General features: G+C 33.6%; 15 protein-coding genes across 24 annotated transcripts; 8 read left to right on the forward strand and 7 right to left on the reverse strand.

Moving 5' to 3' along the window:
• Positions 1-1,626: 1,626 nt before the first annotated feature.
• On the reverse strand, positions 1,627-7,688 carry LOC140060691 (uncharacterized). 2 transcript variants are annotated; one of them, XM_072107007.1, is made up of 4 exons: positions 6,273-7,688; positions 5,508-5,604; positions 2,709-5,176; positions 1,627-2,559 (listed from the first exon to the last, which is right to left on the reverse strand). In XM_072107007.1, exons 2-4 carry the CDS (start codon positions 5,593-5,595, stop codon positions 2,152-2,154), a joined length of 2,964 nt encoding a protein of 987 aa, XP_071963108.1. In that variant the 5' UTR covers positions 5,596-5,604; positions 6,273-7,688; the 3' UTR covers positions 1,627-2,151. The 2 variants fall into 2 exon arrangements, with proteins under 2 accessions (XP_071963108.1, XP_071963107.1); XM_072107006.1 differs by lacking the exon at positions 6,273-7,688 and having other exon boundaries at positions 5,508-6,099.
• Positions 7,689-8,657: 969 nt separating this feature from the next.
• LOC140060896 (solute carrier organic anion transporter family member 4A1-like) lies at positions 8,658-15,850 on the forward strand. Its single transcript, XM_072107263.1, has 10 exons — positions 8,658-8,905; positions 11,271-11,447; positions 11,750-12,040; positions 12,344-12,440; positions 12,588-12,706; positions 12,950-13,210; positions 13,298-13,502; positions 13,596-13,728; positions 13,955-14,136; positions 14,301-15,850. Exons 1-10 carry the CDS (start codon positions 8,686-8,688, stop codon positions 14,626-14,628), a joined length of 2,013 nt encoding a protein of 670 aa, XP_071963364.1. The 5' UTR covers positions 8,658-8,685; the 3' UTR covers positions 14,629-15,850.
• Positions 15,851-15,984: 134 nt separating this feature from the next.
• LOC140060897 (solute carrier organic anion transporter family member 4A1-like) lies at positions 15,985-24,709 on the forward strand. The gene is made up of 11 exons (XM_072107264.1): positions 15,985-16,262; positions 17,026-17,200; positions 18,091-18,267; positions 18,961-19,257; positions 19,946-20,045; positions 20,260-20,384; positions 20,776-21,045; positions 21,863-22,067; positions 22,456-22,588; positions 23,340-23,521; positions 23,852-24,709. The coding sequence occupies exons 2-11, from the start codon at positions 17,035-17,037 to the stop codon at positions 24,195-24,197; spliced, it is 2,001 nt and encodes a 666-aa protein (XP_071963365.1). The 5' UTR covers positions 15,985-16,262; positions 17,026-17,034; the 3' UTR covers positions 24,198-24,709.
• Positions 24,710-24,807: 98 nt separating this feature from the next.
• Positions 24,808-43,034, reverse strand: LOC140060894 (uncharacterized). Its single transcript, XM_072107259.1, has 16 exons — positions 42,941-43,034; positions 42,627-42,818; positions 35,407-35,567; positions 33,865-34,009; positions 33,039-33,290; positions 32,594-32,809; positions 32,222-32,431; positions 31,874-32,110; positions 31,375-31,550; positions 31,054-31,237; positions 30,519-30,728; positions 29,380-29,589; positions 28,469-28,834; positions 27,512-27,838; positions 26,926-27,116; positions 24,808-26,679 (listed from the first exon to the last, which is right to left on the reverse strand). The coding sequence occupies exons 1-16, from the start codon at positions 43,017-43,019 to the stop codon at positions 26,503-26,505; spliced, it is 3,333 nt and encodes a 1,110-aa protein (XP_071963360.1). The 5' UTR covers positions 43,020-43,034; the 3' UTR covers positions 24,808-26,502.
• A 1,607-nt stretch (positions 43,035-44,641) lies between these two features.
• On the forward strand, positions 44,642-46,923 carry LOC140060898 (uncharacterized). The gene is made up of 2 exons (XM_072107265.1): positions 44,642-45,087; positions 45,318-46,923. The coding sequence occupies exons 1-2, from the start codon at positions 44,764-44,766 to the stop codon at positions 45,693-45,695; spliced, it is 702 nt and encodes a 233-aa protein (XP_071963366.1). The 5' UTR covers positions 44,642-44,763; the 3' UTR covers positions 45,696-46,923.
• A 42-nt stretch (positions 46,924-46,965) lies between these two features.
• On the reverse strand, positions 46,966-50,402 carry LOC140060899 (uncharacterized). Of its 4 annotated transcripts, none has more exons than XM_072107269.1 (4): positions 50,349-50,402; positions 48,735-49,074; positions 48,361-48,468; positions 46,966-47,903 (listed from the first exon to the last, which is right to left on the reverse strand). In XM_072107269.1, the coding sequence occupies exons 2-4, from the start codon at positions 49,062-49,064 to the stop codon at positions 47,667-47,669; spliced, it is 675 nt and encodes a 224-aa protein (XP_071963370.1). In that variant the 5' UTR covers positions 49,065-49,074; positions 50,349-50,402; the 3' UTR covers positions 46,966-47,666. The 4 variants fall into 4 exon arrangements, with proteins under 4 accessions (XP_071963370.1, XP_071963367.1, XP_071963369.1 ...); XM_072107266.1 differs by having other exon boundaries at positions 50,205-50,398; XM_072107268.1 differs by lacking the exon at positions 50,349-50,402 and adding an exon at positions 49,522-49,655.
• Positions 50,403-52,441: 2,039 nt separating this feature from the next.
• LOC140060759 (uncharacterized) lies at positions 52,442-55,517 on the reverse strand. Of its 2 annotated transcripts, none has more exons than XM_072107100.1 (4): positions 55,322-55,517; positions 54,441-54,909; positions 54,063-54,170; positions 52,442-53,915 (listed from the first exon to the last, which is right to left on the reverse strand). In XM_072107100.1, exons 1-4 carry the CDS (start codon positions 55,348-55,350, stop codon positions 53,754-53,756), a joined length of 768 nt encoding a protein of 255 aa, XP_071963201.1. In that variant the 5' UTR covers positions 55,351-55,517; the 3' UTR covers positions 52,442-53,753. The 2 variants fall into 2 exon arrangements, with proteins under 2 accessions (XP_071963201.1, XP_071963202.1); XM_072107101.1 differs by having other exon boundaries at positions 55,298-55,514.
• Positions 55,518-57,080: 1,563 nt separating this feature from the next.
• Positions 57,081-65,974, reverse strand: LOC140060885 (uncharacterized). The gene is made up of 4 exons (XM_072107247.1): positions 65,947-65,974; positions 64,618-64,634; positions 59,135-59,242; positions 57,081-58,979 (listed from the first exon to the last, which is right to left on the reverse strand). The coding sequence occupies exons 1-4, from the start codon at positions 65,972-65,974 to the stop codon at positions 58,599-58,601; spliced, it is 534 nt and encodes a 177-aa protein (XP_071963348.1). The 3' UTR covers positions 57,081-58,598.
• A 3,905-nt stretch (positions 65,975-69,879) lies between these two features.
• LOC140060383 (galanin receptor 2a-like) lies at positions 69,880-72,177 on the forward strand. Its single transcript, XM_072106566.1, has one exon. The coding sequence runs from the start codon at positions 70,467-70,469 to the stop codon at positions 71,628-71,630; it is 1,164 nt and encodes a 387-aa protein (XP_071962667.1). The 5' UTR covers positions 69,880-70,466; the 3' UTR covers positions 71,631-72,177.
• Positions 72,178-72,266: 89 nt separating this feature from the next.
• Positions 72,267-77,792, forward strand: LOC140060902 (lysocardiolipin acyltransferase 1-like). The gene is made up of 7 exons (XM_072107271.1): positions 72,267-72,441; positions 72,820-73,037; positions 73,245-73,254; positions 73,412-73,600; positions 74,070-74,201; positions 74,652-74,783; positions 75,234-77,792. The coding sequence occupies exons 2-7, from the start codon at positions 72,864-72,866 to the stop codon at positions 75,770-75,772; spliced, it is 1,176 nt and encodes a 391-aa protein (XP_071963372.1). The 5' UTR covers positions 72,267-72,441; positions 72,820-72,863; the 3' UTR covers positions 75,773-77,792.
• Positions 77,793-80,487: 2,695 nt separating this feature from the next.
• On the forward strand, positions 80,488-122,284 carry LOC140061140 (forkhead box protein N2-like). 4 transcript variants are annotated; one of them, XM_072107596.1, is made up of 8 exons: positions 80,488-80,602; positions 97,671-98,259; positions 106,594-106,742; positions 108,713-108,765; positions 113,122-113,196; positions 117,191-117,259; positions 118,390-118,561; positions 118,831-122,284. In XM_072107596.1, the coding sequence occupies exons 2-8, from the start codon at positions 97,681-97,683 to the stop codon at positions 119,243-119,245; spliced, it is 1,512 nt and encodes a 503-aa protein (XP_071963697.1). In that variant the 5' UTR covers positions 80,488-80,602; positions 97,671-97,680; the 3' UTR covers positions 119,246-122,284. The 4 variants fall into 4 exon arrangements, with proteins under 4 accessions (XP_071963697.1, XP_071963698.1, XP_071963700.1 ...); XM_072107597.1 differs by lacking the exon at positions 80,488-80,602 and adding an exon at positions 84,767-85,004; XM_072107599.1 differs by lacking the exon at positions 80,488-80,602 and adding an exon at positions 90,459-90,612.
• Positions 122,285-122,297: 13 nt separating this feature from the next.
• On the reverse strand, positions 122,298-124,480 carry LOC140061141 (transmembrane protein 223-like). Its single transcript, XM_072107601.1, has 3 exons — positions 124,400-124,480; positions 123,380-123,992; positions 122,298-123,018 (listed from the first exon to the last, which is right to left on the reverse strand). The coding sequence occupies exons 2-3, from the start codon at positions 123,870-123,872 to the stop codon at positions 122,723-122,725; spliced, it is 789 nt and encodes a 262-aa protein (XP_071963702.1). The 5' UTR covers positions 123,873-123,992; positions 124,400-124,480; the 3' UTR covers positions 122,298-122,722.
• A 74-nt stretch (positions 124,481-124,554) lies between these two features.
• On the forward strand, positions 124,555-178,953 carry LOC140060895 (protein phosphatase 1 regulatory subunit 21-like). 2 transcript variants are annotated; one of them, XM_072107260.1, is made up of 19 exons: positions 124,555-124,689; positions 125,038-125,106; positions 125,720-125,866; positions 126,461-126,565; positions 126,935-127,126; positions 127,633-127,759; positions 128,519-128,571; positions 128,872-129,021; positions 129,586-129,687; positions 129,870-129,958; positions 130,167-130,396; positions 130,914-131,041; positions 132,167-132,334; positions 132,735-132,929; positions 133,389-133,517; positions 135,359-135,511; positions 161,178-161,276; positions 174,346-174,474; positions 176,898-178,953. In XM_072107260.1, exons 1-19 carry the CDS (start codon positions 124,639-124,641, stop codon positions 176,925-176,927), a joined length of 2,346 nt encoding a protein of 781 aa, XP_071963361.1. In that variant the 5' UTR covers positions 124,555-124,638; the 3' UTR covers positions 176,928-178,953. The 2 variants fall into 2 exon arrangements, with proteins under 2 accessions (XP_071963361.1, XP_071963362.1); XM_072107261.1 differs by lacking the exons at positions 161,178-161,276; positions 174,346-174,474; positions 176,898-178,953 and adding an exon at positions 137,587-137,749.
• A 1,160-nt stretch (positions 178,954-180,113) lies between these two features.
• Positions 180,114-185,793, reverse strand: LOC140060887 (dihydroxyacetone phosphate acyltransferase-like). The gene is made up of 11 exons (XM_072107249.1): positions 185,676-185,793; positions 185,259-185,462; positions 184,801-184,952; positions 184,358-184,488; positions 183,986-184,206; positions 183,442-183,717; positions 183,103-183,182; positions 182,780-182,920; positions 182,220-182,325; positions 181,737-181,827; positions 180,114-180,267 (listed from the first exon to the last, which is right to left on the reverse strand). Exons 1-11 carry the CDS (start codon positions 185,791-185,793, stop codon positions 180,114-180,116), a joined length of 1,674 nt encoding a protein of 557 aa, XP_071963350.1.
• A 400-nt stretch (positions 185,794-186,193) lies between these two features.
• LOC140060900 (uncharacterized) lies at positions 186,194-200,528 on the forward strand. The gene is made up of 26 exons (XM_072107270.1): positions 186,194-186,342; positions 187,891-187,995; positions 188,249-188,313; positions 188,590-188,711; positions 188,884-189,041; positions 189,136-189,225; positions 189,520-189,583; positions 189,956-190,022; positions 190,443-190,537; positions 190,658-190,784; positions 190,899-191,051; positions 191,402-191,516; positions 191,621-191,702; positions 191,914-192,010; positions 192,201-192,270; positions 192,389-192,576; positions 192,783-192,834; positions 192,934-192,981; positions 193,087-193,148; positions 193,545-193,631; positions 193,733-193,994; positions 195,298-195,463; positions 196,343-196,456; positions 196,776-197,000; positions 197,548-197,717; positions 198,237-200,528. The coding sequence occupies exons 1-26, from the start codon at positions 186,238-186,240 to the stop codon at positions 198,369-198,371; spliced, it is 3,024 nt and encodes a 1,007-aa protein (XP_071963371.1). The 5' UTR covers positions 186,194-186,237; the 3' UTR covers positions 198,372-200,528.
• Positions 200,529-218,659: the final 18,131 nt, after the last annotated feature.

A 218,659-nucleotide genomic window follows, 5' to 3' on the forward strand; every position in this document is an offset into this window, starting at 1 on the left:
GATACGGGAAAATTTTACCTTTATCTTAATAGTGACTACCACAGGTGAGGTATAAAAAGACAAACAAGGCCAACAGCCATATGTCGCGTGCTAAAATGCATAGTGATACCGGACCGACCGACCGACCGACCGACAGACCACCATAGTGAACTAAAAAACAGGATGAACCCTGTTTGTCCCCCGGAAGCACTATGCCGATCGTGAGATGTCGATAGATATCGGGTGTTTATCTCTTATCTTACGCCAGCTGGAAAAACAGCTAGCTAATGTATTTTGGTAATTTGACTTACCGTCTGGTGGAAACTGGCAAACGACTTCATAAGTCATACAAAGTACGGCTAGATATGTGTACAACTTCGATGCCTGTACATTCATCATGTTTCCAATCTGTAAAGAAAAATGTGTTCTTTGGTATGAGCATGTTCTGTCAAACGTTCAATAGGTCACTTACCCTTTCCATTTTAATACAAGATTTGCTGGGATTTGGAGTGTTTACTTTTTATCCCTATGAATACCTCTGAATTTTATTGTTTTCTAGAATGAACCAGTTCAAAAGGAATTATCTTTATATTGACTGATATTTATCGTTATATTGACTGATATTTATTCATTAAAAAGGGACATTGGCATAGCAATACAATTATGATTTAATTTTCTCTTTTAGTAATACTATATCGTTGTGCTATCGTCAGTCTACCATTATTCTGATTCATCAAATGCAAATTTCGGAATCTGTAGTATTTGTGTCATCATCAATACGAAGTACTCAATGTAATGTCTTGTATCCGGGTCATAGAGTTAGTTAATTGTCTGACGTGACGTACGGTACTTAGTGGTATTTGTATTAATAAGGCAAGGCCTGCAAGCTTAAACACATTTTTTCATTTGGTTTTTATACAAGAGTGAATCTCACATTAGACTTAGAGTAAACTCCATGATTTCACTCACTATTTCCTGTGATACTACTACTGACTATACTGTATTACGATTGTGGAAATATTCCTGATACCGGAAATAACAATAGGCCTACACAGTAACTGTACAATACAAAAATACAAGCATTTACAACCCCATGGTCATTGAAAGTTTCACGGTAATACTGTACTGTATAACAAAAGGCAATTAAACAAGTTTATAGAATTACAGACGAAAAAGACCCTTCTACAGAATATCACACCACATCCAAAATAATTATTATATACGGCCAAGATAGATTCACCTTTTTTGGGACCAGCGCTGTCTCTGTTATATCTCTTAACAGAGATGGTACGAGTTGAGTAGGCTACATCTGTTGATGCTAAATGTAAAATAAAGTGTATAATGTTGTGTGTACTTACCTTTATATTAATATATGTACTGTATGACTGATAGTTATTTCTTTACTGGTGATCTGTTGGTGACGAACCGTATTGTGTTGTATGAGTAGATACAGGATGTATTCACGGGCCCATATCTTGTCTGCACTAAACTGACCTTGCTCGTTATTTCTTAATCCGGCTTTTGTATACCGCCTTCGCAGGATATTATTACACCTTCTGGGTTACGATACTCTCGGCCAAAATTGATGGGGCTAGGATGAATTAACAAACAAATTACGATAGTAGACTTTAAAACTTTATTACACTACGGTACTCCGTTAAATGATCTTATATAAAAATTAAAAATATGATAATACTGTAATAATAATAATAATAATAATAATAATATAGGCTGATATGAAGAAGAACACAAATAGTTATTATTAAAACTTATCTTAATGTTGTGCTTGTAGTGGTAATATATTTGTTGCACAAGGAAGCTAATTGTTCTTTTTTCTTCCATTGTGCGTATATAGTTTAACTTGCCTACACATACACACAACAAATTAACAAAATGCAATAAATAAATCATACAATATATACAATGTTTCAATTTTAAGAAAAAAAAGGACAATGAATTTTTTTTTCTTACGTAGTTTATTCATGGAGGTATAGTGTTATACCTCCATGCTTTATTAAGGTTTAATCTAATTTTAAAATTATAGAGAGTTGCAATCATATAGACTTTAGTAAGTAGGCCTACAGGTTTCTTGAGTACTTCGGTGAATATGTGCGCTTAACAAATATTATTATTACAGTACTCGGTATATAAATATATATTACTTAGAGCCTACTAATCGTCTAATCTAATGTGTTCTAGGTTGGAACAGAGATCCATTGCCTCTGCGATGGAGAGTTTGGACAGTCGCGTAAAACGAAGTTGGTCCATAATACCAGTTGAAAAATCATTATAAACGCGTTGAATCCAGTGGTTCAGATTCATTCTGACGCGTTGTATTTGTATCAGCAGGTTTTTTGTTCGTTTGTAATAAAGTTTCTGTCGTTTTTGGTTGCGAAGAAGACGTTTGCTTTTCTCTACGTGCTTTATTAAATTATTCATTGAATAGTTAATATTGAAAGCTATGAAGATAAACAAGCCTTGAAGAGAGTTTAGAATGGTAAAGATATACCAGAATATCACGTGATCAACGAATGACGCAACATAACCAAATATCCATGTTAATCCCATGACGGTTGAAATCTGCAAAAAAACAAATACGAGGTTAATATAACCTGTTTTTGTTGTCATATTTTAGTATTCATAATTAGTGGGTCAATTTATAATGTTAGGTTTAATTCAAACATATTTTGCTTGAAACTTTAAGGTCATTAAATAAGATATTAACATACCCGTATGTATATAATCATTTCCCCAGTTTGTTGATCCTGATCTGATTTTCCACTTCGAACTGCTGCAGTCGATTTCATTGACTTTCTGAGTCCTTTGATTGTGGCCACAAATAGTATAAGATTAGGTACCAGAATAACAGCCAGTGGAATTCCAAATACATACAATGATGCAAGTTCATCTCGAATCCAACAAACATTATCATCACCATACATGACGTCCAAACTGGTACATTCACACAGACTTATACCTACGATGATAGCGACGTAGATGGCTGGCAAACCCCAGCTATAAATGAAGTATTTTATGAAAGATTTTCTCTGTGATTTGCTACTTCTAGAAGATCTTGATGAACTTCGGACTGTTCGAAACGTTTGGAAAAGTTCAATAGCCATCGAATTCATCCAACAAAAACAGACTAACCACATATAATGCAAGAACACCGACATTACTTCACAGAATGTTGGCCATTGAGTAAAATTACCTTGAATTAGTGTCAGAAGCAGTGCAATAAATAAGGATATTGAAACGTTTAAGATTATCTTCCCTGAAAGTGTTCTTAATTCAGCAATGAAAACACGAAGAAGGATCGTAATAAGAAGACTAATAAGTGAGATAATTGTACCGACCACACTGATTATCAATAAAGCACCAGAATAATGGAAGAACTCGGTGTTTTCTTCTGTCTCTCCATTTTGATTTAAGAAAGAACAAACTAGTAAACTCGAGTTGGATGTGTTTGTGAACATGTACTGATGCTTTTGAAATACGTCGCCAGTTGTTTTGTAAACAAGAGTTCCATTAACTTGTTCTTCAAAAGCTTCTATCGATAACTGAATCTGTGGACATACATTGCAAGTGGATACCGACAGAATACTACAAACGGACGACTCATTTCCAAGTTCATGAACGATTTCTAAAACATACTGCTCGTCAGGAATTTGTAAAGATGAATTATCAACATGGATCTTCTTTGTAACATTGTCATATTCCAATGTTTCATTTGCTGTCAATAAAAATCTGTCTTGTTCACAAAGCAGCTCATTTGGAATTGCTTTTGTTGAGCAGTTTTGTCGAAAGGTGACGACATTTAATTGTGCATCAGTGTTATTATTTATCCCTCTAACGACTAATTCCGATATGTCATAGACTAACTGACAATTCATCTGTTCAATTGATATAATTATAATGGTTTTGTTAAAGGCATTTGAAGATTGGTTAGTGTATTCGATGTCAAATGTTGTCAAAGAGTTTGTAAATTCGACAACTGTTGTAAAATTATCAACTTCAAAATCGTATTCATACTCAATTTGTAGAGACTGCTGCTGTAGCTTGCATTCACAAAAGATTTCACTCGTTATATGGATGGCGTTTTTTATACAACCGGTTTCAATGGAAATGACGACACATGTGCTGCCTTCGAGTGTGAATCCATCTTTACATGTTAGTTGAAGACATTGATTAGTGAATGGATCAAAAACTTCGCCAGTAGAACAACTGACTCCCCCATTGGTGTACGATCCGTATTCCGAACTAACAGAGATACTACTCTGATCAGAAAAATCAACTATTACTGTCAGTGACGTGAAACCAACACGACTTGGAGAAGTAACAAAAACGTCACAATTGTAAGATGGCTCATCGTTACAAATTGCACAATGTGGATTCCTGTAAACAGTGCCGCCGTACACTATGGCTTTGTAGTTGGTCAAACATGCTTCAATAACACTTTCATTCATGTAACTAGCGCTACATTGCGACACTGCTGTCGCCAAACATGGACGCCGTGTATCTTGTTTTCCCGATGGTGGTCTAAAACTCATAAAAGGACAATATGTACCATCGTTAATTTGTTCGTGTATATTTGGTGGAGGAGCTTCGGTTGTAATAGGAGGAAGTGTTGTAAGGGGTGGTAGGGTGGGTAGTGAAGGATCAGGAGCAGGGACAGGTCCTGGTACAGGCCCCGGGGCGACGGGCCCAGTAGGATCCTCGCCAAACTCAACCCTCACTTCGTCGTCACTACAGAGATAGCTAACCTCCCATGCTATTACGTCCGTTATCGACACACCATTACATAGAGCGCAATACACGTTCTTATAAATGTTATTCTCTTTGTCTGATACAATAATTGCTAAAAAAACATCGCCAGAACCAGGATTTTCACATTTCTGTATCGTGTCTGTATCAACTGTACTATCGTCTTTACAAAATGCTATAATATAATATCCATCCGAGAAGCTATCATCTCCTTCAAAACATTCCAATTGGTTGGACATCGATACAATTGAAGGATTAGGTTCAGAAGTACAAGCAGACCAGTAATCATAGCAACAGTCACCGTAATATTCACACTCAGTGTCGCATCTACATTCTCTGGCCTCTGAAGGACTACTTCCGCATTTGTCCTCTTCTTGGCAAAGATGAGTGTTTGAACAAACATCAACATCAGTTCCATAAATAGTGAGTGTTTCTAAACAAGAAAAATTGAACTTAACTATATTAGTGGTCATTGATACTAAAGAAATGACACATAGTTGACGCGCACGCACTATTAGCCATCAAATTATTGTTATTTTGAACGCGCGGTGATGTTGGCAACAAGGAAACCAAAATTGTTTTGTTTTCTGTGTGGACCATGCTCCATAGTCCTGATATTGAACTACATTTTAAGCACTTACAACTTTGACTGAAGAGGTTTACAAGAAGGCGTAAGTGCGTTGATTTGTACCTGTATTATTGTGTCCGTGGTTTTTTAAAAACTTTTTTTAAAGATCACCGGAAATACTTAAGACCTAACTTACTGTCTGGTTGAGTGAACTGACAAAACACTTTATAAGTCATACAAAGTACGACTAAGCATAGGTACAACTTCGACGCCTGTACATTCATGTTTCCAATCTGAAAAATAATATATAAATATGAGGACAAGCATGCATTGCCTTTGCTAAAACTAAATGGTGACATATCAAAAGCATAGCAGCAGTTTCGTGTATTTTAATCTAATAAGGCAAGACTTAATAGTCAAGTCAAATCCAACTATTGATGATATAATAGCGTGAACCGGACCCGGATTTACTTTTTTCTATATAAAACGTTAAGTGAACGTCATATATGATGATGTAGTCTAATACCAGAAATAATAAAGTAAGTGTTAGTGTTAACCCGACAATACTAAAAGCAAACGTAACTGTACTAATATCAAGATGGGAGCTAGGCCTAATTATCAAAGAAGATTATATCATGGAGCTATGTAATTGTATAGCTCCCTGATTGTAGAATTACATAAAGCACGACCTTATGCCACCGCAAAATACAATTATCAACCAGTCCCAAATTGGCCTACTACTGTATTAAGGACTAACCTAATTCGCTGGGCCTAGCTTACTAACTTGAGACAGAGCCTACCGAGTAGAACTTGTAGCCGTCCTCGGTTGGGGGGGGGGGGGGGGGGGGGGTCAGGCCATCATTGACTGGCTTTAGCGGGGCTTTAGCATTTCCTTTGCGTGAGAGAGACCACCAATGTGCATCATTTATATAAATTAAGTGTATATGTTGTGTGTACTTACCCCTTAAATATTAATATGTATGCAATGCAAGTTGTTTTCACACGGATCTTCTCATGGTCGACAGACCGTTTTAAAAACAACAGTTTGTACTTCAGTAGATACAGGCATGGCATGATACAGGATATTGTTTTCTCCCATTTCTTGTATTGTAAACTAACCTTGCCCATTGTATTTCTTAATCCGGTCTTTTGTATCATCGTCACAGTCTATTACACCTTTTTGTGTGACGAAACATTCCATATCACCAAATTGTGGTTTGAAACAAATTTATTTAGGATGGTGAACAAACGTGCATTGAGTGCGCCCCGTGTTTAGCTATTCTTCTGTAACTTAACTTAAGTCTCTGGTAGAATCTGGAAAATCAGCGGTGTAGGGTAATGAGAGTCACAGAGTCGGCAAATATACGAGATTACGAGAAAAATACGAGATTAATAATATATTTAACGAAACTTTATTACACTCCAGTTCAAATTGTGTATTAATAATAAAAGGCTACAAAAGTAAAACAATTATTATTATTTTAATGTTAATGGTATAATTCGATACTCAAAAGCTTCCTCAAATTTCACACGATTTGGTGAAGTAACAAAAACGTCACAAGTGTAAGATGGCTCATCGTTACAAATTGCACAATGTGGATTCCTGTAAACAGTGCCGCCGTACACTATATAGCTTTGTAGTTGGTGAAACATGCTTCAATAACACTTTCATTCATGTAACTAGCGCTACATTGTGACGCTGCTGTCGCCAAACATGGACGCAGTGTGTCCTCTTTTCCTGGTGGTGGTCTAAAACTCATAAAGGGACACAATGTACCTTCATTGATTTGTTCGTGTATGTTTGGCGGCGGAGCTTCGGTTGTGGTAGGAGGAAGTGTAGTAATGGGTGGTAGGGTAGGTAGAAAATAGTCAGGGACAGTGACAGGTAGGCCTATAGGTACTGGAAAAGGCCAAGGGATAGGAATGGGAGCAGGTTCAGGTGGCGGCGGGACAGGTCTAGGGATCGGTGGTGGAAGAGGTCCAGTGGGATCTTCACCAAACTCAACTATAACATTATCATCATGACAGAGAAAGATCACCTCCCAAGCTACCACGTCCGTTATTAACACATTATTACACAAGGCGCAATACACATTCTTGTAAATGTTATTCTCTGTGTCCGATACAATAATTGCTAAAAGAACATCTACAGAACCAGTGTTTTCGCATTTCTGTATCGTGTCTGTATCAACTGTACTGTCGTCTCTACAAAATGCTATAATATAATATCCACCCGAGAAACTGGCTGGATATCAATACAATTGAAGGATTAGGTACAAGCAGACCAGTAATCATAGCAACAGTCACCGTAATATTCACACTCAGTGTCACATCCACATTCCACGGCTTCAGAAGGACTACTTCCGCATCTATCTTGGCAAAGATGAGTGTTTGAACAAACAAAACATCAACATCAGTCCCATAAATTGTGATGGTTTCTAAAGCATGAAAAATACAACATCAATATTATTAATTAATGGAGTGTCATGTAAAGTGAAATTAAAGGAAATTCGCAAAGTTAACGCACCACATACGTATAAACATTTTAACGCGCTGCCTGTAACAAGGTGTCCGCAAATTATGAGACAGTGTCATTACATGGTTATCTTGAGTGATAGATACATTTTCCTAGCCTAGTACGACTTGAAAAGGTGAAATTACTGCACTATGGTGTGTCGTTGTGAGAGTTTATAATTATCTTTACTTACTGTCTGGTGGAAGGTCACAATAAACTTCACAAATCAAACGAAGGATAATTAAACGCTGATACAACCAACACGCTTGTACATTCATATTAGCAATCTGAAAAATAATCCTGATGATGGATGCACTTGTTGCAAATTGAACGAATTCCTATCCATCATTTGTTACATACTGGTTGCGATCTATCTATTAATATTCCTTTGTCACTATATTATATTATATGTATTAATTATCATCATCATTATTATTATTATAATTAATGTTATTATAATTGGTTTTATTATTGTCAGTATTATTATATATTCCAAATATATTTGGTTAAAATATATTTATTTAAAATATATATGTGTGTCCTATATCAACATTAATTACATTCGTTATCAAAAATAGAGCGCGATCAGTAAAACTTCGGTTTGTTATTAAGCCGCCGCGCCACTATCTTGATACTAGCTGGTTTATTGACATTATCTTCGAACTTTTAGTCCGAAGATAATTACAATATTGGATAGGAAGCGAATGGTGGCGCTTTCTCAAATTTATGACAAACAACAAATACTGTAAATAATAAAAGGAGTGTTCCTGTCTTTATACTTTTATGCGAGGATCACAGGACATCAGACGCGACATTTAGGCGTAAAATGTGTTAATATTGCCTGCCTTGGAAAGCCATCATGAGTGCTGGTATAAAGAACGTTGGCTTTGAAAATGAAATAGAAATTGTTAAGAACGGAAAAGAAGTTTCCTCTGGACAGGAAAAGCAGGATGAAGAAGTTAACGAAAGTCCGCCTACTGGATCTTGTGGATGGAGAGGATGTAAGCCAATTACTCTTCAGAGAATGGCTTCACCAAGGTGGCTCCTTTTTGTAATTTGTACATTTGTGTTTATTCAAAGTAAGTGTTTTGCCGCCAGTACAGCTGCGCGTACTGTACAGTACGGTAGTGTTTTAATTCATTTATACTTGCGCTCTAAACGTACTATTATATTCTTGTCTAATGGAGCGGGTCGGTGTAGGGGGAGTGGTTGGGTAGGGGAGTGTCTTGGTGGGAATTAGTCGGGTACATCTAAACGTATAACCCAAAGTGTAGATCTGAATTCTAGATTATCCGGGTCCTTGTAGTATCCGAGTGCTACTTCCAAAGGACTTGGCGTGAATCTACCACTCCAGAATGTTTGAGGAAGTTTATGACAATTCTGTTTAGGAATGTATTGACTTAGTATTATTATTTAAGAAACGGATTAATATTTATAAGGGATAGCTAGGCCTACCTGACCTCAGAACCAGGCAATGTTATTTCAAACACAATTTGTCCATTTCTTAGCTAAATTGGAAAATTAAAAACAGCGTATAGTGAATGTTTTACTAGGCCTTCTAAAAAAGCTCAATATTGATATAAACGTCGTGTAAACACTGAGTGCCTGTTATTAGGTCACTTATCTTATCTTGTAACTATATAATGGGGGGATCTCCGAAGAGATAGGCCTATACATACATTTTACCCTGAAGAGAAAAAGTCAGCCAGTGATAAGGCTGAACTGATTAATAGTGAAATGATAAAGTTGAGACATTTTGTAAATGAAAACAAAAATAACAAACCGAGACCCGAACTGAGGTAAACCGATACCATGAACTAAGGTACTGTAGGTTAGAATAGAAATTATTTTCACTTTCTTTCGATCTTTTTTTTGTGGCTACTATAATTACTATAACTAGATGGCACGCTCGCTTCGCTCGCGTACCATCTAGGTCGTGCCCACAGATGGTTCTCGAATACACAGTATTTCCAGCGAGAAAAAAATGGAGATTTCAAATGTACGTACCGCAGGACTATAATACATATTGTCGTTTACAGAAACGAATAAATATACACAATGATTTATGTAGTCAACCAAAATTAGCACCCTGGGAATTACTTCCGAGAGAGAAACAAAATGAGTCAAATTTTTTTATTTGGACTCATTTAAACAAACCCAATTTGTGTTTTGTATGTAACATTAAGGGTTGAGGGATGGGGGAAGAAGATAGGTACAAAGAGGAAACATTTTAAAATATATTCTTATCCACTCAGTAACGAAATATTGTTTTTAATGTTTTATAGGCCTATAAATAATATACCACTAAATACAGTAAAACATTTACGATTTAATACGGTACTTTGTTAAAACTCTCACTGTCATAGTCGATTGAAATAGTAAAGTACATGTAACGATACACCACTACGACGTTTATATATTTTTAAATTATTAATTAATACAAACGTTGAGAAGCAACTGTCAGTAATAACGTTTATTTATTTGTATATTATATGTTTATAATCTAACAGTAGGGCCTACCCACACAGCATTGCAATACTATTTATGTTTATTCTCCAAGGGGGCCCATAAATCTAAATCTATACCTCTATGGTTAAACCAAATAATTAGGAATGTTCCATTCATCACAAATCAATGCATTTGTAAAAACGTATATTAAATGTATCAAAATAGTATTTTTTAAAGAAAATCGGCCTGTCTTCAACATTATGATGCTGTACTCGAACTGTTCAACCGGTTTTCAGCTATTAAAAACAATTATCGTAGGAGGAGATAGGAAAATGCGAAGCCTCTTCGCATTTTTGTGGCGGGTATTTTTCAAGATGGACATCCATTAGACAGTGTATACCACGATCGGAAAACACCCCTATTTGGGGCAAATCGTTGAACCTAAATTCGTTTTAATCGTCAATAACTAATTATCTAACTTAATTTAATTAGTAAACAGGGTTACATCAGGTGGTTAAAATCAGTACCGAAAGTGCGAACCAACTTTATATACCATCGAGTAAAAATTCTAGAAGTAAGGCGCGATTTACCGAATTTTGCCCTTACGTAAATTTATATATAGATAAGTGGCTGAAGGACATGACGAGACCGTTAGGGAGAAGCATGTTATGGAAAGTGTAACATAGTCCACAGCGCCTTGATAACTTTAGTGGATATGTGCGTTTTACAAATTCTTATATATTATTATTACTATTATTTGTTTTTTTGCTAATTTTTGGTTTTTAGTTCATTTAGTTTATCAGCAGGAGTTACAAATGATTCAACTTTCATGTTTCTCTTTGTATTTGGTTTTTTTTTTACTGTCCAATAAAGGTAAATAATTATATGGTTTTATGATGTAATGGGCCTATTGTAATGGGCCTATTGTATAAATTATTATGTGTGTACTTTATTCTTTTAAATTATGTATTTACTACATTCATTACATTCATTTAGATATAGTGACCAATGGGTTTGTGAATGTCTCGATCACCACCCTGGAACGGCGCTTTGATCTTTCAAGTTCACAAGCTGCGTTGATTTCAGGAGGCTATGACGTTGCTGCTGGCTTAGGAGTTGTTCCTGTTAGCTACTATTGCTCCAGTCGTCACAAAGGAACAGCCTTGACAGCAGGTATAGTTGACAGGCAAAGATGATCCGACTTGGATTTTATTAAACGTTGTTCTCACTACGCGCAACGTAACTAATTTGATAGTGCTTTGCTTTTGGTCAAATTTCGTTGCGTGTACCTACCTTGCGGTGCGTCACAGCGCAAGCGCCACGCAAGTGTGTTGACCAATGGCAAGCAACAGTTTGAATAATCCATCGCTCGTGGTTATTTGTTCGCGTTTGCGTCAGTGAGAACCGAGCTTTAAGAAGCTAGAAACTAGAAGTAGTAAAACAATATTGATAAATAAATCCTTATATTTAATCAGGTTTAATTTTATATGGATTTGGAGCACTTGTATTCTCTTCTCCGCACTTCATCGCTCCGAAATACAACTTAAATGGCGATGGTGCCGGTAATGGTAGTGAAATGTACTGTACGGTTGGAATTGATGAGCCGTGCAGCAGCGAAGACGTCACGGATCAGGACCTTTCCAAATATCTCTACGTCTTTATCTTTGCACAACTTATGATGGGATTAGCCGCTACACCTATTTACACAATTGGTATCACATACTTGGATGAAAATGTTAAACACAAAGTTATTGGTGCTTACATAGGTACATATCCCATATCACTGTTAAGTATAATGAACATAACTGCTCTTGGAAATAAGTAAATGAGTACCAACTTTAAATTAATTAATTACAAAAGTATGTGCCATATCAAACGAACAATATTTATACTTATGCTCTATGGAACGCCTCCTCTGCCTTCAGTTTACTGCATGATCATTGGTGTGTACTGCATGATATATGTGAACTGAAGGCAGAGGAGGCATTCCATAATGCTTATACATAATATATTATAGTTTTGTATTATGAAGCTGTGTAAAATATCACACCGGAAATCCTTTTTAATAGGTGTGTTTTTAATGGTGGCAATCTTGTCTGGAGCCCTGGGATATATTATTGGTGGAATAATCTTAAACAGTGTCTATGTCAACGTACTTGAAGACTGGTAGGCATCACATTTTATTTGATCTGCAGCCTGGCGTGGTAGCAAACAAAAGCGACCCGAACGAACCACTCTATTATTGTAAATGTTCGTGTATGTTTACACATTGTGACTTGTACAATGAAATGTTAAAAATTAATATCTTTCTAGGCCAACAGATGTTTTACCGGGTCAGTGGATGGGTGCCTGGTGGATTGGCTTTGTCTTTTTTGGATTCTCGAGTTTTCTTGCAGCCATACCAATGAGCTGTTTCCCATCATATTTGCCTGGTAAGTTCGCCTGCTGGCAGCACTATGTTGAGACACTGAATAACAATTTAATCATGTTGCATTGAAATCCAAATTCGGATGTCAATGTGGCGTAAAGTGTGTTATTTTAGTCTCCGCCAACCCACTTTTATTTCACTTATGTACAACTTAACTTTAGTCATTTGTTGTGTATTGAAAATATCAAAATCAACAAACAAAGGCAAAATAATAAAAACTGAATCATTGCATATCACCTCATAATAGGTTACGATAAAGTGCATCAAGAGAAAGTAGAAGCATCTCAGATGAAAGGGGACGATGAGATGATTATTTCTAGAACAGACTTTGGAAAATGGAAAGAGCTGCCTTCTGCAATATGGCGCTTGTTAAGAAATACCACGTATATGCTTGTATCTCTTGGATCTTGTTTCCAGGCTATCATCAAAATGGGAGTTGTAGTGTTCTTGCCGAAATTGTTGGAAACAATGTTCTTATTGAGTGCCGGGACGGCGGCATCCATAACAGGTATTTACAGTCTAATTTACCTCAGTTACAGTACGCCAATGCTTATTTGAATGATCTCTATAGTATTCTAATTGTTGTATATTATAGGTGGCCTCGGAACGACTGTTGGTGTAATATCTACAATCTTAGTTGGTTGGGCAATCAAAAGATGGAAATTGAGCTTATTTGGAATGTTGAAATTGGTAATAGTGTCAGCAGTTGTCATAACGGTGACCATATTTTCGTTTTTTCTGAAGTGCCCGGAACCGCCATTGGCCGGTGTCTCGGAGGCTTACACCCCGTCCCATATGAGGTAAGTTATTCAAATTAATTAATTTTTTACGAACTCCTTGGGAAAATGGGTGCACCGATGTACATTAAATTATATTTCTATATTCATTTTTAGTAAAGTTGATTTAAACGCAGAGTGTAATGAGGATTGTCCATGTACCGATACAACTTATGATGCTGTCTGTGGGTCCGACGGCCGGGTGTATTTCGACGCCTGTTATGCCGGGTGCAAAATGTACAATGAACAGGTATTGTGTGAAAAGAAAATTTAAAAGAAAGTTAAAGTTAAGTTTAATTAATAATGTGAATAAAAGAGGTGTTTACGCCAAAAAAGAAAGAAAAAACGTTTAATTCCCCTGTACTTATATATTTTAGGGAATTACTATTTTGCTGTTGAGTTTGCAGAGTAAATACCATGTTTACGAAATCCAATGTTTTAATCAATCAACGCTTAAGTTTAAATCTTTTTGGCAGGCCAAAACGTTTTATAACTGCTCGTGCGTACCAAATGACGATGTTGTTGGTGTAGGCTCTGCATCTGTGGGCGCATGCGCAACCATGACTTGTGCAACTCTGTACATCTTCCTTGCCGTGTTATGTATAAATGTCGCATGTACGTTTATACCAGGGCCACCACTCGATAACATTACATTAAGGTAAGAGGTTTTCTAAAACCAGGCTTCCACTACTATAGGCCTACGCGCTTCACAAGTTACCTATCTCAGATTGTTCTTTGTAGAATGTATTGGCTAGACCTTTATGAATGGAAACATGTTAGTAGGGAGAAATCTATTTATCTAACAAAATTGTCCTTTTTCAGGTGTGTTTCACATGATCAGCGATCGCTTGCCCTTGCTGTTCAATGGGTCCTGGCTCGTTGTCTTGGTACGATACCAGGCCCTTTCCTATTTGGCAGTATGCTTGATATCAGCTGTATTTTATGGAATAGAAACTGCGATGGTTCCCGTGGAAGATGTCATAGATACGATCGCTCGCTTCTTAGTATATTAATTGTCGGTTCGTCAGTCGTCTGCAGTTTCATAAGTCTATTTTTTTACGGTTTTGCTTATTTCTCGCATAAAAGACGAACAACGAAAGCATCAAGTGAAGTAAAGGTGTCATTAGAAACCAAAAATACCCAGTTTTAACATTTTAAATATGCAACCTAAAGGGTCTTTCACACCTGTTCCAACACGGTTCAAATCGAACGTCAATGTTTCGTAGTATAGTTTGGCGCATAGCTGCGTGGAGCGTCGGTCGTGAAAACGCGTTCGATTTGATTTGCCGGCTCCGAACCGTGCCGGAACATGTGTGAAAGACCCTTAACTGCGGTATGGTTTGGTCAGCTATCAAGTGATGTAAAATTGTCTGTGTATCAGCAAAAAGTGAACTTTAGATGCTGAAGAAGAAACGTTTACCGCAGGTAGTTGATGCCAGAGCCATATATATAAAGAGTTACGACATTGAAGATTAGAAGCCATGTTTGTGTCAAAGAATTCGCACGCTGAGGGCGCGCGCATCTTATTTGTATAGCGTTTTCCTGTAGTTCTTGCTTTATTTTTAGATTTAGACAGGTAGTTGATGCCGTCAACGTCATGCGATGCTTTGTGTTTTCTCTTTATCTGTAGGCCTACTTTTTAATAGCGCATACATACAATACTATTGCTTATCTGTAGATTTATCGTTTATGAATTAATGGTTCATTGATTGAACTGACACGAATGGTATACAAACGAAATTATATATTATAAATAATTAACATTATATCAATAATAATGTGTATATACTATAAATAAAGGTAAGGTAAAGGTGAGTCCCGTATTCTCTGAACGTAGGGGAATGAGCTGTTAGGAGCTCATTGTACTAAGCCTCGGCATTATGTGGTAGCGGGGTGGCCAGTTTCTTTCCACGCCGCCTTTTTTCTCTAGTATTTTCAACCAGGTACTCATTTACAGCTGAGTGGACTGGGAGTTGTCGGGAATTGAACCCGGGTCTATCTGTATATGACAGTCAAGTGTCCTAACCACTCGGATATCCAACTATAAATAAGAAGCGTAAAATTCGGAATTCAATCATTATGTGTAAAGTTTGGTATGATACTGAATATAGGGGGCGTGCATGCTAAAATCGTTTTTTGCGCGTCTTCGAAGCCACCACACGCATTCGCAATAGACATTCGAACTTGATATTAGACGGTTGGTCTTGTTGAACTAGAATTATGAACTCTACAATACGTTAGTCTTTAAATTAACTCATTAGAATAATAAACATCACACTACAAAGTTTCAAACTTATAACACAGGCTGTAACGAGAGGCTAAAAACAGACGATCGAGGCAAAGATGCTTTAAATATAATTATCAATATAAAGTATGACAATCATTATCTATGCTGGGGAATTTGGATAGGTGGTAAACATTTAAAATTTCCGACGAGGTACTTCTCGTCTCATCCTGGTAACGGCTCTCAGTAGGCTACTAGGGCCTACATGTTGCCAACTGAATATGTAAGAAAGGAACCTGTTACTGAGCTTGTCTCAGAGGGACGACAGGAATGCGCGAAACTACGTATTGTTTGTTGTTAAGTTTTACCATAGAATCCGAGAAAAACTGAAACCACATGTAGGCAGTCAAAACCTACTTCTGTATTGGTTGGTTTTTATTCGACGCTCCAGGTTATCGAGACTATGGGAAGCAGTGAAAATGAAAGTTATTTCTTTGTCTTAAGTTATAATTAAGGAAATTCAACATAGGGAAGTGTGTACTAACTGCTAAGAAGAATATGTAAGTGTTTGTAGCATCCGTAACGTGTTTTGATCAAAATCATATTAATGGTAGGCCTACGTCATTGATATGTTTAAAGAAGCTCTGTATACACCCTATACACTATCGAACTATATGTGATGTGCCCATATATAGACATGATGATGTCATAACACTATCATATTTGGGCATATCACTACCATATTTGGGCACATCACAATTTTTTTTTGTCAAAGTCAACTTGTGTAGAGACAGAGCTTTAGGAAAGAAAATTGTAATACGACTCACAAACGACGGTCTTCAGCTATCGGAAACCATTTCAATATTAACTATCATGATAATTTTAATATCCTCATCAACAAATATTTTTGTTACTACTTCCTCTTTATGTATATAAATATATAAACTAAAATGTATCAACTCATGTCAGACAAATATTGCTACAGTATATAGTACTAATTTTAATTCAAATTAGCTTAACTATCCGTATCCGTCTTTTTATGTTATGTTAATTGTGTTCAATATGGATGCACCACTTCTTGTGTGTGCCACCGATGTAAAGGTGCAATTTCCAAATAAATTGATTGATTGATATCGGGAATTAAAACGGTGGTGGCGCTAAATGCCTTTTGTGTCGGAGCTGTACATGTTATCAAAACACTAGTACTGTAGTGTGTTACGGTGCTTCAGTTGGAAATGTTATGACAACACGACGCTCGTCCGGAATCAAATAATATTCATATATCATAATTTATATTATCTGTTATTAATCTATACCCGCCAGTTGGTAGTTATGGACGACACCAGCAAAGTTGAAAGTGAGGCAAGTGGCGTTAGTTCGAACGAAGCGTCTAAGACGGACCAATGTGGATGGAGAAGTTGCACACCTGATAATATTCAGAGGTTCGCATCGCCCAGGTGGCTACTATTCGTAATTTGTATATTTGTCTTTATACAAAGTAAGTTTCTTAAATTTTTCTTTAACAAATACGAAACATTAAAATATTTTACTAGGAAGTTGTCCCTATATAATTGGAGTGTTCATTCTATTGTTTAAGAAAGTTTAATTAGTGTTTGTAGAAAGTTTGTTTACACATCCATCCGTGATTATTTCACTTTCAAACGGCCCATGTAGTATAACAGAATTCAAAGCGTAATACAATCTTCTGATTCAGAATAACAGATGAAGGAAATAATAACCAGATGTAGTGGGTCACTGGTTTTAGTAAATGAATGGGATAACGGAACAATGGTCTTAGTTTGCGTGACACAACAATCATGCTTGTCCTTGTCGAATAATCGGTACCTATCAACACTTGCTCTTTTACAATAACATGGAGTAAATACTCCATAGTATTATAAGATGCGAGTAAATGTCCGTGCTAAACTGTAAGGGCTAAACTCAGTGCGGTAAACAATAACCTACCATCTGGAGACAACTTTGGGCTCATGTCTTCTTTCGAGGAAATTGGAATACGTATACCGGTATGAAATAATGGGAACGTTGTATCCGGAAAGTTCCGGCATTCAGGGAATACGAAGGCTAATGAACTCCAGACTTATTACAAGCCGACGCCGGCGTATACGCGACCATTTTATGATGATAATAATAATATAGGCTACCACATGAACAAGAAAATCAAAGCATTAACAGTTAGATAAATAACATTAAATAAAAATATAAAAAATATAAATGCAGTTTAAAAATAAAAACCATTTCAAAATAATGTAATCTCGCAGTTGATTTTATTTCCAAACTTTACCATTAAATCTGCAAGAATCTAGATTACTGTGATCATTCATATACGTTTTAACTTTTATGAATGATTTCAATAATATTTAACAACAGATATGGTGACCAATGGATTCGTGAATGTCTCGATAACCACCCTGGAACGGCGCTTTGATCTTTCAAGTTCACAAGCTGCGTTGATTTCAGGAGGCTATGACGTTGCTGCTGGCTTAGGAGTTGTTCCTGTTAGTTACTACTGTTCCAATCGCCACAAGGGAAAAGCCTTGACGGCAGGTGAGAAGATAGTCTAGGTTTTAGACGGAGTTTTGACTTAATATTAGTAAAAAAATAAATATTTTGAAACATATGGCGTTTCATACTTATACCACCTGAGCTTGTAGTTTTCTGACAAAGCGAAAAGTCGAATGGTTTGACTAACATTAAAAAGACAATCTAAAAAAAATCTAGTGATAAGACTTAGGCGTATGTTATTTCTCTTAAGTGCATTGGAGTATTGAAAACGGCTTAGAATAATGGCAGATAAGTGCCATCGAGTGTAGGGTGTATCAATATATATATATATTTGGGTGTGGTAACTCAACTCACAAAGTTTAGCTCTATTAAGCCTAATTCAATACTCTTGTTTACCACCAAGTCATAGTGTTTTGTTGTTCATGTTTGTCCGTCTTTTACTTTCTATTTTTCTTCCCGTTTTCATCTCTCGAGAGGACTTTTTATTATTTAAATAATATTTTAATAATCATATTATATTAGTAATCAGAATATTAGTTTAGATTTCATTGTTTAGAAATAACTCTATAGATGACAGTAAAAATTAACTATCCGTGCTCAATTCAACGTACGTGCATTTTTCGTTTTGTGTGTGTTTACGCGGATAACCAAACTCGTCACGGTGACGAGTTCAAATCCAGTTATATTTCACTGATTAGAAATACATTGTTGAATTTAATTCGTTACTAATTTCAGGTCTAATTTTATACGGATTCGGATCTCTTCTGTTCGCCTCTCCGCATTTCTTCGCCCCTTCCTACAATTACCAAGATACAGTTAATTCAAGTAGCTCATTTTGCTCCGTATCGTCTGATGAAACCGATGACCTCTGTGACCCGGACGATGCTGGGGATAGTAGTAGCTTATCAAACTACATATATATTTTTATTCTTGCTCAATTGGCAATGGGTCTAGCAGCTACTCCTATTTACACAATCGGCGTCGCATACCTGGATGAAAATGTTAAACATAAGGTGGTTGGCGAATACTTAGGTATGTTATTACATTATTATTTATTTTATAATTGTTTTGATAGAGTCCATATTGGTGAATTTCCTATTTTAAGCTATGTCTACACTATCAAACTAGTTTGACAACAAATATGTGACTCTTGCCCAAATATGGTAATGATGCTTAAATATGGTAGTGATATGACATCATTATGTCCATATATGGGCACAGCACATTTTTTTGTCACATAAAGTTTAATAGTAATAGACAGAGCTTAACAATAAAGAGTTCTTCACTTACGCTTGTTCTCATTCACCGATGCAGGAAAATAAGTGGGGTTATTATAAATGTTGTTGCAAAGGGTTGTTTTGTATAATAAATTGAAAGTTGAAACCTGGAGCTACCCTTTAAGACAAAAAACATCTGCCAACCGTAGTCCTCTCGATCTAAAGCTTGGTTCCCACTAGAACGTAACGGAAGGACGTAAACGCAACGCAAGCGTTTTAAACCAATGACAAGCGAAGTTATAGACAGTTAGCAATCACAAGCGAATAAGCCATCGCTTGTGATTGATCAATTCACTTTCGTTGCGTTACGTCCTTGCGTTGCGTCGCTAGTGGGAACCACGCTTTAACCAGCACTTATGCTCCACTTGTGTTTGCAAATATACAACATTTCCCGAATTATAAAATACGGAAAAATGTGTTTTAAATTGGTTTTTTTTTCAAAGGAATATTTTTAATGATGGCTATTTTGGCTGCTGCGATTGGATTTATTATTGGTGGCGCCATTTTAGATGCTTTATATGTCAATTTTATCACCGAAGGAAGGTAATTACATTAGTTATAATTTTTAGAAACAGAGATATTATTAATCTATAAAATCAGGGAAGAGTAAAATGACATGGGAAACTCAGGAACCTTACATCATTCTCCCTGATACAGTAAACAACCCATATTTTGAGAATGTAAATATTTGTTATGATGATTATCAGTTGCTTTACAATATTCGTTCTCTCATCCATACTTAATTTGCTTTCCCTAGCCCTGTTAACGTTGATAAAGACGACGATGCATGGATTGGCGCCTGGTGGCTAGCATTTGTTGTTAGCGCTTTTGTCAGTTTTCTGGCTGCTATTCCAATGAGCTGCTTTCGTGCCTATTTGCCAGGTACGTACGTTTTATCATGAAAAAATATAGTTCTCGAGTCTATAGTTATTATATAATGGCATGTTTCTGCAAACAAAACCAAATCATCAGTTATTGTTTTAAACAATAAAGTGCGCATGATCAGTTATTACCAAAACAACCAGATGCCCAATCACGACGCAATAACTTGTCCTTCAGGCCAAATGTTAAAAATTATCGCATTTATCCGATAATTATGCGATTTGAATGAGATAATTATCGGTTAATTTGTCTCGGTGGAATCAGTTAAATCCCGTTTCCACAGGCTTTTTATCGGTTAATTTTTTCCTTGTTATTCATGGCTCAATTTTAATAACTAAGGTATGAAATCATAAGGGAAATGTTGTTTAACTATTTCATTTCTGATTAACAGGTTATGAAGATAAAATTAAGGAAAAACTGCAAGCGTCACAAATGACAAATGGAAATACTGATGAGCCGATTGTGGTATCAAGAACCGACTTTGGTAAATGGAAAGATTTGCCATTAGCCACCTGGCAATTGTTGAAAAACTCGACGTATTTGTTTGTATCACTGGGTAACTGTTCTCAAGCTATCATCTTGAATGGAATCATTGTGTTTATGCCCAAGTTTCTTGAGGTTATCTATCTACTAAATGCAGGGACAGCTGCCACATTAACGGGTGTGTGTTTTGTTTATTATATTTCTAGTAGAATCATATTATTAAATGTATTGAATAAAGTATATTTAACACTATATACCAGTTAATCCTGTTCCCACTTGGACGTAACTCGGACGCAACGTGAATACGGGGCGCCGTTACTAATTTTGTAGGTAACTCACGTCTCGTCGTGTTGGGTCCAAGTGAGAACTTGATGTTAAACTACATAATATATATACAGTAGTTTCGTCGTGGCCATTTGCTGATAAGTCATCAGAAGAACAGCCTGATGTTAACAGTGTACGGTATTTTTTTTCCTTCAAAGAAAAATTAAAACAAATAGATATGGCAATTCATTCGTCCCTGCTGCAATACGATTTTATAATAAATGACATGCGCTAGTTTTATTTATTGTAGTATTTTAATCGACATTTTAGGATTTTATATTTATATTTTGTATGGCTTTTATATCGTAATTTATATATTTTATGTACAGTATCCATTTTATATTTGTATGTACTGTATTTTGAGGCCAAAGGTCAACAGAGTTTCCCCATGGGGATAATAAAGTTTTCATTGAATTGAATTTACCGCAACTGATACCGGAACAATTCACTTCGGTAGTACTGTTAGCTGAATATTTCACTTTGACGAATTATAGGTAATCGTTGTGGTAGAAGATAATTTTCCAGACATTTACTTGAAACAAAAATCTGTTAATACATTTATTAATATGGTTTATATATGAGCCCAAAAATGATTTCTAGTCACTGATACTAACATCTAACATAAACTTTCGTTGAATCGTTGATGAATATTAACTTCTTTCTTGTTATAGGTTTATTTGGAACAACTTTTGGTGCGCTGTCTACGTTTGCAGCTGGTTGGGCCGTTCGAAAATGGAAAATGGACATTTACAAAATGTTAAAGATGATCATAATATCTACTGCAGTAGCGTCTGTGGTCATGTTCTCATTTTTCCTCAAGTGTCCAGAACCTCCGTTGGTTGGTGTTTCTGAACCCTACAACGTATCATTTACCAAGTTAGTTCTTTTCCATACTCTTCGTCACAGGACTATAATACGATTTTACGGTGACATCCCTAGAGACAAGAAACAGCCTGTAGGTTTTCTTGACTCTACACATGACACCGTATAAAAATCGCCTCTAAAATAGTGTAGGCATGCACTATGTAACTTAATCGTTTTTTCTAACATTTTTTTTCAAGAAGACAATTATTTCTTTATGACGTGGGCAGTCTAAAAGTCAGTTACCATACTATATTGTGTTGGCGTGGCCTGGAAATGGTAGGCTTATGAATAAATTTCTTCGACATGTGTTAATTGATAAAATGGGTATCATAAGCGAATAATTTCCTGTGTTTTTCCTTTTGTAATTTCCTTTTTGACCCACATTTTGTTTGTATTGCAGTGATGTTAAATTAAACGCACAGTGTAACGAACAATGCCACTGCTCTGTTACATCATACAATGCAGTCTGTGGATCAGACGGGCGTGTGTACTTTGATGCTTGCCACGCCGGATGCACAGTTTATATAGAAGAGGTATATATAAACTTTATTTAGACACGAGACAACTCGTTCAATCAACATTGATTGTTTTATACAAGTTCGTGATATTACAAAAATAATCAAACACCATATAAATTCGAAAAAATTTAAAAGAAAATTACAGCAGAATCCCTTCCGTCTGACACCCCTAGGGGACACCATACCGTTACTTCCCGCGTAAACGGGAACCTCTACCCAAGTGACTCTTTTATAGGGTTGTTGCTAACAGGATTGGTGTTTTCCAACCGTTAATTGTAATGGTCAATTGACCACTGACCCAGGCTCACGTCGTATTGCACCACACCCTTCGTATATATTCATAAAAGTATCCATCCAATAAGTCCATACAATACTACCATATGGCTGATCCCCTCGTTAAATTTTAATTAGCTTTAATTTCATCTTGGTTAATAAACGTTGTGAATAATTGAATGTAGTCATCTAAATGTAGTGTTCTGATTTTATTAAAATGGGATCAGCCTTTCCCCACCCCCCACTTAAGATTGATTCCCACTATGACGCAACACAATGACGTAAGCGCAACGCAAGCGAGTTATAAAGCTTGGTTCCCACTAGAGACGCAACGCAAGTACGTATCGCAACATAAATGATTTGACCAATCACAAGCGATGAACCTGGAAACTCTGGGAACCAAGCCGTACTCATTGCGCTTACGTCATTGCGTTGTGTGCAACTGGAAATATAAACTCGGAATATCATGTTATTTTTCTTTTCTGGTTTGCAGTCCAAAACGTATGGAAATTGTACGTGTGTGTTCAGTGAAGATAATGATGAACTAGGCTCCGCATCAGATGCCGCATGTGATACCATGACGTGTACAAACCTATACATTTTTCTCGTTCTGTTTTCTGTGGCGGTCACGTGTTTTTTCCTGCCTGGTCCATCCATTGATAATATTACTCTCAGGTACAAAATCTTTATTTTTAAAAGTATAATACTTAATGTGTTTCATTTTAATAGAGTAGGCCTAATAAATACAGTAATTCCTCTTTGTTTTCAGGTGCGTCCCACATCAAAAGCGATCTCTCGTCCTAGTTTAAGTACTGTATGTGCTTCGAAATGTGTTTCATTTTAATAGAGTAGGCCTAATAAATACAGTAATTCCTCTTTGTTTTCAGGTGCGTGCCACATCAAAAGCGATCTCTCGTCCTAGTTTAAGTACTGTATGTGCTTCGAAATGTGTTTCATTTTAATAGAGTAGGCCTAATAAATACAGTAATTCCTCTTTGTTTTCAGGTGCGTGCCACATCAAAAGCGATCTCTCGCCCTAGCAGTGCAATGGGTATTGATACGATGTCTCGGTACAATACCCGGCCCGTTCTTGATTGGAAGTTTGTTCGATGTTAGTTGTATACTATGGAATAGGACGTGCGATGGTTCGCGTGGTCGGTGTCATAGGTACGATCATCCACAACTCGGTGTCTTGTTTGTTGTTTGTACCGTTGGCTTCTCTGTTTTTGCTATTTTACTTTACGGTTTAGCTTATTTTTCACATACTAAAAAAGAATCTAGACAAATGGAACAGACATCTGAAATGCTTACTAAGATAGACACTCATATATACAGTAATTATGAAATGTAGTTTAATAATAAGGTTTATCGCAAATAGCTTCTACAATGCATGATGGGAAGGGTTTGGGAGCAAACGTCACGACGCGTACGTACAAACAACAAATCACGTACGTACGCGTTGTGACGTTTGCTCCCAAACCCTTCCCATCATGCATTGTAGAAGCTATTTGCGATAAACCTTATGTGCATTCATGTATTTGTTTGTATCTAAATCCTTTAAAAATAATAAGCCTCCCCATGCAGACACAGATCCAAAAGAAGTAGAGTTTGAGGGCGGGTATCAAAGTTTTAAAATGAAAACAAGAACCGAGTGAGGTGTAATATTTGTCAGTTAAATGTCTGTTGCCGAAGTGGCATTCGTGCTAATTGTCGGTGACCGAAGTGGCATTCGGCTAATTATCTGTGGCCAAAGTGGCATTCGGCGAATTGTCTATAACCCGGTTATAGCAGGCATATTTCTTAAATTGTCTGCGTAATATAGGCCTACTGTAAACTACCGAAGTTACTAAAATCTTCGGTCAACAGTTTTTTTTTTGTAAGAAAGTTTTAATAAAACAAACGTGCAAATCATTTTATCAAAATTAATATACATTTGAAGAAAATAAAATATAACAGTTAGATAAACTCGAGTAATAGTTTATTTCCATTAAGAATGTCTACCAAAATATCTACCGATTAAGTTGATTTAAGTCTTTTTTTAAAAATTAATATTTTTTGGAAACTGAGTCTTTGGTGTTGTCGGTCTCCTAGAATAAGTGTAGGCCTGGGTTTATTATGGCAAGTTGTGTTTATCTTGGATGGGTACCTAGTACTTTAGGGACTCTAATAGAAGAGGTCTTTGATTGGAGGACTATATAGAAGAAGGTCTTTGATTGGAGGACTCTAATAGAGGTCTTTGATTAGAGGACTCTATATTAGAAGGTCTTTGATTGGAGGACTCTAATAGAAGAGGTCTTTGATTGGAGGACTATATAGAAGAATGTCTTTGATTGGAGGACTCTCTAGAATAAGGTCTTTGATTGGAGGACTCTAAAAGAAGAGGTCTTTGATTGGAGGACTCTATAAAAGAAGGTCTTTGATTGGAGGACTCTAATAGAAGAGGTCTTTGATTGGAGGACTATAAAGAAGAAGGTCTTTGATTGGAGGACTCTAATAGAAGAGGTCTTTGATTGGAGGACTATATAGAAGAATGCCTTTGATTGGAGGACTCTCTAGAATAAGGTCTTTGATTGGAGGACTCTATAGAAGAAGGTCTTTGATTGGAGGACTCTATAGAAGAAGGTCTTTGATTTGAGGACTCTATAGAAGAATGTCTTTGATTGGAGGAGATCTGTATTATTCTGCTACAGTTACCCTGTAAAAATTGTATACAACAATCACACAAACAGATATTGTATATCTTGCTCTACACAGTATACCAACATCGCACAACATATAATGTAGGCTTTACGTTAAGCCTATGGTTATAATGTTTGATACACATCTCAACACGAATATTAGTTCCGAACCAGCCACATGGTTGACAATAATAAATAAATTACCTGTTTTAATATCAACACCATGAATGTGCTGCGCTAATGCCAATGATTTATGATCATCTCGATAATACAAGGCAAATATTTAAAACAAATCGGACAATCACATTAATAAAATGTAAAGACGATTCGTACCTAGTCCATCTCACCGACCAGTGGCGTAACGTAGAGACCTGAGGCCCCTGGTATTGGAACCCTAAGTGGTTTTCCAAAGTTGGAGGCCTCGGACGTTTTTAGCCTTTTTTAGCCCCATAGGCGCCCCTGGGATAAGCCAGTGAACTCTCAGCCGTTACGCCACTGTTACCGGCCTGTTTAGTTCGGCATATATTCGATACGATTTAACTATTTTACCTATAATTATTGATAATGAAGTAAAGTATTCCAATCTATATTCCAAGCAAAAATAATATTTACTGCATATTTAAGACTAAGCTTGGATATGTACTTATGTCTACATTCACTATACTTAGTCTAGCCGCAACAATCTTAAAAATGAACACATCATATGAATGTGTTCCATAGGATCTTTGTACCATGGACCATGGTTGCACAGGAATGATAACGAAAATCGCCTATAATTTGGCACGATTACTATTATTTTAAGATATTTTACATCATAGCATGAAAAATATAAAAGATCCAAAAATATATTACACACCGAATCTACAATATTATAACAAATATCTAATATAAAAAAATCTTTATATCATATTAAAACATTAAAAATATAATGCTCGTTTTTTTACAATCAATTATATACAGTATTTTGAATGTTTCTCCCTAAAGATCAAGTAACCCGTCTTGACTACCGCGCCTTGAAGCTAAGAACGTCGCCTCACTGTCTCTTCTCAGACTGTAGTAACCAACTTCCCCTTCCTTCGGTAAGTCCAGAAAAGCTCCGTCACTACCCCGTCTAAGTACATCCAGTAACCCAGCTTCGCTACCTCGTCGAATATCCTATAAAATAACAGTGAAAGGTAAAACGTAATTCGCGATTAAAAAGTCGTGAATTATTCATTAGATGTCATGAATTATTCATTAGATACCATGACTTATTCATTAGATATCACAAAATTAAACTTCAAGACAGGACCACAGATTTTCTTTTACCTGATTGTGTTCTCCTGTATAAAGACGTTGTTAAAAAAATAAATTATTATTTATGAAGATTAATAATAACAACACAGCAGCTACAACACTTGCCTTAGTAATTTGATCATATGTCGATGTATTGTCGTAATTTATTTGTGTCGTTCGTACATATACATCGTACTGACGTTTTGTTTTTGGTCGAATTACTTTTACGTATAGCACTACAATAGCTGCAATGAGGATAACCGCTAAGACAGCCATACCAACAGCGACCCCTATCTTTGATGACCCTTTTTGAATTTCTATGAAAAAAACAAACAATTTGCATATTACGTTGACTATGTTGTTGTAAATATTTGTTGTTCGTGAGACAGCAGGGAAATTAAGCATTTACAGTAAGTAAAAATGTATTTTAAGGTTCTTGTTTAGCGTTACGGCGCCCAAATCCATGATATTTTAAGCTGCTTTTTGTTTAGTGAAATACATGTTTTTTAAAGTCTTATAAATACAATTGAGAGTCTTGCAATTAAGTACGGCTTTTACTAAAGATGTAGGCTGGCTGGTACATTCGTATCAATGTAAAGGCCTTGCTTACTTGAGTATTTTGGGGCCGAATAAGTATACGCAGACAGGGAGCTTTTCTTCAGACAACAAGACAATGTGAAAATTAGTTGTTGGGGTAAAGCACATTATATACCTGGCATAGTTGCATTTAAATCCTTGGTCTTTTCGGCAATAATTTTCGATCGAACTTCACGAGTTAAAGTACCGTTATCCCACAGGCCTACGAGTTGTATTCTGTAAGTCTGTGAGGGTGTTAGACTGCGTAGAACGTACGATAACGAAGACTTCTCCACCCTTTTGCTTTTTATCTTGTTTGGTTCTTCTTCTTTACCGTATGTTAGTCGCCATCCAATAAGGTCAACGTTGATAGCTTGTGGTAAGGATTCCCATTTTAATGTAATGCTGTTTGTATCTATTGATAGCGCGTTTATGTCGATGGGTTCCCCTGGATACGGATCGGCTGGTAAAGCAAACAAAAACTTCAAATTAATTCACAAAAAAAGTTATTTTTATATTTGTGCACATCATTTTAACCACGTGACTTCAATTCCGTCCCGAAACTCCACCCATCCATGAGGATGGATGTCATCGCAACGACGTACGCGAAGCGCGCTATTAAACGAATCACAGTCAGTTTGGATGATCTGACAGATTACGTCACGTGTACGTCATTGCTTTAGCTACAAAGCATGTTCTTTGAAGTAGGCGTATTTTGTTACTGGTTGCATTCCAGGTGTACTAGCATTTAGACTAAACAAATTGCATTCCTAAAATCGTAGGCGGACATGATGCTGCTAATTACTATCAAATTTGTTAGACTGTTTATTTTTTTGATTATTTTATCATTTATTCGAGACGGCATGCTTTTTCATTGATGTGTCAAAAGAGATATTTTAAGATCACGTACGTTATAAACATCAATATTTATGAGTTCAAAATAAAGTTTTAATGACCCGTGGTGAAACTCTATACCGTACTTTCGTTTTTGGCCTACGTACGTTGTAAATTATCCTACTACTTTATAAGCCTCAAAAAGTACACTATAAATAGTTGTAATAAATTAAACAGTTCGTAAACTCCCGTGCTTTACCTGGAACCCAAAGTGTATCGATTTCGACTTTGTTCGTCTGTAGTTCAAGTGCGATTCCCGGTTCATGTACCTCACCTAAAATGACCACCAACTGTACAATATAGCTCCTAGACGGCTTCAAATTCACCAAAATGTACTTGGTCAACTCGGGTCTGAACTCTATTGAACTATTCCACATTCTGACGTCATAACCTAATTCGCGGTACTTTAGGCGGAATAACGAGATGAATTGGCGTTGCAAATCCGTCAGCATCGGCCACGTAATCACTGCTTTCGTAGCGCTTATATCGTGCGCGTCTATCTCAATAATGAAGCTGGATAGTGGTAAAGGTAGAGACGGAAGTGGCATGTGTGTTGGCGGTTTTTCTACAAAGAAACAAAAACACAAATTTAATTTTAATAAATTTTACAATTTTTCCAAACGATGATTATAATAAGGGAAATTCATGTTTTTTCGTCTTGATTTCTGTTACAAATATTTTATTTAGGTACAATTAACCAGATATTAAATTTAAAATTCATGCCTGTACCTGAGCTTTAAGCTGTCTACACTATGAAACTTAAATGTGACAAAATTGTGATGTTCCCATATATGGACATGATAATGTCATATCACTACCATATTTAAACTTCAATACCATATTTGGGCACATCACACTTTTTTGTCAAACTAGTTTGATTGTGTAGACAGAGATTTAGTTAATAACCTACAATCATTTGTGATATTCATAAATAAAACAGCAAAATAGCAAATTAGCATGTCACCTATGAGGTACGTGAAACAGAAGCGAAACGTAAGGATGTATACACAACGCAAGTAACAAATCACAAACACGATTCCGATCTGTCGTTTCTGATTGGTCGAATTACTTGCGTTGTGATTGCGTTGTACACAAACCAAAATATATTACCTTCATAACAAACCCATTCTTTACAACACGTATCAGGAACACTTATTCGTACAGGATATTTGCAATCGTAACCCGGTGCTTTTTGCGTTGCATTCATGCACATATTGCGACATTTGACCTGACCACTATTGCACACGCAGCGTACGTCACATCCGTAACGCCATTCCATTCCGTCTTCATAAATTGTGCCGTTTTGCCTACAATCACCACCTGTATAGTATAGAATAATACACGGTAGTTTACTATATTATGTTTACATATTCAGTTATATAATCAATCTATAGTATATGGCCAAGTAAAGAGAAAGTATCACCTACGTTTAGGAGGAAGGCACACCCACGTTGGGCAATGGTTGGGGCAGGTAAAGAGAGAGTATCACCTACGTTTAGGAAGGCACACCTACGTTGGGCAATGGTTGGGGCAGGTAAAGAGAAAGTATCACCTACGTTTAGGAAGGCACACCTACGTTGGGCAACGGTTGGGGCAGGTAAAGAGAAAGTATCACCTACGTTTAGCAAGGCACACCCACGTTGGGCAATGGTTGGGGCAGGTAAAGAGAAAGTATCAACTACGTTTAGGAAGGCGCACACACGTTGGGCAATGGTTGGGACAAGTAAAGAGAAAGTATCACCTACGTTTAGGAAGGCACACCCACGTTGGGCAATGATTGGGGCAAGTAAAGAGAAAGTATCACCTACGTTTAGGAAGGCACACCCACGTTGAGCAATGGTTGGGGCAAGTAAAAAGAAAGTATCACCTACGTTTAGGAAGGCACACCCACGTTGAGCAATGGTTGGGGCAAGTAAAGAGAAAGTCTCACCTACGTTTAGAAAGGCACACCCACGTTGGGCAATGGTTGGGGCAAGTAAATAGAAAGTATCAACTACGTTTAGGAAGGCACACCTACGTTGGGCAATGGTTGGGGCAAGTAAAGAGAAAGTATCACCTACGTTTAGGAAGGCACACCCACGTTGGGCAATGGTTGGGGCAAGTAAATAGAAAGTATCAACTACGTTTAGGAAGGCACACCTACGTTGGGCAATGGTTGGGGCAAGTAAAGAGAAAGTATCACCTACGTTTAGGAAGGCACACCAACGTTGGGCAATGGTTGGGGCAAGTAAAGAGAAAGTATAACCTACGTTTTGGAAGGCACACCCATGTTGGGCAACATTGGCCCGCCTCTGTTTGCTGGACAGGGTGGGGACAATCTTCGGACGGCTGTAAGTCAACCTTCTGACAGCGGGATCTACACACCGTCTGGCCAAACTTGCATTCACACGTCGACTCGCATCCAATGTCAAATGTCTTGTTATGTTCGTAGATTTTTCCTTTGTAGTGACATGGTTGAGCTGTAATAATAACATAGTAGAAATAAGAATATCACCTTGTATCATTTGTTATCTATTTTATCATTTTCCAGTACAGCATTACGTATTTATAATATTTAATTTCTGTAGCTGAATATCCGTAAACTAATACGGTTGACGTAAACACGTACTAAAGTTTGGTTCACACTGGGACGCAACGCAGTGACGCAATTAGTGAGCCGAATGAATTTGACCAATCACGACGCGATGGATCACCCGAATTGTCGTTTGTGATTGGTCAACGTGCTTGCGTTTCACTACCGTTGTTGTGTCCCACTGGGATTGAACCAATGTCACATTTACTTACGTTGTTTTTCATTGGTTCGGATGACAATCGTGTCGGTTGCTGGCAGCGTGTTATGCCATTGAGTCTCGACACTTTCTGGTGGTATAGTAACACGGATCCGTATGTAATACGTTGTCTGACGTCGCAGTTCGCTGATTTGTACGATTGTGTGACCGACGAGTCGGAGACCTGGAGGAGCAGCATCCTTTGAAATAAACCAATAGTTTGGTTGATGGTTATGACATTTTTTCTGAATCAAACATGTTCCCAATATAGACAAAATCTTATTATGATAAATCTTGTTATTAACATAACTTTGTACATGCTTATAAGTAGACCTACCTGTCGGTATATTAACCAATTCTTAAAATCATCCGTTTCAGATTGGTTAGTATAATAGATGTGGTACCCATCTAAAATATCGCGAAGTTCCGAATTTGTCGGCGGAGCGAATCCTATTGTTATGGCTGACGAATTAATTGCGTAAACTGTTACGTCTTGTACGGCGTTTGGACTAGCTGAAATTTAAATAAACATATATTCATGTGATGGCTTTTGATCGTAATGTCTCGGTACTATGGGTTGAAACAAACAGTAAAACGTACAGTAAAAACATTGTAAATAAATATTAATACCTCTTTTAGCAAGACTATTACAAAAGTTTACTAGTAAACTCGGAGTTTGAAAACTAAAGTGTGTAGAGTGTAAAGTGCAAATATGTTTTTGCAGTCAAATGGTCTGAACTTCTGCTCGAGTTTGAAAGTTATTGTAGAGCTTACATGATGCATGCTGGGAAATAAAATTACAAGGATTTCCCATCAATATTTAATAACAAACTTACGTATATCTGGATCATTACAAGCAACGACTTGACAACAATCAGTGTCTTTCACCTTAGCGATGACTGGTGCTGGACAAAGTGGTGTAGGAATCGGCTTTTCGAGTTTATCACACAAGGGCATACACGTTACTTCACCAGTGGTACAATGACAACGGCTATCGCAGCCTTCATCGATCCATTCACCGTCAGTTAGTGTTATGGTACCAGTTAAGCCTGGATAGGTACATGTTTTAGGTTCTGAAACGAGAGGTATAGATTCATTTTGTATACCTACTTTAAACAGAAACATTTCTGGTACGTATTTAATGCTGTTTATGTGCACCATACACAATGCATGGAATGTCTTACCCACATCCACGCATTCCCATTGCATACAACATTCGCCGGGAATTCTGACTTTCTTCGGGTTAGGACAATCGGCAGTCGGGTGCCTAACAGTATGTGAGCAGCGTGGGTAACATGTGATGTAGCCGCTCATACACTGACACCGCATTGAGCAATCCACATCAAAGAACTCTTCTTCTGCGTAAGCATTTCCATTCATCTCACAATAACCAGCTAAAAAGAGAACACGAAGAATCTAGAAAATGACCCCTAAAGACGAATGTTATCGGTGTCATGTCTATCTGTCAGTCGGTCAGTGTGTCAATCCGTCATCTAACGTAAATTGGCCGGGAAGCAAGCTTCATTGCAGATCATTGCAATGATTGGTTTACTTACGTGGTGGAGGGCATGACCAGTAAGGACAGCATTCACCTTCCGGTGGGTCATTTAGTTTCGGACTGGGGCATGTCTCTGGGTCTGGTAACATGGTCCCTGGATCTAGGCATCTTGGAGTGCATGTTTCTTGTCCATCATCACAATAGCAGACTTCGTCACAATCGTAGTAGTACGTTTGACCGTGTTTATGGTGAAAACCATCTCGGTTGCAATTAACTGGGATATGAAATTGAAGGGTGTTAACATTTGTATTTATAATGATCGTTGTACTTTAAATGGTTAAGAAGTGTCTCCCATGATTTCTCATTGTAGAAACACGTGGCAATGGTATTTTGTAGTTATGTTTAATACCAGGACACAAATATGTAAATTTATAGGTCTGTTTCGACACGGCCTACTGTATTTATAGGTGCAATATATGAAATGATAATGTGTGGTATCTTACGTGGTTCCGCCTCTATGACTTCATCTCCACCACCTTCACACACAATAATAACACAGCACTCCGGGTCGTCTGGGTGAGGTGCTTCATAGCAACTCTTAGAGCTATCCAGTACCAAATCAGGGGTTGGAGGGCAGGCTCTAGGCCTACACAGCCAAGAGCCTAGCAGACAATCACAGACGGCGTCACAACTCTGCTTTATTGTTCTACCTTCATCGTAATGTTTATCGTTGTGCTCACAACCTCCCAGTGGTGCTGTAAAATTAAAGTCAAGCTATCAACACCCACTGCATCTAAAAATGGCTTACTCATAAATAAATGCTAATTAAACATTCTACCCCGAGAAATAATAGAATGCTAGTATATTTATGCTTAATTTTCTCGTTAAATAAGATCATAGTTATCTTGACTATCGGAAAGCTTTAAATTGTTGCAAAATTTTAATTTCGTCATATTTATCTCAATAACTTGGTTCATTCGAATGTCAATTGAATAAAAGCATATAGGATAAAATAGGAACACCTATACATTGTTGTGGCATTTTTTATTTAACTTTACCACTATTCCTTTCAAATAAAATGGCATTATAATCATTATTGTTACATGTTTCTAAGATCGTTCAAAATCTTAATTTCATATTAATGTCAGTCGCTCAAACTAAATTGAATTTTCCAATAAATTATTTGGAATTAGGCCTACAATAACATTAGTTGTTTGGTATCCGTGGATACGTATAATATTAACACTTTTTACGCAAATATTCGACAATGTAATTTTGTATCAAACATTCTCCGTTTAACAATACATTCAGATGCGAGTGGTAACTTACCCGGAGCGCCCGCTCTATGTGCAGCTATTTCCGTTGACGGTCCTTCCAACACTACGTCACCTTTTTCTCTACGATACGTAACTTTGAAGAAATATACCTCATCAGTCTTCAGCCCTTTTACGGACACATAAGTACCTTTCTTAACCTAAAAAAAAAAAAATTTTAAGCAATATGAACATTTCGAAAATATTTTTCTAATTTAAAAACAAATTAGTAAGTTACTGCAAAAGATTGATTCATTCTTAGTTATCTAAATTTATACTTTCTTCGTTTTGTACCAAAAAAGTGTCGATATATATAATATTTTCTCAGATAGGTTAAAATTATAGAGAACGTTGGTTCGGACAGGTGGTGGCCAGGTGACGAGCATACCTCAACTACTTGAACATATGCTAAGCTTATGACCTCTCGGTAAAAATAGTTTATTTACTTTACGTAGTTACATCTCTGCTGGGTTACTGGTATAATTACGAATATGAATAACTGAGATGAGAGAAAGTATTCGTTATGTCTATAAATAGAGCATATTTGGCAATGACAACACGCTCCTCAGCGTGGTACCCACGATCGATTGTTATGCCATCTAAGCACATATTTTATGGAAACTAACCTAAATATAGAAGTTTTTTTATTCTCATCAATAATAATTCATTGCTTATAAAGAATTATTTAATGAGAAATATGGGTTTTTTTTTATTTTTTGTCTCTGGAAGATGTATGAAGAATGAACATGTTTGGCCTTGTCAATACTTCAAGAATTGTGTATATACTTCTATTAAAGCTCTGTCAAAACTATCAAACTAGTTTGACAAAAATGTGTGATGTGCCCAAATATGGTAGTGACATGCCCAAATATGCTAGTGATATGCCCAAATATGGTAGTGATATGACAGCATCATGTCTATATATGGGCACATGATATTTGTTGTCACGTAAAGTTTGACTGTAGACGGAGCTTCAGAATGTTTTGTATTTCAGAGACTGGAACAAAATGATTTTGAACGTTTCGTTTCGTTTGTATCCATATGACCAATCCGCCCCTCCCCACCTAACTAAGCCCCATACCGACAAAATGCAGAAATTTATTTGTATTTTTGCGTTTGAATCTATATCTTAAAACTAATCTGAATAGAAATGTAACTGAGTTCATGGCACCATAAAGTTACATTTTAAAATGAATTTTAAACCGCAGCAGTGTCTAGGCTAACGTACATAATATAATATATTGAATTCAATTTCTGCTTGTCTAGGAGGACCAGTGGGTGTCAAGGAGAATATAAAATCAAATTATGAACGGCAGCTCAAGAATTCCGTTCGGATGCAGTCACATCAACAGGTAAGGAAGGATACATCGTCGTCTATACACTTTTTATATTTAAAAATAATTTCGAAATACTATGTATAGGCCTTACGTTGTAAGTGTCCCGAATGTCTCGCATTTAATAATGTTTAGAAAAATCTATATCATTTCCACATCTTAATGAATTAAGATCCATAAAACCAAACTTATGTATTTTAATTGGATAAAACTGTTATACGTACTTTTACTTGACCAATCCAATTTGACATTTCTTTTTTATATGCTTCTTTACCTTCAGTGTAGTAAACTAAATAATATGCATTAGAATTCTTTGGCTTAAAGTTATCCCATCGTAAATTAATAGAGGTCGCTGTTCCGCTAATTACCTGAAGGTTGTATTTACCTGCAAAACAAAACAATGAATACATCTGAAATAACGACAGTAAAATGGGATAATGAACAAAAATTGAGGTTCGTTATTGTTAGGAGTGGTCGAATGAGATTGAGGACAGTGTGCTGACCGTTACGTATTCTGCTGACCGTTACGTATTCTGCTGACCATTCGGATTATAATATTGATGTAACCGGGTTCTCATTTATACACCTGGGTGGGAGAGGCAAATGTAGGTAAAATGCTTAAGGATACAAGCAATGCGGATAGGGTTCGATTCGAACCACGACATCAAGATCGGTAATCCAGCGTCAAACGCACTGCGCCACGCGGATTGAGAGATTATAATTTAAAATAAGATAATAAGCAATGTATAAATGTAAATTTACATTTCTTTTTGTGGAAAATGAAGGATGTTTTAAATTGAACATTGTTCTAAAAAACATTCTTTGCCAAAACTGTACATTTAGACTTTCGGCAATCTTAAAAGTATGTAAACAATGCTGGCATAGTTGATATATTACCTTCTTGCATACTGTTTTGGAACCTCCGCTTAACATGACTATGTGATATGTTAACAGTGAAGGAATGTGCAGATATATATAGCAAATTGTTATGGAATCCCAGATAATTTGCTCATTTTATACTACAGAGGTCTTTGTATGTTGGTCTAGTGAGCTTAGAGAGATCGAATATACTTATTTTGCGATATATTGTATTCTTGGCCTAATCGTACAAGTCCCAAGAAAAACCAGTTCAAAACAACATAAGATGTTCTACATAAGCCCACTAGCCCAATAAGAAAAAGCGTACGCCTACATGTGAACCAACGGGGCCTATTGTACACATTAAAAGAAGAAAGTATGTTTCAATATTCTAACTAAAAGTTTCGTAGAATATTTGGCACCATTTTAGATGCAAAGCAATTGAAACAAGTCACTAGGCCTATATTGTTATAATATACTTTGCATTATAAGATGTATAATATTAATTTGTTTTTGGGCGAACATTTCTAACATAACTATATTGGGTGGGTCGTAAAAAATGTTTCAGAGGAGCAGGGCATCCATGACAAGCTAGCCCAGCAATGTCACACCGAGACCTGTACAAAATAACTGACTCAGCGGGTTGCTAGCCATTCTATATGGGAAACGGGTAGGCTGCTATTCTTTCAATATTCCAGGACTGGCTAGGAATTTGGCTGAAGCGAGATTCCACCAGCAAATCATATCTATATCGTCTTTTGGGGGTCGTTTGTGTTTAAATATAGAAATAATTCAAAATTGACGAATTCTATTGATATTTTTCCAAGGTAACTTCAATTCCTTCGCATACTATACTACAATGCCCTCCACGTAGGTAGCATATATACACCTTATTTTTTGTATAAAAATAACTTTATAATCACGGATATTTAACCAGACCCAACATGCGGGGACCGCGGTTCCCATTTGTATGAAGTAAAATTAATATGGGTTGTGTTTATATACCAACACATGGGTTTTGCTGAATATTTTACTGAAAAAAACAGTTTATTACAATGATAACTTAATATACTATCGATCAAAAGAATGTAATAAATAAATAAATAAATAAACAGTAATTTTGATAAATAGTATAGATAATCACCCACTGTTTTAAAGGACAAACTTAATTTGTAGATTATATGTGTCCTGCTTCAGAACTCATGTATTCGTTATAATTTAAGCAGATCCTCTGTAGTTGAACGTTGCTTCTGCTTCAACTGGCATACGTAGGCCTACAACATTATATTTGCGTTGAAATCGGGGTTGAAATTATTGACTCATCCCCTGATCACCTACCTCCACTTTGACGTTGTCTATAAATAGTAACACGCTGTATTGTACGCACATTCATATGGCGTGTGTATTATAGTTCATATATACAATTTGTAGGCCCTATCAGGAAATCAAATTGAAACATATAGTTCCTTAATGTTAATAATAAGCACAATGATGAATGTTATTAATCCAGTTCTTGGCAAGTAATCGGATGTTGATATAAAGTTACAAGAAATTCTTCAAATGAGGTCAAAAAAGTCAACACCAACTATGTAAGACATGTTTAGGCCAGGTGGTGGTTGTCGGGCAGAAGTGCACCTTACTCGAATATAACATGTTACGTCTCACGCGCGCGTTTTTTATTGTCTAAAAATTAACCCAAAAGTACGCCTTTCCTCTTTTTCTATTTTTCAGTAATATATTATTTTTAATTAAACAAACAAGGTCACGTTTTCTAGTTACGTGTCGGTAGTGTTTACAGTAGGCCTACGCATAATGAGATTTAGAAAGTACGTTTATAAATGTGTGACTCTCCCGGAGGAGGAATGGCAGTGAAGAGAGATTCGTCGGCGGCAGGGAGCGATTTTTTCCCGTACGGCAGTTTTCGACGGCAGCGAATTGACATGTAAAGGCTCAGTGGTCGGCAGAGTCGATCAAAACATAGCATTGTAAAACAGAAAACGAATGCTATACTGTATAATATATCCAAAACTAGGAACTATAGTTATAGGTAGCAATTAAAATGCAAAGGTAGAATCTGTAAGAGTACAAGTAACAAGTAGGCTTAATAGTTTGCCAAACTAAACGTGTGAAAATGCCGACAATGTAGGTCTACAGCCATTGCCTGAGAAAATAATAACATTGAACTTTGGCAATAATAATGGGCCGATTCTTATGAAATGAAATGTTTATTTCTCAAAGATGTAAAAGAATTTCAAAGTTGCCTATGTTTACAGTATATTTATTTCGTGGAGGTATTTTATGAATGACAGTGTACTGCAAAGCCATTTTATATTTACCCTACATTCCACAGTACAAGGTGTACCTGTATTTTGAACAATTTTGATTTGGGTTTCGAATCAATGTGTGTGTATCCCATGACCTGCTGACCATAATATGTTTTAACAAAACCAGATCTTTAATTTCGGACACATTTTTGGATACGTGACAACCATGTCACGAATTGCACATATTGTGTCATGTTCTCCTCAATACTAAATATATCACTTTAACAAGGGCCTACATAATTATATTTCTTATTATGTAAGTATTTGTCTTGTGTTTTATTCACATAGGAGAATTGTGTAAGGGTGAAGCCTAGGTGGGAATCGTGATTACGGCCACACATGGATTTAATGGGAGGGGATTGTAGCGGGTTAAATGACGTAATTCTAGAGGCGGAGGAGGATCGAATTATCGCATTGAATCAGGCCTAGATTACTTTATATTTTAATGGCTATTTTTAAATTAATTAAAATTGCAAACGTTGAATGTTGTTTATAGGTCTGATTTCAATACGTATAACTTTAAATTAAATGTTCTGCTTAGCGCAGACAGATTAGAGTTGGTTGTCGCACGATAAACCGGTCATCATTTCTTGACACCTGCATTTATTTTGATAAAAAATGTCGGTATGAAGACCATCAATTACGCATCATGAACATTTGCCTACTGTTCGTTCAATCGCAATTACCTGTAACGAGCGAGTAACGCGAAATATGTGACTTGTCTCGGAAACGACAGATCAACAACAGAAAGGCCACGGTGTTCGTTTCATTCACTCGTCGCAGATTTGCCTCAAGAAATACCAGCGCACAACGCAGTGTTGGAACGGAATATCGCTTACATAAACTCGATGCCCTCTCGTTCGAGAAACTTGTCTGTTAAAGAGACGTTATCCAATTGTTACGTAATGTTATTGTCATCTCGTTAATATTATTAGAAATGTAAACATCCTGATATGATCGATGCGTATTGGTTATAATTCAATGCGTATGCGTATTAAAATTGATATGCGCGTAATAAAACGTCATCGCGATGAAGCATGTTATTCCGGTAGCAGATCACCTTTAAAACATTGCGTGTAACCAGCTCGATAGCGATATCAGGAACAACATTCCCCCTAAATACTTCATTTGAAACTAGGCCTAAAGCATTCGGCAACGTCATTTGTATTCCCTTGCTAATATGAGACATTTTGTAAAACAATAAAAAGTAATATGTGGTATTTGAAACGTTTATCGACAGGATAACATCGAATGAAATGTACAAATGAAATATCATGAACGATATCAAGTATTTGGCACATTATGCAACATATTTTTTGTACAATAACTATGAGGTAGATTATACCGACATAACTATTCGATTGCAATAGGCTATTCAATATTATTTCGGAACAATATGCATACAAAATTCGACATCTATGGCATGACTGTTATTTATCCTATAGACGCATGGGCTTTCTCGTATATATCCATGGGCTTTCTCGTATACGCCCTTGGGATATCTCTCCATTCTAAAGAAATTGATCATTTACTATACACCGGATCTCGTCATACTGTCCGTCCATAGGTACTGTATAACGTCACAAATTTCAAACTGAGTTACAGGAGTCAGTTTCCCGAAAAGTTGACATTTGATCCATGGACAATCACCGTAAGGATACGACTGTATTGAAACATCAACGGCTATTATTTCGGAACTTTAATAGGGAAGATCCTATTGTTTACATGCATTGGAACTTAAAGGGCGTCGATATATCGTTTGTCGTGATATAAGAGATTACTAGCTTTTTGTCTTTATTAAGATCAAAGTTAATGTAGGCAGGTGTTCACCATGGCCACATAAATGAGACGGGATAACAAGTTACGAAATTAAGAAATAAAGAATAGATATTAAGAGAAATGGGAAAGAGTTGACAAAACCTGCCTGTGATAGGGTCAGGGAGGGCTAAAAGTTCGACAATTTGATGACGTAAAAACAAATTGATATGAATTTTAAGGAGTAATTTAGTATGATGATAAAACCGGAAACTGAAGTGAGTGAGCATGCGCTTTGTGCAACTCGTTGGTTGCCATTTAATACAAATATTTCTTTGCAAACTTGGATTTCATTCTTCTTGTAAATATCCTCTCTTGCTGTGCACTTATAACAGTCGTCTGTGCTCAGAACAAAAAGAAACCCTCAACATATTTTGTCAATTATAGGAATGTGTTGAATTTTGAACTTCAGAAGTTACCAACACATATTTGAAAAAAAACGATGTGGTTGTGCCGTAAAGATCTGTGTTATATAAATGAAGAGAAATTGTCGTGCATAGCAAAGAAAATGAAATTAGAGAGATAACCCCATCACACCGGGATGTCTACCCAAAAATTCCACTCTATATTTATGATATTCCGACATATTTGTATTCCCATTTGTATTTTAGGCCCGCAACATTGTAACAATATAGACAAGAAATATTTCTTACAAAAAACGCCGCTCGACTTTTTGACGAAACAGTATTAATTGTTCTTTCTTCATTAGGCTAAATAGGCATACTAATATTTTTTTTTAAATAGTTTTGTCGAGTTAAATTAATTTTAATAAATAATACAAATTCCACGATATTTACAAACTTAAAAACCACAAATATGACCAAAGAGAGAGAAGACTAGAGAAGATAAATACGGTACAATATAATATATTATTATGTATCTGTTTGCCGTATTTTGTTGGTTTCTTTAGTCCTAAATGTTGGTATTTCTATTGACATTCAAGAGGTGTCTATTTCTTATGAAGTGAAATTTCATTCTTCACCTGTTCTCAAGCAGTGCGTTTTTCATAAATTTTTCAGCAATGTCAAAATAAGAAGAAAACGTCTGCCTGGTTGAAATCTATCACTGTAGTAAGTTGATTATTTTACATTGTGTTATTTGTTTATCCGACATGTCCTAACTTTTAAACAGTGAATTGTAGTATTATTATTGCTGCTGCCACACTCGATGGCTAAGAATTTGAGTGATTTTAATAGGACTTGTAAAAACAATAATGATACGTTGTCAAATCTGCTATAGATTCCTAGCATTTTAGTACTGTATTGTTATTCACAAACGTATACAGTTTCAGTTGATCGGTTTTTAGCAACTTTAATAAGGTTTAACTGCAGGTCGATTACAAGCCAAACAAACAATGAACACATTTTGATAACTTCATAGATAAAAGTTACATAACTCGCTCTGTACTCATTAAAACAAATGCGTAAGCGAATGATGTGTGTATAAATAAGTGACCTTTGACATATCGTGCACATTTGAATTTGAATTTTTATTATGGCACGTTTTTGTAACGTCGTAAATATACAGTGTACTGAAACCTGTTTAGGTCGATACTGTGTTGCGTTTGATTTTACTAAAACCCAAGATATCCATCACAAACCAGTACAGTACAGGGTAGGCTACATGCGCCATTATAATCACAGCTCCAAGATGGCGATGACGGCATGGGAGAGCTTTCCAATAATGTTACTATGGTAACGATCAATGGGAGGTAACCAGAAGAAACTGATTGACTTAGTACATTCGAACTATTTCAATCAATCACTGATGTTTGTATAACCTTACTGAACCGTGAGAAATATATGACGTCAGCGAAATAAACAAAAAAAAGTAAAGAAATTTATGAATCGCTTTAAATAGTAATACTGTAGTATACAATTATTATTATTATTTGTGAGTTTGTTTGTCATTGATTTTGTGATGGATATACTTGCTTTTCTCATTTTGTCTATTATGCGGTATGTCTGCTGTCTAGAGGAATCAGAAAATGATTTATTTTAACACCTGTAATATATATACAACTGAGTTTAATATCTTCTAAAGGTTCACCCTTTCTTTTCATTTTTTGTGTATTTCGCATTATCCTTGAATGAACTTTATTACATTGCTTTGTTGATTTGTTTGTGAATCATGATCTACTAGGCTTGCTATAGAAGTTTTTACAGGAAGTAAGCTATACCACCACCGATGTTGATGTTATTACATTAATTGTAGCGTACAGCCTATTAGTATTAAGTATTATTCATTTATTTCCTTTAATTCCGTATATAGTACATCCATAAATACAAAACATACAAAACAAAAAGAGAAGTTAACAATAATCAATAATATTATCTTCCACAAAAACAACCTGAAATATCTATTTGCACCGAGCGTCGCCAGATGCAAGTTGGATTGTGGAAGTAGGCCTACATTACCTATGGTTTATTTTCTTTAGTTTTACTTACCACTACAAGTTGAATTTATACAAGCTAGCCCAAATTCAGCATCACAGGCCTGATGGGGAACGATGCATGACTCTCCCGCTTGCCTAGCACAAATGTTACAACATCCACACGGATCTTCCATCGCATGGGCACAATTGTCGGGCATGCTAGGACACATCCAATTGCAAGTATAATATTCTGCTGGGCAGACATCTGAAGTATAACATAATTCCCCGCATATTAAAATAATAAAACCCGCCAAAATGAAGCTGAGCAAACGATACATGTTTTTTTTTATTTGTTCTGAAATTCGCAGACGACGGAAAGTTACTTACTTCGATTGTTCCACGTCTTAATGACGGAGCTTTGGAGAAATCGGCCACTCAGGAGCAACTTCTGTTGATCCAATATCATGTGACCATTTTCTAACCAATCACAAACCTGTGCGTATCGGTTAGGCTTTCATTAGGTACTCGTTCAGTCTCATTCATTCGTGCCATGTGTCGAAATATCTCCAACTGAGTCAACATGATTGGTATATGCGCCAGGTGAGAAATAGTCGGTAACCATCAAAGTCACTTGATAAAACAAAAGATGAATTAAATGATGAATTGTTTTGTGTGAAAAGGTTTGAATGAAGTTTTAAAATTCTGAATAGATGGTTGCCGTTTTCCTCTCACTCAGTTGCCTACCATTGTACGCATTGTAATAGATAGGATAAATGTTCCTTCTAAATTTATATCATTTAGAAGTAGAAGTTTAGAAGTACTGTACAAACGTTAAACTTTGTCTACACTATCAAACTTTATGTGACAAAAAAAATGTGATGTTCCCATATATGGACACGATGAAGTCATATCACTACCATATATGGGCACATCACACTTTTTTGTCAAACTAGTTTGATAGTGTAGACAGACCTTGTCTGCCTCCGTACCCGTATACGCAGTAGTGTATTTAAATGAATTTTACATGTATAGGCCTATTGTATGTTTATTAGGATATTCTTTGTTGTTAAGTTCTTCCGAGGCCCAGACATATTATGGTGACTCTGTTGCTTTTGGGGTTCCAGACATTTTTTATGTCGAATAAATAAATGAAATTAAATATACAGTATCTGAATACAAAATCACCAATCGTGTAGCCTATATAGTTCTGTAATAGGTCTAAAATAATACAAAGACTTAAGTGTATACGCTAAGTTGGCATAATATTTTGCAAAACAACATTGACCTTTTTATAATACCGACGACGAATAAGACATATGAGCGTCAGTCGCCCGTGGGTATGTTCTTACCATTTTTCTTGTTAGTTGGGTCAACTGACGTATACATTACATATCCTATTGTTTAGAAAGTAATGTAGTCGTATGCCGAAGGCAAAGTCATGTGTTGAAATATATAAATGTTAAAGTGTATTTTACACATGATGTTACACATGATGTAGACCTAATAGAGTAGTATAACATGGAAAACACAATTTTTTTTAACTATTTTGATACCAGATTGCCAATACATTCATTCGTTCACGACAATACATATACGCACAAATTCCCAAAATTGGCCTACCCAATCTCTTAAACCAAAATGTAAGCCTCCCCTCCCCCACCCCTGTGTAGTTTCTTCTCTTCCATTTTTCTAGCCACATTGTTGATGAGGTCGCACTAGCATGCTTTCCAAGTTCTATTGATAAAGTTCTGAGTTAGCACTCAGTTATAGAGGGCGCTCACAAACAAAATGCAATACGGAAACTGTTATTTTAAACATTTTGAAGAGGGTTTACTATAAACAATTATAAATTCTTATAAACAATTGTAAATTCTTATAAACCAATAAAATAGTATAAATAATAGTAACATGTAAAACAATAATGAGGATAAAAACCGAAACAAATGTATTGATGACCTTTGAACTTGTTGAGTCAATTAAATTATTAAATATCAAAGAAACTTGACGGAAACGCGTCCGGTGCAAACGGCTTCTGTACAGTCTTTTTCATGTTAATTTCCTTAACATTTAGACGCTAAATGATGCTCTTTTGAAATGCATGATTGAAGAAATTTGATAATACAAATTATACTGTATCAAAATATAGCACGAATTATCTAGGCCTACTTTCAACTGCATACAGGAGAACTTAGCTGTTTTTGTTTCTTAATATGACTTGTCGAGACTCTTGGCCCGTCTTCGGCATCTTCGCAGCCATCATCGGTGTTGTCGCCTCCGCGGCAGTTATCACAATTTTCGGCATTACGGTTGTTACGCCATACATGCTGACCAGAGAATTCCAACCGGCGGACTGCATCGTAGAATCCGTTGAACGACTTAACACCACTCGTGAATGTAAGTGTAATTATGAAGGGAGACGATGTGACGTCATTTCATCCCTTTGTGTGGTGGTCAGTGTACGGTCATTTTATAACTTCGAGACAGGGTTCGGAATACTTTTTGCAAGTGACCAAAGCTTGAGTTTCGATCATAAGGTAAGACAGAATCAATTACATAGAATCGGGAGGGGGTGATGACGATTAGACATAAGTGGTAGAGTTTAGGGGCGGGTTTTATGATGTCGTATCATATTGTTTGACCATCACAATAAATAATCAATGACAATGATGGTCAATTAGGCTGATAAAAGGCAGAGATGATTTGGTTCAGGTTATGATGGAGTTAAATATTGTTAAATGAAGTTTTTAATTCAATTATCTTGTAGTGCTCGTATCCGACATGTTGGTCGTACAGTGACTACAACTCAACTACCAAGTCGTATGAAATAAGTGAAGAATTAGAAGACTTCCTTGAAACTTACCAGCCAGGAGCAAATGTAAGCTGCTTCATTGATACCACCGAACAGGAGCCACGTCGAGCCCTCGGAGTCAAACATATCTCAAAACAAGATGTCTTCCATTCATTAGTTTGGCCATTAAGTGTCCTTTTTCTTGGCATTTTCTGCGCCACGTGCAGTTTAACACAATTGCAATGTTGGGAGGCAAAACACCACTACAGACTGCTATCTGTAAGGAGAAAGTCGGCTAAGATGAATATATACCAAAATGTCCAGATGAATTTAGAAATGTCAAAGACTGAATAGAAAACAGCACAATCGTGTTATGATAATGAGTTATATATAAATAAGATGGGCGAATAAGGAAACATTTAAATGTCACTATTGAATATATGCAAAAATATATGATGATATAGTATATATAGTGTATATAGTATATATAGTATTATAGTATATATAGTATATATAGTATATATGCCTATAAAGCTATATTAAGATACAACTTCTATTAATGGGGACACATTCGGGAACCACCAAAGTTCCCCCTTAATAGGGGTATTCCTTGAATGTTGGTCGATAGTGTTAAAGCGTTCGTTTAATAGGAGTGTCCCTTTAATAGGAGTGTCCCTTTAATAGAAGTGTTCCTTTAATAGAAGTGTCCCTTTAATAGAAGTGTCCCTTTAATAGGAGTGTCCCAAATAATGGGTTCTGTATTATGAATGAATTAAATTGTGTGGCGGGTCCAGAATTGTAAATATGGATGACGCGTGTTAAACTTGTAAAAAATGAACTCAATGACACGAATTCCTTCATAATTAATGTAAGCAAGGCAAACTAACAACACGACACTGAGCTCGCCTTACTAAGATAGGAACTGGTAACAGTCCTTTGATCTTATGTCTGGCTGCGACAAACAGTACTGCACTATGTACGGCAGGCGTGGAACTGAGGTGTCGCAGCCACAAATAAACCATTTGATCTACGGAGCTTAGCATCCTGTTGTTAGAGTGTCTTGATGTAAGCCTGTATGCAAAGTTGTATCGCAACAATATACATTCTTGAAAATACACAGCAGCACACTGCTGTTGCTGCTGCGGACAAGGCAAGTAGAATGAGTATACCGGTAATGCCTATTATTTAGGCCTACTCTGTTCAAATCATTCATTTATCCAGTCTGTGAGTATTTAATTTAATGTAATTTGTTAAATACGTAGTAATTAAGATTGTATATTGTAAGATAAGTAACATCTTTGTGTCGTAATTTGCCAAACTCAAATTAGTAGTACAATGCAGAAATAAACTTATGATGGTTTGATCGCCTCAGTACTGACATGATTACGTAACATGTTGAGTTCTGAGCACTAGAGGGCAGCTTTCTTTCCGTTAGAGATCAGGCGACCGCATTTGTGATTGTTACATAATATGCGTAAGGGTTAAGTTATCATAATTCTCGGTTCTCAATTCGCATATAATATAATATAATATGGGTAGCTTTAGAATTTGAATCAAATTACGATTAACAATAAGGCCCAACATTTCACACCTCATGATAAATAACTTTAAAAAACGCAAGATGTAAATATTAATATTTATTAAATACAATTGTATAAAAATATGCAAACAACAAATCGTCTAAATAAGTTTGTCAATGACAATTATATTGAACAAAGTGAGTCCCGCAAACATTGAATCAATCTATCGCTCTGACCTATAAGTGATTAGTATACAGCGAATCCAATATTACAAAGTAATGCAAAAATTATCAATCATTTATAAACTGTTCAGTCATATAATGCATTCATTAATAGAAAGATCTTTAGCTTACTACGGGAAGTGGTTAAAGACAATATTATTATATCTCTTTTAAATAATAAATAATTTTGAATGCCATAACATTAAAAGGTATATTAATAAAAAGGTTTTAATTTAAATACTCCTTGTGGAAACTGTCCTGTTGTGTAGGCCTATCCGTTTTACAAATCGCAACCTACACTAATAAGTATATAAGCAGAGGCCTGAGATTCCTGGTTTAGGAACTCTAATTGGCCCTCCACTGGAGGCCTTGGGCATTTTTAGCCTTTTTATATATTGTTTTAAGGCATTTTTTTTCTTCTGGGCACTGCTCAGGGGCCCCCATTAGCTTCAGGGCCCCTCTGTTTAGTCAGTGAGCCCTCATAGCCTTTACGCCACTGTACATAAGTTTATCTGTTAATGATGTTCGCCATTGCGATTCACAACAAAATGTTTGCGCACGGCACGTAAAACTCGCAGTAGTTATCATCCAACTGTTGACCCATCAGGCCTATTTGAATTCTCAACAACGTCCATGTATAGTTCGTTTAACTCTCTGCGGATATCTGCATCTTCGACTTTCAAACATGCTACAGATTTGTTTTCAATAAGTTTTTTTGATTGGCTTTCGTTTAAAGATTCTAGTATTGTGGCTTTTTCTCGTTCAATTTTCTCCAAGTCATATTTCAGCTTTTTGTTCAGCTCCCTCTGCTTTACAAATTCCTGGGGGGAAAAAAATCATTAACTGAGTTTACTTTGTGATAATTTTTTCGATTCATTATTTTTCTTTTTATACCTATGAGACGCCATCCCCGTCTTAATAAACTCATGAATAACGATCTGTTGTGCAATAAATTTGGGGAATTTTTAAAAAGGTGAATATAGTACCAACAGCTTGTGTTGGCTGTTTCTGAGTTATGACGACATTCAAAAACTCTTATTTCATCCAAGTATAGCAACATTAAAAAATACAGCCAGTTAATAAAATTACTTAAGTAAAGTACCAAACCTTAGTTAGGGTTGATCCAACACCTTGAAATTACGGAAATTTATAAAGGTTGCTACTTCTAAAATATGCATTTTTTGCATTACACTTCTAAGTTGTGTTTTCTTTCATTTTGTTGTTGTAAACCTGCATTAATTTGTCAAACTGTATTCTAAGTAAACAAATGAAACTTACCTCGTGCATTGAGACTTCGGCTAACTTGTTTTTCTTTCTGAGTTTAGCAGCCGCTAACTTGTTTCTTTCCCTTCGTTTCAACTTCTTTTGTAATTCCTCCTCAGAAAGCTAGAACGAAAGAACGCATACATGAGTCAGGTTGGTGATGAATAGATCTAGATGTTAATGATTAACCTTGGTTTTTATTAGGACGCACCGCAAGAACGTAAGGACAACGCAAGCGAATTGTTTAATAACAGTTTTAATATTTCATTTATGTGATTGGTAAAATTACTTGCGTTGTAGTGTGGGAACGTTTGGTTTCATCATGTTCCAAAATTTAAGATCTCTCCCCCTTTCTCCATCTCTCCATGATGATTGAAACGCCTACTTACATTGTAACTGATGACGTCATGCTCATCCTCCACTTTAATCTCTTCCAATCCCTTCTCTGCACGTTTCCTCTGTATTGTTATCTTCAGTTCTTCTCTGACGTACGGTGAAAGATCAAATAGATCAAACACATTCCTGCTATTCGACTCTTCAATTTCTTGTTTTAGTTGCGTTTTCTGGTGTTTTTCTGCAGTAGGCTCGTCCTCGATCATTTTTTCTGCATCATCAACTACTGAGCCCTGTTCCCCAGGTCGTGTAGATTCATAGAACCTCGTAACTACTGTCGTATTTGCTTGCCCAGGCATGCTGTGCATTTTAAGATTTACAACCATTGGAAATATTCTGTGGAAAAACCCAATGGTTATTACAACGATATGATATCAGTAGATAGATCAAAATATATGGTATTAAATTAAGGGGAAATCCTGGGGTATGCTTGTGATGTCTATTCTAATAATATTGCATATTGATTCACTATTATCAAAAAGGTGGCGTGCTATCCTACCTATAAATCAATACATACCCGGGCCCCAGCACCAATTGCATTAAGTTATTAATTTAAAAAAAGTTAATAATTAACAGTCAAACGAAAAAACATCATTTACTAGTTACTACATTTAATATTATTTTCATTTTATTATTGCAACTCAGGTGCATTACTATAAACATGTAGGCCCTATATATAAAAAGAGAAATATCAACAAAGAATACAAACAAACTCTACGCATATTATTTTGATATAATTTATTAATCAATATTTTGTAAATTGTATAAATAAATCTGCCATACCTTGACTTGGCGACTTGGTTTGATTAAACAGTATGTGTCTTATGTGTTCAATATTTTATGAATAAATAACTTGTGTGACGAAGTTATCGTTTTATAAAGGTTATTGTAGCGTTGCATCATCAAATGGAATATTCTAGTAATTTCTATTACATAAAGCCATTTAAATAAAAAGAATTGAAACAAAACATGGACTAGTTTATTTCTCTTCTACAAAAATATACAATAACACAATTATTTTTTATATTGTGTAATTTATTATTATTAATAATACTGTTATTAATCATCGACAATACGTTTTATGAAAATACTTTAGAAATTACACCTTTTTTTAAATGGGAGATTCCAAAATTACGTCATCTCCTAAATATAATCATTACTCGATTTTGCAACGTAATGTAATTATTGTACTGCAAGTTTTTACACGTCTAAACTGCGCAATTCTGCGCTAAAGCGGGTTTTCCAAATTCTTAAAACTAAAAGAGTAAATTTAATAATTGTCTTAATTTTTGCCAAAAATGCAATACCTTTTAATTGGAATAGAAGAAATAAACAGCGCCCTCAATGTCAAATGGAAAATCACTGTGTATTGTTATTAGAGTTAAGCGTTTGACTCATAATTAGTAATCTTAGTTATTATATTTACTTTGAATACATGACTTAGTATAGCCTATATCCAAACCTACCTTAATTTTTCCTCTGATTGACGTAAATCAAATCTAGAAACTCCAGAACATGAATAAGTAAGGTTTTTTTCCACGAAAACACATAATTTCCCTGTTATCGTTATTACAGGTAGGTAATTGTCATGTAATTAAAAAATAATTTACCTGAGTTTTCTCTAGATGTTTGATGTTGTACATGAGTTCAGTGGCTTTTGGTGTTAAGCTATGATGACAAATATACCTTTGGCCAATCACGAGTGGGGCATCACGTCTAATTTTGAAATCTGATGTAATAATTATAAAGTATATTTTGATTGGCTGCTGATGTTGTGTTTAACCCTAATACGTTGACATTATTTTTAAAAATACTAATATTGGTATTATAATATAATAATGATAATTAATTTGTTTTAATACATACAATTATCTTTCAACAGATGGCATTTTGTAATTTGTTTTATTCTCTTTAAACTTAACAACAAGATATCTTGACAACGCGCATCCATCATCGCGCGTCCATCATCGCGCTTTCTCGATCTCCAAGCTTAAAACTTGTGGTGGTGTGTGGTGCGCGCATGGTTGTTGTTTCCAATGCGCTTGCAATAACGCGTTTCCGATTGGTTTCCATGACAAGTGTCGTATCCTCTTGATCAGGGTACGGATGTCGCACTTCCGATTTGGTTTCAGAATAATGCCGCACATGTTGTAACTCACGTTCCTCTGCGATTGGGCGCGGCGCGTGTTAATTAATCATGTCACTTCCAAGAAACTGACCAGTAGTACCGGATTTTTACCATTTTTGATATAATTGTAAAATAAAATAAAGTAATCGATTTTTTTGTAGTCATACGGAGTTGTTATACAGAGTTTATAATTAACGTTTTTGAAAAGTTTTCAAAGTACCTATACGCGGCGCGTAATCGGCGATACTATCGATCATTATACGCAATTATATGATCATTTAATTATTAATAGATCTGATACTGGTAGAAAACAAACACATTCTCATGTGACCTCCCGTGACCTCATGACACATCGAACAAATCACATGACGTCGTTCGATTATCTAACAGTCGATACTATATTATATTATTTCAGTGATTAATTAAACAAAAATGTATTTGTTAAAAAGTTTCTTTGAGATTGCAAACAAGTAAAAATTACTGAAATGCATCGATATTTCGAGTAAGTACCAAGCCGAACTGGTTGGAGCTAGATTGCATTATTATGATATATTATATTTACATTATTTGTATTTATTTATTTCCGTGTGTCGTGGAAATGATTTCATTTTGGTTTGGTGTTTTACATTTTACCCAGAAAAACATTGAGCTGTTGTTTCATTTGTGCATTAAACAAATTGGTAAATTTATAAATATATGCCTAATTTTACAGTAATTTTCCTCGATATAAATGTCCATTTTGTGTACGAAATGAATACGTATATATAAGCATAGACTACAATAGTTACTATCATTAATAATGATGGATGATGACAAAAATTAATTGGCGAAATATCTAATCACGTACATCTCGATAGCATCTATTGAGATTGGGGTAAGGCATACGTGAACCTTTCGGGGCTTTTTTTAAGTGTTTCCTTAAATGCTCTAGGCCTAGTTTAATTTTTTTTTCTTTCCCCTTCTGAAACGACAATAATAAGATGATACGCTTATTATAAACCGGATTGTAAAATCCGTGATTATAGGACAAAGTGGAATTTTGTAAACCAACTCATTTCGAAGAATTTAGCAATGTTGATAGTAATCGAAATTTGACCTATAAATATATTGAATTTAAATGATCAAATATTCAAAGCGGGGTTTCAGGTCTATAAATATTTTTAATTTATTCTTTAATTCAGAAGTTGTTGTGAACTGGTAAACATTAAATTTAAAAAAAATCCTATTGATAAAAAGTATTGATAAAGGTTGTATACGGTACTATGGCAAGCCAAGTCCGCCAAAAGTACGGTATTCAATCTATATGAATTCAGTAATAATTCACCGTATCGTCAATCCAACCCAACTGTAGTGAGCCCCGATAAGAAGGAGAGAACGGAGAAAGTTGAAGTATAATTATTGTATTCGGTACTATGGCAAGCTAAGTCCGCCAAAAGGTGAAGGAGTAATAATGGGTGTATCTTCATGTTTATTGAACCATGAAGAAATAAGTTAGGAATTTCCATAAACCATATAAAATTAAAGTAATGCAATAATAATGTATGTACAAAGATTATAATACAAACAGCATATATGTTGTTTTTCATGTTTTTTATTAAAACAAAAGTCTTGTTGTACAAGCATATACTAGTAATCGTTTTGAACGTAATACAAAAAAAAATACAAAAGAAATACTGTAAAAATGAATACATAACATATGACAGGATCATTGAATTGAAATTACACACTTTGAGTGACTTAAGCATTTTGGTAATACTGAGGTAGTTTGTTTTTTGTTTTTTTGTAACCGAGTTCCACCCACTTCCTATACCCTTCTTTAATAAATTGTCCTTCATTTTCACAAAAATTACAATACTAAATTGGAGTGGTGTTATTTCATTTCACCATAACAATACGTGTAATATATTTGGGACAAATTTACTCGTCTTGGTCGTAAAGCTAGCTTGGTTCACACTAGGACGCGACTCTCACTTGCGTTGCGCGTACGTCGCTGCGTTGCGTCAAAGCGGGAACCAAGCTTTAGAAAGTACATGATATTATGAAAGACTATGGAACAAAAAGAATACTACACAATGAATACATTACAAATCATACATAGCACATTAATAGGTTATATACATTATGGACGTCACGCATTGGTCACCGTAATTTGCTCATCAAAGCTTGGATCCCATTGGACGCAACGCAACAACGTACGCACAACGCAAGTACGTTGACCAATCACAAGCGACAGTTGGATGATCCCCGTGTTGTGATTGGTCACATTATTACGGTTGGCTTACGTCCTAAGTGGGAACCAAGCTGTATTATATCATGGAGGCATGATTAGCCAGTGACTCATCTCAACGTGCAATCCAGCATGTTAACTTAGTACATTGAAAAGCATGGCTGACTGCTAATAGCGGAACTTACAAATACATTTAAATACCTGTTAGTTTGTTTGGGAATACCCCATGATCTGAACATGGAGCTATACAATTATATGACATCTAATTGTATACCTTCACGGTCTGAGCATGTCTACAACATTTCAAAGCTGAATTCTCCGCCGGAGAAGAAAGGTTTAAAAGGCTATCATATACTTTACTTAGAACTAAACTTAAGAAACATTGATTGATTGTGGTGTAGGAATTATAGGTATGGCATATTATATATTTATACAACTTAATTAAGTAGGTTTGTCTTCGATTGTCTGCATTTTCCTTAGCAGTAGATCAACAGGAAGTGACGTCTGGTAATAAAGTCATTATATTAATAGAGTTTTGTAACATTTATCTAGCTAGCAGTAGTCCAGTTCTTATACGTTACAAAATACTCTATTGGTATGCTTCGTTCTTTGACATCAATCAACGCGTTGAAAACACTGCGAGAAGAGAAAGTTAGCAGTTCATTTAGAAGTATTGCACAAAACAAGGGTGCCATCTTGGTTCAGAATGGTGCATGTCGGGATATGGTCTTGCAACAAGGATAGCAAATGTTCTTTCTCAGAACGTAAACTGGTTAAATCTGTCTTCAGTCGTTTTTGTTGTTCGTCTAACTCATCAATTTTCTGAGGAAAGATAAAATTGTGTATTTGTTATTTTGCTGTGAACAACTATACTTATTTTACGCCTTATAAGGCATTCTCCTACTTTTTAAATACCCTGGATCCTTCTAATAAATTCTCCTAAATTCGTAGGATTTTTATTTTTCTTACCTCAGATAAAAGTGCTGATCTGTCCCTCTTCTTCTGTCGACATTTTGCTGCGGCGAGTTTGTTGCGCATGCGTCGGTCATTGCGTTTAGCCATCTCTTCTTCCGTCAACTATTCGAGAAAATAATAAATTATTATATTATTTCAATGTACTGTACTTTACCAAGCGACAAAGCAAACATTTGTTTTGCTCGATCGCTTTATATGATAAAAGATAAATACATTACTTCATAAAGTAGTATTTATTTTTGATTAATAACATCATCATTAATGACGGAAATTAATACTGAGTGTATATATAGTCAATTGTCATTGATAATAATCAATCAATATTTATTGATATCAAAATATAGTGTAATAATCAATAATGTGTGTACATACCTTATCTTCCCTCATTTTCCATTCTTCAACTGTTAGTGTTTCCTTGCCCTTAGCAAGTCGTTGTGACTGAATTTTCCATTTTAGTTCTTCTTTTATCAAAGGTAACAAATCAAAGTTAAAGATTTCACCATTTTTGTCCAATTCTAAATTGTTTGGGTCAAAATCTGTATCTTGGCTGGATGTCAAAGAACAAGGGGTAATCTCTCCATCCACTATTGAACCCGTGATGTCCGAACTTGGACTGGTCATCTGTGCTTCTATATTTGATTCCCCAAGCTGTCTTGAGATTATCTCTAATTGTTTTGTTGTTGATACGCCCTCTGGGAGTATTAGTACATTTGTGGAGGAATCAAATGAGACAAGACTGGCGTTTGGATCAAGGTCCATGACAACGGAAAATTGAATTTCGTCATTTTTATTATTGGAAACTGGTGATGAAACCAACGATCGTTTAGTTTGAAGTCCCATCCTAAAAAGTAAATGAATATAATATAGTTATAGTTTAATATAGTATAAGTGTACAGTATTCACAAATAAATCGTTAATGTTTATTTTTTAGTTTAATATTTGACACAAAAAAATGTTATACTGCAGTAATAATAGAAAGATTGAGGTATTCAAAATTTCCCGCCAATTTAGTAGTATGACTACGTGCATAGATAAACAGATAGGTTGCCTGTATAATGTTACGTAATCTATATTATTTTATTATTAAATCTATATTTAATAGCATCATTGCTGCAACCCATCATGGAGGGATCCATACTGCAGCCAACTCCAGGGGTCAAAATGTAGGCCTAAATCATGTAATATATAATAAAATCATAATTTTGGACAAAAGTAATACAATAGTTTACCTTGTAAAACGTGTTGCTCCTTACCTATCAGACGATGTATGAATATGTGTCATCGCATAATATTTTTCGCAATGAAAATATAACCCTCGAATCAAGTCTGAGCTTGACGGTTAAAATCCTTCAGTCATCAAATTGTGAAAGGCTATAGTAAGGCCTAACAATAGGATAAAGAACGTTATGGACTGTAAATATTGATATCCAATCAGATAATGTTGTTATTTTGCACGCGAGGCTCCTAATATATACTGATAATCTATATTTAGATTATACGTAATCCGCAATTCATTGTACGCATGCGTATTGTTTGATGACAAGATATTTGCCACGTGTGATTAGCCAATCAGATTGCTTTGTACTGTAGTTAATTCGTTGTTTGGGAAGTGACGTATATTGCACAACATTAGGAAATACTACTGAGTCTGCGCTCTTTGATTCTTGTTCAATAGAAGTGCTTAAAGCCAATATTTCTTTATTGTTCATCGTGTCTGTTGATGTGTGATATTAATAAAACTATTTTTACTATATTGTTTTGGAAAAATATTGGGTAAGAAAAGACGAAAATAAAAACACAACTTTAATAGGTCTTATTTTAAATGAATCAAGCAGCAAATCGCCTGCATTGCAATGACTCAACCCGGTTTGTACGCTTATTTTATTTTGGAAATATAGTGTAGGTTTTATGTAGGAAGATATTTGGGGGAGTTTAGTCTCATTTTGAAGGTCTATTTTTTTTTGTTAATCGACGGACAAAAACAAAAACACAAAGTTGCCTACTGACGTCACTATAGAACATCGCGTAAGAGACTAGCAATTAATTTGTTTAGGTGTTGGCTAATATCCATCCTGCCGTACTTTAAAAAAAAAACGATAGTTTTAATGTAGGAAGAGTACAGAATGATGTATCTGATAAATAAATTATGTCAACAATTGTGAATTACTACTATTGTGAAAGGCTTGCTAAATATTAAACTACGAACGATAATGGTGACACTTTTTGCGTAAACAAATTATTGTTGTTCAGGCTGAATATTTTTATAGGTGTTTTAATTTTAAGGTTATAATTATCAATTTGTTTTGTATTCAAAGTATTTTATTTTTAGAACGCACCAATTTATTTTGCGCCACTTTAGAAAATAAATACATGTACTTGAATCGTGCTTGAATTATCGTGTTTGCCGCCCTCTACATTCAAACAGAAAGGTCAACATTTTAGTAGGCGTATCGCGACATCAGATCAGCACATACAAACAATTTCAATTCAAGATTTCATATTGTAAATATTCGTATAGGAAAAATTGAATTATTTTAATTCTATTAATAGGTTTTAAACTTAATAATCCCTTAATAATTATGTGAGTTTCAGGCCCACTCAGGAATGAGTCATGCACCCCCAAAATTCCCACTGCGGTGCGGTGGAATTCATCGTAACACCCACCTGACAATTAAAAACAAACCGTATTAAATTACTCAATAATGTTTTTTTCAATTATTTACAGGTAACGGAATAGTACAGTACCTTCTGTAAATATTTAGTTGATCCAAACCATTACATCTATTGCGTGATTTAAATATCTCAAAATTCTGATTACAACCAATTATAGAGTCCCTTCTTTTGGACACACCCCCTTTTCAGGGACAGCTAACTCTATTAAAAGACACTTCTATATGAAACGAGCATGTGAAAACTTAAGGAAACGGCCTTAACGGGTATTCTACTGTATCTTTCTGTATTTATTTTGTAACTTTCCATCCATTAGTAAATAACCAAAAAAGACTAAACACGTTTATTACTTTTCCTCAAAAAGGACTGAGACATTTATTTTTCCTTTTGCATGTACAGATCTGGTATTAACCTTTGACCTTTGACCAAGCAATAACCTTGCTAAATAATTCCGGTAGTTACAATTGTATACTGTACAACAAAATTCTTTGATATAGTCAATGCTATCAATGCAGAAGTCAAAGTCAGTTAAATTAGTAAAATTGTAATATTTCACTAATTATCTTTGTAAAATATTCTACCAAAAAGTACTTAATGATTTATAAAAAGAATTACAATATTTGACTACAAATTTGCATAAGAATAACAGATTGAAATCAATAGATTAGGTGTAGGAGATAAATTAATAAATATGATTAGAATAGACAATGATTTTGATGATAGAATCAACAGTTTCTTACATAAAAAAGTTTTTTGGATAAATGTTTAAATAATCTTTGGCTACCTACCAATTTAAGGTAAAATAGGTTCCTCAAATGGCATAGTAATCTCACAAACATACACTTCAGAACACTAAACATTATAAAAAGGCAGTGGTTTTTATAAGGCTACAACCTGATTTAAAAACAAATCAAGTAAAAAATTCATTTTATTCATCAATTTATAATAAATATGACTGATTAAACGAAAATAAATAAAGAGTTTATACTACATATATTAAATATCATGATCTCATCATTTTATATTGTGTATAATATTAAGAAATGACCAATCAACCACTATCATATTCCGATTGGCTAATAGTCTTATGACAATGATGTAATATCTATTTTTAGTAACAAGTCTCAATCTCAGCAATTTGAGATGAGTTTTTCTGGCAATACCGATGAATTTAAAAGAAACGTCAAGATGAATAATTGTGAATCACATTTCCTACTTAAAAACTATTCAAGGTTGACAAGAGAATAAATTATTATTTGAAAGCACATCGAATAAAACACCAAATATCAAGCCTTTTTACAAACATACATTTTAAACTACACCTAACAATTCAACTTTTCATTAAATACTTTTTAACCATGCTTTAAATCATATTTTTATCATAGCATACACTCCAAATATTGCACATGCAAAAAAAACAAAACCAAAAACATCCTTTCAAATGTTTTTAAATAAAATATTATTAACACACACATTTATATTCACAAATTTCTTGGCAGATATCTTTCTAGCAGTATACCCGTAAGATCCCTATAGCCTAAATTACACTACATTTCATGTGCAATATTTTTAAAATAATTATCGCTAAGAAAGTACAATGTAATAAGTGTTTGCCCCAGAAATCAATCTATCTATCATAGATGACAAAAATCTACCAGTAAGAATACTGAGCAACCAATAGTTCAGAAAAACCTAAGTGTTCGTAATCAGTTGAATTGTTCTGTGATTATAAAAAAGTTCACAAATTTATCCGACATCTGTTTGCACTTGAAAGGTTTTAAACAAGCTAGGCTGTAAAGCTGGGTCTGCCATACTAGGCTGTATAGCCAGGGTCCTGATACGCTAGGCCTACAGTCAGACCTATAACTGAAGCAGAGTTCTGCTTGACTCTGGACTTGACATTGACACCTCACTGCTGCTGCCCCCAGACTCGATTTTTATCATTTCAGATCCGCACGACGGGCTAATGACACCGTTACTGATGGTCTTGGTGGCGCAGGTCTCGCTGAAGCTGAATACGGACGCTGTAGGCGTCACAATCTCTGTTGTGGGGGTTTCCAGACTACTCGTGGTGATGGTACGGGTTGTTGGCGTGGGATTCGGTTCATCTTCCATGGGCTTATGTATCTTGCACATGGCGCGATGAGCTTCCAAGATAAATTCTAACTGCTCTTTTTGTTGTTGTAGTTTTGAAATCTCCTGTTCCAATGTAGCATTACTTTCTTCCCATTCTTCAGTTTCCTGTCAAATTTAAATAAATAATAATTAGCATTTTAAACTAACATAGATATTATCAACATGTTAAGCATGTTTTTTTTCCATTTCTTAGATTTAGATTTATAATATTTATTTATTTACAGTTTTTATATACATCAACCATTGGTCATATCATTTACCTGTACTAAGTAATTAGTGTGGTCCACTCTTCTCTGCCTACACTTTGCGGCAGCTACCTTGTTTCTCTCTCTGCGAACCTTTCTTTTGTCTCGCTCGTCTTTCGATAACTAAAAAAAAGATAAACAAGAAAAATAATCAATTTGATCTTTTAACCAGACCTTATGAACACAACAACAACACAAAGTGTACAACAACAGTACACACTTTGGGAAAAGGCAATTATTTCTTTAACAAAGAACTTCCTATATGGTCGTTCTTTTATGCACACAACAATATCAAGTGGCTTATATTGTTTGAATATTAATTTTCTTTCTTTACAAAGCACACACTATCTGGTCAAGGCTAGTGAACAACTTGAATACTATTATCTTACGACGGAACATGTTATATATCTTGCGGGTAGGAAAATAAACTGTAAAAACAATGGCTATACAGTGTGTGTACAATAACAGCTCGGTGTATTGTTTAAAAAACAGTATTATTTCAAAAGGAAAGAATCTCTCTGAATATTTGAACCTACGTCACACTATTCTCCGTATGTTGATATTACATATATGGGCATGAATGAACTTCTTAAAAGAGGGTAGCAACAGGGAGTTGTGCTTAGCAACAATAATATTTATAAAATAATACACCTGAAAATTCTAGAAATTAAGGATATTTTATATAACAATTGAGAAAGGCCTAATAAATTTTACTTAATTAAAGTGATAAAATTAAATATATTGGCTTATTTTTCCGTTTATGCCAATTACTTTATCATGGATTGTGTTTAATAATAATATAATTATTTGTGTGTTTTTCGTAAAATGGAGCAACTTTATTATATAAACAATATTTGTGTTAGTCTGTGTTAGAACATTGGGGTAAATAATGTTTTACCTCTATGGTTAGAAGAGCATCACAATTCTTACAGTAATATCACAATATGCCATGTTTCATATCTTTCAAGGCCATATAAAATGTCAATACAGTACAGTATAGCATGGCATGCCTGCAGATTTGACGTGGGAGGGACAACGTACAAGGTCAGCGTATGAGAAAACAAAACAGGAACACGTTAGGTAATACCGTAAACGTGCTTCTGTTTGTGAATCAAAATTACGTTCAAATGCAATTTAAGATTACAGATAACCATATTATAGGTACAGTAGTTAAACGAACTTGAATCTTGAGCAATTTGATTGATAAATTGAGCATTGATGCCGATGAAGGTATGGAGGTTACCTCCATTATGAAGGTATTTCGCTTAGGATTGAAAAGTGTGGCACAATATTTATTATTAAAGCGGTGTGTCTTTCTGCGTTTCTCACAAGAATACCGGTACTATATACGTTTATATTTACTTTTGCTTAAAAATGACTAGGCCTTATATTTATATGTGTTGTGTTGGCAGGTAAATCAAATCTAAGCACGGGCGCAGGTTACGTTAATATGTGAAATTCTCGACGCTATTTTAAAAAACGTTTTAATGTGATTCATGTGCTTTAAAAAGAACTCACTTTTAACCTAATTCACGTGGAAATACTTATTTGTCTATTAGACATGCATGTTCTGCATGCAAAAATAAACTTTGACAGCGATTCTATTTCCGGACCTGGGTCGCGTGACACCAAACCCGCTGAGACCGCTCTTAGCAGGTATAATGTTTACTTTCCGACGGAACAATAGTCGATATTAAGTGACGTCACTGTCACTGAACAAAGTTTACACGCTGTAAACCAATGAATACATTCTACGTCAAAATGAAAATCACAATATAATGTATTTGTATAGATCTCTTATTGAGGATAAACCCACGTGATCAAATGACGCGCTCGGGTGAATATAAAGCGGAATATCGTAAATACTATAATAATAATAATAATAATAATAATAATATGACGTTGTTAGGCATAATAATGCATTGTTTAAACCAGGGAGTGGTCAATTAATTTATCTAATTACAACTATTTGACATATGATATAAAATGTTATATTAATAATTGGGAAATAATTTAGATGTCATGGTTATTTTTATTATCAATAATGTGACAATAATTTGCCGTTTTATTGTCATGGCGATGGTGGCGTTTAACAAATAACTATAAAATAAGTTTTATTTATTTATTAATACCATCATTAGGTATATAAAATACCATTTAGGTAGGCCTAACAATTGGAGGAATGTTGGGGTGTTTTTTTTTCAATTAAAAAAAAATCTTTCATAATGATTATGTGCTCAGCAGAGAAGACTTAGATTTTAAATAACCAAAAACATTGCAAACAAAATTGTCAACTTTAGACCTTTATCAACATATTTATGTTAAGATGTAGGACTACTACCGGTAAAATTAAATAAAATATGGTAATTTTCCTTTTTGATCTTTAGTACACCAATCATCAATGCCATATTTTGAACAACAATTTTTAATTATACATCCATATATGAAAAATGAACGATATCATTATTAAAATATACATTGCACAAATCGGGAAAGGCTATCACGTGATCATAATAAGACAAGGAAATAAACACATACTATGATTTATATTTGTTTATACTGTACATAACTTGCTGCAACCCGTATTAGGTTGATGAGACCAGCATTGGGTGGTACGTATTCTTCTCTTTGATTTTATTAGAATACAAATTCGCTTTTCATTACAGTTCCGCTTTGAGTTTGGTAAGGTACAAAGCGGACACATTAAAATGTTACGAACAAAAGTGCAGTTAAATTGTATCCAGAGAGTACATAACTCCCTGGTATATCTAGGTCTGTAGCTCATATAGCTATATATGAAAAATAGCCGCCCGGCTGAAAATATACTGATACCTAGGAGTCACAGATAGCCATTGTTTTAATTTATTAGTCGACGTAATATTGTAATATTCACCAAAATTGTAGTCCGGTAGTTTTTACGAAATAAACCGTGTTTGCGATAGCAGTATTCCTGAGCGAGGTCGTACAGTATTATTTCACCGTTTTACTTCCGTGTATCCTACCCTGGATGCGGTTAGATAGAAATACTGTATTGGTGACCAACAACAATAAGTAGGCCTAACTATTTTTCTTACTTTCTTCCAAATAACAAACAATCATGTGTATTGCCTCCTGCCGGCACTCTTTATGAGACAGCAAATTAGCACCGCCCCCCCCCCCCACCCCCCACCCCCCACCCCCCACCCCCCATCCCCCATGTGTTCCGGTTTGTCCAAATAAACGATTAGCAGAACATTTATTTGCTTCTTACTCTAAACTATAAATCATTTGCACTGTACTGTATAACGTCGAGACAAAGAAATGCACATTTCAAATGATTACCACGCTCCATTAAACCCACCACCTCTTCACACGCTATATATATACCGTGTCAATGGTAACTTCCTTCCGTCCCCCTCTCGGAATAAAAATACAGTATGTACATGACCAAATCAATTTCTAGACTATAGAGATACTCAACTGTACGTAAAGAAACGATTGAAGTGTAACTAAATTCTATGTCCTAACGTTAATTATAGTCCACCGCGCATGTTCAACATTTATAATAAATGTTGTGTGTATGAGAGTAGGCTTTGTACACTACTGTGTATCTTTGGTATAATAGAAATCAAGCGCTAACTATACACGCTAGTTTTTAGCAATTAAGTATCTACTAAACATACTAAACTTACCTGTTGGTTCTGTCCCCTTCTCGTCAGTAACAGAATTATTGAAATGTGTAAATTTACTATAATATATGAAATGTGTTTTATATTTGCGAAACGCCCACAAATAAAGAGCACTCGGCAGCCCCTCCCGGAGAACAAAACAAAAGATACGCATCAATGATTTCAATCTGTATGAGTCATTCTGAGTAGGCAGTTAGGGAATCCCTATAATCAATAGAGCGAATCAATATTTTGTTCGCGCCGCGGCAACTGTGTTGTTTTGATGATGTAATAGCAACAATAATACACTATCACATATTTAAGGAAACGTTTTCGAACAGTTAATGAATTCATTGTCATAAAATATATATTTGTCAACATTGTATGACTCAAACTTAGCTAAAATAAATTACCGAAAATGGTAAAAAATTAAATCCTACCGTTTTTTCGTCATTTACAAAATAACGCTCTGCTACCGACCGCGCCTTCTCTACTGGACTGCATGATTTGCGATTTTTACTTTACGGTAGGCTACCTAAAAATAAAATATCTTTTCGATCCTGGACATATACTCACTGCACATTCCGAAAACAACATTAGGCCTATTCAAAAATCATGTTTTCAGAACCAAAGTAAAATTTGGATATGAATAAAACTAAATTTCCGATAGGTTCTCTCTTTCTTTGATGCGATGTGACCTCCATGCTGGGTACGTATGCTCGAATGGAATGTTAAGCGTAGGCAAGCCCGAGGTATGAGGGAACCCTTATGTGAAAAGGTGACTCATTACGTTTACCATCAAGTGTATGTAGGTGTATTCCGTTCCATAGGATTAATAAACATAGACACAACACACGTATAAATAGCGACCATTTTCCTGGGCAACCCACACACGTGACAAAAATGTTTATTTTAAATTTACTGTAGATACAAAAAAAACAAAACAAAACAATTGCGTTTATTACCATATCAACTAGTCGGTAACTTGGAAGATGCCTGCTGCATATTTGAATATATAAATATGACCATATTTTACTTTGATCATACCGATTACTAAATTAGCACGTGTGATAATACGAAAATGATGAGTAAAAGCAGACCTTTACCTTTAATAAAGCTTTGTACCCCACTTAACGTAAGCCCAACGCTAGTAATTTGACCAATCACTAACGATGGGTTATTTAAACTTTCGCCTGCCATTGGTCAACTGGCCATATACCGTGGTCTTGTGGAATTTCTCGCTAGAGGACATTGCACTTTGTGTGACTAACGATGACGAGTACAATTTCATTAAGAAATTTAAAAAAAAAACACGAATAACTAAATCCGGTTCAACGATCTACGTCGTCAATGTTTACATTATAATTGGTTCTTGGAGCTGTGTTCATTAATATGTAATTTACTGTGTACAATGCGCACGGCAATGTAGACATGAGTTTGCGCGTGGATACGTACGACGTCATATCGAAGCGCGCGAACTTGCAAAATCCGGTTCAACGATCTACCTTGTCAATGTTTACAATGTTTATAATTTGTCATTGACGCTTAAATGTTCATTAACATGTACGGTAGTTTACTATGCACACAATGCTCATGGCAATCTACCAATTTGAGTACCGGTATGCGCGCGACTGATATGACGTCATCTCGACGCGCGCGAACTTAAATTAAAAAATATAAAATGTGTAATATAATTGTAATGTAATATAATTTTTGTATTTAAGACAGGACCACGATGCAAAACCGGTTTCTTTTATCTGATTGTGTAATCCTGTATAAAGATAAATAAATATAATAATTTTAATAAATACCTACATTATTAACAAACAAAAAATATGCTCGTAACCCTACCTGGTAATCCACTTGCACTTAAAGTGTTTACGATGTGATTTGTTTATATTGACTCCACTTATATTGAATAGCCTATCACAAATTCGGCTGTCAGCATTGAGCGGATGGTGCATTTTCAAAAATAGAATATGAGGGTTGATATTTGTCTCGTGACTTGTTTTAATTGGTTGTTTTGAATTTAGTATTTTTAGTGTAGTTATCATCATCAACATGTGGTTTCTACGTAACTTCTTGTTTATTGTGATCCGTGGAGTTTACAAGAAACTTATGGGAATTGGCTAATGATTCGGAAAATTGTATGCGCACTATTGCCTGGTATCGTACCCTCGATCCATGTTCATGAATAATTCTAAAGCTCTGTCTACTATTAAAATAGTTTGACAAAATAGTGTGATGTCACTCCCCAAGTATAGGAGTGACATGCCCAAATATAGTAGTGCTATGACATCATCATGTCCATATAGGGGCAAATCACATTTTTTTTGTCACAAAAGTTTGACAGGGCTTAAAAGAATTTCTGTTTAGAAACAATACATAATCAACTTAATCAATCAATTTACATGAAAGTCCTAATACTTTCTAAATTTATTTACTATCGTCTTTTTTGGAAATGGTTATAAGTTTATCCACCACGCGCACCAAAAAATAAATAAATAATAAATAAATAACCTTTCCTTATTTTTCACACATTTGGCGCTAAATAACAAAAATATAACCATTCACACATGACTATGATGATCGTTTGAATTGAATTGTTAAGGTATAGTGTGAACACGGACAAAAACAACCTTTCCCTTTTTTCACACATGGGGGTTGAAAATAAAAATATAACCTTTTACACACAAAAACAAAAACTAATTCTTATATGACTGTGAATTGAATTGTTAAGGAATGTGAACACGGACAAAAAAACAACCTTTGCCTATTTTCACACACAAACAAAAACTAAGCAACAAACAAACACTAAAACAACAAACAAAAATTAATTCACATGTGACTGTGATGATCGTTTTAATTGTTAAGGAATGTGGACACGGACTTGGTCATAAACATTATAATAAATGACATTACGTTTTTAGTGACCGAACCCGGATGTAGATGACCGTTCGTTCACTCACCAACAGGACGTATTATTGCCAAGGTTGTTTTTTTTTTTTCGATATTACCAGCACATTTTTAATCAATTAAACCGACTATTTAAAAGTATGAAACGGTCTATTCCTCGATCGACAATATCTGAGGATCAGTTAATATAGGGGAACACGTATACTATACGAAAATAAACAAACATCATTATTGAGCACCTTTAAGTCACTACTCAAAACTCACATTTCCTGATGTTTCTTTGCAGCGCCATGACTGACGCTATATAAATCGAACGATTGATTGATTGATTGATTGATTGATTGATCGGGCCGAAGATGATCGATTTTTAAGAAATAAACATATAGAAGTTTTACGGGCGATTTAAAAGCGATTTTAATTGGTTCAGTTTGTTATTTCTGGGCCCAATGACCCTGGGCCTGATCGTCCGTGGTTCAGATCGGCTAAGTAGTATAAACATAGGGTTCAGTTTAATATTTACTATATAATAGATGATTTGAATTTAGTAGGAAAATCATCATAAAAATACATACAAAGTGATAACATAAATTACTGACATTACAATTATTATTATTAAATATATCTATAAAAGATTTTCCAGGATAGCCCCAAAAGCTTATTAGCTTATTTCCATGGGATCCTTTTATAATTTAAAATAAAAAATATAAACGAGAAAGTATAACCACACAATAATATAAATACAAAAACAATAATATAATAAAATAAATATAGATGTTGATGAAATAAAACGTATCAAAGGGGATAGAATTGTATGAATGAATTTGGTGGGATGAATCGGCAACTCCTAAGAGTCCAAGGACGCGTGGGGATTGAACACAAATTACGTCACTGATAATAATCAAACAAATTAAGTACTTTTAATTGATGGTATGAGAATAGGTTGGATTATCGATTGCACGTTCAAATACCGGAAGAGGATATTGAAGAATAAAACATTTATTTAGTAGCGTACTTAAATCATAATTGGTAGAATTACTTGCCGTAGGCTGGACATTTCTATACCCATTGATGTAGTAATGTAGCGTATTCATTTTCAGCATAATAAAACGGAAGGAGTAAATTACAAGACGGGCAAAATCGCACGTTCTTATTTTATCGAAAGTGAGATTGCATAAAGTGCAAGTGAATATATGGTATTCCGATAATTTCTATTTATGTGTTATATTTAATAATGCTTTAAGCATAACTTGCCGTAGGGAGAGGCACGTTGTGCTGTCGTATTAAAAGTAAGATAAAAATAGTAACTATTTTGAAAGATGTAATATATTTTAAAAATGTATTAATATTTCGTTTCAAGGTATTTCTTCTTTCAAATATAACGTTAACATTTGACAACAAAAAAGTATTGGAAAAAATGAATAAAAACTTCCGATATAAAAAAAGATATTTTTTAAATATTTTCAAGTGCTCTCACAATAAAGCGTTTACTTTGTAATGTTTTGTATTTTTTTTTAAATTTCTTTGAATAAATAAAATCAATAGATAATGCCGGAAGCACACAACCTATGTTCCTATCCTTTTTTTTACAGATACGTACAATTGTAAAACAGATTCTCATGGTTTATCAACATTTTTAGGGCCCATTTTAGAGTTTATAAAACATGAAACACATGGGATACCGTATCACGGAATGTGCCTATAATAATAATAATGATGATCCAAATTTAAATACGATACATACCGAGAATCGGCTGATTTGATCTATGCGAAAATAAGTACATAGGCCTACAAACTTACCCTAAATCAAGGTGATGCGTGTGTAGTAAAGCAGATATGATGTATCGCCTTTAAAACTGTAAACCTACTTTCAACCAGTTAATGATTTAAATGATCGACTTATTACTATTACTTCCAATAGTTCCTTTTGTAAGACAAAGGAATTGTTTTTTAAAGACATAAGGAAATCAATTATATCCTGCGTGTGTAATTGGCTTTGGATTCATATCCCATATAGCAAACCAACAAACAGTAGTGTACGGTAGAATATGATGTAGAAATTGGAATATTGTTTTTGGTTTTTGCAATATCATGTAATTAATACAGTATTGTATAACACATTCAATGCGCTTCCTCTTCTCGTTCTTCGCAATATCATACCTTCCGTGGATCGGAAGGAATTACTAAGCAGCTTCAGGTGTATTACCAATATCTTTTTGTTGTTACTTTGGTAGTTTTTTTCTTTAGGTATAAAGGGCCGCTTTTATGCCATTTCTGCGTTTAAAAGTCTCTCTTTACAATCCGTTGTGGAAATGCTAACACTATTTTGTTTTATGCATAAAACAGCTCAATGAGCCTCATTAGTTTCTTTACCCTTTCATTGTGTTTGATAATCAGAAATCGGACGGTTATTAACGATATCCTTATATAGAAGTATCCGAGAAACGATGTCATTAAGACAGTTACGTGATATTAAAGCTAATTAATTGTTATAAAAATAAAATGTTTCCATGGTTCATCTTTTTTACCCAAATCTTGGCATTGAACCCTTAGGCCTACTCTGAAGAATGTAGTATTTTTACTAAAGCTCTGTCTACACTATCAAACTAGTTTGACCAAAAAGTGTGATGTGCCTAAATATGGTAGTTATATGTCCGAATATGGTAGTGATATGTCCGAATATGGTAGTGATAAGATGTCATCATGTCATTTGTCATATAAAGTTACTAGACATCTAAAGTGGCAACGCCGGGCTGAACCTAATCACGAACGAAGAAAAACATCGACCCCCATAATCAGCAAAGAGAGGCTATGCCTATAGCAAATTATTAATTCTCAGCTGTTTACTATAAACGGATACTTATCCATAATTGATCACAGAACAAAACATCAATTTTGTGGTCAAATATTTACTCTCAGAAATGATGTACATACCGGTAAGGCTTAACCGATTCATTTAGATATACACTTTCTTGTTGATATGAAGTTTGCGGTACACCATAGGCCTATATTAGTTCTGAAAAAAAAAACCTGTTTCAAACAATATGCTTTGATCTTCCCCAGGAGTGAGAATGTACACGTGACTTTCTATTATCTAATTTATTTTTTCCTTTTTTCTTCCTGTTGGAAACGTTGATAAAAAAGCATGGGGGATGTACGTTACGCGTAACTTGCCCTTATATGGTCAACGCCCGTTTTCGTTCTAAGCCTTAAATGGTCACACAAAGAACATAGGCCTAAATATGGTAAATTTACCGTACCCTTCCTCCGTTTATGAATATACTGTATATGGTATTAGAGAGTCCTTATATGGTCATAAAAAGAACATAGCCCTATATATAGGGTAAAATTACCGTACCCTTCCGTTTATGAATATACTGTATATTTTATTAGAGAGTCCTTATATGGTCATAAAAAGAACATAGGCCTATATATAGGGTAAAATTACCGTACCCTTCCGTTTATGAATATACTGTATATGTTATTAGAGAGTCCTTATATGGTCATAAAAAGAACATAGGCCTATATATAGGGTAAAATTACCGTACCCTTTCCGTTTATGAATATACTGTATATGGTATTAGAGAGTCCTTAAATGGTCACACAATGAACATAGGCCTTATAGGGTACAATTACCGTACCCTTCCGTTTATGAATATACTGTATATGGTATTGGATAAGAGTTTAGATATTCCAGATAATATTCAAGTATTGCTTAATGATCAGTTAATAATAGGGGATCTACAAGTCAGTCAGATTAACTCATTTCATCTGATTAAGAGATCGGGGACAATTATTTGTACAGGACTGGAGTGGTAATGGCTTTTTCGGCAACTGACGGACTCAATTTGATCGGTTATGCGAAGTTGTCAACAATAAATTGAAAGGATTAAATATTGTTTGTTTTTCTTGATATTTTTATATTGTTTTGATGTATAATAAAATTGAAATTATTGTTCTTAATAATAAGAACAGTGCAGTAACGAAAGAAACAATAATGATTCGAACATTAACGTTCACTCACACAGGATGGGTGCCAGTAGCCATAAATAAAAAATGTTTTTCATAACGATACTATGAGTATGACTTTCCTTAGTTCTTATAGGGCAGAATCACTATCTGCTTGGTGTAACGGAGGCCAGGGGATTGTGATTTCGGAATGTCGTTTTTATATAGGCCTATATTAATTAACTTCCATCGCCATGTTCAAAATCATGTTATACAACATTTTACGACATTGAGTTGCTACCGTCAGCTGCACAATCCTGTAGTTAAACAATGTCATGAAAGGCATTATCGATTATCAGCACAATCACTGTACAAACGAGTGTGTTTATATGTACCCGGGCAACCTCTATACGTCACAATAGCTTTAGTATCACGATTGTTTATTTTGTTCATTCTTCGACCGCCATGTTGTACGATATCGACTGAATGCTTGATCTATGTCGTCGACTAATTGGTGTTTGACAGTGGCTTGTCAATTTCTTGGCTTAATTAAGCCCTGATTAACGTAATGTAGTGTGGACAGTCGTGCCGTTGCTTGATATTAGAACTGTTATTTATATCGTGACAAAATAGTACAGAAGCGTTCAAGGAATTAAGATTTATTTGCAGTTTGTATTGTAACAAAATGGTAATGTTATTCTCGACGTCATCAAGATGCAACGCGTGTGACGCGCAGCGTTAAACGCATTGGTGTTTAGTTGTGACGTGTCTGCACTTTTTTTATAGCGAATTTGTTTACAGTACTTTATTTGTGTCAGTTTTGAAAGTTAAAAAGCTCCATGGCGATCGCTTTCGGAGTAGCCGCTTTGTTCATCTTTCTTGTGGATTTTGTTGGCAACATTCTTGTATTCAACACATTTTTACGGACACCTAAACTCTCAACGTTGACGCTGAAATATTTAATTTTTAATATCATCTTTGCAAATATTTTAGCTGGTGTTGTTTGCATATTCCCGGATGCACTTTTTGCTCTGATAGGTTCGGCAGACACCTGGGCTTTGAATGAATCGATTTGTACGACCACCGCGTTTATTTACGCGTTTTCCTCATATCTCTGCTCGCACACTATAGTAACCATTGCCATCGAGCGTTACGTGCGCATACGTCACCCTGTTCACTATGATAAGATATTTGGAAGGTGTGTGACTTTCGTGTGCATCTCTGGCCTGTGGTTCTACTCTTTCGTTTTAGCCTTGCTACCCATAATCACATGGGGAGAGTATGGGTTCTCTGCCGCAGAGCATCGATGCAGTCCCACCGTAGAAGGGTGGCAGAAACACCCTAGCCATTTATCGTTCACAATTACTATGGGCATATGCTTTCCATTTGTGTTATCGTGTGCGTTATTTATTCTGAGCATCCTTCACGTGCGCAAGATTCGACAAATGACGGAAGGTGAACGAGATGAGTCGTACGGCGACAAGTTACGACGCGCACAGAACAAAGTGAGGCGCGAAATACGCGATACGTCAAGTCTCATTGAGAAGAAAAAGAAACGAACTAAAAAGAAAACCAAAAAGAAGAAGAAGAGTAAAAGCAAAGAAGAAGGTCATCATGATTTAGCCTCGAATGCTTCGGCATCCTCATCATCATCGTCATCCTCGTCATCGTCATCCTCGTCGTCCTCCGACAACGAAGAGGTGCCAACAGGTCATGAGAAATACAGACTAGCTCGTCGTGTTAGACGCCAGCAACGATACAGGCCACTCGAGACCATCTGGATGAGAACATTTCTGATCATAACTCTACTATTTATGCTTCTCTGTCTCCCCTATATTATTGTGAAGTATAACATTATATACCAGAATGGGGATATTTCAGACAACATTCTCGCGGTTGCTGTCATCATAGCATTCACAATGCATACAATAAATCCTATTGTTTATTTGACTAATAAGTACTACAGGAACGCTTTTACTAACACTTTAAAACGTAAAAAGTAATGTAAAACAGTTCATTTTTAAAATATTGATTATGAACATTCTCAACGCATGGTGGCGCTTGTCACAGATAATAAAAGATGCAGTGAACATTTTCTATTTTATACACATTTTATTGTCTTTATTTATAGTTGTGAATTTACGTTTTTTAGTTATTTATAAAATAAATTTGACAATCAATATATTTAACTTCTAGTTCAGTGGACTGCAATAATTTATTATATTTTTGTTTGTCATAATTTCCTTGTCCAAATATCATAGGCCTAATCAGGCACTATACAAAATAGCAAACTATTTTAACTCTATAAAAATGTGTTTAAAAATACTTTTGCTATCATTTGTACATGTGCCTGTGTGTCGCAAGCTTCATTCCTAGTATTAGTTGTGCAATTAAATTTAACCCCAAATATCTGGTACTAAGCTCTTCCTGGAATTTGAACATTGAATACTTCTGATCAAATATTCGTGGTTTTCAATGATTTTTGGAATTAGTAATTTCAAAGTGAAAATGAAGTAGTAGAGCGTTACATCAGAGCCATATATATATGGCTCTGAGTTACATCAGAGCCATATATAGAGATAGAGATATATATGGCTCTGAGTTACATCAGAGCCATATATATATATGGCCGGCTCTGAGTTACATTTGTAAAGACCGCCCTCTGTTGGTAGACCCATCTTGTAAAAAAAAACACTAAAAAAGTAAAACACGTATTATTTTTGTGGTAGGGCCTAGGCGCGCCTAGCTTGATTGTATGTTTTGGATCAAATCATGCAAGCAAGCGGTTGTAAGTGTGGCGTAGTGCATTATTAGGTTTGTTCAAGCAGTTTGTAGATAGAAGAAGCCTCCACTAGAACTCCCTCCACTAGCCTAGGCCTAGGCCTTTTTTACTTTCATTTATATGCCGGCTAGACGTCCCCCTCAGTCGGCCTTTCTCTTTCTTAGCAGTCTCCATCTAGGCCTCCTACTAGAGTATAGGCCTATAACTTACTGTCTATTAAAAATACCTTGTTGCATTAACTATTGTGCACGAGTTTAAATGTTGCATTGTATAATACTAAACTCATGACCAGAAGTAGATTTTGATGTGTAATTTGTGGATTTATTGTTATTCATTGTTAATCAGTGTCAGTTAATGTATTTATGACATATAGGGATGGTACACCTTCTTAAATTGTTTTTTTTTTATAGATTTATACTCATAACAATAAAAGCTGTGAAGACAATAAACAAGAATGAAAGAACAAGGAACAGTAGCAGGGGTGTTCTATCTAACATTCCTCTTTTTATCAGCCTTCTTTGGTAGTGTCTTTATGATGGGACCATTTCTGCCATTGATGGTGTTACACCCGTCTTTGTACAGACAATTGAATGACATCTTAATGGCAATGTGGTTGAGTTTACCAGTGGTAAGTCCTCAGTTATTTATACATCAGTAGCCCTTCTTGTTATGAAATAATGAATGTGGTTTGTAATGCTTTTTCTGAGGTTTGCATCATTTCATAAAGTGATATAATACATTATTCATCATTATATGGCCCAACCCTATGACTCTCTATCTATTATTGTTTATATTTGCATACACAATAATTATCCAATTGTTTTCTTTTTTACAGGCTTTACTAGGTAAGTATGTTACTACACACTTTTGTATTACACTACTTTCACAACAATGCTAGTGTGAGCTTAATTGAAACTGGTTGGGAGAAAAAACTAAGCATTATCAACATTCAGATAAGGAAGTTATGCAGCAATAAAATGATTCAAATAACTTTCATTTTAGAATTGGTTCATAAGGTGAAGTTCTTTTCAACTGGTGATAGAATAAGACCAAAAGAGAAGTGTGTGATCATAATGAATCATCGCACCAGATTAGACTGGATGTTCTTCTGGCAGTGCCTCTTTCATCAGTCATCTCTTCGTCATGAAAAGATCATTTTAAAGGCTGGATTGAAAAATGTTCCAGGACCTGGTAAAACATTTGTATTTTATCCATCCATTATCAAAGCATCAACTTCAATTGTTAATTTTGTTAGCACCTTTAAAGATGTATTGTCCCACAAAAACATGAAAAATAAAGATTAATAAAATCAGACTTTGAATAGATTATTTTGTAGTTTTAATAAAGGTAATCACTTCCGTAGAAAAAAAAAACAGAAAAAATTAATGTTTTCACTTAAAATGACAAAATTAATGATTTAATTCAACCAAAAATCCATTTTAGCTGACAGCCAATTTGACTGTTTTTTTAGTTTAATATATATATTTTTTTCAATCCAATTTTTTGCCAAGTGGGTAACTATTAGGCTAGGTGACATCAACAAAATATTTTTTTTTTTTCAGGGGATACATCTTTAATTGTTTATGGCAGCTGTAGAAAGGTAGAACACATCACGGCATTGGTACTTGAATTCAATTTGTTAACACTTTTATTTTTTTAGGATGGGCAATGCAAGTGGCAGGATACATCTTCTTATCTCGTGTCTGGGAGAAAGATGAAGCCATATTAGAAGAATCGTTAGACTATTTCCATCAACTTCAGTATGAACATCAGATATTGCTGTTCCCTGAAGGTAAAAATGAAAGTGGAGCTGTAGCTTGGCAGTTAGCTTGCTTGCCTTCCAATCCCAAAGTCCGGGGTTCATTCCTGATCTAGTGCCGGGGTTGTAACTCACAACTCTTTCAACTCCAATCCCTAAGTGTCAAATGAGACTTGGTTTATAAAGCAAAATCAATTTAAAATAGATTATCCATCCTGTAATTGGCGAGTTTGTGCACGCTGTTGGATGTGTATGAAAAAAAGCAAAATAAAAAAATTTAAAGGATTAGATTGGTGAAAACGTGGTAGCTTTCGGTATTCCACCAGATCTGAGAGTACTTACACAAGGAGGGTACTTAGCCCATGCTTTCTAGAGGCTTAGGTGCTGCTGCTTGGACTCAACCCCTTGAGCCCAACATTTGGATTTGAACCCAACACCCTGGGATTTGTAAGCAAGTAATTAAATTAATTTTTTATTCAAAAGGTACTGATTTTTGTAAAGATTCAAAGCCTGCCAGTGATCGATATGCCAAGAAAAATGATCTTGAAATCTATAAGTACGTCCTTCATCCACGTACGACAGGCTTTAAGTACATTCTGCAGAATCTTATAAAAAGTAAGTAACCACTAGAGTAGAGCCCCTCCTTTGAGACAGCACTATTCATAGGACACTTTTCTGGGAAATAAACAAAGGGAAATATTTTTAAGACTACAGTTGACCTATATCAAGGGAACACCGCTATTCAGGAGGCACAATAATGTGTCATCTTACTTAGTTGTCAATTATATAGCAATTCAATATGGAGCTTCGAATACATAAAACAAAATGTTGAATTTTCATATTAAGAAACATACTTAACAATAAAAACTAAACCATATAAAGCTCTGTCTACACTATCAAACTAGTTTGAAAAAAAAGTATGATGTGCCCAAATACAGTACTGATATGCCCAAATATGGTGGTGATATGACATCATCATGACCATATATGGGCACATCATATTTTGTTGTCGCATAAAGTTTGAAAGTATAGACAGAGCTTAAGCAATGTTTTAACATATTTTAGACAATATGGTTGATGCAGTATATGACATAAGTCTTGGCTATCCCGACGGAATTCCAACTAAAGGAGAGATGGATATTGTACATGGGAGATTCCCAGGAGAAGTACATTTCAACATCCGACGTCATCCCATCGCTTCTTTACCAAAAACAGACGAAGACATTCAAAATTGGTGCATCCAACGTTGGAAAGAAAAAGAGGAAACACTTAGAAAGTTTTACGAGGAAGATAAACAATTTGTTGATAATGAAAAAAGTGCATTAGGAGGTGAATCACCAGCTGGTGACTCCTCTCTGGTGGATTCACCTGCAGTACATTCAGATGACAAACAATTAAATACCTTGTATCTTTACTTAGCAGTATTATACTGGTTCGTGTTTCTACTAACATCAACCTACTTACTTTATACGTACGTTTTAGCACGATTATTTTTTGCGGCCGTGTGTGTGTTTTACATCATTCAGGGCTTGTTCAGAGGTGGTATTGATCACCTCATTGTATCCCGTCTCAAGAGCTACTTGCACAAAACAAAATCAAATTGATTTTCATAATTCAGTCCTTCAGTAGTAGCTACATAATCTGTAGACATTCCATCCCTAACTTACCAAATTAGCTATGACCGTTTATTACGGTATATAGGTTTTGTAAATGCTTTATTATGAGGTTTAGGCAATTCCAAAAAAAATGATTGTGGCTAGTCGGATGCAAGATTTGAACTCAGCTTCCTGCAATTTGAACATTAGCGCACAACCGGCTGTGCTACTAGACATTTCTGCTTAACCAAATACTGTTGTGATATTGTAGTTGTTTCTTTTATACGGCCTCAAGCCTCCGTTTTAAAATAAAGATTTTATTATTTGGCAATTTTTAGCAATGTCTGAAATGTTATACTGTACTTACATCTAAAGGCAATTTGTATTAATAGTCCAGTGATAAATCGTACAGTTACTAATATTGTTGCTAAATTAGTGTACAGTTTTGTGTTGTACCTCTATAGTTTTTACTCGGGGTACCCGAGTCTAGGACTTACTCATTTTCTCCTCTTCTTCCTCCATCTGGACACTATTGAGTAAAAAGTGCGATTTTTAAAGTACTACTCCTCCCTTATTCGTTGTAGTATTGAGCTGGGATTTGGCATGAACATACTACAGGGACATGTCCTCAAATCTATAGAGCCGGATTTTTAATTTTTTGTTAATTAATTTGTTTAATTAAGAAGCCACAATGTGTGACACACACCACAGCGTTATGTATTTATATGGTTATATGCGGATTCTTGGCGTAGTGGTTATCACGTTTGCTTAACACGCAGAAGGTACCTGGTTCGAGCCCGGACGAAACCTTTTTTTTAAACGTTATGGTGAAAAGTACTCTATACGCAATATGATAATTATACACAGTATATATTATTTTTATTATTTTTTTAAATACTTATTTTGTGTAATCGGTAATTATCACTTTTACATATGTTTATTTTTCTTTGTGCTTATTACCATATTTATTTGTAATTTAAATGGATTAAAAAACTTTCTGTAACCCACATTTTTAGTGTAAGTGGTTTTCGTAGTGTAGTGGTTGTCAAGTCTGCTTAACACGCAGAAGGTCCCGGTTCGAGCCCTGGCGAAACCTCGGGTTTCTTTTACTTTATGGTGAAATAACTGTATACGTCTGTATACAGCTTCTTTCTCTGTACCCCGAGTATTGCACATTCGTGCTTTTTTGTTAATTAATTTGTTTAATTAAGAAGCCACAATGTGTGACACACACCACAGCGTTATGTAGTTATATGCGGCGTAGTGGTTATCACGTTTGCTCAATACGCAGAAGGTACCTGGTTCGAGCCCGGGCTAAACCTTTTTTTTTAAACTTTATGGTGAAAAGTACTGTATACCTCAATATGATAATTATACACAGTATATCTTATTATTATTTTTTTAAATACTTATTTTGTGTAATCGGTAATTATCACTTTTACACATGTTTATTTTGCTTTGTGCTTATTACCATTTATTTGTAATTTAAATGGATTAAAAAACTTTCTGTAACCCACAATTTTAATGTAAGAGGTTTCGTAGTGTAGTGGTTGTCAAGTCTGCGTAACACGCAGAAGGTCCCGGTTCGAGCCCTGGCGAAACCTATTTTTCTTTAACTTTCTAACTGTATACGTCTGTATACAGCTTCTTTCGCTGTACCCCGAGTATTGCACATTCGTGCTTGTTTTAATTGTCAAAAGTCAGTATTATTTGTAATGAATTTGATGGATACATTTAGGATAGTTTTAAGCTTATTTAATTAAAAGAATCTGTCATTTAGTGTTGGCACTCTAGGCCATTATAGACTTGGTTCAGCCTGAAATTGTTGTTTTTTTAAATATTTAACTATATTTGCTTTAATACATACACTTTTTGTATACTGTATTAGCAGGGAAGAGTGTCATTTCAGTCTTCCCTGATATTAGCAATAATTATGAATTTTAACCGCATTCAATTGTGTTGATATGTTTATATTGAAAGGTTTGTGCTTTAAAAAAATTGGTATTCGCAATAAAAAATTGATTATTAAATATTGCAGGCTTTATGTAGAGTATTTTAAAATTGTCTTTTACTTCATGTATTTGAAATATCCCAGTTATAATATGACTCTGATTGGTATGCATGAATAGCGCCCTCTTGTTGAAGTTATGGTATTGTGATATATGTCGCAGACAATTAACTTTTTTATTTAATCAATTCAAGCCCGTAGCCAGGATAAGTCCATAGATGTACTTTTTCCATAACATGGAACTTTTTTCAACAAAGATGGCAACAATCGTTTTAATCTAAGTTATGCCTTTTTATTATCACATTTGCTATCTCTAGTAGAAAAAGGCATTTCAGAAAGAGGGGAGGGGGTTCATTCGTACATCTTCCTGTACGTATTAAAACCCACTCCATCCCCTACATGATTGCAATTCATGTTTCCTTGGCGTGATTGCAACCCTTCCAATACCATTGCTAATACCACCTCCACATTTTCAAGCTCTGTCTACTTTATGTGACAAAAAAAGTGATGTGCTCATATATGATGTCATATCACTACCATATTTGAGAACATCACTACCATATTTGGGCACTTTACACTTTTTTTTATACTATAGTTGATAGTGTAGGCAGAGCTTAAGAATCAATAGGCCTCATTGTAAAGGAATCAGGCATGCCGCCACAGCTTGTTTTATCAACCTTGTCGAAAATAAACTATACGGGTATCCTCGGGCCGTGTATGTTTTGATAACAAACAGTAGCACCTTTAAACACCAAACGTTTTTGTTGTTTTCATTACACGGGCCTGCTGCAGTGTTTTTATTTAAGTTTATACAATATATAGATTCGATTCATGGAAACAATGAGGATGTGTTGGTGTTGCGACAAACTTTTAAATATGCTCAATAAATGTGTTGTTGATCTGAATCAGCTGATATAATATACTATTCACAACCGGCACCCCACACACTGTTAAAGCATGGCCTACTAAAAACACGGAGGAAATAATTATAGGCCTAGTCCTCCATCCATGACATACAGTTATCTATCTTGGCCTACCACCACGCTGCTCTAGAAAATGGAACCGAGTCTAATCAACTTGTCTTTGTTGTGATAAATGAAAAAAAAAATACTAAAGTCTTTTTTTTTATTTAAACTATAACAAAGACGGATCGTAACTTCTTTAATTAAACCATAGTATTCACTATCGATTATTACTAAAAAGAATATATAAGCTATATCGCATTAATGTGTAACAAAGAGAAATAAATTATATGGAAAAAATTGTTTTGTTCAATTTACTTTTACGTCGGCATGGCAACGATCAAAACAATTGGGCAGATGGTTCTTTGTCTTCAAACGGCATGCTCTTTTTTTGTTCTGCCGAGTATGGTAGTTGAGAACATTCGGAACATACTTAACTACAAGAGAATGATTTTTTTTTGTGTGTTAAATTTTAATCTTTTTCTTTGTCAACTTTACAAGTAAGGCAAAATTGAAATAAATAAATATACAAAAGTTCAAAATTCATTTTCCCCACTAATTTTAACCGTGATCGTCAACAACCTCAGTTACGTCATTTCCTAACATTGTTATTATAATTTAATCAATCATAATAATATTGTAGGCCTACTAATTAATATTCATTCTAAAAGCCTACACATTTCTATAAATAAACAATGTAGTTTTAAGTTGGAAAGGTTATTTTACATTTATGACATTTTTGCATAAATAGATTAGTGTTTTTGGTTTTTAAAAAATGTTAGAAAACAACGCGTGTAAAAACATTAAATGTGCATTTATAATCATCACAGCTTGAGTTGAGGGAAAAGAGTGGCTAATTACAGAACCGTACAATCGATAAATCTTAACCTCAGGGTGGAAATCGAGCCTCATGAACATTATGTAGTTAAATCAAGGAGTTGCATTAAACCAATCAAATATCTCTATTTGCCTTCGTACATCTTATAATTCATATACGGTCATTTAGATCTATACTGTTGGGAAATCAGAGGAAACAGAATCAAACACGGACTTTATGTAGATTGTGTGTGGATAAGAAAACTATTTAAACAAATTATGAAGTACATTCGTTGTACAGTAATGTAATTATTTTTGGTTTGCAATAGCATCTACACAAATTTATGAATATAATAGAGCTGGCCAACTTCATCCATTTTGACTAAAATCTAAATTTAAAATGAATATAGTTATATTACAAAATAACCTACTAAAAATAACGAAAGTAATTTTCCAATGGTTTGATTACTATAATAACTATTACTACGTTATTATTTGCACTGATATTGTTTTATCAAAATATAAATTATTTAGATTGAGGGCAGTCGAATAAGTATGTACTTATATGGAAAGTTCGCGCGTAATCATCCAAAAGGTCAATTTAAATGACAAGTTTATAAACGACTTCTGATTGGTTGCCAGTACGCTATCTTTCAGCCTTCCGAGAACCCGTCCTAATGATCAAACCCTCTGTTATATTAGATTAATTCGCTTGTTTTCATAACAAATACTTTAATATCACATTTAAACAATTTCAGTACAAATATAAGGTAGATTTTTATAAGATTTATTAATTTAGATTACTTTTGATAAGATTTTGTTGACGAAATTAGAATTTAAAATGATCTGGCAGAGGGAGGAAATGGCTCGTCATGGCGACGGACGCCAGCTGTGGGGCGTCGTGGCTCTCTTTCATCATCGACGATAAAAGTTATGTTACGTACTTAGCAAGTGAAGATCTACTAACGTTGGGTAAGAAGAAGACACAGTAATACAATTAAATCCAGAAATATTTGCTCACAGTTTTCTAATATTTGAAGTCAAAACGTAAACGTAAGTAATACTATTACAATAACTAGACGACACATTGTATTTTAGTTGAAGTTTATGTTTTGTTTTTGTTCAGAAATTACCAGCACGTGGACACATGTGTAACGTGATTGTTCTTTGCTGTGATTTGTAAAGGGTCAGCGATAAAGCTAAAAATAGGCCTAAAACATGCCTCGGAATCCCCTGCTTTTGTAAACAACATGTGCTCAATGGAAGGCCTAGGTTTCAGCCTCATATATAAATGAATTAATACTAAATAGCGTGTTTTGTTTGTTCGCGTTTATGGTGTGGTTACTGCAGACATAGTCTTGTAATTGAACACTTTAATTTGTCAATTAGCTGTTGTTGTTTAAGTAAATATTTAATATTAGTTTGTAACCACTTTGTATTGCTTTTTGGTAACAAACATGCCTTTTTGTTTGATGTGCTGATTGAGATTGTAATCTTATAGTTAAAGAAGACACCCTCCACAACTTACAGTACCACCAATCCTTGCCACCCACCCTTATTCATGTACAAGTATTGCATACATAATATGACATGAATCTGTGTGATCATTTTCTATACTATCATCTGTAAATATTATGTAATTAATTATATAATTTCAACATTCTTCCATTCCAGAGGAGGAAAATCAATGCATAGATCAATTACATACATTTTATTATTTAAGTTATATAAATTAAAGGAAATTCCTCTTGGGTTTATTTGTGTACAGTATCACCATCACGATTGACAATACACAAATTGGTTAAAACTTTTATTTTTAGGTTGCAAAAAAAAAGAGATATCACTAATTATGATACTTTAATCCCTGTAATCATTTATTCAATCTTTGATTTCAGAATCTCTGGTCCATAGAAAATAATGTAATTATGTATAAATTAACAAAAATGAACTGTATAACAAAAGACATTCTCTCATCTGAGGATGCTATACTACCTGGAATGCAACATTATCATTGAGACTAATACATTTTCACTATTCTACACATCATCAGGCCATATAATTATAATGATTTTCTTAAAAATGTTTAAAAAGAACGAATTCTATGTAGTCCCTACATTATTAAATGTTGCTTCTACAGTTTTATTAGCTATCCAATATGAGCTGGGTACCAGTACATTAGCAATTGTTGGGTATTGTACCCCAGTAGTTATTGTTTACTTAAGACCATGTGCTTACACACAGTCTTGCTAACTGGATATTACCCCTTTGTTCTTCCAACGTTAACTGTGCAACAAAGAAATTGATGCTCTACTGCGTAAGCTCACCCACCTACCCATACATACATATCTAGTATGTATTTCTTGTATTTAAAAATTAAGTTTCTTAACATTTATTGTACACTTCTTTTTCATCCATGTTTTTATACAAATTTTAAATGATAGTTTAAATTTAACCTAATTATCTGTAAAATAGATGTACAATAATATAACTGTAGATTATGGTTAACTTACAGTATCCGTCCATTAATTAAAATTTGCATAGTAATTAACTTTTGAACTAATTGTATTATAATTGTTTTATTTGAACTAATTATTAACCAATTATAAAATGAATGGGACGGAAGATTAATTATAATCAATAATTTGAATCGTGGCTTATGAAAGAATTGGAATTTAATACTATTGTGGTTATTCTGATAAAGTAGTAATTACCAAAAGACATTTCCATGTTTGTTCCTTAAAAAAAAAATGTGTAAAGCTCTGTCTACACTATCAAACTAGTTTGAAAAAAAAAGTGTGATGTGCCCAAATATGGTAGTGATATTATGACATCATGTCCATATATGGACACATCACATTTTTTGTCACATAAATTTGATAGTGTTAGACAAAACTTAACAACTTAAACATATTATCATATATTTTATGTGAATTAAATTAAATTATACAGTTATTCAATCTTTATATTGCAATCAGTAAGATTAAATGAAATCCAATAGGTTAAAGAAATCAATAATTCTAGTTCCAGCCACGGACTAACTCATTAGTATAATTAGATAATTCTGTGGTTATTCTATACCATGTTTAAAATTAATGACAATCCATGTTGCATAATGAATTATTAAATAGAGGAATATTAGTCATGTGACCATTTAGATATCTGTACCCATTATGAAATCTATTGGCAAAACACTTTTTTAACCTCCCCTTTTTAATCTCTATTTAAACGTCTTTTTTCAAGATCTCTTTAAACACTTGTGAACAGTGTAAAAAACACATAATCAGTATTTATAATTATATTGAAAAAAAATGATTTATATAAAGAAATGTATTATTAATTGTGGAAAATCATTAAAAAACAGCAACAACATTTTTACACATTTAATTGATTTAATATCATAATATTTATTAATATGCTAATATCTATAAAACGTCAATAAATATTAAACATACATTTCATACAGTATATGTTTAGAATATATTTGTCTGAGAACATTTCCCTTTGTCAGTTGTGCTTGAATTTATTAAATCAATTTATTTGATATGGATCATTAAGATTGCGATGGAATACTTGCATTGCGGAATGAATAAATATTAATAATTACTGTAGTTATTTTGAGATGAAAAAAAGAAGTATTTGCATTTCTATGAATTGAAATCGAATAAACAGACAATAATTTTATTTTATTTGCAACACTACACATGATATATAATCGCCTGTTTGTTTTAAATTTATTATATTTGAAGACAAATATCTTTTTTATTTATTAAAAAAGCAATAAAATCTGAGCTTGTATTGTGTTACAGTATGATTTTTTTTTATCTCAACCAGACTTTGGTAATTTGTCTATATGCTGTATGATTTATTACATACCAAGTGCTTTTAATAGTTTGTGGTTATGGTGGATGGTAAAACCATAAACCCCATATTATATGTAGTATTGTACCATCACCAGTATCAACAAATAAAAAAAAAAAGACAATTTTAAGCTTTATTTTTAGTGTTAATTTGTCAGTGTTAAATACTACCTAAATATTTAAGGTTTCATGTAATTTGTTTTTTGGTTGTGTTTGACTCTTGGTAAAATGATTAAGCACGTGCTGAGCAATTGGCCTATTGGAGTAAGCACACCTTGACTGGTTTAGTACTGGTATTTGTACAGTGGCCTTTTCTACTATCCTCAGACAAAGAGGTTTCAACTAGTTCATGTCCCAGTCTGTATTGTTGATACGTTACCATAGAAATCAAGGACTTTTTATGAAGGAGATAATATTGCGTTTAGTTCAAGTATTTAAGTGAGTGGATAGTGGTATAAGATGAGGAGCAAGTTGTTACTAATATTGGTCCATTACAACGGCGGCGGTGTAAAATAATATGTTACACACTAGATCTTATGTTCTTATGATTTAATTACTTGTTGTTGATCGCCCAAACATCAAATATTCAATAACGCCAAGGACTACAAATTAGTAGATCTCAACATTTACAACCTAATTTATGGTTAACATTTTACGCTTGGTTAAATTGGAATATATGTTGGTGCCAGATATTCATAATTTGAAAAGATGATTAATTAAAGATTAACTTTAATTAGCTTATATGTTAATAACAAGTAATACATTAAAAAAAGGTTTGTTTTAATTTGTGTTACAAAAATATTGATTGAATACTGTAGTTAAAATATTTACTTTAGTGATTTCAGTTTTGTAGAATATGAGGAATAAGGGATATTGATGGTATGCCTATACGTAATTGTACATATAGAGGGGAAGGGGACAATAAAATTAACTCAGTACAAGGGGAGGTCTGTGTACGGTGTGGGAGAAGTGTACTTGGTATACAGAGTATACTATTATTACTACGGAAGGGCCATGTGCAGTGTGCCCTACAATGACTCTTATTTACTGCTGCTGTAAATGTACTGTGATATTTCACAATAAGATACTCCTTCCTTGAACCAGACCACACAAGTACTGTACCTCCTTGATGTCTCAGATCTTCATGCAATTCAGCAGCATTCAAAAATTGAATATTTCCTTAATAAATTTCAGTATTTTTACAAAATATAAACTCTTCGAATGTACTGTATGTTCAGCTTTGCAAATATTTGATAGACATTTGAAATAACAATGTAAAAAGCTAAATAACTTCCTTTTAAATAGATAATACTGATTCTTTTCATCAGAGAAGGAAGTAGAGTTAGTCTGCTATTCACATCGACTGAAACCTAACGATGATCACATGATCTTCCTGTTCTCATATCTTGCGTATATTCTAGATCATGACTCGTTTCCTGGGCCGGTAGGGAAGAGTCAGCCATTAGATCACACTTGTGCAAACTGTTGCGATCTCCTTGTCTAATACTTTTATACAGTTGCTAGGGTAGTTCATGGTTATGGCAGCCATGTTTTTTTAATTGTGCAACTTTCGCTTCGTTTATGAGAACATTATGAAGGTTTGTACATTTAATTATTTTTTTTTAATAATTTTTTTTTATAGACAGTATTGGAATTTAGGTTATAAAAGTAGTTTAAAGTTACATAATTAGAAATTATGAATGCAAATTTCTGGAGCCACGTTTGAGGAGTATATTTAATTAATTAAAAATCAATTCTACCCAACTTAAATTTGACTATTATTTGACTACAGATGTTATTGTTGATTTTTAAACATTTTTATTGCTGTTACTAGTGTTAGATTACAATATACAGCAATTCCATAAAGTACTGTACTGTAAGTACAGTATTAATCGATTTAAACTTATTGTAGAGACATACATTTTCTAAATATTTGTGACAGTAAAAATTAGTATCACTGGTTATTTTTAATATAGTTTCTATTCATTTTAAATTGCATTTTCTGAAAAAAATAAAACCTAGGGTTTTCTACAGCAGTTTGTGGAACACTCCTTTACATTGTGTGCCATGAAAAGCAAACAGAACTGTAACTATTAAATGAAACAAATATATTCACACGGATACTTGGCAAAAAGATTTTAATGTCTTTTTAAAAAGTTTATTAGCATACAATACCAATGGGACCTTGTTTTGTTACTCCAAACAGTTTGTTAGAGTTTTCTTTTTAAGTGTATTTGATGAATAAAAGTAAAGGCATTTACTTTTGTGAAGTATGTTTGGAACTATCTGACTTGTACACAATACATAAAACATTCTTTTGTTGCTTTGGAAAGTTGTGTTGAATTGGAAATAACTAAAGCTAAATCCTGAAATCAAACAATGTTGGCATTGATTTTTCTGTTGTATAAAAAAAATCCCCAAAACAAAGGTTCTGTTGACCAGATTTACAGCCAAGATCAGCAGGAAATGATTATCTATCACCATAGCAACACGAATAAGCCAAGGATGTTTTCAAGATAGGAAGTGAAATTGAAAAGTTCAAGCTTTTAATGACCTCTGTGCTGCTGTTAGCATAGTATATTTTCCACATGGTAATTTTGACGTTGTAATTACTGTTGAATAATGAGCAGTGCAGTTTCGATTGTCTTTCGGCTTCATTGATTCGATGAGCTATGCATAGAATATATAATTATTCGGACTCGGATACGGCATTTGAATATTTATTACATTATTAAAATGCGAAGCTTGTACAATATTAATTTAAAAAAGTTATAGTCAATTGTCCCAATGAACTCCGAAAAAGGTAACTTAGGTCTGATTTTAGAGCTGTAACAAATGTTTACTTACAAACTTTGAAAACATAAAGCTATCTAATTAATTTGAAATTATTAAACAATTTTTATTATTAATATTGATAATAATATCCACAATTGATATTTTAACACGATAGCTTTTGTGAAGTTAGTATTACATGTGAATTATGAAATATTCCAATAAACTTGTACATTTCCTGGAAATGTTTTGCAATCAGAGTAAAGCTTTGTCTAAAGGAGTTTGACCAAAAAAGTGTGATGTACCCAAATAATGGTAGTGATATGACCAAATATAGTAGTGATATGATATCATAATGTCCATATTTGGGCACATCACATTTTATTTTTGTCATATAAAGTTTGATAGTGTAGACAGACCTTAGACAGAGCTTGACAATTTTTTTCAGTTTACAAAACAATTCCTGTCAATATGAAAATTCTGTTATTAAGATTTCAATTTCTTACTTTTTTCCCATTTGTATATACTGTGTTGATTAATTAATAAAATTTCGTATTAAAAGAATATATAGATAAATCACTTTACTGATAAAATCTAGAAAACCAATATTATTGAAAGTTTTCATTACATATATTTGCTACCGAAAATCCATAGCCCTTTATTAAATTAGCCCTAGGGATGAAATCCTATCAAATGAGGACTCTGTACTGTGATTATTATCTATTGTTTACTGTTACTATGGTAAAGGGAAGCCGTCGCTAGGTATTAACCAAATTGATACACAGTTCTTCGACTCCATTTTGTAAATAATCATCACTGATAGGCTTTTTGTGAATAACAATTACATGCGTTACAATTATTTGATAAATAATGAATTTAAACATAATACTGTACATGGTAGCTGAATACAAGTTGAAATTGCATATAATTAATTAAATATATCCTCACAGATATTGATTGGCAAACATTATTAAAATTAATGAGGAATTGTATTTATTTTGATCTTGTTGTATGACAACATTATTTCTCAAATTAAAAACTCCAAATCCACTTATGTTCTGTCGTATACCGATGAAAGCATTGTGACACGCACTACAGCTAAATAAATATCTAAAAATAGATTATGATGTAATGTTCCCAGGTACTTTGCAATAAAGTAGCCATTTTTGTTTATAAATAACCAACCAGGAAATATACAACATAAAAGTAATATAATTCTATGTAGTAATGCCAATGGCTCTGTATGTGGTGGACAATGCATTGCAAAAGAACTGTTATTGCACCGACAAGGCTAGGAGCTTTTGCTTTGCGATGACCTATGACCTATGCATTGATGTGTTGTCGGTCATGGTCTGGACATGTAAACTACCAAAAATGTATCGGTAGGAAGCACGTACAAACTTTCCCGCGTCCGCATATCATTACTGTACACCTAACATATTCCTAGGTTGTCGGTTGCTGCAAATCGAAAGCTCCAAAATGTTTTTATTCAAATAGAATAAAAAATGCTTCGGCAAAATCGGATAGTAACATCAACAACTAACCATTTGGGTGAATCAGAAGAAAAACTAAACTGAGCCTTGTATTATTATTGTAGTGAGAAATGTATCATGGCATTTGCTTTATTACCCACAACTCAAAGAATTTTTAACATAAACTATTTAGAGTACTATGTTTACTTTTAATAGTGAATGTTTATTTTATGCGTTTGGTACACCTAACCATTTTGTTATTAGCTGTGCATAAACCTGTACATTATAGTATACTCAGTAAAATTGAAAATGTAAAGCTAAATTGATTCATTTTTTAGGATGTAACAATAACACTTAATAAAAATATGTCACAAAATACCTTTATAATGAAGGTCATTTATTGAATTGTTTGCAAAATATTTTTGATATAATAAAGCAACAAAGAACGCGATTATCTTTTAAGATAACTATGACATCACACAGAACACAACACATTGAGCACAATACATTTGAACACAATATTCCTTTCATGCGTCAAGAATTTTGTACTTATTATAATTACGTTAATTGACGCAATTTTTATATTTCGTCAAAGTAGAACCGACAATAAAGCTATTGTAAAAAACACCCCCATAAATTTTTTCAAACCTGTTTTTGTATCTCTTTTGCAACTTTTTTTTACCTTTATATTTCTATGATCAACAGAAATTTATGATAATGATATAATGTATTGTTTGAAGGTTTTTATGGCGAAATCAAATTTTCGTCTGAGAAACTCAACAGTTCTTTTCAGAACTATATGTGATGTACCGCAAACTTTATTTATATCAACATTTATTATAATGCTAATGAGAGACTGTCTAATCTAAAGATTTCTCTTACTAACTAGTCTACCATTGTAAGCCTAATATTATGAAACTAAAGAAGATTGGCCCTCCTGTTTTGGATGATTTTGGAAAAATCAAGGACCATGTGAAAGTTTTCTCAATGATAAACTGAACAAACTGATAACAAAGGAGTAAATATCTGTAAATCAGATTAACGCTTTATCTTTTCAGTAAAGGTTACAGATTAGATCAAGGGATTAGTAAAAAAGATTAAATCTTGAATTAAATTAAGAAATCTCAATACTTTTCCCAAAGTGAATGTTGTAATGTTTGGTTTCCTTGGTGATCACTTAGCAACGATACATTGAGGTCAAATGTCAATCTGGTTTCATGGCTACACAGTATCTCAGATTTATAACAACTTAATATCAAAAGTATAGATTCAAGGTCTTAAATTATTAATAGGATAATAAATATTTAAATTGAGATTAATTTCTATGGATACTTAACATCAAAAAGCTTTGTTTTGCAGTTTTTCCAGTGGTAGGATAATGTATAATTGGTATTGAAGATTTATTATAAATTTAAACTCTTCCATTTGGAAAGAAAAGATTGTTTGTGTAAAGATGTTGCCACTTGAGGGCATAGTTAGCATACTGCATCATTTCATTTAATTCAATGAATTTTCTACTTTAGCATCACACCTCAATCTTCAATGTGAATAGACTATTGTCTATGTAAGTGGCACTCATACTGCCAACAACACTATCAAACTTTATGTGACAACAAATGTGATAATATGCCCATATGGACACGATGATGTCATATCACTACCATATTTGAGCATATCACTACCATATTTAGGCACAACACTTTTTTTGTCAAACTAGATTGATAGTGTAGTCTTAGAGCTTTATAAAAGTGATAATCACCTCAGATCTTAATGATTGCTTAGTATGGTAAAACAAAAAAAAGATCAACATATCTACACATACATTACTTTCTATAGCCTACAGTATTATCAGGTGCGTCGTCTGATTGATGCACTAGTTTCTGTTTAGAATTTCTCGCTGATGCGACTTTCGACATCGATAATTACGCTGGCGAAATGAAAATGCATCACATTTTTACCTGATCACTTGTGAGTAGTTTCTATGTGAGCTTTCTTTTTCTCTTTGATTTCTCGTTTAAATTTAGTTTATCTTGGCAGAGATAAATTGATTGTGAAATGTAAAATTTTTCTTATATTAAAGTTAGATTTGTTAGAAATATAACCTACTTCTAGTACTAACATAAAAACTGTATTTTATGTAATTTATCAAAATGGCTTTAATATTAAAATCAAAGGCAAATTTAAAATTTAGAAAACGAGGTCGAAAAATCATTGAATCAATTTTTTTTTATAACCCTTTATCCGCCCCTGAAACTAAATTTACAACAAGCTTTAATTTATGCGGTCTAATTTAAATATTTATTGCATATTTATATTATGCTTTCTGTTCTACCCATTAATATCCCAAGTTGTGTCTTGAGGGAAACAAAATTCTCATTAAACCAGTAGGATATGTTGCTGTAAACCGATCCAGCATTAGTTGTCCTATTAACGTAGAATCTCACTTGCTGGCAGCCATGTTTCCTCGTTGTCTTGGCAACGGATCAGCAGTTACAAAAGTTGCAGGTATAGCAGATAGTAATAATTTGCTCTGTGAATCACTTTATACAGTGTTCGTCGTCAGCCAGGCAGATTCTGCAGCGTGTCGTTTAAATTTCTTTTAAAGATGTACTACTACTTGCAAAATAAATTGTCGTTGGGTAAGCATGACTTTGATTAGATTTGTCTTATAAGTTAGTCCCTAAAGATCATATTGATAGATAGAAACAATTTTGAATAATTGCCAATGCATCTGTGACATGTGACAGCTGTGTTGATAGGATTCCGCCAATCAAATTAATTGTTACTCGGGAGCTGGTTGAGCGGTGATGAAACATTTTTAGAGGAGTTTATAACACCGTAATGAGGTTTGGAATCGTCTACAGTTCAGGTCGACAGTTTTATAGTTACCCATGGTCTTTAAGAACCAGATTATTTTTAATGGTTAATATGTAATATAATGGACAATCATCATATTGTAATTGTGAGTATATGGATACTGTGAATGCTAATTTTAAAATTGAATATTATATGCAATATGCTACCATATTTAGATGAATGTAGTTTTATTCTAGACATGCCTGAATAATATACCACCATATAATATTAAATATTTTGTGTGCAGTTATAAAAATGAGAGGGCTATTAATATTGATTGAATAAGATAGCCAATCTGGTAATGTATTTAAGTGTTTTGCATATGGCTATACTGTAAACACAAGTACTATTACTGATTAAGCAATATGATAACCAATCTGGTATTCTATTTAAGCGTTTAAAATGTTTGTAGCTCTTAATGTTCAGTCTAAAGCTCTGTTTACAATGTGCCCAAATATGGTCGTGATATTCCCAAATATGGTAGTGATATGACATCATCATGTCCATATATGGGTACGTCACATTTTTTTGTCGCATAAAGTTTGATAGTGTAGACAGAGCTTAAGTTAGTATCATACTTGTTCCGCTTTCTAGTCAATTTGAAATTTAAGCAATTAAAGAAAAATCTATGCAATGTAAAAGCCACATTAAGTCAATATTTTAATGTGAAAAATTCAAGTAACTATCATCAGTATCTTTACACTCATTGTACAGACTGTGTTTGCACAGGGTACGGTTTCCTTTAACGAACAACGCATCATCTCCACTAAGCGTGCTTTGTCGCTTCTGCTCAGATAAAGAACTTACAGTTAATATTCTACAGGGACTTGATCATCGATTAAAATACGAGTTATTCAAGTTGATCATATGTAATTTCCCCTTCACTCCCTAGATGTTACTCATCCAATAATACGCTGGCGATTTAGTAGATTTAAATTAAGTAGTACAATAGGTAGTGGCTAATGAGACCATTTAATCCTATATACTCTGCATATTTTATTTATCAATGTCTAATGAGTTGAATTGTTACAATGATTGGAGAAAATTGTTGTGTAGACTTAAATAAACAGAAAGTCTTTGTGTATAGTTTAACTTGTAGTAGCCTTTATAGAAACGATCAATACTAAATTGTATGTGCTATTATTAATCACATGTATTACATTTTCTTAAATGAATGGATCAATTTTACAATAAAACCATAATTTATATCATTAATATTTGTAGTTTAAACTGAAAATTATATATTTGATATTTAGTCATCAATAGAAAATTTGTATATAATTTATTATTTAAATAAGGTAAATTTATAAGATAAGTAAAGAAATGTATTAAGTAATTTCTTTATATAACTTGTGCTTTTATAATTATTAAAAATAAACCAAAAGTAGGTCAGCAAATTGACCTCAAACTTTTTAATGTTACTAATAACAACATACAGAACATTACAACATTACGTAATATTTCCGCAAATATATGTTTTTGAAAAAAAAAGTTTCTCCATTTAATAAGTTCAATAATCTTAATATCTCGTAGCTGGACAGAGATGGCAGTGTCATATTTCATTAACAGTGACCAGTGATTAATTTTGACGTGGAGAGGCAGCAGCTCTGTAAACACGTATTCCGCAAAGATCGTTCTGATCACGTTTTCAACTGTAAAGCGTCTATACAGCAAATAACATTGTATGTACTTTAAGTATTACAAGAACTAAGTACAGCATTGTAAACATAATCTTATTGGCCAATAATTGATTTATTGGGTCTCATAACTTTGCTGCCTTCTCTAGATCCTTGAAGATTGTGTTTACGAATTTTAGCATTCAGAACATGCTGCTGGCACCAGATAGCCAGAATAAATTTCTGCAGTTAGTCAGACATTCAAGAAAAGAGAATGCCACCAGATAACGATTTAAAATTGTGTGCGAAGTTAGCATTATTTCCGTGTAGCTCTCACAGTCTATTATTATTACCGAAGGATTGGGGTGTACCTTGCAAATTTGCCTGGTGTACTCTGACCTCCGACACCCTACTAAACAGTCATTACACTTACACTAAAAAATAAACATTTCATAATTTCAATCCAAATGGGATCTTCATATGTTTCATCAAAGACACTATTACATAAGTAGAGAATATTGAATAAATTGAATGAATTTTCCAAAGAATAAATTATGGTGAGGTACAGTTTTACAACGATTTACCACATTATTTCCTTAAAATTAAGTAGGTTATGTTGAGAATATTTCTTAATCAAACACCTGGACTTTAATTAAAGGTGCAAATGTTTGTTCTTCAGATTATAGTTAATGAGTTTGCACATGCTGCCGCATGTTTCTTGCTTCACAATTTTCACAAACAATGCCTTAAAAGTTATTTTATAACATGTTTCTCTTTCATCATACTACAATTTCTAATGTTTAAGTCTATTTTGTGTCCAGCTTACCTGGATAAACCGACATAGGCCATTTCCCTTTCAAGGAGAGAAAATAACTGGTGTGAAATGAAATGGTAAAGTATATATGGGCATTGTCGTCCACTGACAATACCATCGGTTTGGAGGGGAATCCTTAATATGTTACTTTTGGAGTTGTGTTCTCCTCTTGAAGGAGAAAGGCCTATGTCGGTTTATCCAGGTAAGCTAGCACTTATAGACTACGAACACCATGATTGGTTTGTGTATTTATCCTATCCTTTCTTAATCATTTGCTTGATGATCTATCATTCAATATTTCTTTATAAATCAAAACTTCCCCAATCTTTATTGCTATGACTTTCGTGTTAATTTATTGAAATATTGCATTTAACAGGTGCTTTAAATTTGTAGTATGTTCATTTCCGTTATATACATTGTTATGATTTTAATATTATATCATAATTTGGTAGACCAGGTGTTTGATAAGAAAATAATCTCGAGATAACAGTAATATATTAATTGATAAAATGTAGCAAAACTATAAGATATTAAACTATAATGAATATTGTTTTTTTAACCCATGTATTAATTAATCCCTTTTGTGTTAATTAAATTGATTAATCTTTTTCGTACACTGGATCCATGAGTTTAAAAAGATGTAATAAACTTAACCTAATGTCTATCTACATTTACAACACTTGAATCGTATTATGAAATTTATTGGAACGATTTTGGATTGTTTAAAACAAATACCAGATATTAGAAATGTGTTTTTTCAGATACCTTTTTATTTCATATTTTTGTCTATTTACATTGATACACTTCCTAGCAATATTTAAATAATTTATGATAAACATGTTGTAATTGCACAGATATCAATATGTAAAAAAAATGTTTTAATACATGATTAGGCTTCGTTTAAAATGTATATTAGTATTACTCGCTTTTATAGCTGACAAATCAGAAATCGTTAAAATGTCATTGAAATTTTAGATTTACTTTTAACTGTGCTTGTCAATTTACATTTCTTGTTGGTTAAATTACAGGTTTTGTTTATATTGGTGTGAAATATTTTTATGGAATGCTTTACCTACATTGACCTTCATTTCAACTGTACCTTTACTTATTATTTAGGCTATACCTTGTTTTTTCGATCCTGGTTTCTTTTTAAATCCCTAACCATAATGATTTATGTAATTGACAAACCAAGCTAGATTTCAACAATGAATTTTAAATCCCAAAATAATAGGCCGACCGGAACCAATGACTAATATTTACCTGTGCAGTTACCACTGATGAGTGGGAGTGGTAATTGTAAATGGGTGTGTGCATTCTATAGAAATGAGAGACAAGTTCAAAAGCAGCATAAATACAGCATTAAAAATTGTTTACTAAACTGTTAAAAAACAACCCTTATTTTTGTGCCGCTATTGTTCGTATTTAGCGGGTGTGTTTCCTAAGAATGTTTTGCTTACTAATTGAAGACAATTGGCTTTAATTCATAATACAATTAGCAACAATACATTTATTAGTTACTGAATATGCAAATGAGATTAGGATGTGTTAAAAGCTTCGCTATCAAACTCTGTTTGCAGTTAAATATCTGCAAGCTTCGGCATAAGGTGATTCTGTAGTCAAATGCTGTATTTTATTTTGTATATTACATGTTAAAACCGGTAAGTTATGACGCAATATTACAAACTAATTTAATGTTTTTTTAGTTTATTATCTCATTTGGTGACGTTTCTTCAGTCTTAGATTCTCTAACTTGTACCATTTCAACATAGCACACAAGTTTAAAAAAATAGTATTTAAATGTCTAAAGATGAAATCATACATAATATTTTGCTGTATTTTTATATTTTTCGCTAAGTACTTAAAAACATAATTATCTGGGCGTCTTCTTAATAGACAACTGTTTACGCCATTGGTCAAGCATGAGCGGAGCACAAGGCGTTCATGCGTTGTAGCACGTCTACAAATGGGCTTGGCAAAATATGTTATTTGCTCCCGATATTGTGAATCATATAATAATTATAAACATATATGGTCCTCGGGGAATATTGCAGCCATCAGATCCCTATCTACGTGCTATTTATAACTTGCGTTTCTACAACTAAAATCATTCTGCTTTTTTCAAATCGCCATATGGTAGATACTATGTTACCATGGTGATTTTTACTGTAATTATTCAGTGTCAAATTTCCATGGAAATGTTGAATTTATTGCAAGAAATAATTAATAATAGCATAAACAATGACTTAATAATTCAGAAGAGATGAAAATATTACTGAATATCATAAGATATAAATTTAGGTACAAATATTGTAAAGCTCTGAAAATAAAAAAGGGGAAATGTATAAAGCACTGTCTACACTATAAAAAATTTGTTTGACAAAAAAAGTTTGATGTTTGGTAGTGATAATTACAGTATAACATCATCATGTCCATATATGGGCACATCACATTTTTTGTCAAAGAAATTTTGATAGTGTAGACAAAGCTATAGAGATAGAAATCAAGATGAGTGGCCAACCCTTAGAATTTTATCAGAATGTTATAAAGTTTCATCCCTTTCAAAACCTATTTGAATAATTTTAAAATAAAAATGTGATAGAAATTGAATTTCACTACAAAATTGAAAATTCTAATAATAAGTATATTATTAATGTAACGTTGGGGGTTAAACATTTGTTTTTCTTAGTTTAGCATCAATTCAATTTATTTTCTTTTCAACTTGTAAATCCATATCTATTCTTGCTTTCAAGAGAGTAAAGCATTATTGAACGGCTCTATGATATGAATATTCATAGCACTAGATATTAAATACTGTCCGGGATTGAGATTTATTGTAATTGTCTGCATATATGTAATATTGATCGTCGATAAAGCGGAATCGCTCTCAAATCTGCTGAATTAATTTGAATTTTTTTTCTAATAATATGATATTCTTGTATTGATAATAATATTATTATTTATATTATATAATAACTTGTATGGATTTCCGTTTTCAAATGTGTTTAATAAGATCAAGCTTTTTCTGAATTAAACTTGCTAATTAAAAATTAAGATATATATTAGGTTAAATATGAAATGACATCATGAAATGTTATTATTTTATAATTTTACCAAATTTATATCTAGACGTTGCTTTATTCCATAATTGGATTAATTTCAAGTAATTAAATGTTTGTCAAAATTAATTTATACATTTATGATTAAAAGATTAAGATTATTAATGCAAAATCTTAATACTCTAATTTTCAGAAGACCCATTAGTGGTCAGTAACTTTTCTGAAATATATAGAGTCTGTTGCTATAGTAACCAAGCTGGTTTAGTCATTGTTGCTATGGTAACCCTTGAGTCACAGAGCGTAGCATATTGGTTGATTTTTGCATGGCTGTACAGAACTTTAATTGGATTGGCTATAAGCCTGACAAGCGAGAGAAACTTGAAATCTGGTCAATACTTGATTGAACCAATAAGGCTAGTAAATGACATTAGGCAAAGTACGGACTTACGTTTTGGTGCAGGTTTACAGGAATTGAACAATTTACTCGTATATGACCTCAATACGCATTGTTGTAAAATGTTCCAATTTCATTATCTTATTAATTTAAACTGGCTGAAACGCCTGCCTTATTCTCGGCCTGAATAATTCAAATGGTAAATGTTATCAATTATACTGTAGGCATTTAAATTTATACCTACAGTATTTACGTGTAAAACTTAAATTTTGTTTGCCCTTCTAATAAATTAAAAATTATTTCAATCATTAAGTCATGAACTAAGATAATTAATAATATAAAAATTATTTAACTAAAAAAAAAATTTTTATTTAACAAAAAAAAAAGATTAATTTGGAAAAATAGCAATGATGGGGAACAAACTGTTTAAATTTTCAATGGGTTTAGGAGCCATGAACTAAAATTAACTGGGGTTGGAAGACCCTTAAAAATTGAAGTAAAACCCTTGTCGCCCAATCCATCCTTATCGAGGAAAATTGAGTTTATCTCTGAAATCTGATATCTGATCAAACTGTAATTTCTCTCAACTAATAGCCGGATATTCATACATTTATTATTGTTTAATTAAGAAATGTTTAATTTGTACTGGATGAGATTTAGGGATGTTTGTTTGACTATTGAACACAAAATTTCACAGGTGAACAGCCAAAGAGAAACTGTGAAGAATTCACATTGAAATATTAGTGCCGCTTCAATCGACAACAAAAGCGCCATCGTGGCAAATCCTATCGTTATTTTCCAAACACAAATCTACCACTTTTGGTTCAATGAAGACTTTCAATGCCGTCATGCATTAATTTTAAATTTCTGTACTTGACACACTCTCTCTGTATATTTAAATGAGCTTTAGAGGTGCCTGTGTACAGTCATTTCAAGTGTTTTTGTAGCATGGTATGTATGTTGTCTATTCGTTGAAGATTTCATGAACCATATTTTTTGTTGTTGAAGTAGTCTTCTTCTAGCATTTTGTTCTTAATCTTTCTTTTATTTCTCTTGGATAAAGCAATTGTTATTTTGATTGAATTTTTCAACGCAAGGATCAGGAATTTCAATGGAATGCATTAACTTGCAAATTACAAGTTTTGTTGTAAAGCAATTAATGTTACTACTGTATTTTCACTGTAATATATTTCCTACAGTAGTACTAACTGGTGAGTTGAACCAGTGCCTTACGATTGATAAAGCAATTATTTTAACCACCATTTTGTTGATTTTTACTTGCAGACAGTCACCAATGAAGATGCCACCGAGTCGTAAGCAAGACTTCAACTGGAAACGAAGATTATCGTACGATTTAAGCAACAGCTTTCCGAGCGCAACACTTACGCAAGCATTTGAGGACGTTAAAATGGAAGATATTGATTTGTCGAGTAGTTGTTTCGGTGCAATTCGAATAGAAAAAGGACCGTTGGATGACGACGAACTAAAACCTCTGACATGGTTGCACAGTACCGACCTCCTCAAAGATATTAACTTAGATGATGATGCTGATTACGAAGATGAAGATATCATATCCAAAGAGAATTGTGATAATGGGCTGATCAATTTTAATAATCAAACAAACAATAATTCAATTGACTCAAACGATCCGATCAAACAAGTGAACAGTAAACCGCCTTTTTCTTTTAGTTGTTTAATTTTTATGGCAATAGAAGATTCACCGACTAAACGTCTTCCCGTTAAAGATATTTACCAGTGGATTCTAGATCATTTTCCATATTTCCATTCTGCGCCAACGGGGTGGAAGAATTCTGTGAGGCATAATCTCTCCCTGAATAAATGCTTTAAGAAAGTTAAAAAAGTAAAAGGCCAGGTAAGTTATATTAAATTTGTTTGTAGAAGTGACATCAGTTTTTACTGTAAAATCTTTGAGAAGTTATCTCTCTGTTTTAGCACTTTTTGATCATTAGCATAAAGACCATATAGTAATAATTAATTAAATATCAAAAAAATTTAAAAGTAAAAAATTAATAATATTGTTTCCAACTGGTTCTCCAAAAGCAGTTTCAGTAGTGATAGTTGTGGACTTTTTGTGACCTTGATAGAATAATGATTTTAGCAGTTTTCAGGCTTTGTTGGTTTTTGTAACATTTTTCAGTTGTTTTCAATGTATTTGGATTTTTGAAGATTAGACTATAACAATGTAAAACAATAAATAAAATACTTTTGCAAAGTTGGAATTTCTTAAGCTCTGTCTACACTATCAAACTTCATATGACAAAAACATGATGATGTCATATCACTACCATATTTGGGCACATCACTCTTTTGTCAAAAGCTATCATATTATCAATTGACATGCTCGTTTTTGCATTTGCCTCTACATGTTATGTTTACCGAGATGTTTAAATGCAGAGTAGCCGTGTTAAACACTCTCAAAACTGTTAACTTCATCTTTCACTGACGCAGATAGCAAATGAGTCTGTTTCCATGGTTATGCAACAGTTGCCATGGTAATTGATCTTGATATACTTGGTTAGTGATTGGTTGTTAGGTTCAGTGTCATTTTTTGCATCTGTAAATACATTCTACAGTGTTTTTACATTTAGTTGGGTAGATTAATTGTCTACTTTGGAGTTTACATTTAAATACACAATCTTAATTAACTTTTACTTGTAAATTTTAAACAAATTTTTTTATTAGGTACAATTACATAAATGAACTGTACAGCTAAATTATTTTGAACTTTACGCTACATCTTTACAATGTTAAATAAAGATAAAAGCCAAAGCAATTGTCAGGTGACTCAGGAGTTTGGGCGTGCTTCAACACAGGATGAATAGATACCATAGAATTATCACATGGGTGGGGTTATTCTGTTAGGAGAAATTATGCATTAATTTTACTGTACTATTGGGAGTAAGTTACAAAATATAACTCTTTTTTATTGGTTTTTTTGGCATTCTTTTCCGTATTTATTTAGCCCTGAACTTATAAGCTTATTGCCGCATGCCCTTCAGCTCTTTACTTGGTAACAAACTTTCAACAATAGTTGCCATGGTAATTTTATCTTTATTACGACTTTGATTTGGTGTGATTTCAAAATCAAATATCAAACTTTGTAAAACTTGTTTGCATTTCTTTGTATTTCTAACATAAAAGGGAACTGATTTTACTGAAGTAAATAGAATTGAAAATTTAAAAAAAAACATAAAAACAAACTAAGGAATGATTACTCACCATTAGATCACTAGATATTATATATATATACAGTCAACTCTCCCAATACCGGACACCCTTGGGCGGGCATATATTTTCCGGTTTTTCGAAAGTCCGGTTTCCTGAAAACATATTTTTAAAGTCATCACGTTGTCACTGAAAATGCTTTGAATCACCGGTCGGAATGCTGCTCGGTGCGGTCTAGCGTAGGGAAGGCCTAGGCTATGATTGTGTCAAGCTAGTTTTAATTAAATAAATACTGATAGGCCTAGGCCTACTTTATTAATATTAAGCTGATTCAATTTACCTTTTTTAAAAGTTACATTATTTACTGTACCAATAAAACATGTTACAATAGTAAATTATTGTTTCTCAATGTGTTTTTAACGGCAAAAAGGCCTACGTACGTACGGTGAACATAATTTCGGTCTGTTTATTGTTTTTTTTTCGTGAGCTAGCTAGCAGCAGCAGCATGGGTGATAAAAATAGCAAAGCGGGGCTTTGATTGATGCGCATGTGCAGAGGTGTCATAATCAAATAAAAACGCCCACACCTGGACCACATGTTTTTTAAGCTCCTTTATTTTGACGTAATTTGATAGCAATGATGAAAATTGATTAGGTAAACGAGCCAAGCAATAATGACACAATAATTAATTGGTAACATTTCAAAGTTTATTAACACTAGTTAAGTCAAGTTCATTCCGTTTACGTTTTGCCATAATGATTTCCAAATTTATAATGATGCACATTTTTAGTGAAACATTCCTTTTTAAAGTCCTATTGCAATTGTGAATTTAACAATAATTTAAACAAAACAAAGACACAAAGTGGAATGTAAATTGAACTTGAACAATTCATACGCTAAAAAACAGGGAGTTGTTAACAACTCCCTGCTAAAAACAATAGACATTAAGACATAGCGCTTCGATGTGAAAAAGCCCTAGCCCACCGCAGTTCGATACGCAACAAAGCAATTGCCGCCTCGTGGGTTAACAATGAACTGACCTGTCAATCACAGTGTAGCGCTCCATGGCAACATTATTTGATCGTACCGCGAAACGTCGCGCACTTCATGGTCAGGGTATGGTTAAAAGCTTTTGTATATTGTGAATGTATTGAATCCGAGTCAGCGACGACGATGTTACGTTGTTTTCGTAAATATTTGGAGTTTTTTAACTGTCCGTCCGGTTTTCAGACGCTAATTTTCGTGTTTTGTACTTCATAATTTGTCCGGATTCCGGAATTGGGTATTCCGGTTTTCAAAATAAATTACAGTACATTTAGAATAGGAACAAATTGGGCCCTCCAAAAAAGTCCGGTTTTTCGTGAATTCCGGTTTTGGGAGAGTCCGGTATTGGGAGAGTTGACTGTATATCGTTTCAAAAATTAATTAAATAATTTTCAGTGTATCACCGGGCGGTTTGGAATTTATTTCTATGCCTGTTGTGTTTATATATATATAAAAGTATCTCTCGAGATCCCGCTTAGTGAATAAATATACTGAATTATAGATGAGGGCGTATCAATTTGATCTCTGGTGCGCGTGCGTACAACTGAGGACTAGTTGTGTTCCAACCGTACCACGCCGAGAATGTTAAAGGGTCGTTATCCGATCGAGTTAAAGAACAATACCATGAAAGCCCCAGTGGTCTAATGGTTAGGGCAACTGCATATCAAGCAGGCGGTCCGAGTTCGAGTCTCGGTTGGGGCGACTTTTTCTCATTCTCACAGATTTCCTCATCTTTATCGTTTCAAATTAATTAATTAAATTTCAGTATATCACCGGGCGGTTTAGAATTATTGTTCATTGCCTGATGTGTTTATATAAACAAAAGTATCTCTTCGGAGATCCCGCCTCGTGAATAAAAATACTGAAAGATGAGGGCGTATCAATTTGATCTCTGGTGCGCGTGCGTACAACTGAGGACTAGTTGTGTTCCAACCGTACCACGCCGAGAATGTTAAAGGGTCGCTATCCAATCGAGTTAAAGAACAATACCATGAAAACCCCAGTGGTCTAATGGTTAGGACATCTGCATATCAAGCAGGCGGTCCGAGTTCGAGTCTCGGTTGGGGCGACTTTTTCTCATTCTCACAGATTTCCTCATCTTTATCGTTTCAAATTAATTAATTAAATTTCAGTATATCACCGGGCGGTTTAGAATTAATGTTCATTGCCTGATGTGTTTATATATATATATATATATTTTTTTTTTTTTCTTCAGTCTTTCAAATAAATTCATTCTTGTAGCATTTTGGTTCAGAACTTTAACTAACATATTGACCTTAGACATGCTTTTCATAATCCACAGTCTTAATCACCTTTTGATCTAATTAATCCCACTGTTGTTAGGATCAATTTATCATTAATACCTTTTGTTAAAGTTTTTGTCAAATCCTGTTCTGATTTTGACACTGAAGGTCTTTATCTACTTCATGATTGTTTCTGTCTCCTCTTATGCTTTATTGCCATGGAAACCATATGCTGAATACCATGGCAACGTAGTTAACCAGCTTAATACTATATCTGTCTTGAATTGAAGAAACAATTGCAGCAAAAAATGTACAAATTTGTATTCAGGATGGGATCTTACAGACATTGAATTATTGGTAAACAAGTCTGTAATCATCTAGTCATTCATTGTTAATTATTGGACACTATTGTTAGTTCTAGTAAATGTTTATATAATGAGACAAGGGTGTTAATATATACTGTTTGTAAGGAGTTTCTTTCCTTTGGATTTGGCATAAACATCTTTAGTAACATTTTCAGACGTGTAATTCATGACAAATCTCTGCAAATCTACAAAAAAATAAACAACCCGTAGCAAACCTTATGGAAACAACATAAAAGTGATATGTAATGCGAGATAAATTCGGGGGAAGGGGTTTATGAATTTTTTTTTTTAAACTTTACAATTCTTTAGCAGATAAAATTGTTTTTGTTTTACATACTCTTACTGTAGGAGTGTTTTTTTAGTATACTGTAGGTTTAACTTATTTATAAACTTGGATGAAACAAACATACAACCTGAATGGGTACTGTACCCACATATATTGACATAGGTGCCTTTTTAAATAAAATCAAAGAACTTATAACACAAGAATCTCCTGTTCGTCCAAAGCGCGTAACAATTTCGAAAGGCATTGTGGGATAGAATAGAGCTATGGGTGGCGCCATTGTGAGCCATGGAGTAGGGCGCCCGCATCAAATTAGAACGTCAAAATCATAGAGGGGATCTGCTAATACTCTAGGGGGTAGAGTAATTGACTTCCTAGTTTGGAGGGGGCGCTGCTCCATGCTGTGAAATGGCGTCGCCCAGTTTGACCTTTTAACCCTGTACTTCCGATACTGTGTTTTGAATGCAAATTGAAGAACAGGAGATTCTTGTGTTATAAGTTCTTTGATAAAATATAACAGACTGTACATGTGTAACTAAGGGCCTGTTCGCAGGGGTTGAAAATACCAGCTTATTCCCGATTTCCGTTCGCGTGATCCAATTAACTTTTGCCTCAGGCTACAAAAAATTCGAGGTAAAATGTTCACCAAATTTGCAGGTTATTTCAGCGATAATCCAATTATACTCGGCCTTCGAGGATAATAAATCTCCGATAGAGGCAATGTGTCAAATTTTGACAAACGTTCGCTGCCTAGGCCCGTCATTTCTCCTACGAAGCTCTTCCATACACGCTTCGAGAGCGATCGTCAGCTGGTGCTGTCCTTGTTGGTGTAGACCGCTTTAGTAGGCCTAGCTGGTCGGGGAGCCGCTGGTCGGTGGTGTTTCCGTCGTGTAACATTGGGCTCAAATTCTTCGTCAATGAGTAAAATAATGGTCGTCAGGAGAAGGCATATTTCGGCAGGATTATCGGCGTTAAGAGGCATAAGGTTTGTCGCAAGGATAAGCAGTGTAAAAGGTAGCAAGTAATTGTTATTGTAAAGAAAGATCGCGAGTAAAAAATATACAACAAGAAACTAGCGTGCGAAAATGGGGTCGTAGGTTGTAAAGACAACTGACGTAATTTCCGGTTTGTGATTCGTCGATTAAGCATTTAAGCGGTTAAATATTTCAAGTACGAACAACGCTCAATTTATAACCCGAGGCATGGGTGAAATTAAGCGCTTATTTTAACCACCGTACGAACACGACCTTACATTCCCTCATTCTATTGCTTTGTGCTGCATGGTATGTGGTCTTAAGAACTCCCATCATGAGGATGTTAATTATATTAGTGTACATATGATCATCACTGTAAAACAAATTTGACCAATTTAACCACACTTCTCAAAATGTACAGTGATTATTTACATTATAGGTACAGTACAAGAGATTAATAATTAAATAGAATTCTACTTTTACTAGTGACAATGTGTTCAATGGTTTTGAACCGTTTTTTTTTCAATACCAGTAAATAAATCAAATTTCTTCTGTTCATTAATTCACTTTCATATACAACCACGCAAAATCTAACATTCAGCTTACAGTACCTGAAATACCTAAACAAATTTTAATTTAAAAATACAGTAATTGTACAAAATCAGAATACCAAACCACAAGCAGTGTCACATAAATTTAGTTTTAGCAAACATCAATATTTTATGATTATTTTACTTGGTATTTTTATGTTTTTAGAATAATTTGAAGTGAGTAAGTTCTATATCATGTTATATATCACATTTTATTAGATGAAACCTAATATGCACATAACGTCTATTTCATCAATTTTTCTGCATAAACAGATTTCATATTTTCAAAATGAATTATAAATTGAAATTGTACAAGCATATGAATTATTGATGCCAGTTAGCACCAGAGCAGTTTCAGTATTGAATGTGGTATAGTCATATTATACACTTACTACAGACTGTGTTCTCGTACATGATTTATAGTGGAACATGTTTAGCCATTTCAATTTGCATATTATACTGATACAGAACTGAAGCTATCGGTAAAATACAAAGAATATTTCAATTAATTTGCATTTTCATAATGATATAGTATTTCATTTTCCAAAATTAGTAAAAAATAATGAATTATTTATTATTTATTTACTACTGTAGAACCGTTATTTAAGAGGTCACCTTAGAACTCAAACAAAGGGTGTGTCCCCTTTAATAATACTTCAAGTTGAGGGTTTCTCTTTCACGAAAAAATTACAATTTTTTTTTTACGAGAAAGTGACAATCGTATTGTCACCTCTTTAAATATGTATTTGTTTATTTACTTACAAAATGACAAGTATCCTGATTTGAATGTACAATATTCTCAAATTGAAATTTGGCAAACATTTTTAATGTAATCTGTATAAGCAGAGTAAGCAGTAATGAGTATGGAAGGATTCTTAAATATTCTTTAATATTATTTTAGCAAGATTAACAAACTATAGCTTTACACCAAGTACTGTACATTAACTGTATTAACACAATAACCATTAAAAAGTGGACCTACCTACTTGTTTTGTGTATATAGTAGTAATAGTATGCTATATCATTTTTTTTAAACAACGAATCAATATATCCGTGTATGTGGTTTTATTTGTTATATTTTAAAGAGCGCTTAAAATATCAGAAAATCTAATAAAAAATGAGGTTATTTGCTTTGTATAATATAGGCCAAAAACCCAATAAAATATTCTACATAGGCAATAATTAAAGATAATATTGTTATTGAATTTATATCATATGATATCTGATATGATATTATTTATTGTCGTTTTAACAAACAAGGAACAAATGAAATTTGATTGGTTGGTTTACTATTTCATTTACATTGGCAACTGTTAAACATAGATTGTATTTTACTGTAAACTAAAGATGATAAATATTTATATTTACTGTTATACTATATCCACAAACACAAAAGTACTATTTCAAATGACATTTACAGTAAGACAATATCCTGCACACTCTGATATTCTAAAATATTCAGTATCACATTTATTCATTGAATGAATCAAAATCAGATGGCATATAATAAATCTGGAACTAATTATCAAGTTCCTATAACAGCAAATTTGATAGGAAACGTGTTTTTGACATTAAACTAGGCATATGCTATGTGTGAATTAATACGCTATTTGAAAAACCATTTAAAAATTATCCATCATTTGAACATATGCAAATTTTGTCACTCAACAGAGTTGATGAAAGATAATGAGGTCCGATTCAAATGACAACATGCTTCGCATTTTAAAACTTGGTATTTTTTCATCCCTTCATCATGTGACGATGGTATTCATCTTGCGAGGAATTCTAGGTCATGTGATTGCCTGCATGCCAACACTGTTGATTGTTGCCATAGCGATGTATATTAAAGATTGTTGTCACGGTGATTGCATAGCATCTTCTGATGTCTTTATATGTGCATTATCTTTTGGTTTCTTTGGTTGACTCTTCTAAGATTACCACAAATACAAATAAACCAACTCATCTTATATTGTAAAGCATCTCGGATTACGTTAGTTGGAATTAAAACGAAGAAGGCATTTCTCTTTTCATATCATCCCTGTAATTTGCCTTTCTATCTTTACATACCTTAATCTAGTTTTGTTTCTATTTTAGAAATAATTTGTTTTATGTTATTTTGGAATCAAATGTTATAACCATAAATAACATTTGAACTTAAGATATCATCAAGAAGAATATTTATTTATGGTTATCAATATTAGTACATAATATACTTAATATTATGTAATTTAAGATATCAAATGCCAATTTTACTGAATGTTTTTGTGCGTCTCTATTTTATCATCTAGATCTTGATTTAATACACAATTAACAATTTATTTTAATCGTCACATTTTATTGTAAGCAAAATTTTAATCTTGATATTTTTCATTTTAAAATTTTTTATTGTTAACTAGTAATTGATGTGTGCGTCATTTGAACATGTTATGTTATTGACCTTCGCAATATAAATCAATAAAATATAATTATTTTAGAAATTGGTAAACAAATTGTCAATCATAATTTTTTTTAATAATTTCAGACATTAGGAAAAGGGTCGTTGTGGTGCGTTGACCCAGAGTATCGTCCCAACTTGATGCAAGCATTGCGAAAGACACCGTACCATCCGTATCACTACGCTGTCCCGTATAGCCCGTACACACATCATGCTCCACTTACAGCTATTTCTAGGTAAGTCTACTTGGTACTTTTGTCCAGTATCATGGGAAAATTTTACAATATAGCATCCCATGTTATCACATGTGATACCTATCATTGAAGGTAAGGTAATAGGTTAGGTTAAGGTTGATTATACTATATGAAACACATGAGATACTGTATCACTGAATTTGCCTATGCACAGTTATCTATGTCAATTCTCCACACCAACTGAAGTCATATTTCTTCTTCCATATTACACTAATTATTACACAAATGAGCTATTTTCAAGTTTATTTTAATATTTAGGAAAATGGACAAAAAAACCATTTAAAAAGTTGAAATGTTTTGAAGTGACAAATTATGTCGTTAGTTTGTGCTAATAGCTTTCATAACAAAGGCCTAATTTATTGTCTTTGGCAACAGATGATTAAACTGTCCATCAGTTTCATTCACTGAGAAATTATATATTTATTCAGTAAATATTGTTTGATCCATTTTTGATTGATAAACCATCTGTTTCCATGGCGAATGTTAAACAAAATTCCAATTGAATCTTCAACTCTTCAAACAAATACATGCTGGTTGCCATGGTAAATAGGTAGAAGATGCTATCACTTCAGAGACTATCATATTGCTGGTTGCCATGGTTATATCATATTGCTATCTAAAGTATTATTTACATGGCAACAAATGGAGGGATTTAAAAGAAAATGGCTGACAACGGTGCAAATGTCTCGTATAATAGTGTAGTTTTAAATATAGAACTAATGCAATTATATATTATTACCAATTGTAGGCATTTTGATGTTTTAACTTTTAAACATCTTTCATCCAAAACTGATAGTGGAAAGAATTGTATCCCAACCAGATTTATTCGTTTGTGGAATACACTACTGGTCAATATTAAAGATGCCTTTGTTTGCGGAAGTTGGGTACAATTTAAAAACATGTTAATGTTCCACTTTAAAAATACTATGCCTCTTTAATGTATATAATTATGGTATTAATATTACATATTTACATTGTTTTATGTTTTAATGTATGCTTTGAGTGCTGGTGTATGGCGACAATGGTCCTTCTTGCCACTCCTTGGCACACTTAAACTTTATGTGTTGTTTTAATGTTGCTAAAATTAATAAAATAAATAATTATTATTTGGCACATATTGAAATTGTTTTAGTAAAACAAATTATTATTATCGGTATCATCGGTCTATTCTACAGTAGCCAACCATCTTAAAATCAAATAATTAAAGTTGATTATTACATTTTCACAATATAATTTAACTATAATCTAGTATACAGTTATATAATGAGCGTTAATGGTAACCTTAATTACCGTTAATTGGACTTTATTCATTTTTTAGAAATATTTTTTAAACAAATGTTATCTGACTGTAAATATGATGTATTACTGTAACTTAATTAGTAACTTATTTTAAGCCTGTATATACTGTTTTCTTATATTTTATAAAACCCATAATTAAATATTTGTTTACATGTACATCAATAAACACAACAAATATGGCTTTCTCTGAATTTAGGAATTTACATGATAACATAATATAAAGCAGAATAATAGTTGAAGTTATTAACTTTAGTTGAATTAGACGATACCCCTGAGTGATGGTTTATATTATTCATTAATTCTAATGCCTGCTATGCTTTCTAACATAAATATTTGTTAGCTTCATTATCATGTACAAGAGTTGTCCAACACTAATTCGTTCAGAAACAGATCATGTTTATCCTTTTTTAATGATATGATGTAATCAAGTTTCTAGATGTTAAATGCTAATGTTAAAACAACGATCTATTATTCTTGTTACATAAATTTTACATAAATTTTACAATTTTTATATCCAAAATAAAATCCATCAGTAGTACAATGGTTTTCGAGATTGTATAATTGTGTCTTGTTTTATCCCTGTAAACTGTACTAAAAGAGGTGGATTTGTATCTGCTTGTTTTATTTAATTAATTGTTTTGTTCTTCTTGTAGCATGCCAAACCGATTCCACATTATCCCTGCATTTCATGGCCAAGCTTTTCCAAGTAAGTATAATTATATTAAATAATTTTCAACTATCATGATTTTGGTAGAAATTTTCTTGTTAATGCATTTTATTCGCGCGGATCACCTATTCCATCGAGGTGACGAGATAACCTACAGTACTTGGGGTTTTGGTTTGTGTTGATAATACAGTAAAGGCTGAACAAAATTTTCCAGTTTTTTTCAGATTAATAGGTTTTTATAAAGTTGATATGGCCTTGGTTTAGAATGAATATAGTGATTGACTTATAACACTGAGCCAGGATTTGATGGGTATTTGTCTCTTGTATAAGATTTTCCTGAGGGTATAAGTTGTTCATGTAGAATAATTGCCTAAGTAATTGGATTGTCAGATTAGGTCAAACTGCAAGTCAGCAGTGGTTAAGCTTTGACTTACAGTTATATAATGTAGCTACATAAAACCAGCTATGAGAGGCCGCGGGTAACTGAAAGTCAGCAGTGGTTAAGCTTTGACTTACAGTTATATACTGTAGCTACATAAAACCAGCTATGAGAGGCCACGGGTAACTGAAAGTCAGCAGTGGTTAAGCTTTGACTTACAGTTATATAATGTAGCTGCAGAAAACCAGCTATGAGGGGCCACGGGTAACTGGAAGTTAGCAGTGGTTAAGCTTTGACTTACAGTTATATAATGTAGCTGCAGAAAACCAGCTGTGAGGGGCCACGGGTCCAGGATTTTTTAAGCAGAAAATAGTTAACATATATTGTTAATAGCCTGTCAAAAATTAATATCCAAAAGTATTTAATGATTTCATGTTACTATTTAAAGGGAGAGCGTGTACATCCTAACAATAAAAACATAGTTCTGTCAAGGATAGGGACGAGGCCAGTCATAATGGTAGTGTAGGCACATGTAAAATGAAATTGAAACAGTTCCAAATATAATCAAATTTGATAAACAAAATGTCTGCGAAATACCTGTACATCGCTTTTACTTTAGAATGTTGAAACTGTACATGTTTTCTTGGAAATACGAGGAATTCATTCCACTTAGATACCCTCCATTGGCCTCAAGTTTGCGTGCTTACAAGCATACAAAATCAAATAGAATCAATCCCTTTTTATCTACGTCCTTTGTTTTCAATACTATTGTATGGTTTTTATGGATAATGACCTTTTGTAGGTAGTAGAGTGAATTGCAGTATGTTTCATATTAATGATACTATATATAGCTGTCTTGGGAACCAACAGATTCGGTGTGGCATCATTCAAATCATTACATTCATTAATGACATACTATGCTTCTTTATAATGTCAACCAATGAATCTTGAATTATTTCCATCTTCACTTTAAAAAAAAAGCAATACCAAATTTAATACATAAAGGATTAAAAAAGGGAAAGTAAATGCCTAGTATTACATTGCAGCATGTTTTACAACTATACTGAATTCAAGTAACATTTAACAAAAATGAATATGTAACCCGTGATTTTAATTACATCTGTTTATGCTTGCACACACAGCTAAATGACATATCAAAAGAATAAAATTAACTCTCAGAATGCATGCAATTATAACAAAATTGCTGTATGTTAATAGAATGCTGCTCTTCCGCAATTAATTTCAACATTCGTAGTGTAAACGATAAAATTGTCCACCCAAGACGATTGCGAGTTTGAAAAACAATTGTGCGTGGATATTAACCGTGTTTACGTTAATCAACTGATGTTGCTTAAGCAGCTCTTTTAGTTAGATTAGGTAACACAATCTAAAACAACCATTAATGGCGTTCTTCGACATTTTAAATTATACAGCATGCCTGTAACCAGGATGTTTGGAAGGGGGATCCCTTTTTCCCAAAGCAGGGGAAAATGTAAGTGAAAGCAAGCACTATAGATTAAAGATGTATTGTCCCTTTAAACACAAAAAAATGAAGGTCAAAATATTCTAAATTTAAAGTGGCCATATCAAAGTAATATTAAAGTTATCCACTTTAAGTCGAAAATTTGAGCCAAAAACAACAAGTTTACGTAATTAAAAGGTAAATTAGTTTGATTACATTTCATCTGGAAAATCGTCACGAGCGAAAGTAAACAAAGATTTCAAACCATGAGTACGCATTATGCATATGCTAAATTAGGATTGTTTACAACTCGTCACGGCTAAAAAGGTATTTTCACACAGATTATGAGGAAGTTTTATGATTATGCATACAGAGTAGCCAAACAAGCGCGTTTCATTATGGGATATGTTTTGATTGAAAACTTTGACTGGAAGTCAAAGTTATTTTTTTAACAAAAAAACGTCTGTATTTCAGTTAAATTTTTTTTTTTTCGAAAAATTTTTGGTGATAGTTAATAACTATTATGATACTTCAAAACGACCCACCTTTTTTCGAAATCTTTTATTTTTTATTTTTTTGGAATTAGTCAAAGGGACAATACATCTTTAAAGCACGTTTTCAGGCTTTCAGTAGCATAGTTGACTTTTCTTGCTGGTTATACTGGTTTGAAAAGGTGTGAGTTTGTTCGAAGTTGCGCAGTACTGTCATTCTGATACTAGTCGTACTTGTACAAGTCACATGACCCACTAATCACATTTATTTATATCTCATTTTCATCAAAGTGACGAATTAAATTCTAGTTATATATTATATTTGTGTTTCCGTTATTGTGTTAACTTTGTACGCGACAAGCACCATTATTTCCACTTGTGTTGTGGACGAATAAAGTTATCTTATCTTATAAACAAGAACAACAAACAGTACATACAACAAGTTTTCTTTCATTTCATCAACATCATACATCGTTCTAAAGCTCTGTCTACACTATCAAACATTATGTGACAAAAAAAATGTGGTGTTTGGATATATGGACATGATGGACATATCGGTACCATATTTACGCATATCACTACCAAATTTGGACACATAACACTTTTTTGTCAAACTAGTTTAATAGTTCAGACAGAGCTTAATAAGTACCAGCATGTTTGTAGACCACCAGTCTCTCAAATAAATAATATGTAAACATGTGATATTTTATCTGCCTTTTTTTGAACATCTTGTAGTAAGTGTCCTTCAGTACCCTTCTGAATTCCGATTGTTTTGTCTTTTCTTGCTTGTCATAGTTCTAAATACAAAAGAAGATTATAGTCAATGGTTTTACGAAAACTGTCACACATAGTATTATATTGTCATTTATTAATGAATATTTGGCAAAAAAAAACTATGTTACTAAATTTGAAGAATATTGCTAATTGGTGAATGTAGGTTAAATCCTTTGTTAATTACAAAATGTACTGTACATTATGAATACTAAATACACCAACAATAGCAATCAATCACATGTTTCTAGAATTTAATATTCACGGTTTTATTAATATAAAAAGTAAACACAAATTTATTTCTATTGCATCGTGATAGACAATAAAGAATGCTGTTTACTGAGATACTTAGTCTACTGTAAGACTGTGTTAATATAACCATTAATATATGATCATACGTACAGAACAAATATAATGTGAATCGTAAAGACGTCTCCGTGAAGATTGGTTTCCACGGTAGCAACCACAAACATTGTACATGATGAAATAAAAGCAATCAAATAGTCGGCTATGCCAAAGATAAGACATTATGATTGGCAACAGTTACGCTCTTTGTTGAAGTTTAATGCGTGCAACATTTCATCGTGTTGTATAAACAATTGATGATAATCTATTCTACACAAATTACTCTTTATTCAATGCGCGAACAAAGAAAATATTCATTTTATTGTTCGTATATGTTCCAAATAAAATAATTATTACTCAATATTAATTTGTAACCATGAACTGGTGAGTGTTACTGTCCTTGTTGTTGAGAGGGTGCCACTAATCTAGTTAACCTTTATAAAAGATTGGCTGAGTATTGTTAAAGAGACTATTATCCTGATGTTGACAATGAATGGCCATTCTCTTTCAAGTAGCCAAGTATGTCAACATTCATTTTATTATACTGTTACAATTATCTCCCTAAGCTAATGTTTACTTGGGTTGTATATCGGTCTTTACTTTTCGCTTTTGATAGTAGCACGTGGTGTTGAATAGAGGGTAATTTATATATACAGTACTATTAAGGATAAAGATATATTATGTCTAGTATACAGTGGTATCACTAATTTACCAGAAAAATAGTATTGAACAATTTGTAGCTTCCGGCTAGGTTTTTTTTAAAAAGCCGGTATTTGATCAAATGTTTTTGTTATGGCTATGGTAATTATGTGTTCATGATCAACGGCTTAATGTCCCATCTGATGGATGTAGCTGAGTGTTTGTACAACATTTTGTCTAAATGACCATCTAACCATAAACACTAAATAAATGCTAACTAAATAAAATGAATCTTTTTCTTTCTATAGGTCACTTGGCATTGGTTGAACGCATACTGAGTGGACGAATGGACAGAAACCTGCATGACCATGGTATTGACCCAGGTACAGTATTTATTCTTCTGTACATGCTCACACGTTCCGCAGAATGACTTTTGACTTGACAGCTGAGTACACGAGTGGCGCTTCACGTAAACGAAATGTGTCATTATATCTAGAAAGTCCAAACGTCTTTGTTCTTAGTCAAATCTAGATAAATTACTGACGAAAAGTTTGATTTTATTTTTGTGTTTCCTTTTCCAGTTATCAACATTCTACAAATGATTTCACAACTTTAGAAAATCCCAAAATATTCAGAATCTTAAAATCTAAAAATAGAAATTATAAAATTAATAATATTTATTGATCTCGTTTTCTGTAGATGTTTCAATATTTGTTAGTTTACTCGTATTGTTAATAAATATTAAATAATATATAATATAAATAAAAGAATATTTTATTTGATGTCTAAAATATAAATCTATATTGGAACATCATAACAACAAAGATAAATCATTTTTAAATTAATGCGAATATTATTATAAATAGTAAAAAAAAATATTTGTATTGATTTCCTATTCCCAATTATTCAGAAGTTGCTAAAAGACGGTTATTGAATTATTCTGGCATTCCTATGAAATGCTCGAAGGCGAGAAACCGTTCTCGTGCACTTAAAAACGTTGCGATAGGTGCATGATTGTAGACAGGAATATAATCTGTTAAAAGCTTTGGATTTGAACGCCTGTCTACCTTAGAAATGATAGTTTATTTGCTTTAAAATATAATTGTCATATGAAGGTTGTATTTAACAAAAATGAAGCTTAAATACTTTTCAACACACAAATTTTATTTTGTAAATACAGTTAGTAACCCATATTAAGCAGACACCACTGGGGAAAAACAAAGAGTATACTGTACCTAGGTTTGTCTCTGAATAAGTAGGAGTTAGTGTAGTGCTGTTAAAACATATATTGCTTCTTGTGTTGGTTTCATAGGAAGTGTCTCCTTAATAAGGGTGTCCCCAGGTTGAGGTTTTAGTATATATTCAAGAGAATCCAATCTTGAGTTGCCATATGTTTAGAGATGTTGACCAATCATAGAGTTTTTACTCTTCAATTTATAGAAAAACATTCCGAATTATAGAGTTCACAAATTTGCTGCATAAATTTTACTTTCAATATAAATAGTTATTATTCATGATAAATTAAGATCCATCGATGACGTACAAACCATGAAACATCTCAGAAAATTCATAAAATGTTTCATAATGTGAAAGGATGTCAGAGAGCAGGTGGCAGTAATTTTTTATTATAACTTGTTCAAACATTTGTACGATAATGATATCGCTATCGCTCGAATATTTCTCTCAAACTTGTCTGTTTCTACTGATAATATACATCACATTAATGATTAGTCCAATTAAAGTAACCAGCCATTTGTCTTATCATTTTTGCTATACAAACAAAAGACTATTCGCAGTTGTCGATTTATAAACCAAAGTGTGTATTCATTTCAAATTAGATGAGTAAAAATAATACGGAATATTAATTCGTGCATATTTGATAATACTAATGAAAACACTGGCAATCGTAACAACCGGCCAGCCGCTCGAAAAGCATTGATTTTTGTATTGCATTACCATGGCAACATATCCCAAGGTAATCCAGGTGTGAACCGACCCGTTGCCATGTCGATCGATGCGTTATTTAATTACCATACGTGTACGAGGATTACCGATACGGTAAAAGCAGTAACTGAAAGATTGAGTGACTGGGCCATCTGGTGTTATGTCAGAGCTGAACCAGAGCTTCTGAATCGCTCAACCGTTAAGAATGGGTATTGATTGACTGACGAGGAAGAGAATAGAAACACTAAATGGTTTATACGTAGTCTTTTCTAAGGCGATTGATTTTAAGTGTGTTTCTGTCACATATCTAAGTACACTGAAGTGTGAAATGACTGTGATTGGCTGAAAGCATCTACATAAAACATAAAAATCAAATAGTAAATGTGAAAATTATAATGAATTTTAGGCGGCTAGACAGGGTCCAGATTAAAGATCCAAAACATCATTTTCAAGCTGCTATGCCCAGATATTTGAATGCCCAGATATTTTTTTCCCTTTCATGTTTGCGAGCTGCATCAATAATGAAAAAAATACAGTAATGGATTTTAGGTGGCCAGAAGTGGTCCAGATTAAAAGTCCAAAACATCATTTTCAAGCTGCTATGCCCAGATATTTGAATGCCCAGATATTTTTTTCCCTTTCATGTTTGCGAGCTGCATCAATAATGAAAAAAATACAGTAATGGATTTTAGGTGGCCAGAAGTGGTCCAGATTAAAAGTCCAAAACATAATATTATTTAAGCTGCTATGCCAAGATATTTCCCCTCCCCCCTGCCTTTTTCATTTTTGCGAGCTGCATCATTAATGAAGGGAATGAACATGCTGTCCTATTGGCAGAATAGATTAGGTATTTGATACTCTGTTAAATAGATAGCATATTTGATACACTTTGTCTATATCAATCCATTAAGTACATGAAACATGTAATATGTATAGCTACTCCTATTAAGACCATTATCTCAATGATAATATTATGAGCTACTTTCAAGTGTCTATACACTGTATGTAAAAAAAAAGCATTTGAATATATTATTATATTTAGGTTTTCTTTTAAATTTTTTATCTATAAAAAATATATTATTTCAATGAACTTTAACACTACTGTACACTAACCTCTTCTGTTTTTATTAAACTTAATTTAAATATCATTTTTTAAATAATACAAAAAATATATATTGAATAAATTGAAATATATCAATTATATAATAATGTATGAATAAATATTATTACAAGAGCTAATGTTTATCACATTATGCGATGTAGATTACTATGTATTGTCAAAGTGCGCGCATAAGCGTTGAAATAATCTTTAAGAAAAATCCTTAAATAAATGTTTAAATTTGAGTAAAGTCTGATAAAACGTTTATAAACGGCTTGCGTAGAGTATACCTAGCATTCAGACAGTTTCGGTTGGATTTACCATAAGCGCATTTATTACTTTTATCCATACTCTGTTGTCATGGTTACTATAAAACACGATATAAACATCACTTAAAGATGTTTGTTACAGATTGTGGCGATGGGATCGCCGTTAAGAGCCTTCGCATGAATGATATCTATCCGTAGAATATTTTATCTGATTGAATTGCGGTCTGTGACTTTTTATTTTCGGTTTATAATGAAAATAATGTTGACATCAATATTCTGTTGACATTTAAAATAAAAAGTTAATTTTGTGATAAAAATATTTGTAAATAAAATGTAAAGTTAACAATATTTTTTTATGTGCTTATTGTAAATGCCATCTTTATGAAAATTTCAAAAAATCTTTAGTTGAATTTGTATTTTGTTTGAAAGGTTTAAACAATAATTCATTGATTATTAATTTACAAAAAAAACAACTTACAAAATTGAATATATGTCTTACAAAGCAACAACGGCACTCATTAAAGTCTAAAAATATTTTCAATTGTTTCTGCGAATGGTTTTTCTGGCCATTTTGATTACAAAACTGCCTTTTTATAGGCCATTACGCATCCAAGTTTATACACAGAGATAAATGATTAATTGGCAGTATACAAGGGTACTACTGTTTGGCTGCAAAGACAGCTATGGCCTGGATTTTAAACTGTGACCCTTAAAAGCTTGGTAGTTCTGAGAATATTGGCCATTATAGACTTAATGTTATTATATCGTATATTTGTCAGCATTTTAGTTCAAGGGTGAAAAATTTGTACTATATTTTAATTTTAAAGGGATGAGTGTTTATTTACGAAATTCTTAAAGCTGTCCCTGTTTAACTCAATCATTCTGTAACAAGTTTTTTAGGGTAGAAGTTGCGCTTTTGGGTCTGTGTAGGGGAATTTTTTGAAAAACATGATACTTTCACGAACATTGTTATCAGACGGTGTCCAGTTTCGTTGGCTATCTAAATTCGTAAACATGGCCTATGTGAATAATTTGACTTAATCATGTTTTGCGTTATTTTTTCAGAGGTTGAAGTTGATGCTGCCGCTACCATGATGATGTTTAAGACACGGCCAGAAGACAGATTAGAACAACGTTAGTATACCCTAACAAATTAATAGTTATTTCAAATTATGTCAACTCTTTAATTATTTAAGCGTGTGTAGGTAGCTTAATGTGGGTTGTACTTTGTTTAGATCATCTTCAGTAAATCTCCTTAAATATTTATTGTAACTTAATTATGTATGTAGGTTAAATAGTGATTTTATTTTAAGCATCCATGATTCGTAAGATCTGTCTACACTTTATGTGACAACAAAAATGTGATGTGCCCAAATATAGATATGATGATGTCGTATCACTACCATATTTAAACATATCACTACCATTATTTGGTCACATCAAACTTCTGTTGTAAAAATAGTTTGATAGTGTAGACAGAGAATATATTCTTATAATTTATAAGCGTTTGCTTAGTTTATGTCAGTCTTTTATTAAAATAATCTGTTGTAATTTACAATAAGCTTAAAGCTATTTAATCAGAACAATAGACGTCCATGTAAATGACTTATAGACAGGAAGAAAGTGATTTTCATTAGATGAATAAAGTACAGCCCACTAACAATAACATCATTCATATCTTCGTTTATATAATCTAATTGAATGATTTATGTTTCTGTAGCCAGTTTTTTACAGAAATAAGATCACTAAAAAAAAACCACAAAACTATAAATATAAAAAAAAAAGTGTGATGTGCCCAAATATTGTAGTGATGTGCACAAATATGGTAGTGATATGACATCATCATGTCAATATTTGGGCACATCACATTTTTTTTTTCACATAAAGTTTGATAGTGTGGACAGAGATTTAGATATAATACTGGATGTATTGTTGTATAGTTTTTTTTAATATTATAAATACATCTATTTGGTTACATAAGGGAAAAGAGTGATGCTTACATCATAAATTTATAATCTTTTTCCAAATGTTTTTTTTCTGCTGTGAAAATTTGATAAACCTCACAAATTTTGCAATTGCAAATGGTTGTCTACAGTTGTACTGTGATACACATCATTAGTATGGATTGAGTGGCCTTTTTACATTTATTTGTTAAAGTGTCGTAATAACTGCGCAAACTTTATATCCTTTTCACAGCATGTACTATAGCGAATACTAATGTAAAATAAATGTGCTAAATTGTCATTACTTTGTGCACTTAACAGATGATAGGCTGACGTCACCGCATCGGGCACTGTCCATGAAAACACCTCTATCCAACTCAATAGTCCTACCAAATGGTCTTGTGTTAATGAATGCTAAGCTCGGGGCTATCGAACGCAAGCCTACGCTATCGGATTTAGCAGATATGGCACTTACGGAGTCGTATCGAAGGAGGTAGGTATTATTAAATGAGTGAACTCTAGAGGGCACTATAGGTCAAAGTCTTTAAGAATGACCTATTTGATGATGTCAAATATATGTCAATTAGTTTGTTTGATAATTTAAATTGATTTATCTTGATTTTAGCCATCTGTTTTGCAACAATAAACATCATCGTCCTCTTCTGTTGTCATTTGGTTTTCTTGTATATATACAGATGTCAATGGACTGACCTAGATACTAAGTTATATTATTTTTACTTAATTGTCTCGTTTCTTTTTTAGGAGTGGCAATCCTGACAACTGCATCCCATCACCTGCACCAGCAGAGGATCATACCTATAGTATTGGCTCAGCTGTACGCAGGGCAATCCCATCTGCAGCTCTACCTACCGAGAAGGGTTACACTGCTTCCGAGGAAGACCCAATGGAGAGTGACATAAGTGATTTCGAGAGTGTCGGTACCGAATCCGAAATGGAGGATGAGGACGAATCCTGCGGACTGGGTGATAGCGGATATGGTTGTGGGTTCCGTGGCGAACTGAAGGTTCGTCTACCGATCAAGAAAAGAACAGTGTCTGGTTCTCCGGTGGCCATGCAGACAGCGGATTCAGCAGCTGTAGAAGGTGCCGATCTGCTGCTCAACTTAGCAGGAGTGACCCGTACGATCACTCCACCAAATCAAATCACAGCGAGATGATTTGAGAAAATCTAACAAACATGTAGATAAAAAGTCAGGGTGATCCTTTTCCAAAACTGGTGCCACTAAGAAGAAAGATGTTTGATTCAGCTGATCAGAAAGGGATGAGTTTATCCTCGCATCAGAAATGTGCTATACTACATTAAGAAAACTGTTTGAAGAAGTTTATTGCCTAATAAGTGAAAGGTTACTGGTATTATGTAACCGATTAACATTTTCCATTTTTAGTGTCTGATGGATGGAAACTATTGATGTACATGAGATTGTGTATATTGGAATGAAAAATGCATCAACTATTTAATTATCTTCCAACGGCCTACTTGGCTGTGATGATTGTTTTTTGCTAAAACACTCATCAACGCATTGTTTTGGACATGTTTGTCGTGTTAGAACAAAGCTAATTTCGTCAAGTTTACAAAGCACTCGTTGCGTTATTTGAATTAAACTAGAAAATACTAATGTGTTCGGAGTTCAGTGCCAAACCCTTTAGTATCGAATTAAGAATGTCCGTAAGATTCACACGGATTTAATAAGTCCGCTAGTATTGTATCGAGTGTTTCGTACAATTAACACAGCTGTGATAACTTAACTAGTATTGTAGAATGTCTGTAAGATTCACATGGCTATGATGGGTCCGCTAGAGTGTCGTAAAATGACATGGCTGCGACTCCTAGTATCGTAGAATGTCGTAAGACTCGCAAAGCTGTGATGTTCCCTGGAATATTTCCAACGCAACTCCCATAAACTGTGCTTCCAAATAATGTATGATTTTTTTATACATTTATATATTTAATGGCGCACGAGGCAAACTTGCATGAGTTTGCGATTATTGTGTTGTCATGTATATAAATATATATTTTTATGTTAATATATAGTTTAGTTTTTATGTTCGTTGGGTAAAAGATTAGTAGGAAAATAGTACCTCTCCATAATATATATTTTAATATTTGTACGGAACTTCCGTTTTTCCAGTTTACACATCATGTCTAACCTAATAAACCATGAACAAACAATTTTACTAAGTCTCTTTTTTAATGAATGTGTATGATGTATACAATGTGTATACAACTCCAGGGTGTTTCACAATTTTAATTCGATTCAATTCGTAAGTAGTTTAATTTTTGCTGGGTTTTTCTCAATTATTTGGTGCTTAATGGGGAATGCTGCTTGGGGAATGCTGCTAAAGATATATGGGATGTTATGCAACTACGTCACAGAGTAGAACAAAACAAAAAGAATATTTTGTTTGGAATTTCTAATTATATGATTCCTTCTTCACTCGGTATGTTTAATATTTTGAATTCTAATTTTAGATTGATAGTAAAATTGTGCAAAATGTACTGCATCAAACAACTCAAGATTCATTTACATATTTTAATTTATTACTGAAATGTATTATTCATTATTTTTACTGAATTCTAAAAAATTAAAGTGCTGGTTTTTTCCTCTATTTTTTAAATATTTTTAATATCCGGCATAAATATTCTGCCAGTAAATATTCTGCCAGTAAATATTATTCTCGAAACAATTTAATATTACGAATTATTTTAATGCTTATGTATTTTTTAAAAAATTATAAATTATTTCGTATTTTAAATATATTTTACAACTTCTTCCATTGTATATAAATTTAGCAACAAGAAACGATGATTTCTTTCATTGTGTATAGGATTAAGAAAAAATGGGTTTTTTTTGGAATTTTAATATGTATCATCCAATTATGGGAAAATTATATTTACTGTATTATTAAGAAAGCAAAAAAGTCTTTACAATAAGTGAAGATTTATAATTTAAAAACTAATAATTGCGTAATAAAGTCTCCGAGGTGCTTGAAAGGAAGAACGTTAGCCAGCATCGTCCAAAGAAAAAAGGTGAAAATTCTTGGTATTTAGTTACCATAATAATATGTAATGGGTATAACATATTTAAAGGTATGCCTCTAAAATAGACGTATATTATTCAATTTGTGAATTAATATTTTTTTCTGCCATATAATCCTTTATTATAAGGTAGTTTTTATTGCAATAAAAGTTAATGATGATATGGTCACCAAAAAATGAACAGAGATATAAATGATTACAGAGCTCTTGGGTAGAATACCATTCTAACTCTTTGTAATTAATTCTGTAACTTTCGTTAAGTATATAGTTTTTCCCATTTAATTCTACATTTAGTTTAGAATAATCATAACATTAATTATAGTTAATATACAGAAGTCTAATGTTTAGTTATAAGACATATGGCAGTACTTTACTATCTGCCCAAGTATTAAGTATTTAATTACTATATTATTAATAATTATTTTAAATATGATATGGCGTTAATATATACTAGCCATATCATGAACAAAAACAGTAATACGTTTAATTAATTTTAACAAAAATCCAATGTTATTTAACTCAATATTTTAAGGTTTTACAATTTTAGTAAAATGCAATGTGTGGAAGGACGTTTAACCTATTGGGGTAATTACAAACAAAAGTAATTATTATAGTTTAATTCTTGCAATAAAATTTATATTTTCTCATTTTTTAAATTGTTATTAATCAAGAGAATGTTTTGAACAAATGTTTTGTGCTGGTGTTTTACTAATTTTTAACTCTGATCAAATTTCATTGAAATGTGTTTTCAAACAAAAACACTTTTTATTCAGTCACCGTATTAAAATATTAAGTTTTTGAAAATTAAATCAATAACAAATTAATAATCATTTAATTATGTCGACGATACAGTTTTATTAATTACTAATGCACAGAATGTTTTGGTTTTTAGAAATTGGCGTTCTGAAAATACTCTGATTTCTTGTTTAAACTTCTTGATTTACAAATGTTCTAGTGAATGTTTCAAGAGGAATGATTACTTTTTATATACAAAGGGAAAATAATTGTATGTTATGTAACATAGCTCATTAATAAGACAAACGTAGTCAAGATTGTAAACAAAAGGGGAATAGATACAGTAAGTAGAATAGGGCAAAAAGAACAACACCAAACGCTGTAATATGCATACAAAAATGGAACAAATAAACTCAAAATTTCATTTTTGTGTTTAGTGAATGGTTTTGTGTTTATTGCAAATATTTGTCAATCGATTACATTAAACAATTTTAGATACGGTATTTGCTCTTTCAGGGATCAAAAGCGTTAAATTATCATCGAGCTATTTATGTGGAAAATAATTTAAATACTGATTAAGGTGTGTAGGCCATAATACCATATATGCCAACAATCTATCGAGTATCGTCAACTAAATTTGGACACAAAACTTTGGTTTAAAATCTCACCCCACAATGTTTGTATCCTCTGAGATTACATTTGAATAATATCCAGTATATCTTCATAAGTTCACCCCAAATATAACATAATGTTTGAGGGTTCATACCCAATATGACAATGAAAGCATGATTTTAATAATTGTTTTATAGATTTTTATTTTAAAAATTGTCTGTATACACATCACACTGTTACACACAGCTTTCTAGAAATACCTTGTTACTGTTACAACATTATCAAATAATCTACCATAATAGAAATTTCCATCGGTCGCATCCAGTGAATAAAACAGCTTGTGATTTTTTACTTTAATTGGCAGCGTTGATTTTCCAGCATGCCGCGTATAATTGCAGGACACTTCCGTAATTGGCACGGTGAAGGTGTAACCCTGTGCGAAAATACCGTACGTTTCAAAGGTAAGATGCTGTCCACCTTGGCGTAAGACAAGAGCACTGATGTTCTTCCGGGAATACAGAAAAGAAAGTACGAAAATTGTTCCACCTGAAAATAAGCAAAGACAGTAGTATGTGAAAGCATTGTTGTTACAGTACTACCAAATATGGTAGTGATATGACATCATGTCCATATATGGGCACATAACATTTTTGTGTTTGTTTGATCATTGTAGAATAGGCTTTATAATACTGTATATAGTTGACTATATTATAGTCAACTCTGCCAATTGGGCTGACCAAATATAATATAATGGTAAAAATAAATTTGAAAAAAGAAAAAGTCTGGTATTTAGAGAGTTTCTGGTTTTTAGAGTCTAGTATTGGTTGAGTTGACTGTAACACCATTGTTCTGGAATCAAAACTTGATATAAATGAATGACTTCTTTATAACAATTTTATGTACGAACCTGCTGCCATTGACAAGGCAGTGATCCCATATCTCCATCTCGAAGCAGACATGTTCAGCTTGATCCCTTCCCACGTCGTCCATTTTCGTAACTCTTTTGGAGTGCCATCTGGACCGTACTTTATTTGCTGTTTTATGTACGAGTCTTTCATAGAAGTGAAAGCCACATGTGTCAAGTAACCCCAGAACACCAATTGACTAACAGCAAATAAACTAACAAACTGGAACAGTCTTTTTTGATTACCACGGTAAAGTAAAACAGGCTTTGTAATTTCAGCTCCTAAGACTGTACTACTACTAGTACTACAGTTTCTAAATAAAAGTACTCTATTCATTATTGGCACAGCAGATCTAGTCTTACAGGCTTGATAGTATGCAAATGTCCATCTCGAATATTGTGGTGTCACTTTTGTAATCAGTTTGCAACTGTGCAGTTGAAACGTGGGGAGGGTCTGCAATAATTTCTGGGTGCATATTTTTTGGAAAAGCTGCATGATGATGGGTAACAATTTTCGTTTTGTTCATTTATTATTATTTGCAGATGAGTGAGAGATCTGCTACAATTGGTCTTCACATAGGTAACATACAAATACAATAGAGTACATCTTTGTAACCTGAAAAATAGAATTAATAAATAATATGAATATTAATGATTGTAATTGTAGGTATGTATGGAAAAATAAAGTAAAAAATTTGTTTACAACTATGCACACCTATCCTACTACTGTTTCAGAAAACCATATAATAGATTGTCTATGTAGCCTGGTTTAAAATATGCATTACTTAGAGCAACCGTGTAGAATATAGGTAGGCCTAGGTTGTGAGGCCTAGACCATGTATAGTGTATATTGTGTGGGGGCGATGATGGGAAGAAAAGGGACTGACTGACTGACTGTTTAATACTCTAGCCTAGTCTAGGCCTAGCCACTTTTAAATATTGATAACATTAAAAAAAACAGACTGTGTCTTGTGAAAATTATATAAAAATTGATATTTCATTATTTAATACAAGTTAACAAACCACAAATTATTAATTTAGGCCTAAATATATCTGCTTTTTAAAAACAAAAATACTCGCGATCGTCGTTTGGCGGGCGCGGCCATGTGTGTCTGACCTATTTTGTAACGGGTCAGTGAACATAACCTTTGTTCCTCTCTCCCCTTTTTTTGAGCTGGCGAGACATGTTATGATTTCATATTAGCGGCGGAAGAAACGCCCTAATTTCACGTGAAAAGGACACTTTTTTAAATTGTAACATCATGTCTGATATACAAACAAAATATCAAAAATTAGCTCAAGAGTTTGCAAAGGTAAATTTTGATAAATAATGTCTATTAAATGACATATTCCTCTAACTAGTGACAGCAGAGAGGCCTCTCTAGGCCTACATCCGATCGTGTGGCCTCGCATGGCTTAGCCGGCCGGATGGGTTGTTGCTGGCCTAGCCTAGGCCTAGCAGATTGAACCAGATGTGCACATGAATGGGTTATACAATACACAAAGTGGATGCCTAACTTTTCTATATATTAACTAGGCCTACCCTAGTAGTAGTACTAGTAATTGAAGGCCTATTACTATTTTAGGCTATTTAGCTCGGCCCGGGATATAGATTAAAATTGTCCAATTTAATTTTTTAAGATGTTATTTTCTTTTTTTAGCTGCGTGCTCAAAATCAGGTTTTAAAGAAAGCAGTGATTGAGGAGCAAGGCAAACAGACACAGTTTAAGGTGAAACATTGGACATATGATTAGGCACTTGTCAATTGTATGACCCACTATACGACCCCCGGGAGAGGTGCGTCATGGATGCGTCATTTACAAATAATTACTGACGCAGGGGTGCGTCAAAAAACCTAGATGGTACGTCACATCAATGAACAAGGTGTGTCAATGTCCGTCACTTTACCACCCACCATATCATAAACAACATGGTCACAGTGCGTCAAAATGGGTGCGTCATGGTCACCTAAAGGTAAGTCACCTTTTGCGTCATGGTATTCAAAAGTATGACGCACATCGGACAAATGACGCACCTCTCCTGGGGGTTGTATAGTGGGTCATACAATTGACAAGTGCATTATTATTATATAGAACAAACTTCGACCGTTTTGTCTTTTTTGTCATTTTTGTCATCGCCTGGAAAATGTATACCGTCCGTATTAATTCCAGTTTCCAGGCTTGGCCTACAGTACCATTTAATAACCTGACAAAAAAAATATTTTAAATTAAATGCATTGTGCAAGGATAGAATCTTTGCACATCCTTACAATGCAAATGCATTGATTTCTATATTGAAGTTTCTCTGTTTTGTTTCATTTCATTTATTTGTTTTTCTTTACAGGATGCCATTAAAGAACGTGATCAAAAGGTTCGTAAATTTGAGCAAGAGATTGACAGCCTCACTTTCCGAAACCAACAACTGACAAAGCGTGTCAACATTTTGCAAGATGATCTGGAAGTAGCAGAGTCTAGAGCAAAGAAGGGCAAGGTATGCAAATTAAAACAATCTAACATCAGGATGATGAGCTTCAGAGATTAAAGGGTTTATCTGTGGCTGCAAGACTGTCAGTTCCATGACTGTATGCTGCAGAAAATATGTACATTGTACATTACTATTGGTATATCTGTCGCAGCCAGATAAAGGACTGTTACGATTTTCTATCTTGGCAATGCGAGCTTAGTGTCCAGTTGTTAGATTGTCTACCAGCAGGTAGGCTTCCAAAGCTGAAAAATTATCCTGAAGTTGCTGAGATTACCTCTGGTAGTATCGGCTCCCTCTGTAAACAGTTTTACCTACGCTTGAGTTTCTGATATTGCTGCGAGTCTGTTAAGAATCTGTGAGTTTGTCCTGGAATTCTTCTGCTTTTTTACTAGCGAGGCCAATGAAAAGCGATTGAATTCGCTGTTGGAGTTCTTCGAGCCTAGCATAGCATGTGTTATGTATGTTTGTTGTTTGTATTTGTAAAATCTGGAATAAATTGATTTGAATTATGATTTAATAATTCTCTTCTATTTTCAGCATGATTTTGTAAGTACTAAATCTCTAAAAGATAAATAAAAATAATTTTTATTTGTTCTCTAGAACAAAGTAACTACTGAGCCTGTTGCCCGTCCAAAATTAGAACAAAATGTAATTGGAGAAGAGCTACGCAATAAAATACAGGAAAACGAAAGGCTGCATATACAGGTACGCTGACATGTTTTTTTATTCTATTCAATTTAAAATTTGATGTCAGATTTTTTTAAGAAATAGCTGTTTTGAAGAGAGACAAGGATAGGATAATTTAAAAATAACACTAGCAATTCTTGATGACCTCTGTGTAACATGTGATGTACCCATATATGGACATGGTGATGTCATATCACTACCATATTTAGGCATATCACTACCATATTTAAGCACATCACACTTTTTTTTGTCAAACTTGTTTGATAGTGTAGACAGAGCTTCAGGAGGAGTAAAGAAATATGGGTTTGTGCATAATTTTCATTTCAAAACATTTATATTATATATTATATTTATAGCTTAATGTGATTATAAAATTTGTTTTAATAGTTTAATCAGTCATCGGCTGAACACCAGCAGACTATGTTATCACTCCAAGATCGGTTGTACGCCTTAGAAAATGAAAATAGTCAACATCAGAGGATCCTAGAAACAACTCAAAAACAAAATAAAGACATGATCGAGAGACTTCAACAAGATAAAGCTAGGCTGGAAGTGAAGATACGTAACATGGAAAAAGAGGTAAAATATTTACAATAATTATTTTATATTTAATGATGTAATAGCTCTGTAATTTGGTAGGTTGCCTTGTGATCCTATTCTTCATTAAATTCAGTTTTTGCATAGTAATTTCCATATGCCAAATACATTGCTGTCATACAGAGAGACCCGGGTTCAGTTTCCGGCACCTCCCAGTCTACTCAGCTGTAAATGAGTACCTGTTAAAAATGCTATGGAGAATAAGGCGGCGTGGAAAAGAACTGGCCACCCTATTAATACTGCCGAGGCTAGTAAAATGAGCTCCTAACAGCTCGTTACCCTACGTTCAGAAATAAATCAAAATCATACTTTAAAACTCTGAAATTCCTTCTCTTTAACTGAACAGTTTGGGAAGGCTTGAGTTTTTGCAGAGTTGACTGTTTGACTTAACAGCCACCGTTTGTACTCGTAGATGATTTTAGAAAATGCAATTTCTCATTTTGTAATACAGTAATACAAATACTACTCTGGTTTTTTTTTTGTATTAGTCGGGAGATGCAGTAATGAAAGCTGAAAAAAGTGAACAAGAATTAAGAATACTAGAAGAAGATCTAGGCAGTAAACTAGAGGTTGCTAGGAAACTAATCACAGATAAACTACCATTTAATGATACAGGTAACTACACAATTATTGATTATTAAGGATAAAATGTGGGATTATGGATAGGATAAAGAGTTTGTTTACAGGAGGGCTTAAAAGATAGCCGATAAGATAACGATGTAATTTATAATTTTATATTGATTTAATGATTGATTGATTGGTCACTTTATTTCTAAATAAAAATTCCATATATACAACAAACAATACAAAACAGAAAATCTCACTAAAATAGGATTTTCTGCTACTTAGTGAAAGGATTTGAAGATCATAACAGATAGTTCGTAGTGCACCTAACAAGATCATTTTCACTATTCAAAACTCCTATTCTAAAACCATAGACTATACTAAGACTATAATAGACTATTTTTTGTAAATGGTTATTATTCATAATGAGACATTTACAAGTGTTGACCCGCAGGTCACACACCAGGGTACTAATTCTGTAGGCTTGTGTAAATGATATATTCAGATATGGTTAAAGGTCAAACACAAATACAAAAAGATATCTAGCATTAAACCCTAAATATTATGTATTTATGATTTCCGGTTGTAAAGATAATAATAAAAGCGTGATTTTCGAAGATCTCATGTAAATCGCACAACTATTTTTTGCATAATTTAATGGAAGTCTTTAGTAGTGAATATTTGGTAAAAATCTGTTAAACAGTGTTTTTTACCCGAAACTCAAAATTGTTATAAAAGAAATATAGAATTGACATGACCCGATTTTCTCATTTTACTGTAAAGGTTAAATTTGTAAATATTTTTTTGTAGAACTTCGCAAATTCAATGCCTTGAATGTCCCTACTCACGATCGAAAACAACAGGTATGTTTGGATTTTTTACATTATTAAATTACATATGGTAGTGATAACATCATCATGTCCATATATGGTCACATCACATTTTTTTTGTCACATAAAGTTTGATATTGTAGACAGAGCTTTAGATACCAAATGATACTCACACAATTTGATACAATTTTGAAATGAAAGAAGAGGGCATATTCCCATACTTTGATTTCATAAACTTTTAATTTTAGAAATTGAAAAACATTAACCATTATATCAGTAGTAATGTTTCAACTTCAAACTATGATAAAACAACATTGATTTTTTCATTTTCAGCAAAGAACTAAAGAGTTGGTTGGAAAGGCTAAAGTGCTAATGAGTGAGATGTGCTCAGCGTTGTCTAACTTTCACACTTACACAGAGCAGAGAACCAAGATATTTCCAGTTGATGCATCTGCTGGTAGCCTAAGTGTCGTGAACGCCAAAGTAAGTTTGTTGTAAACCGTGTGTCTATATTAAGTGCTGAAGCCAAAGCCAAATTCACAATAATGTTAACAATATACATAATTGTTATCATTGCAAAGGTGTTTTTTCCAACTCTGATGTAAATTTGATCGAAATTTTTTCCCTAGTATTCACAATGTGCTTTATTCATTAAAAATATAAATAATATTAAAGCTCTGTCTACACTATCAAAATGTATGTGATAAAAAAAAAATGTAATGTGCCCATATATGGGCATGATGATGTCATACCACTATCATATGTGGGCATATCACTACCATATTTGGGCATATCACTACCATATGTGGGCATATCACTACCATATTTGTGCATATCACTACCATATTTGGGCATATCACTACCATATTTGGGCACATCACACTTTTGTGGAACTAGACAGAGCATAAGATTTTAGTTTGCATTCATTCACATAATTTTCTTGTTCAATTTCATTTGCATAGTTTTGTACTTATCTTAGTTTTGTACTTATCTTAGTTTTGTAATTATCTTAGTTTTGTACTTATCTTAGTTTTGTACTTATCTTAGTTTTGTACTTATCTGCATGAGAACGCTGCATATCTGAGGTCAATTGAAAAAAGCTTCAACAACTTTTATGATGATATTACTGAAGATGCTCTTACAACTCTAGTAAGTCTTGTTTTTATTTGATTTATACCTTTCTGTATTGTATATTGATATTTTTGTTAATGCACCTTGAGCACTCTTGAGTGCTATGTGGGCTATATAAATCTATATTATTATTATTAAATTATTATGTTTTTCACATTTTGCAACACATTTTTGATTAAAAATGTTTATTTATTTTGTAGGAAACAGCTACAGGTCTACAAGACTTTTCTAGTAAATTTAGCAAATATGTGTCGTACTTAAATAAGCTACTTCCATATCAGTTGTTAAGGTTAGTGTATTATAAATACTTCATGTGTGATGTGGCTGAATATGGTAGTGATATGCCCAAATGTGGTAGTGATATGCCCAAATATGGTAGCGATACAACATTATCATGTCCATATATGGGCACATCACATTTTTTTGTCACGTAAAGTTTGATAATGTAGACGTAGCTTTAAATTAGAAATATTCAAAACTTTATTGATTGTTTTCAGTTTGGAAGAAGAGTGTGCATTATCATCGTGTTCACAAACGCTAGAATCAAGAAACATGGAATTGCACAGTGCCCTCAAGAAGCTCACATCAGCATTTACAAAGTTAGACTCTTATGTACAGTTGTTAGCAATGACCAGTAAGAAATCAGGTGATCTACCACAGGCCAATCACAGGGAGTTCTTCAATAAAATGATATCGAGTGTCACCTATCTGTCCAGTATAGTTAAAGGTAAGTTATTATTATTTTTTATTAATCTTCATTTTTCATGTTTTTGGGAGACAATATATCTTTAAAGCTTTCATATGTACATTAAAGAGTCGCATCTCTACATTTTAAACCTACCATGTCAAGCGTACTTTGGTACAGTATTTCAAAATTGGATGGAGTCTGAGAAAGTAGATAGTAGATGTCAGAAAATTACGGATGTGTTGAAAGAAATTATAACAGTATTTTATGGTATCATGGGTGGGTGATGTTTTAAAATTAGGTTGGGTAGCCCACCTTAAAATACATTTTAGGTTGAGTGAAATATACTGAATGTGGGCGTCTCCCTTCCTACTCACACAGTTACATCCCAAGATACATCCTATCTAAAGCTCTGTCTACACTATCAAACTTTATGTGAAAAAAAATGTGATGTGCCTATATATGGACATGATGTCATATCACTACCACATCACACTTTTTTTGTCAAACTAGTTTGATAGAGTAGACAGAGCTTAAGTATATATAATTTTCGTCACAGATGTATCAAAGAGCTACAATTTCAAAGTTTCTCTTGAGCACCAGCTACCAACTGTTACTCAGAAGCTAAAGACTACTGATGAATGTGTTGTCTCATCTCTTATCTCATTGGTTACTTGTACAGGAAAGGTAAGATCATGTGATGTCTCATCTCTTATCTCATTGGTTACTTGTACAGGAAAGGTAAGATCATGTGATGTCTCATCTCTTATCTCATTGGTTACTTGTACAGGAAAGGTAAGATCATGTGATGTCTCATCTCTTATCTCATTGGTTACTTGTACAGGAAAGGTAAGATCATGTGATGTCTCATCTCTTATCTCATTGGTTACTTGTACAGGAAAGGTAAGATCATATGATGTCTCATCTCTTATCTCATTGGTTACTTGTACAGGAAAGGTAAGATCATGTGATGTCTCATCTTTTATCTCATTGGTTACTTGTACAGGAAAGGTAAGATCATGTGTTGTCTCATCTCTTATCTCATTGGTTACTTGTACAGGAAAGGTAAGATCATGTGATGTCTCATCTCTTATCTCATTGGTTACTTGTACAGGAAAGGTAAGATCATGTGATGTCTCATCTCTTATCTCATTGGTTACTTGTACAGGAAAGGTAAGATCATGTGTTGTCTCATCTCTTATCTCATTGGTTACTTGTACAGGAAAGGTAAGATCATGTGATGTCTCATCTCTTATCTCATTGGTTACTTGTACAGGAAAGGTAAGATCATGTGATGTCTCATCTCTTATCTCATTGGTTACTTGTACAGGAAAGGTAAGATCATGTGATGTCTCATCTCTTATCTCATTGGTTACTTGTACAGGAAAGGTAAGATCATGTGATGTTTTTTTGCTACATTTATATGCTACCGTTGTGTCTGCACCTTGTTGGTGGCGCTGCTCTCTGGCAACAAGTCAGCTTTTTTTAGATTGTTTTCGCATCCTTTCAAGAATTTAATAACACATATCCAACAAACATTATTGAGCCTTTAACTCCTCTATGCTGTTAGTTTCTGTGTCTACCGCATTTTTTTGCTTTATTTGTTCATTTCAATATTTTACAAGTGTCCATCCAGCCGAAGCTGATCTTTATAATACAATTTGACAAGACAATAACATACAATAATTTAAATAAATAGAATTTATAAAAATTAACAAATTAAAATAATGAAAAAAGTTACGGCATTAAGCAGTATGGTTTGTGATTACTGTACACTTTTATTCAAGTTCATTTCAATTTTTTTGTTGCTAGTTATCAAATTTTATGAAGTCAAATGTGGACATGTTTAGCGCACCAACTAGTTACCGAACCAGAGGACACAGTTTTATACAAGATGATGATCAACAGGGGAGAATGACATCACCGACGGTATCGACGTTAAGAGAGAAATCAGTCAATTATATGGCTATGCTTAATAAGGTAACACTTTGCAACATTTTCGTAGTGTTACAAATTGCATAGATTATAATATTTGAATTGCTCACATACCTGGTTAAAACAATGTATTAAGGAAATTATGACAACAAAAATATTAAGTAAAAAAATATCTTAATATTAAATTCTGAAAGGTTTCATATTATATTTATTGTATATACCTTAATAAAACCTTGAAAAGAAGCCCATGAGCTGCTTCTTTTTTTAGGACTCTTGGGTGGCCTTCTTTTTGGATTACCTTTTCAAACCACAGGGAGGGACTTTTTTTTAGATGGGCTTCTTTTTAGATTACTTTTCCAAACCACAGAGGGTGGGTGTTCTTTACAAGATGGATTTCTTTTTCTTCTTTTCAAGATTTTACAGTATATTTTATAATAATTTTCAGCCCTCTCCGGACTCTGTTCCGTACACACAAGCATTGAACAACCGTAGGGTGCTGGTCAGCTCAACAGAGAGCAAGGAAGGCCTAGCTCAACAACTAGCTTCCAACTCTGATAAAATCAGCAGATTGGAACAAGATAGAGAACATTGGTTACTAGAAGCACAGTTACTACAAATCAAGTATGATAAAGAAGCAATGGTAAGGTCAAAGTTGAAACATTATAATAGAGACATGTACCCATTTCACATTGCCTAATGATTGGTTTCCAGTAGCGATGCAATGCAGGGCTTTAATGCAATGTAAATGATTTAACCAATCACAAGCAATGAATTATTCGAACAGTGGCTTGTCATTGGTCAACTTGCTTGCATTGTGTGTACGTCCTTGTTTTTAAACCATGATAACGCAAGAAGCTTATTATTTTATATTAATGTAATATTTTATTTAATTATTATTATTATTGATATTCTCATATATATTAAACCATTTTCCTGTAACTGCAATGGGAAATTGCAATACATATATTGTCGTATTGGTGGTCATCTGGATGTTGAATAGAGTGAGAAAGTACACTCCAATGGCCCACATGTACAATGAAATTAACCTAGGTTGTTGAAAATCAAAAGCTCCCTATCATGATATCATCATCTTTTTTAGAAAGTGAATCGGCTACAATCACAGTTACAAAGTCACATATCTGGTGTACATGGACCTGACTTGATGAGACAGGTGTCCAATGACTCCCAAGAAGGTAGCAAAGCTGACCACAAGCCAACTGATCCTTCTGTAAGTAATACAGGATATTTCTTTTTTCCACACCGAAACAGAAAATACATGATTCCCCAATTACGGGAGGCGCAGTAAGTGGTGCTGTATTGGCTGTCAAACTGAGACAGGATTTGAACCTTTAAGGGTCTTTTACACCTGTTGGCATGGTTCCGAACATAGATGTTTCGTTTTCACATGGTAACATGCATATCGATTGATGCATAGCCGCATGGAGCATCGTAAAAACGAAACATTGGCATTCGATTTGATTTACCAGCGCCGGACCGGAACTGTGCTAGAACAGGTGTGATAGACCCTTAATGCTTTCATTTGTGCATCGGTATTATCTTGTGTTGAGTAAGCTAAAGTAACCTCATGTTTTCTTTAAGGTCTTCTCATTAAATGTTGGCTCGGCTACATTGGTTTCCCTGTCTAATTATGAATTAATTTAAAAGATTTTAACTTTAAAAGTCCTCTACTTAAAAAAATGTCTAAACTTATAACATTTCGAGGAAGACCGAGAACCACCCTACCAATAACTCTCAGCAACGACCTACTCACCCTTTATAAGCATAACACAAACATCAAGTATCCCGGACAATTGAAAACCAAGAAAGACATCAAACAACTTAACACTTTGACTGCCAAACACGAAGATCTTCGTTTTTGGAAACACAACGCTTGACTGCCAAACACGAAGATCTTCGTTTTTCGCGTTTTTTTACGAAATCCGGTAGATAGGTTAATTATTGGTATATACTATAAATATGGACACTAAATTCGGTCTGGACCGTGAATTTTTTACCTTTTGAAAGTAACTAATCTGGTTACGAACGATTGTCAAAATGGTACCTGTCGAAATAACATACACCGCGCATCACAGTAGCGCGTACAGCGATGGTTTGGCGCATTGTGTTTCGGTCGCGCGCTAGCTATGCCGCCGAAGCATTACAAAGGTTTATGTGGATTGGCATGTTTGTTTGTTATCTGAATAAAAAATAAAGGATGAATTTTCAATAAGAAGTCTTTAATTTTATTATTGTATGTATACCCTAATTGTTTTGGTGTTTCACTGTAAGTGACCGAGTTTCACGCAACAAACTTGTTTAGAAATGGTATGAATATTATCATCAGTTTACTAGCTAGGCTAGTAGTACTAGGCTATAGCCTAGGCCTAGTTGTAAAACGGTTCCGGACCAACTTTAGGCCTAGTTAACTAGGCCTGGTGTCTTTACTATATGGATTTTGGCGAAACATTGATGTAAGATTTATGATTTATAAAATGTAATACATTTTTCGATAGTGATAACTTGTTTTTTAGGCCTACCGGTGCCGTGTAAGTAACTTTTCCGTTGTTTGTTGATCTCACCGGGCGATATTTTCATATTGTGATGTCTTGCACAAAATCGCGAATATCTCGACTTTCTTGCGCGAAACTACGAAAAACTCAAAAAGTGGGTTACTTTCATTTTACTATTACGATTTACATATTGCGATTTGAAAATCGTTCTTGGTACCATTGTAAAGCTAAAATCTATATGATTATTTCAGTCTAAATTACATGTAAATCAGATCACATACATAGTTTCAATCAGCTTTAATAAAAACATCAAATTGGGCTATAAACGCTGGCGGTGGCAGTTTCAAACTGGAAAAACCTCTGGCAGTCAAAGTGTTAAAGAACTAGCCAATGAAAGATCAGACTGGAAAAAACTGGTAAAAGAGATTTACGTAGCAGCTCAAGCGGAAATGTCGGCAGACTTTTCAGCGGAAAGGCAGTAATCATCATCATCAAGTCCTCTACTTCAGTTTGTTTTCGTTAGAAGGCAATGATAAATTATGTTTTCTTCTTAACTCAGCTTGGCTCGTTGTCGAAACAACCAATGGACTTTGGGGAGAGCGAAGAGACATCTCGCGAAAACCTCATCAAAAAACACTACACAAGTAAAGTGTCCATTATGACTAACCACAGGCAGATGGTAGATAGCAAGTCAGTTAGCTTCCACTCTGAGGTAAGTGAAACATTGTTTTGTAAAGCTCTGTCTACACTATCAAACTAGTGTGATGTGCCCAAATATAGTAATGATATGCCAAAATATTGTAGTGACCATGTCCATATATGGGCGCATCAAATTTTCTAGTCACATAAAGTTTGATAAAGTGGATAAAGAAGATGAGAGAAAGTATTGTCTGATAATAAACTTTCAGTAAAGACTGCCCTCTATTTTTTATACTTACTCAAAATGTGCTTGAATGGCATTTTATTTGACCTTTCTATTTTACCTTAGGGAAGTTTTACATGTGTAGGTTATAAAACAACTTGTAATGAATAGTTAATGTAACATTGAAACCCCTAGGCTATAATAGATTGTTCCAAATTAACTTTTAATTGCTATCCATTGTAGGAACAACTGTTGATACAGTTTACACAGATTTCTAACAAAAACATTTTGACTGTATACCTTTATGATTCAAAACTGACTAAAATTAGAGACCACATTTTAGGTGTCCCTATTTGCAAATCCATGGAGAAGAGTTTGGGAGGTGTACATTCGGTTCTAGTCCTCTTCCTTCCCATCAATATTATTTTATGTTAAAGTACCACTTTTTAGAGGTAATTCAATCTATTATTGAATAACCAGTGAAACTTTCGCAACCATAGTTACACTACTACTAACTGGTTATCTGGTAAAGTAGACTTTTAATACCTCTTAATAACGACTTAAAATTCCTTTAAAAACCCCTCTAACTTGAAACTCCAAATGCAAAATGGATCTAGCAAAAATAAAAGAAATTTCACTGAATAGAAACAAGGCAGCCAGACGCGGAGAAGTACATGGGCCTCTTGGCGATTGGCCCGAAAATATAAATATATATTATATATGATTCAATATTGACAAACAAACCTAGTTCTAAACAGTATTGTTATATCATAGACATAGTCAAAAGCATTGAGGCATATTGTAAGAGTATGTTTCATAGCTTGAATTGCTATTGTATTGTAAGACTAATTTATTATAACTCTGGGTATATATTTTCTAAATATATCTTGGAATGAATTGCGAGTGATAGGTTGCATGAAGTTCAAAACCCTTTGGCCATAATAGATTATTCCAAATTAGCAGTTAATACTAACTGACTTATGGTGTGTTATGGGATTACTTGGAATCTTTCATTTCATAAACAACTTTTTACTTTATTTATTTAATTAAATATTATTTCTCTCTTTTCCCCTCTAGTTTTAATTTATCATTCACAGAATTTCTTACAATGTTATTTAGTTGAGTCATTTTAATATGCAGTATATTATTTTTGCAGTTAGATTACCCATTGATTAATGGAATATTCTTGCGCTATGTAATTGTATTTAATCAAAACTGTTGATCATGAGAAAGTTAAAAGTCTGAATTTCAAAAAGTAAACTTGCTAAACATTTTTGTACAACCACCTATATCCAATTATTACTTATATTTTTTATGTAAAATTTATTTATTTTTTAAATAAAGATTTACAAAATGAGTAAAGGAAGTCAAAAAATGTTTGCATATTTTGATAAATTTGTAAAGCCTCTATGCATTCTACATTATTTAAATGACTATTTTCTAAGAATAAGATATTTATATATTTTTCTTGGATATGCATTATTATAAATAATATGTTGAGATATAGTTCGGGTAGATACACTTTCATATTTTTTTTTTCATTAGAAAATTTAATGCATGCAGACACAAATACATGAATCGATAAATATAGTGCCTCTTATGTTAATATCTACCCATTTAAAAAAACAGATTAAGAACTCTGCACTTTTAATTAATTAATTTCGAAAAATAGTATAGATGAGACGAGACGCTGTGGGTATTAAATTAGGTCGATCGATAATGTATTGTTTCCTTGTGGTTATAAAACTTTACAAAGAGTTTTATGTTATCATTGATTCTACCATTCCATCTGTGAGGTATCTTTAATAGAATTACCTCTATAAATATCAGTGACCTAATTATTATTCTACCTAGTGAGATAATGGAATTATCCTTCTTTTTAGGCTTTTCTATTGGCTGTCTAATCTTAGTCTTTGCTTATTTAGAACTTTATCAAGATCATTACTAGACAGAAAGTGACAGATCCAGAAATATAACTGATGCATGCAGACTGTAGACAAGACTGGCACTGCCACAACCCTAAAGCTCTGTCGACATTACCAAATTAGTTTGACAAAAAAGTGTGATGTGCCTAAATATGGTAGTGATATGCCCAAATATGGTAGTGATACGATATCATCTTGTCAATATATGGGCACATCACTTTATATATGAATTGTTGCTATCTATGTTTATACAACACTTTTATAATTAAAGTGAAATTAGAATTGATTTAGTGAATAAAATATAAATAAAATTTTTCAAAATTATTAATTGTTTTAAAGCTGTAAAAGTAAATATTCAACTAAATCCTAAACTAAATTTTTAAATGATAGAACAAAGGCTAACTTTATAACTGTATTATTACTGTATGATTGTAGAGTTTTCTCAATTATACACATCTGTGAATTTTCAACCGAATTATAATCGTAATTCTGCATCAGCGACAAACAGAAGCGCAAATCCAACAAACACTTTCCCCTTAAGAAAGCAATTAGCGACGGATTACTCGTGGACGAAACAAAAAGAACACAGTCCTGTTTTCCTTTTACACTTTTGATTGGATTTCCTTATTGCTTCTAAATCGGTGAAAACATTTTGCGGTGTTATCGTTTTAGATACTCATCCACAAAGTAGGTCAAAGGATGACCCTTTGATTGTCTTTGCATTTCATAAGCTACTTATCTTGAGTGGTACATTTAATTTTGCAGAGTCCTTTCTAGTTAAAAAAAAATTAAAGTAGCTTGAAAACACTCGATAAATCAGTCACAAAAACAAGAACATTACTTGCGCCATGAAATGTAATAAAGAAGACACTTTTGAAAATTAATAATCAACTTCTTAAACAAATTGATAGATTAATTCTGTTTAATTACGAGACAGTTTGTAATAGCAATTAATTAATTGATTGATAGAATATGCTTCAGTTTCAATTGTAAATTTATGGTAATTTATCAGTATGTAGATAACTTGAAATTAAAATTATATAAGAGCTTGATCAATGATATGAAAGTCCTTGCAGATTTTTTCAGTTCTTTCACCCGAGTAGTCTTGTCCTTGCTTGACCATGGCCACTCTAAATCATGGCCACTCCCTGCTTTATACACAGATTTGGAATAAAACTATATTAAAAGTGTAATGACTTTGTGTAGGTGTGTAAGTCCTTGAGTTAAGGCGTATCTATTGAGGCGTGTCATCAGCTGCCAATTAAATTGAGGCTATCTAGCTGACTTGATGTGTGAAGGAAAAGCATCATACTCAAATACCACACCTGACTACCATACCTAACCACACCCGAGTACCATTACCCGAGTACCATTACCAGAGTATCATTACCTGAGTACAATACCTAACCATACCTGAGTAGAGTACCATTATCCGAGTACAATTACCAGACTACCATTACCAAAATAACATTACCCAACTACCACATTACCTGAGCACCACATTACCTGAGTACCACACCACCTGAGTACTACACCTGAGTACTGCACCTGACTACCACATTACCGGAGTACTACACCCAAGTACTGCACCCAAGTACCACATTACCTGAGTACCACATTACAGGAGTACTACACCCGAGTACTGCACCTGAGTACCACATTACCTGAGTAATAGCTTCATTGATTTGTGGCTTAGATAGTTTTTATTTATTCATTTATTTAATAATCTAAAATTCAAAATCAAAATCTTAACATTGTCGAACAAACTATCGTGTTTCTAGAACTAATAATTCTTTTCTACAAAGTACAAATAAATATTAAATAAATTAGGTCTTTAAATTGGTAATTGTCAACTGTCTGACATTAAGTCTAATAATGAGAAACATGAATTAAATCAGCACAACAAATCATTTCGCTTGTCGATTTATGGAAGTAGAACAAATTTGATTACTACACCAGCATACTATTAGGAGTTCTCCTAATTGGAGCATTCTTGAAATCTATTTCATATTATAACATGTTAACTTGTTTGTTTTTTGTAAATCTGGAATAATATGTTTGATTGCATGAATACATTTAATGGTTATTGTGTTTTTTTAATTTGATCGGTATGTCCAGGGAAATACCACTTAATCATTAACATTGATTATATTTGTCTCCCATATTTTGCACTCTGTTGGAAACACATGATTATTATTTTCTTTAAACTTTTACAGTTTATCCTGGTGAAGATATCTGGATTTTGTTTGTTCATGCCTTATTAGTACTTTTTAACCAAATAGAAGGATTTTGGGAGAGTTTTTAGTTTTCAGATTTGAGTCCGATATTAGGAGAGTCATACCGCAGGATTAACTTAGAATGTTTGTATCATAGGATTGTTTATGCAACAAGAAATGATAAAAATATTTATCATAAACATTGAAGATGAACTAGTAAACTAGAATAATTAGAGCTAAACATCATCGAAACTAGTCATTAAAACATATAGAACAACCTATCATCACTCCCATATTGACAATCTTTAACGATGCCTCTCACTCGTTAATCTAACTGTTAATTTAAAGCAGATATGATGGATGTGCTGTGTAGATATCTCATTTGATATATGAACTAAACAGTACACATAATTAGTTTTGATGGAAATAGAACAATATAAATCATCTTCAATTGCTTTGGGACCTCGTCTGCGAGGTGAAACTGTTGCGGAAACGTGAAAGCTACCACAGGGAATGTTCCTTAATTGCCCTATAGTCTCACTGAATGCTGCGCTATCAAATTATGGAAATGCTGCTTCATCAACTAATCTAATTTGTTTTGGAGGAAATTAAATGTTACTTTATAATATAAATATTTATGATACGCTGTATAAATTTGAATACATTGTTTCAGCAGGCTACTCTGTATGATGTTATCACAATATCATCATCTTTTTATCATTATTACTGTACCTCGATATGATTATTATTATCACTATAGTATTATTATCACTATAGTATTATTATCATTTTCCTCATCACTATCACCATTTTTATCATCGTCATTTTGTGTTTGTGAAATAGAACTTACTTACTATAAACAAGTTTCTTATTACTTTCTTGGACTCTTCCATTTTTTCCAAGGGGCATCAATGTGATTTAACGTTAGTAGATAGAGCTCTACTCTGATCTAAAAAAATGTACATTTACATAATGTCAAAATGACTAGTTGATTTGTGTATGTGTTTGAGGTCATGACCTTTAATCGTAAACAAGTGTTCATTGATAATTAACCCATTGACTTTTATAAGATGTTTTATCATTTCTACTAAATAGTCATCTAATCCCGTGTTCCAAATTTCCACATCTGCCCCACTCATTCAATTTATTATGTCGTGACTTTCATAAGCGCTGCAGATGCTTTTAATCAAATCTACATTATAAAATAAAAATATAATTTATTCGTTACTAATCTTGGGTACAAAAATCAATAATTTGTCTTATTTAATCATTTTTTTCTGTCTGCATTAAAATCCCTATGATCTCTAGTCTGCAATGCTAATCTCTCTTATACAACCTGCAGATGTATAGGCGTCCTTTAATTAAAACAGTTCACTCCATTTGTCTAATCTCTTTTAAGTTCTTGAACCCCAATCAATAGTCAATAAAGGCACAAGACCGTTGGTGCTAGTCAATGATCTCTGTCAATAAAGGTCAGTGAGGGTCAGATAAGTACATTGGAAGTCATTGATAGGTCATTAGCCAGTGACCAATGGTAATTAATCTAGGACAGGCTTTAGAAAGGTTGACCAGTGGTCTACTTCCAGTCAACTGTACTTTCTAGTGTGTCAGTTATCAGGTTATACGATCTTTATAATGGACTAGACCGAAACTGGATACCTTGAATATCATAGAAATGGAATAGTCCAAATCTGGACACTCGGGACAAGGAACTTTGGACAATCCAAGCAATAGGTGATTGAATTTAATCATGGTTGATTCAAAAGACAATGCTGTGGGTATCAGTGGCTGGATCTCAATGGAGATACAAAATAAAATAAGCACTGAAAAAATGGCAATGCTGTGGGTATCAGTGGCTGGATCTCAATGGAGATACAAATATAAAAATAAACACTGAAAAAAGTACAATGCTGTGGGTATCAGTGGCAGGATCTAAATGGAGATAACTTATATAAGCAAAAAGCTATATCAAAACGGTAAAGCAAAAACAGTGCCAAGTTTGTGAGAAAACATTCTACCTTCATCATAATTCTTGGCAAACACAAATTATTCAAATTTAAATAAATATAATAGGATATGATCCTTTGTTGCTCGTATAATGTTTAGATGGTCATAAAATGTACATAAACATGGCGTTGGAAATGTCGTAAAAACCATAACAATTGTAAGAGCATATTGAAGAATTATATTAGTGATGGACATATTGATCTCGGTGAAAAGTTTAACATAATAAAATCATCAGTTCAAATTAAACTACATTTTTAATAAAAGCATTTACATTAAAAAATGTGTGTATAAAAATAATGTATAAAAATAATTTATAAACATATTACATTATAAATAGAGCCTCTATTAAAGGACCACCTTAGGGACACAACAAAGTGTTGCCTTAATAGGGGTTATTTAAAAAAAAATTCTAGAAATGCCAACTGTCTTCTTGAAAGATTGCAACCTTTATTATGTAATAAAAATAAAAATGCTATTCCTTCTAAGAAAGCATGTAATAACATGAATGTAAAAGATAACATGAATTATAACATGAATATAAAAGATAACATAAATGTAAAAGATAACATGAATTATAACGTGAATATTATAAAAGATAACATGAATTATAACCTGAATATACAAGATAACATGAATTATGACATTAATATTATAAAAGATAACATGAATTATAACCTGAATATACAAGATAACATGAATATACTGTAAATGATATGTACTTTTCTTGTGCAAGTTAATGAAGTGATTTATCGTCAAAGCCAATTTCATGTTTTATTTATAAATTAATAGAATTGTTTACAATCATACTATTGTTCATTGTACTTTAAACATACAATAACACATGTTCTTATAGAATTAATATTATAACGGTTTAAACACTGAACTATTGTCATGATAGGAGGAGACACAAGTATGTCTAAAACCATTACAAATAAAAGCCCATGATGGTATCAGCAAAGTGCCTCTACACCAATTATGTGCGTACATCTCGTTACATTTCCAATTGTTCGTTCTCGTAAAGCTGCATGTGTCGATTTCAATCGGCTTAATATCTCCACGGCATTACTTAATTCCGCTTGGAAATGAGGTTTATTACAATCGTTTGACCTTATTACATAAATGTGATAGCACCGTGTACTTAATGTAACCTACTGTTCTCTATAAATGCTACGTACTGTTTTTCTGTATAAATGCTCTCTACTGTTTATTCATCAAAACCATCTGTGCTAATTCACTTTGACACACCAAACATTATAAGTAAATTAAAAACATGCTTTACACGTAATGCCTATTAGCGTGATGTAACGTTTTTGTGTGAAAACTTCCCCTCCAAATTAAATGTGGTCCATTAGTTGTCCTAATTTTTTTTTATCAATATTAATGAAATTAAATTTCTATTTATTTACCGTGTCCACGTTTACTGTATGAATCTTGTTTTTTTATAGTTTAAATCACTTTAATTGTTTCCTGTAACATATGAAAAGAAAAAAAGTAATTTGAATCACAAAATTACCAAATTCAAGAATTATTTAATAACTGTATTGTTAAACTGTACTAAATATTTTGCATTATAATTAATAATTATTCATGGCAGAAACCAAATTGAGGGGACACGTTCTGGTTGAATGAACGGGATAACAATGGGCAACACCAGTATTTTGGGAATACCATTAATAAGTCACTTTTTCTTAGAAGTAATTAATGTATAAAGATAGTTCAACGTTTAAAAAAAATCATGGTTAAACTTTGATTGATCTTATTCAGTTAATAATCACATAAGTACAATTTACGTATCGACAATAAATTTCAGCATCTTGATGTACCTCCTTTTAGACTGAAAATTTCCGAATATTTTATTTCTGTTTCAGGACCGCGAATCTGAGGTTTTTTTAAACTTGATAAATGTTACAAATGTTAAAACCTAACCTTAACTATATAAAAGTATCAAACAAATTAACAATAATTATATCCAAAGTCAGCTGTGATAGTCGCAACAAGCTGTTACAAAAACAGATGTATTATGAATCCTCTTGTCTTTCATTTTCACAAACCTACATTCATGTTCCTGTCTCAAGCTCTCATTTATTTATAGACGCATGACCCGGTAACCTGATTGTTAAGATCGAAGGATGTACGGTGATTAAAAGAATTCCCTTGAATCTATGCTATGTGCGTTATTCCCCCAAACAGAGCCGAATAAAGAGCTGGGCCAAGTATTAGCTCGCACACCCGAGGGGATTCGTATTTACACACTCTGCGTATGCCCCCAGTATCGACGACCTAGAATCGTAAAGAATGTGGTATATTTAATACCGGTCATGTTGATTGGTGTTCTGAATGTTCTTTAAACCGGTGTCTTGTGAATGTTAAACATAGTGAAACATGATGTCAATAACCTATTAAAATCAAGGTGAGATTGTAACATGTCATTGCGCTTAAGTTTCATGCTTACAACGTAGAAACAATTCCGCTCAAAAAACCTGTTAATAATTAACAATTACATTATTTCGGCCTCATAACCTACTTTTTGCCCCAACTTTCCAGTTTTGTTTTCTTTTATTGTTCCTTGATATGCACCATTTACCAAAAAAGTTGTTTCATTATGGTTTTTGACCTTGTAAGAAAATATTATTTGGAACAGCAGGAAAAATTAAATAATTTTTCTTTCATTATTTTGTTTTGATTGACCTTATTTAAAATGTTAGCGGTGTGAACGGGATGACGAGACTGAGCAGAATGCTTCGTGCTGATTGGATAACTTTACACGATCCTACTCACCCCACTTGTACTGATTGGATAACTTTAGACGATCCTATTCACTCCACTTCTGTTTTTAGGAGGGTAAAAAAATGTTTAAAAATACAATATTCTGACGCGAAAATTAATTTTGCTTGAAAGTATGAGTGCATGAAAGAAAACGCTTAAACTATAAAACCAATTCTAAATTAGATCAGTTGTAAGACTATCTATTACATCACACCCATTTACCTAAAAAAACAATCTCTCCATAATTTGAATGTTATCTGTATGAGAATTTTGTACCCCAGCGGCAATCGACAAACTAGATTGCCAAGACATTTGATTTATAGTCATGTAATTTTTATGTTTTTTTTTAATAGTTTGTTTTATGGTTGATTATTTCCTCTCATACAGGCACATGACAACATTGATTTATTTTGGTTAGAACCATTAGAAATAAATTAAACAATAAATGATTTCAAATTATATTTTAAATTATTATGTGTTATACGTTATTTATACCGTATAATAATCAAAATTATATTTTTTTAATTTAGTAATTTAATTTGTTTAGTATCATCAACTTGATTATTCAGACCAAGCAAACGGGGAACTGAAAAAAGTGGCCCTTTAATAGAGGTGTCCCCTGAATAGAGGTCGGCTGTAGTGTTGTTATTTCCTCTTGTTTGTTTCATAGCAAAATGTTTTAAGGAGTTGTTGTTAGTTTATTTCAAAATGGTAGCATAAAAAAAATGCCCTCCTTTCCCTCAAATGTATTCATGGGTTGATGCCTAAAAAGTGTATTTTTTTTATTTGGCCTAATAATATTTTTGTTTATATATTCGGTTTTAGTATTCATTTAGTTAAAATGATTTGAGTTACGAAGCTGTTGCATGCAAAGCAACTAGAGTAAATATTTAATATTTGCTCTCATTCTTGTCTATTAATAATTTATTTTCAAATTGCCAGATGGATAATTATGTTATTAATATTATAAGCTTAAATCTTAATAATTGGAATTATAGGCCAATTGACATTTAGACAATTTTTTTTAAATTGCATTTAGTCGACTATTAAGATTAATTATGAGATTTTATATGATCAAATCTTAAATTCATCCCATATGGCAACGTAGATTTTTGTGCAATTAATTGACTTTTTCTAGAACAAGCTCTAGGTGTTGAGAAGAGAGTGTAAAACGGCCTAATCATGCTGTGTAAAACTAATGACTATGCCCTAGCTACCTACGTCCTTGCAGATTGAGCAGGGGGAGGGAAAGTGTTGAAAACGAACAAAGCCCAGGGCCAAACACAGAATGTGCCTGGTGTGGCTATTGTCTTTACTAGGCTGCCTAGAGGTACGTCGTTACGCAGTTTGTAAACCTCCTGCTATTAAGCAAATCAGAGACTACGTTAATTAGAGTAACGACCCAAATTAACGCAGAATGGTGTAAAATTGTGGATCAGGAAGTTGGAAACTAGATCAACAGAGCACTATTTAGGTCGTGTATACATTAGTTCGTTGAGGCGCGTCAAAAATAGAACAGCCCACCACATTTCAAACATCAAACACAATTACCTGGAATTATATCATACCAAGGGGCTATGTACTATGAATGTATTAATTGTTCTTTGTTACTCGTTATTTGATTACCCATTGTGAAGTGGATCAGTCCATAATGGGGAAGTTCCTGAATGAAGTTTACAATGTTTTTACTAGAATTATGGCTCATTTCTACCTAAGATTCCTACAACTTACATATAATAGGGGTGTTCACAATCTTACTTTATTTAATTATAAATTAATTAAAAGATAATTTTGTTTAAGTTCAGGAAGGTGAGGTTTATGATATATTAACTTGGGATGTTTTGTTTAAAAAAAATTTAAATATTACACTATAAATTCATTACATGACTAAACTTAACCTATTGAATAATGGAATGGTCTAATAGGTAATGAAGTACTATACAGTTTTTTGTTATTATTATTTTTTTAGATTTATTATTTCTTCCATTGAGATATTTAATTTCATGTTTGCTGATTTTGGATAAGCCCCAAAAAACCCAAAACTCTACTACTTTTAAATTCGTAAAACTATTTTGATTGAAACAAAACAACCTGTAATTTTGAAATAAACGATATCTGTATATGAATGGTTTAATTTAAGATTTATTGCAAGAAAATAAATGCGTTTATTTTGAGTAAATTGTGAATGACGGCAAGTCGTACATTCCTACTTCAGCTTGTATCTCATTATCATCCTTCCACTATCAACATTCACTTTGTTTACAGCACTAATTCAAGCGCTTGTCATTAAATCAATTTACTTTCAGGTTTGATTATTTACATTGAAGTAAACAGTGTTCAGGAATATCGTATCTAAATAATCGTCTTGTGTATATGACCTTTTCAAGCAATTCACTTGATCATATTTTGTAATCAACATTGTTTAGTGTTCGATATATTCCCATCTCTTTTTTAAAGATGTATTGTCCCTCAAAAACATTAAAAAATGGAGATTAATTAAATCAGGCCATTTTACAGTTTTAGTAATTAACTTCTGTATAAAAAAACAATAAAAATAATTATTTCATTTATAAAAAGACAAAAAAAAAACGTTTAATTTTAACCAAAAACTATTGTCTGACACTGACAGTACAATTTAATTATTTTTTGCTTTAAATTAATTTTTTTCAGGTAAGTAATTTTTGTTTTGGTCCAGTTTTTGGTCAAAGTGAATAACTGTTATGTAAAATTAAAATGGCATATTTATTATTTAAAAAATTAGAAAAAAAAATTGTTTAGGGGGACAATATTTCTTTGAGCAATATTTCTTGTTTTTGTCCATTTTGGAATGCTTTCATTTACCCCAGATACAGGCCCAGAGTCATTGCTGTCAATCATACCAGTTGATTGACAGTTAAACCAATAATATTCATTTAATGTTGGTAGATTTTATCACCTTTGCCTCTCAATTACCGAGAAGTTGGTTGCGTAAACATTGTTTATATGTATCTCGTTTCTGCCTGCTTTAATTAAGTCAGCGTGAGCTAGGGCTTAACCTAGATGCCTTGTATCGTGGTTCCAAAGCGATCCTAATTATCATTGTGCCTTTATGTGGAGCTAATTTGGTTGATTCCAACATTTCCACAGGGCCCGTCGTGCGATTTAAATATATTGATGTAGTAATGCAACTAGGGCTACGTTTTATTTGCGACATGTAACAATAACAAGGATTAAATTTCAATTGACGTAGCAGCTTGTTAGCCCCATTCTTTTTATTGATAATGTAAGTTGATAATGTGCCTTTTTTTTAAGTAACAAACTTGTATCATTACCATATATGTAAAATATAACAAAAAATATGTCAATGCTCCAATTATGCCAGCACGTAAAGCAATTACATAATACCACAATAGTATGTTATTAAAAGTAATTTGTTAGAATTTACCTAATACATATCTTTTATTTTTATTTATTTCAACAAGAAAAATATTTTTTTCCCCCAATATATCCACTATTTTATACTACCACACAAAACCACCATAATATTACATCATTACTTGTAGCTGTGGGGTTTGTTTACTTGTTCCATTTCCTTTTAAATTTGGCCGATATTTTCCAGGTGCAGTTCCGGTTCAATCTAAACTGCTGCCCTAGATTTGTTTTCAAGGAAAATCTCTAGAGAAATTAAGAGGAATGAGGACTGATTAATGTCCCATGAGAACACGCTAAGTTTTGTGAGCTTCTGCTTCTATGCATCTTGCTTTATTGAATTCAATATCCCTGGCCTTGTAAGCTTGATCATTACATCAATATAAACACATATGATTTAGACAACAGTCAGATAATACTAGTGCTCCCTTCATGTTATTGTTGTATTAATAAATGACTTTGTAGGTCTAACATTTAATTCATAGGCAAATCACTGAGACAAAAAAACCAATGCTGTGAGTAAATGGCTGAATTTTAAATTGAGAAATTTACACAAAAAAAAAACAATTAAAAAACGAGCAATTTCCCAGCAGAAATTAATGTTATTAGGGCAACATTAAAGTTACTTTCTCAAAAAGTTCCATTGAATGTGTCAACAACTTATTATCTTCAATTGTGAATATTATAAATTTAAAGATGTTTTTTCTGCAATCATCATAGATAAATGAAGCTCTATCTACACTAGTATCAAACTTTATGTGACAAAAAAATGTGATATGCCCATATATGGACATGATGATGTCATATCACTACCATATTTAAGCATGTCACTACTATATATGGGCACATCACACTTTTATTGTCAAACTAGTTTGATAGTGTAGACAGAGCTTAAAGTATGATCAAGGGTTTGCTCTGTGGAATAATTTAACCAAATATTAACCTATTAACTTAGTTTGTTCTATAATCACCACAAAAATAGGTTGTTTATAGCTATTTTCATTAACGAGCTGTGAATACAATTAAACTATATTATCCAGGGCTGTTAACACAATTACATTTGTTTTCATTTTACTTTTAAATATGAATTTGGAGTTAACTATGAACATGTGTTGACGTAATATTCAATTCAAATACGGTTAAGCTTATGTCTACACTATCAAACTATTTTGACAAAAAATGTGTGATGTGCCGAAATATGGTAGTGATGTGCCCAAATATGGTAGTGATATGCCCAAATATGGTAGTGATGTGCCCAAATATGGTAGTGATGTGCCCAAATATGGTAGTTATATGTCATCATTTCAATATATGGGCACATCACATTTTTTGTCACGTAAGGTTTGATAGTGTAGATAGAGCTTAAGCATTTATGTGGGGTTGGGTTACGTTTTTTAGCAAACGTGGTTCTTTCTTTCCATATACAGTACAGTAGTAAGTTTTCTTTTTCATGGAGGTAAATAAATGATGAACAATGATGACAAATACAGTCCTACTTTTTTAAAGGAATATTTTGTTTGAAGCGTGTTATACAGACATCTGTTTTTCTCAGAATCTTTGCATATCTACCATGATTTATCCTTTATTTATTGTTAAGCCAGCCTTACTTTATTGTACACCCATAATGTTACCGGTACAAGTATTGGGCTTTCCACTATTATAAACCATGGAGGTATATATAAACATAAGAGGTATTTTATACCGCAATGGATAAACAATAATCTTGCATAGGTAAACGTGAACTGTCACTTAGGTGTTTTTTTGATTGGATATCATGTTTTATCCATCGAGTTATTAATATTATGTATTTAGGTTTCTAGGTGTTTAATTAGTTCATGGCTTGAACAGCTTTAATTACTGCAGGCAATACTGTTAATGATTCACACAGCTCGCTATACAAAATATTGACTTTAATGCAGTTCTCCAATTTTTTCTTTTCGTGTATATTGTACGTACGTTTAATGTAATTAATCAAGTAGTAATATGGAAATTTATAGATTTTGTAAAGTAGAAAAGTAAAGGAGGATGACCTTTGACCGGTAATTAAATTGCACCGAGCTCTGGAATTATACAATGGTGAATTCAGAGTTATGTGGAGTTTCCATATTTCATAAAAGATGAACAAAATTAATACAATACTGTAATATGAGCTTGGTTTCCACTTGTACACAAGGCAATGACATAGGAACAAGTAATTCGACCAATCATGATGTCGCTTGTATTTGGTCAATTCATTGCGTTGTGCCTATGAGGAGGTGTGGCGCAGTGTGTTGGACGTTGTATTACTGATCGTGAAATCTTGGTTCGAATCCAACTCTTGTCGCATTGCTTGTACTGTATCCTTAGGCAAGACACTTTACTTACATTTGCCTCTCTCCACCCAGGTTTATATAAAATGGGTACCGGATCACAAATTTGCGCTGATTACTAGCTGCATTATGGAAGTATGTTTCGATACGTGTTTGATCCAAACATGACCAGGGTAATAATGTGCAGCTTGCTTATATGCGCTATATAAGAATGAATGAACTATTATGTCATTTCATTGTGCCCAAGTGGTAACCATAAAAGCTATAACTACATGAAATTTAGAAATTGATTAGATTTTGTCATTGCCCCGCAAATAAAATGTTGTATCGTACGAGTGAACTTAAATGATGCATCCACATTGAGGTTGCTATTGTATTGCTAATATTTTTAGATCATTGCTTTAGTGAACAATACATCATCTCGGCTTATCTAGATTAATTGCAGAGATCACCGGAAGTTTTTGTCATACACCTAATAATGCGCATCTAATAAACCCGTAGATTTCTTTACTGTCGTACTTTGAAAGGTTGAATGCATTGTTGTAGAATTTGCTTGCACACGCTCTCTGCCCTCTGGATAATTATGAAATAGTACTATGATTACTTTTTTAATGGGAATAAATTAAGATTAATGTTATTGTGAAGAACCTTTATTATTCTAAAATTACAATTTCTAAAGAATAAGCATACACTGTAGCGTAATGAAGGAGATAATTAAAATGCTGTACTGTATTATTTTAAATAAATTGAATTATGTTACTACAGATGCTTTAGCAAAATTCTCTGGTAAGACAAATTTTAAAATAAAAAATAATTCATTAGTGCCACAAAGTGATACTAACTCTGTAGTGGTTTGTATACAAAATTTTCATTTAGATTTAGATTTTTTTTTGCACACATTAAAAGATAGACAATTCAGCTATTAAAATGTGTAATTAATTGAAATCTTTTTTTACAATTAAGTTGTATGTTAAGGGTGAACATTCGTGAGAATACACAACCCATTTGACATTTATAATGTCCAGCTATGTTTGTGTCACTGACCAATTGCAACTGTCGGTCAGATATGGTCTTGCTTAGTCTTCTCCATAGCCGCCTACAGTAGGTTGCGTTATATTGTTGCAGACTTAATGATAATTATACAAATAGGTTTATTGATCAATGCTTAAATAAGTTGAACCATTAACTATGTTTCAAATTTATATTTGCTGGTATTATATGATGATATCAGGCTGTAATATCTAGAATTAGGTCAGTAATAAATGTTATTTTTGATTGATTGATTTGTGATGACTATGTCATGATGTTATAAAAGTTTATGTCTGCTTGCAACATCATTTGTCTCTTAACAGCAAAAATTCTGTCACTAAAACTGGGAAAATAATCCAACCTAAAATTTTAACCCGTTCTTTCATTGATTTGTTAATGTATAATGTACAAGCTAGTCTCCTGAATTTAACTTGTGCGTATTGAATATGGATATTTACTGCTATATTGTGAAATAAACCAGTTATGATATTGTAACTGAATATGAACCAATTATTTAGGTAATTATGTCACATCACTCATTATCATTTTGATCTAATCCGTAACCCAAATGTAAACTAAATCAACTTGATCCTTTTAAATACTATCTAATGTGTTGCGACCTTTTAACTGAAAAGAGGTCAAGTGTGACAACTCTTCACCGTGGCACTTTGCACCTTTGTGTGATGTACAAATTCAAAGTAAATATCGGGATCCATCAAGTGGCTATGCTCCATTTGCGCCACCAATACATCTAGAAGGCTTCCTGCCTGAATGCGTTAAAATTCAATAGCTCTAACGGGGTAACAAGTCAATCTTTATAATATCAGATTTTTTTTAAAAACTTGATTGTATCTAGTTGATCACAACCTTGACTTTATATGTTATAGGTAGTTTTAAATTGGGTTAAACTGCTGTCATGTTTTAAAGAAACTGGTATATAATAATGATTGACAGATTATAATGTAACATTCCTCAAATCCCACAGTCCTGGGTTTAAATTGAGAGAATGAGGTTTCATTGTGGATCAAACAAAGCTATCTTATTTTTATTAATGGTTCAACAGAATTTAAGCATCACTTATTACTTGTACCAAGATAAATCAATTTGCTCCATTTTTGACATTAAAAGTAAATCATTTTTAATTAAAGCTATGTCACATAAGACCGAAATATTGAAAAACATTTCTACACCTTAATATGTTTTTTTTTCTTCTCTCTTTCTTTTTTACTGTTTATAAGTCAGTAGAATTTGTGCTGCTTGATATTATGAAATTGTGAACCGTTGTTAACTTTTTGTACCTGTGTATATATATATATATTGTAATAACTTTATTACTTTATTTTGTAAACATTTTGTATGGATCGAACCTCTTGTTACGAGAGTGTTCCTCCGTTTTAAAGGAGAGTAACCAATAAATTTTATTATTATTATGAAATTGAACAAGTTTTGAAAATGTAGAAGAAATTCTATAGTAACTACCTAATCATTATTTCCATTAGTATTTATGATCTTATCGCTTTTCCAATATTGCAAACATTTATCTTTTCATTCATTCTGTATTAATTTAATTTAATCATTCATCTAAATTTGATGACTCTTTGAGATAAAACCCCAAAATTCATTGTCTTCCCACTAATATGCAAATGTTCACAATGTATCCTTCACTTAACCTAAATAGAAATTTAGAGGTTAGCGATTTTCATATTAATATTAAAATAGATTAATTGGATGACAATTTGACCCAAGTATAAAATAGGTCATGACAAGGATTTCTTGTTTAACAATGGGAGTAATTGAATGCATAGATATACCAGAAATAATTTATAATACAACTTTTTAAATTAATTTATACATTCAAATATTTTTTGAAGGAAACAGATCCCCATCGGGTATGTGGTTTCTGTTGGCTGTTTTCTAAACATATATAGAGGCGAGGCCCATTACAAATATATTGCTCCAAATAGCACCTTTATTGAGTTCGCGTTATGTTCGTTTTCGATCCTATTGTTTCTCAAAATGTTTTTGAGAGGATGGCTGCCTGTCACATGATACCTAATCAAATGGTGATGAGGATACACTTAGACCCCATTTACACTTCATCGACGATTTCTTAGCCGGCCCCAAGTCGGCCCGACACCGGCTTTCTTTTTAGCCCGCAATGTGTTTACACTTACCCAAAATGCCAGCCTCGGGTTCCTACTATTCACACAATGTGTTTACACTTGCTCTCGCGGAAGAGTGCTCGATGATACGATTTCGCTACATTCACGTCATATCCGCTCATGTGCGCCCACCAACCGTCTTAAAAAGTTAAGATTATTAAACGTTGTCGATCTACACTAGGCCTAGGCCTATCGAAATTTAGCAAAAAAGAATCAAATAACGGTATTTAATATGGATCAAAACAATTGTATTATTGCTTTACTACTTATGTTTGCGTCTCGTTTTCTGAAGAATAGTAGTAGATCAATACGCCTTTTTCGCGAAACGGACGACATTTTCGATCGATGACAAACAATGCCGTGCAACAAAGCGTAACCAACAGAAATAACATAGCGTTTTCAGCCTATTTTCTGAGGACAAGTTACTCCGTTAATTCGTAACCCCTCAACAGACAGCCGTATGGACAACATTTTTACTGTAAAATGTTCTTTAAAGATTAGCCTACATAAATGTGTGATTGAAAAAAATTAGAAAATTTGTTTTCACTTCTTAAAGCCCATCGAAAAAAAACACCACAGTGTATAAGCATAGGCGCCGCATGGTGTCCTGAAATCCCCTGAAAACGCTATGTTATTTTTGTTGGTTACGCTTCGTGGCACGGCATTGTTTGTCGTTGATCGAAGATGTCTTCCATTTCGTGAAAAAGGCGTATACATCTTCACCAATTTAATTTCAATGAAGAATTCCCGTTCATCAGCAATAAGTTTCGTAAACTTTAAACTATGGTTGACCCAGAACGTTCATTTTATGACCGCGAGTGTTTACACTATACGAAGTGCCGGCCCGAAGCCCGCAATTGCCGGCCCGAAGCCTACTCTAGACTAGGCTCAAAATTGAGCCGGCTCGAGGCTGGCTCGGTTGTTCCCAGAGTGTTTACACTTGTGCACTTTTGGCTCGGAGCCGAGTGTAAACACTCTGGGAACAACCGAGCCGGCCTCGAACCGGCCTCGGGCTCGCTAAAAGCTGAAGTGTAAATGGGCTCTTACTTGGGGGGGGGGGGATACCCCGGGTTTACACCACCCCCCCCCCCCCCCCTTCCCCCCGATGTATATTAGAATATTTTACTTTTAAACATGTATTTCTAGCTAGTTGATTTGATGTTTTGATTATTTTAACCAAACCAATTATAATAGAACCATCAAAGCCTATGATTGTCTTATTAAGCAATGAGACCAATTGAAGGGGGGTCCCCTATCATATTCCATTCTCCCACACTTTGTGTATTGATGTCATCATTTCATTAGACTCATTCTAGATATACCTTACACCATTGTCTATACCCTGGTGTATATTAGTCTTTATTCAGCATTAAACAAGTCAGTCGGCCGTTGGTAATTGGAGAAGGGGGTCTTGTAATCCGAGAAGGATTTTTCTCATCATCTACGACGATTGAATTACAACAAGTGCATAAATTGCCAAGTTTTCTATTCATCACTGGCCTACATGTTTTATCTTCTTTTTTTGTACAAATTGATTTGGTGTGTAAACTAGGCCAATGGGGTGTAGTGTTAAAGAAAGTTATTGTTACTGACATAATGATGGTGGTAGTGTCGTTGTGTTTGGGAGTGGATCAAGCAATTACGTTTTGTTCAGAGTTAAACAAAAAAAAATGTTTGTCATTATTTTTTACATTTTCTTCGGCAACGTCATTGTAATCGTTTCAATAAACATTATTTTCGTAATCATTTTCTTTATTGTTATCCACGAAGTTATTAAAAAAAGTCATCTTTGTCGTTATCTTTTACCATTGATATCATTTTCATCATCATTGTCATCATCATTATTCTCATTGATGTCATCATCATCATCATCATCATCATCATATCATCATCATCATTATTATCATCATCATCATTATTATCATCATCATTTTTCATCATTGTTTAATATCATAGTTATCATCATCATTTTCATCATAATTGTTATCATCAGCATTTTCATTGTTATTATCATCATTATCATCATCATCATTATCATTATCATCATCATTATTATCATCATCATTATCATCATCATTATTATCATTATCATCATCATTATTATATCTTCATCTTGATAATCTTTGTGATTTCATTATAATCGTCTTCATCATTATCCTTGCGATGTAGACTCGTTGTTGTCACTCATCTGGTTTTTTAAACATAGATTAGAACTATTAAAAGATAATAATCCAAGTTGTAATAACCGTATCATTTTGAATAAGAGACTGTACTTTCAATTTATACCTTATTATTTTAATTTATTCAATTTCCTTATCTGACTTTCTATTATATTATAGTCTTTTTAAATGTTTGTAATCGCTACCATATGCTTTATAGATTATTACTATGTTTTATTGAAATGTTTTGTTATTTCTACCCTGTATTATAAATGTACCTTTTTTTTTATTCTCCAAGTGAAAATTAATAAAACATGTTTTATTCAAAAGCAAGAAAACTCATCAAGAATTCAAGGTATTTCTTATTAAACCAATATTTCTTTAACCAATATTTCTTTATAATAATAACAATAAAATTTCTATACAAACCGTACTGTGGCACAATTATATTTCAATGGCCTTATAATTTAAAGGTGGATGTCAACATGTTCTTTCCTAAAGGTTCACATTTATGCTCTAGTAATTTCAAAGTGTTAAATATTATCTGTTTATACCTAAATCATGTTACCCTTTTATTAGGATTTTTACTTGGTAACCTACATTTTAAGTTTATTTTGACGTCGTCGTCATCGTTAGAAAGGAAATTTAGCAGCACTTGATCTGTAATCACTTAAGATATTTTCTTCGCACGCCACTAACTTGGAAACGTGTCAAAGCAATTGTGTTTTAGTAATCTCTTTTATACGGTAGTACAATATTGTTAAGTACGGTAGTTTTTGTAACCTAAATTTGAGCATACTTGACAGTTGTGAATTCTAATTCGTTTGTCATTAATGTACAAAAGGAATTGTGTTGAATTATTATTGCTTATAGCAGTATATAGTCAATGCTTTTTATATAAAAATGTGGAATAGAAATGCTAGTTGAAATATTTTCTTGCCCTTTTTATTTAAAAATATGTTGATTCAATTTCAACACAATATTATCAATACGGTTTTTTTAATGTAAAGTTTTAATATATTGTTCTATTATGACATCACACAATATAGCTACTCCAAATAATGCACAGATTGCTTTATAACGTACTTTAAGCAGAACAATACTAATGGCTGTAAAGAAAGTATTATATTTTTATAATTTTGTTCCTGTTGGAGTGTATTCACAGGAGTATGCTAAGTGCGTTGATGGTACTTAAGTGAAAATGCCCTTAAGGACAACATGTGGAGAACTCGCAGCTGGATGGTTTCGGTGTAACTTGTAAGTCACTGACTACAATGACTAAGTCAGATGGTTAGCCTAACTCTGATGTAATTGTACAAAAATTTGAGAATATTTATTTAACGGTTATTTAACTTACTTAGCTCCCTGATGTAAAAATACTTTGTAGTAGTTACGATTATTAAGTTAATACTACAAATGCTGCTGTATACACATACAGTAACATGCATGGATTTCAAACAAGGACTTATTAATTTCGGCAAACACAATAATTTATACAAACAGACAACAATTTACTAGATTGCGCCAAGGACTGGCAAAAAGCCCAACAGCTTCTGTCGCCGATTATTTAAAATATTATGAGGGTCCCAAATGATCAGCCAAAGCTGGATGGATCACCCTCATTAAATATGGTTAAAATAAAATAAAAAAAAAATTATTCAGCATTACAATACTTACCTTTACACAACCAGCAATTATTTCGAAGGCTATCACAAAAGGTATACCTAACAAACTGAACTTTTGTAGGGAAGCCCCATCACAAAAATGTCCAAGTACCAAACTTAGTAACTAGTCTATGTTTAAATCAAAACTTACTGTTTATAGCGAAAAGAAAAGATCTTCGAATTCTGTTTACTTAGGTTTACTGTTTTAGCAAACATATAGTAAAATCTATTGTTGCGCTGTGAAAAATAAAAAAACATCAGTTACGTTTCAAAGGAATAAAGTTTCAAGTCCTAAAGCTTTTAAGTTTGAAAGCTTTCTTGTATCACGAATCTAAGCTTCTGTGAATTGTAAGAAGAAAAATCTTCAAGGTAAAAAACAACGTATACTGGAGTTCTCTATAGCTTGTATCGTTGGTGCGCTTCACTTGAATTTTTACCAAGTCCAAAAAAGTCCATGTTAGCATCACATCATAATGTTGTAGCATTACATCTCTCATGTGCACATACCAAATGTGTTAGTCAATAATGTTATACTTTCGCAACATATTTAGTACAATCGTGGATCAGGAGGACGTATTTCCCACGTGTCACAACTAGTCTAGTTCCAAATTTTTTTGAGTGAAGACCTAGTTTCTGTTTCACGTCCCAATTTCTCTTGCTATGGCCCATATATCCATTGAAATGATGGGCTGGTGACTTCATTTTTACATGATCTGTTAGCTTTGCCCTCTTTTTGGTAGGCATAGACCTAATTTCTCCTTTCTTGATCCATTTCTGTCCAGTATGACCTCATTGAGACTGTAAAACGGGAGCAAACTAATACACAATTTATTTCATTCACTAGGCCCCCCTAGGAATCACCCAAAGTGAATTAGTCAACCAATCAAATGCCTTAATTCCATATAGAATAGCTTGTTCCATTGGCAAAATAGGGGTTTAATCTCAAGCTGGGTTTTGATTGATTGATCAGATTGGTGTTAATCATTAATCTCTATTCATGTTGTGATACATATAGTACAGCGAAATGAGAACAATACCTAATGTTCCAGCATGGTGCTAGCACATGACAAACCACTAAACCACCCCTTATTTAAAATGTATTATTCCATTTTCACTTATCTTCAGTAAACTTTTCTTAAAAACAAAAGTAAATTGAGAATACTCCATTATACGAATAGGGTAACTTAAACAATTTACATGTTAGTATTTTAATTTTGCATTTTAGATATAGGTTTATTACAGTAATTAGTGTTGTACTTAAACCTAATTAAGTTAATAACCTTGTTTTATTGTAAGTGTCCTTAACAAGTTTTCAATATGTTGTTCTTTTTGTTGTGGGATTGTGTTTACTGGAGCAGAGTAAATGTATAGCCTCTTTTCTTTAAGTATCATTGCTCAAGTCCGGATGTTGTGGTATGGTTGACCTCTCTTTAAAGTGGGACAAACGTAGCTTGAAATGGTCATTCATGATCATTAAGGAGAAACCTGTTGGCAGTAATTTTAATCACTATCACTTTGTGTAGCAATCAAATACCAGTATTTTATTATTAAATACTTACACAGTAGTAGTAGTCATTGCAATATGAATTCTATCAAAGCAGTAAATTTTCCTGAGGCTCGAGTTTGATTATTTGTTTGACCATTTCTACTACTAGTCTTACTGACTTGTTTGTGGTATACATTTAAAATGCATATTTTAAAATTGATCTAAACCCATATCTAGGATTTCTACAGGGAGGTTCTTTTCTCCACTAACCTAAGTAGTACTGTTTACCCACAAAAAATGATCTTAAGCTAGGCTAGTAAAGTATATTTTTGTCATCACATTTGTTGCTGATGATATCTAGTTTGAAAGGCGGTTCCTTCAAACATTTGAACCCCTCTGGCTATGGCTTGGATCTAGCCACAAATTGTTATATTTTCTATATTGTAACAAACTTAAAAGGAATAAAAAATGATTTTTGAATGACTTGTTTTTTTTTAAAAGCTCTTTAACCTTTCAAGATAGTTTGATGTTGCGATAAATATTCTTTAAGTTTATATTAATGCTCTACTTACTACAAAGAACTTTTTAGCAGGAACTTTACATGCTGAGTTATTAACCTACTAAAATACACTGTAGTGTATGGATGATATTGTTTTGATGTGTTCATGAACTAAATAAATAACCTTTAAGTTCATCAAATAAGTTTAATTACTTCCCTCACAATGTATAGTGCATCTTAAGTGAAACCAATTTTAAAGAGGGGAGTTTTAAAACTAGATCACTATATTCATTATTAATCTAGACTTCATAAATACCCTTGGTTCATAATGGATTCTTCTGATGGGAGGTGATCTTTTTGCAATTAAAACAATCTCCCTGAATTGTGGTTCTCTAAGATGTTCCATTCTTCAAAAGGGGAATTTATATCTAGATCACTATATCCAATACACTATCAGTAGTAATTAAGTGTAAATAAAACACCTATACATAATGGATTCATTCAGCCAAGGTGGTGATCTTGTAATTAAAGCTGTTTTCTCACACAATGCTAGAGAGTTAATGCTGCTACTCAAGCCGATCCATTTCTGTCAGGTGAACTTAAATCTTAATTGTATTAGATTCACTTACAATATGTAGAAACCGAATGGTAAATACCCCTATTTCATAATGGATTCTTCTTGAAATGATCTTCTTTTGATCTTGAGTTGGTATAGATATTTCAAAGGAAAAAAAAAGAAAAATTATAAGTAAACAAGAAAAACCAATCGTTTCTATTTTTTTTCTTTTTTTAATTAGGTCGTAAAGTGGAATAAATGAATATGCATTTTTAAACAAAACATTTTTTTGGTGCATATTTTATCAAAACCATATGCGACTCTTATTAACATTATGATTTATTACATTATTGTGCCCTAAATATTATAATCTATATTTTGACTTCTGATGTATTACTACTTGATAAATTCAGAAGCCCACACTAAACACGGAAACCAACTCTTGTATATTTCACACCCTTCGTACACATTAGCCTAAATGCTCCCTCTTGTCTATCATCGGCACCATTCGTTCCGAGGCATCGGGCCAATGTATGTGTTTTGACATACCATTTAGCCTACGTAGGTACCGTAATAGCGTTAAACTCTCTGTAACCATTTTTTTTTTATTGTGCCAATTTGTTACAACTCCCTGTGGTATTGCAACTTACATTAAGGTTTATCATAGCTGAATAGTTATTGCCACATGCTGGCCTTTTAACCTGCTTTCCCTAAATGTATGTCAAGTTCCGTGCGGCTTCCATGTGGAACCATCAACCGTATTTATCCCATCAATAAATTTAGTCTTGATATGTCGCATAAGCTTTTATGCTTCCCCTATACAATTTTTAATGTAATTGTGTGTTGTAGGCATGTGATTATTACATTTTTATTGGGTATTATAAAATCCCCACTGGCCTAAACACTTGACCTAAATATGAATGAAGGGTCAATGTTATGCCTGTTCAGGGCTCATTTTTATTGGCCATTATGAACCTCCCTCTGGCTTAAACACTTGACCTAAATATGAACGAGGGGTCAAAGCTTAAATCAAGGGTATTAGAGCATGTGATCAATTTATTTAAATGTTTAAAAAATTCAGATCAAATATTACAAATTCTTTGACGCATTTTTTTTTATTACTAGCTTTATTCTAAAATGATAGAATAAAAAGTTTTTTAAAAAGTGCTTTTATATGATATAATTTATAATGATTGTAATGTAATATATATTTTTGAATAAATAAATATTTTGATGAATATTTTGTTATTATATTTAAAGTGTATTATTAATAAACTTAAATGGAAATATTTGAATGAAGATCATGTGTATTTGTTTTTTCTTTAAACAGTGTCGTGCATTGCATCAACGATTAAGCCTGGCTGAGAAATCTAAGCAAAAAACACAGGCTGAACTTCAGAAGGCAAATCAGATGATTTTGCAATTACAGGTATGATCACCAACTCTCATAATCAATTCCACCCCTAAATTACGCTAATTACAAATACTATTGTGATTCAAATCAGATTATAATCCTATTTACCTTATTTGTTATCAAACTTTGTACTTGCCCCCCCCCCCCCCATTTTTATACTCGCTCATATTCAATATTTGCAAACCCAGCTATTCAGTATTCATACTTGAGATAATGATATATAGCCCCATACCAGTAATACAAAAGCCTTGTCTACACTATCAATCTTTATGTGACAAAAAAATGTGATGTGCATATTCAGATAATATTTATTTAGATAATAATGAATGAATATATACAAAATAGAAAAAAGATATTAAAGTGAACATAGATAAAGCAGTAATTGGTAGTCATTATTATCATGGATCCCTTCATGATGATGTCATATCACTACCATATTTGGGCATATCACTTTTTTTCAAACTCAAGTTTAATAGTGTAGACAGAGCTTTAAATTAGGTATAGCCCTACCTATATCTCCACCCTAGGTAATAATTTACTGCATCTTTGGTATAGGTTGACATATCCCTATACTACAAAACCCATCCCGAGAGGCCTGCATTAAATAGAATACCCAAGTTCCACTATTGTAATTTCACAATTAAATTTTCAAGTCACCTACATATTGATCCTGAGGTATTTACAAATATTTAAAATGCATGAATTTCAGGTAATTGTTTTATTATTCATTTATTTTCTCGCCCTCTTCGTTCTAGATTCAAAAACCAAAGAATTAATTAGGTTATCATTAGCATATATTGGAATTTTTGACCTAGATTTTTTTTTCATAGTTAGTATTTCTAGGATGGTACATTCCAAATGATCATCATTTATACCCTTATGAATAATGGAATTGTCTACTTGAAGTAAATTATGGACTAGTTCATTTCTTCTTTTAATCCAATACATTAAAGTACAAACATTCAGTAAAATTGCACAAAAGACATGTAGGCATTTCATTTCCTGTGTAGTCGTTTACTTTTACCATTTGTATGCAAAATTTAAACCTTAATAAGATAATGACATAGAACCAAAATGACAGTTCTATTTTTGTTATAACCCCATTGCATAAATAGAATGATCCAAATCAAAGAAATAACATGTATGATTATGTTTTACTAATTTAATTTAGAAAGTTTATTAATAGGAATTAGTTTATAAATACATTTTAATGCGAAACATTCAATTTCGAAACATTCAATTTCTTGATACATAGTTTGTTTTGTTATTAAATTTAAATTAATTTAAAATGAAGTTTATATTTAGAAAAACAAGCAATTAATTTAATTCAATAAAATTTCATGTCAAAATTAATTTATTTTTTAAAAGTAAACAGACATTTTTAACTAAATATAATTAATACATTTTATAATAACTATGATTTAATATCTATTTAACCTGTTATTTGTTCAAGATTACTGTCAGTCTTTCTCTATTTTGATCTTGTGTCAACAAAACAAGAAATCAATAATTAAATATTAGTGAATTTCTTAGAAATTAAGCAAAATAAGTTAAGTACTGTCTAGCCACGCCAATATAGTATAAAACCTATAAGACCTATGCAACAAAGCCCCTAAGAGGTTTTATGTAACAACACAACAGTAACACTCTATAGATACCGTATACTAAGTCACTAAGCAGAGTAACACATACGTTACAGAGCCGTAGAATAAGCATGTTTTCCACAGTCTCTCCATTGTTGTATGAAGCTCCGCAGACATGACATGGCACAAGACAGTTCTATTGATTTTGATTTAGAAATTTACCATAAGAAATGGTTGATTTAAACATACATGTCATATCATTTGATGGTAAATATTGATAAGTTCGCTTGAGACATATTTAATAATGGTTGCATTGCTTAATTCAATGAATTTAATTACATTTTTTTTAGGCAACCCAGAATGTGTTTTTAAAATCATTAACACCAGTAAACTAATAAATTCCCTAGTGTGTTTGCTGTCCGTGTCCCCACACAGCTTCAACTTTGACTTCCTTTAGACCAAACAATTCCCTGGTGTGTTAGCAGTCCGTGTCCTCGCACAGCTTCAACTTAGACTTCCTTTAGACCAAACAATTCCCTGGTGTGTTAGCAGTCCGTGTCCCCACACAGCTTCAACTTAGACTTCCTTTAGACCAAACAATTCCCTGGTGTGTTTGCTGTCCGTGTCCTCACACAGCTTCAACTTAGACTTCCTTTAGACCAAACAATTCCCTGTGTGTTTGTTGTCTATCCCCACACAGTTTAAACCTAGACTTCCAAACAATTCTCCAGGCAATACTTAACCTTGTTTAAATCCACATTTAACTTGTAATCTGTTTAAATATCTTGTTTACATTGCCGTAATGTCACAATTAATTTCTTGCTTTATTTAGGATAAAGTCATATAAAGAACAGCTTGTTATTTATATATAAGACAGTTTTTATTCATTATTTGCCATTGGTATTGGTAGTTTATTGGTATTGGTAGTTTTGTTTATATTTTAGTGGTGCTATACATTTTTTTATTGCACTAACTCATTTTTAAATTATAATATAATAAGATTTTTTTTAATAATTCAAATTTTCTTTAAAAAAAATGTGTAGTCCCACAGATCCTGGGTCCTAAAATTAGGGGGTGGGATTGTACTCGGATTGTACTCGGATTGTACTAACAATGTCTTGTGCCAATATTAGGGGGTGGGATTGTACTCGGATTGTACTAACAATGTCTTGTGCCAATATTAGGGGGTGAGATTGTACTCGGATTGTACTAACAATGTCTTGTGCCAATATTAGGGGGTGGGATTGTACTCGGATTGTACTAACAATGTCTTGTGCCAATATTAGGGGGTGAGATTGTACTCGGATTGTACTAACAATGTCTTGTGCCAATATTAGGGGGTGGGATTGTACTTGGATTGTACTAACAATGTCTTGTGCCAATATTAGGGGGTGGGATTGTACTTGGATTGTACTAACAATGTCTTGTGCCAATATTAGGGGGTGGGATTGTACTTGGATTGTACTAACAATGTCTTGTGCCAATATTAGGGGGTGGGATTGTACTCGGATTGTACTAACAATGTCTTGTGCCAATATTAGGGGGTGGGATTGTACTTGGATTGTACTAACAATGTCTTGTGCCAATATTAGGGGGTGGGATTGTACTCGGATTGTACTAACAATGTCTTGTGCCAATATTAGGGGGTGGGATTGTACTTGGATTGTACTAACAATGTCTTGTGCCAATATTAGGGGGTGGGATTGTACTCGGATTGTACTAACAATGTCTTGTGCCAATATTAGGGGGTGGGATTGTACTCGGATTGTACTAACAATGTCTTGTGCCAATATTAGGGGGTGGGATTGTACTTGGATTGTACTAACAATGTCTTGTGCCAATATTAGGGGGTGGGATTGTACTCGGATTGTACTAACAATGTCTTGTGCCAATATTAGGGGGTGGGATTGTACTTGGATTGTACTAACAATGTCTTGTGCCAATATTAGGGGGTGGGATTGTACTCGGATTGTACTAACAATGTCTTGTGCCAATATTAGGGGGTGGGATTGTACTCGGATTGTACTAACAATGTCTTGTGCCAATATTAGGGGGTGGGATTGTACTAACAATGTCTTGTGCCAATATTAGGGGGTGGGATTGTACTTGGATTGTACTAACAATGTCTTGTGCCAATATTAGGGGGTGGGATTGTACTCGGATTGTACTAACAATGTCTTGTGCCAATATTAGGGGGTGGGATTGTACTCGGATTGTACTAACAATGTCTTGTGCCAATATTAGGGGGTGGGATTGTACTCGGATTGTACTAACAATGTCTTGTGCCAATATTAGGGGGTGGGATTGTACTCGGATTGTACTAACAATGTCTTGTGCCAATATTAGGGGGTGGGATTGTACTAACAATGTCTTGTGCCAATATTTGGTCTAAATTAGGGAGTAGGATTATACTCATTTGATTATATTTGGTCACATGATTTATAAAAAATGAATTCTTTAAAATATCTGCCAACAGTGGCAAGCATGAGAGAAATCTATTGGAATTAGAACAGTATCATTTACAAGTTAAAATTAGAAAGTTATTTTTACACTGTATACACTGACTCAGTGGTCCAGCTGCACATAGCTCTGATTTCGGTATTTTTAAGCCGGGCAGACGTTAGGAAATGAAATAGACAGCTTGATACAGTAGTAATGAAGACAGGTGGCCTGTATGAGGCTAATATAGAAACAATTAAAACAATTAAATGTGTTAGTTAAAGAGCTGTAAAGGCATCAATGTAACAATCGCTTTAACATGCTTAAAAATCAATCACATTACCACAGGAACCCATATAAAGAGAATACCTTTAGCTCACAACAAGTGTCCCCTAATAGATGTCCCCCAAATAGGTGTCCAACATCCCATTAATAGGGGCGTTCTGAAGCAGATGTACTACTGTATTTTGCATACAATTTACTTAGATGAAAGGTTGTTTTAGCTGTATCAGTTCTGTACGCAAACAAACAGTATGATTTGAATCATTGATCAGTGGAAATAGGTCGTTACTCTACAGTAGAAACAGGTCTTTAGTCTACAGTGGAAACATGTCTTTAGTCTACAGTGGAAACATGTCTTTAGTCTACAGTGGAAACATGTCTTTAGTCTACAGTGGAAACATGTCTTTAGTCTACAGTGGAAACATGTCTTTAGTCTACAGTGGAAACATGTCTTTAGTCTACAGTGGAAACAGGTCTTTTAGTCTACAGTGGAAACAGGTCTTTAATGTCATGAAATCATGAGTCGTATATTGTTCACTAATTGCATTAATATGCTCAGGGAATTGAGGTATTTTATCAAATTAAATTGTGATACTTGCCAGATTCGAACCGAGGACCCTAGGGTTTAACAAGAAATGTATTTATGAATAACAGAAACCACTTTTACAGCTTTACACCTGGAAATGCATGCTTCTAAATAAGAGTACACTCCTCACTCTTTGTGAGATTTAAACCCAGGACTTTGAATCAATCAATTTAGATCTGCAAGACCTTTAAATAATGACATTTTAGCTTACTCTTTTTATCGAAATTCGTCTATTGAAACTAGATTGTTATTAATTTTGAACAATTTTATTTTTTGTTTACTCTTTAAAGTCTGTAAGTCATATCTCGTGAGAATAAATAATTGTTGCAGATTTCAAAGTTGAAGGAAAACAGAAAGCAATCAAAAGTAATTAATATCAGAGATTGTCTTGATCACGCTGATTTGGCAATGAGTGGCTGTGTCATTTTGACATGCTATGCTGTGTGTATTCCCAATTGCCAAGACCTAAATTCCTAGATACGGAGAAATTCGCTTTCAGACGTGCATTGTGCAGGATGTTGTGATACATACGCAAATTATACTTCCGGATAGTGGATGATGCAGGGGCTTCAATTCCAGTCCTCGCTCGTTCCTCCCCTCCTCCCCCACCCCCATCCTGCCCCATTTGATGCTTTTTGCCGATTATTGACCAACATTCTTGAATCAAATCCAGTACATTCAATTTACCTTTCTGCACAGTGTCTAGTAAAACTACTACTGGGAAAATGTTTATAGTTAAAGATTAGCCCATGTTCCCATGCTACAAATCATTAGAGTCTAGACAACACTCTTTATTTCTGTACCAGCCTTAGGTAAACAGTAGGTCTTCGATCCGTAGGGTGTCGTCATTTGAAAATCATGAATCTGCTACTGATTATTACTTTTTTCTTGGCCAAATTTGAATCATAATTTGAAATAGACCACACCCGACGTTGGATAGGCCTAATAAGAACTCGCTGATGATTGGATTTTTTTCTGAACAAAGGTAAAAAGACATTTTTTTCAAATCCATATTGAAAGTTCATGTACTTTGAGAATGTCACCATGTTATGAGTTCATGTTCTTAAACATTTTTGCCGCTAGCTGTGGGGCAACCTGGGATATTTTCTTTCTACATCTCACATCGTGAGGCTATGAACCTTTTTGCATTTCATTAGTGTGCTAGCATTTTTAATTTGAGACGTTTTCCGCGGTTTTCTTTTTTGTCAGCCATGCAATCATCAACATTTTTTAATAAAATATTTTTTAAATAAATTGAAGATTCGCTTGAACGTGACCTGTGAAATGATGAATATAAATTTTTTTCTGGAGCTTTTGGGGTTTTTTTCCCAACCACTTGATTGAGTACACATAATGTTATATTCTGTGTTTGATGACAGCCGACTTGATGTCAATACAACTCTTCTTTCTTGATAATGATAACTTCTTTATTTTCTTTGAACGATAGATCTTTCAAACAAAATAAAATTACTGATTTAAAAAAAGAAAATGGGAAATTCTAGAAGAAAATGCTTATAAAAGAAAGAGCCCATTTAAATATCAATTTCAATAAATAGATGAAAATCAGTTGTTAAATAATAATTGCAAAAGGATTTCCAACAAAATACTAATACATATGCAAATAAATTAAAAATTGTCATTAAATTTAATAGTTTTCGAAATATATACATTAAGTTCACTGGAGAATTTCTTCCATAATGAAATTCCTTCGATTTTAACATGGTTTTCCTTAAATTTGTGACATGACCTAACTTTTTCCTGGGTCGTCGCAAATTGTAAGCTCTATTTATTGTTTATTGCAAAGTTGAAGTTAATATCTTTGAATCATTGTTATGAAGATGTTTGTAGTTGTACCGTATAAAGACGTCATGTTTAAGTGATTCATATGACTGCATCCACACAGCTATCAATTATCTACATGTGTACTGTTCATTTTAATTTTGAAGTATTCTAGTCATGTTTGTAATGAGGTTATAGACAATAATTTAAAAAGAAATATGATGAAGATCTAAATAGATTTACATCTTATAATAGTTATATTTACGATTTATAGTTCATTGTCCTTAAGAGATTTCACAGAGTTTAAAATACTATATAAATAAATGTAACACAATAAAAACACAAACCACGCTATATTTAGATTTTAATTCACTCTTAAAGTTAAAGATAAACATACGGTCTCATAAAACTGGTTCAAAAAATAGATCAGGAATTGAATCAGCTTTTGTGGCCGCAATTGATGGAATAATATTAAGTTAAATGTAGTATCATTGTGGTTGTAGATAGGTATGAGGTGAGCTAAGAGGCAAGGGTGCTTACCTTAGTGAAATAAGGAGGCAAAGAGTATTTACTCGTAGAGTAGGGTTAATGCAGTCATGGGATTGTTTCCAGGGGTAGCGTTGGGAAGAGAAATGATGTTCATGACACACCCGTCCATGTAGAGCTTTGATATTTAGAAATGTACAATTTAGAAATGCTAAATTTTGTTATTTTATTAATTACATAATTGGTTCAGATCTGGCCTCCATACAGGGGTTGCTACTTGATGTTTATTAGAATGTGGTGCATGAACATTCTTATAAATTCAAATTAGGATTATGATAATTTTTCAATTGATTGAGTAATACAGTGACTACTGTACAGTTCACACAGGGTAGTTAATGATTAAATTTTATGCATTTTCTCTATAGTGCATTATATCAATAACTCTATTCAATGCACTTTATGAAATAATATTCCAGGCAATGAACTTAAGGTCATGAACTTAATGTTCAATTTTTTTAGCCAATGCTTGTACTTTTATACCGGTAGTTCTAATGAGGAATATCGCTTAAGAAGCATACCAATCTGGCTGTGTGTCGACCTATCGACAAAGCCGTGGCGTTTGCCTTTGGTGTTTTCTGAGATTACCGATCTATATATATACGCATTATTTGTTCTTTTTTTTCTGGCTCCTTAAACTCCGGAGGCTAAATGCTTTTAGTCGGAATCGAATTAAGATAATCATGAATGATATAGAGAGATTTTGTGCCAAGTTTGTTGTTACAAGGATCTAGGCATGAGTATATGTTTTTTTAAAAACACATTACGTTATGTGAACATTGAACGCACAGTAGACGTTGGCATTCATTCTCACAGCAGCTGGGTAACCAGACGAGTACCACTACTGAGTCTATATTAAACTAATAACATGAACTTTTGTTGTTCATCGTTAGTACATGCGGGATAACGAGAGTATGTCGCGACCAAATACCGCGAAATTGTGTCAGCGGTTCTTTAAAAATAGGCCAACTTTGTTGAAGAATAACAACAGAATTGGAACATTAAAGAATGTGTTCATTATAGCATAACATATCAGTTGGATATGAAGCCTTAGGCAGTAACAATCAAGCCAACCCTTCCAATAATATACTCTGGATTATAAGTATAGCACTAACTTGGATTTAAGCCTAGCCCCGCTTCTTGACGCAATTGGGTCATCTCTCGGTGTGGAGCAAACATATTGTATAAAAACCAGATCACTTTCCATTAAATAAAAGCTTGATTCCCACTCAATCACAAGCGAGCGTGTGTACATACATCATTGCGTTGCACCCTAGTGGGCACCAAACTTTAAGGTGTATTTATACCCAGAGTGGCACGGATGGACGCACTCTGTATAATTTTATTTTTAGTTAATAATGACAATAATAATAATAATAAGATTTATACAGCGCACATATCCACTAAAGTACTCAAGGCGCTTGTGAAAAACCATGAAACATATTAACCTTAAACCTAAATACAATTGATAAATTTGACAAAAACCGAAAAAATAAAACAAGACTGTTTTCTGTGTAAAATTGCATTTTCAACGCTGATTCTTAATTGTAATTTTTAAAATGTTGATTTTACAATTAATATTTAGAAGGTTTAAGCATGAATTTTCTACTTGGTTAGAGCAGTCAGATATTGTTAATATTTCCAGTTTTGTATACATCATCCATTCGTTGCCCTACTTATTTCCACATCCCTTGGTTCCTAATTGTACACTGTGAACTTAGCAAGTGCATTGGTAAAAAGTATAATACCATAATGTTGAGAAGTTGTCTATATTGGCAGGTGATTTTAATTGTAGATTGTGAACAAGTGCATTTGTTTAAAGTATGATAGCATAATGTTGATAATGTGTGTTGTTATATATTGACAGATGATTTTAAAATAGTGCACCTCATCAGTAATGACACTGAAATATAAGTACACTACTAACAACGTGTCATAGATTCCTAGCTTTAATTATTGTACTGTATTAGTACATTTTGTTTTCTTGTTTGTTGTTTGTTGTTGACTGACCTATATAATCAGTATTTTATTTCTCATTCCTGAGGATGATCAAAGCATATTGATCAACATTTGATTTGACCATTCACACCTTTATACGATATATCTTATTTCCACTTCAATTTATTCAAAATTATCTTCAAAGTAGGGAAATTCTATGAAAATTTGCATAAAATACATCAAATTACAGTCACAATAAGTAACGCCCTTGTTGTTAAATCAATTATGAAATTAAAATAAAATATTACCGTTTTATCATTTTTGTAAAAAACTTATATTGGGCACATTCAGAAAAAAAAAGGACTTTACAGTACTGTGAAAATATAATTACTAATAAATTATGATAATTGAATAAAAGTATTTTTGTAATTTTGCATTTATTTTTAATAAATTCGAGAGAAAGAGATAAGTACAAAAGTTGAGAAAATAGTACAGTTTACCTATGCGGCCAGACGATGCATTGCTATTATTAAACAATTAATATTATTAAAATCAATAAACATGTATTTAACAATAGTGCAAATTTAGATTGATCGATCTTGTATTTATTAATATTTGCCTTTGTTTACTCCTACTGTCATTGTTTTTGTCATTAAATTAATCTTTTACAAGCCCAAAAACCAGGTCACATTCACATCAATGGAACGAACAAACTAATATCTAAAAAGGTAAAGACTTAAAACAATCTGCTTTACTGATCCTTAGTTGTTACATAATCTACCCCTAATGTAGAAATGGATTAATCCGGTGTAACTTTTCTCCTGCTACACCTTGAGCGTATTGTTTGACTGCGATGTTTTGAGGTGATTTATCATTGTTTATGAACTGACTTGTCTATTGGTGCTGCTTTCATGCATAGCGCACTGCGCACCATTAAGTATCAGCTTATTCAGGTCAAATTATATAGTCCATTAAGAAAAGCCTATAGAAACAGGTTGAGATAGGTAAAATAGGTTCATTTTGAGGTCACTTAGTTGAATGTGGGCTCAAGTGAGAGAAAACAAGTTCAGATATTGGTCAAAACGATGAACACAAGTTCAGTTCGAGTGCTTATTAGGTGACCAGGATTTACAAGCGTCTTTTGTTTCCAGTCGTATTAGCGATTGTTTGCGGTGAGGCGTGGGGTGTCTTAAGCACGTTTCAAGTGTCAAATTCTATTTAGCTTCATATGATTAAATGTTTAAGCATCGCCAACAAAATCATATCAAATTAATTCTTGAGGAATTGTTTAAACATTTAATAATGCTCTATAGAAAAATGGAATAATGATTAAAAAAACATTAATTAAATTGTACCCTTTGATGTATACATAATATACCAAAGGGTTTGGATAGGAATGGAGGAATCCATCCGTTTGGTGATTTAAGAGGATTCTTAATACGGAACAGAGAAATGTTGTTTATTTCTGTTCTAAGTTCTAATAAATGAACAAAATGACATATTAAACTGGTTATGAAATCAGACTATATTGATCAAAAGCCCACAAGACTGAATTACTCTGGTAATTAAATCCTATCTTTTTGTATGGCCATCATAAATTGTATATAGGTCATAAAAGATAAATAATAGTCTGAACGAATTATTCATGATGTTGTAATATTGAAATTATCGCGATCTTCAACTGTATCAAGAATTGATTTCGAAGCACATGTTACCGGGAGCGATATTTAGAGCGTCGGTGATAGGTTCTTGCCGTTATTTGTTGTTCCGGTGTAAATTGCTTTCCTTTGTAATTGCACACTATTGATAAGGATCAATTACATAATTACCATAGCTTATTTCTGGCCATTAATTTATTCACGCCATATCAATGTACAGTGTGACCAACTGTGTACTTTAAGTCTGATTATATTTTATATGTTTGTTTACTTTTCAAGCCTACCTGGTTATTTCACAATAAAACAGTGACTACCATATGCTCTTTATTAATATTTCAAAATTATAGAGCTGTAAAAGGCAAATATAATAACTAATCACAAAACCATAATTTCTTCCATTTAAATATTAATAGCAATATTACAATCTTTACTTTTCAAGCCTACCTGGTTATTTCACAATAAAACAGTGACTACCATATGCTCTTTATTAATATTTCAAAATTATAGAGCTGTGAAAGGCAAATATAATAACTAATCACAAAACCATAATTTCTTCCATTTAAATATTAATAGCAATATTACAATCCTGATTGGCATATTAATATCTGACCTCAATTCAGTCGGGTGTTATTATCCAGTCTTTGTCCACTTGCTACTGACCTGTATTGGACATTAAGACCATGCTGATACTGAACTTCATAATGTTGAAAGGTCAGATAACTGATATTCTGGTCAGCTGACCATTAATATAGGTTGTTCTGGGTCAAATTATCGAAATATAGGTTACTAATGATAGATATAGGTCATTTGAAAGTTTGTGTTTTGTCTGCTAATGAGGTTTTTTGTTTTGTCAAGTTCAAGTGTATTTGATTCATCAGTGTAGCTACGATTTTGATATAGGTGGGTGATTCAACCCATTGATTTTGGTAGAGGGGGTAATTAGTCCCATAGTTGATTTTGGTAGAGGGGGTAATTCAACCTATAATTGATTTTGATAAAGGCTGTAATCTAATATAATCAGGAATTTCATTATTAAAAATCATCTTTGTTATTAAGTATTTATATTCTTAATGTACGTAATGAATTGTTTTGCCATTATTGGACCCAATGTGACCTTTTCGTGGAGAAATAAATATGTGATTTAATAATGATTTATTTGCTGTTGCTATATTTTGATAAATTAATTGATGTGTGAGATGAAGTTACTTATTTTGTATTATAGATGTCATCATTTTACCTTTTATGGAATATTTAATGTTTGTTAAATTTGTTTATTATTATTTTATTTTTTATTATTTTGTTTATTTTATTTTGTATTATTATTTTATTTCCGTCATTTGATTCTTGAACATGGTTTAATGAAAGTTGCATAATATAAGCAAATAAATAATTATATAAATAATGAAATATATATTAAATAAATACATTATTGAATTATTTTAATAATCTCTCCTAGCATTCATACACCCCACTTCATTACAAATATAGATTTGTTTTCCTCGTTTACTTGTTGGTGTATAATATTGAAACTAAAAAAAAATAAATGGGTTAATGACGTTTCATTTCTAGGCCAAGAATAACTAACAAATTGCTGACTGGCTTTTGTATCGTTATCCTATCAATAACATCCCTACAATTTATTTTACACGGCAGCCATTTAGCACCGACATCAAATTATTTTTCTAGATATACCATCAAATATCAACAGTTTATCTATTTTGTTAAGTCTGTTACCCAGTTCCATTTTTTCGATCAATTTTTATGACTTTATGTCGTAAACCTCATTTTAATAGTCTGCAAATAAAAAAAAAAGCTAGTAAAAGCAATCAAACATTTGTTGATGTATATTGAATGGTGTCATCTTTTGAATGATTAATATACTTGGAGGTTTTGATACTTAAAGCAATTGAAAATTGGTTCTGTTCTGATCAGCTGATGTGTATGTAGGTTGTTGTAAAGTAGGACAAATAAATAGTCAGGGACATTTACTGATTCCTTGTCATTAAAGTAGTTAATCGTTTTAAGGGATGTTCTAGACATTTTACAACCACTTTAAACCATTTTATATATTGATTTTGAATTATGTTTTCTACAGGTTTCTCTTTAAAATAATAAAGTCTTCGATAGCTTGGTCTGTATTTAGAATTTCTTTTAAAACCAGTTATCTATCAGGGTTGTTTTAAGGCGCATGGTATTTTGATGAGGGCGCATAGTAATTTAAGCTTGTTTTTAATGAACAAAGATAATTACTCAATCTTAAATATATTTTTTTTCAGGGTGAATTGTCGACGACATCCCGTAGCTATGACGACCAACTGAAAATGATGAGTGATCACCTGTGTAGCTTGAATGAAAAACTAACGTCTCAAAAAGATGAAATTGACTCACTCAAACTGTCTATGAAGGTGTGTAAAGTTCTACACTATCAAACTAGACAACAAAAGTGTGATGTGCCCAAATATGGTAGTGATATGACATCATCATGTCCATATATGGTTACATTACATTTTTTTGTGACATAAAGTTTGATAGTGTAGACAGAGCTTTAGAAATAGACCGTAATCACTATTTGCTTCAATACTGAAAAAGTTTCATCATGAAAGGAGTTCCGCCTCCTAAAATGATACCAACTGAAAAGGACTAGTGCCCCCTAAAGTGGTTCCCCCACTGAACAGAGGTAGTTTTCCCTAAAGTGATGCCCCCTGAACAGAAGTGGTGCCTCCTAAATTAGTGCCAACTGAATAGAAGTAGTGCCCCCTGAAGCGATGCCCACTGAACAGAGGTAGCACCCTCTAAAGTTATGCCAACTCAACAAAGGTAGAACCCCTTGAATGCCCTGAATAGGGGTGTCCTCTGAATACAATAGTTTGTCTTGATATAGGTGTCTGTTGCTGCCTAAAAGTAACATATGGAAATTCTTAGTTTGGTATTTATCTCCTTGCTTCAATTTCAGTTTTTCTTTCAACATACTAAATACGTTCCAATTTAAATTCTCTCAAGTGTTTGTGTTGCTCCACAAAAGTCAGTGATCGCGTTCGTGAAAGTTGTTGACATAAATAAATCAGACAGAGATTGATATGCGACATGTAAAATGGTGTTAATAAGTGCAGTGAATTTAATTTTCAATCTACAATTCGCTGCAAAATTATAAATTTCCCTATCCCAAAATAGGAAGGCCTAATATTATTCTTAAATCTATTATAGACTCTATACTGCTAATGTTTACCGACTGTTTCATTATTGAGAACAGGGGTGTTCTATTTGAAAGTAAAATGAATTGAGTTTGAACTGTTGAACTTTGTGTTAGGTTTTATGGCTGTTTTATCCTAGTTTCCGTTGTCGTTGATCCAGATACGTGAACAAGTCTAGTTTACCGCTGGTTATTGTGACGGGTGAGGTATATTTAAGGCGTAAATCGACGCTAAATCAGACTATAACTAGACTAGCTCATTAATAGGCCAATTAGCCTGCGATATCTAATACATAGAGACAGATGGTTGTACTATTAACACAATTTAACAGAAGCTGAAAAAAAAACTTACGTTTCAATTCAGGAAGGTTGTTTGTATTCTTTAGGGAGGGTTCACATTAAGTGTCTGGGGTCACAGTACTGTCGTGGAGTGTTGCGTTAAATTGTTTCCTATGTGTGAATTGGTGCTAACATGTGCTTAATGCGAGAAATAAATAGATAAAGGGGTTATGTTTCTATATGTTTTAGGTTGCAGTACTATTTACGAGTATTACGTGAAATTTTGCATTGTGTTAGGAAGAAAGTCTTTATCTTTATCAGGAGTATTATTATTCTCATGAGTGAATCAGAACTTAGGGAAATATAAATTCAACAGGGAAGATGGGGAATTGTTAAATATTTCTTTACATGAAACAAGTATATGAAAGATTCTTCACTTGAAGCAGTAATACAATATGTTTTATTTTTTCGAGTGCGTAACACCCACTAAATATAAGGTCATGTCAAGAAATGGTGCATGAAGTGTTCAAGAGGTAATGCGTGTGAATTGGAGCAATCGTGTTCATATCACTGTGAAGGGGAAACAATTAAGTAAATAGATTTCAGGGTGATTAAAGTCATTGCTAGATGTCACCATTCTTTGGTGCGTGACATGGGTTATTATTATTGACAGAGAGAAGAAAACGGTAGAGTAAAGATGCCATTGGGTTATTACTGGTGACAGAGAGTGGAAACAGTAGATTCCAGATATATGCCTCTATGGTTTTAGAATTAGAGTTTTGAATATGGAAAATGGTCTTGTTAGGTGTTACAATCTTCAAATCTCTTGACTAAATTGAAGAAAATCCTATTTTAGTGCTTTGTCACTTTGTATTGTTCGTTGTATATATAGAGTTTTTATTCTGAAAATGATCAATCAATATAGTTACTTATTAGTTAGTGTGGACTCATCCTGGGGTAAAGTTTGTGGGAGGGGTGTAGTTAGTGGGAGGGGTGTAGTTAGTGAAAGGGGTGTAGTTAGTGAAAGGGGTGTAGTTAGTGAAAGGGGTGTAGTTAGTGGGAGGGGTGTAGTTAGTGGGAGGGGTGTATTTAGTGGGAGGGGTGTAGTTAGTGGGAGGGGTGTAGTTAGTGGGAGGGGTGTAGTTAGTGAAAGGAGTGTAGTTAGTGGGAGGGGTGTAGTTAGTGGGAGGGGTGTAGTTAGTGGGAGGGTGTAGTTAGTGGGAGGGGTGTAGTTTGTTATACAGTCTTGTTTGTGTGAATTGGTGCATTTGAGTAATGAACACGATTACCATTCGTGTGAAACAAGTTAATTGCTCTCTGCACCGTTAACATTCATATTCAAAGTTTTCTTAATTTCAGCAAACTGCGAAGAAAGGAAAAGGAAAATGAGGTCGGAGTCAATGTCACAAACATCCTGGTCACTAGGGGAAGTAGCAATGAATGGCAACATCCTCTCGTGGGAGTAATCATCTTCCTCAATTATTCAAAGGATACCAATTACTTAAGGCCGGCATCTATTATCTAAGTTTGTTCCTGGGTCTCATAAACTAGTAAAACTATAATATACAGATCTGCATAATGTTTAATTATTTTTTTAATGAAAAATGTAAATTTAGTAGTGCTTAATATTACACAAGAGTCAAAAATATAGGTTATATAATTTTATACACTTACTAGCAATAAATAAAATATCATGTCTTGAATTATGGCAGAATAAACTTTCTCTAGAGATATGTTACATCGAATTAATTTTAGATTGTGGGATTTTGAAATTATTAAAACAAATGAAATTTATACTTTTTGTCACCAGAAATCGATCGAGAACAAATTGATATTACTAAGTATTCCCAAGTTTGTAGTTGAGATCTATAAAGGTTATGCAACTGGGTTGTTGTTTATTATAATATAATTATTCTATTTTTCATTTTGTATATATTCATATCCGTATTCATGGAAATATTAATTTGAAAATTTATCAAGAAATTAATAGATTTTTACTTGCCATTATCCCTGTAAATTAAACCAATAGTTGTATGTACGTATGCAGTAGATGCTCGATTCAAATATTACGCTATTTGAATAGTTTAAGAAAAATTAATCAACTCAAGATTCTAACAGGTTGACTAGGATCAGGGAAGATCTTTCACTCTTCCCTGCTAGGATAAACATTTTAATTAAAATTGACAAAATGGCAATATTGTACTTAATAGTTATATAGTTTTAATGACCAAATGCTACATAATAATAATAATAATGGCTGGATTTTGAAGTAGTTGGTGAGGGCATAAAAAAGGTGAAACTAAAGCGTGGTTCCCACCATGACACAGCGACGTATCAACGCAAGTGCTGTATTGCGTGATAACATTAAAACGTGGGAACTGACAACACAACAGTGCTGAAAACATCGCCACAGGAAATCAAATCGGTTTGATTTAACCCAACAACGCAAGGCAAAAGAACACTTGAAAACTTAGTATAGCGCGTACTCAAAAGTACGCGGGATGAACCAGGTGAAAGTCTAACATTGTCGCGCAACAAGTAGTTTGGATTTCACGCAGTTGGGGGCAAACACAATTATTAGAAGGGCATTTCCTTACGTTTCGTCGGTTGCGTTGTGTGCTAGTGGGAACCAAGCTTTAGTGCACGTTTCGTCGGTTGCGTTGTGTGCTAGTGGGAACCAAGCTTTAGTGCTTAGCTTCTTCTAAAATTGGACATGTGTAACTGATGTTTTTTCCTGCTCTGTACAATTATAAATTCACCAAATGTTTTAAAAAAATAATATATAATTTGTGCTATTAGTTACATAGAATGCAACTATATTATTGATTATTAATTTTATTTCAGTTATTGACAGTACTATTATATAGTATTAACCTAATATAATCGTTATGGACAGGCTACTAAATTGAGCAAAAATATGGATGCAGAGAATTCCTACACAATAATAGTGTTGTACCTGGAATAATATTTAATATTAACTAACCTGGTAACATTCTAGACTTCTAGTAGAAGTGAATGATCTTACTGCATTCATAGAATCTCCCCCCCCCCCCCCTACTAAAACGTTTGTTACAACGTCCCTGCAAATTTTAAATGAAAATAAATTACTATTAACTGTAAATAGATAAGGAATATTTAGTGGCACAGTAGTATAGTAGAAGTTTAAATCCACCCAGCTGTTATCTACACTTTAGTAAACATAATTTGTACAACTCCCTGTATCCCTTTTTGACCAATATTTACAGTTTGGAGTTAGATATAATAGGGAAAGTAATATAATAAACCGTCAACTACATTTTTTGTTCCAATAGTGTTTAATTTACCATCACAGATATTCATACAAAATCATTTAGATAGTACAAATGTATGCTTAAAAAATGTTTATTACTAGTTAATCCTTTTGTTAATAATTAATCCTTGTTATATAATTAATCCTTGTATAGAAATATTTACAATCACATATCTATCACAAATCATTGCATGATTCATTTATACACTTTGATTGGAAAAATTCAGTTCAGGTTAAATAAATGTTTAAACAATATAATTTGAATACATAATCAATAAATAATTTAATTTATTTAAAAGGAACTAAATCCTAAATAAGATGTTTCTAGTTTTGTTTTTCTTCCATTATAGATTATTCATGTTATCGAAACGTCTTCAGTTAGTTAACCATACATACACATTCAGTTATGGGTCTATGTCAGGAGCCTCTGTATTTTGCAAGGCATTTGTTTTCTCAATATAATCTCCGAATTTGGCCCAAAAAACTCTTGTTTTAACTGTACCACACCGGTCATCAGCCGATTAATATATTTGTTTTCTCAATTCTCTGTTCCACAACGATTATCGCCACCTTGTTATGTAAATGAAACAAACATTTAAACTATACCACACCTGTCATCACCCGATTATCACCTTAAAAATGGGTTAATATTGTTAATATCCACATATGGTGGGCCAATTAACACATATTATTAAACCTGCAAATATAGGATACATTTTTTCTTCATTAACCCATAATCGCTGTGATTAACCTGATAACATTTAGGTATGTAATGACAATACAGGGCGCTGATCTTAGGTTGACAATACCCATCATCCATATGTAATGTAACGACTTCTGTGCGAATGTTGTGTCATTACCAAAAAAGCGGCAAAAGTGCCTTTGTAAAACTGGGTCTTTTAAATAATGAGCATATGTATTGTATATTAGTTTTGATACTTTACTTGGCCAGTAGATCGCTTATGAGATAAGCACACACTTGCATTCAAACTAGGCCTAAATTAAGGAGTACATTCGTCTAATTTAATGTTTTGTACCAATTTCTGTTTAAGAACACAAATTTAGCTATTCTTATTGAAATTTTTTTTTTCTATTTTGTATTCTTTTGCAATTTAAACTACCATGTTTTTTCTTTCCTTAAATAAGACAAACATCATAGAATATTTTCTTTAGTTATCTATTCCCATCCCATCATCCCTTTATTTCCAATCCCAACATGCATTGCCAGTATCCACCAAGAACTTTAGTTCCATTTGTGAATCTATTCATTCTCAATTCATTTTGTATTATTGTAGACTTTTTAGGGTGAAATCCTCACCATACTGCACCAGATATCTATTGGCTTCTCTAACCAGATTTCTTAAAGCTTGGCAGCCTGGACTAGCTTCCCATTGGTTATCGGCTTCTCCCGCAATGTGTGCGGCACTTGAATAATTTCGGCTAAAAATCAGAAACAAAGAATATAATATATTACTTATTTGAAAATGTGTAACATATCTAAATGATGCATGTAGTTGTAGAGGACATTGTTCAGTATGTTCTAAAAATGTAATAGAGACAATAAAACGGTCACTTTGTTAAGATCATGTTATATATTTGAGCTGCAAATGGTATTGCAAAATTTGATACTACAGAATAACTTATGAATATTCATTAATGGCCATAACGACACCTATTTACTATGAATAGGGTGTCTCTTTATGTAGGCATATCCATTGAATTTATGTAAATAGGTGACATTATGGCCATTAATGAATATTCATAGGTTATATTCTCTAGATGCACAACTATGTTAGAGGGGGTGTATGTTTCAGCTGTAAATTAAATTCAAAAACAGCAACAATATTGTGTTTAGATAAAGATCTGTGAATATGTAGGTTACAGTGGCATAATAATGCAAGCAACAGATGTAAAGTAAATCAAGTCATGTTCCTACACACTCTCAACCAATCCACTTTCGTTAATATTCCTAGACTGATTTGTTCATCTTGGTACATTGACTTGTCAGTCTCGTGGGAAATTCAACACCTCGTTGTTATACTTTAATGATCATTCTAACCTACTTATTACAACAATCAATTTCTAGTCTGAATTAGAATGTTCTTAGTTTAGTATTTTAACCTATTTAGCCCTGTTTTTTCGTTCATATGTCAAACTCCTTATTATATTAACTGTGACATAGAATTTTCAGATGGTTAAAAGTTTAAATTACTTAACTGCATGGCAAAATGCTTCTGCATGTTTATATATATGTTTATATTTCAAAAACATGTTTTTATGTATTATCATCCTGAATTTGCAAATAGACCATGCCCATTGATTGATCAGTTTCTGTGCGTTACATTGTTGGTTTGAAATTTGAATTCTTGTGAAAGTAAGCCTACCTATTTTGTTAGATATTCCAGTTAGTGCAGATTGATTTGCTGTTAACACTTTCTTGTTTCTGAAATGAAAAGTATTTAGATACCTGAGTGATTGGCGAAACTCTCCGAGATGTACTTCGTATATAGTACAAAAACAGCCAAAATTTAATTACAATTTTCGCAAGTAGTTTAATAACACCGCTAATGCTCAGACATCAAGGCAACTTGGGAGCATAGGGAGCATATCAAAACGTGAAGTACCAAGTGTAAATTCAACCTGTATGGCCCACCTTACCATTAGCCATCCCATCAACTGAACAGCTAGCACCAGTACATTATAGACACTATGGTTTAATGCAAAGAGATGTCTCGCTTGTGGACATACGCTTAAAAGACCAACAGCATGGGACAGTAAAACGTATGAAGCTAAGAATTCAAACCACTAGCTGCATCTACTAGTCTCTATATAAATTAATGTAGTTAAAATGTGATGAAGTTTTTATTCAACCCTATGACACCTATCAGATCTACATTGATTTCACATACTTATTATTGACAAGACCGCCAAGTTGTATGCAAGTCTTGACAGCATTTTCTAACACGTTCAAAGACAGGATGTCATACTCGAACAGGTCACCTGCAAAAAAACAAACAAATGTAATGTAAGTTTTCTAACTGTGTATTCACCACAGCTAGAGCCAACAATGAAAAATTGAAGAAGATGCATGGCTTGGTTTCAAATCAAAATTTTCAATGAAGGAAACCTGTTTGTATAACATAAGGTGAGTCCCGTGTTCTCTGAACGTAGGGGAATGAGCTGTTAGGAGCTCATTGTACTAAGCCTCGGCATTATGTGGTAGGGTGGCCAGTTCCTTTCCACGCCGCCTTTTTTCTCCCTAGTATTTTCAACCAGGTACTCATTTTACAGCTGAGTGGACTGGGAGTTGTCGGGTATTGAACCCGGGTCTATCTGTACGACAGTCAAGTGTCCTAACCATTCGGCTATCCAACTCCCCTTGTATAACATACCTTCTGCTATTCTGCAAGCTACTGTGTCCTGGATGTCACGTGCAAGGTTGTTGGTCGTAGAAATCTCTTCATTGGGATTTAAGCTTAGTGTGTACTGGCAGGCAAACTGAAAACATTAATTTATTGATAATAAAATGATACAGTCGACTCTCCCAATAACAGACTCTATGAAAACCAGAAACTCTCCCAATACTGGACTCTCTGAAAACCAGAAACTCTCACAATACCAGACTTTCCAGGAAAAAACAGATATTTGGCCAGCCCAAAGGTGTCCAGTATTGGGAGAGTTGACTGTATATACACTTTCCTTCCCTGAATTTATTGATTAATACATTTAAAAATGATTTAAATCATAATTCATCATTTATTCTCTTTGCCCTGTACTTGATTTGGCTCTTTTAACCCAATATCACAACAGCTTACTACAAACCAAAAACATTCATCTTGCTCTTTAGTTGCTGATAGAATATGCATATTGGAAAGCCATGGTTGATGGGCAACACGTATAAAAGGAATGGGAAGAAGAGAAATCCGCTAGACAGATGAGAAGAAGTACTGACCCAGTAGCCAAGAACAAATGGATGGAACATCTTCTGTAAAAACTGCATCAATGTGGTCCCCTGCGTTGTTAATGAGATGTTGTCATCTGAAATTACTAGATAATATGAAGCTTCCAACTTCCGTAAAATTGCATCAAAATCCTGCAAGAAAAGGAAAAAACATGATGCGGGCTGCAGCTATTATTGGCATCTTTTTTTAGTCTATATTTTTAGTTGTGTGCCACGCGACTCTACAGCTCACTATGTAGGTCGGTCGGTAAACACTAACTTGAGCATGCGACTGCAGCCATATATATGGCCTTGTTTTTTTTAATTGCATTTACCTGTACCAAGGTGCGAGGGTGAAATATAAATTCTTTGGACATCAAATTCACTAAGAACCTGTATCGTGACATCATGATATCTGTAAAACGAAACAAAGATTTATTATTTTAAGTACAGTATTGGGTAGAAGGTGGGGCCCAGCCATATACCCCCCTCCTCCCACTGTGTACAGTAGTACTTTGATGACCAATTTGAGCAAAGCTGATTGCAAAGTATTCTTTTACACAAAATACACATATAATATAGCAATTGGGACAGCACATTTGAAATGCTCAGTTAGTATCCAAACGCCTAATTAGAAACTGCTTGATAACGATATCAATTTCTTTCTTAATCACCTTTGTTTAGTGTCGGTTGCTTTGCAAAAGTCAGTGCAATCATAGCTGCTTGCTTCAACATTGGTGTCAACTGGTTTCTATAGCTACCCAAAAGGATGTGGGTCGTTGCTATGGTCATGACCTCTTCTTTCGTCATGGCAACTGTTGGATGGGATTCTCCTGGTGCAGTCCATGTGGAGGCGCTGTTGATATAGACACGGTTGTTCTTTGATACCGATGCAGCAGTGTGATGGACAGCAAGACTTGCTTTTACAACTGATAATGTACTTTTAGTGACTAAAAAAACCCAAATATTTTAATTACTATTTACTGTTATATATTACAGTGTTAATCCTGCACAGTAGTTTATTTTTATCCCTTTTCACAACCATACTCATATTTCCCACCCCACACAGTTCCCCTCTATATCTTTCCCCTTCATCCTTTATCTAAATATCTGTCTACACTATCCAACTTTATGGAACAAAAAATGTGCCCATATATGGAACCCAACATAAAAGCAATCAACCAGACATATATATTCTAAACCTTTATCTTTATCTACCTGGCCATTTGACATTGCCTCCTAAGTTTACAAAAATATCTTTGAGCCATTCAACTCTCTTGCACAAGTATTCAAGTGGAATGCCACCTGGTGACTGGAGTAGGAGACTAGCAATGAGCACCCATGGTGATATCACCAGCGTCTTCTGTTGCTCAAGTAGAACGGTGTACGCAAGCTCGAAGATGAATCTTTGGTCGGACTTGGTCAAGGAAAATAAAAACCTGAAATTAAAATTAAAGAACGTGATGACAGATGAAGAGAAAACCCTCAAATGATATTGTATGTCCGAGGTATGGTTTATTCAATTCAATATATTTGATTAAAGCAAAAAGATTGATAAAATTCCAGCCCTATCTAAACTATCATGAATACCTGGGTGCTAAACTATAAGCTGCTCGGTCCACATGTCCCTCGCACAATCTACGAATTGAGATAGGCTCGCCAAAGTTGATGTAGATGCTTCCATAGTCATCCTCAAATATGCTACGAGCTTTTATTAGACCCTAAAAAAAATTGAGACTTATAAATTTGTCAAACAATTGGTGATAAATGAACACCAGGCTTGTATGACTGTAAGATTAGAGCATACATGATAATGTATTTTTGAATGTGTTTCTGGGTTTGTAAATGTTACAGTAACTAGCCCAGTAAGCCATTATTTAAAAACTGCTACTGTAGTAATTAGCCCAGTGGGCTACTTGTACACACTAGTACTGCAGTAATTAGCTCAGTGGGCTACTTGCACACACTGGTACTGCAGTAACTAGCCCAGTGGGCTACGTGAGCACACTGGTACTGCAGTAATAGATTCTTACAGATGTGGATTCCTTGGGTTTTGGTATTCCTAACATCTCTCTGGCATACAAGGTTTCCTCAAGGATTCTCTCGTAGCTTACTCCGATGGGTATTAAGCTGATATCAGAAACTTTGCCTTTCAGGAATGGCTCCAAGACAACTGACAATAAGCCTTCAAAAAAAGGAGGAAAAAAACATGCTTAGGCCCGAAGGGTACTCTTAATGCAGGTTTGACTGTACTAGGAAAGTTTGTCAGATAATAATATTCAGTCAGTTAATTTGTCATTAATATATTATTTAACTTACTTAACTTTAACTTATTTTAAGGTATTTTATGCTGTTATTGAGGAAGACAACAATAACAGCATAAAATACCTTAAAATAACAAAAAAAAAATAATAATACCTTTCAAATTATTTTATTTATTTTTTGACAATAAAGTTATCTTGAATCTTGAATTATAAACCAAAAAACAAACCTAGTTTTGGTGGTAGTGATTTCCCGGTACGACTTCTTGTCCCTTCCAAGAAGAACTCCAAAGGTGCCTCTCCATTAACAATCAACCTCTGCACATACTCCGTAAACACCGCCCAGTACAGCTTGTCCAAACCAAAACTACGGCGTATGTAGAAAGCACCAGCCCATCGTAGGACATTATTTATGAATTTCATTGCCATGAAATCTAAGAGAAAGTAAAATAGTTTGTAATAAAGATAATATCTTTGAATTTAAAGGTATGAATACAACAATTAAAGATGTGTCTACGCTATCAAACTTTATGTGATGTGCCTATATATGGACATATTTGGGCATATCACTACCATATTTGAGTACATCACACTTTTTTTTGTCAAACTAGTTTGATAGTGTAGACAGAGCTTAAGTCGGTACTTACCTGCTCCAGCTGCTATTCTTGGTAGAGGAAGGTTGTAGTGATAGAGTATGTAAGACATCAACAAGAAATCATTGTAACTTCTGTGTGAAGGCAATAATACTACCGGCGTCTCCTTCATAGTTTTCCGTAACTGGGAGGAGAAAAAAGGAAAAACATTTATTTCTCCTACTTTTCACTGTGTGAATGATGAGGATGAGGATGACAATGATGTTGAGGAAGATGAAAATGAGGACAGTGATGAGAAAGAAAACAGCTATGAGGAAGATGATGGAGATTACGATATAAAAACAATTTTATTATTTATTTTATTATTATTTTATTCAACCATATTTCAAGAGGGTAACCCAGCCAGCGGAAGCTGATTTTGAGGGGCCCTCAACAATACAAGTGACATAAAAACATTACAAGTTAAAAATTGTGATATTGCAATGATGATAAAAAGACTTCACAACCTTGATATTAAACCAGAATACTACTTACCTTTTCAATACCTGCTCTGTTGACATATATATGTTGATACAAATTTCTGTAGATTTTTGGGAATAAATAACCGAGTACACGGATGTTAGACATCTGGAAGTTATGCGCCATCTCTTGTAGGATGTTGGACGCCTCCTTTGACAAGTCTTCTTTCGTAACATCCTGTCCCTTTGACAACTGCAAAAAGGTAAAATATGCCATGGTATGTTTCTTTAATTAAATTATCTGTTAATAAAGATATATAATATATACATGAGCTCTGATGAAATCATTTTTGCCTTTGGTTTTACAGTATATACACAATACCTCTTCTATTGTGTGCCTAATTCTTTGTGATTGCAAGACATCTCCGATGACCTGCGGCCTTGTTTGCTCCGCTAGGTATTTGTATTCTGGTACATTTTCTCGTGACCTTGTTGCAAATCGTAAATCGGACGAATGTCTTCGTGGTTCTAGAATATCTTCAAATACTAAATCATATGCAGCCATATCTGATTGATATTTAAAAAAACAAAAAAGTGAATAGATAGTGTTGCACTTATATCTCCTGCCACACCCACCACCTTACTTACCATACCACTACCCTAGGCCTAATCTACCTAACACCTGAGCACTGTCATCGCACATCATAGCCCCGTGCCACACATGCGACGATTGGTGTTATCTTACCGTCTAGGCCTAGATTTATTAAATCAATGCAATTTTTTTATAATGCAAACTGTATATTATATTGTTATAATTAAAGCATATGCAACAAATAAATTAGCTACCTAAGCCTAATCCTTGCTTTTTGCAAGGTAAAAAGGTAAGGCCTTCTGTGTTGAAGGTGTGATCAAAAAGGAGAGTTCTAAGCCCTTTACATTGGATCTGTTTTGAGAGCAGATCGTACGAGAATAATTCATTTTGGAGTAATCATATCTTTAAAGAATTCATTTTTTTATACTTTTTAATAAAAATAAACACATTTTTTTATGATAAAGAATACACAAAACTTATTTTTGTTTGTTAAGTTATTGTTCTATTACTAAATATGTAAATAAAATGTGAAATTATAATTTTTTCTAATGGTATTACCTGTACCAAAAATAGAACATTCTGTGACTGTAAAACGGAGCCGCTAGAAAAACAAAACAACCGGCTTCACGCTCTATTGGTTACAGCATACTATGTGTGTAGTTCGTGTATTATTTTTTGCAAAATTTATGTGGAAAAGGCGAGAAATTGTCAAATACTTGAAAAGAATGAAACTTAGAATATATTTAATTATATTGCTTACTTTAGTATTAGCAGTAATCGTAATTCATGCAAAGAAAAAGAACCAAATACAGGTGAATCTTCAGGTTGTTTAGAATAGGCTAGCCTATGTGGATCAAAAGGGTTAGTGATGATCACCAGAATAATCGATTTCATCCCATTAAAATAATAGTGCAGCTGGTGAGGAGATCATTTGGCCTAGCAGCGTGTGAATTGCATGGCTTTAGATATTAATGTTATTAATAGATTATGCTACTTTGACGGTATTATTTTATGCTGTAAGGAAATGCTAGAAAGTAGAATATCCAAAATTACAATTTAATAATCTATGTAATAATATAAATAAATCCATACCTCCCATTTTATAAGCCGAAATTAATAAATATCTCCAACATCTCCATTAAAAAAAATGATTCAGTTTAGCGCAGTAACAATAAATCATATGGTCATTATTATTTTATAAATTGTTACTTTTCCACAGAAAGCATCTCTTCAACTTCTTGAAAAAGAAACTAAGAAATTAAATTTAGATGAGTGTCAATCAGTTCAACAACAAGTAATTTCAAAACTCAGAATAACTGGAAAGGTGTGTACATATTTCATAGCTGCCATTGTGTTCACACTGTAGTTGTAGTTTAAAGTTGAGAAATGCATTCACACTGTTCCAAAATTTATTTTGAGAAATTCAGATTTTTGGATTGTAGCAAAAATTGTTTTCCAGCAGTCTGAGGAGACATGGTCACCAGTTCATTCTGTCTGTACTGATCCATGTATTTAACATTTATAAATTTTCTGCTGTAAAAATCTAAATTATTTAATTCTTCAACATTTTTTTACAGACTCAAAAAGCTATCATATGTGCTGTCAAGTCTCTAGACAATGATCATGACAACGGTTGGCTATGGTATGTGAACACGCTACAATTCATTTTCTAATAAGTAAAGCTCTGTCTATGTGACAAACAAATGTGATGTGCCCATATATGGACATGATGATGTCATATCACTACCGTATTTGGGAATATCGGTACCATATTTGGGCACATCACACTTTTTTTTCAAACTAGTTTGATAGTGTAGACAGAGCTTAAGTATGAGTGGTGTTCAATAGCACTAACTTTTCTGTTGTTTACACTGTATGTTACCTCTGGTAATTTATTAATTAATTATTCTTTATTTAGGTCTGAATTAGGAACACTATATAATCTAAATGAGGAGAAATCAAAGGCCACAACATGCTTCAAACAGGCAACCAAATTGTCTGGTAAAATTAGTGAATTTGTGCACACTTGGCACTTCATAGGTAAGAAGTCTGGGCAACCATTATTATTGTATATTGGTTTTATGGGTAGTCTAGATTAGCCAGTCATGATGTAGGACTCTCTGCTTTTTCATGAAGAATACTACACTTGGTGAAGGCACAAGGCTGTTCCAACTTGAGATCACGCATTGAATAAGTTTTTATTTCTACGTAGGACCTTTCATAATTGGTAAAGCTGAAGTTGATGGAGATCCTGTTGAATATTTTGGAGGAATTCATAATGTATCTAGAAAAAGATTTAATAAGAAAGTGCGATTTTACTCCGAACTCACTTCTGGTGGTGAGATCAAATGGAAAAAGTTTGATCAAAGGGTAAGATTTCAAAATATAAAATAAGATTGAAAATCCACAATTTAATGAAAGGTAGGAAAGGGAAAATAAGAGCAACTTGTTTATGTTTATACAGGCAGAGTCAGATCCTGTTCAGATTTCACCAGATGTAAATTGGAATGAGTTAATATCATCCATGGGGTCATTAGCAATTACAGAATGGCAGGTAAATATATATAAAGGTATCCAGTATCATAAGCAGAATCCAGGATACAGCATCATATGTAAAACACCTGTAAAGCCTATGTATTTTATACACTAGAATAAATAACCATGTCCATGATACAGGCATCACATGTGATACACATGAGATGGTGTATTACAGATTTTGCCTATTATACTGGACAAACATTGTCATGTGATAAGAAATACAGCACTGATTCAAAATACAGTTACTCCAAAAAGAGTATATTTTAAAGACAGAAAATGACAAAAATTGTGTTATTTAAATTTTTTAAAGGGATGGGCAGTTGGCGAATTTTCTGTCAACAACAAAGATGAAGATGTTCTCATCCAATGCCATGGTTTGTATCTAATATTTTGACTTATAGTTTTCATTTTATTTTTCATACTTTTTATAACATTATTATTGTTATTAATGCACAATACATTATAGAAGATTTCAAGTTAATATAATATTATAGCAGACTGACAACAAATCAATATTTGAAATTAACCATTTTTATTACCACATAAATGCCAGCTTAAACCACGGATCCACCTGTCAATAACTTAATACATATTTTTTATAAAGACACCTGCAGACTACTAAGTTAAACTAATTTTATTTTATTCATGATGTAATGAATTGCTTTGTATGTGTGACTTGAATTATTTTAAATAATGTAGAATAGAATTATTGTTTTTATTAATTACATTTTGTTCATCATTTTCAGGAGTTTCCCATCTTCTTGTTGATGATGTCATCATTACTGGAGACGTCTATAGAAGATCTGAATATTGGTGCGTTATAAAAAGTTAAATAAAAATAATGATACATATTTTATTTTATGTCTTTAGGCAATGTGGCCAATGATTACCAATTGTAAATGAATCACTGTCCTATCAGATAGGTGGTAATCTCCCTGATACAGGGGCTATTTTGTGAACCACTTGGGTAACCCCTTACTTGTCTCGAATAATGTACTGGGTTCTTTAAAGTGCACATGGGTTATAATTGTGTACACTGGACCTACGGTTTGTAGTCCTTATCTGGGAAGACTTGTTCCACCACCACAACCCTTGCCGATATTGTTGGCTCTTTAGGTACGGTAAATGGCGCCTCTTAACCACCAATTTGACTTGTTATTTAAGTACAATTTATTTATTACATTGTCTGTACTCATAATGTTTCAATGTTGTTTTTTTAAATTTTATTTTTAGGTTTGGTATACAGCTTACTCTTGGAGTGCACTCACTGTACATACCTTTGAGGTCTAAAGGCCCCATAACATTTCAATGCCGACTCAAATTAGCAGGTAAGCCTACAAATATGTTATATTAATATTAATATAACTGTCAGTTCATCAATATTTGAAATTGCTGGATTGTTGTTAACAGAAAGATTTAACAGATTATTTATAATTGTTTTAAATAAGGAGCACAGAAGTTCACCGTTCATAAACCAACTATGCTACCAGATTTAGTTGACGGTCATGTTCTTGGAGATATGTTAGCGATTCCAGTTACAAATTTACAAACAAGAAAATGGCTTAAGAAAATCAAGTAAACCAATCTTATTTCATTTTGATTTTTATAATTGAACTCTATTGGCCTTCTTGAATATATCATTCATAAAGTGAAGGTAGCTAATTTGCATAACATCTTATTTTCGTATAGAATATCTATAAGTGAGCAGTATACAGGTGTTCCAATTGAATTAGTGCAAGAACCACCTGTAAATATAGCACCTGGACAGACTATGCCAGTTAAATTAAAATTTAAAGAAGTGGATCTAGGGTCTGATCAAAAACGAGAATGTAAAGAAATCAGGTGATGTATAAGTTTGATATTTAAGATTTTCAGATGGCAGTCAACTCTCCTAATACTAGACTCTCTGGAAACCAGAAACACTCCCGATACCAGACTTTTCTTGAGGACTGAAAGTGTCCGGAATTGTGAGAGTTGTCTGTTAAATAATTATTTATGCCATCTGCATCTCCTATAAAAACCCCTGTAGGTAACCCCCTCTTCTCCGCTGTAGCTGCAAAGAACATTAAACAGTACAGTACTACAAAATATAACTCTAATGTCAGAATTTTCTGCAATTACCTTGTCTGAACTAGCTATAGAACAGTCCACTTTCTCATAAAATAATGTGGTTTTTTTTTCTTCTATAACAGCTTCAAGTTAACAGTTACATCAGTAGAAGGCATTAGTGAACATGTGACTATCAACTTGAGGTGTCGACACTTGCAACAATCGTTCATCTTCACATTCTTAGATCACGATGGATCGGTAAGTGACATCTTTTACATATTTACATTATGCCATAGAGGAATATCAATTTTGTTTAAAGAAAGGAAAAGAACTATGTTTTGACCAGGATGTTTTCTTTATAGGTACAGCATGCAGCATCAATTAGTCCAACCAAAGACTGCCCTCAAGGTGTCTGTCCTGTTGTCCTAACACTCCATGGAACAGGTATGATTACTTTATATACCTGCCCAAACCAAAATGGTTATTGATACTTTAATCTCCATTACCCTCTTCGTCCTTAGCAAGTTTTCAGAACACTAGACAAAGAATAAATGTTGAATCGTCCAAATACTATCGCAGTAATGAACTAAAAGGTATATACTCAGCTTATATGAATGCGCACAGATATTGGTTAAATTTTCTTTTATGTTTTTAGGTGTGCCGGCCCAGAACCAAGCAGATGGCTATAAACGAATGGAGAAAGGTGATTGGATATTTGGACTAGACTCTGCTTGGGTTTTGGCCCCTACAAGGTTTGTAATCTTACCACCAGAAGTTTCAAGTTGATTCAAAAACAGAAACTTTCTAGGCCTGAATTTGTATCAGTATATCTAACATTTTACATTTTCCCCCATCCGTCGTGCCCAAATCTTTAATTGATAATTTACAGCCCAGCTCCTTTATGGGCTAAATATTTTTAGGTATTATTTCTTTTATTCTTAGGCATGGTGCACACAACTGGGAAGGGCCAGGTATGTTTACTGCAATCACTGCACTATCTAAGCTACAACAGGTAATGTCAAACTACAATTGTTACTAGAATCATTTAATCAACTTTATTCTGTTTAGCTGAACAGAAAGAAACTTTTTTTTCCAAATCCAATCATATTTATGCGTATTTTTTATGACAGTTAACTAAGAAATCATCGTGGATGAGGAACACAGTGGATGAAAACCGTGTAATCTTCGCAGGTCATTCAATGGGAGGTCATGGAGCGTGGCATCTAGCGACTCACTACCCAGATCGAGCTCTTGCCGTAGTACCGTTGGCTGCGTGGAATAAGAAGGAAGAGTATGGAGATAGTAATGTTTTCTTTAGGTAAAGTGTTAATCTGTTAACATTGATACTGCTAGGCCTAGTAGGCAGCACTGTTATCCTGTGGGACTTTGTAGGCCTAGTAATAGTGTAGCTCACTCTACTAGGTCAGCGTAGGCAGCTCTGCTATCCTGGGATACTTTGTAGTATTATAAGGCTTATGTTTATAATATGCCCTAGTACATTCTAATCTTCCTTTCATTTTTTAGACATGATATCAGTGCAAGTGACGTTGACCCAGCTACCAAATCTATTCTTGAGGTAATAGTAAACATTGTATAAAGTTAAACTAAAATTATTTATATTCTTTTATTTATCTCTTATTTTTATTGTTTTATTTTTACATTCTCTATTCCACAGGCTTGTATCGCTGAAAATGAAGTTGATAGACATGTTTCAAATTTACAGGTAAAAATAAATGTTAGTTACTTTCACACAAACAAATTTAAAACTATTAATATCAATACTTATAATTGAACATATCAATAATGTATATGTATCATTTGTTTACAGGGTATACCAGTTCTTAGTAGGATTGGTGCAAATGACAGAACTGTTCATCCATTTTTTCTGAGGTATTGTAACTTATTTCTGCTCTTGTACAAGTTTAACCCTCAGATTTAAGGATACATACACAATGGTTTACTAATAAATGAAATGAATGTAAATTTCCTATGAAGGATGAAATTAAGTTTATCTGTATCTGAATGTGCTGCTTGTAAACTTCCAATAAATATACAATATGAAAAATTGCATTGTATGGTTTAAAGCTCTGTCTACACTATCAAACTGTATGTGAAAAAAAAATGTGATGTGCCCATGAACATGATGATGTCATATCACTACTATATTTGGACATATCACTATCACACTTTTTTTGTCAAACTAGTTTGATAGCGTAGACAGAGCTTAAGACAAATATTCTATTTTCTGGCATTGTATATATTATTGTGTGTTCTAATGTTTTACAGAAGAATGTATAGACGTTTAAAAGAAGAGAATGTAAACGTAACATACAAAGAGATTCCTGGAAAAGGGCATTGGTGGTGGGATACATGGTAAGTCAATAGAAATTTATCTCAGAAAAATGGATACCTAGTTATTTCTTTTATGACGTTTAATTTTTCTTTTTCTTATTATTTTAATTTTGTTTACATAGGACTACCAATGATGGTGGTGCTGTCAATGATCCCCAGTTAAGAACCTTTATGAATGAATATTCATCAATTACTTCAACTTTTGACCAATCATGTGACTCTGTTGATCAGGACTGTTCTATTATGACAAAGGGTAGATATTCTAACAAAGAGATTGATGGAAAGTCTTATACTTTAACAGTGATAAATCCAGCTCTTGGAGAAAGTCTAAAAGGTTTAAGAATTATTCAACAAATTGTTCCATATAGGACCAGTAAAGTAAAGGTAGGCGTATTATTTTGATAATGATATTGTTTATATAAACTGAACAATGGAGTTGTGTTTTGATGGTTATAATGCTTGGCTACCAATCCAAGAGTCCTGGGTTCATGTCCTCTCATGTCAGGATTTTTTCTAATGACAAATTACAACTACTCCATTCCCAAAGACTTTGTTTATGGAAAGCATGTTGTGTATATGTGGGTGCAGGTCAAGTCGGCCCCAAACCGTCTCGGCCAAAGTCAAGTCGGCCCCACGTCATGTCGGCCCCAAGTCAACTCGGCCTCAAGTCAACTCGGCCTCAAGTCAACTCGGCCTCACGTCAACTCGGCCAAAAACTAATCGGTCAACTCGGCCACAATAAAGTATGGAACGCAAAAAGTGCTTAATATTATTACGATTCTTACTATCCACGTTTTTAAAAAAATGAAGAAATAAAAAATATAATATCATATAAAAAAATGAACTCATTGCCGATATGAATAGAAGTACCCGCGTGTTACAAAAAACATGTGCAGGTACCGTATTTTAGGAAATCGAAGACGGAGGCCTACGTTCCACCATTTGGCCGTAGAAAAAATGATCGTACATCGTTTTTGTGCATGATTTGCGTTTTTTAAAAAGGGGAATCCCCCGGTCAGCGAAAACACGTAGCAGTTGTAGATATCGAAAAAGCTGGCAAACGCGCAGGGAGGCTCAGCTACAAAATTTTATTAAACGTAAATAAAGGAAAGTTGGTGAAATCATTCCTATTTTTTTTGCTACATATATTATTGTCTAAATAATAATGTTCATTAAAAGTCAGAATTATTCATAGTTAAAAAATTGTGAAGAAATATTATTTTATCAATCCCCTTCATTTGCACTTTTTGCGTTCCATACTTTAACGGGGCCGAGTTGACCGATTATTTTTTGGCCGAGTTGACGTGAGGCCGAGTTGACTTGAGGCCGAGTTGACTTGAGGCCGAGTTGACTTGAGGCCGACTTGACTTGGGGCCGACTTGACTTTGGCCGAGACGGTTTAGGGCCGACTTGGATCGAAACCGTATATGTTTGTCTTGTGAACAGGATTGCCATCTTGAAGAAGGATAGTGAATGAATTAGCTTATGGTTATCCTTGGCAATTTTCCTAAATAAACAAATCACTAATAATAGTCTTTACTGTATATTGAATTCTCAACTGGAGATAAATCAAAACAAATGCCCATGTTAAAATCATGGTTCGTATAACAACATGTTATTGTGTTTCATTTTTAAGTGTTTTTAAGTTTTTCAAAAGCTCAATAGTTATACACTTTACTTTTCTCAGATGAGTTTTTTAACTGATGGAATTACTATAGAAACTACCAACGTAAATAAACTTAGTATTTCAGATGTACCACATGTTGGTATCACCTGGCCAGGTTTGCAGTTAGTGATTAACGGTCTTCCCGTCACTATTGAAAAAACTCCAGTCAGTTTGTGTAGAAAATCAGGTTAGTAATACCTGTACTATAATTAATTAATTAAACAACGCTATCAAACTTTGTGACAGAACAATGTGATGTGCCCATATATAGACATGATGATGTCATATCACTACCATATTTAAGCATATTACTATCTTATTTGGGCACATCACACTTTTTTTAAAAACTAGTTTGATAGTGTAGACAGAGCTTATGGAAACTATTATTTTGTCAATTTTTAGACAAGATATTTAATCGATTGATTGGGTAGTAATTAATTAACATTCAAATGATTGCACAATTATATTCAATTGATTTATTACTTAAAATATAGGCAGACAAGAATCTTCTGTGAATTAACATTCTAGTAGATCATTCATTTACACATGATTGCAGTATCCGTGAAAAACATAGATTGCAACAATAAATATAAATAGAGAATGCATTAAGTGTTGCAATATTGGTTAAGATCACATATCCAACTTCAATGTAAACGATTTATTAATATTTAAATTACAATACTTGTGGAGTAACAGTACCTTTTCTCAAGACAAAAAAAATGTGAATTTTATTGTATAGTAAATCACTCTATTAAATATTGGCAGTTTAGGTGATAAAATAAGATTGGATTAGTTAAACCAATAGCATTACATTTATAGGCACATTTTATAAATACAATACAGTTGACTCTTAACAAAACCACTTTAAAAAATGCATTTTTCAGTCTTTGCCAGTTATTTTTTTTAATTTGCTAAGTTTAATTTCTAAACTATATTTTTAAAATGTGGCATAGTAGTTTGGTGCCCTCCTCCAAATCAAGGTTTAAGTGCGTGATTCTATTCTTAGTACAAGTCTACTACCTAAGCTTTAATTTCCAGTATACAGAAATCTGTGTTTAATTTTCAGGATTGTGGGAACAATGTGATGATGGCAATATAATGGGAAGTGATAAAGAGCGAGGACCAGCAAATTACGGACCGGCACGAAGAGTAGCAGAACATAGTTTTTTAATAGTAATAGGTAAAGGTATAAAACTCTATTTTAGTAGGGAGTTTTGATTTGCGACGACACCGTAGGTCAGGTCAAACATCAAACCTGTGTAGAGGTGAAGAGAAAGAACAAACATCCCAATATTTCCGCATGCGCACATTGAACTAACATGTATTTTGGTCGTCGGTCATCGTAAATCAAAATCTTCCTAATAATGTCGTCTAATTATTATATTATTTAGTTTTTATTGCATTTCCTTTTTTATTGAACTGTGTTTTTTTCTAAGATTAAATATTTGAAGTGCTTATACACCGTATTTAGATTTATCCCTTTTAGACATTTTTTACAGGAACACAAAACAAAGAGTCAGCACCACAATTGCTTAAACTCGCTGTCTACATAGCCAACCTCTTCTTTCTCACGTCTGACACTATTGCACCAATTATAGAAGATTCCACTTTAACAGAACAACAGGCTGAAGACAATAATCTTATTGTTATTGGTGGTGTTGATGAAAATATACACACTTCAAAATATCTAGAGAAACTTCCAATTACGTACGATAAAGACAATGGTACATTTATTTCCTCAAGTAATTAACTCTCATTTTGTTCTGCCAACATTAGCATAGATAATTTAAGCTGCAAATTGAGCTTGTTTGATTGGTATCATAGGCATCCCATGTGTTGCTGTATCATGGAAGGGCACTGTAGGTTAATAGTTAACATCCATGATACAGCCGTTACATGTGAAACACATGAGATGTTGTATCTTGCCTAAGAATGTGATGTTTTTGCTCTCAACACAATATTTTCAGAGAGAGTTTTCACAAAGTGTTCATATTCCTATAATAAAACAATAAATAGTTACTACTCACTACTCACTAGCGCTTAAAGCATATTGTCTTGTAACAACATGTTTTATTGTCCAGAACATGTATTTCTGTGACCCTTTAAGAGTGCAATTATTACTTAGTGTCAATCTACATTTCTTTATCTATAATCATAAAACATTACATAAACCTCTTTATTACATCACTACTACCATTTATTGATATCGGCCGTCTGTTTAGTTAGAACAATATTTTTTCCTCCATGGTTTGAAATATTTGATCTTTTCAGGTTTAAAATTAGGGGAGTGTACATTTACGTCATCAAGGACAGGTCTACTAGCACTAGCCCCACATGGCAAGCAGGGATTAGCACTAGTCCTTATGGGCAACTCTCTGACTGGTTTAAGAGACGTAGTTAATTTAGCTACCCCAACCATTCCACCAATGACTAGATCACCAGTAAGTAGGATGATATTTAATATGTACCCTCTTAACCTCTGTCTACACTATCAAACTTTATGTGACAAAAAAAAATGTGATGTGCCCATATATGGCCAAGATGATGTCATACCACTACCATATTTAGGCACATCACTACCATATTTAGGCACGTCACACCTTTTTGATAGTGTAGATGAAGCTTAAAACATCACTCAATGTCATAAAACATTGTATAATATGCTTCTGTCGCCACAGTCATTACATGGCAGTTATGTGTTCAAAGTCTAATTTCAATATTTTAGTTATTAAAGCTCTGTCACTACTACTACTACACTATCAAACTAGTTTAAAATAAGGAGTGATGTGGCCACATATGGTAGTGATATCATGTCCATATATGGGCACATCACATTTTTTTGTCACATAAAATTTGATAGTGTAGACAGAGCTTAACATTTACAACATAATACAATATAAACCGAGTCCTATGCCTATTACTATGTTTTTTATTACTAATTACTGTGTTTTTTCTTATAGTTTTCCAACATGGTACCTGATTTTGTCATAACAGGACCAGAGTTTTCGAGGAAAGGGGCAGGAGGATACCAGTGTACTGGATTCTGGGGCAACCAATGGGAGTATCGACTTGAACTGTCTTCATGCGCTTGTTGATGGTAGTTATTGCTTTTATTTTTATCAAATTAAAACAACAACAATGTGATGTGCCCATATATGGACACAATGACGTCATATCACTACCATGTTTGGGCAAATGACACCTTTTTGTCAAACTAGTTTGATAGCGTAGTCAGAGCTTAACATTTTACTTAAATTTTGACGAAATATTTGGTGGATTAAGTGTGTGGAGGTATTAGTGCAATTCATTTCTAGGATCTGCTACTTAACATGGATTTTGTATGACTGTTGTGATCTAAAAGGCATAAGAGCCTAGAGCCTACAGTTTATAGTACAGGCCAATCCATACAAACTACAGTGTGTATATATTTGTAGCAAAACTCATGGTGGACATGTTATCAGCTCAGCCTTGATTGGAACAAATTCTGCAAGTTTAGTTTAAAATCCTACAAATACAATTTTTTTTTTTGATGCAGTATTTAGCAGGTGTATTTTCCTTTGGTTGAGTTTCTTCTTTTTTGTTTTAATTCGCTTTTTCTTGATTTGATAAAATTACAACAGAACGTCTCAATATATTATTAGTATTCATTTATTTATTTAGTACATTTATCTTGGTTTTACAAGTGATGCCTAGTCTTAGCCACTCCAGACACTAGAACAATTATAGCAACGTCTACAGCTGTTTAGAATAACAAAAAGACAAGGAACAACTAAAAGAGCATTTTAACAAACAAAAAAATAAAAATAAGAGTACAGATATTTTCTACAAAAACAATGATATATTTTCTGTATACCAATGAAGCTCGTAACTCCAGTTATTTTTAAATAATTTAATTTTTTAAAATCATGGTTTATTTAATAATTATTAATAGAAAATAAAATGCAAATTAGGAAGAAAATTACAACAAATTTTAAATAAAGTAAAAACATGTTTAATTTAGAAGCACTTATTGTTACATCATGATTTGATTTTGGTTGTTCGACGACAGCCTGCCATTGAAATAAATGTTACGTGGACTTCTCATAAAAACACACGGCGTCAATATACAGTTCACATATATTGCGCAAACCGTTCCCAGAAAAAATTGCGCACTTTCTTCAAACGTCATACCACTCGACACGCGGTACATATCAAATAAGAAATACGGTGACCATCCAACTATGTGAATCAAAAGCGCGACGACCAACGTCCTGGAACAACGACGCCGTTGTAGAAGTCTTTCGTTGTCTGTGGACGGCGAAAACGGTCTATGAAGACGGTAGAACACTTTGGTGTATAATGTTATATAGAGAAAACATGGGATGATTAGAAAGGCGCCTGTAATATAGATATAATATGCTAAGCTTCTTTTGTTGGCTGTGATTATTCCAACTGTACATATGTTGTGTGCTGTTGAAGTGATGTTTGGCTCCTGGACGTCTAAGTTAACAAGACTTGTGTAAAACATAGGCATTGGTATCATTGACGCTAAAGTTATACACCAAGACACAAAAATAGACATTTTGCAATTTCTCATCGTACACAACTGCGAAAACTTTAACGGATGACATATAGCGACGTAACGTTCCACACAAACGAGAACGTGTGTCAACAACGCCGTAGCACCTACAACGGTTGTGAAGTACCCGCTAAAACGGCACATAATGTTCAGAACGCGACTCTCGCCGTCGGTACTGGGTGCGTACAAAAGAGTCGTTAGTCGTAATGGTGCGTCCGCTAACAACATCATTATGCTACAAACTACGATATTGATGATTAATAACATGGTGGATGATTTACGGCGGCGACGACATATATCGGCGGATAGTAATCCGTTGGTGATAAGTCCAAATATCATTAGAAACACGAAGATCGAACATAAGGTGTAACGCAACCCGTTACTTTGCACAATCCTAGAATTCATATCCATAGTTTTCGTTGTATCATCTTTTATACGCGTATAATTACGCTGTACGCCCGATATAATAATTCCTTAAACAGGCCTAGAACGAATCGAAAACATTAACTCACTTTTATAGTGTGTTTATCGCTTTGAACAGCGAAAGCTCTGCGGTCGACTTGTATATAACAAAAACAACCATAAATATGTGCGTAAATGGCCAGTCCATGACACGAGTAGCGATATATCAGGTTCGTTTGCTTACACTTCAAACTCGCATCTACTCGGCTGCTGTTCACATTTTCGATTTTGACTATCAATTAATGACACGATATACCAAGTTCATTTGATTCGTACATAAAAACACCAACGCAAACTAATCTCGGATAAATATGACGCGCCAAGCGGTCATTTCAAGCAATCGGTAGAGAGTCGTACAAATCAAATCCATGAGTTCAAATATAAATTAAAAAGTGAGGTCATTTAATAAACAAAAAATATCTTGTAAACATCACATGTTAACTGATAATGATATAATTTACGATTAAACAAGCTGTGCATACATATGGAATTACTATACAGTACAGCGATGACCGAATATAGGGCTAGGCGGGGCTAATCGGGGCTAGGCTTATAAAGACTTAAACGGCGTTCGAACTACCGACTATAACATCCGCCGATAGTGTAGCGCCTGGGTATATCCCCAAGCACCGTTTACAAATCAATTTCCGTACACTTCGACGGAAAGCTGGAGAAGACCCGCAGAATATATACGGCGCCGCAGCGCAGATGAAGTACACATGCCACCAAATACACACGTTGACGAACGCACAGCTATCAAAGAACGCGTCTTTGCCGCTGATACGGTACGACTCGAACGCAATTAACGGCGACCAACAGAATACGTACGTCGCAAGCACTATCAACATGGTTATGATAAATTTTCGACGAAGATTAAAGTCATCATGTCCGTCAATCTTTTTCGTCGTCGTCTTCTTTTGTCGCATCAGTACTTTTAGATGAACGACTGCGACGGTATACGAGACGATGGTCCCGACTATGGGAATGATCAAAAATACTAAAATACATATTGAATATGCGACTACGTGCGATTCGTATCCACCACCATCATCTCGAGTATAGTCACATATTACACGCGTGTACGTTGTATTTGGCAAAACTATAGACGTAATATTAAGAACGAGCGTGTTACGTGTACGAAACGGTATACACAATGACGTAATCAGAAAGACGACTGAACCTCCGGTGACCAATCGGAAGGCAGAGTTCGCTGTGCAGAATCGGCTGTATACTATGGGCTTTAGCACCGCTAAACATCGTTCAGCACCCAATAGGCAATGTATCCAGAGTAAAATTACACCGGTGACTGACGAAATATAGCCGAAGAAACCGCATAGTTCTCCTGAAAGTATAACAGACGAAGTGCTTGCCTTGGGCAGTCCAGTCAACATCTTCACTGGCACTACAATCAGTAACACAAGTAAATTGACGACGAATAACGAACATAACAGCGTGTTCGTTGAGGTGGCAGCTCCACGCGAAGATGTTGGTGATATTCGGCGAACATTCTTTAAAGCAACCCCATTTCCAACTAATCCAAGTACGATTGTAATCACGTACATAATTATCATTAAAATGCGTACATATTCATGTTCTAAAATATCTTCTTGAACATTTTCAAATCTGTTTTCGGTATACATAGTGAAAGAAGAACGTATATGTTTCTCCTCTAACAAGAACGTAGGCCTCAGTTCCTCTAACTAACTTCTTAAATGCTAAGAGTTAGACGAGATAGTACTTTGTTATAATATGAATGACACTTGGTGCTTATTAGCCTTTTCAACGCCTTACTTATCTCTCGGTATTGGTCAAGTGATTATCATTTGATTTAAGTCCTGTTCAAGACCTCTCATAAATCTCCACATGCTTTTCATAGCACACGAACATCTCAGAATGTTCATCAATAAATCAGCAGTACTTAATCGCTCTTTGATATCGAGGGCGCACTTTTTAGACCAGTTTACCTGTATTTTGTTTTTTTTTTATCCGTACTATATTACATTTTTGTTCTCGCATTGTTGTACTAACACATTCATTTGCATTTGGTATTCGATTACCATTGCGTCATATTACGCAACAGCAGCCAATTTTCTTTCACTGTATAGTTTGACTGTTTAGAGAGAGGGCGGTAGAGATGTTGTATTCGATATGTGAAATCTGTTTTTCTATCTCTCAGCTAGTTCGAATGATTAATTGATTCGAATGAACCACATGATTTCTCATTGTAAGTCGATTTATTTTTGTTTTAACAGCTTAAATATACAAGGTACATTATGTGACGTGTGCCTACGTTCTTTAAATATTAATAACGAGTAAGATCACTGCAGCTTAACATTACAAATATTAAATTTTAATTATTAATTAAAATTTGTAATTCGGTTTATTAATCTCGGGTTTAGTACGATTGTATCTTAGCGTAACAGAAACAGCTGAGCACCATATTCAATTATTTCAACGAACGCCGCCGGGAACCAGTGCCGAAAAGAGTGTGACGAACATACGCCCTCTATAGTTTATTAATTTTTTCATTTTCAAATAAAGTTCATAATACACTGTCACGATGTTATTTATTGTACGAAACCACTGTACCGTGAGTTTTTTTTTATTGTATACGACACAATTATGAATTTTAAATAAAAAATTATCAATAATTATTTTGCGAGCAGAATTATATAAATAGCCCCCTCTGTTGTGTATGAACGCGAGAAACGGATTCATTGGCCTCGACTTCAACTATTCTCTCGTTACGAGCGTGATTCATTAATTTGTTTCAGAAACCGAATGATTTCTTGAAACTTTAAGCCATGTTGGTGTTGCTTCATTCATTGAAAGGAGGTCACGGGGTCAAGTATCGCGTACTCACTTAATTCTCTCACCTTCTGATGTATAGATTTTCATAATGTGATCATGTAATTTGTAAGACATAATCTTAACGATTCGATGTGTAATTATCAATGATATAATTTCACTCGTGTATGTCAATTAAACGGCGTAATTATACGATACTATACTCATTCCTGTTTTGTATATAATGTACACAAAACACTAAAATATTGATCGTGATTCAGTTCACATTTTTAGTTACATGCTGTGGATATTATAGGTCAAAAGTAATGTTTACAGATAGGAAGAAACGTTCTCAGTTTTACCGATACCGATAACGGATTTAATTACATTTCGTTATTGTTTAGAAACGGGCCCAATCTAACATCAACGCGTATTGTTCTTTCACAATATAATATTGGCAAGAAACGCTGGTGGAATAGGCCTAGATATAAAACAATGTTATTATAGCCTATTACCGTCACACATATCCTGAATGTATTGACAATATTTAGGCCTAGTCTCTACCGTATGACGATTAAAATACTGTTGGCATACGGCACCGGTGTAATTTACCGTGTATTTTACTAGACTATATTACATAAAGCGAGACACATTGTTAGAGCAGCAATATCATCCAGATATACTTGGATACTAAAGCCTGTTTTAAATTTCCTGTCCCCGTTACGTTACGTTGTTTCCACTAGAACGTGACGCAGCGACGTATCGACGCAGAGTGCTGTATTGCGTAATCACAAGTGGGAACCGACGACGCAATAGTGATGCAATAGTGCTGCATGCATAAACACAATTATTAGAAGGGCATTTGCTTATGTTGCGTAGATTGCGTTACGTTGCGTCGCTAGTGAGAACCAATCTTTACTCGCTACATACAATTAGATCCACATTTTCTCTTTCCCACATTACTGTGATTATTATTTAAAAAAGAGCAAATCCACGCTTAATTGGAACAATTATTAATGAGTATATAGAAGGAAGCGCATTAAGCTTCAAAGTAATTTGAGAAGAACTTAATAAAGGTAGTATTTAATGTAAAAATGCACGTTTGCCATTGAACTAGAGCGGCGGCTACAAGTAGAGCTGATAAACTGTACATACAATACAACGCTATTATCATTTCCATCTATTATGTCTCTCCGCTGTTCAGGTTACCGATGTAGATGACTTGAATTTACCTAGACCTAAATACTATTATTCAAAGCGCTTCAAGGATCGAGCTACTAATCGATTCTTGTGTCATAAGAATTACTTGAAATGCCAAGAAGTTAAACTTGTCAGTCGAAAATACGAAATGCAGAATGCTCAAATTTCCATGTAAATTTCTCTCCATCTAATCCGCCTCATTTACAATTAGATTCATCCGCACATGAGATGATTTCGGGAATATGTAGATTGTCTTCGTTTAAGCACGAACTCAAATCGTTTTTATTTATCGTAGTTCCGGACGCTGTAAATTCAACGTGCGCACTTTCAGAGATGCACTCGTTAACAGTACTATTAGTTTGTAAAGGCCAATTTACACAGGCGAGCGGTAACGATAAGCGGAAAACCACGTAGCTTGTCCCATGTAGAATCTGTGTCTTTCCTGAGCAGAAACCGCCCGTCTGCTCCGTGTTGTGTGTAAATGGTCATACGGAATAAACATAGATTCTATATTTGTATTACTTTAAACTTCGCCGCGTTGCTTGATTTCAAGAATTGTCATCAGCGATTACGTTTTTTTTTTATGATGACGTAATATGTAAAGTATTAGAATGGTCAGTTTTAACGATCGTATCTTTAAAGTTGACGATTTTTAGCGTTTATTTGTACCCCCTTTTCCTGTAAAATCGTTGAATCCGTTTATTTTAACGCAACACAACGTCGATGGTTGTACGCTGGCGCGCATTGTCGCGGTAGGTCAGGACGCAATTAATTACTTAATTCATTAATTTTATGCGTGCATCCCCCTCCCCACATTGTATACGTTGACGTACGGTATGTTACAGTATGTGTGAATTCATTCCACAGCAGTATCTAACATGAACGGTCAAACCATGGCAGGCTGTTTCTATGGCACTGTCAACATAATTCTAACGCGTAGTATAAACACATTAATGCATTTTATCGCTGTATTGCAGGAAAGCATCTGTAATAAACTTGGTTCGTATGTTTCTACATTCTCTAGATATTTCTCGTTTATTCTCTCTTACCATTATTACACTGCAGCAGCATGTAAAGTGTGCAAATCTTTTTTTCAATTACCTGTCAGCGCGGTTATTGCTACGAAGCTTCGTCTATTTTTCTTTTCAATGTAGGTTTATTTTCTCCGTTCAGCTTATACATGCTTCTCGGCTAAGTCGTCTGCTTTTAACGCGCATACCACTAAACAGATTGTGTCGTGTTTGTGTAATATATTATGTCCTACACCTGCAGATATTCTTAATGAACCCGGCGCTTCTTTCATGTTATAGGCCTACCAGACTCCATCAGACGATAAATAATTACAATCAACCATTTTTTTGCTCATAACAAATATATACAATATATTGATGGATTATTTGAACCGTCGCTTGTCATTGCCTTGCGTTGCGTGCTAGTGGAAACCAAGCTTTAAGCTTTCCACCCACTTGGACGCAACTCACTAACGTGAGCCCAACGCAAGTGAGTTGACCAATCACACGCGGCAGTTCGTTTATCTATCGCGTCGTGATTGGTGCGCTTACGTCATAGTGTGAACCAAACTTAATGGTAGATGTTGTGTTTCACAAGCAATCTGTTCCCATTGGCAATTTATATGATAATTTTAAGGTTCAGTGTTGTCCCAGTGTAGCTGTTAATTGCCATACCCCTATCAACGTGTACCTATGTACATTATATGAAGCAATGAGCATTGCATACCCAACGGGTTGAAGCAGGTTAATTATACAATATTGTACAATGGTTCAATGACCCTAAGATCGATTAAAAGCTATTCGCTCAGGTGAATGATGATGAGGAGGAGGGATGATATGAGGGTGATGATAGTGATAGTGATTATGATAATGACGATGATGATAATGATTGATGGCGATGATGATAGTGATTATGATGATAGTGATTATGACGATGATGATGAAGAATATGAGGATGATGATAGTGATTATGATAATGACGACGATGATAGAGGAGATAGTGACGGTGATAGTGATATTATCTATCTTTCATAGTGATGATGACTAGTGTAGACTTTGTGGTTTTATTTTTAATTTATTGATTTTGCAATTGAACCACTATTAAGACCAAACAAAGTGTCCTATTAATTTGGTTGCCCCTTGAATAGAGGTTGACCTTTGTGTTAAAACATCTCGTTCGTTTTGAGGGGGATTGTCCCCATAAAAGACTGACATCTGAATAAGGGTGTCCCACAGTTCTACTGTATTATTGGTTGTTGAGTAGATATATGTGATGATTGTACTTGTGCCTATCTAATGTGTTGTACTCTATATTAGGCCTATATAAACTGTCAAAAAAAAACATCAAATTAGTGTTTTTGTTTTTCAATATTTTTTTAGCTGTAACAATACTATGTTGTAACAACTGTTGCGTAGTTGAATCTAAAGAAATTATTTCCTATTTTGAAACGAATTCGTAATTTGTCGACTGCAGGAGATGAAAATAATTAAATTTTGTTGATTCATTCGCAAATTCCGTGACTTCTTTTAAATTCTGAAATAGAACAAATTATTTTCATTCATCAGGCACGACTCTAGTTAGCGTTACTTGTCATTGGCAAACGAAATACTACCAATTACAAGCAGTACATCAGAGATTCCGATAAAATACACGATATCAGATCGTTTTATGTTCGATGCACTAATCGTCGCCAAGGGATATAGCTTTCACTAGCTCGGTAAACGCATTTCATTCGGCTATGTATACTCTATTGATCTTCTGAAATTAAAACGTTGTTGACTGTTGCTAGTATGGAACGCCGAAATTTTACACCAATGTTCAGCAATTTCTGGTATTATTCCGGACTGATTTACAAACTCCGAAAAAAATCAAATTGCCGAAATTTAACGTTACGTGATGGAACCTGTTAGTACCGTATACCGGAATTCCGTGTAATACTTCTAAGTCTACCTCCGCATACACTCTGCGCCGTTAGTAGCGTATACCGGAATTCCGTGTAATAAGGGTTAGTCTCCCTCCGCATAAACTCTGTTCAAGTCTTCAAAGTATAGACCTATATATATATATATATATATATATACTGTTGTTGCGCCATAGCTTTATTCGTATAAGAGTATAGTCTGCTTGTCTTTACACGCGGGCAAAAATGAGCATATAGCAGAACTTATCATTACATAAAATATAGTCTTTCTTTGCAACTGTTGCTAATTCTCGATGACTGGTCACTATTTCCACATGACCCTAAATACAATCCACACAAATATATTTGTTTAAAGTTAAACATTATATATGTTTTTTACTTTCTACTTATACAATTCTAAACGTAAATTAAAGGTCATTTCATACGCTCTACTTACGTGTTCATGCGCACTACATTATTACGCGCGACCGCTTAAGCACGTCACAAATTATTACTATTTTACGAGCATATTGTTAAAATTAAACACTGTGTGCGAATATATAGTCATATTTTGTTGTAGCGATTAGTACCTCGTAAATGCCGTTTAATTTTTTACTGTTTGAAGCTATAATTATAGCCAAGTCATATGTCATCGCCTTTATTAATGTCCATCCCAAAAATATATTTCTTGTAATAATAATATTAGAATGACGTTGTCATAACCATCAATTTCTCTGACTTAAAATAATAATTATGCTAATCAACGTCAATGTGATGGGAATATTGATGTGAATTTTCAACGTTTAAATTCTTTAAATTGCTTTCGATACGATTTGTTTTTCGTATATCATAAAATCATAGCATGAAATATTGTATCAGTGTTGATGTCGTAGCGAACGCGGTATGAATCAGCCTAGCTCCCGTTGAGACCATAATCTTATCTCTGTTCTATTATAATGTATTATCCTTCTCTTCATCCGCTTCATCTCGCGATTTTATTGAGAACATCCCGTCATCTTCTCGCCAGGACTCTAACCTTGGCGTTTTTATAACGAAGCATCTGATTGGAGGATATAATAAGTTTCGTTTCGCATGAGTAATTCGCACAACCACGCGTACATCTGAAAAAAGTTCGTTTCGCACTACGACACTCCAATCAGACAGTCTTCATCAACATCTAAGAATTTTGCTATATTATTAGAATCTATTAACGGAGGATATAGTTCAAGCAAGACAGTTTCAATCGGAAACCTTTGAGGCGATTGTTTCATTTATTTCGGATATGTTATGAAATAAATTGACGACAAATGATGCTTATGGGTGTACCATTATAACAACGAGAGACGTTGAGGATATACGCCGGCTCATAAAGGCGATTGTAAATACACCCAGGAGAAGTAAGTAAATAATGTCTATTTATTTGTATATTGTTAAACTATAGCGTTAGAGTGATTGCAGTCGACTGAATTAATTATTCGGTCAAAATGCAAAACTCACGGAAGACTAGTATTATTCTACTTGCAATGGTTTGAGGCTCAAGATCTGAGATTAAAAAGGTTAGCTGTAATAAAAGGTATAGGTATAAAGTGGCATTGTAGTCGAAAATGAGTAAAGCTCTGTCTACACTATCAAACTTTATGCGATGTGCCCATATATAGATATGATGGTGTCATATCACTACCATATTTGAGCATATCACTGCCATATTTGGGCACCGTTACATTTATTTTTGTCAGTGTAGACAGAGCTTGGTATGAGAATGTAAACGTTGTAGACAGGGGTACGGTTACACGGGGTTTTGTGTTTGGGAACTTAACTTTTGTTACGTACATTCGATTTATCTCCACAAGCTAAGACAAAATGTGTTCTCTGTAATAATTATATAGCGATTCAATATTTGAATATCGGTTTATAAAGAAATGCATAATATCTTAGATTCGAATGACAGGAATATTGTCGATTTTTCTTTATTGTAAACTATGATAGCAATTTGATATATATAAAAACATGAATAATGATTCCACGTTCGTACTCGGTGTCAATACTCAAAGGACAAAGGGTCATATTCTGTATTATCATTTACATTTATGAATATTAATACCGATATTTAGGAAAGTTTATGATATTTGTAACATATAATCAATGAAGTGGATTCGGATTTGGCTTTCTTTACAAAGAAGGCTGTAATCTGTGTAGCAGAAAAGCATTTCAAACTTAAATGTAACGAAATGACGCACTCACGTCTCGTTATACATTAACGTCGCGCGCTACAAACACGTCGGAATTACCCTCAGAAAAAGCAAAAAAAGCATTTCGTCTGTGAAATAACAGCTTTAAAAACCCAGTTATAATGTTTAGGGCCTCGTTTTTATTATTACCATGACTGCAAATAGTTTTAGACGAAAGTGGCCCAATATAAACGTCATTAAATCCAGTCCATTCGGTAGGTTCAAATGCATTTCAGCGATATATTTATTCCCTGTGAATATTATTACCCTTTTCATCGGCCGTTCATTCGCCTCCTCATTTCTGAACCTTCGTTTAAATATCACCATATCGGTGCTTGACAGTTTGAATATCTTGAGATGTAATGCTAATTCGTTTTAATTCAAGTTTATTCTGTAATTGTTTCGTTTATCTGCTGTTAATGACCACGACGACGAGCCAGTCGTAAACCTGCGTCCAATTCCCTGATGGTCAGAATTTCTGCTCTAATTAGGAACAATATTAAGTAACGGAATCGATTCCTAGTAAATGTCAGAATTAAATAGCTGATTATGTTTTTAATTTACCTCCTTGTAATTAACGTTTCGTTCAAATTTATTTTAGAGTTAAAGGATTTAAATTGCAACAATCATGTTCATTATCATAATCTTATTCTCTCATTTTCTTCATTCTTCTGATTTTTCTCCCTCCTTGTCATCTTCAATTCGGCTACTTCATCGATTTGAAATACCTTTGCAAAATCATTACACAAAATGGAACTTTTTTCACAAAAATGGCACTTTTTTCCAAACAACAAATGGCATTTTTTTCCACAAATAAGGGGACTTTTAAAAAAAAAAATGGTACTTTTTCCAAATAAAACATTGCACTTTAAAAAAAAGTAGCTCCTTTTCCACAAAGTTGCACTACAAAAATTCAAAACATCGTCATAGGCGAATTAAGATTTGTCATCACTTCTACCACATGGTTGTCTCCTATGAAAGGGGCACTTTTATGATATCTACGGGCTTGCAACCGGTACGGAAATTCTTCCAATCAACCTATTCTTCTATTCATAATTATTCACAATTTCATTAATGTATAATTCTTTTGCTCTTTCACTTTCGTTTCATTACGTCGCCATTTTATTTACAATATTCATAGTATATTTCATCTATGAATCATTTTGGTATTATTTACAGACTTTAATTCTGTCACTTGGATGCTGTCAATATCCATTCAAATCATTTCGTGTTCATTCGCTCTGAATTTATTCGCCACTGATTTTGTAGGACAAATATATATATTTTTTTCCCTACAATAAACTACAATAATGAAATACTCTTTTCTTATCTTACAATACATCTAATACCAGCGTTGAATACTGAAACAATAACTACGAAGGCCTAAACGTCTCTTAACTTTCTGTGAATTAACATCCGGCCACATTCATGTATGTTTTTCCCTACAGTAAACTACAATAGTTAAATACTATTTTCTTATCTTCCATCTTATACCATAGTTGAATCTCTTTACTAAAATACTCAAACCATAACTACGGAGGCCTAAACGTGCCTTGAATTTTTGTGATCGTTTAATGTGCTGTATGTATTTTGCTGTATTGTTGCTTTAGTACAGATTTTACGGAAAGCATAAACATCGTTTCTTCGGCATACTTTTGATATCATTAGTGTGTACGAAGACACTGTGCTGCCATAATAATTGTGTATAAGAAACTTTGTATACTAATTCAACACGTCACATGACATCTTTCAAAGACATATGTATGCTGTGGCAGATATGCCATGTATTGTTATGTCAAACATTTTATTGAGTTCATCTACTGGACAACGAAGCAACAACTGTCAATGCCAGACAACAATAATAAGGGAATAGTAATTCACATAGACTGCTGTGTGAATACAAAGTCAACAAACATATCTTATCAAGTTTACCCCTCTTAATTAAATATACCAAAACGGCACGCGTTGGGGCACGCGACGTTGATGAACACCTATTGTTTCCCAATGTTTGTCACGTGTTTGCTCCCACTAGGTGTCAATTGTAATGTTATTTTTCAATTTTTATTATTTTTAGTGTTGATGAATTAATATTAGGTGTCATGATTGACATCTACATCTGGTTGTAATGTTGATAGTGTCTGATGATACACCACATGCTCTCTGTTGCTGCCATGGGGTCGTCATCACTAGACAAGTTGTGGTAATTGTTATATAATCGAACAACAGACATTACAGTATATTTATATCAGTGACAGTTCATTCTGAACCTTATCATGAAAATGATATAGTCAGTCATCATTAAGGTTTTTAAAGGGGGTCGAAAAAAGACGCAAAAGTGATTTTACAAAAGAATCCTAACTGTTCTGAGATGTAGGCTATGCCATGTCGCGCTTTAACCTGCGACAAAGTGTAGGCTAGTCGGCAGCAATGTGGGCCTGCGTTTCCCGTTGTAATTTACTGAATTTAGTCGTGATCCCAACTCCTTCAGGCCTTCGAAGGATAAGTGAGGTGAATTAGGCCTAACTCTCAAATGATCTCCTGATCACTCGTATATGGTTGTTCTACATTCAAAATGTAGGACGGATATAATCGAACATGTCCTGTATTGACCGAGCTTCCATCTCCGCCGTCACTAGCTTTCTATAATGTTTATTTGAAAGCAAATTTCGCGTTTTTCTCAACTCCCACAAGCAATGTTTAGTAGGACATAATTTTGAATCGATAAATAATTTAAAACGCGACGAATACACGACCTACAAAGTACATTGATAAAGAGATGGCGGCCGTTCGCAATAGACATAATAACTGCCGTCAGCAATGAGGAATACTTTTATAATGTTCAATATTTAAATAATTACGATGCTGATTTAAACATAATAATAGGCCTACACACATGCAGATAAAAAAAATAACTTAACCTTAACCTTAGCATAATACTGCAGGCGCCACATGTGATAACATGTGACACTGTAATTACATAATTTGCATGATACTGAGCCTAATGCCATGTTGAGGTACCGGTACAATAAAAATGTATGAAATAAAAATTAATTTTAAAAACGTACGGAGAATCGGTTAACGATAAAAACGGTGTATTGAATTTATAGGAAACGATAAAAATAGCGCACTATTTATATTGGAAACTATAAAATATGTACATAGTTCACTTTGCTAACATAGTGAAACAAGCAAATGTACATTCAAGGATATTTTATGTAGCTTCTTGTTTTTTTTTCTCCTGAAGTTAAATCATCGGGGCGGGAACATTTTCTGCAATACTTAATCTTACATTAAATCTCATTGAAATGTTTTCAATAGTGATAAAGACAATGTGAAAATGATTGCTATATGGTTTTGTACTTGTGTTCTACTTCAAGGGATTGTATTTTCTACTTGAGGTAAAACTTACGCCCGTATTCTTAAACCGGACTTTAGTCGTAGTTCGAAGTTCGACTTGGAAAAGTCGTAGTTCGAGCTATTACTTCAAATTCGATTCAAAAACGAAGTAGTCGAAGTTTGCAGTTCGACTTAATGAAGTCGAGCTTTTAGTCGAGTTGCACACGTCTGGGTAACAAAGGCTATACATTGGCCAATGACAAGAGAGTATTTGAGGAGCAGACGAAATTTTGCGCATTGATATCACTTTCCATTTCTTACAACACTTTTTACGCATCAGGACTATATACATGAAAAATAATTTTAATCGTTAATTATTAGAACAATATCAGTATTAATTTAACAGTGAAGTATATTTGATTAACAACAAATAAAATCTTAAAAATATATTTAGGAACCATGGCGGTACGGTAACTTTTATATTTTCTAGGACCCCAACAAAGTATGATCGCCACGAACCACGCACTTCATAGCGTGACAAGAAAGCGCTAGGCCCCCTAAACATTCCATCGCGTGGTGAATTGCCGCATCTCCCATTGTCGCTATGGCGTGACGTAGCTCAAGTCGGACTTGCGCGAAGAAAATAATGTAATTTGTATACAGTTGTAAATAAAGATGATTTTCATTATTATAATTTATACCAATGTATATTTAATTAAGCTAATATAAATATAGATATTTCATTCTTCAATATCTGGCCAATATAACAACTCAATGACTGTTACGTTTTTTATAAACATCGTTTAAAAACCATTTAGTCGACCATTTAGTCTGCCCCCTCCAGGACTAAAAAAATCGATCAAAATCCGTCTCGATTTAGTCGAGGTTGGCCTGATTTAGTCGGTGATTTAGTTGAAGTTCGGTTTATGAATTAAAATGACGTCATTTTTTTAGTTTTAGCTCGAACTACGACTAAAGTCCGGTTTAAGAATACGGGCGTTAGGCTAGGCTGCGACATTGATCGAACGCGTACAACGGTAATTACTTCAATTGAACGTCCTCCCTACTTTAAATGTCATAAATATCGTTGATACATGATAAATCATATCATTTTACGTCTATTGAATATTATATAGGCGTATTGAGTGCAGGATAATATCGGCTTAACTCGAATAAAATACATGCAATCATTTTTTATCAGACGATAAATAGGCCTACTGTATGTCCACTTCAAACTGTATTTTTTTTTCATTTCTCTTGTTTTGATATTTATTTCATGTTAAAGATGTATTGTCCCCCAAAAACATGAAAAATGAAGATTAATAAAATCAGGCTTTTAATAGGCCATTTTGCAGTTTTAATAAAGTTATTCACTTCTATAAAAAAAGAAATATTTATTTCACTTAAAAAGACAAACGAAACAGTTAATTTTAACCAAAATCCATTGGCTGGCAGTCAATTTGACTATTTTTTACTTACAGTTTTTTCAGGTAAATCTCTTTTTTTTTTTATCTAGTTTTTGGTCAAAGTAAATAACTATTACGTAACATTAAAATGGCATATTCAATAAAATATTTGAAAAAAAAAATATTGAGAGGGATAATATATCTTTAATATTACGTGGTCGTCTTTATTTGCCATAATTTACGTAACATAAATGCTGCCCTCGGCGGTTAATCTACATTGCACTTATTCCAGCATTTGATCAATGAATTATATTGTACTGTTTGTCTCAGTTTAATTGAAATTTGTTGTACACTTCTCCGGAACTAATATCATGCAATAATTAAAGATTTGCATTGCAATGTCCATGGCTTAAGAGAACAGTTAAGCAAATAGCATCGTATCGATCTTAGCCCTAATGAAATATTGCCGGATTGACGGTGTGTGAGGAAGTATCGCTTTATTCTTTGTATAATACGTAAGTAGCATGATTAGTGTGAATGAGGGTTTACAAGGGCTGCCCAACTCTCTATAAGAAAACATATTTGATGACGTCATACTTAGGCGTACATCATTGAATAAGGCTCGGTAAACAGGCCAATCACAACTCGAGTATTTAGCATACAGGTGTCGATGTATCTAATCGTATAGCCGCATACTGCTCGGATGCAAGATGGATTGCATGTATCGAGGTAGGTTATTTACGGAGGTCATACACTTTTTCGTTCGTTCATTTGTTTTTTATTCATTATTTTTATTTATTTTATTTATATATTTTTTTTTTTTGCTTGTATATATTTTACAATTCTATATATATTTGTTTGGTTTCTTATTTCTTTCATGTATTATTAATATTAGTTCATGACGTATGCATTCATTTACTGTCTATTTACTTATCCGTGTTCGTCAATCATCCATTTTTAAATTAAGTAATTATCATTGTCAAACAAACAATATCTCAATTGTATTCTTAACTGCTTATTAGCGTTTTGCAAATATGTTTTGATTACACCATGATGATTGGTCCGAGACTAAATGAACCAAATCGCTGATTAAATTACCATCGTAGTTAAATTAATTACTTAAATAAGATATGTTCAATTAGAATTGTATGTAGCGAAAGTAACACCAGTGCAGATCAATACAAGTGCCGGGTTTCTTGTCTACTCTAATGTACACATATTATTTGATATATAACACTGGTTAAAAAGACGATATTGAAACTCTTACCATAACTGCCTGCTTCAAGTATTACAAGTTATTTTGTAAGTAGTAACAATTACCAATTTACTTTCACAGTCTGTATGGTGCGTCGAACGCGTCAAATTGCGTTTTCCCCCTCGACGAAATTTCTTATTCTCAGCACGTGTACGGATAATTCAATTGATAATGTTGTGTTAAAGAATTTATACACAATAATTCGCATTAAAACATCGTGTATGGTATTGACTACCTAAACAGTCAGCTGTCAAAGAGTATCATACATCATCTAGGCTCCAAGGAATTGCTCTAACTATTTTATGCCTGCCACCCCAGACCCACGACTATACCGCGCTGCAACAGCCATACTCCCCGGAGAGGCACCTGTCAAAAAAGGGCTACGAAACCTGAAAGTTAAATTATTGTCAATATATATTATTATTGTTATAGATGATATGACAATTGTCGCAAATTACGAATGTCGTTAACAATATTGTTTGGTGGTCTAAAGTTGTTCCCGGCATGGAAATCAAATTGTAACTAATTGCAAGCAGTCAAAACTATTTTATCTTCAAGACGTGTTTTGATTACGATGAATATAAGACCTTATTTCTTTGCAATTTTACAAAAGATAGCTAGTTTAGGAAACAAAGCTAACGCTATTAATAATATTTCATCATCTCTCGGATATTGTCACCATGCAGTTGTTATCTAATTTGCTTGTTTTATATATTATTGTGTACTGCTAACTAAAAAATGCTATAATAGGGGCCTCTATACGATAGGTTAAATATAGAATTCAGCGTTCCATAAAAGAGCGTGCCTTTATAATATATAGTTCCACTCCTCCCTAAAACTAATCTGCTTTCCTTCTGAGCCCAGCTGCTATATACCTACATAGCATACAAAGCGCAATAGGCATATAGGCCTAACTTCAAAGGAATAATTTCAACTCAAGTATACTTAATTTTTATATGTTTCCAAAATTATTGTCAACAAAAAATTCAGCGTGCCGGTAGTTTCTCTCCTCCCTAAAATGCATGCTTTCCTTCTGAGCCCAGCTATATGCCTATATAGCATACATAGCGCAGTAGGTTATAGGCCTAAACATCAAAGGAATATATGCAGCGCAAGTATATCTAATTCTTAAATGTTTCCAAAATTAGTGTCAGAAAATAAATAATTATCCTACTCTCAAACGCTGAACACTAATTTTGGGTTTATTGAGGCAAGGCCGAGCAAATCGTCGCGAACATCTAGTTAATGATATCAATAGATGTAATCCACCTTGATTGCAGACGAACGAAATCTAATGAAAGATAATTGCATAGTCTATCAAGGGTAACCTTTACAAGGAATGACATTTATCGAAACACTGCAGAGTGAATAAAAATATACGACATAATAATAATACATACGAAACGTAAACATTATCTATCTAAGACAGAGTTATATTGCAAAGGCTCCCTTGCGACTAGATTATTCATGAAAACAATAATATTAAAGTTTGTATTACAATGCTCTGTTTCGTTTCGTTAATAGAAAAGAGGTACAGCGGAGGAGATACGACTACAAGGCCTCTTGCTTTTCTACGAAAATCTATGAATCTGAGACTTAATTTATAAGTACAGATAATCTGATCTTACGAAAGAAAGCGCATTACCTTATTAAATAAACAATCGATTACAATACATTTTACATGTAATTGAAAATAGAGCCCACCAACACTAGATTGTTATTTATTTACGCACTCCTAATATTAATTGAATATAAAGTTGCGTAAGTAGTAGTAATTTTCAAAGCCTCTCCCTTATTTTAGTCAGAAGTTATGAATGTATAAATCAACATACATTAATAAAGCAATTCAGTATTAAACGACGGTTCACCATAAACACGAAATACTCAAATAGTCTGTTTGTAATTATTACAATTTCGGTGATGTCTCTGGAGGAGGGGTTCTGTTAACTATCAGGAACGGCAACTTATTTTACTTCTTTCCACCAATCAAATTTCTTCTTACTGTTTTTTTTTATCACAGTAATTTTCTTGTGGAAAAGTATGCGCGAGGGAGGAAAAATCATTCCGTCTTGTGTTTTCGGATTGTTTTGCTGCTCTCTCTTCTCTGATTTTGAGCAGTATAGAAAATGATTTCGATCTAGGTTAGTTTAAAGGACTGTTAATTTACTCATAATGTGTTTGAATGTTAATAATCGACCCTAGGCTCATCATGATGTTAGCTTAGGCCAGGGGCCTAGCCAGGCCTAGTCAGACAAATACTGCACCTGGCTGGGAGGATACCGCTTGCTGCCTGTGATACACCAGAGGAGGTAGTCCTACCGAGGCTGAAAGTGTGCCTAGAGATAACAAGTTTACTTAGGACTTACCTAGGTGCTTGCAAAAAAGTCGTCCATGCTTTGTTTTTTCTTCTATATTACAATTAAAGTTTTATTTTGATTGCAATAGAATAGGCCTATCGCCTAGGCCCTAGGCCCTAGTAGGCTATATTTATTTTGTATTTTTGTAGGCATATTTATTAATACAGTAGGCTAACTGTTGCATTGCCATTTTTGTATGGAGTATTTTGAGTTGATTTTTTTAATTTGCCACGCCACTAAAAATATCCACCAATTTAAACAGGATCAAAAACTTATAACGCTGTTCCATACAAAATACAGGACCAAATTCAGCCACGACCAATTTCATCTCTGTCACCACTACAGCCCCTCTTGTTTTGGTCTACTGCTTAAGTAGGCCATAGTAATTTTAAGTTCACATTGAGTCATCAGTAGTTGTAATTATTGATGATAGTCTAAAATAAAATAACTATTTCTCCTCCATATGTTTCAGTAAGTAACAGTTGCTTCTTAAACCTTAAAATAGAAAGCTTAATGTTTGATGTGGGCTAACACATGGTGTTAGAGTTTCAACACCACAGACTCACTTTAAATGTAAAATATTTCAATTAAAATATTTTAAATTGTACAATTTACTGCAATTGTACATTTTCATTGAAAAGGCAGATTGGATAGGGTGTGAACATTTTAGCTCTCACATTTATAGTAGATGAATGCTGTTTAATTTAATTTTTGGTTTCACTCATCGTAGGTTGATCATATTGAAAATACTTGATTGTATGGTTGGTATCAGCTTTTCTTTACACTATCAAACTTTATGTGACAAAAAACTGCCATATTTAAGCATATCACTACCATATTTAGGCATCACACATTTTTTGTCAAACTAGTTTGATAGTGTAGA

The sequence above is a fragment of the Antedon mediterranea genome, chromosome 10 (assembly GCF_964355755.1).
Source record: "Antedon mediterranea chromosome 10, ecAntMedi1.1, whole genome shotgun sequence".
NCBI lineage: Eukaryota > Metazoa > Echinodermata > Crinoidea > Comatulida > Antedonidae > Antedon > Antedon mediterranea.

Bases quoted from the DNA above. Each gene is read 5' to 3' on its own strand.
- LOC140060691 (XM_072107006.1), bottom strand. From the start codon at position 5,670: ATGTCACCATTTAGTTTTAGCAAAGGCAATGCATGCTTGTCCTCATAT. The intron at 5,177-5,507 runs GTAAGTTAGGTC...TTTCTTGTTTAG, and splicing joins TCAGTTCACTCAACCAGACA to AAACACTCACTATTTATGGA. The intron at 2,560-2,708 runs GTATGTTAATAT...GTTTTTTTGCAG, and splicing joins AAATGATTATATACATACGG to ATTTCAACCGTCATGGGATT.
- LOC140060896 (XM_072107263.1), top strand. From the start codon at position 8,686: ATGAGTGCTGGTATAAAGAACGTTGGCTTTGAAAATGAAATAGAAATT. The intron at 8,906-11,270 runs GTAAGTGTTTTG...ACATTCATTTAG, and splicing joins TACATTTGTGTTTATTCAAA to ATATAGTGACCAATGGGTTT. The intron at 12,441-12,587 runs GTAGGCATCACA...ATATCTTTCTAG, and splicing joins GTCAACGTACTTGAAGACTG to GCCAACAGATGTTTTACCGG.
- LOC140060897 (XM_072107264.1), top strand. From the start codon at position 17,035: ATGGACGACACCAGCAAAGTTGAAAGTGAGGCAAGTGGCGTTAGTTCG. The intron at 22,068-22,455 runs GTTAGTTCTTTT...TTTGTATTGCAG, and splicing joins TACAACGTATCATTTACCAA to TGATGTTAAATTAAACGCAC. The intron at 23,522-23,851 runs GTACAAAATCTT...CTTTGTTTTCAG, and splicing joins ATTGATAATATTACTCTCAG to GTGCGTGCCACATCAAAAGC.
- LOC140060894 (XM_072107259.1), bottom strand. From the start codon at position 43,019: ATGATATTGGATCAACAGAAGTTGCTCCTGAGTGGCCGATTTCTCCAA. The intron at 35,568-42,626 runs GTAAGTAAAACT...TTTGTTTTGCAG, and splicing joins TATAAATTCAACTTGTAGTG to GTAAATACAACCTTCAGGTA. The intron at 32,111-32,221 runs GTAAGACATTCC...CTCTCGTTTCAG, and splicing joins ATGGGAATGCGTGGATGTGG to AACCTAAAACATGTACCTAT.
- LOC140060898 (XM_072107265.1), top strand. From the start codon at position 44,764: ATGACTTGTCGAGACTCTTGGCCCGTCTTCGGCATCTTCGCAGCCATC. The intron at 45,088-45,317 runs GTAAGACAGAAT...ATTATCTTGTAG, and splicing joins GCTTGAGTTTCGATCATAAG to TGCTCGTATCCGACATGTTG.
- LOC140060899 (XM_072107269.1), bottom strand. From the start codon at position 49,064: ATGGTTGTAAATCTTAAAATGCACAGCATGCCTGGGCAAGCAAATACG. The intron at 48,469-48,734 runs GTAAGTAGGCGT...CTTTCGTTCTAG, and splicing joins ATGACGTCATCAGTTACAAT to CTTTCTGAGGAGGAATTACA. The intron at 47,904-48,360 runs GTAAGTTTCATT...TTTTCCCCCCAG, and splicing joins CCGAAGTCTCAATGCACGAG to GAATTTGTAAAGCAGAGGGA.
- LOC140060759 (XM_072107100.1), bottom strand. From the start codon at position 55,350: ATGACACATATTCATACATCGTCTGATAG. The intron at 54,171-54,440 runs GTATGTACACAC...TTTCTCGAATAG, and splicing joins GGAAAATGAGGGAAGATAAG to TTGACGGAAGAAGAGATGGC. The intron at 53,916-54,062 runs GTAAGAAAAATA...ATCTTTCCTCAG, and splicing joins GATCAGCACTTTTATCTGAG to AAAATTGATGAGTTAGACGA.
- LOC140060885 (XM_072107247.1), bottom strand. From the start codon at position 65,974: ATGGCGCTGCAAAGAAACATCAGGAAAT. The intron at 58,980-59,134 runs GTAAATGATATG...TAAATTTGACAG, and splicing joins ACACTAATTACTTAGTACAG to GAAACTGAAGAATGGGAAGA.
- LOC140060383 (XM_072106566.1), top strand. From the start codon at position 70,467: ATGGCGATCGCTTTCGGAGTAGCCGCTTTGTTCATCTTTCTTGTGGAT.
- LOC140060902 (XM_072107271.1), top strand. From the start codon at position 72,864: ATGAAAGAACAAGGAACAGTAGCAGGGGTGTTCTATCTAACATTCCTC. The intron at 74,202-74,651 runs GTAAAAATGAAA...TTTATTCAAAAG, and splicing joins GATATTGCTGTTCCCTGAAG to GTACTGATTTTTGTAAAGAT. The intron at 74,784-75,233 runs GTAAGTAACCAC...AACATATTTTAG, and splicing joins TCTGCAGAATCTTATAAAAA to ACAATATGGTTGATGCAGTA.
- LOC140061140 (XM_072107596.1), top strand. From the start codon at position 97,681: ATGAAGATGCCACCGAGTCGTAAGCAAGACTTCAACTGGAAACGAAGA. The intron at 106,743-108,712 runs GTAAGTCTACTT...TTCTTCTTGTAG, and splicing joins CCACTTACAGCTATTTCTAG to CATGCCAAACCGATTCCACA. The intron at 113,197-117,190 runs GTACAGTATTTA...TTATTTTTTCAG, and splicing joins TGACCATGGTATTGACCCAG to AGGTTGAAGTTGATGCTGCC.
- LOC140061141 (XM_072107601.1), bottom strand. From the start codon at position 123,872: ATGCAGCTTTTCCAAAAAATATGCACCCAGAAATTATTGCAGACCCTC. The intron at 123,019-123,379 runs GTTCGTACATAA...GCTTATTTTCAG, and splicing joins TGCCTTGTCAATGGCAGCAG to GTGGAACAATTTTCGTACTT.
- LOC140060895 (XM_072107260.1), top strand. From the start codon at position 124,639: ATGTCTGATATACAAACAAAATATCAAAAATTAGCTCAAGAGTTTGCA. The intron at 130,397-130,913 runs GTAAGTTATTAT...TTTTCGTCACAG, and splicing joins TCTGTCCAGTATAGTTAAAG to ATGTATCAAAGAGCTACAAT. The intron at 161,277-174,345 runs GTATGATCACCA...ATTTTTTTTCAG, and splicing joins AGATGATTTTGCAATTACAG to GGTGAATTGTCGACGACATC.
- LOC140060887 (XM_072107249.1), bottom strand. From the start codon at position 185,793: ATGAAGGAGACGCCGGTAGTATTATTGCCTTCACACAGAAGTTACAAT. The intron at 185,463-185,675 runs GTAAGTACCGAC...ACTTTCTCTTAG, and splicing joins AAGAATAGCAGCTGGAGCAG to ATTTCATGGCAATGAAATTC. The intron at 180,268-181,736 runs GTATGTGAAATC...TCTGATTTTTAG, and splicing joins GGCGGTCTTGTCAATAATAA to CCGAAATTATTCAAGTGCCG.
- LOC140060900 (XM_072107270.1), top strand. From the start codon at position 186,238: ATGTTAGACATCTGGAAGTTATGCGCCATCTCTTGTAGGATGTTGGAC. The intron at 189,042-189,135 runs GTAAGATTTCAA...ATGTTTATACAG, and splicing joins GGAAAAAGTTTGATCAAAGG to GCAGAGTCAGATCCTGTTCA. The intron at 193,632-193,732 runs GTAAGTCAATAG...TTGTTTACATAG, and splicing joins CATTGGTGGTGGGATACATG to GACTACCAATGATGGTGGTG.